The sequence below is a fragment of the Lethenteron reissneri genome, chromosome 48 (genome assembly GCF_015708825.2).
Source record: "Lethenteron reissneri isolate LAM-NWPU_2019-01 chromosome 48, ASM1570882v1, whole genome shotgun sequence".
Taxonomy (NCBI): Eukaryota; Metazoa; Chordata; class Hyperoartia; order Petromyzontiformes; family Petromyzontidae; genus Lethenteron; species Lethenteron reissneri.
This window is the reverse complement of record NC_083826.1, coordinates 9,167,811-9,444,480: the sequence shown is the minus strand read 5'-3', so window position 1 is coordinate 9,444,480 and position 276,670 is coordinate 9,167,811. Positions and strand designations below refer to the sequence as shown.

General features: G+C 48.2%; 1 protein-coding gene across 10 annotated transcripts; it reads left to right on the top strand.

Annotated features, from left to right (window-relative positions):
* The first annotated feature begins 46,769 nt into the window (after nucleotides 1-46,769).
* LOC133354742 (guanine nucleotide exchange factor VAV2-like) lies at nucleotides 46,770-269,439 on the top strand. Of its 10 annotated transcripts, none has more exons than XM_061571811.1 (29): nucleotides 46,770-46,970; nucleotides 70,705-70,821; nucleotides 159,996-160,054; nucleotides 181,626-181,694; nucleotides 184,528-184,636; nucleotides 187,138-187,197; nucleotides 202,582-202,683; nucleotides 203,336-203,404; nucleotides 204,103-204,206; nucleotides 218,336-218,435; nucleotides 228,245-228,340; nucleotides 231,688-231,756; nucleotides 235,205-235,297; nucleotides 236,541-236,623; nucleotides 236,843-236,975; nucleotides 237,186-237,200; nucleotides 244,226-244,335; nucleotides 244,869-244,961; nucleotides 246,176-246,297; nucleotides 247,486-247,622; nucleotides 250,489-250,548; nucleotides 251,411-251,452; nucleotides 253,035-253,084; nucleotides 254,019-254,135; nucleotides 255,072-255,159; nucleotides 256,232-256,361; nucleotides 257,701-257,784; nucleotides 262,863-263,017; nucleotides 264,667-269,439. In XM_061571811.1, exons 1-29 carry the CDS (start codon nucleotides 46,770-46,772, stop codon nucleotides 264,709-264,711), a joined length of 2,712 nt encoding a protein of 903 aa, XP_061427795.1. In that variant the 3' UTR covers nucleotides 264,712-269,439. The 10 variants fall into 10 exon arrangements, with proteins under 10 accessions (XP_061427795.1, XP_061427794.1, XP_061427800.1 ...); XM_061571810.1 differs by having other exon boundaries at nucleotides 202,579-202,683; XM_061571816.1 differs by lacking the exon at nucleotides 187,138-187,197.
* Nucleotides 269,440-276,670: the final 7,231 nt, after the last annotated feature.

Sequence of the window (276,670 nt, the reverse complement as noted above, 5' to 3'; positions counted from 1 at the left end):
ACGGGAGATGTCCGGCATCCCGCAAGTAACTACATTTGTAGTTTAATACGTAGGCTTCCGCGATGAATATCCATAATAGAGGTTTTTGTGGTGGGTTAGCTCGCGTAAATATAAATGTGTCGTTAAATTGTAAATGTTGTGGGGTTACTCTCCCGACTTACCGATGTGTGCTGAACGAGTAACGAATTGGCATGTTTTGATTACGTGACAAACATTACTCATTGACTCTGTCGGGTGGTGGAGGCTTTAACGACGCATTTATATTTACACAATCTAATCGAAAAAAACGTATATTGTAAATAACATGAATTTGCTAAATAGCAGCATTTTAAGCTTGACTTAAAGCTTTCGTGACTGCAGGAATTCATATTCTTTGGGTCTTTCGGTAAAGTCACGTGACTTTACCGAAAGACCCAAAGAAAATATCTGCACTTAAATCAAATTTACACACATGACTAACACCTAACACATTCTGATAAGCAAATGAAAATGCACGTTAGAGTAGTTAAATCAATAATATTTAAATCACAGGGATGGTGCCTTGGCTGCGACGGTGTGAGCACGCGGGATCTGCGATCCAGATCATAGCCGGTTTGATTCCCCGGCGCGGCAGCTGAAACGATGGGGCAACTTTCTTAACCCCCCACCCCCACCCCCTCTTGTCTGTGTTCCACCCATCTCTCCAGAGCCCTGTTATCGGAGGCCGCTTTCCGCCAGCGATCGCAGCTCCCGCACGTTCCACCCTATACCCTTTGCCTTTCCAGCATGCCCTGTGGTCTGGCGTAACTCGAGTGCGCCTCCCCAGATGTTTCGCTGCGCACCAGCTCGTGAACGCACCGTTAGCACGGCACGCTCAGCAGCAGTGCATTGAAGGGGGGGAGGCGCACGTGGAAAGCCGCTTGCGCTTGTGGTCGCGTGATGGGTTTCTCGACGGGCATGCGTTGCCGTGACCCTTGCATGCGATCCGTGTTTACCAGTTGTTGTCGTTTACAGGATGTGTGCTGAACGTCGCCAGTAGACGGTGTCCTTGTTAGTGGCTCGGGCTGGAACGACTTGCGAGTGTTTTGCTGATGCGGCTTTCTCGGTCGTTGCTCTATAAAATCTCGGAAGTGTTTTTTTTTTGTTTTGGCTCGTGCCGTGTGTTGTTCGGCGTGATGGTGGTGGGTGAGCTTTCTCCGGATACTCCAGGTTCTTCCTAGCAGGAAAATAACATCGGCCGGCCCACATCCGACACCACCAGCAACAGCAGCAGCATCGGGCAACGATGTGTGAACGAGGGAGAAGGTAAGCTGCTGAGTTCAGTTCCTGAAGAATGTCCCAGCACGTGGAGTGAAATGTTGGACACGTGCGTTGCTGCTCTGGAGAGCGGGAGATCGACGCTCGATGTCCGGTCGCCGCGTTGACGGCATCCGTCGCGATTTCACACTTAACAGAGTCCGGGTCGCTCGACGGCTGCTGCCATCTTCCGCTCCAGATATATTGGACATCGTGCCGAACAACACACGGTACGAGCTGGGAAAATACATCGGATTATTTTCGAGTTTTACCAACGAAACAGTCCTTTGCATCACGTGGGAATGTTTTTCAAAAGCATGGGCGGTTTTTCGTTATTGCTATAAACATGCCGTCCGTGCAATACCTCTCCAGTAACTGCATCGTCAGGTGGTGCTAACTCGTAAGCTCAGGATGTCGCTTGTAATTAGCCAACACTGCCACTGAAAGACGTGGCAATGAATCGGCAAAGGTCCTAGCTACATCAGGGGGTGAACACTGAATTATTCATTCGTAATGCAGCACGCTGGTGCAAAAGGTCACACCGTGTGTTGAGATGCTCGGATATTTTGGCTTCTTCAGTAATGATGATGATGACGACACAAGTGATTAAAAAATGTAGGTTAAAGTTCGTTTTCTTGATTCTTTCGGTAAATTCACGTAGAAGGGAAATAATAGAATAATAAAAATAAAACAATAAAATACAATTCTCACGACGTTTCGGCCACAACGCAATCAGCCGTCCTCAGGTGAAGAACAGGTCTGTCGAAAAGACAGTGTCTGAATGAGCCAAAGTTCGTTATCTAACAAACCGCTTGTGTAATTTAAATGAGTATCTTCATCACGGATGACGTTTATACGCTCCGTTGAGTGCATCGAAAGTACGGAACGGAAGTCTGCTCGGCGGCAGAGTGGAGTTCCTCTTTACTGAACGAAGCACATCGATGGACAACCCAACGGAGTCGGGCTCACTGTCCATGTGTAGTGCGTTCAACTCAGGCGTCCTCTTTCAACTCGGAGGAAGCGTATTTTACTGTTGAACACAACAGGACAACTTTAACACAACGACCTGGGGTGGTGACCACCCTGGCTAACCACGCAACAACTGGTCACGTGGGCCGGGGCTGACAGCACATTGCCAGCACCACGTGCTCGAAGACCGTAGAACGTAGACTAAGGATGGACAGCCAAGAGCCCTCTCACGATTCGGCTTATATATTCTTCTCCGGCGTGGCCGGATCCACTCCTGGCCACGCCTCCCTTCCAGAACCTTCACGAAGAACCTCGGTTCCATCACGTGATCCTCACAGCCCCCCCCCCCCTCGGGGGCCCCTCTGTTACCTTAACTGGTCACGTGTCAACCCGGGTCAACTAGACTGCCATGGCCTTACCCGACCTTCCCTTCTGGGCGGCACACACCCTGCCCGCTCGGGCCGGTACAGTCCTTACAGCCTGGTGATGACATCCCTTGATGTCATTACCCGCATGCCGTGCCTCTGGGGCCGGTACTGCACCTACACCAGGGGTCCTCAAACTACGGCCCGCGGGCCACATGCGGCCCGCCGAGGACATTTATCCGGCCCGCTGGGTGTTTTTGCCGCCGCTGCCTGTCTGTTACTTTTTTTCTACATGAGAAGGACGGTCATTGGTGGAAGAGGGAGAGGGGGCGGAGTTCCCCCCAATCAGACTGCATTGATGGGCAGTGCAGTCTGTATGTCTCTGTGTGGGCAAAGTTATTGCTGGTATATTGTTTTTGTAGCGCTGTATATATATTGGTATTTTACTAATAGCAATTTTGACTCCCTAGGAAACAATGATGTCAAGAAAGAGAAAAATTTACTCGGAGTGTAGGATATTCAAAGAACAGTGGACTTATGTTACTTTTTCATGCAGTACAAGGACAGAGCTGTGTGTCTGATATGCCAGAATATAGTGTCTGTGTTCAAAGAATACAATTTACGTCGACACTATGAAACTCAACATAAAGATAAATATGATTGTTTGGTCGGAGAAGTGAGAAAATATAAAATATTAAAACTGAAAAATACATTAACAACTCAGCAAAATACTTTTGTGAAGCAGAAGCAGCTAAATATTTCATCACTGCAAGCAAGTTTTCAAGTTGCCAAGCTAATAGCATGCACTGGCAGACCATTCGTGGAGGGAGAATTTGTTAAAGAATGCCTTCTTTCTGTTGCCAAAGAGATGTGTCCAGAGAAGGCCGATTTATTTAGTACAGTGAGTCTTTCAGGACCTACAATTACACGGAGGATTGAAGAAATGGGAGACAATTTGCATCAGCATTTGCAAAACTCCACAAAAAAACTTTCCTATTTTTCCTTGGCACTCGACGAAAGCAATGATGTTCGTGATTCTGCACAACTTCTAATTTTTATTCGTGGGACGAATGACTATTTCGAAGTCACAGAAGAGCTTGCTGCACTGCAAAGCATCAAAGGAACAACTACAGGAGAGGATATCTATGAAAAGGTTTGCCAAACTGTGAATGGTTTAGAGCTGAACTGGGCTAAACTAGCCAGTGTGACAACTGATGGTGCTCCTAGCATGGTGTGGTCTAAGAAAGGAGTAATTTCTCGCATTAACCAAGAGATGGACAAACATAACCATTCTCATCCAATAGCCATACACTGCCTCATCCACCAACAAGCGCTGTGTAGTAAATCACTGAAGTGGGACTCTGTTATGAAATTTGTGGTATCTTGTGTTAACTTCATTAGAGCTCATGCACTAAACCACAGACAATTTCAGGAATTTCTGTCCGAGCTAAATGTTGACTATGAAGATGTTCTGTATCACACAGAAGTCCGTTGGCTGAGTCGAGGGAGAGTTTTGAAACGTTTCTATGACTTACTTCCACAGATTACAGCTTTTCTGCTTTAAAAAAACAAAGAAGTACCAGAGCTCAATGATGCAGAATGGAAATGGCACCTTGCCTTTCTGACAAATGTAACAGAGCTACTCAACAGTTTCAATGTGCAACTTCAAGGAAAGGGGAAGCTCATCTGTGATATGCAATCACATGTCAAAGCATTTGAAGTAAAATTAGGCCTCCTCATCAAACAAGTGAAGGAGGAAAACTTCTGCCATCTCCCCACAACTCAAAATCTGTTAGCGGAAAATCCATTGGTTGCATTCCCAAACAAAACATGTGTGGATTCACTGGAAAAATTGCAAAAGGAGTTCCAATTTGGATTTAAAGAGCTTCATCTCCATGAACAGGACATACAGCTTTTCCGTAACCCATTTTCTATTGACATTGAAAATGTGGATACAATTTACCTAATGGACCTGGCTGAACTGCAGAATTGTGACTCTCTGAAAGACGCATTTAAGTCAAGCAGCCTTCATAATTTCTATGCATCTCTACCCTCTGAGACATATCCTCATCTCAGGAACCATGCACTCAAAATGGCAACCATCTTTGGCAGCACTTATGTCTGTGAACAGACATTTTCCAGAATGAAACATTTGAAATCTCCAACCAGATTTAGACTAACGGATGCACACTTGCATCACTTGTTACGACTAGCAGTGACAACTATGGAACCGGACATTGACTATCTCATTAGCCAAAAGCAGGCCCATAGTTCCCATTGAAATACTGGCAAGTTTGTTGATTTAACTTTACTTGTTCTTCATTTTAAATATTGTATTTGTTCCCGTTTTGTTTCTTCACTTCAAAATAAGATATATGCAGTGTGCATAGGAATTTGTTCATATTTTTTTTTACTATAGTCCGGCCCTCCAACGGTCTGAGGGACAGTGAACTGGCCCCCTGTTTAAAAAGTTTGAGGACCCCTGACCTACACCATGGTGACATATACAGTGAGGGAAAAAAGTATTTGATCCCCTGCTGATTTTGTATGTTTGCCCATTGACAAAAAAGGATCAGTCTATAATTTTAATGGTAGGTTTATTTGAACAGTGAGAGACAGAATAACAACAACAAAAATCCAGAAAAACGCATGTTAAAAATGTTAGAAATTGATTTGCATTTTAATGAAGGGAAATAAGTATTTGACCCCTCTGCAAAACATGACTTAGTACTTGGTGGCAAACCCTTGTTGGCAATCACAGAGGTCAGACGTTTCTTGTAGTTGGCCACCAGGTTTGCACACATCTCAGGAGGGATTTTGTCCCACTCCTTTTTGCAGATCTTCTCCAAGTCATTAAGGTTTCGAGGCTGACGTTTGGCAACTCGAACCTTCAGCTCCCTCCACAGATTGTCTATGGGATTAAGGTCTGGAGACTGGCTAGGCCACTCCAGGACCTTAATGTGCTTCTTCTTGAGCCACTCCTTTATTGCCTTGGCCGTGTGTTTTGGGTCATTGTCATGCTGGAATACCCATCCACGACCCATTTTCAATGCTCTGGCTGAGGGAAGGAGGTTCTCACCCAAGATTTTATGGTACATGGCCCCGTCCATCGTCCCTTTGATGCGGTGAAGTTGTCCTGTCCCCTTAGCAGAAAAACACCCCCAAAGCATAATGTTTCCACCTCCATCTTTGACGGTGGGGATGGTGTTCTTAGGGTCATAGGCAGCATTCCTCCTCCTCCAAACACGGCGAGTTGAGTTGATGCCAAAGAGCTACATTTTGGTTTCATCTGACCACAACACTTTCACCCAGTTGTCCTTTGAATCATTCAGATATTTATTGGCAAACTTCAGACGGGCATGTATATGTGCTTTCTTGAGCAGGGGGACCTTGCGGGCACTGCAGGATTTCAGTCCTTCACGGCGTAGTGTGTTACCAACTGTTTTCTTGGTGACTATGGTCCCAGCTGCCTTGAGATCATTGACAAGATCCTTCCGTGTAGTTCTGGGTTGATTCCTCACCGTTCTTATGATCATTGCAACTCCACGAGGTGAGATCTTGCATGGAGCCCCAGGCCGAGGGAGATTGACAGTTCTTTTGTGTTTCTTCCATTTGCGAATAATCGCACCAACTGTTGTCACCTTCTCACCAAGCTGCTTGGCGATGGTCTTGTAGCCAATTCCAGCCTTGTGTAGGTCTACAATCTTGTCCCTGACATCCTTGGAGAGCTCTTTGGTCTTGCCATGGTGGAGAGTTTGGAATCTGATTTATTGATTTCTTCTGTGAACAGGTGTCTTTTAGGAGCACTCCCTTTAAGAGTGTGCTCCTAATCTCAGCTCGTTACCTGTATAAAGACACCTGGGAGCCAGAAATCTTTCTGATTGAGAGGGGGTCAAATACCTATTTCCCTCATTAAAATGCAAATCAATTTCTAACATTTTTGACATGCGTTTTTCTGGATTTTTGTTGTTGTTATTCTGTCTCTCACTGTTCAAATAAACCTACCATTAAAATTATAGACTGATCATTTCTTCGTCAGTGGGCAAACGTACAAAATCAGCAGGGGATCAAATACTTTTTTCCCTCACTGTATGAAGTCACTACACATGGACTAATTTCCTACTTACATTTTGTAGGGTTCCCAGCAAACATGGAACATTGGGCCAACGGTGATTTCAACAGTTCAGGGTTCCAATCGCATGCCAAGTTTGACCCAGTTTTGTATCTTTACTGGGATTAAGGCAACGTGGCTATTGAGCTTCTATGTACTGGTGTGCCTTTCACAGCATCTTTGGCGGCATCGTATTTAGACGACTATGAAGAGAGTAATTTCCACCAACGGGGTTTGCTGGACCCCAGGACACTGTGGAATTAGCTTCTGTTAATGTCAAACCTGTAAGTTTGCATTTCCGATGTGAAAACCCCAATCGGGTGAGACTGAACCAGTGACATCACGCAAACACAAGGAAGAGTTCACCGGTGTGTGGCGAGGCTGAGGACACCTCGGGAAAAAAAGCAATCGGTTGTGCATTACCTTAAATAGCTACTGTATAAACATGGACCTGGGGTCAATTCCCAGTCGTGGCTAACTTCGGCAGCGAGTGATACCTGAACCGGCATTGTGCCGCGTAGCGTGGTGAAGCATGGCCTAAGAACACCCACGGCTGACATGGCACGGGGGTGTACGTTATGGTGACATAATCCACTCACGGTGGGCCAAAGTGGTCACTCCGTTCATGGCATGACTCCCGATTGGAAGGTTGCGATTTCAAATCTCTCTCTCTCTCTGGGAGTCGAGTCAGCCCTTCATTCTCTCGGTGGCATTAAGTTAAGTACCGCTTTGTAAGGACGTCAACTTGTGGTCGTCTTATGGATAGACTGGCCCCTGCCATAGGAGTGTGGAATTCCCTGCGTTGACTCAGGGCCACTATCCCCGTCTGAGCCTGATTGTTAATGATTGCAACTTCAAATTAAGCCGTGTGATAGATGCTGGTCTCGCTTCCACGAGGGTCACCTGCCCTTTTATTGCGAGAATGTTTGAGAGGTTATAAAGGGATCCCCTCGATAACGATATGCAGTAAAATTCACCGGACAGGATCCGTATTGCCGAGGGACAAATCTATTGTCAAAAAAACGAATTATTTGGCGACACTGCGTTGGCAGTGGTGCACACGCAGAAATAACGAACGCTTGGCACATTCGTAAATAACATCGTGACCTTAAGAGGAAATATATATAATGTACGTATGTCGAACTTCTTTCGCACCGTACGTAGCCAACCGTGCTAATCGGAGGTGCGAATTTTTAAAATATTTTAAAATACTTTATATTAAGTTCACTTGCTTGCTTGCTTGCGCGCTTACGACCGCGCAAATCTTTCGGACGTTTTTTAACCCACTTCCCGTGATCCAATCGAGCTGACATTTTCCACACAGACTCGTGCGTGACAATTAATTTTCGTGAAATTTTTTCCCAAAATTTTACACTTTTTAGGGAATTTTATTTATTTATTTAACTACCAATTGCTTAATGGTGGCAGGCAATCATCTGACCCATAGGTGGCAGCCATCTCAAGCCAGAGGACGAGAGGACTCTAGCCGCCCGTTTCAAAGACCAATGTGGGCTGGGTTGTGGCCCATTGAACACGTACTGTAATTTATTGTCTTGCTTTTTGTAAGAAACTGAAAACACAGCAAGGTCCTCCTGTCATGGAATGTAATGTAAACCAATCTAAAGCAAACAACAATAAACGTGTGCCTATTTTATGTATTGCTGTTTTACAGTTCGTTCTCATTTGATGGATTTTGCTTCACAAAACTGTCACCATCGTAGTGATAACGCAAATGTTGACTAACCACATGGCATGAAATCCCTGTCCCCACGCTGTACAATGGAGACTATTTATAGAGCAGTTAAATTGAAGCCGCCAGGTTCTTGAAAGTGGTAAAACGGGTCAACGCTAGTGCCCTCGGGACTATACGGGGCATGTCAAGAGGTGATCTTACATTTTTAAATCCTTTATATTAAGTTCACTTGCTTGCTTGCTTACTCAAGAAAAACAGAAATGAATAATAAAATGAAACCGATGCCACGCATATAAAGGATTTATAGTGAAAAACTTTGTTTTTACGGGTTAATATTTTTTCTCTATTTTTCAGGCCACTGATATTGCCCCACGTGTGTTGAGTTTTTCCTTGTTAAAAATAATGTAACGAGGCATAAAACTGTGTTCTCATAGACCGAAGGCCCCCCCTCCCCCCGTTGTTCTCTGGTCCAGTCTTAGCGGCGTTAAATCGGCGAGGAGCATCTGTACGAATGCCCCAAGCGCCCACCAACCAAAAGCCCCCTCCCTCCCCTCCCCTACTACGCCGCGTCTCTTGGTGGCTGTAAGCTGTGTGTGTGTGCGCTCCTGGCTGGGAGGGAGCCTCTTGCGCCAAGCCTCGGCGTGAGTGCGAGGATTTGGAAGTCGTGACCCACCCTCCCGCTGGAGGGAATCGCGCGAGGTGGCTGACAGAGCGGTGACGTAAGACGTCTCCGAAATAAACAAGGGCTCAGAATAGAACGCGTCCACTGACGTTAACCGCACCGGGGTTAATCTTCTTGACGGCGCTTTTCTGTTGTGTTGTAGTTAATCCGTTATCGGGCTTTGCGGCTTTTAGTCCTGTGGCCAGATCGCCCAAAAAGTGTCGGATCTGGGAGAGCTGAACAGGCCATTGTCAAACAACACTGCGGGTAAAAGAGGGAGTGGGATAGAGCGATGGTCGCAGTGGTTAGCCCACTTCGCTACAAACCCCGAACACCTGAGTTTGATTCCTCGGGCACGGATAGCTTCAGCTGTCCTGCCTCCCCCCCACTCTTTCCACTCCAAACTTCACGAACCGTGACAGACCAGCGTGGCGAAGTATGTTCAAACAACCCCTACGACCAACACAGCGTGGGGCGGCCTTATTCCAGCAGTTGATTGGTGAAGCGAAGATGCATGGTCCGATCAGATATCACGCGCCGCTGATGTTAGCCATAGCTGGGAATTGAACTCGAGTTGCCAGGTTCGTAGCGCAGCGTGTCAACCACTGTGACACCACTACAACCATTCCAATCTAAAAGGCATTGTTAATTGTTAAAGTGGTGAATTTGAAATGCTTGCGACATTAACAATACAAAACTCATTGTACTGTGCTCCACAACACACCGCGAGGGACAAGTAAACATTACAAGCCGCAAGCTATATTTAGGTTTCTTAAATATTATTTGCTGTAATTTCCTTCTTGGGATAAATAATAATACAGTATTTGGAAATACGTTTTTTGAAAATGCTGTAATATTTCTTTTTTCAAAATCTCTTAATCCAAATCCTTATTAAATGTATACCTGCTCGAACGTTGCATGGAACGTATGCTAATCATCCTGTATTGGGCCTTCATTTAGGAATTGCTTTTAAAGTGTTACGGTACATCATGGGAACCTCCTTTGCCAGTACCAAAATATCAAATAGGTTTTCCTTTTTTTTCTGGCAACAAAACAGGCGTTAAGATAATTAAAACACCAAACTGAAACCTTTCACAAGGAATCATGTCTGCATTAACCACAATACTTGTGGTCAGAATGCAAACAAAAACATACTCTGATAATATATGTGGAGTGACTGTGAATATCACTTGTGTGGTGCCGGGCCTGCGAGGCTATGACGGATAACGTGTTGGCATTATGTGCAGCCCGGTTACTGGGTGTAGTACCACCAGCCCTAGCGGGCCTGGGTGAGCGCTGGTCAGCACAGAGGCACCACGTACAGCGTCAAGTGTGGGCTCCTGGTGAGGAAGCAAGAGAGATTGTCAGCTAGCCAGGGTTACGTTGGGGCATGATACGCTGGTTGGCCTGCCGACACGTGACTGGATGATATTAGAGGGGGGCCACGGGTGGACGGGGGCCGCTGGGTGGTCACGTGGTATAGAAGAGCTCTCGGGAGCCTTGGGGAAAGGGCCAGAGAGATCGAGAAGGTGGGCGGGGTGAGAGACGGAGCCAGCGCCAGCCCCGTGTGGGGCTCGGGGTTCTTGTCTGTTGGTGAGTGAAGATCCACGTCGGGTTGAAGAAGCCTCTAGCCACGTGGTCCGGGACCCAGCTCGTGGTGCGGACCGAGATAGGGGGACCGTGTCTAGTTCTGTCGTAGCGTGGTTAGATGGGCGTTCGACACCCGAGTGTGGGTCACGTGATGTTGTGTTGAGTTGATGTAATAAATAGTGTTGCTCCCAAGACAACGTCTGCAACTCAATTGGACTCACTACATATGCATTGTCGTCTTTGAAACTTGTTTGTTGCTAGAAACAAGGGGAAAACCTATTCTCATATTTTGGCACTGGCAAAGGAGGTCTCATGATGTAGTTGCTCACCCCGATCTCTCATTACTCTGATAGTGCATTGTTTTTGTGCTGTACGCCTTTTGGCGTCCTCTGGTCTAACATCGTTTTGAGACGAGGTTCAAAATAAAGCTGTCTCTGGTGTGGACCAATCAGTTTCAAGGACAATGCATATATTATCAGAGTACGTTTTTGTTTGCATTTTGACCACAAGCATTGTGGTTAATGCCGACATGATTCCGTGTAAAAGGTTTCAGTTTGGTGTTCTAACATCTTAACACCTGTTTTGTTGCCAGAAAAAAGGGGAAAACCGATTCTCATATTTTGGTACATTATAGATGTGTACACACTCTGCTTCACGATATGTGTGCACGGAACTGTGGATGCTCATCGATGAAGATTTGTTCATAAAAACATTTTGCTTGAGAATGTAATATTCGTGGACGTAAATTATTTGTGTTATAGCAGTCTTGGGATACGGTCATATTCAGACTCTTTGCAAGTCATAAAATGCGTTATTGACCGTTCCACAGTCCACATTATGTGATATAACAGTCATACTGAAACAGAATAAATAGTTTATAACAAGGCAGCCAGTCGGGATTGATTGGGATGTTTCTCCCGCTGCACTTCGATACGTTGTTTTCAGTTTGGCCATCGCAGCCTTTGTCATTTACACTTGACGATACAGAATCACGACCGCGCTACTGCGTCGGCGTTCGCGCCTGCGCTGCGTTATGCTCAGATGTTTTCCGATTGTACCGACTGTCGTTTGACGTGGCGTTCAACAATTTGTTCCACGTGATCGCAGCTACCTCAGGAGCTGAGTAAAACATATCTATATTTTGTACACATTTCCTGAAGCTCCCAAGAACGTGAAGCGAGATGTCGGACATCGTGCCAAACAGCCAGAACCAGAAACTTTATTCATTCTGGAGAAATCCGATGAGCTATGGAGTTATTTTTCACAGATGTCCCGTATAATCGAATTGGCATCGGCGAGCTTGGTAGCGCAAACCGCGAACCACGACGCGCTTAGTATATTAATATAAAAAGCCCCCCTCACCCGGCAGAATGTTATTTTCTCTGAACATTTCGCGTGCAGTTTAATTTACTTGACCGGATGACAGTGTTTCGCTCAACTTTACGCGGGCTGCCACAGATTTTATTTTATTTCCCCCCCGAACCCCACTGGTGCAATCGCGCATCTGCAAAGCCCCGGCACGACGCGGGGCGAATCCAATAGAGTGCGAGCGGCTCGATCATCGCCCCCTTCCCGATCAATAAAAGGCCAACGGCTGTCAATTTGCGCGTGACTTTGAGCTCGTGGGGAGTTTAGAGGCTGTTACGGGAGAATGTAAAGAGGGAGCGCCGGCGTAATGGGAGGACGGATGAAGAGGATTGTTGAGAGAGAGAGAGAAAATGACAACAACGCAGGCGTGACTGAGAAGTCCGCTGATAAGGAAGAATATTGGCAAATATGCGGGGTAATACCCTAAGAGGGCCGCAGCTGGAGACTTCGGCCGTGATTTGTTTTGTGATATAGCGCCCAATTATGCCGGGGAATCTCAAAGGAATCCGAGGCAATAAACACACTGCCTGCTTACGTGTACGAATCATTTGTATGTATGTGGAACTTCTTTTGCACCGTGCGTAGCCAACCGTGCGCAGCGGAGGCGTTAGATTTATATTCGCGATACCAAAATGGTATGTACATTACGCTTTATAAACTGGGGGATTTTATCTTGTCTTTTATTATGTTCATGGTGTAAACGAGAAGTGAAGACATTTAAAACCCCCCGTCTTGAATTTCTGCCGATGCAAGCCATAAACGAACACGATTTGTTTTGACGGTGGTTTATAAACCCAGGCCGAAAAAAATGCGCACTGTCGTCATTAACAAATGCCGCGTTATGACTTACGATTGTGACGTGAGTTAACATTTCGCAGAATAACCCCTGGGAGCAGAGGTAAGGGGACTGCAACATATAATGATGTGAATTTCGTAAAAGCTAGAACAAGACAATTTCATGACGGGGTGTACACGTGCGGCACTTTTGTCACTCCGCTGCTGGATGAGGGCCTGGCCACAACCTCGCATCCATGATCGCCGGGTTGTTGACGTGCACCACCGCACATCATCATCATGGACCAGTTTCCATCCACTGCTGGTTTAAGGTCTTCACGTGCCAGTGACCTTTCGATGCCATAATCCAGCTAGTAACTCGTGCGCATGCCCTGGGTCACATCGCTTTGTCTCCTGGGCGGTCGCCCTCTCGAGTTCAACCCCGCCTTTGACTGCCGCTCCTTCACCACGCTTGTCCATCGGACATCGTTCCTTCTTGCGTTGCGTCCTAACCGAGCCCGTTAAATTTTCGTCAGGGTAAATAACATTACAAAAAAACACACAACGTGTCATTTTTCCAGCAACAGCTGCCCTTGTTCATGACGGGGGATGTCATCTATTGGCGGTGCTTTAAACCCCCCAATGGATTATACCGGCTCAGGGACGATTATCTTTCCCAGTTGTAGTTCTTGTGCCTCGAAACTACTTAAGCGTCAGATGGTACAGCTTTCTGATCTGCTGGCTTTGTGATCTCAACGACCTTATCTCCACTGACTGTCCTACCAAACCATTCTCTAATGAATGGTACATCATGTCAGGAATACATGTACAGTACAGTATGAATTGTATCATCACTCGGCCTGGTAGCTCAGCGGGACACAGCGAGCAGCTTGGAGTCAGAAGGTGCACGAGTTCACATCCTAGTCGGGGTTTGACTCAGCCCAATCATCAATTTGGGGTTGATAAAACGATTACCACTTTGTTGGGAAGATAACTGTGGTTGTGTTGTGGACAAACTGGCTTGGGACTGTAAACGGGAAATGAACGCTGCCTCAATTGCTCATTTGAGCAGAAAATCGCCGTTGCGGCTTTAGTTATTGAACACTACAACAGCAACAACAACGCAGGAAATACGGCCTTGCAATTCTTCTTCAAGAACGCGCCATCCCTGCTATTTGTGAACACGTTGCTCATTTGCAAGATGCTGCAAGGGACCGTTGAGAAAGCTAATTCACGTCGCGATGTGATATGTATTTGAAAACACAAGCGCAATCCCGCAGTCATTGTTTGCTTTTATATAAAGAAGGGCATTTGGTGATGTAGGCTACATACCTGTCAACCCCTTATCAGTGCTTTCCTTATTACAGACCAATTCAGAGATTATTGATCACCCCGTACCCTTAGAAATCTCAACGTTCATCCTACAAAGTCCCATCACAAGGGAGAAACACAAACAAATAGACAAAATAAACTTGTTTGCCCGTATAGAAACGGCTGTACGCCGTATGGACCTGAAAACTCAATTTCCCTGCAGAAGAATGCGGAGTAACCCGTCTGGGTTAACAGCTATGTAGAGGTAACCTCAGCAAAGCTCTCTTCCGTGGACAGTTATCACAATAAGTAAGATAATGCTTTTGTGTGGCATGCTGAGTGGTTTGTGCCATGTACCATATGACTTTTACTGCTCAATAACAACAACAACGATTGGTGTGTGGATTTGCGAGCACAAACGCAAACAGACTCAAGATGCTTCACAAAGGCAGCGGGGCTCATTGCATGAACAAAAAGGGGCGAAATTTGTGATTTAACAAGCAAAAAAAACATACAAAAGTTGTACGAGAATAAACAGGCACGGACAGAGAAGTGGAGCAGTGGGAGGTCAACCGAGATTTCAACAAGGAGGGAGGTGCAGAGCCCCACGGGCTGCAGAGGAGGGGAGCGACTCCCCACGCAGTGAAGGTTAACATTGTGCTGCGACAAGAGACCTTGGGAGTTGACAGGGCCACAGGGAGGTGGTGGAGGGCCAGGGGCTGTTCGGGGGGAGGGGGTCTGGTGGGGGTGGCGGGCGGGTGGTGGCAAGCTGTGCAATCTGCCCGGGCCTCAGAGGCAGGGGGAGCGGGGGATGCGGCGGGGGGGGGGGGGCCTCGTCTCGAATTTTTGTCTCAGATTTCCAAACACCTTTTGGCAGCCCTGCAGGGTGCATACGCAGTATATGTTGTATACAAATGCAGCCTGCATACGTGGACAAGGCCAGACGAAGATACAAAAAATAAAATGCATTCACAATCGAGTTTTTGTTGGGTTAGATCGCGTAAATATATAAATGTGTCGTTAAACCCGCCACCACCCGACACAGCCAACTAGCAAGGTTTGTCACGGAAACAAAACATGCCAACTCGTTACTAGTACAGGGCACCGGTGTGTTCGAGAGTAAACTCACAACATTTACACAATCTTTATTATGGATAATATTCGTCGTTAAAGCCCACGTGTTCAACCAGTTAGTTGTGTTTTTTGTCGCTGCGTCAGGTGTGAGATAAAAAAAAAATCCTGCCCAGAATTCTACCCTGCCCATCATCTCGATTTGCCCGACACACCTCCAATTAGCACAGGTGGCTTCGTGCGGTGCCACAAGAAGTTCAACTTACACACGGTCCATACGTATCACTTCATGGGAAGGAAAGTTGAAATTCACTTATGAGCAGACTGCCTCATACCGTTAGGAATGTGGAATTTTCACCAGCGATTGAGCTTTGCTCAAAACAACACTGTCAGTTCGCGATTCCGGGTTACGGAGCCAACAACATCGTCCTCGTTTCTTTGAAGTCTCCGGTGATAACGGGTGCAGGTGGAGCTTATTGATAATTGGAACACGAATGATGCGTGTGCTGCTGATGGTGCTACTGCTGCTACATCAGTGCTGGGCACCTGACGGACCACGGTTCTCCTGGGAAGCCACACGGCAGCCGTGGTGGAGAAAGTGCTGATGACGAAGACACTGACGCAGCATTCCTGTTTCTCAATGAATCCACCAACGTGTTTCTCTTTTCGGTCTCTCTGTAATTGCAAAACACACACCTCTCCACGTGTCTGTGTGCACTTTTCAGCATTCGACGGGGAATATGCAAGCAACGGATACAGCGAGGGTGGTAAAAAAAGAATGTTTTAAATGTGTGTGCAGTGATGTAATGGTGAGCACACTGGACTTGCAATACGCAGATCGCCGGTTTAATTTGATTCCCCGGCACGGTAGCGGAGATATTGGAGCGAGTTTATTAACCACAATAGAGGTTGTTTTTGGGTTACATCTCGTAAATATGAATGTGTCATTAAACCCGCCACCACCGGACACAGCCAATTAGTAAAGGTTTGTCACGTAAACAGAACGTGCCAATTCGTAACAAGTTCAGCACACCGGTGTGTTTGAGAGTAAACCCACTTTATATATAATTCGAATGCGACGTTTCGCCGATAATTACAACCAGCATCATCAGGGATAAATGTGATGTCGTCACATGCGAGCCACACAGGTAAGAAGACCAGTGGGGTGGGTGGAAGGGGCAATGAATTCATATCAATTAAACAATGAATATCTATGATTGGTCGGGTTATTCACAGTTCGCCAACATACATAGTGTATGTACATTCACATTACGTATTAAATCTCCACCGCATCTGTTCACCCCTCAGCGTGCATCGGTGACCCCAGAGGCAGTAGATCGGCAGGTCGCGTGCGGTGGCTACTTCCACCGTGTCCAAGACATCTCGCCAGCGTGGAAGAGGAGGCCAAACACCTTCTAGAGGCACTTTCTTGTGCTGCCTCCCAGCAGAAGCTCTTCCATCAGCAGTTTTGCAGGGCGCGCGCGCCTGCAAATGTTCTTTCCGACCGCATTAACGACCCAGGCGGCCGTGGGACAGCAAGACTCTCCACACTTGAGAAGGTGATTTAATCTTGGCCGCTCGAGCTGGCGGTGTGGGGGCGGGGGCGGAGGGGGGGGGGAGGATCAAACCCACGTCTTTCCTTAGTTCTCTCCGCGACATCGACACAGCGTGCTCTCCATCAGCCCACTGAGGCACCCGATGGAGACGCAGTTCTTAGCGGCGGGCGGACCTGAATCTGTCCGGCGGGCGGACCCGATGGGATGGCATTGCGCGTCGCGCTCTGCTCGCCTTGCATGGGATCAGCACACTTGGGAGGATTAGCTGACTCTAGCTGCCTCGGCTGCAGCTTCTGCCTTCCGCTTAATACATTTATTGCGTTCTTTATTTATTTATCCTTGAGATCAGGGGGGAGGGGTGGTGCAGTAGGGGGGAGTGGTGGTGGTGCTTGCGCGCGTTCCTACGCAGAGGTTGGATCGTCACGCGGCCACTTTTTTGTTGTTGTTGCTGTTCTCCCAAATGCCCTCGCCGATCCGCGGTGCCGGCAACACGAAAGCATGCCCAGGGAAGGCGCCGCGACATTCGTGCTTCTGCTGCTGGGGTTTTACCAACAAGGTGAGAGGCGAGACGCGCAGCGGCGTGCGCTGTGCTGGCGTGCGGGGTCTTGTGTTGGTGAAGTGTCGTGAGACTGCTTGGTGACGGTGACGCTGCTGCTGCTGCGTTGACAATCAGTGGTGCACAAGCACAGTTAACAGCAACAAAACTCAACACGGTCATCGATCGCACTGCCTTAAAATAAAAAAACAATAGACGACGTTTCAGGCAATGGACCTTTTTTGATGCGATATGAAGAATATTCGTTACCCAAAACGTCGCCTTTATGATACGTGTTTTTTTTGTCTTGTTTTAAGTCCATAATAATGATGTTAACAAACGTGTTGAGTTTTTTTTAGAACACGTCTCTACATCGCGTCTTGAACTCCGTTGTGCGTTCGTCGTTAAGGCTGCGGTCTCTTGTCCGCTTGCTAGTATTTTTCCAGACGCGTGCGCGTCCCCTATTTTGCATCTATCGCACCCACGTGCTGGCCTGGTGGAGTGGTGGCGCAGCGGTTAGCGCACTGTGAGCCCGGCGTCCCAAGCTCGAATCCCGTCCACGGCTGACTAAGTCAGTGGCCGAGGGGGAGATCTGTGAACCGGTCCAACCCCAGCACCGAACAGTGTGGTGAAGTAAGGTCAAATAACCTCGCCTCGCCCCCCCCCCTGCCCTTGACTGACAGAGCATGGGGAAGTCTTCATCCATTAGTGGATTGACAGAGGGTTGTATATTTTAATGTAGTTGTATCTTGCGGTGTTGTGTTGTCCGAGATCTCCCTCGTTAAAGGGGACGGCTCGTCTCAACGGAGTTCTCTGTCCAAAACAAAAGTGACAATTTGATTCACCCGCGAGCGTTGTTATTCAACAACGCTTCGTGCGCGCGATCTACCTCCGCTGCTAATTCACTGCGTGACGAGGACCTTTCCCAGCGCCGTGCTCGCCCTTACCGGTAGTTTGACCATACTTCACCACGCCGGTTAGTGTGAGTTCGGTGAGGGTGGGGGAGCTTAGCCATGGAGTCAACATTGGGGGGGACCAAATCTTCCAGGGTGTCTGGGGGTCTCAACCCAGAAAAAGATCTAAATTTGAAAACTCATTTCTTGCCCAAAATATTTAAAAATTCACTAACACATGGGATGGACTTTTTTTTTACAATAATGTCTAATAGTGTATTATATTACATTTCTCTGTTTTAACTTTTTTACCATTTATTGTTTATTTGTAAGTATGTAATGGCAGAGATTAGGGATTAATAAAGTACAACCATAACCACAATCATATAAACATAAATCTACGCATTGATTTATATGAAGACAAGTCCAGATTTTGTGGCCAAGATTTAGTAAATTGTTGTTTTTATTTACATAGCATAGCAATATATATTTTTATAGCAATATATTGGGGGGGGGGGGGGCATTTTGAGCATATTTTACGATTTGGATGGGATGTGTGTCCCCCCAATAGAAATTAGAATTACGGCCTTGATAGTACCGTACAACAATTCATTTTGACGAACACCATTCTGCTGTGCACCACGTGGTATCCACAGTAGCCGTTTTGTGTGCGTGATGGTCGCCCATCCGCGCACCTCTGCGGGCTCAAAACCCTGCTGAGCTTCCGAGATCTGTCGAGATCGGGCGCGTTGCATATGTGACTTGGTCATAGGCAGTTTTGCTGCGTGTAAATATTAAGCCCCCCCCCCTCCTCACCCTATTCTAAATGGGGCAGTCAGTCCTCCCCGCGCAGAATTACCAACGCTGGTGCGCCTACATCCAAAATTTACAAGCTTCTTATAAGCGGAGACAGGCCAAAGAGTAATTTACAAACTGCGTTCATTGACCGGCGTAGATAATGGGAAGAAGCCCCTGGGAGGTGCTTGCACTGCAGTTTTACGCTGCGCGGTTGGATGCTGTGTGGCACGGAGAGATATGCGAAGAGCAAAGACGGCCGCCACGCGCTCGTGTTATTCGCGTTTATTATTCAGGCTCTTTTTTATTTATTGCGTAACCGCTGTAAATTGAACCTCGCCTCGTTCATTCCCAGGGTGGATGATTTAAAAAAATGTTGATTCTGCACGGGTCTGCCACTGGCGGTTTCACGGTTTAAATGTTGACGCATCTCATCCTTACGAGATTCACCATCAGCAGCAGCAGCCGCAGCAGCAGCCATGATCAATCCACTGCGGGATGAAAGCCTCGTCAAGTCGTCACCATCTCGCACACCATCTCACACGGTTGGCTACGTACGGTGTGAAAGAAGTTAAACATAAATACGGCATACACACATCATGTGGACATTTCTAGAGCCAAATATTCTTAACGCACATTTTGAAATGTGGAGGGCAAAACCGGAGGAACCCGGATGAAAATCCACGTGACCACGGGGAGAACACGAATACTCCAGATATACAGCAGGCGTCAGGGTCGGGATCGAACCCACGACCTCCTGTATACCAGGCGAGGTAGTTAACATCTCCTAGCCACCGTGATACCCCACTTACATATGTAGCTCCGTCTGTCTAGCAGTGTAAGTCCAAGTGTGGACACTTTCATGCTTCTTTGCACACTTTTCATATTTTGCTCCATTCTCTTCATTAATATCCACGTTTCCGATCCGTACGTCATAGCGAGGTGATACGCACATATCGACGACGTTGCTAGACACATTCGCACTGATTAAAACACGTTTGTGAGAGGAGAAAGTGGATAATTTAACCGTCGGCTGATTTGTTGCAAGACAATGCCAAGTCAAAGTGCTTCTCTGCTCAAATGAGAAATGAGCATTGGGCGGAGCTCATGTCTGTAGGTGGCCCTAAGCTGGAGGTGAAAATTCCACTTTCCTATGGTGGGTGCCAATTTATCCATAAGACGACCATTATTGACTTTGCAAAAAGTGATTGGGTTGTTGCTCGAGTTAAACTGACGGCCTATTGATTGCGTATTGACCGCTCTACCACAGTGCCACCTGGCCATAAATGAATTCATGCCGGCTTTGCACGAGTGCAAAATGTTAAGCCTCTCTGTATGTATATATGGTGAACTTCTTTCGCACCGTACGTAGCCAACCGTGCGAATCGGAGGCGCGTGGAGAAGGACAACAAACCGAACACAAAAAACACAATTCTAAAAAAATGAGTTTTCAGTCGAGATTATTTAAAAGTAGACACTTAAAAGTGGCTTCCTACCCTAGGAAGGAAGAGCGTTCCAGACGACCGCAGAAGCGCGTCCGGAACGCTCGCGATGCAGTGAGACCGTCTGTGCTCGATGGCCAGCCATCGCACCTTGCTTGCCCACCACCACCACCGTTCCCCGCTGACGATGAACGTGCGCCGCATAGCTGACGCCACGACACAGGGCGGGGAACTGCGTTCCGGACGAAGGCCTCCCCGCGTCCACGCCATCCCTCGCGTCGCCTCTAAACTAAACTATTTAAACTAGAAACTCTCTATCTTTTTATTCCACCAGGTAAGGCCCACCGAGCCAGAAGCGACCTGGCTGTCAACAATGATAGCTCAACGAAGTGGCTTGTCATCATCATCATGTGGAAATGTATAAGCAGCCAGATACTCTAAACGCAGGTTTCTAAATGTGGAGGGAAAAGCCGGGGGACCCGGAGAAAAATCCGCACATCCACGGGCAGAGAGAACATGCAAAACTCCAAATATATACAGCAGCAGCAGGCGTCAGGGTCGGGATTGAACCCACGAACTCCTGCATAGCAGGCGAGGTAGTTAACATCTCGTCACCACTCCTGTGAAAGAACTAATAATCTCTTCACTCCCTCTCCGCTGTGGTCGTTTTCTCGAGCAATGCCAATGTGCAATGTCATTGGGAGGCTACTGTGTGTTGTTGTCTTGGTGTGGTCTGGGACTGTTCTTCCTCTTGTTTTGCTGCCTTGCCCAAGCTCTGGAAATTGGTGTACTTATGTCATTCCAACTTATATACTTTATCTATTGTACGAATGTATTTCTAGCGATTGGCTTACCTTTCTTATGCTTAGCACTCTGATATTTTGTTGTTGTTGTTGTTGTAACTTTCTGATCCGCTCCTATTGGACATCTGTGAAAAACATCTTCATAGCTCATCGGTTTTCTCCAGGACGAACACAGATTGCGACTTGGGGAGCGTGCTTTTCTCACCAATCTCGTCACTCGGTCACCATCCCTCCGAGCGACACATCCTGCCCAAAGCCCATTTTCGTTTTCGGAAAAGTCACCGCGATGCCTCTCATGGCGATTTATCCTCTGCTTTTACGCCGACCCAGCCTCTACGCTCGCCCCGATAGTTGGACGTATATCCACATTTCTACCCCCCCACCCCCCCGCCCTTAGCAACCCACCCGTCGAGTTATTGCAGTCTCCACATTTCCCTGCGAGTGGCGCCGAGGCAACAGCAAATAAAGCGAAGTGTGCCAGCGGCTTCCACCAAATTGATCAGTTCCCAGCCTCAGGCAATGGCGCCATAAATCTGTCCGTGATCCGCTTGGGCTGGGAGGTGCTAGTGGTATGGCTGCACGTGTGTGTATGTGTGTTGTGTGTGTATGTGTGTGTGTGTATGTGTGTGTGTATGTGTGTGTATGTGTGTGTGTATGTGTGTGTATGTGTGTGTGTATGTATCTCTGTGTGTGTGTATGTATCGCTGTGTGTGTGTATGTATCGCTGTGTGTGTGTGTGTGTGGGAATTTCCATTTGGTACAGATATAATGGGAGGCTGATCGACGCCCGGGTGCGATCAAGGGATGGCTCCCTATTGGTCAACCACGTTATGTATGCCGATGATTTGGTAATAGCTTCTCATTCAGAAGAGGAGTTGGAGACGCTGGTGCTGAGACTGGAGCGTGCCACTAAGAGGTGGGGCCTTACCATCAGCCCCACCAAAACTAAGCACCTGCCTGGGTATTTTGTACCATCGGACACTCCACCCCCACAACTCCCAATCGGTGATGGGGAAGTTGTGGAGAGAGTGGAGAGTTTCCCATACCTGGGCAGTGTGCTTATGACCGGCTCCAGTTTAACAGCAGAGGTTTCACTCCGAATCAGTCGAGCGGCAATATCTTTTCATCGGTTGCGTAACGCTGTGTGGAAGCTACCTGGTCTGTCGCTCTGCACGAAGCTTCAGGTCTTCTCGGCCACGGTAATTCCCTCCCTTCTCTACGCTTGCGAAACGTGGACCCCCCTAATAGAGCATCTTCGCCGGTTGGAAACATTTAGGCTGACCTGCCTACGATCCATCTTGGGTTTAACCAGGCTGGATTGTGTGAGCTCACAAATCCTTGAAAGATCTGGGCAAAGTCCCATTGGTGAGCTCCTCCGGCAGGCAAGGCTGCGTTGGCTGGGTCATGTAGCCCGCATGCCCAGCCACCGCATGCCTAAACAGCTTTTGTTCGGCCGGATCGAGGGGGCTAAACGGGCGCGGCACGGGCTAGAGAAGAGATGGAGTGATGTGGTACAGGAGGACGTGGAGCTGAGTGGACTTGCCGATGACTGGTACCAGCGGTGTCAAGATCGGCCTCAGTGGAGGAGGCTCGTGAAGGACGCTACTGGGCAGTTGGAGGCAGTCGCCTTACAACAACAACGGAGGGCGGAGGAGCGACGCTCACAACAACGAGCGGAGCGCCGGGTGACTAAAGCACAGCAAGTTGGTACAGTAGGGGGCAAAGGTGGTGCATCAGCCAGTCATCTCGGTCATCTCGGTCAGTCGACCCGTGGCAACTGCTGGGTCTGCCCCGTGACCTCCTGCCAGCGGGCGTTCGACACTTCACGTGGCCTCAAGGTGCACTTGGCCTGGCACAAGCGTCGTGGTGACGTCACCGCCACTTAGTGGTGAATGGCGGTTGTTGTTGTGTGTGTGTATCGCTGTGTGTGTGTATGTATCGCTGTGTGTGTATGTATCTGTGTGTGTATGTATCTGTGTGTGGGGAGGAGTAGTGTGGCGGTCAGCGCGCTGCACCGTTGCGCCAACCGCCCAGCCCACGAACCGAACACCTTTTGAACGAAAGTTTCATAGCTCTTGGGTTTTTTTTCTCTCTCCCGGCTTCAATCAAATGTCTTTGGTCAATGCCGCAGCAGCCCGTGAAGGCTGTGTGTGTGGAGGGGGGGGGGGGATCTGCATGTCCGTGTCTATTCGTCCACTACCCAGGCTTCGCGCTCCGCTGTTTTGCCTGCAACGTGGTGGTCAAACACCGCGAGCTGGACTTCGGCTGCACCAACCCCCAGGTCATCGCGTGCTCCTCCCCGCAAGGCTTCAAGGAGAGGTTCTGCTTCACGGCAGAGAGCGGTGGGTTGGTCGCGTTCGTTTGCGTTCCGAGGTTTATAAGAAAACTAGCTGGAAGTACCTGGCGTTGCCCGGGCGATAAAGACACACACACACATTGACTTAGACACACACAGACACCGATACTTAAACACGCCTGATAAATCTCACGCTTGAACTCTTTTCCCATTCCGATGATGCACGTGTACGTCATCGGAACGGAATCGGAAGAAAAACTGAAATAAAATAACTTTATCGTAACACTCCAAATATATACACTCCAAATATATACCATGCGGGAGCGCGTGTGGCACAGTTTGACACCAGCTATCATAGAGTGCAGCGGTCGTTTCGCTACGGTCCTCTGCGGTCCTCTGCGGTGAGTACAATGTCTTTAAAAACAGCAGCGCCACGCCTCTCTAAGTAAAATTAACGCTAAACCGCTCGCGCGTTACGAGAATCGGCGCTGAACGGGACACCCACCCTGCAAAGTGTAGACGTCTCGGAATGGAGAAGGGTTACGTGAAGATTTGAAGTTTCTGTGAGGCGCAACCAGGACACGTGATGAGCTGACAGCCCTCCCCACTTTTAAATATCAAACGCCCACTCGAGTCACTTCGCCAACCCATAATGGCCAGTGTGGTGAAGTATGGTCAATCAAACCAACATTGCCTGACATGACGTGGTGAGCAGACTATATGTCTCCTTCAAATATCTTTCCCTCCACGTCATTTTTTTTGGCACTTCGTGTCAACCACAAGGCTGTCTGGGACCGCACAATCCCAGCAGCATTGGTTCAAGACAAGCACATTGTGAATTGGTTTCAACACCCAGTGTCTCACCAGCAGAGCCAGGCCTGCCTCAACCAACGCTGGAGAACTACCAAATGATCTCGGCAAGGATCGCCTTTTTCTAAAGATATTGGCCCTATTTCGACGCAAAATCACCAAATACATAACACAGATAATAATTTAAAAGATGTTTTAAGTCTCATCAACAGTGGCAGGTTTGTTAAACAAATGCCACTGGGTTGCCAGATGTTATCGGCCAGGGCGCCCGAACTATCTCACATAGATCACTCGCTCATTATGCACGCCTTTGAAGGAGGTCTGCAGTCATCACCGCGTGTTACATGGTAAATAGATTAATAGTCTCCCATGGCAGTTTCAATTGATGACTCAACATCGCAGTGATGGAAACCACCGCTTTACAATAGTACACCATCGTTCAATCTCTCATCGACATCACAATTTTTCCAGGGAAAATGCTTGCTTTGTTTACAGGCTTCGTGACATTTAAATTTCGATTTAAAGCTTTCGTGACTGCAGGGATTCATCTTCTTGGTTCTTTCGGTAAAGTCACGTAGAAGGGAAGTAATAAAATAATAAAAATAAAACATAATAAAACAATTCTCACGACGTTTCGGCCACAACGCAAGCAGCCGTCCTCAGGTGAAAACCAGGTCCGTCGAGGCGACAGAGTCTGAATGAAACAGCACACGAGCTTGGAACATATATATATGCTCCAAGCTCGTGTGCTGTTTCATTCAGACTCTGTCGCCTCGACGGACCTGGTTTTCACCTGAGGACGGCTGCTTGCGTTGTGGCCGAAACGTCGTGAGAATTGTTTTATTATGTTTTATTTTTATTATTCGTGACATTTGTTGATGTAACATTATTTGAAAGGATAAAAAAAAATCTTTATTGTCACGCTGAGAGGTTGGTTTTGGAATAAAAAAATAGGGCCCCAGGCTCTGTTTTACAAGCATTGCTAAAATTCTGTCCTGAATGATTTTACAAGTAAATAATATAAACGGGTTCAGATTAGGAGTAAAAACATTTGGTTAGGAGACTTTCCATGTAACAAAAAATGTAGATGTCTTTATTTTTTTAAACACTTTTATTCATTATGGAAGCATTTGGTCCATGATGTACAAATAGCGAATATTTTCCAGCAAAGTTTGTCAAAGGGTATTTGAAATGTACACATTCGCTTGCATCCAGAAAAAACCGCGGTAGTATTTATGCAGTGGCAATAGCAGACTCGCTCTTAGCCACGCGTTTGTGCTTTCTATCATTCCATTCGAATCTAAAAAATAACTCAACAAATTCGTCAATAACACTGCGGCCGCCTTAAAAGGAAAACGAATATATATCATCGGCGATGTTTCGTGGTAATGGGCCTTCTTCAGAACACATTGATAGAGAGGACAGAGTGGACAATACGAGTTGGAGAATGAACTTCACACGACGGTGCCTGATGAGAATTACATAGAAAAAATTTTGATGGCCAAATTTTTTTAAATATTGCCTCCGATCAAATCAAGTGATTTCGTTTTTATATAATTTTTTTTATTATTATTATAGTAGGCCATTGCCGTGCCTCGAATAAAGACTTGCAGAAGTGCAAAAATTACTCGGTGCTAACCATCGAAGAGAGTCACCGGCCGAGTTATTTTCTGAGCAACTATTTTACCTCAGAAGGCCATCACCGAGTCTCAGCGCAAATCTTTAAGGGAGTTCTGCTCGCAGTGGCCGTCCGCTTCAATACAAAAAAAATTATATTTCGTGGGTATTATGAAAGCAGAGTACCCAGGTTGAAAAAGAAGAAAACGCACGTGCAAGAGATTTGCTCAACTCCACAAGGAAAGGTCGGAACCACGTTTGCTGAACTGTCAGCAAACGTGGTTCCGACACGGTAGTGTAGTGGTTAGTGTGCCACGTTACGAACCTGGCGACCCGGGTTCTATTCCCGCTCACGGCCAACACCAGTGACGATTATTTGACCCGGTCCTGGGCCTCCCCTAGGTCGACTCAGCCTCAAATGAGTACCTAGTGCGATGTGTAAACATCGCCACTGGGGAGACAAAGGCGGCCGGGCGTGGTGTTGGCCACCAACTCCATCGTGGACCGTGCCGGCCTTCACAGGTGCTCGCTAACAGCACTTGCCCCAACAGTCTCTTGAGGCTATACGGGGTAGCTCTGTCTTTGATGTACGGCTCACCGATGCGCTTTACTGCGTGTGTGTGTTGAACTTCTTTCGCACCGCATGTAGCCAGCCGTGCGAATCGGAGGTTGCGGGGGAAGGCCAACAAACTAAACACAACAAGCCGTTCTAGATAAATGAGTTTTCAATCTAGACGATGTAAAAGTGCACGGCTCCAGTGGCTTCCTAATATTGGCCAGGGAGAGCCTTCCAGACCGCCGCAGAAGCGCGTCTAAAAATGCGCGATACGGCGTCCGCCCGCCTGTGTTTGATGGTTAGCCAAGAGCTGCCGCTGCTGCTGCTGCTGCGAGAATGACCCGGAGTTGGCGTGATGGTTTATGATGGTTTATGCTTCTGGACGAGATCAGCGAGGTGTTGTGGTCCGTACCAAGCGTTTTGCTCACACGTGCTGACCACGTTCCTCAAGATGCTCCCAGGGCGTAGATCGACACGTTGGACATCGCGTTCGTCCTTGTTGACCCCTCTATATGTGCATTTCAGGCCAGGCGTTCATTTTAAGCTGCCTTATCATTCCCTAAGGTAGGCCCATCAATGTCGAATTTAAGCAGCATCATCAAATGGTTTAATGTTATTTTAATTATGCGGGATTTGGTCCCATCGTCATTATAAACTCTCCGCTGGCACAAACTCAGTGGTGTGTGGCAAGTCAATTGTCACTGCTGCGTGACTTGTCGCGGTGGTGCTGTTGCAGCTCCCCGATGTTGCTGTGCAGTGCGTCGTTTGGCGCGGTGTCCGACGTTTCGCTCGCGCGCGCTGGGAGCTTCTTCAGGAACTGAAGTGAGCAGCTCACTTAATCCCCTCCCTGACGTGGCGTCGCTCGCTGCTGACGATGCCAATCATCGTGGAGAACTGACAACACCGTCGGCGGCGGCCGGCAAACGCAGCTCTCAACTCAGTTGCCGGAGAAGCTGCCGAGCAGGTGTGAGCGAAAAACGTCGGACATGTGACCCTGTTGGTTTTCCCCGCAGTGGCGCACGGCGCGGTGGTGTCGCGGTCCTGCGCCACGTCTCGCCAGTGCCACGAGGTGGCCATCCCGGGCGTGCGCGTGCGCTGCTGCGAGGAGGACCTCTGCAACGGAGGCCTCCGCACCGCCGCGACTCTTCCCCACGTGGCCGCCCACGCCACTCTGCTGCTGACGCTCACGCTGCTGATGGGGGAACTTTGCACGTGACGGCAGGGTTCTTATTTTAGCCTCTCATCCGCCTCCCTCCCTCCCTCCCTCCCTCCGCCGTCCTCCTCCCCTGCTCCTCCGTCGTTGGCTTGGCTTCATCTCGGCGGTCCGGATTAACGCCGTTCGCGACAAAGGAAAAAGGCCCACCAGGGATCAGGCATTAGAAAGCCAATTATGTATAATGTCGGTAAGCAGTTTTGTATGGTCTAAAAGCTTACTCCAGCTTGAATGTAAAAGTCAAAAGTGTCTCACTACTCGAGTGAGCAATCGGGTGGCACTTATCTCTGTTGGCAGGTCTGCAAATTCCACATTCCCATGACAAAGGCAGGTCCGTGCTACGACAAGCAGTCCTCGTTTTGTTCGCGTCACGTATTCATTTGCCTGCTGACGCTATGCATGAGCGGTTTGGAATGGCACAAGAATGCTCTTACACAATTTGCTATTTTTTTAATGTTAATCGTCACGATGGTTTCTGATCAGTGGGGTTCTGATTCGCCAAGGTTAACGGCCCTGCCGAGGAGCGGACAAGTCAACACGACCTGAATGCAAGAGCTGCATTGCCATCTGTGGCAAGAGTGTCCGTAGAGGTATCATCCGATATATATGAAATCATTGTAATTAGACAGCAGTTTGAAGCGTGCAGTCGAATTGGCGGAAGCATATTTCTCACGAACAAAGTAACGGATTTAGTTTTTCAATTGAAAAGCACGTCTCGTGATTGAAAGAGAGCTCGAAAGAGAAGCATTCGAAACAATCGCGGCTGAGATGGTGGACAACACCTTTGGACCCTCCCCAAACATCGATGTGACGTTCACCAGACATCGATGTGACGTTCACCGCCAATGCCACTGTGATCACGTGGAGGTTTATAGGGATGACGCGAACACGGTCAAATGTTCACACGACCACGTGCGCGTGTGAAGATTTATCCACCGAGCTCGCGTACTATCGAATTATAATTCTTTACTTCTTTAATAACGGATGATTCGTTTACGGAGACTCTGTGCGCTACTTCAGGTGTATATGCATGTGGGACAGGATTGTGAATCCACAAATGTGTAAGAGTTGCCCAAGATGTTTATTATTATTAGGTGACAGCCTTTTAGACAATTCCGCATGAAAGACAAAAAACAAAGTCTGACTGTCCCCGTGCTCAAACGAACTGCTCTGTTAGTGGCCCTGAGACGGGGGTGGAAATTCCTCGTTCCCATGGCTGGGGCCAGGCTTTCCACGGGGCAATCACTATTTTTCCTTTGTCAAAGTGATTTAAAGCACTTCGTCTTAACTGAAAGAAAATCAACTTGTACGTTCGCATACACACTATTTAATGAACAATATCAACCGTGGCCTCTGCACTGCTGGATAAAGGCCTCGCCATGCAAAAGATTCATCAAGCTCTTGCGCACGAACTGGTTCCATAACTCCGCCTCATCGGTAGATGTCCCCTTGGGCACATTTCACACGGTGTAGGATATTGAACGTAGCCCATGTTAACCAGCATGTCATTACGGTTTGCTTTGTAATTAATTCAATTGAAGTACAGTGCTTAGAAAATGTAGTTGGTAGTGCATCCAAAATTAGGTTAAGTGGTTTTTGCACTGCAATTTGATCATGCGGACGTGAGATTGAGTCCTGGCCACGCCTAACATCAGTGGCTAGCGATAATTAACGCAGCGTTACTCTTCCACCACCGCTGTTCCACGCCATCACATCTGCCCACGCTGACCAGCATGGTGAAGTATAGTCAGCCATCCCCATGGTTTTACACATTTCTATATATTTTTTAATCGCATACAACACAGACCAATCTACACCGTAGATCTGATGGGTGTTTCACAGTGTGTGTCTTTGTAAGTCTCTATTCTCACGTGTGGAATGCTGCAGGTGTGCGTATGCATACCAAGGTAGCTGCAATATGGCGTTACTGCAAATTCGTGGCACGATGTAAGGTCCACGATTATCGTATCGTCTCTATTGCGAAGTATCGTGATATCGTGATTTAGCTGCCTAGTTTTATTCTCCCTCAGCTATTCTATTTGCCCACGAAATAATTCCACAATGCCAAGCGCGCAAGTTTATAAAAAAAAATCGTAAATAACCGTCATTTGTTTGATGAGTGATTTTCGATATATGAACCTTATGGCGCGACCCCGGGGCCTCGAATAAACGGAAGTCAAAATCGTAATCAATAAATTTATTTTTGGCGACTCCGTCCCACCGCGCACATGAACCCCGCGACCCGCCTGGCGCAGCAGAAACGAAACTTTGATTAGCGCATCGTGTGGAGCTCGTCGAGAGGGACAGATCACCGCGTCGTTCGCCTTCAACAGACGTGAAACGACGTCGCGACGCAGTTTATGGCTGACGGGGGGACCCCGGTGTCCCGCCATGAGGCTCATATAAGGGGCCGTCCATAAATTACGTCACGCGATTTTGGACGATTTTTCACCACCCCCCCCTCTCGTCACACGGCGTCACAAAAAGTCAGACCCCCCCTCAAATATAACGTCACAAAGCTCTGCCCCCCCCCCAAACCATATTTTCATTTTGAAAATAAAACATGTTTCAAATCGCTTTAAACTATTGTCATTGTAGTGCGTATTTAATGTGGCGCTGCACTCTGATGTTGTAGAAGTGTTGTTATAACAATTAGTGTTCTTATAACAATTCAATATTTATTTAAAGTTGCGCATTTTGATGTGACGTCACATTTCTCAAACCCCCCCGCCCCTCGTCACACATCGTCACAAATGTCTGACAACCCCCCACCCCCCAGGTGCGTGACGTCATTTATGGACGGCCCCTAAAACAAAAACATTCTGGGAGTGATCGATGCCGCGCGTTGATCTATATGGCCTCACAATTCCCATGAATTCACGCAATTCGCGTGTGACTGGCGGCACGTGAGTTGCCCGTTCGTGGAGAGGCTGCGGGTGTTCCCAGCGACTCCGCAAGGCGCAGCCTCTCCCGTTGTGAGCGGGGTGCGGGTTGCAGGGCGAGTGGCTCACCTGTGTTCACGATTGGGGGGTACAGCCGAAGCACAACGGGACGATCGCGATAACTGTCAGATCGTGACGCGTCGCATTATATCATATTGTTTCGCGAGACGTGATATAATCAGGCAAAAATCGCGTGTGTACTGTTAAGATGTGCGTGTCTATAAACGATCTGTGCACTGTGTGTATTAGGTGGTGGTTTATACGGTGCGTGACCGCGTGCCATACCGGCGATCCTCATAACATCACACACGTGTACACGAGAACAACACGGAACACCGCACACACGTGTACACGAGAACAACACGGAACACCACACACACACACACGTGTACACGAGAACAACACGGAACACACACACACACACGTGTACACGAGAACAACACGGAACACCACACACACACACGTGTACACGAGAACAACACGGAACACCACACACACACACACGTGTACACGAGAACAACACGGAACACCACACACACGTGTACACGAGAACAACACGGAACACCACACACACACACACGTGTACACGAGAACAACACGGAACACACACACACGTGTACACGAGAACAACACGGAACACCACACACACACACACGTGTACACGAGAACAACACGGAACACCGCACACACGTGTACACGAGAACAACACGGAACACCACACACACGTGTACACGAGAACAACACGTAACAACGCACACACACGTGTACACAAAAACAACACGGAACACCGCACACACGTGTACACAAGAACAACACGGAACACCGCACACACGTGTACACGAGAACAACACGGAACACCGCACACACGTGTACACGAGAACAACACGGAACACCACACACACACGTGTACACGAGAACAACACGGAACACCACACACACACGTGTACACGAGAACAGCACGGAACACCACACACACACGTGTACACGAGAACAACACGGAACACCACACACACGTGTACACGAGAACAACACGGAACACCGCACACACGTGTACACGAGAACAACACGGAACACACACACACGTGTACACGAGAACAACACGGAACACCGCACACACACGTGTACACGAGAACAACACGGAACACACCGCACACACGTGTACACGAGAACAACACGGAACACACCGCACACACGTGTACACGAGAACAACACGGAACACCGCACACACACGTGTACACGAGAACAACACGGAACACACCGCACACACGTGTACACGAGAACAACACGGAACACACACACACACGTGTACACGAGAACAACACGGAACACCACACACGTGTACACGAGAACAACACGGAACACCACGCACACGTGTACACGAGAATAACACGGAACACCACACACACACGTGTACACGAGAAAACACGGAACACCACACACACACGTGTACACGAGAACAACACGGAACACCACACACGTGTACACGAGCACAACACGGAACACCACACACACGTGTACACGAGAACAACACGGAACACCACACACACGTGTACACGAGAACAACACGGAACACCACACACACGTGTACACGAGAACAACACGGAACACCACACACACGTGTACACGAGAACAACACGGAACACCACACACACGTGTACACGAGAACAACACGGAACACACACACACGTGTACACGAGAACAACACAGCACAAACACACACGTGTACACAAGAACAACACGGAACACCACACACACGTGTACACGAGAACAACACGGAACACACACACACACGTGTACACGAGAACAGCACGGAACACCACGCACACACGTGTACACGAAAACAACACGGAACACCACGCACACACGTGTACACGAGAACAACACGGAACACCACACACACGTGTACACGAGAACAACACGGAACACCACACACACGTGTACACGAGAACAACACGGAACACACACACACGTGTACACGAGAACAACACGGAACACCACACACACGTGTACACGAGAACAACACGGAACGCTTCCTATTCCTGCACAGAGACGCTCTCCCACAGAGGGCAGCCGGCAGTGAGTGTCTCTGTGTGTGTGACTGTGAGTTTGTGTCCTCGCTCGCCACGAAGAGCGGTGACAGCGATTATCTCAACCGGTTCTGGGCCTCCCCTAGGTCTACTCAGCCTCGAAATGAGTACCTGGTGTGGTGTGTACACATAACCACTGGGGAGACAAAGGCGGTCGGGCGTGGTGTTGGCCACCCACCCCTCGTGTGCCGTGCCAGCCTTCGTTGGTGCTCGCTAACAGCACTTGCCCCAACAATTTGTTCAGGCTATACGGGGGATCTTTGTCTGTTGTGTCCCCGTAAACATGGAACGTTGGTTCTATGGTTCCAGCTTCATGCCAACGTTGCCTGGCCATACGTTGCCATGTTTTACTGGGGTGTGTGAGTGTAGAGAGCGGTGGCACAGTGATTAGCGCACTGCCCGACCTTAGTTTGATTCCCGTTCACGACCAATAACAGTGACGAATAATTGAATCGGTCTTGGGCCTCCGAATGTCGACTTCGCCTTACACGTGTACCATGTACGATGTGTGAAACATCGCCACTCGGGAGACAAAGGCGGCCTATGTCGTTCAGGCCTTCATAGCCCCACGCTAACAGAGTTTGGCCCAACAGTCTGTTTAAAAAAAGAAGCTCTTTTTATTTGACCAGGTAAGGCCCATTGAGCTATACAGCTCAACGAAGTGGCCCATCATGTGGACATTCACAGCAGCCAAACACTCCAAACGCATGCTTCTAAATGTGGAGGCACACAAATCGGAGGACCTGGAGAAAAATCCACGCGACCACAGGGAGAGAGAGAGAGACACGCAAACTCCAAATATACAGCAGGCGTCAGGGTCGGCCGGGTTCGATCCCACCACCTCCTGGAAACCAGGCGAGATGTTAAAGGCTATGCGGGGGATCTTTGTGTGCTTCAGTGCCACTGGGTCACTGAGCATGGGCTGATGCATGATGTACGACGATTTCATCCCGACGCTACTGGATTTGCGTTTCGACCACTTTCTGCGTGTGTGTGCACGCAACCTCCGTGAAAGTGATCGTGAGCATTCTTGTGGAGAGCAATAATAACAACACGACAAATAAGCAGTGTGTCTCACGTCAGACACCCGTCTCTCCGTATAACACAATAATAAAGGTCTCTCTCGCACAACCCATCGGCTACGCGGATTTCTGGGAGTGCGTAATTTTAGCCGCATTGTGTCAAGGGGCCGTCCATAAATGACGTCACTCACCTAGGGCTGGGGGGGGGGGTCAGACATTTGTGACGATGTGTGACGAGGGGGGGGGGGTGTGAGAAATGTGACGTAACATCAAAATGCGCAACTTTAAAGAAATATAGACAACACGTTCTACTTAATTAAATAGACTTTTTAATAAATGTTTCTCGTACAAAATCAGAGTGCAGCGCCACATTAAATACGGACTACAATGACAATAGTTTAAAGAAATTTGAAGCATGTTTTTTTTTTGGGGGGGGGGGGGGCAGAGCTTTGTGATGTCATATTTGAGGGAGGGGGTCTGACTTTTTGTGACGCCGTGTGACGAGGGGGGAGGGGGGGGTCAAAAATCGTCCACAATCGCGTGACGTCATTTATGGACGGCCCCAAAGACAGACAACCCCTGGACCGAGTTTCAACACACGGCGTCTCCCATCAGCAGTCGAGGGCCTTCCTGCGGTGTTCAATGCGGCAATGTAGCTCGTAAAATGAGATCGCCCGTTTCAATATTGAATGTTGAACTGCTTTTGCAGCGTGCGTATCCAACCGTGCTAATCAGAGGTGCGGGGGGAAGGGCAGCAAACTAAATACAAAAGCACTTCGAAAGGAATGAGTTTGTCACAGCTCTAGCGGCTTCCTAATGAAGGAAGAGCGTTCCAGACGGTCGCTACTGCTGCTACTGCTGCTGCTGCTACTGCTGCTGCTACTGCTGCTAATGCTGCTGCTACTGCTGCTACTGCTGCTACTACTGCTGCTACTGCTGCTGCTGCTACTGCTGCTGCTGCCGCTGCTGCTGGTGCTGCTACTGCTGCTGCCGCTGCTGCCGCTACTGCTGCTATTGCTGCTGCTGATACCGCTGCTGCTGCTACTGCTGCTGCTACTGCCGCTACTGCTGCTGCTGCTACTGCTGTTACTGCTGCTGCTGCTGCTACTGCTGCTGCTACTGCTGCTGCCGCTGCTGCCGCTACTACTGCTGCTACTGTTACTGCTGCTACTGCTGCTGCTACTGCTGCTGCCGCTGCTGCCGCTACTACTGCTGCTACTGTTACTGCTGCTGCTGCTGCTACTGCTGCTGCTGCTGCCGCTGCTGCCGCTACTACTGCTGCTACTGCTACTGTTACTGCTGCTGCTGCTGCTGCCGCTGCTACTGCTGCTGCCGCTGCTGCTGCTGCCGCTGCTACTGCTGCTGCCGCTGCTGCCGCTGCTACTGCTGCTGCTGCTGCCGCTGCTGCCGCTGCTGCTGCTGCTGCCGCTGCTGCCGCTGCTGCCGCTACTACTGCTGCTGCTACTGCTGCTGCTACTACTGCTACTGCTGCTGCTGCTGCTACTGCTGCTAATGCTGCTACTACTGCTGCTACTGCTGCTGCTACTGCTGCTACTGCTGCTGCTACTGCTGCTAATGCTGCTACTACTGCTGCTACTGCTGCTGCTACTGCTGCTAATGCTGCTACTACTGCTGCTAATGCTGCTACTACTGCTGCTACTACTGCTGCTGCTACTGCTGCTACTGCTGCTGCTACTGCTGCTACTGCTGCTGCTGCTACTGCTGCTGCTGCTACTGCTGCTGCTACTGCTGCTGCTACTACTACTGCTGCTACTGCTACTACTGCTGCTGCTACTGCTGCTGCTACTGCTGCTACTGCTGCTGCTACTACTGCTGCTGCTGCTACTGCTGCTGCTACTGCTGCTGCTGGCTGCTGCTACTGCTGCTGCTGCTACTGCTGCTACTGTTACTGCTGCTGCTGCTACTGCCGCTGCTGCTGCTGCTGCTGCTACTACTACTGCTGCTGCTGCTGCTACTGTTACTGCTGCTGCTACTGCTGCTGCTGCTACTGCTGCTGCTGCCGCTGCTGCTGCTGCTGCTACTGCTGCTGCCGCTACTACTGCTGCTACTGTTACTGCTGCTGCTGCTGCTACTGCTGCTGCTACTGCTGCTTCTGCTGCTGCTGCTACTGCTGCTGCTACTGCTGCTGCTGCTACTACTGCTGCTGCTACTGCTGCTGCTACTGCTACTACTGCTGCTGCTACTGCTGCTACTGCTGCTGCTGGCCGCTGCTGCTGCTGCTACTGCTGCTGCTACTGCTGCTACTGCTGCTTCTGCGAGGATGACGACCCGGGCTCGTTCGGCAAGGCATCGTGCTTCATTCGTGGCGAGCACTTTGTGTGCGTGATGAGCGCGATCTCGCAATGTGTTCGTTCGGCAACCGGAGGCCATCTTCTTGGTTCTTTCGGTAAAGTCACGTAGAAGGGATATAATAAAATAATAAAAATAAAACATAATAAAATACGTCTGAATTCAGACGCTGTCTTTCCGACACCTGAGGACGGCTGCTTGCGTTGTGGCCGAAACGTCGTGAGAATTGTATTTTATTATGTTTTATTTTTATTATTTTATTATTTCCCTTCTACGTGATGACTTTACCGAAAGAACCAAGAAGATGAATCCCTGCAGTCACGAAAGATGTAATTCGAAATTGAACCGGAGGCCAATTCAGCTTGGCGAGCACCGGACGGACACGGTCAGACTTTGCAGTGGTCCCGTCACGACGCGTGCCAGGGGCTTGTGGACACCCTGCAGCTTGCTGCCGGCAGGTGGAGACATCTCTACGCGTGGCACATGGCTGATTATATTTATTCTTAAGCATTATTATTCTCAAGCATAGCGCGAGAGGTTTGTATCTGTCTTGCCAGTAGGGCGTGTGTATGCACGCACACGCGCTAATGGCGTGATGGTTGTTCGCTGCTCCACGTGCTCGTTGTCGAGCGATGCTACGGTGTGTGTGTGTGTGCCATTGACCTCATCACCTCCAATGCGCCAGATCTCAGAAGCTAAGTCGGTTTGAGACGGGAGAGGGGGTAGAGAGAGAGAGGGGGTAGAGAGAGAGGGGGGGAGAGGGAAGGAGTAAGGAGAGCAGAGCGTGAAATATTTCATTAAAAAAAGGGAGGGGGGGGTTACATAAAGCAAAGCATTAAAAAAAACCGAAATGATGAACGCAGCAAAGTGCCGACTACACCGAGCATCTTCTTGTTTCCTCTGATCGTAAACAAAAGAGACGGGATAGTTATTGGATGGGTGACCAGTGGTGATCAGAAGAGGGCAGTCCAGCAAAGCCATCGTTTCTCTGCGATGCGATGCTTCCCCCATCTTGACCAGCACACACTGACCAGCATGCTGAAGTATGTCCAAACAACCACCATGACTGACATGGTGTGGGAAGGTTTTCATCCAGCAGTGGATTGGCAGAGGGGCTTTACATGACGATGTGTGGTGCAGTGACCTATACCAGATTGTCACCTAAATGACGAAACCAGGAGTCGGTTGACCGCATGGCTAATTAAATAACAGGCATAGTAGACAACCAACAACCAGCAGCCATTGTCTATCCACTGCTGGCTGAAGGCCGCCACAAGCCGTCACCATCCCCCGAGTTCCAGTGCCGCTGTCATCCGTCTCACTGCTACACGTGGACTCATCTCATCGCCTCGCAGGGGTTGCATTATTCACTCATGTGTCTGCCATTCTCTCATCTATCGGCCATCCTTACGTTTCACGATGCGTCCTGTCCAAGCAAATTTAACCATTTACTTTGAGATAAAAAAACAACAATACGTTCATCAATAACACCGTGGCATTAACAAGAAACTAAAAAGAACGGATAGGCAGCGTGTTGGGCAATCAGCCGTATTCATAGCACACGGATGGAGAAGGCCCGTCGCCCATAACGCTGCCTTTAATACATTTAAATTTCGATTTAAAGCTTTCGTGACTGCAGGGATTCATCTTCTTGGTTCTTTCGGTAAAGTCACGTAGAAGGGAAATAATAAAATTATAACAATAAAACATAATAAAATAAAATAATATACGCTGCCAAGCTTGGTGGTGCCCATTCAGACGCTGTCTTTCCGACAGACCTGTTCTTCACCTGAGGACGGCTGCTTGCGTTGTGGCCGAAACGTCGTGACAATTGTATTTTATTATGTTTTATTTTTATTTTTTTATTATTTCCCTTCTACGTGACTTTACCGAAAGAACCAAGAAGATTTTGTACATTTGTTTTGCTTTTAAGACGAGTGCCTTTGATTCGTTGAGCTATCGTTTGTGATCGCCAGGTCGCTTCTGAAAAAGAGCTCCACAGCTCGGTGGGGCTTGCCGGGTACAATAATAAAAAGGTCGTTTTTAGAGAAGATCATTGACTTGTATATGCAACGTGGTGTGCAGAGAGGGAACTTACCAACAAGATCTGGTTATCCAGCAGTATTTGTGTTCGCAAACCTACCTCTGCAGATGTACAACAGCAGGGCAGTACATCGACAGCTTAACATAACCCTATGAGGCCAATAGACTAAAATATTAAACAGAATTGTGGTAAAATGAGAAGGAATGTGATTTATTACTATTATGTGAGCCCATGACGTCCCTTTTACAAGAAAGATCTCTAAATTAAATTGTGTTCACAACAACGCACACGTGACCAATGACAACGGAGCGTTACAGTGCAACAATTAAGTTACGTCGTAAATGAGTACATTAACGAAAATCGCATTCGGGGTTTTAACTTAATTATACTTGTTACATTATACCATGGGCTTTGATGCTATTTTTCCATTCGTAAATGATACATGCTGTGTCATAAATTATGGCACTGCCACCCATCCATATTTAACTCTGAACGCGAATACACTTTCACACGTTCACAATTCTTCCATTCCATCCGATTTCTGGTGAGATGAGCTCATGTCGCACATCATCATCAACATTCGGGGTAAAAAAATAATCACCCAGGTGATGTTTTTTTTAACGATTTTGTCAAGATTTACATATGGTCCTTGCTGCATTTGCATCATCGTCAATGTCATTGCGTGACTATCGTACCAATTTAGACGCATCGATGGTGACCGTTAGTGGGGCCACGGGTCTTCAGTCACGCTGGGTCAGTGGCGGCTGCCTTCAACCACGAGCCGTGCACGGCCTCCGCTAGCAGACGACAGTGAAGCAGGGGGGGGGGGTGGAGAGGCATCCATGTGTCTGCTCCTCGCCACAGACCGCGCAGTTCCCTCCCCTGGGCCTGGCTGGAGATGGTCCCCACTTGCTGAGGGCTGCTCTGCAGCGGCCCACTACACCTGCAGAAGGAGGGCCAAGTGTAATCGTCGGATTGGGCCGCGGTTCTACCGACACTGGCCAGAGAGTCTCCGCTATTCACAGCATCATCATCTCAGCAGCCGCTGATATTGCTCGCAGTATAGCGTAACTATTTAAGCGACTAGTCAATCTTCGCTCATTGGGAGGTTGCTTATTCTCCTCTGCTGACCACATCGTCTGAAACTCCCTTTGCCCCCAATTATCCGTGCTGGTGATTTCCTGCCCCTGTTCAAGCCCAGTTTTAAAAACCTACTTTATTTCTTCTTGCCCTTGGCTATCTCTTTCTGTCTACAAAATAAATACACCCACTTTTTCCGTTCATTACTGTATTTCGAGCATTTATATGGCATATACACCCATATTGTAATTGTATGCAGTGTACAATCAGATGACTTGAACTGGCGGCTTATTGGCAGGGCAGGTATAACGCAGAGGCTTTCGGATCTGCAGCCTCGCACTTTGAGGACCATCCCAACATATATACTTTACGGTATACTGCTTTATAATGGTTGAAATGCAATACCCATGTAGATCTTAGAGGTCATTTGGCAATTCAAGCCATCGAGTATCGTCTTGTGTATTACTACCAGCTATGTGCAGAAAATAAAATCGAATTTCTCATTGTAACTCTGATTTCGCTTTACAAATTCGTTTGTATACATGTTAAACTAGAACCGAAATAACCAAGGTGAATAGCAAAGGAGCGTTTGGCATCAGGCATGGGCGATGGTTAATACACGTCATTTTGCCCTGTGTGCAGCCATCACACAGCGAGATGTTAACTACCTTACCTGGTATACAGGAGGTCGTGGGTTCGATCCCGTATTCATTGACGCTATATATTTGGAGTTTGTATTTTCTCTCCGTGGTCGCGTGGATTTTTATCCGGGTCATCCGATGTTTCCCTCCACATTTAGATTATACATTTAGATTATACATAAGCCACTTCGTTGAGCGATCATTTGTGGCCAGGTCGCTTCTGAAAACGAGCTATATAGCTGGTAACATAAAAAGTTGAGTTTAAAAGTGTATCTATTATATCTTGTATGTTAGTCCATAAACTAATGAGTTGGTTTGTACCACCAGGTGTAGCAGATGCGACTCGTATCCACCATGAGCACGTATTATTATATTCATGGGAAGAATGCACCATACGCATACATCGCATCGTAAACACCGTCTGACAGTGCACACTTTCTATTCTGATACCACATTCGTTTTTATTGAAAACGATATTCGATATTACACGCATATATAATACACTTTATGGCATGTTTCCCATACGAAAGGTATCATGTTGACTCTGCAATCTTTGCTCCATGTTTGTGATCTCGACATGGAATGATACGAAACGAGCATTGTTAGCATGGGCCAATGGCTCAACGGACCATTATTGGAATGATGGGTTCATTCATTTCAGCCTGAGCGTGAGTACAGCCGTAAGCCTGTAACCAAGACACACACACACACCGTCGTTAATTGTGCGGTCCCATTAAGCCGAGCTGCTTTGGTCGATACGCCGGCGTGAACTCTTGGCCTGGCCATTCTCTCTCCTTCACCGCTTCTGGATGTAATGACAGAGCATGGCTATTCCTTATTGGTGCAATGCGCATTGCTTTGTCTGCGGTGACCCACACTGCTAATGACTCGTCCCTATTAATAACATAACCGATGGAAAGCAATGACAACACATTTCCGTTTCCCAAAATTTTGAGAGTTGAGTATGGTCAAGCAAACATTGGTGGACAGGCAGGAGGGTGGGGGGATCATCCACTAATGCGTGTGGTAATTAGACGAACACATTAATCCACTGCTGGTTGAGGGCTTACACATAAAACATTTCGCTATACGGGTAGCATGTGTAAGCACAGAAGTAACAATGGAGGTTGCTGTACTTCTCTCTGCTGCTCACAATGTAGCTACACAGCCGATGACATCTATCCACCAGGGTTAACTTTGCTTAGTTTCTGAATTGATCATAGGCCTTCGATTATATGAATTACTGTGTTGGCGTGATCGTCTCATCATTGATCAAGCCAATTGGCATCATTGTTGCCATATATCTGTACATTACATTGATTTTAAAAAATACAGAACAGCATTTGCTCTGCAGTACTTACTAATTTTAGATTTGAAGCTTTCGTGACTGCAAGGATTCATATTCTTAGGTTTTTTCGGTAAAGTCACGTAGGTAAAAACATTAAAAAGTAAAATAAAATAAAAATCACGACGTTTCAGAGGCAACACAAGCTTCCGTCTTCAGGCGGTACCGTCACAGCCACGACAGCTGCAACAAGTAAATGAGAGATTGCAGGAGCTACCACCTTCTCCAACCATTATATAAACGCAGTGGTAGCTCCTGCAATCTCTCATTTACTTGATACAGCTGTCGTGGCTGTGACGGTACCACCTGAAGACGGAAGCTTGTGTTGCCTCCGAAACGTCGTGATTTTTATTTTATTTTACTTTTTAATGTTTTTACCTACGTGACTTTACCGAAAAAACCTAAGAATAGTACTTACTAATTTTGTAAACGGTCACGAATATTATAACCGCCATTCGCTACGAAGCCGCAGTGACGTGACCATAGCACTTGTGCCAGGCTAGGTGCACAAATATTACAAATAGAAAAAGACCCCCTGTATCGCCTTCACAGACTGTTGGGGCAAGTGCTGTTAGCGAGCACCTATGAAGGCCGGAACGGCACACGAGGGGGTGGGTGGCCAGCACCACGCCCGGCCCGCCTTTGTCTCCCCAGTGCCGATGTTTACACACCGCACCAGGTACTCATTTGAGGCAGAGTCGACCTAGGGGAGGCCCAGGACTGGTTCAGATAATCGTCAATGGTGTTGGCCGTGAGCGGGAATCGAACTCGGGTGGCTGGGTTCGTAGTGCGCTAAGCACTACACTACCACTCCCCGCTACACTACACACACACATACTTGCTATGAGAAATGCATTTTATTTGATAAGATGTTTGGTTCAAGTGCATTGTCATCATTATATATATCAAATTACAAATTACACATACCGTTTAAATGAATCGTGTGTTTGTGTAAGAGTTCCCAACCTTTTCAACGGACCAAACCCCACGTACAATCCCAACGCAGGGGTTTGAAAGACGCCACGTGAGCCTCCTCGCTCGTGCAGATCGCATCTCACAATCGCCACGCACAAGCGGGAAAGCCAACAATTGCCCAAGTTCTGGAGTCCTCTGAAATGTTCATGTTTCTAGTCTATTTATGAGTGGGATGATTTCTTTTTTACACGTGGGAGGAAACCGGAGCACCTGGAGAAAACCCACGCGTGCGAGGGAGCAACGCAATATCGGTGTGCCACGATGGCGAGATGTTAGCTACCTCGCCTCGTATACAGGAGGTCGTGGGTCTGACCCTGACGCCTGCTGAATATTTGGTGATTGCGTTTCTCTCTCTCTCTCCCTGTGGTCGCGTGAATTTTTCTCCGGGTCTTCCGGGTTTCCCTCCACATTCACACGTTGAGAGTATTTGGCTGCTATACATTACCACGTGATAAGCCGCTGAGTTGAGCTATCGTTTGTGGCCAGGTCGCTTCTGAAAAAAGAGCTCTATGGTAAAATTAAAAAAAATGTGTTCATAGTTTAAGACCCCCCTACATACATAACTCAAAATAACAGATGGGACGTATAACTGTAGTCCACCCTTTGCTGTACTGCCTTCTCCTGGCGAGCCAGGGTACGGCTTATCCTAGGACGCCCACAGGAATTGGGAGTTTCACAACATCTGTTTTGTGACTCACCAACCCTGGCTACCTCGCATGCATGGCCACCAACAAATTCCAGCAAAACAAAGATTGTTATTGTTATACTTGCCCGTCCAAGGACGGGTGTATATTGCAGTAAATGTGAAATATTCAACAGAAAAATTGTTCAGCTCATGATTATTAATGAGGGGGGGGGGGGGGGTTGCCCCATGTGGAGCGACGTCATCCGCTAATGGTTATTGGGGAGGGGTGCGGCATGTAGAGTGACGTCACGTACATTTTCACACACGGGCATGAATATTAATGAAGGGGGGGGCTTTTTTGCAGTGACGTCACGCACGCATGTATCACTGTGCTGCATAGATTTATTTTTTACCGTCACTTTCTGTTGAAGTACCGGTGAGGACGCTTGACACCGAGATGGAGGCACACGTGTATTTATTTTACAGTACAACAGTGGGCATATAACACTCGAGGGGTATTCGGCCCCCTCACCCGTATAACTAGGAATACACCCCTAGCTATCCCCGTCCTACCCCCGAGTCCTCCACTATGGGGCTAGGGGAGGCTATCTGGCCCGACACTGGTAAGTCGGGCCCGGTACCCGGAGTCCCAGACCAGCTCTTACAAGAGCACTGGCTCTGGCTTTCGGGACCACGCCGCTGGCTCAGTCCTGTTCGGCCCTGATAAGGACATCGAACTAGGGGAGTCCAGGGCTCTATCTAAGACGTCTTCAGTCTTCTCTGGTTAGCTTTTAACTGACTCCCGAGCCCTTTGATACATCCCCTTTTATACCCAACCCTTCCCTGAGGGGTGGGGCCATAACGTTCGAACCAGCCCCCCCCAGGGTGCCTGGCTCGGACGTCGTAGAGGGCACCTCCCCGTGCACTTACGTAGCCCCGCCCACTGTGTTTGTTTACCATAGGCTGCCATGCATAACGGCTCTCTCTCTAACACCCCTACACTGTGAAGAAACATATTTGAAGCGACTTTGCGTAATACATTATTTAATTCAGTTCGACCTTCCTCTGCGTTCGTGTAACAATCCACACACGCATGAATATTAATGAGGGGGGTGGGGCTCATGTGGAATGACGTCACGCGGGGGGGGGGGGCCTCATGTGGAGTGACGTCACGCGCGGGACGGACAGACAAATCTGGGTGATTATAGTCGGAAATGATTTTCGCAACTGGTAGAGGACTTTTGCCCACTTTTTTGCATTTTAACAAATACGGATACAATGATGTACTGTCGGAAATATCACACGAAAATTTGGCACTGTATGCTATTTTTTTTTTTACAATTCTTGCTCTTAATTTGATATAGTATTGTGTATATTGTTTCTACGAGTAAGCATCGACTGAGTGCCAAATTGCAGCATTCTAGGCCGTTCAAATACTGCATATCATAGCATTTACATAACTCACAACCGTCTGTGTGTTCCTGATGGAACACGGATTCAATAATTCATAACCCTATAGATTGAAATAAGGATTTAACAAACAAAAAAACCCTCCCAACGTCCTGCTGTCGGTGATGTCCATACTTCACCAGGCTGGTCAGCGCTGGTTGAAGGCTCTGGGGGAGTCGGGTGCCACTGGCGTTGGCTGTGGTTAGGGATCGAACTCAGGTGGCAAATCTTTACTGCTTCACTTCGAATGACTGTTCTTCGTATCACGCGCCTACAAAATACACGCAAGAGACACGGTACGGGCACAAATACACAAACGTGTTGACCATTATAGACGTGCATCACAGACGTCTCGCCTTTACACAATGAGACTGTTGGGGCAAATGCTGTTCGCTAGCTTCTCTTGAGGTCCGCACGCTACACGAGACGGGCTTGGTGGCCAGCCCCACCTCGGGGCCGCCTTTGTCTCCCTCGTGGCGACGTTCACACACAATGCCCCGTGCACTTATTTAAGGCTGAGTCGACCTCGGGGAGGCCCAGGACCTCGCTTCAACAATCGTCCGCCCGGTGCTGGTGATCGTGAGCCGAGAATCCAACCAACTCGGGGTTGGACCCGTGCGGGTTTCGTCGGCGCAGCGCGCTAACCGCTGCGCCACCGCTCCCCACCCAACACCAACAGAGGGGGGGGGGGGAGACGCGTTTCCAGCAACTGCGGAGCGAGCGACGCGACGATGATGATCGGTGGGGGCGCCCCCCCCCCCTCGCTTCCATCGTCATTGCAGACTCCGCTCTTGATTTGCCGCTCCGTGCCGTGACGCCGCTCCCATCACCACCACCCCTCGTCCCTGGCGTTGTCCCTCGCCCTGCAGAGGGAAGCTCCCCCCCCACACCCCCCCCCACACCCCCTCCCCCCCACACCCCCTCCCCACACTCCCCACCTCCCCCCCACCTCCCCCCACGCCCTCCCCCCCACCTCCCCCCCACCTCCCCCCACGCCCTCCCATCACCTCCCCCCCACCACAGCCCCCACCTCCCCCCCGCTCCCTCCCCGCTCCCCCATCCTCCACCCACTCTCCCGCCCAGTCTGGAGAGATGCGATCCAAGTGCCGCTGCTGCTGCTGCTGCCGCTGTTGGTGATGGTTCTGCAGTACAGTGGTGGTTGTCTTGCTCTCTCAGCCATCATCCACCCATAGACAAAGACCACCACCAACACCACCACCACCCACCCCGCATAGACTCAGAGTGTTGGGGCAAGTGCTGCTAGCGGCACATCCATCCACGCGCCACCGTCAACTCACTCCGGCAAGAGCGACATCACTTCTTCTCGACGTGACTCTTGCCTCCTCCTCCTCCTCGCTTTCATCATCCTCGCTTTCCTCGGCGACGATGCGCCGGTCATAAAGGCGCCCGGAGAGATCGGGAGGCCGTCTCGTCTCGCCCGTGCCGCTTTCCGTGCGAGCAGGAGGAGAAGAAGATCCTCCCGTGCGCGTGAATAACTCACTCCGCCTGCTGCTGCTGCTGCTGCTGCTTCTTGCCACGGGAAAGTGGACTTCAGGAGGAAGCCGCGGGGTGTGTGTGTGGACTAACAGGCAAGCTTGTTTAGATCTACTTACAGCCTGCCCCAACACTCCACACAACACACCACACACACACCACCCACACAACACACACCACACACAACATCACCAACACCACACACACCACGCACACAAACACCACACACACAAACCATACACACAAACCATACACACAACACACACAAACCATACACAACACCACACACAACACGGACACACCACCAACATAACACACACACACAACACAAACCACACATCACACACACCACCCACACCACACGCAACCCACACCACACACAGACCACACCACCCACACAACACCAACCAACACCACCCACACACACCACAGCACACAACACGCGCGCTCACTGCAGCAGTCTTTGCGAGTGTCCGCTCGGGACACAACCGCGAGAAGAGTGAACTTCAACATTTGGAGGTTTTCTCTGATTCTCCCTTGTATGTGTTAATCGACGACCCCATCACCGGGAGTCGTCTACGACGGACGGGATGCGCTGAAGACTTGGACGCGAAGCTGCGCTCGTCCGGGTTTGGACTCGGCAAAAAGCGAAAACTTTTTTTGTTCGGGAAAACATTTCGCGGTCCCACTTGCTGCGCTGCACTCAACCGCACTGACACAGAATCTTACTCGCCCCGCAAGACTGACCGGAAGCTCAACGCTGAACACCAACACTCAATCTGCAACGCGCACTGTCGACAGACGCAAGATCCCCCTCAACAAACGCGAGAAGAAGACTTCCACTAATTAACTGCGTCGAAAGGGGGCTCGGGTGTGGTGCAGACGAACGGGAATCGCAGTTTCGCGTCATCATCCGTTAAACATTTCTTAACTCATCCCATCAATAACCCCCCCCCCCCTGCCAGCCTCCCTCGTTCCCTACATCTCCATCCCCTCCTACTCCACCAGCACCACCAACAACCATCATCAGCATCATCGCACGCTGGCCAGCATGGAGGAGTGGAGGCAATGCTGCCGATGGCTGATCGACTGCAAGGTCCTTCCCGTGAGCCATCGAGTCACCCGCTCCGACGAGGTCTTCGATCTGGCCCAAGCGCTCAGAGATGGAGTCTTACTTTGCCAGCTGCTCCACAACCTCAACCCGGAGTCCATCAACCTCAAGGAGATCAACCTCCGCCCGCAGATGTCACAGGTGAGCGGACCGAGTTGGGTTTTACGCGGCCACGCGAAGCCGGAATTCTGCGCAAGCCAAAAGGCTCTGCGATAAGAAGAAATAAACAACGTAACGGCGAGCAAATCCTCTATGTATGTTGCACTTCTTTCGCACCGTACGCAGCCAACCGTGCGAATTAATGGGAGGTGCGGGGCAACGTGCAGTTGGGCTGTGTTCGCGGTGGTTCAGCGCCTTGGGCGACGAACCGTGCGCTACCTGAGTTGTGTCGAGAACTTGTGTTCTATCTCGGCCTTTAATGAGTTATATATATAGTACCTTGGCGCTGTGTGTTCACAAAAGCGGCCGGGCGTGGTACTGGCCACGCAACGACCACAGCGTTCGTCTGCAGCAGCGCCCGTTATCATTTGGCGTTGGGTGCCAGCGGCTGTGCCCAAGGGTCTGTGTGTATATCCTTTTGTATATACACACACTGACACACACACCCGTGCGTGTATGCTTCCAGAATAGCGCTTTTGAGTTTATTGTTCATACGCTTAAATCGGAAACTTGGGGATGTTATTGTATCGATGTGCGTGTTATTTTCTGGCAGTCGTTTGGTGAATTATTAAAATAGGACTTGGCACGGTTGGCATTGCAGGAGATGTAATTGCCATGGGTCTGTCCTGTGACCCTCCAATCGGACCTGCGTGTGGCTTCAATGTACACCTATCCTGGCACACATTTTCTGATTATATCACCAGTACTTCTCAGTGGCAAACACTCAGGTGTTGCGTCTGTCTGTGTGTATTTGTCTTACAAGCTCAGCCACCCCGGTTAAGGTCCTGGCCATGATGGTCAGCAGTCCAAACACATTGGTAATTCAGTGTTTAAACCTGACCTGAGCCTCCTGTAGGTTGACTCGATCAGAAATGAGTACATGATGTGGTGTGCCTAACATTGGCAGATGGCATGGGAGGGATGGCACATGTGATGGGGCTGGGCACACCAAATAAATCTCAAAGTCTGCCATTCTGACCTTAATAGGTAATCGCTACCAACAATTGAGCCAACAGTTCATCGTACCTAGTGGGGTTGGAATCTATCCTGCCACAGTTGTCCAATTGTTCTGACTGTGCAATACATTAACTGCCTCATTCGCCGTCTCGTGAAGCCATCAGCTGGATTTCGAACCAATACAGGGTTGCCGCATAAATTACGCACGAAAGAATGCACGTCTTCTTTGGTTTTTCGGTAAAGTCACGTCGGTAAAAAATAAAATAAAATTAAAACAGTCTACATCAGCAGCAGACCATGCTTTCCCACCTGATGACGGACGCTTGTGTTGTGCCCGAAACGCGTGATTTAATTTAGTTGTTTTCATTTATTTAAATGTTTACCTACGTGTCTTTACCGAAAAAGCCAAAGAGTATGAATCCTTGCAGTCACGAAAGCTTCAAATCTAGAAAGAATACACGTCGTATAATTGTGCAAATACTGCTGTCAAGTTAAACTGTTTATTTTGATTTGTAGGCTAACCCACAGCTTTTTGAAAGGGCTTTGTTATTGGGGTGTGGGTAATTGTCAGATTTAATAATTGGCTTATACCAACAACACACATTGCTGTTTGTTTGGAAAAGATGCCACAGGGTTTGTCTTTAATGCCCTCGCGAGCAGATGGTGTATTTTGGCAAGTGACCTTAAGACTTGCCGCTCATGCACATTGGTAGGGATAGTGCCGAGAAGTTGCACATTGTATTTGCATTGGCCGCGGGGCTGTATAACCTACCATCTCTTCATATCGACTAAGTCCGCATACCATCTGTCGATTTGCAAGCAATAAGCTCCTGTGACGTACAGAAGCCATCGTTGATAAACGTCCGATCACCGTGAGCCTCCGTCACTGTCAAATTTAGGAACATTTCTAAGTGATAGAAATAACTAAAGTTGGGCTGATTGATGGCTCCTCTCGTCTAAAAGTGCTGTCAGAGCAATTGTCCCCAAAGCAAATGGTGAATATGTCCACGGGGGGAAGTGGGAGTGGGGGGTATACGAGATAGCCCGCGTGCCTGTTTGCGTGGCCGAGTTTCCTCATTTCACCTGTGGGCCACCCGAAGACAATTCGCAAGAAGGCTGCTCCTTTGTTATCTGTAGCAATAACCCCCCCACCCCGCGTCACTGCAGAATGCAGCCCGTGCGTTCGCTGACACGCATGCGACAAAATATAACAAAAACCCCCTCGCCTATCTCACCAGGAAATGAAACACGAGCCTGGCTGATACGCTCTTTAGACCGTATGCTGCAGGTACACTCTTTCGCAATGATGCAACGGCGTAACTCTCCCTGGTGCAGGGCGGTGCAACTGCCCTGGGCCCCGTGGGTTGGAGGGGCCAAAGCGCGGGGGGGCTACGGAGAGGGGAGAGGGGAGGGGGCGGGATGGGGGGGGGCGATTTTATTCCGTGCGCCAGGGCCTATGCCAGGGGTCGGCAACCTACGGCTCCGGAGCCGCATGCGGCTCTTTACGGGCTGCTTCTTGACGATATGTACGTGAGTACAGTATGTACTCAGATGCATTGCGGCTCTTGAAATACTGAATTTTGTACCGAATTGGAAAGAAATGGCTCTTCTTGTTATTTTGGTTGCCGACCCCTGGCCTATGCCAACCACGCTGTGCCGCTGGTGAAACCGTTAATTTTTTATGACGGCACACATAAACGCAGATCGACGCTGCTTAATGTTGATTTTTACGTCCCCGCCCGCTAAACGTACTCAAATCAGGACTTCCAGGACATCGCTGCAAGTTCCTGTCCACTCTGCATCGTGTCTTTCGCTTTGAGGTCTCGTCGCCGTGATGTCTGTGCCCGTGCTGTTTGCTGCATTGCCGGGGTCACCACAGACAGAGCAGGGTGGACCAGGGCCAGTGGTGGTGGCGGTGAAGACGGGGCTTGTAGTCGACGCGACGCGTGACGCGCACGGTCGATGGCGCGAGCGGACGCGCCGGTGCGAGCGTTACGATGGTGGTCGCCGCCCGCCTTGCCGCCTGGGTCGTGTCGTGTGCGGGGCCTTTGAGCGCACAGGCGGTGCAACCGCACCAGGGCCCACTGGCCCGAGGTGCTCAGCTACAAGAGGGGGAATATTCGACTGGGGGAGGGCCAAGTGTCATTCCCCGCACCAGGACCCATGCCAACCGCGCTACGCCACCTGAGATGTCCCACACTGACACGGGGAATCCGGGTTACGCCTGTTCCCACACTACGCCTCCTCCCTCTTCACCTGTCGTAGAGCGTTAACGCCACTTCTGAAAAGTGCCCTCCTTGCGGAGCCGAGAGCAAAGCCTCTTCTTAGCCTTGTTAACAACGACCCACAACAATCGGGTCTCACATGCCATCAAAAGGGATGCCTTACAGTTTCTCGCAAAGCCCTTCCTACCCGTCCCGAGGAATTTTTGATTCCAGTATGAATTCTGCTTGTAGGTTTGGAGATTGTTTTTTCTCTTCAGGGCAAGGCTTGAACAATTTAACCCGCTCTGACCCGTGCAATGTAAAGTCAAATGTTGCTTATCCGACCATCACATATCCGCTTGACCAACTGGGCATGGCGCAACTCGAATTTTCAATAGATGTTCGCAAATCCGACTTTTCCAATTATTGTCCTTAAAAACTGTCCCCAGCGAGAGTCAGATTTGCGACTTAGTAACTGCAAGTTCTTGCCACCCCTCAAATTCAAACCCATCTTGTTAAACGGCAGCCACCCTGCTCACAATTGCAGCGAATTAAATAACACGATGGTGGACATAGTAAGCTATGATGCGGTTGGTCATTCGGGTCTCTGTAGGGATGACTGTTATTGATCATCTGGGTCGGTACATGGGCCCGTGCATCTATCGAAAGCTTTTAAATGATTCCTGAACACAGATGAAGAGTACGGTTTGGCATAACAATGTGCGCTGCCTCCGACACAGCTTTGCAGACCCATTAATTTCCTTGTGTCTCTTCGTGACCAATTAGCCTCCGCTGTAGCAAATGGATGTGCACCTGTGCTCTTTTGCAATTTAATCGCGTCCGTGGATTGGGAGGATTATGCATGAACTGACGACGCTGCACTGAATAAATAATGCACATTTGGGGTGGGTTTATTTCATTTTTTCTTCCTTCAAATCAGTGTTGTTGTGGACACTGTGATGGTTACAAGTGTAGCGCATAATGTCATTGTCATCAGCCATCCACTGCTGGACGAAGGCCTCCACCCGTCACTCGCCACGATCCTGCAATGCAATAGTCCACCGAGCACTTGCGCACGAACTGATGCCGTTGCTCCATCTCAACGTTGGACGTCCTCTCGGACGCATTTCCATTGCTTTGGCTGCCACTCCGGCGTTAATCTGGACCATTAGCAATGTAAATAACACATACGTAGCATACTCCTAGGCAAGGTAAGCATTGCTTGTGCCATTTTAGATAACACATCTCACCATAGATCCTTGCTGCTGAGCAGAAGTCGAACATTTTTACTCGTTAGAAATTGTTTATGAATCTGTATTTAATTTTGTAATAATTGACCTGGTATGCACTTGCAGAGCTCAACAGCATTCATAAACTAGGTAGGGTTCAGCCTGCGTAGTGCTTGGCTGTGCAACCACCATGCATAAAACTGGAGCTATAGGCTGCAGGGCCGCATTGTCATTCGAGGGCAGTGCAACAAAGCCCGTTGTTGTGCTGTACTTCTATGCTGCCAACTGTATTCTCACCTCCTGCTGCAACCCGCATTGACGAGCGTGGCAAAGCGTGGCCGTGCAACCTCCACGATCTGCATGGTGCGTGGCGGAGGTTGACAGGAGGGCTCTGCGTGTACACGTAACGTATGGGCAAATCTGCAAGCGATCGGGAGAACGGGATATGAAACCGAGCAGTCGAGCGTCGTCAATGGCATCGCCGTCGCGGTCCATACGGAGACGCTGCGGTCCATCGCTCTTCGCAGCCGCACTTAATGCTCACCCGCGGAATTTGCATTTCTACGAGAGAGGGAAGGCAGGAGCAGAGAAGGACGGGCCAGGGAGATGGAGCGGGAGCGGGGCGGGGAGGTGGGGAAGAATGATGGGGAGAGAGAGAGCTGGCATTGATAAACCATATACTTACTTAAAATAATACATTTGGGACCGTGCTTAGGATTTCGCTGCTTCTTAAGCGCTCTTCCTGCCAACCGCCGTCCCCCCCCGCCCACTACCCCCCTCCTACTTTCATTGTGTCTCCATAAATTATTCAAATAATAAGAAATGTACATTTCCCACGGAGCAAATCTCTCTGAAAATAATATATCAGCAAGGCGAGGAGGAGGAGGAGGAAGAGAGCGAGCAGGCGACGTGGGCGCGCTGCGGTTCGTACGGCTGTGACTGATCTGGCAATATCGCTCCGCGTAGGCAGTTGCCACATGAGGCAGAAGCAAAGTAAGCGAGGGCGGAGTGGCCCCAAGAGGCTCAAGGAAAGCGAGGGGGGCCCTGAATTCATGAAAACATTGGGCGCCTCAAATGTGAGGTCTAATTGTATTGCTGGGTCTGTCCTGTGGCCCTTCAATGCATTATAACAAGCTAATCAACATAAAACCCAAATTAATCTCTCCCATCCCCGTATCGTTTGTAATTCAGCAACTACATCTCTAGTCTGCATCTGTCATTTCGCAGCATGGCTGTCTCATCTGTATGTCTCTCATCTCACTGCATCTCAGTCTTTGGTTCATACTTCACTACTTTTCTCTCACCGCACCGCATCTCTTAACCTCTTGTTTGTATTATCTTCTGTCCTCTCAGCGGGAGTTGTATCAACCGTAAGAGGGGGCTGCCAAAAACAATTTATGCCAGGGGCTCCCAAATGGGCTGGCACCACCACTGCATGCTGGGAGCTCTTAGTTTGAGGAGATTCGACTTCCTGTGTTGCCGTTTGGCTCGTGGCTGAGAGCGAGGCGCTGCGCCGGGCTAAACACAGACGAACCGGAGCCTCCCGGCACACCGTGTTGTTTTGTTAACCCTGCCTGCGACAGATACCGCTCAGCTCGTGACTTGTCCTGCAAGAGCTGTTGCCTCTTGAGCTCTCAGACTGCTCATTGTCATCATCGTCACCGGCCGTGGTCATTCCACTGCTGGATGAAGCCTCCCCCAAGCCGCCGCACCGCCTCTCGCGACGATCCTGCGACGTGAAAATCTACCCAGCCACCTGCACGCGAACTGATTCCATCGCTCCATCCTCCTTGGTGTGACCTCGGGACGAGTTTCGTCCCTTGGCTGTCCACTTCGTTCCTCTTCTTGAACCCTCCAACGGCCATCCTCCATTCTAGTGACATCTCCTGCCCAAGCCCCACTCACTTTTCTCAAGACTTTGAATTACCTCATTGACCTGCGGCATATGTTCTCTAACAAAGACAAAGATCCACCGTATAGCCTTTAACAGACTGTTGGGGCAAGTGCTGTTAGCGAGCGCAAAATTGAAGGCCGGCACGGCACACGAAGGGGTGGGTGGCCAGCATCACGCCCGGCCGCCTTTGTCTCCCCAGTGGCAATATTTGTACACATCGCACCAGGTACTCATTTGAGGTTTAGATAACCGTCACCGGTGTTGGCCGTGAGCGGGAATAGAACTCGGGTCGCCGGGTTCATAGCGCAGCGTAGCGCTAACCGCTGCACCACCGCTAGCCGCCACTATTTTCTCTAATTCACCGACGTCTCATGCACAGCCAAGCACCCATCGACCGTATTCTCTCTGATGCACTTTTTTTCCTCCTGTATTTTAAAGATGATTTTGGGTGGGGGTCAGCATGTATTTTAATCCGGTACATGCACTCGTCTTCCGGGAGACGTGATTCATGGTCGAGTTTTTGGACGTCACCTTCCTGAAGAAGGGATTTCTCCGTAGCGTCACAGGGACCAACCCAGAGGAGAGAAGATGCCGCCGGCCATTAAGAATCATCTTCCGCAGCGCAGCCTCTTTCCGTTGTACAGCGGCGCGTTCGTAACATTCTTACGCAAGACTGCTGTCCTCCGTAGCATTACTGTCTTCTCCTTGATTATAACGGACATTTAAAAAATAATCAAATTACCCCAATGTTTCGGGGTGGGGGGGGGGGTGAAGCTTGCTTTTCTGCACGTGAACACGCATATATATGGTGCATATATGCACGTGTTCACGTGCGCATCTCTAGACCTGTTATTTGGGATGGCAAGGTTGGGGGCTCCCAGGTTGGAAAGTGGCATCTGCATTAATAATGTTGGCAGGCTGCATTGCCACCTTGTGCTTGCAAGCTGGATGCTGCCCGTGTTAACCAAAACGGCTCGTTAATGTTTCACGAGTTTAAGAATCATTTCTCCCCCACCGCCCATCAGCCGTAATCCGTGCTGTGGCGCTGTTGTGATGCCACTTAGGATGATTACGAGGATGCTGGAAAGGTCAGAAAGTGGGTCCCAGCATGGCACAGCAGCGCTGTGTGGTGTGTGCGCGCAGCTTCCTAACCGCGCACGGCACGAGAGTAACCTGCGTGCGACAAATGCGGCGGACTGTGCGATCGCATCACACTGAGTGCGCCTGATTGCGCCAGGTCTCGTAAGCAAAGCCGGGTCGAAACTGGCTCCTGCTTGGATGGGAGTCTGCTTGTGAAATACCAAGCCAGCTGCGAGTTGGGCCAGGACAAGAAGGCGGTATGCACGGAGGGATTCTTGGGTGTTATCAGTCTGGAGATTTTGTGTTGTTCTGCCCTACGTACGCTTGGAATTAATGCGGGGACTCCACGTGGTGTAGTAGCCCAACACTCCCTAATAGAAATGGTCAGGTATCCCAATGCAGCCTCGGAGGAGGGGGGAGGAGGGGTGCAGGTGAGACATCTTGCCCTGGGCCTCAGATCCGAGGGCAGTGGGGGGGGGCTCAGAGGAGGCCTCATCTGGTGTTTTGTCCCAGGCGTCTGAAAATCTTTTGGCAGTCCTGGTTTATTGAGACTACGATTCTTGTGTTTACGGGATGGTGAATTTCTTTCGCACCATATGTAGGCAACCATGCTAGTCGGAGGTGCGGGGGAGGGAAGGACAACAAACTAAACACAAAGAGCAGTTCTAAAGAAATTCGTTTTCAGTTTAGATGTTAAAAGTGCCAGACTTTCGTCCACCCACCATGTATTACCTTGGGCACTAGGGTATTCTTAATGAAACATAAAACTTCGAAGCCAATTAAAACAATAACATATGTAAAAAAATGAGCACGAAACAATAATTGTAGGTTGTGACCGCTTCTTCCAAGTACTAAACTTTTTATTTTACCAGGTAAGGCTCCACTGAGCTATGTAGCTCTTTTTCAGCGGCGACCTGGCCACAAATGATAGCGCAACGAAGTGGCTTATCGTCACGTGGCAATTTATAGCAGCAGCCATTATACGCTTAAACGTGAGACGTTGATTCTAAAAGTGGAGAGAAAAACCGGAGGACCCCAGAGAAAAATCCACGTGGCCCACGTTGCAGAGAGACACCGCGAACTCCAACAGTTCGTCTGGCCAGTGTGGCAGAGTGGACAAAATAACCTCTAGGGGGGGGGGGGGGGTCCATAGTAGGGCTCTCTCTCTCATAGAGGCCCTCACACGATCGCAGCGGTGTGACGAGAAATGTCTCTTGCCCCAGCGGCACGCGTTTCCTGTCTCGTGAGCTTACGGGGCGGAATTTGCATGTTGTTGAACGTGGAGGCCCCGACAGAACCAGGAAATGTCCTTGGCACCAACCTGACAAACGCCATTCCTGGATAACTTTGAAAAATTCACGTTGAATAGATAATGCGTTTAACGCCTTTTGAACGCTCATCACCTGAGCCTACCCTACATCATTTGTACTTTGTGCAGCGCTTCGTGTGAATGGACATCACGTGATGAAGATTGTCTTCTTGTTTAGTTTTTTTTGTTCGGGTGTACGTCCGCCGGTGACAATTCTCCCCGGACCCGCTCGCTGCTGCGTCCATCGCCGCACCACGCGGCTTTCCCGTCACCCTCGAGTTAATACTGAATTATTTGGTGATGCTGAGTCTGCGGTAGCACACAGGCACGGTTAACAGTCTTGGGGTTGTTTTATTTGTCATAGTTATCTCTGGGTAGCGATGGATCTGAAATTTACAACGCGCACTCTACAACGACAAGGATGTTTTCAGCTTTCGTTCCATTACAATGCGCGCCATGCACAGACCAGAACTGGTTTTAACCCCTATAACTGGTCTGCAAAGGACCTTGAAGAAGTCCCAATGCGGAAACAATGTATTTTTAGAGGTTACCATTTGCATGGAGAGCATCGTGGCATCTGAGACCAACACTTGGGACTTTCGCCTCCGCATCAAAGCTGCCAATGGAGATAAGCGCCGCCTATTATGCTCAGTTGAGACTTTTGAGTACACATAGTGAGGTTAAAGGTGCAGCCCTGAAATTGCCGGCTCACGCTGCTGTCGGTTGAAGGGCCTCCAGTGGCGGGCCGTGTATTTTACACTAAGGCCTTCAGTGCAATTAAACCGCCTTTGAATAACCTCATCATGACACTAGGGCTATAGGCTGTTGTCATTTGACGTAATCACCCCATATTCACAGTGACAGTAACCTTTATCGAGTGGAATAAAGAGATTTAACACGAGGCTCAACACCGATGAGAGTTACAATACACTAATTGTAGAGACGTGAATACATGGTGACTGAAACCATCAAGGATGTACCACTATGACGCAGTATGACAGGATGCTTCATCACAAATAGACATCGCATAGCCCAAATCAATGTCATTACCAAAGAAACAATGACAAACTCACAACAACCAGTCATATTCTTTGATTTATTCGGTAAAATCACGTGGGTATAAAATAAAATAGATCACGACGTTTCGGGCGCAACACAAGCATCCTTCATCAGGTGGGAAAGCATGGTCTGCTGCCGAGGCAGACTGTTTTAAAAGGTTTGAAATGAGTGTAACCCAAGGGTCATAAAGAAGTGGCCGGGGCTAGTGATGTTAACGTGAGAAAATAGCATACAACTGTACGATAGGAAAGCGGCCTCCTCGACGAGGGTACGGAAGTGGCTATGTTAATGTGAGAGATTAGCATGTTAATGTGAAATCGAAGAGTGGTGCAATCCAAAGGCATGAGTGTAACCCAAAGGGTACAATGCAAGGGACATGTGAGCATGAGAGTGCAATCCAAAGGCATGAGAGTGCAATGCAAAGGACATACCTAAGTGACTTTACCGAAAGAACCAAAGAGTATGGATTCCTGCAGTCACGAAAGCTTCAAATCAAGAACAACCAGTCACATTTACTCATACGACCACCAAGCAAGCAAAAATGCAGTAAAACACAAATAACACAATCAGGATTTAACAGGCTTCCCCACATACAAAACAAAAAACTAAAAATCGAAAGCACTACATCTAAAAATCTAAACGTCACGAAAGAAAGTTTAAATAAATGATAGATGATGGTACGTTACGTGCAAGTTAGTTTTATTTCAGTTAGCTAACTGGCCCTCCGATCACGCCACACGAACAGGGCTAACGTAGGCGGCTCGGCCAGCTAGAAGGCTCCGGCGTGTCAAAGAATACGCCCAACATGGCAAACTCGACATCTGATTGGTTAAAGAATATGACGATCAACAACATCGTCCCCATTTGCTTCAACAGCAGAGGGGATTCACTCGACATTCTGAAGGCCTCTGGGTAGATTTTTCACCCGGAGAGGTGAAGACGGCACAGGTGGAAAATCTGATTGGATAAAAGCTCAAATTTATGAGCTGCACTGGAAGCAGCGCAACTGAGGGAGAGAGTAGCAATGAAATGACGTCGAAAGACTGATGGGAACGAACTTTGTAAAATACATCTAGCATTAAATCTTGATTTCAAGCTTTCGTGACTGCAGGAATTCATATTTTTGGGTCGTTCGGTAAAGTCGCGTAGATAGGTTCAAAGAAAATAACAAATTAACCAAAAAACTACGACGTTTCGATCGCAACACCAGCAATCGTCAACAGGAGAAAAAAGAATTGGAAATTTTAAAAAATATAAAATTTTCTGATTCTGACAATCTCTAGGCCAGCAGAGAAGGCCTTGCTGGCCCTGACGGGCCTGCCTCTGCCTCGTGGAGGTGCGAGGTGCCCTTTCTCAGGGTCAGATTTTTGGGTCAGATTTTGTTTAGAAGGCAAATCACCGAAACACAAATTAAGTACGGGCACGTAAGTACAACTACTTTGTTTCATCAAACCCATGTATTTATTAACATTAAACATTTTTTTACGATTGAGAATATTTAGCCGACTCTTCCACGCTGAACAGACATCTTTGAAGACGTCGGAGTACTCACACTTTACCCCATCACACGCGACGTAGCCAATCCACGTACTGTGTTGTGCACATATATACCGCTGGGGAGACAGAGACAGGGGAGGACTCAGGGATTTGCCCATCGCTTCATCTGCCACACCTAGAAGACTGAACTGGCAACCTCTGGATTTCAAGTCCAGTGTGCGAACCATTACACCACAGCAGTACGGCATTCTCCATCTGACCAGAATGGAAGAGTAGACCAAACTACCCACGGGTGTGGCTTGACTCAGCCCATCATTATTCCCGGTCGATAAAATGCCTCCCACTTTTGGGAAAATCAACAACAGTGGTTGTTCTATAGCAGCCGGTGGCCAATCGGCGTCTCCCGAAGCCGCACGCGGCTCTCTAATGCACCACAAGCGGCTCCACCGAAGGGGCATGTAACGTAGCACGTGCTATCACAGACGTAGCAAGTAATCATGAGTGTCTCTCGTGCTGTTCCGAAAACCGTCACTATACACACACTTATACACAGCGTGGACTCGGCTCCCTGCAGAACTCGTGGGTACTGTTTGGCCCCTGTAACAGGTTGGCCGCTACCCCTGCTCCGTAGACTTTCTCACCCCCACCATGGGAATGTGAAATTTTCCACCGCTGGCTCGGGGACGTCAATGGGATATGAGCACCGCTGGCAGTGCTTATGGATGTGACTTTGACTTTTTTTTTGTCACGAACCACAGTTACAACACGGCCGTGCGGTTTGGAGGTCAGTCGCAAAACCCCGCCGCGTGATGTTGCCCGTGCCCGGCGTAATGAATGTGATGATGGAAATTTGCTTTATTGTGCAAACGCGGATGAGATGGATGCGTTGGGCGTGCTGTTGAGCCACAGTCTGGCAAAGAGCTTCTCGCAACTAGCAGGCTGTAAAATACAAACTTAACCACTGACCAGGTGCAGCCACGCGTGCATGCAAAGGTAATTGTCTTCCCATTAATGGCCACAAAGTTGTGCTGCACAGTAGAAGAGGCTGAATAATGTATGGAGCAATGCAGAGCAAGTCCAAATTAATAAACTTAAACGATGGCTGTAGTAGCGGCCAGCAATAACCACTCAGACGTCTGCTGTCGAATGATAAATGAATAAAAACCTGCTTTCGTCATTCCCTTCCAATAATATATTTTTTTGACATTGTACCAATGTCCTCGGAGCGTAAGTGGATATTCATGTTGTGTATTATATTTATCTCAGGAATTGGTTGATCCAATAGAAGCATGTTGCCACAAAACACTATCTGCAGGTGCTGCTGTGAGGTCAAGGTTCGCAGCACTCATGGATTTGTGGCCCAGACGTCGCCGGTTACATTTTGATCTCTCGGCGCGGCAGTTTGAACGACCGTGCACTTTCACAAATTGCTCCCCCCCCCCACCTCCATCTGTCCACCCCGCAGCATAAATGGGTACGCTACAGTTAGTCGATCGACAGGTCGTGCACTGTGTGGCTAGGTGTGGGATCTCCCGCGCTATTTTAAGATGCCTGGCCCACGTGGAAGAGTAGGCCAAAGTAACCTCTCGTGGGGCTTTCTCGATCTCCCTTCAGCGGAGGCCCTTCTGTCTGCAGTGGAGTGAGCAGGTCCTTGCATTGCTGCGCCTTTACCGTTAGCTGTGACTCTTTTGATGACCGTTTGATTGTCCGCGGTTGATAACTGAGCAGGCCAAACCACCCTCCAGAGGGGCTCTCCAGACCTGCCTCTGATAGAAGCCCTTCCGCTAGCGGCGGTGTGAGCAAGACGTTGCAGGGCTGCACCTTTTCACTGTTACTGTCGGATTGCCCGAACCTATCAACCAAAGACATCCCGCCCCCCCCCTAACCCATCGTACACTCTCACCGCCCCCTAAACCCACACTCTGGAAATGTGAAACCGAGTAACAATTTCGGGCCAAGTCGAGCGTCGACGGGAATTCATCAATTGCTGCTCACGAGCAAAACACTTTTACAAATCGGCAGAACTGGCGGTGCAGGGTTCTGCGTGGACCAGGGCTGGGCTTGGGCCCCCACCTTCATCAGCGCGGAGCCGCACGTCCAAGCGATGAGAAGATAAAAAAATAGTCGACCCCGAGTAATGTTCACGCTTGGACGTCGGGGTGCGTCGTTTGCAGACACGTCCAGTAAAGTCTCAAACACCTTTAAATTAACTTTCTGAATTGTATGCGTGTACGTTGAACGTCTTTCGCACCGTACGTAGCCATCCGTGGTAATCGGAGGTGTGGGTATCCCTCTTCCGCTTAACAGTGCTGCGCACGATATGTACGCGTGTATCGTCATTGTATCATCGTTATCATCGTCAGCTGTCATCAATCCACTGCTGGATGAAGGGCTTCCCAAGCCGTCGGGCAGCTCTCGTGAGCCTGCGATGTAACTATCTACTTGGCGCCTGCATTGTTGGCACGTTTTATCGCTCCATTTCCATGGTGGACGTCCCTCTAGGACGCATTCTGCTCATTGCGCTGCCTCTACCGTCGCTAACCTTGACTATCGGCCATTGTCCCTTCGAGCGACACCTCCTGCCCAAGCCCGCTCGCTTCTTCTGAACATTTTGTTGAATTCTGTCTTCGACTTGCGTACGTCCTGCAATTGTATATTGGCTTAGATACTGTGGCGACGTAACGGAGCCTCATCATACGCTTTGTTAAGTAATGGGGCGTGCGTTCAAGGTGAGAGCAGAGAAAGCGTTTCAAGGATGTCCTCAAGGCCAACGTGAAGAAGTGCACCATCGACACGGACTCATGGGAGACTCTTGCCCAGGGATCACCTCAGATGAAGACACGGAGTCGTATTTCAATGATGCAAACATTTTGAAACTCAGCGGCGAAAAAAAAGCAGAAACGGCACGCTGCAGCCCGACTAACTAACCCAGTTCCACCCACCCACTCTTTCTGGACACACGTGTATGCCCGAGCTCCGGCAGAATCTGTCAATCCTAGATCGGTCTATCCAGCCATCTTCTGACCCACAGATACTCCAACTTTTCTGTGGAAGACAATCATCCTTGATTGCGAGGGATAGCCTATGACGATGAATAACAATGGTGTTAAACTGGTCAGGTCAAAGTGTCTCCTTCGTCTTAAAATATTGAGGGTGGTATCTAAGCTATTGATAAAAGTGCCAGAAAATGATTGCGCCAATGGTTAGCGCGCCGTGGACCCTGAGACGCGAGCTCCGATCGCTGGGCACGGATGACCCCGGAGGCGAGGGCTCTCCTCTGACTTGGTCTTGGGCCCCGCCCCTTGACTCTCCGTCCCCCATCTCGACTCGCCCCGCTCCCCTTCCTCACAATCGAGGCACTCCTCCGACAAGCCCCCAGACAAACTCTTTTGCACAGACTATTCAACTCTGCTGTCCCAAGTCATTGGTCCACCTTGCAGCGAACCCAATTAGATGCATTAATATCTGATACGGCTATTGTTCACAATTGCACCCAATAAACAAAAAAGTCTGGAACTCCCAAAACCTTCAACCAGCTGTGCGTTGCCAACTCTCAGCCCCTGTCGCAAGGTCAGACTCAAGACCTTTCCTTTATATTCCCGCTGCCTCTGACTGAGTAAATGCGCCCACTGTTCCTGTATGGCTTCCTGAGATGCCGTCACATTAGGTGCTTTGCAAATCAACGGGTGGAAGCGGTGGTGCCGCGGTTAGCCAGAACCCGAGCTCGGAAACCCGGTAACCCGAGTTCGATTTTTGGCCGCAATGAACATCGTTGGCGAGTGGTATCAGAGAACAGTCCTGCTCCCCTGCCCAGACGAACTAGCGTGGTGAAGTATGGTGGATAAAAAATATTACCGACATGGTGTGGGGGAGGCTTTCACCCGTTGGTGGATTGAGAATGTTCGCAATTTTACAAATCCGAATTGTGTTGCATTGAACAGTTTCCGGTGTGTGCCTGTGTGTTCTCATAATATCCCATTCTCAAATGTTTGATTGGCCCTCTTTTGCACAAACGGCACTTATTAGGTCGCCGAAGAAATCGATACTTGAAGAGACACCAGTGGCTAGAGTTCATGCGAGGGTGACTAAACGATAAACTATCCGGACAGATGGTGCAAAGCTATCTCATCAGGTTTGCATACATTGCTTACATTTTTTTGACGGAGAAACATGCGTGCATCTTCGCTGTCCTGTCCTAATGCGGCTCTCGTCGGCTGCAAAGAGTGAAGGTGACCCCTGCTTTTGCCCAGATTGTAAGCGGTGCTGCTATTTCCGTGCCCTGTGTTTGTTTTTTACCCCGTGGTTGCTTCGGATGTTGCTCAGACTCCTCGCCTCTCATTGGCCTCTGGGAAGCAGGGCTTGGCTTGAGATCGCCACCCTAGCCGCCGTTTCACAGATCCTCCCCTCCGTCCGAGGCCAAATTGAGAACGCGTCGGGAATAACCGTCCGAGTTGTCGGACGGGAGGCGGGTGAAACAAAACGGTGCGGCAGTTTCGCTTCGCGGCGAGCGCCGTGATATTTTGCACTTAAATCCGCCCACTGTAAAACTTTCAATTGCCATACGTTTCGTGTGACTTTTGATTTCCCCCGTTGCCCATTCCGTCTGCCCTCGCCCCTGTCTCGCGCACTCGGTCTCTCTCCCCACAAACGTGGGGATCTTTCCGGGGAACTCATTTCAGCCTGCGAAGAAGGCGCCTCACCGATGGAAACCAATTAAAAACAAAACAACGTGGCTGGAAATTGAATTACAGTGGGCTCATGGCTTGTGGATGCTCCTGTGATGTGAAGGTCGACGGTTCCATCTACCTGGTTCGGTTAGTTGAAAAATTGGTCAAGTTTCTTGAATCGCCACAACCTCTGTCTAGCCAGCGGTGTAAATGGGTCCACAATGGTTAGTCGATAGACAGGACGCACGTGTTGGGTTCAAGTTGTGGGCTTTCCCACTTCTTCCAAGACATCTGGCCAGTGTGGATGCGTAAGACCAAAATACCTACTGGAGGAGGGGCTCTCCATCCCTCTCGGTAATTGCAGGGCTGCACCTTTGCCTTTACCAGGGCTTGAAATTTCAACTGCGAAGCTCGTTGTTTTGTCTTTCTCTGCGTGACTCGGTTCGCGGAGGGCCCGTATAAGTGGCTGCACGTGCCAGAGATTGACTCCGGGGCGGGGTTTGCAGCCCTATCAAATATCAGCAGTCCAGACGTTTAATAAAGCAGGTTTAACTCTTCTTGGAAACGCCACGGCGAATTGCACCCCACGCTCACGTGAGGTTAGGCTGACGGACGGCCTCTATGGCTGGAAAAGATAGCTATTTTTTCCCCCTCCAAATACAGTACAGGGCTGTTGCTGGTGCTTACGATTATAGCCGAGTGAGTAATGCTTCGTCGCTTAAAGTCTTTGATTTTTTTTTGAGCACCAGTTAAATTAGTACCGCGGTTGGGGGGGGGGGGGTTAGGGAAGTACATGCTGATTGTCCATTTGAGAAACTGGCACCGCTTGAAAGAATAAAGGTGGCCAAGTGGCTAAATGCAATGTCACAGCACTGACTGGGCACCCCCGGCAAGCCTGGGTTTGATCCGGGGTGGTAGCCGCCCGTAATTGAAACCGATTCTCAAGTGTAGCGAGTTGATGGCTTCACCCCAGTCGCAAATAAATGGATGCAACGAAGCCCTTCACTCGGCTTTAGTTGCAGCTCTCCAAATTAAAAGCTTTCGTGTGTCGCTGTTTACGCGACGGACTCTCGCTCCCTTGATTGGGCTTCTTCCGGCTTGAGCGAGAACGTTTGTTCAGTTTGACCGCCATCCGGCGAACGCCTCCGCAGCCGAGCCACGTGAGGCAGTGACGCTGCCCAAGTGTGACTAGAAGCCGATTGAAGGGCCCCTCGGAGGTAGTTCTGCGATGTCGTCTTCCGCGGGCAGTTCTCCAACACGAGGTGGTGCCCCTTGGGCATTGCAATGATGGGTAAGGTAAAGGGCTCTGCGTTGCTGAGGCATTTAAAGCAAGTGCCCTAATAATGCAAACCCTCATCCCTTTTCTGAAAGGGTTCCGAATGGAAGTGTCTTCATCGCACGATGAGACGGAGAAAGCACAATTGGGATTTAATTGAGGAAAAGGAAGAATATATAACAGATAAAATGAAGTGTTTTTTTATCACTGGAGTTAGGGCCATGAACAGAGACGAGCAGAGTCTGACACTCGATTGGGGAGAGAGGCACTTTGACTCGACTGTACTTTAATGTCCATTTCGCCTCCCGTTGACTCATCCCACAGTTGAAACTGCTTATGAAAACCATTTATTTGTTTAATACTTTATGGAGATATGTTAGCAGTGTCCTTATCCCCTGGGCGCTAGAAAATGGTCTCCTTGGAAACTCTTGGCTTCATTGCACACTTAAAAAAATTACCTTCACTTGATGTCCCTACTGGGATATCGCCACCCATAAAAAAAAACACCCACACACGGCCCACGATGGTTTCATGGGGTTTACAGTCGAACGCAGAAAGATTTTTGTTGGCTCCACAAATTCGCAGCTGAACCTTGCGTGCCGTGCATGTTGGTTCTTGCCGCTGCAGCAAGCGGTAAAATCAGGGGCCTTCCCGAGGCTGTTACCCTGTTGTCATGATGACTGGGTAGCGAGCTGGCCTGGCCCACGTGCCCCAACTTAAGCAGGCCAACCCCGGTGCTGAGCGGGCTTCTAAAGTTGGGCCGTGTGGCTGTCTTCTCCAAGTGAGCTGCACGCTCTCAACCCGGGCCACCCGCAGAACCACACGTGCGACATTGTGCGGTCAATGCGGGAGCGAAACAGGCGGTCAATTGTGATCCTGTTTTCGTTCAACTTCAGGATTTCAATGTTATGACAATAATAGATGTGTTTTTTTGTTTGTTATGGATTGCGTGACCTAATCTAAGCCAGCGTTAAAAGTTGTGGGAAAAACGAACGCTTCCTTTTGGCCATGGACGAAGGCAGGACCAGGGGATGGTTGCAGAGGCTGAGCCCTACGGAGCTGCACGGCTCTCGAAGCGCAGGCGATGCAGATCTCCGAGCCGTGCTGGAACCATCCAGGGCCATTCCTCGGGCTGCGGAACGGACTGTGGACGCGTGGTGTGTGCGAGCGTGCGACGTGCCGGCCTCGGTGATGGCAGGGGTTCGCAGTGCGAGTTTATCGCTCAAGCCCACGCGGCTGCGACCGCCGCCGTGCGATGTTTTAAGATGCGCGCCTGGCTGGACGCAGGAGGGGGATCATCCTCCTCTTCCTTCAGCTATCACCTCGCCGCCAGCCGTCAGCAACGCTCTCCCATAGCGGAGACGGGACCTGAGCGGGTGAACAGCTGTTGCTTTTGGAAATGACCACTTTTCGAAGCGGAGAGGGATAAGAGTGCAGCCGGAATGTGGTGACTGACTTATGTATCTAGATTTGAAGTTTTCGTGGCTGCAGGGATCCATCCTTTTTGGTTCTTTCGGTAAAGTCACGTAGGTAGAAAATAAAATAAATTACGACGTTTCGATTGCAACACAAGCAATCATCTCTCCCACTTCAGCAAAACATTTTCTTGCTGTGGTTTTCCCACTTGATGATGATTGCTTGTGTTGCAATCGAAACATCGTGATTTAATTTATTCTATTTTATACCTACGTGACTTTACCGAAAGAACCAAAGAGTATGGCTTATGTGTGTATGTACGTATGTTGAACTTGTTTTGCACCGTATATACCCAGCCGTGTTCATCGGAGGTGTGGAGCTGAAAGGACCACAAACTAAACACAGTGCAGTATTGGAGGCCGCATTCTACAACGTAAATAAAGCCGCAGCGTCTCCGTGCTCGGATGAGTGCTGTTCGCAACTTTTAGCGCTGGCTTGGCTTGGGTCACGCTATCCCCAAGCAAACATCTATTATTGTCATTCTTCTCTCGTCTGGCTTGTGTCGGGAAACCACGATGTACGTACTGTATCATTGCTCAGAGAATCCGTTCAAGACCGCACCACAGATTTGAATGAATGAGGTGTCATTTGAAAGTTTCAGTAGATTCACGTAGAATGGAAATAATAAAATAATAAAAATAAAACATAATAAAATAATTCTCACGATGTCTCGGCCACAACGTAAGCAGCCGTCCTCAGGTGGAGAGCAGGTTTGTCGAGTAGACAGAGTCTGACGTCGTGAGAATTATTTTATAATGTTTTATTTTTATTATTTTATTATTTCCATTCTACGTGACTTTACCGAAAGAACCGAAGAAGATGAATACCTGCAGTCAAGAAAGCTTTAAATCGAAATTTCAGTAGATTGTTTCCAGGTGTAATCACAATAATTTGGATAAATTGTTTAGCTTTCTTGTGTTGCTTATTCAAGCTATCGCTTAGAACACCATGGTGCATGAGACACTTCTGTTTTAAAATGATCCAACTGAAAGGCACGAATGAGTGTTGATTGTCACTTGAGTGGTAAATGTCTGACAAAGGCCAGGTGAGTGTCAAGTGAATGTCACATCACCCTGTCTATAGGACAGGCTGCACCCCCAGGATTCAAATATGACTTTAGTGGAAAAATATTCTGACTCTCCTTTTTTGATGTTGTCAAGGAGGGCCACTGCCCACTGGAGAAACCCAATGATCTATGAAGCTCTTTTTCACAGATGTGTAATAAATCCGTTATATTCCAGTATTTTATGTTAGTTTTATATGAATGGCAAAACACATCATTAAAGACATGGCCTGACATTACAATGCTTGACCCTCCAGAAAATGGGCCTTTCGCATTCGCGAAGCCTTTATTGGCACGAATATATATTTTTTGCGAAGAATATGAAATAGAACACTTGACTCAATTCTATTTTCGCGAGTGCGGTTGTGGACAAAATGCATCGTTACAACGCTTGTAATGTGGTGAAACTCGTCGCTTTTTTCGAACGGCGAACGCGAATGTTTAATCTTCATTTACATTTGCCGGTAATTAAAACGCCTTCGGGCCATTTGAGTAGAAACTGCATTGGGGGGTTCCGCATTTGAATACCCTAATTGGGTTCAAGGCGTTAAGTTCACATCTTGCGCAGTGCCGTTGTACATTTCGTACGTTATTTACTGTCAAAGACAAAAATGAAATCCACAGACAGGTACAGTGTCCGTGTAATAAAGGGGGCCCCGGCGAGAATAACTAAGCCAGCATAAGTAGACGAGAGATGATTGAAAAATGTAATCATTTGTAGCGGCTTTACATATGCTCGGAGCGAATTTTTTTTATATTCGTAGTCTTCTCGGAGGCACCTGCTTATGGGAACGATTCACAACCAAAGACGCAACTTTCAGTATTCACTTGTCTTCTGTACAAAGGAGACGGTGATAATACGGCCGTGATGCTGCGGAGGTTTATGTGTTGCAACAAAAGTCTCACGGTGAAATTGTAACCTATTCTGAAACAAGGTAAAAAATAAAGAATGCATACGTGACCTCTGTCATTCATCACAGGGAATTTTACAGGACACATTCGGCATCCTCTCATCAATTTTGGAGGCCATTTCCTCTTTGTATTTGTCATATTTACCATCGGGTTTTTCCCCGTCCGGTTTTCGCCGCCTCGTGGACCGTTGCCCAGCGGCTCTTTCGTTTCTTTGTAGAGCTCTTTCGTTGCCAGCGCCTGACGTCATTGACCGGGTTGCCAACGTCTCCTGGTGCTGAGTGGGAAATGGGATGGGTGAGCCCCCCCGCGCTTTCAGTCGGGGCCTGTCACGCTTGCTTCTACGTATGTACGTTGAAATTATTTCGCATTGTACGTTGCCAAAATATCCACAGGTCCTTGTTGGTGAATTCACCGTTTTGTGGCTCATGGGGGGTTACGTGACCATATTTCACCACACTGGCCTGTATGTGTTGCTCTTGACTGTAGAGGGGAAGGAAGGACCTGTTCCGATATTACTCGCCATTGACTGTCAGCCTTGCCTCGGGTATTTTAACTCGGGTCTCCGGGATCGTAGAGCAGTGCGCTAATCACTCGAGCCCCACCGCTCGTTCCGGTGAGAACACTTAAAACAAATTGTGGATTGGGTCTGGAAAAGGTCGGCCGAGCATATTCGTATTGTGACACCCCGTCTCTATCGGTAACAAGGATAACATCTGTGCCCTGTCGCCGTATGTCCAGATGTCCTGCAGATCGTCGCTTAGAGAAGGGAAGAAATCCACAGGAGCTGTGAAGGCAGCGATGTGAAGCTGCTCGACAGACTCTCGCGTGGCGTTTTTATCTTTATTCTATTTTTCATCCCCCATTTAGAGTGGTGGTTCTCAACCTTTTCGGTATCATGACCCCCCCCCCCCCAATCAATACCGCTGGTCCCCGTGCTCCCCCCCCCCTTGCCAGGTCACAAGGTCACAGTGCACAGAGAGGTCACATGGCGGTGCCTCGAGTTACCGCGATGTCAGCGAGACATTTGTTTTACGTTGCGTGTTTTTTGTCCGCGAGGCATGCATTTCACGATGCGTGTCAATGTTATTCGTCGCTGCTACGTGGCGCTTCATTGCGCGCACTCGCACATTTCTCCTGCGTGATATCCACGCCGCAGCCTGCATGTATGCGTATATGAATGTAGTAAGTATGTTGAAGTTCTTTCACACCGTACGTAGCCAACCGTGATAATCGGAGGCTTTCACGCCCACTCCCGACCGCTGGTTGAAGCGTCTCAATCAGCTTGCGCACAGGATCGGTTCTGTATCGCGAATCGGTGATACACGACCTTCCGTGTCTTGCACACTGGAAGGAAGGGATGATGGTGCCAGTGGCGAATGTACGTACATGTTATGTTAAACTTCCTTCGCACCGTACGTAGCCAACCGTGCTAATCGGAGGTGCAGGGGATGGATCTGGGTAGGTGCAGAGCAGCGGAACCTCGTGTGTCTCTGTCACATGACCTACTGGTGGTGCTCATCTCCATCGGCATCACTGAACTCCGGTCATCCTCGCAGCAGCAGCAGCAGCAGGGTCGGCTTGTGGCTGACCATCGAACAAAGACGGTCGCCGCATCGCGTGCTTTCAGATGCGCTTCTGCGGCCGTCTGGAACGCTCTTCCTTCCAATATTAAGATGCGACTGGAGCTATGCACTTTTAAATCTGCATTGAAAACTAATTTCTTTTGAACTGATTTTTGGCAGTGGCCGTGATGTCTCATAGGACATGCCGCTATTGACTTCCTACAAAAGTAAGAATGTTTAAGTCCTGCTCAACTGAGCACTCTTCTCCTGTATACAAACCTGAGCCAGCGGTGGAAATTCCACATTCCCATGGCAGGGGCCACACTGCCCATAGGGCACCACTACTATGTGGCACTCATTTACAAACTCAACAATAATGGGTTATCATAACAGTTCAAAGCTAAAAAGGTAAAGGTACAGCCCTGCAATTGCTCACTCACGCCACTGCTGCTGCTGCCAGAAGGGTCTCCACTCGAGGAAGTGCTGGAGAGAAGCTCTATGAAGGTTCACCCCTCCACGCTATCCAAGCGTTTTGTAAGAGGTGCGAGTACCCACGCTTTACCCCACCACACGTGACCTACCAGTGGACTAACCGCGGTGTACCCATTGAAACTGCTGGCTGGGGGGGGGGGGAGTGTAGTTTACAAAGCTTGCAGCTTCGGTGCAACTGCCGCGCCGGGAGATCGCATCGAACCGGCGGCGTCTGGATTGCAATTACATTGCGATAACCATAACGCGACGGCGTCGTCGACGGCGTTAACTTGCGACGCGCGTTTGGCTCCGTGCCTGCAGCAAGCCATCGTCGCGCCTTCAGGGCCCAACGAGGCTTGGAAGGTGAGAGATTCGGGGCCCCGCGTGACGCCTGCCGGCCGACGACAGCTTCACTCGCTGAGCAATGGGCGCTCGCGTCGGCAATGGATAGAAAAATACGCACCTTCAATTACCTGATGATCGTCCCACCGGCTTCCTCGGGTCAAAGTTGAACACATGGCTCCCCCATTCAGCAGTTGTTGTTGACGTGGTTCTCGCGGGGAGTACATCCCCGCTGTGGTTCCCGCTGTGGTTCCCGCTGTCATTCCCGCTGTCGTTCCTGCTGTGGTTCCCGCTGTGGTTCCCGCTGTCGTTCCCGCTGTGGTTCCCGCTGTCGTGCGCCTCTGTGTGTGTGCGTGCGCGTGTGTGGGGAGCGGTCGTGTAGCGTTTAGCGTACAGCGCTACAAACCCCGGCGACCCGAGTTCGAATCTCGCTCACGGTCAACAGCACCAGTGACGATTATCTGAGCCGGTTTTGGGACTCCCCTAGGTCGACTCAGCATAAAATGAGCACCTGGCGCAGTGTGTAAACATCGCCACGAGGGAGACAAAGGCGGCCGGGCGTAGTGCTGGCCACCCACCCCCTTCGTGTGCTGTGCCGGCCTTCATAGGTGCTACTCCCGCACAGCACTTACTCCAACAGTCTGTTACAGGCTACACGGGGGATCTTTGTTTTTGTCTTGATGGTGATTGCCACTATCCTCTGCTTTTCCATTCACAGTTCCTCTGCCTGAAGAACATCCGCACGTTCATCAACTGCTGCCACGAGCAGTACGGCATCCGCAAGAACGACCTCTTCGATGCCTTCGACCTGTTCGACGTGCGGGACTTCGGGAAGGTGAGCCCGCGATTCTCTACTACTGCTAACACTAAACTATTTTATTTATTTTACCAGGTAAAGGCCCACTGAGCTACATAGCTCTTTTTTTGGAAGCGACCTGGCCATCACAAGTGATAGCCCAACGAAGTGGCCTGTCATGAATACATTTACAGCAGCCAAATAAGTCAAACGCATGTTCATTCTCAATGTGGAGTGAAAAATCCCCGAGGACCTGGGAGATAAATTCGTGTGACCACGGGGGAGAACATGCAAACTCCAAATTTACAGGCTTCGTCCGAGTCGAGGTTGAGCCCACGGCCTCCTGTATACAACGGGCGAAGTAATTAACATCTCGCCACGGTGACTTCAGTTTTCTTAAATCACGGTCGGACTGGGCGCAGGCCCAGCGGAACAAAACGCCAAGCGGCCAGCCATCGGCAGCACAATTTAAAGGCGTAACAAGAGGAGAGTTAATGCGATCTTCGTGGGCGGGTGGCGAGGACTCGTGAAGGTCCCATTAGCCGCGAACGGAAAGGGGGAAATGCGGAAGGCGGGAAGGGGACTGTGAGCAGGAAAGCTTTCCAAGACTTTGCACCGCTGCCGAGTCAGCAGTCCGCGTACACTTACCAAACAAATCATTATAGGCGAATCGATCATTTCACTGTACGTGTGCATTTTCTGACACATCAGCATGCATTTTCAATAATTTATTTTTTCTGTGTGGATTTAAAGCAATGATGTTTGGAGTGGCTTTGTTTTATGTGTGTGTGGGGAACGGTAGTGGTTCGCGCGCTGCGCGTAAAACCCAGCAACCCGAGTTCAGTTCCTGTTCACGCCCAACACCAGTGACGAATATCTAAACCGGTCCTGGGAATCCCCTAGGTCGACTCAGCCTCAATTGAGTACCTGGTGCGGTGTGTAAACATCGCCACTGGGCAGACAAAGGCGGTCGAGCGTGGTGCTGGCCACACCATCCTCTCCCGTGCCACGCTGGCCTGAGTAGGTGCTTCCTTGGCACTTGCCTAAGCAGTCTGTTAAGTGTAGTGTATGTTGAACTTCTTTCGCACCGTACGTGGCCAACCGTGCTAATCGAAGAGCTAATTTCTGACCGCACTTGCCCCAACAAGCTTACAAGGCTGAAGAGGTGAACAGCACTACCCTTGGTGTTTCATCTCCACAAGTTTGCCTGATGCAAAATTTCGTCCGTCTGTACATTTCCACGATCCCTCACACGTGCATACGTACGTATCGAACAGGAAACAGAAAGCGATTAAACGCACCGCTGATAGCCAATTTACGTAAACAGGAAGGGGGCTCGTTCACCCGACTCTCCCGCACGGCTCGTTTTACGCGCACGTTTCATCCGCGCCACTTCGGGGGATCGCTCAACATTATCGACACTTGTCACGGACGCGGGAAACAATCGCGCGTTCGGGTGGGAAACCCAAACACGAGCTTTATAAAAAAAGATTTAAAAAAAACACTCAAATGTTCGTGAAACGATTTCTCCATTTGCTGTGAGAGGAGAGAGAGGGGGGGCACGGGGCGGGGTAGAGAGATGGAATCAAAAGAGATTATCTGCTGGACATTTTTTTGGTAAACATTCGTCGTAGTTTAACGATTCCTAATGGTCAAGCGTGCTAAGGTTGCAACTTTGTGAGTCACACAGGCAATCAAATACTAATGCCGTTAACCGCACGGGATGTTATAAACCATCCGCGCAGTTGGCAGAAAATAGATAACGGTACATATCCTGTTACAGTGCATGTTGAGTGGCGGAGGTAGCCCGGTTGATTCGGAATACTCCATTACGAGTTGCGTCTACGGTTCCCCACGCAAACCTTGCGGCCGCGTCTCCAGTGCTGGCTGTGTGTTTTGTCTCCGCGTCGTTTGGCGCATGGCCGAGTACAGTACTCGTGACCTCGGCGATGAAGTGACCGCTGTGGTGCCGTTATCGCCTTTCCTATCGCGTCGGTCGCCGGTCAGGTGACTCGGTGGCAGAGCTGAGCGGCTCGCGGTCGGAAGGTTGCGAGTTCAAATGCTTGGTTGGGAGGGGTTGGCTCATCCATCGTCCGTCTGGGGTCGATAAAATAACGACCGCTTTGTGGGGAAATCAACAGTGGTTGTCCAGTGTGGTGACTTGGTCACCCCCGTCATAGGAATGTGGAATTTCCGGCACTGACCCAAGGCTATAAGTAGGACATTAGCAGCCCATCAATGCTCACTTGAGATGGAAATCACTTTGACTTGACTTCTTACCATTGTTATATCGTTATCCCAGTTACACATGCGGGGACGATACTCTTATGCGGCGACGGAAGCTCATTTCATGCTAATCTCTCTCCCATAATCTCTCTCTCCCTAATCTCCCCCATTAACACAACTGACGTGCTTGCGTGCAGGGATGGAATTCCTTTCCAGCTCAGACCCCGCCTGTTTGCCCTTCGCCACGTAAATAACCTCTTGTTGTAAAAGCTCTCTCGCTGTGTTCTTGCTGGTTCAGCAGTTCCACTGCTGGATTATTTTTTCTGCCTGAGGACAACCGCTTGTGTTGCGATCGAAACGTCGCGATGTATTATTTTTTATTTAATTGAATTTTTCTACCTCCATGACTTTACCGAAAGAACCAAAGAGTATTTACAAGAGAGTTTGTCCACCATGATCTCTGCCCACCTCTGATCTCCAGGTCTTTCCCATCACGTCTGGAGCTAAGTGTCTAAATATTACGGTGTATGGCCTGGCTTTGTCACCAAACTCCTGTAGAATACTATTGTAAAGGAGAGCCGACACAAGATTGCAGGGGGTTCGTCTTTTAATCCTTTTCTCCCATCCACACCTGCCCCCAGCCGTCCCAATCTCGTTCCCGCTAAAGGCCCCTTCTTCCCGCCCGTTCTCCCCTTATATCTCCTCGATCACCCCTCCCACTAACCCACCTATTGGTCGGAATCCTTCCCCTGACACCCCTACACTATCCTTGGTTCTTCACCCTATCTGCGGGATACACAATCATCCCACTCCAGTACCGTAAGTTCAAAGCTGTGGTGACCTTTCTCCTATCTGCTGCATTCGCCACATGCATTTCGCACTCATGCATTACAAATGTTTTAACTTGTTTGTTTTTGGTGAGTCTGCGAGTACTTATCGGCTTCTGCCGTCGTCTAATGCTTATCGATTAGATCTCCCGATGAAATAATGGGGCAGGTTTCTTGAATTTTTGTCCACCCATCGGCAAAAATAGGCACACCACAGTGAGTCGATCGCCATGTTGCATGCGGTGGGGTTAAATTGTGGGTACACCCTCCTCCAAGACATCTAACCAGTATGGAAGAGTAGGCCAAATATCCTTTAGAGGGACTCTCTTAGAGTGGCCTAGAGTGGAGTCCCTACTGCCAACGGTGACATGAGTAAGCAATTGCAGAGTTGCACATTTTTTTTTTATTCAAGAATCCAGAATACGGACATTACAGGGGCAGATGCAACTTATGAACATGTGTCGAACCGGGAACTGCAGGCCTGCACCCCTTACCATTTCTAGTCTACTTCATTGCCTTCTTAGCACGGTTATACGTTGCATTTTTGCCATTGGAATGGCACAATACATCAATGATTGCAGTGTGAGCCTCACCTATACGCATAAAATCAGAACGTTTTACATTCCGTGCAACTAGAATCTTTCTTGTATATTAACGAGATATTCGGTCACAAACGACTGCTTGAATTACTTTGGCCGTAACGCAGTTATTAGTGCTTTTCAGAGGTTGCAGCCAGCGCAGTAATGAATAGTCATAATCTGCCCTCTGAAAATGCATAGTTTGAATGAATTGCTGCACGTGGCCATGTAAATACCACACAAGAAGTGATTACAATAATTTCCGCTCCCCCCCCAACCTCCCTCCCCACAAACATAACTCTGCATTACATTCTTTTAATATTGCGTTTTTGCGTACGTCTTAAAACAAGCGGCTTCGCAATATTCACGTGAAATGAATGCGTTTCATTTCCACTCCTCGCGCTGCGAATCGCCCTCGGAAAGTCAACGTGGGAACACATTTCGTAACCGTTTGGAATCCACCCCGCTCTCGACAGCAAACGGGTTCACCCCTTCGCGCACGGCGCGTTTGAAACATCTGACGTGGATTTACTCCCACGCCCATAGTTCTTGTCCAACACTGAGGCGCGTGAAAATAATTCTCGCCCCAACGCCAACGCAACGGCCCTTTTCTTATTTTCATCGACGCGGCGTAGCAATAAACTGGAATTACCAAAAGGGGTGCAACTTGCTCAGCCTCCCCACCGCCCCCTAGATCTGAGGCTCCGGATGAAATGTCTCAAGCTGCCCCTGGCTCCACCCCACTTCGCCCACGCCCCATCCCCTCCACCGCGCCCCACAAGCCTGAGCACTTGGCTTGAATTGTCTCTCAGCACTGGGTATTTCCACGAGGCTTCACATTGGTGCACACGCTAAATTATTATTCTATATTTTTGTTATTTAACCAGGTAAGGCCCACTTGAGCTATGTAGCCCTTTTTGGGTATTGGGAATATTGTTTATATTGGCTATTGGATATATTGAGTATTGGGTATGTTGGCTACTCGATACAATATCGGGCCTGCTGCCTGTGCTACCCGCCGCGGGGAATAATGGCGTTCACCCCTCACTGCGGAGTTGCAGCAGCTGCCCTCTCTGCTCCCCGCATGCATCCTCAGCCCATTGTCCCAGCCGGATGAAAGCTGTCCCCCACTGAGACATGGCCCACTTGGCAAGCACTGGCCAGGGCTTGCAGCGCCTGGCCCAGAGTCCCTGCCATTACAGCTGAATTAAAGGCTAAACATCGGCAGTCGGCTCTTGGATGTGTGTTTTCGGCTTGCGCCGTGTGGTGTTCAGTGTGATGTCCAGCATTCCGCTCCACATGCTGGGAGCTTCGTGAAGGCCCCGTCTGTTTTGTGGACTTCTACAGAGTGCTTGTCACCCTTGTACGCACTGTGAACTGATGATGAGCTTTCTCCGGGCACTCTGGTTTCCTCCCAGACGTGGCGAATAAACAACATCGCTCGGCCCACATCAAACACCCGCAGCAGCCGGCAACCCTGCACAGTCGAGGGAGACCCGTGAGGCGCTCAATTCAGTTTCCTGAAGAAGCATGTGTTGCGAAACGTCAGACATCATGCCGAACAACACCACAGAGCAAGCTTAAAACAAATCGGATAGCTACACAGCACAACCACGGAACCATTCATAATAACATTTTAAGGTAGTAATCTAATCGGATAATCAACGGTTTAAAAACATGGCTGAAGTGAATGAAACGATGTGTATGCAAAACAAAACTGAATGCGCCATCACCATCCCAGCATGAAATTAAAAAAACATTCCATCCGAGTCTGTCTGGCACCGTGGTATTTATTGAGCATGCTATGCCCAGACGACAAGCTGTTGTCCCACTCCAGACGGATGTCTGATTGAGCGCACTTTCTGTGCAATCAGGGGAGTTCTCGCCAGCAGAGAAAATGTGGCATTTTGGTGTCATCAGTCGTACTCAAAAAAATCCTCAAGGCATTCAATTATATTTTGACCCGTGGAGGTGACCATTTGGCTCAGATGTCAGAGCTCTGAGCTGACACCATAGAGGTCAGGTCCTGGGTTAAAATCCAGACAGCTGCCTGTGATCAAACTGTGGAGTGAGTTGATGGTTTCAACCCAGTCGCCGATAATTGCCCATAATCACCGTCGCATAGAATTTCTTAAAGGTTTCTCCACTTAATTTCTTTGCTAACTTCCAGCTTTGAAAATTGAAATCGCTGCTTTCACCGTCGTGCTACATGGAGTCCCTCACAGCAAGAGCCCCTTGCTCTGTAGAGAATAAAAAGGGCCACTGGAAGGTTTGTTGTTGAAGTTGTTGTTCTTCTCCTTCTTGAAATTCCTGTGGAATAAGAAATCCTCCGTCAGCCACTCTGTAACACGTTGGGGCTTTACCGCTCTGCGAGATTTTTGAACGGATTCCTCGGCACATGACACGATGCCGATAGCACGATTGGAACAAATTTGGTAAAAAAAAGAAAAGGCCAGATGCAGTAAATAAATAACTAATACGCACACACAGAATAAAATCTGGACGCTGTGACATTTCCAATGTGGCTGCGATGAGGCGTATACCTCCAATATCCAACCTATTTGCTATTTAGACGAAATATATCCTTTGGATTAAAAATACATTGTAGCCCTACAAACACTCACAATTTTTTATTGTTGTTATTTTTTTTTGGAGTGTATTTTTGTTTTCTCGCGCTGTTTGTGAGCCAGGCTTGTGTGAGGGTGCCGTGGTGGCGAGATGTTAACTACATCACCTGGTATGCAGGAGGTCATGGGTTCGATCCCATCCCTGGCGCCTTTATATTTGGAGTTTGCATGTTCTCTCTGTGGTTGCGTGGACTCTTCTCCAGGTCCTCCCGTTTTCCCCTTTTGTCTGCTATAAATGTCCACGTGATAAGCCACTTCGTAGTGCTATCATTTGCGATGGCCAGATCGTTTTTGAAAAAGAGCTATACAGCTCAGCGAGGCCTTACCTGGTAAATAATATTTCTGTTAGTTTTATTACGAGGGCCTCTCGGCCGTTTTGTAATGAAGTCTGACAGCACCGTACTGCAAGGGCCCTGTGCCTCGTGCCGGCAGGGAAGGAATAAAAATTGCTGTCGGCTTACTCTGCAATGAAGAGAAGAACGGGCCTCCAAGATTAAACGATTTGAAAAGATCACGGCGAAGAGATCACGGCGAAGAGGTGAACACAGCTGCTGCAAGTGATACCGCCACACCGACGCCATTGTTCTCCCCTCTCTGAAGATATTTCAACCGCCACCAAACATTTGCTAAATCTAACGCGTAGGTTGTCTGTAACAAATTTCAATTAGCTAAATTTGGTTTGTGAGGGCTTGCCGGGGAGCTGTAAAAATTCTAATCGGCGCGCTATTAAACAGTTTGTCACGTGAACAGAACATGCCAATTCGTTACTAGTGCAGCACACCGGTGTGTTGGAGAGCAAATCCACAACATTTACAGTCTGAGTACGACGTTTTGCCAGGAATTACGACCAGCATCATCAGGCGGACAGCCAGATTTGTGGTGAAATCCGCTTGTTTCGTTCCTTAAATAGAGGGATAGATGTGATGACTTGTTCTGTGTGAGTGACAAACATTATTAATTGACTGTCGGGTGGTGGCGGGTTTAACGACACATTGATATATTTACGTGATCTCATCCAAAAAAACCTGTATTAAGGATGATATTGGCCGCGAAAGCCTACGTGTTAAACTAACGTAACAATTAATTTGTTTTTTGCTGTGTTGGGTATTGGAGGGTTTTTAGTGACACAGATTTTGGGTAGATCATTACGTGGACTGCCAAAACTCCATTATGATGTTTGCTACATGTCATGTAGTGTTCAGCTTGTTTCCATACACTGCTGTGTTCGTCATTAGGGACATTTGACCATGCTTCACCACACTGGTCAGGGAGGGTTGGTGAAGGGGGGAGCTCAGGATTGGTTCACATATCGCTCGTGACTGTTGTGTGCCATGGTCGGGGATTGAACTTGGGCGGCCGGGTTCATATTGCAGGGTGGTAACCACTGTGCACCGCTTGACCCCATCTTCATCATCAGCCATGTTCCATCCACTGCTGGCTGGGTCATGGCCTTTCCAGACTGTTGCCATGTCTCAAGTCATTATCTCTGGCCCATGACCTGTCCACTGCTGGATGAAGGCCTCTCCGAAGCCGTCGTTCGTTCTGCCAAACCCGCCGGGTGCCCGCACGTCCGCCGGCGTAATCGCCCGACCTCATCGCCCGATCTCCTCGTCGGTAGTCATCCGCTCTCACGCCGACGATCATTTGCCTGGGGGGGGGGGGGGGGGGCGGTGGTGGCCAAATTATCCCAGCTGGGGATCTGTTTAAATAAGCGGCAGACACACCCACACCCCCCCCCACACCATGCTTGGGCATAATGTCAGTTGCCAATAGACTGTTGCGTTGCCAGCCGGTCCTGCCTGCCAATGCCGCTGGTCTCCATTTAAACGGACCCACAGTCACCCCCCGTCTCCCCGTGGGGTTCATCCTCTCGCGATCTGCGACCACGCCCCACAGCCATCGCAGGATGGCCCCTGTGGTCACAGCACCTGGCCGCTATGTCGCGGCGCGATCGATTTTGTTTTCGTTAAACATTTTTTTTTTTCCGTGGGGTTAAACCTGGGCTGCAGTGCGATTTTAATCGGTCGGCTAACCCCCCCCCCCCGCCACTTGGAGAAGAGCCTTAATTGACCAGCGACGCCTGAGATAAACCCACAGTATTGTTCTTCTTGGTTCTTTCGGTAAAGTCACGTAGAAGGGAAGTAATAAAATAATAAAAATAAAACATAATAAAATAATTCTCACGACGTTTCGGCCACAACGCAAGCATCCGTCCTCAGGTGAAAACCAGGTCTGTCGAGGCGACAGCGTCTGAATGAAACAGCACCATGCTTGGAGCATATATTTAAGCTGGGTTGGAAGGGGGGGAGTATTGTTGTTAGACGAACATTGGGAAACGTTGCTACGCAGTACAATGTCGCGCATTCTTCTCGCCAGAGATCGATCATCTGTCCTGGGCCTCCCCTAGGTCGATTCGGCCTTAAATCAGTGCCTAGTGTGGTGTGTAGGCATCAGCCTTGGGGGAGTCAAAGGTGACAGGGCGTGGTGTTGGCCACCCACCTCCACCCACCCTCTCATCTTCATAGGCGCTGCTTGCTAACAGCACTTGCCCCAACAGTCTGTTAATGCTATACAGGGGATCTTTGTCTTAGTATGGGTGTATACATGTCATTTCTTGTTTGCCGTGTGTGTGTCCATTGACGCCCGTTGCAAACGATATGCATTGTCGCCAGGGATTTCCAGGTGAAAGATTTTAATGAATAATAAAACAAACACCCCTTGACCCTATCCGTGTGCAGCGGGCAGGGTGGGCTGGCGAAGACGGCTGTAGGAAAGAGAGGAGATCGGAATAATGTAAAAGATAAAAAACAAACCCCCCAAGAAGGTGAAGGTGTAGCAGTGACATTGGTTGCCTAAACAACTGCGGGCAGAATTAGTTATCGGGAGCCCCTCTAGCGAGTATTTTATGCGACTCTTCCACACTGGTCAGACGTCTCGAAAGACGGCGGTGGTACCCACACATCACCCCGCCACACAAAGACAAAGATCCCCCGTATAGCCTTCACAGACTGTAGGGGCAAGTGCTGTTAGCGAGCAGCACCTATGAAGGCCGGATCGGTACGCGAGGGGGTGAGTGGCCAGCGCAACGCCCGACCGCCTTTGTCTCCCCAGTGGCGATATTTACACACCGCACCAGGTTCTTATTTCAGGCTGAGTCGACCTAGGGGAGGCCCAGGACCGGTTCAGATAATCGTCACTGGTGTTGGCCGTGAGCGGGAATCGAATCCGGGTCGCTAGGTTCATAGTGCAGCGCGCTAACCGCTACACTACTGCTACAATACCGCTACCCCGCCACACAAAGATCCCCCGTATAGCACAGACACACACAGACACACACACACAGACAGACACACACAGACACACACACACAGACACACACAGACACACACAGACACACACACACAGACAGACACACACATACACACACAGACACACACACACAGACAGACACACACAGACACACACAGACAGACACACACAGACACACACAGACACACAGACACACACACACACAGACACACACAGACACACACAGACACACACACACAGACAGACACACAGACACACACAGACACACACACACAGACAGACACACACAGACACACACATACAGACACACACAGACACACACAGACACACACACACAGACAGACACACACAGACACACACAGACACACACACATAGACAGACACACACAGACACACACAGACAGACACACACAGACACACACACACAGACACACACAGACAACAACAACAACAACCGCCATTCGCCACTAAGTGGCGGTGACGTCACCACGATGCTTGTGCCAGGCCAAGTGCACCTTGAGGCCACGTGAAGTGTCGAACGCCCGCTGGCAGGAGGTCACGGGGCAGACCCAGGTGCCACGGGTCGACTGACCGAGATGACCGAGATGACTGGCTGATGCACCACCTGTGCCCCCTATTGTACCAACTTGCTGTGCTTTAGCCACCCGGCGCTCCGCTCGTTGTTGTGAGCGTCGCTCCTCCGCCCTCCGTTGTTGTTGGAGGGCGACTGCCTCCAACTGCCCAGTAGCGTCCTTCACGAGCCTCCTCCACTGAGGCCGATCTTGACACCGCTGGTACCAGTCATCGGCAAGTCCACTCAGCTCCACGTCCTCCTGTACCACATCACTCCATCTCTTCTCCAGCCCGTGCCGCGCCCGTCTAGCCCCCTCGATCCGGCCGAACAAAAGCTGTTTAGGCATGCGGTGGCTGGGCATGCGGGCTACATGACCCAGCCAACGCAGCCTTGCCTGCCGGAGGAGCTCACTGATGGGACTTTGCCCAGATCTTTCAAGGATTTGTGAGCTCCTCACACAATCCAGCCTGGTTAAACCCAAGATGGATCGTAGGCAGGCCAGCCTAAATGTTTCCAACCGGCGAAGATGCTCCACCAGGGGGGTCCACGTTTCGCAAGCGTAGAGAAGGGAGGGAATGACCGTGGCCGAGAAGACCTGAAGCTTCGTGCGGAGCGACAGACCAGGTAGCTTCCACACAGCGTTACGCAACCGATGAAAAGATATTGCCGCTCGACTGATTCGGAGTGAGACCTCTGCTGATAAACTGGAGCCGGTCATAAGCACACTGCCCAGGTATGGGAAACTCTCCACTCTCTCCACAACTGCCCCATCACCAATTGGGAGTTGTGGGGGTGGAGTGTCCGATGGTACAAAATACCCAGGCAGGTGCTTAGTTTTGGTGGGGCTGATGGTAAGGCCCCACCTCTTAGTGGCACGCTCCAGTCTCAGCAGCAGCGTCTCCAACTCCTCTTCTGAATGAGCAGCTATTACCAAATCATCGGCATACATAACGTGGTTGACCAATAGGGAGCCATCCCTTGATCGCACCCGGGCATCGATCAGCCTCCCATTATATCTGTACCAAATGGAAATTCCCCCGGTACAGCTATTGAAGGCTTCACGAACTACGCGGTCAAAATAGATGTTAAATAATGTGGGAGCCAGAGGACATCCCTGTCGCACCCCAAGGTGTACAGGGAAAGGCTCCGACTCCCGGCCACGTAGTTTTACCCGGGCCCGCTCACCATCATGAAGGTCTTTAATGATCGTGAGCAGAGGGTCAGGGACTCCGAAAGCACGAAGAACAACCCAGAGCCCAGTCCTACTGATGGTATCATAGGCCTTGACCAGGTCAATAAAGCAGAGATGTAGGTCTTTTTGGAATTCCCTACACCTCTGCTGTAGCAGACGGACAGAAAATATGGCATCTGTGCAGGACCGCCCTTTCCTGAAACCGCATTGGGGCTCCGCAAGCCTCTCCTCAGCGTGCCTAGCAAGGCGATGTTGAATAATCCTTGCCAGGACCTTACCCGGCACACTGAGGAGTGAGATGCCCCTGTAGTTGTTACAGTCGGTACGGTCCCCCTTCTTAAAGAGGGGGACCACCAGGGCATCCTTCCAGTCCTGCGGAATCCGTCCAGTGGTCCAGACTGTTGTTATGATGTCATATAGGGCAGTCCGTGCACAAACGCCACCCTCCCTCAGCATTTCGCTTGGGAGATCATCTCTGCCCGGTGCCTTCCCTGGTCTCAGACTCCGGATCGCCCTCAGTACTTCCTCAACAGCTGGCACCTCAGCCAGCCACTCACAGGGGGTGACCTCTTCCAATATTTGAGGCACCGCAGCCTCAGCAGGGTTATCACCATTTTGTGCCATGATGTTTTCCTGGCTGAGAGAATTTCCCTCCCCCAGGACCTCACAGAAATGCTCAGCAAATCTGCAAACCTGTTCCTGGGGGTCGGAGATTGGATCACCGTTTTTTCTTCTAATGATGGTAATAGGTGTGGCGCTGCAGGTTACTTTTTTGATGGAGTTAAATAGTGATTTGTGATCACGGGCCACTGAGGCAGACTCCATCTCCTCAGCAACCCGCGACCACCACCCATCCTTACAGCGCCTTACGGCTCTCCGAACTTCCGAGCGAAGGCTGCGGTAAACCTCCTCATTCTCTGACGTGGGATGCTGTAGGCGATGAGAGTGGGCCTGTCGCTTTTTCTCAATTAACCTGAACACCTCCTCTGTCAGCCAGGGTTTCTGGGGAGGTCTGGACCGCGTACCCAAAGCAGCCATTGCAGCTGCATGAGTCACAGTCTTAAACCTCGCCCATTTACCCTCGACATCAGGTGGAGTGGGGGACGATGCCAACCCCAGCTGCAAGCGATGATGAAATTCTCGCTTGCAACTTTCATCAGCTAACTGAGACCAGGCCACTTTTGGTTGGAATGGGATCCTGGGTGTACACCCACCACCGGAGTGGAAGAAAGGCAGGCGCATCTTACAGATGACTAGTCGATGGTCAGAGGGCAGATCAGCTCCACGGTAGGTCCTGGTGTCAAGGACATGGGCTCGCATTCGCTGGTCCGTCACTATGTAGTCCAGCAGATGTTCTTGCTTGGACCCGGCATGTATCCATGATGTTGTGTGGATGCGCCGATGCCGGAAGAGCGTGTTGGTAATTACAAGCCCATGGGCTGCACAAAAATCTAGCAGCCTCCTACCGTTATTATTGAGCTGATCTGGCCCATGCCTTCCAATCACTCCAGACCAGGTGTCAGCATCATGACCAACTCGGGCATTGAAGTCACCCAACAAGATGACTCTGTCCCGAGTGGCCACTTTAGCCAGCACCTGTGACAGGAGGTCATAGAAAGCGTCTGACTCATCGGCTTTGCTTGCATCCCTCCACGGATGTTCGTCTTCGGTGGGGGCATAAGTAACCACGACCACCACTCCTCGCCTCTGGTTGATGGGAAGGCGAGCCCAAAGTATCCTGGGGCTTACAGCTTCCCACACCTCACCGCCACGCTCCCACGCCCCCTTCATTCTTTTGTTCAGAAGAAGAGCCACACCCTGTTGTTTGGCAGTCTCCTGCCCCGAGTAGAGGACTGTCCACCCCTCATGGTGGCAGGAGCCAGAACCGGTCCACCGGACCTCCTGAATGCCACAGAGATCCAGGCGGTACCGGTCCAGCTCCCGACAGAGGAGTGGCAGCCTCTCCTCCGCAGTGAGTGTTCGAACATTCCACGTGGCCATCCGCAATGGTTTTTTGTTGTTTCTGGAGGAGCCCCGAGGGTGAAAATTCAATCTCCTGGCTCCGCCAAATGGGGTTTGGCCAGGAGACGTCATAAAAGCCTGACCCCCCGGGCCTCCGGCACAAGCTTATTAGTTACCGGTTTATGTTTAGTTTGTAGTTTACTGGTGGTTAATTGAAGGTGGAGGGGTTACCAGCCCCTCGCACCCGTCCAGAGCCCCCGTTTAGCCACTGTGGTGGACACAGACGCCATGAGGGGAGAGGCCAATGGGCATTGGCCCTCCCCCCACAGCACTGCACACACAGACACACACAGACACACACACACAGACAGACACACACAGACACACACACACAGACACACACACAGACAGACACACAGACACACACACACAGACACACACACACAGACACACACAGACACACACACACACACGTGCACGACCTGCCGTGTGTGTGTGTGGCAACCTCACGTTATCCACAATGGGGTAGCCGAGTGCATCCCAGTCGGTGTGCTGCCAGGACGGAGCTATTGCTACTGGGCACACACACCACTTGGTTTTTCTTAACGAATGAATGCATCTTTGCAGTGCTATTACATTCCCGTTATCCTGTTGCCAATCCTGCAGCATGCGACTCCGTATCTCGTGAGTGGGCAGGGGAGGGGTGCCAGAGATTTGATGACGTTGCCCACCTCCCCCCCCCCCCCGTTTCAACCGCCGCAGCGGAGGTCGAATTAAACTTGCGACCTCTTGATTGCAAGGGCGAGCGTACGAGCCTTGGCAGCATCCCCCACGCAATGGTACAGCGTGCAATGCCGTCCAGCTCAGACTTAACACTCTGTGTGTGTGTGGTGCGGTTTTGTGCGGGGGGGCGGTGGTGCAGTGGTTAGCGCGCTGCCCTATGAACCCGGCGACCCGAGTTTGATTCCAGCTAACGACCAACACCAGTGACGTTTATCCTGAACCAGTCCTGTTGCCCTCCTTAGGTCGACTCAGCCTTAAATGAGTGCATGGGGCATCGTCTGTCAACATCACCACCGGGGAGACAAAGGCGGTCGGGCGTGGTGCTAGCGACCACACGCCATCGTGTGCCACAGTGCCAGCCTTTATAGGTGCTGCTCGCTAACAGCACTTGCCCCAACAGTCTGTGAAGGCTATACGGGGGATCTTTGTCTTTGTGCGAGCCACCTGTGTGGTTTACTCGCATCTCCGTACGTGATGGTGCCTTTCAGAGAATCTCTCTCTCACCGCGGGACGGTCTCTTTTGTAATTACAGCCATTACTCTCACGATTTCCGCAATTCCCGACCCTCTCGGCTCGACAATTATCAGCCTGCCAGTGGAACAAGATGGGGGTGCCAGCTCCTCAAAGTGATGTGTCGTAAATCCAATTTAGGAGCGTCGCGTTGTTTGATAATGGGGGGGGGGCGGGGAATTTGTCCCAAAGTGCTGCGTGATGAGGACAACAAATTGCGTATTGTATTGCATTTAGCTCAGATTTGTGCAACATTAACAGAACAAAAACACACATACGTATCACGGCCATATGGCAACGACACGCAGCTGCTGTACAAAATGTTATCTGGTAATTCCCCGACTAAACCGGTCCATATGCGGTGATTATGGAGCGATGATGCAGTCACCCCCTGCATTGCCCTTTGAATCTGCTGGCCTGAATTACATTCCCGGCCCAGGCTGAAATGAGTGGCGAGTGATATCAGTGGTTGTCCTCTGGATATGCTCGCCCCTGTCGTAGGAATGTGGAGTGCCCAGCACTGGCTCAGGGCTCTTAACAAGTGAGGAAATCACTTTGAATGGATATCAGAACTGCCTCCCTGAGCCGTGGCCATCTCGCCCCCCCTCCCCCGCCGTCTACCCGGACTGACCGGTGTGGTGAAGTATGGTCATACAACTCCCACGACCGTCATGGTGAGCGGAGGGGCTCATCCAGCAGGTGATTGCCAAGGGCCTATTAAGAATAAATTTTAATGATATATAACGGGCCGCGTATTAAAGGCATTTGCGTGCTTGGAATTGCACTGAGAGCATGCAGGGATGTTCACGTGCATTGGTGAACCACTTACGTGGAATTGGGCAGGACACATCGGGGCCTTCATCCAGCAGTAGTTTTGAAAAAGGGCTTTAAACTAAGTGAAGTCACAATGTTTGAAGAGGATCGGTGTGGCTATTTTGGCGAACCTGCATCACAATCTTAGCAACCTGGGTGGACCTACATTGTCATATGTATATACGTGATCATATATACATAATATGACCTACATGAGTCGAATGTTATATATGTGGAGTAGTAGATTTCTCGTGATTCAGAGAGGCAAACACGAAGATCCGTTGCTTGGTATATATCTATTTTTCCTCTTTAGAGCTGCAGTGTTGTGGACTAATGTGTTGGGATGTTGTTATTTATGCTTGTGCACCACTGCCTCTGCATCATCGCAGTGATTTCTCCGCGCCAGCGTGCTTGAGTTAAACAAAAAAAAAACAATACCCCAGCTCTATTGGAACATCTTGTTAGTCTGGAAAGCCGGATCTTATCGGCAATTAAGATGCACGATACGTACCGTCTGTTGATGTACAGGATATGCAATATGTTAGCGGGGTCCTACAGGATCGCTGTAAAATACTAGCCCGCAATCGGAACCTTTAGAGCTTTGCTGAAATTACTCTCGAAAATGTTTATTGCCCGCTAATTAAAATGCGGCCAATCTGCTCTTTTATTGCTTGGCAAACGAGAGAGCAACGATTGTTTAAAGACGTCCGCACACATCCACGCTGGGTCCACGCTGGGTCCGCGGTGAGCCGTCGCCCGGAGGTAATTGAGAAAGCAGATGCGTTTGAAACTCGGGAGGCATGGCCACGAGAGCTCCGAATCCCCGGGCGCCACTGACATTCAATAGAACATTCCACGGTAAATATCTAACACCTGGCTGGCTCACTCACTCTCTCTCTCGGAGGCCTCGCTGCCGGGGAGATGCTGTAAACGTGCGGCAACGAGACATTTGCCACCACGTGTCACGCTTTGGAATAAATAACCGCAGTCTCTCTCTTTTTTCTCACTCTCGGAGGCGGCTCGCGCCTGACCCTTGTGCTGGTTTTATTCCAAAGTGTTATTCCACATTTTTCTCCCTTTTCGGGTTGGGATTTGCTGGTGGGAAAACTGTAAACATTTCTTTTTATCAAGCTGTCCCTTTTGGCCACGGATGAAAAATTGATACCACCATCTCGGTTTCCGCCGGTGCCCTGAAAAATCTTTCTTCGCAGGCCTGACACAAGAGTGGTAAACAGCTCGCTGGCAGAGTTGTAAGTGGGAATTTTTTATTGCGTGACAGGACACCGATCCGATACTGCAAATGGAATTCGCGGTCATTTTGTCGGGGGACGGGTGGGTGGTGGAAGTAAAAAGTTTGGGGACATATTCACGAACGGCGATGTCACACCGCGCAACCGACGAAGAAAACGAACAACCTTGGCCGGCCTACGTCTCAGGCGAGCAGCAGCCGCCGGCAACTGTACATACGTCTTAGGAGAACGTGAACTGCCCTCGTTCAGTTCCTGAATCGGGTCCAAGCAACGTGTGGCGAAACGTCGGACTTCAGGCCGAGCCAAACACGCAGTGTAAATCCGTAAGCACATCGGAGAGAAAACACGTAAACAATTCAATTGAGCTTTTCTGCGATCGCGTTACAAATACAATGCATCACTTTTAAAGCACAAATTATCTTACAACAAAAACGAATCGGCCGGCAGCAACATGCAGTCGGTTCGGAAATAAATCGTATCGAAAGTTTTAACTGAAATTATCAGATGCCATCGATATGTGATTTTTTTCTTCTATATGAACGTACTGTAAATTAATCCCGTGTAATTATTTTTCAAGACCACAGGAATTGCATTTCTACATCAACAACAACAAACAAACAATCACTGCGTGTTCTTTGGAAAAACATCCCACAAACTGACTCTAATTTTCCTCGGATTGATTTTTTTTCGTGAAAGATGAGCTTTCCGGCCCGGAAGGCTTCGGGTATTTTGTTGCGGCGGTGGCGGTCGCCTGGGCGTTTTAATTCGACGTTTGAACGGAGATAGCATTCACTTCTCCACTCTCAACGTTGCAAGGTCGCACTCATTATACGCAGAGTGCTCGCCACAATGAACCACGATACCTCGCTGATCTCGTCAAGCAGCACAACCCATCACGCGAACTCCAGTGTTCGTCCTCGCAGCAGCAGCGGCTTCTGGCTGGCCATCGAGCAAAGACGGTCACCGCACCACGCGCTGTCAGATGCTCTTCTGCGGCCGTCTGGAACGCTCTTCCAACATGAGGAAGCCACTGGAGGAGTGCACTTTGTAATCGAGATTGAAAACTCATTTCTCTAGAAGTGGTTTTTATGTTTTGTTTGTTGACCTCCCGTACCTCCGTTTTGCATGGTTGGCTACGTATGGCGCGAAAGAAGTTCAACATACGTACAACAGCAAATAGCCAGCCTTGAACTCAGTCTTTTCTCCACATAGTCCTTGAGTCAAGGGGCTTGGTTCGTATCACTTGGGGTGGCAAATTCTGCCCATGTCCATATTGGATTTGTTTAATAGACACACCAGCAATCTTTGGAAGAACGTAATCAACCAGGTAAAGTGCTGACTTGTGTTAGCCGACTCTCTGTGTTGGATTGCATTGTATTTCTCAGGTCACTAGGTTTGTTTTCTACCTGATGACGATTGCTTGTGTTGCAACCTAAACGTCGTATTCTATTATTTAATTTATTTTCTATCTACGTGACTTTACCGAAAGAACCAAAGAGCCGTCATACATATTTGCGATTTCGAGATTAGGTTATTCAAGGAAATCACTGTTAGCATTTGCCACCCTGGTTGGCACTGATAAGTCATTCATGGGCCAATGGAGTCAATTCCGTATGAGCCAGAGTACTCTCCTGTACCGTATCAGCCCTATGGAGCGGAGTGAGGAGCTGATCGGGTGGTACTCTGGACTGTGGATAATGCGCAGCTTGAAAGGCTACGACTTCAGATCCGACCCCTGGGGGGGGGGGGGGGGGTGGCAAAACGGTCAAACATCCAAAGCGTATTTGCGACGCGGAATGTGCCGGAGATGACGCGTGCCGCCGGGACGGAGCGATGGCCATCCGCTCGGTGTGCGGCAGCTGGATGGATTACTCTTTTTTTCCCCCTTCCAAAAGTGTTTTTTATTTATTAACAAAACGATGTCGGGTACCACAACGCAGAGGATATAAAAAAGGGGGTTGACACCAGCACTAACACACATTACAGATTACAGTTGCAATGGAAACCTGTCTAAACCGCATGTTTCAATAAAGTGTTTCAGCTAAGCCCCCATGAATGCTCTAAAGAATCAATGCTCACTGGAGGAGAGGTCGTGAAGAGGCTCCATGTTTGGTGGTGAGCTTCCTCGCTTCCCGTTAGTTTAGCAACTTAGACGCTCGATCGCGGCAGTGTTTGAAGGATGGATTACACTGGTCAACACACTTTTTCTGGCATGAGGTATTCCAACTGTTTTAATGTAATTTTGGGGTGCTGATTCCAAATCTGGCATCAGTTTTTGTCGATCACATCAGGTTTTTGAGATATCAAATATTGCATTTTCAATAAAAACTGTAGAAGAAAAATATTAAATAAATGTGGATGTCTACATAAAATTATATTATAAACACACTATCCTAAAAATACAGCACCATATTTTAACACTAAAGCAGTCACTGACTCGCAACAAATTGCAATCATAAGTGACAGAGTGACAGAGTTAATTTTGGGTAGAATAAATGAAAATGGGGTATGCAGATAGCATTAAAATGAGATGTGATAGAGCAAATCTGAGATCAGATTTGGAATCGGCACCCTGAAATTTGTCTAAAACAACTGCAAAAGTCCAGTGTTATTATTTTGCAAGACTTGGAGAGATGGCTTGGGGAGGCGTGCTTCTAGCATTGCATAGATCATGGCTGCTGTTGCTGCTGCTGATGATGATGATCATAATTTCTTGTCATCAATAATGGCACTGATGGTAATATTTCTCTAATCGCCTGACATTCTTTGTTCCCTCCAACCTAACACCGTTCAGGTATTCTATCTCGTTCAAGCAAGCACGCCGCCTGACAGTTGATACAATATTGTCGTTATGTATAGGGTACACGAATGCATTCATTCTGCAGTTTGTTTGAGATCTTCCATAAAAAAAAGCCATCAGAGCCAAGCTGGGGACAGATGTTGATAAGTTGTGCCCTCGGAAAGAAGTTGCTGAGGCCGGGAGGAGGTGTTGAGCCGTGGGTCGTGATGTGAATTTGCAGTGCATTATTATCTACTCAGCGATCCCTGCTAGCAGAGTGTGCACACAGGCCTGCTTGTATTGTACGTATGTGTGCGACCTGTCCCGTTTTCCTGCGTACGGTTGATGTCTATTTTAGCGCGGTTCTTCTGCTCTTATTTTGTTACATTGTCATTGCTGTATTTTTTGGGGGTTTTATAATTTTTTCGTCATTTTAGAGACTCCAGCCACTCTTGCAAATCAAGACTATTCTGGCATCTTGAGCTCTCAATCTGTGAAACAGAGTTGGTGTTTGTTGTTCGTCAGAGATTGGCTCCGTGTATGGGAGCGAGGGTCCCATCATTTGGTGAATTCCTTTTAGTCCATTCCATGTTTTAAGTTTTAAAATGGCATTATCGTGTTCATCGTTACTACTAATACATTACAATATTATGATTATTTTTTTCAAAATTGACACCAGGGAGAAGTGGGTCAAATAAATACATCGTTCAACAAACAGGCCCGAGTGTAGCAGCTAAAAACACACCATATTACAAAACCAAATAATCTTCCCGTGTAACAAATTAAATTGCAGCATTCGATTTAATGGCAGATTTCCTGCCAGCAGTTGCTATGGTGCAACAACATGAGCTTTTAATAATTTTGTTATTTTACTATTGGCTTTATAATTGTAACTGTGACGCGCTGGTTAATGTTTTACGTCCGTATATTTTCTGACACTTTCCTTTGCTGGGATTGCCCTTGCGCAGTGTGGTTTTGTTCGTGAGATGGGGAGTCGTTCGTTATGAACGAGATTGGCCCATGATAACGCGAATTCAATAGATTGCTACCGATGCATTCACTCACTACGTACACATGTTGTGGGCAGCATTCTGCTTAGCTCAGCAGCATAAATCGGACTTGCACTCGAATATCTATTCTGCATATCTCCCCGTGGGACAGTTGAAACAACTGGAACATTTCTGAAATCCCTCCGCTTCCGTCCACCAAGCAATATGCAGGGGTACGCCGCCACTGGCAGTCGATCGGCAGTTTGTGCTTGGTGGGGTAAAGCGTCGGATCTCCCACCTCTTCAAAGGCATCTGACCAGTGTGGAAGAGTAGGCCAAAACACCCTCTGGAGAGGTTCTCTCGAGCTCGTTCGAGTGGAGGCCCTTCTACCGGCAGTTGCGCGAGTGGGAAATTGCAGGGCTGAACCTTGAACTCGCGATCATCTATTCTGGATATGTTTTCCTTTCAGAGGGAGTCTCAATTGTGAGGGCGGCAAGGCAGTGTAAGTTGCTGTGGAATGATTGCAATCTAGGATCTAGTTAAGATTAACTTTGGAAAAATTGATTTTTTTTGGTGTGGCCTCAGCAGGAGAAAATCCTGAGATATCAAGACGTGCAAGCGTTTGATTAGGGCTTGCGCTGCACTGGCTTTAGGTGCAATGGCGGCCGCATCGATCCGACGATGATGTTGATGATTGCGATGAAGTCTGACACATGGTGTGGGATCTTTTCACGTGAGGTTTCGATCGAAAACTCACAGCGTGAGGCACAGCCAGAGAGTTTCCTTCCAAGATAAGTTCAAAGTGTCTCCCAGCTGAAGTGTGCGTGGGCTTAACGTTCATCTCCATTGTCCTGAGTCAATGGTGGAAATTCTAACTGTCGAAGGACTAAGTCAACCATCACCTTATAGGAGGTTGCTGCTTCTCCTTCGCTGCCCTTACAGTCTGGAACTGTCTCCCCACCCCAGCCATGTGTGCTATCGACTCCCTGTCTCTATTCAAGTCCAGGCTCAAGATCTTCCTTTTCTCTTCTGCCTCTCATTGTTCCTGAGATGTACCATAATCTGACGATGTATAAGATGCATCCCCCCCACCCCTGCATTTTAAAACAAGACTTGTGGTGCATTTTATGATATGGTAGCTATGTGTCTGTGTGTGACCAAATATGTATATCTTTATTGACACCAGGCACACGTTTAAGGGTGTGTTTTACATTCCGGTCAAACATTGCAAACGAGATGTTCCATCTTAGAGGTAAAATATTTTAATTATGCACGAATGAATGCAATCTTAAGAATAAGGTCCCACTATTTTATAACCTCATCTCATAATACAATTGCGTGCTATAAAAATTCAATAGTATTGTTATTCATACGTGTTTGTATAGTGGTAACCAATCTCGTGCAATGAATGTCGACTTCACATCAAACCGGTACCACATTTTAATCAACCCTGGTGGATAACGCTGCCAAACGTCCCCGTGGCATGAGAAAGTCTGCCCGCTGTGTCCCCCCCCTGCCGGAAGCTTTTCAGGATTTCGTCCCAGTTTAAAAAAAATAATCTGGTCTCATTGCCCAACTCCCTGATAGGGCTCAATGTCAGGGCTGACTCGAGTTAGTGGGTAGGGCCCACGAGTAGTGGGTAGTGCCAACATCAGAAATAGAGAGAGGCCACTCCCCGTGGGCAGGTCGAGTGACTGAGTGGGCGTAGCGACGTGCAAGTGGGCGGGGCTGACGGAGGGAGGTGATACCCAGCTCACCCATGTGTCCTGCTTGAGCCTCCCTCATATATTTCGATTTAAAGCTTTCGTGACTGCAGGGATTCATCTTCATTTTTTCTTTCGGTAAAGTCACGTAGAATGGAAATAATAAAATAATAAAAATGAAACATAAATTTTTTTTAACATAATAAAATAATTTTATTATGTTTTATTTTTATTATTTTATTATTTCCATTCTACGTGACTTTACCGAAAGAACCAAGAAGATGACCTCCCTGATATGTTACAGCCCCTTACCGGATGCACAGTCGGCTACATCGCTGCCCGACCAGAATTTAAACTCCTCGCTGCCTCATTGTGCGTTGAACACACTGGCACACGGACTGCAATCACACAGAGTCCACTGATTGTTATGCAGAGTTATGAGACCTATGCTGTGAGCAGCCGATATGACTATGTAACATCAATATTCTGTTTGTTTCTTTTTTTCACGCTTAGTCATCAGAGCGCAGGCTGATACCATCAAACTCGGAGTGCATTTAAAGAAAGCCTCCGGGCAAAAGTGGCGGCACTCAATTCTCTGCTTTCTTCGCCCGAGGATCTTGAGCTCGACATCTTCCACAGTGCCGGCTGAATACCCTCGCGTGAAAAATGTACTCCCTTGAGCCTTGCCATATTGAAATATAGGTACTAGTCTCACACAGCAAATAAGCTCTGGAATACAGATGGCGCAAAAATCTATTAAATGAAAGTAAAATAGTTATCATTTGATTGTCCAAATGACGTAAAAAATGCGTTCTATATTTAGCGCATTTTTAGATGTATATATTTTTCAGCTGTGGTTGATTGGCTGGAAGAATGTTGATGTGGAGCCAAATGTTGCGTTCTCATGGACGCTAGAAATTGGACGCAACATTCTTGTCCCAATGCGTGGCTGCCTGGACCTGTCCCCAACCACTCTACACCCTCCACCCATCACCCATTCCCCTCCCCTTCTTATTTTCGATGGTTCAACATATGTCATGGGGCGGCCTTCATTCAGCAGTGGATTGCCAAAGGACCGTACATTATTCGATTGTCAGACGATGTAAATTTGTTACCAGCATTGCAGATTTTTTTTTATGGGATGACTATGTAAGCATACGCCATCTACATCTTAAAATATTGGTATTTTTGTCATTTTTCAGTAACATTTTTTTCTTACCAAAATATGGCCCTGATGTGGATTTTTCACGAGGGTTGCCATGGACCAGACGCGCCTTTTCCACGTTGACCCGAATGAGCTCAGTCTCAGCCCCGGCTGAGATTGTGTCGTCAATGCGGCCCGGCTGAGACTGAGCGGCCCACCATTGCCGAATGAGTCAACGTGCCCCAGAAAAAAAAGTGGGTCCCATTACTCGCTTGCAGCTGTGTTGTGCCGGTAAAGTCCCCATAACGAATCTGGGCCAAGCCTGAACTGGTCCGTGAGCCGGGCTGGACCCTACATTTAGAAACGTGCATTGAGATTATTTAGATTATTTTGGTGCAACAAATGTCCAAATGATGGGCCACTTTGTTGAGCTCTCATTTGTGGCCAGGTCACTTCTGAAAAATAATCTTAGGTTTTTTCGGTAAAGTCACGTAGGTAAAAGATAAAAAATTAATGAAAGTAAAATAAAATAAAAATCACGACGTTTTTTATTTTTATTTTATTTTACTTGTATTAATTTTAATGTTTTACCTACGTGACTTTACCGAAAAATCCTAAGAATATGAATCTTTGCAGTCACGAAAGCTTCAAATCTAGAATTCTGAAAAATAAGTTAATACCTCAGTGGGCTTTCCCTGGTAGGATGGGAATGGTTTCGTTTTATTTGTATGTGTTTTCGTGATGTGTTTTCCTTTCTTGTACTTTGCACAACTATCATGTTTTTGTCCTGTTTGTAGTTGTAACGTTCTTACTCGCCCCGTACTGGAGATCTTTTAAAAAGAGCTTCATAGCTCATCGGATTCCTCCAGGAAAAATATATTTTCTGATTCTGATAAAGTGGTCTTGGGGACATGGGAAGAGTCAGTCTGAGCGAGGCTCCTTCACCAGCAGAGCTTTCACCAGCAGGCCATGCCTTATGAGGCCCCGTGGAACATCGCTATCTTACTCCGGCCAGCTGATGTCTCGTCGTCGTCAACATCAAATATTCAATTACACAAACGAGCGTGTCTGTTTTCATATCTCATGAGTGTACTCGGGGAATTGTTTTGGAAATTGATTGCGTTTGTGGGGACAGGAATGGGGTTATTTATTTTTTAAGTGTTTTTTTTTTAATACAGCTTTTAAGACAGTTTTACAACGCAAGTGAAAAACTGTTGACATTTGGATGAAAATATATAATTCGTGTCAGGACAATCCCACATCATTGCTTCATGCTGTTGAGTTTGTGAGTTCACACATCTCGCATGGAGCTCGAAGATGAAGGCGGGAAGCATAGGGCTTAAGAATTTCAGGACAACAATTATTTTTTACTACACTCCCGTCTACTGCCCTACACGTAGCCCCACAGCCTATGATAACCTATTCTGTTGATGTGGTCGCCTATCCAAACACTATCCGGGCTCAACCCTGCGTATTACCTTTCGAGATCTGTCGAGTTCGGGCGCAATCGTGGTCATTTGGTGTGAGGCCATATATATATAAATAAGAGGTGATGATGTGAGTTTTCCGTGGTTACCTGGTTTTTCACCATTGATCTTGCCTCAGGCCTCTGAACATTAGGATATACTACTTGTGCCTAGAAATCTGTTTCTCTGCTTATGCAACAGTGAGAAGCAGAACTTTTACCCCCATCGGACCACGGGGCAGACTGCGCACGCAGCGGGGAGCAGCCTGTTAAGCTGAGAGCTCATTACGCAAATCCAATTAAGGAAAACACAAAGTCTTATCGTGGAATGTGAGGAATCTGATCACGTCGCTCCACGCATCCACTTCTGCTACCCCGCACGAAAATGACGGGCGTCTTCTGTTTTCTTCGGAATGCAGCGTTCCTGTGTACACTAAAAAAAGTAGGTCGGTCTGGTGTGCGCAGATCGGGGTACGTGGGCCTCGGTCACGATCCCCGTGGCGGCCTTACAGGCCAGAGCCAGCACCGTTGGGGCCTTTTCACTAGCATTGTTTGGGCCATGTGGTTCAATTCTAGATTGGAAGCTTTCGTGACTGCAAGGATTCATACTCTTAGGTTTTTTCGGTAAAGTCACGTAGGTAAAAAAATATAATATAAAAATTAATAAAAGTAAAAAAAAAAATCACGACGTTTCGGAGGCAACACAAGCTTCCGTCTTCAGGTGGAACCGTCACAGCACGATTGCTGTATCAAGTAAAGTGGCTCACTTTGTTGAGTGAGCTGCGTGGCATTAAATTAGTTCTCGCGAGGAACCAGCCGTGATGTCACGAGGTCAGTACAGAAGAGAGACCTGTGGTCATCTGCGTCTCTCGCTTGGAATACATTTCAAGGGCCCTGGTGGCATTTTTTTTTACGAAATAGTATAGCAGATTTTTTTTTATTTGGCTGTTACAAAGGGATTGCTGGGTGATTTAAGGTAACGTAACAATTGGGCGGATGTTCAACTTTGTTTACAACTGTGGAGAGAAGGCAGGAAGAAAGAGTGAGGGAGGGGGGGTGGCAGGAGAGTGGGAAGGGACAACAACCCCACAGAGCCGCATGCTGGATCACCAATCGAGCCAGCGAAGCTTTGCGTCTGATTTTCCTAACAAACGTGGAAACATAGCATGATCCGGTATTGACGGAGCTTCTTCTTCTGTATCTCGTGCAAGCCAGCACCTTGCAGCAAGGAAAAACATGCTTCTGAATGCAGGTGTTGACCAATGTTCGGAGGCCAGGCTTTACGGCACCTTGGTGGATTTGACTTTAGGCCACATTGAATTCTCTCAATTTCCATTTGTTTATGTCCTTACAGCGTGTCCCCATTTACCGTTGCTTTTTTGTGTGCCGCCTGTCTTTTTGTGTATCGCTTGTTTTGTTCTGCGCACTGGGTAATGTTTTCATGTTTGTATTGTCAGCCAGAGCTGTGTGTGTGTGCGCGTGACGTGCAGCGTGCATAGCGGTGTCGCGTTGGCGCTTGTGCTTGTATGTGCACGAATAACATTGCGACTGAAACGTTCACTAACACTCGGCTTTATATTCTACAGCAGCAAAGCGCAAAGGTCTTTTAAGTGCGGTGAAAATTCGCAGTGGTTATATATGAGGTGCATTAACGAAATATTCAAAATATCCACCCCCTCCTAATTCTCATCGCAATCAAATTGTGCGCTGCAGTCCAAAAATAATTATTGAGAGTTGTTTTGGAGTTCATCCCCACAAAACTTGTCAGCAACTCCCTTATCAATCAAGTATCATACATCTCTCAAGAGTTCATCATCATTAGTGTAATAATCGTCATCTTTATTAACATAATACTCATCAATCTTGATTTGAAGCTTTCGCGACTGCAGGAATCCATACTCTTTGGTTCTTTCGGTAAAGGTGAAACCTACGTGACTTTACCGAAAGAACCAAAGAGTATAATACTCATCATTCACATAATCATCATCATCATCATTCGCGTAAGTCATCATCATCATTCACGTAGTAGTCATCATCATTCACGTAATATTCATCATCATTAACATGATCATCGTTAGTGTCCATGTCTGGGCCATTGCCACGGGAGACAGTGCCACTCCATCCCTTCTTATCCTCCTTCTTCTCTGTCTCCATCATTCTCCAGTCGTGTCCACCTGAAACCATCTGTCCACCTCTTCTCTACCTCCGCCTGCCTTCTGGCCTTCATCTCTTCACACTCAACTTGAAGGAATGACCCTCCATCCTCCCATCCTTACTGCAGGCAAAAAGCTCAAGTAACCCTATTACTTTATCCTTGCCAGTGCTCTCCTGTTACAAATCCCAATACATCTCATCTTTGATTCATGATCACAAAGTGATAGTTTCCAAGTTTCACCCAACATTTCCGCTAAACCGCCCCCCCCCCCCCCCCCACCATCCGTTTCCTGCAACGGTTGCCACTCGGGTCGTCGCACTGAGATACAAAACAAAAATCAGGACCTATCATTGGAAGAAAAAAATATATCTCCACTTTACCGGAAGAAGTGAGAACTACGTGTCATTGCATTGTCGTGAGTGGTGCATTGTTACGCAAGTGACAAAAACCGGGACTTTCGGTGTCTGGTTGTTCGGGGCAGCTCCATCAAAAGGAAAACCACGACAGGATGTAACCTCATTGCCATGTCAGGTGGCTGAGCCTGTGGCCTATCAATCCTGACAAGTGACTGCCCATCTCAGTGCCCCACGCCTCTGGACGGCTGCGTTCTAGATAAGGTTGCCACTTATCCTGGTTTTTACCAGGATTGTCCTCTTTTTTTACGGTAGCTGTCATGGGAAACCTGTAAGTTTTCCCGGGATATTTATACATCTAGTTTGTTGATCGGTAGCGTATTCATATTGTAATACGGCGCTCTGGACGGTTTGTTTACATCCAGTTGTTCGGTGTTGAGATATTCTTCTTCCTGTGATAATGCCTTGGGTTTTTTTAAATTCAGAGGTGGCAACCCTAGCTGTAGATCTGCTCATAGGAAAGAGGGCCAGTCGCTGCACATGTCCCCTGCCTCGAACCACGATCTCCTAAATTACAGGCGATTTGTGAGCATCATTTGGCACTCCCCCCCCAGCCCCAACACGGGCCCGATAATCGGGGCCTAAAGGCGGAATTGTGGCAATGGCTGCCACCCCCTGCATGGAGCCACATGTCGCGCCCATGGTTACCGTGGAAACCAGGCGAAAACGGGTGCTGGTTTTTATTATTATTCCTTTCTCATCATTGATACTGCGTATGCATCATTTATACTGGCAACAGGCAGGCCCATTACTTATCCATGGGGCCCTGTCCGCTAATGGGCTGCTCAAAGATGGGAAACAGAATTCATACGCTGACCGCTAATGGGTGGTGCACTCAATAAAGCGGCGTCCACATTAGACTCGGATAGGCTGCCGCTTCCTTTCTAAAAGAACTCGTGCTCTTTGGGGTCGGGCTGAAGGGTTAAAGGGCGAGGAGACCTGAAAGATCGGGGTCAATCGGGGCATTTGTTCCGCAACTCAGTTCTTTCAGAGGCCTGACGGGAATTAACTGGAGTAATTACAAATGCAGTACATGGAGACAAAAGAGAAAAGATTCCCCAGTTTATTTGCAAACAGAAATGGGCAAGAGCCTGGCCACCTTTGTCTGCTCAGTACTCGGGACCGGATTGATGCGTGCGCTTTATACGCTGCAGCCGGGGGCCTTGAATTTTGATGTGCCCACCATAAATAAATAAATATGTACTTATTTTTCATGGTTGGAATGCAATACTGCAGCATTATGATAATCCTGTGGATAATTAGGTAATGAAACCGATAGATAAACTACATGTGTTACTGTTAGTTACGGGCTGAAATAAAAAATGCTTTCGCTGATTTAAACTTTGACTTAAGTTTTTTACCATTCGTACATCGAAGGTGAATTACAATGGAGCGTTCGGCATCGGGCACGGTTGGTGGTAGAGTAGTAAAGGGAAGGAATTGAATAGATAAAGAGCCCCCCCCCCCAAAAAAACAAACAACCTGTAACGGTTCTGGACACCCAGCAAACTTAACAAGTCCCTGCTATTATGTATTGTGTGACAAAATGTACATTTTGGGCCGAGTCGACAAGCGAGAGACCAGTGTTCGTTTCGAATATGCAATTGCTGTTTTCTCAGTCTGGAATTTGGACCGGTTCAGATAATCGTCACTGGTGTTGGCCGTGAGCGGCAATTGAACTCGGGTCGCCGGGTTCGTAGTGCGGCGCGCGCCCACTGCGCCACCGCTGCCGCTGTAAAGACACACGGCACGTACACGCATGAGGTGTCTGCGACGCACGGCAGAGCTCTCAGCACATACAGTATTAATAGAGCATGAATGCAGTGCAAGTGAAATTAATTACACACATTATAGGCTTATGAATATTGTATCGAGGTACATGCCACAGCCGTCGAGTGCAGTGTCTTGCTCCCAGTGGTGTGCTGGCAATTGCTCGGTGCACACATGGCTCAAGACGTTGGTGACTTGTTTTCTTTGGCAAGGGGGGACGGCAAGAAGGAATGTTAATGCTCAGCAAGTAATGAGAAGCCCGTCTGTATCGCAGATTGGAACGCTGACTCGGGGTGTAATTGAGAAGAAAAAAAAATTGGACTTAAAAAATGAATGTTATTTCTTCCATACGACGAATTTTAAATGGTGTATTTCTGAATTAATTTGATGGAATGGATGATTACGCACCAAACAGAAGCAAGCTAACTGTTTTATGCCGGCTCTGGTTTTTTATTTAATCAAGACGATGATGTCCCATTATTGGGTTCTTTGCCAAAACATACATTCCCCGCGAGATATAATTTTCCCCAGCCCTGCGAACAGTGTTGTTTGTGAATGGTCTCCGTCTTTCTTCTCTAGTATGACGCCTGAAAAGCAATGGACTGGTTTACGGCTGTAGCGATCTCCTGTGCGTCTTCGTGTCGCACCGCACGTCGATCAGCACGATGTCCGACGTTCCGCTTCACATGCCGGGAGCTTCTTCAGCCAACCAAATTGAACGCGAATAGAATTGAGATCGTGAAGAAGACAGAAAGCACTTGGAATGGAACATCGCATACATCATGGGGAACGACACACGGCACAACCTGAAAACGCGTCGTAGAGCTGACCGTGGTTTGAGTTTGTTTTTAATCTGTCGGTAGCGTCTGGGGTTGCCTTTGTTCATTGTGATGGCAGTTGCACTTGGGACACAGCTCAGAGTATTTGGCTGCTGTGAATTTCAACACGATACGCCACTTCGTTGAGCTATCATTTGTCATTGCCAAGTTGCTTCTGAAAAAGAGCGATATTGCTCAGTGGTAAAATAAAAATAGTTAAAATAAAAATAGTTTCAAGTGGAGTTTAACAGAGGGATTCACATTGCGTGTTCTTATTAGCGGAGAGGTTAGTGTGACTTTAAGACAATGAAGTAAAAGTGAAGTATGTTGAACTTATTTCGCACCATAAGTAGTCAACCGTGCTAATCGGGGGTGCGGGAAGTGTTGCCAGTGTCGTTGTTCATTGTCTGAAACGTTACTGTGCTGCGTGTTTCCCAGTGTTTATGCTAAAGGTGGTTAGGAGTTTGTTTATTGTTGTTTGGCTTGTTTGAAGTCTGGCTGCGTGGCGCTGTGGTGGAATATTTCAAGTCACAAGCAGCAGGCTGTGAGTCCCAGGGTGGCTGGCCATCGTCCCCACCGCCAGGACAAAACAATGAGCACGAACCTATAATCATTATAATCACGCCGTTTGGTTCGTCAGAAGGACCTCACTGAGTCTCAAGACTTTTGCGGGAGGGTTTTTTATTGCGACGTTTGGCCAATTCATTTTTGTTTTGCATGTCGGAGCCAACCGGAGGGGCCTCGGGAAACACCCCATGTATAAGAGGGGATAACCCTTCAAACATTCCTACAAACGGGTTCACGAACCGCTGGCTCAGGGCAGGGAGAAGCACCCCCGCTCATTTGCCTAGGAGAGGACTGGTGACCAAACTTTAGTTTTTAGAAATGGCTTGAATGTGCCTCGAGCGACCTTAGGCCACGCTGCTCTGAGCACGAACCACAGCGGGACCCCATTAGAGGGGCCGCACGTCACAGCAGCGTCCAGGGGCTAAATTCCCACCGTTCAACTTCTCGGTGCCCTGGCGAGACTTCCGCGTTTGGTTCGTGCGGCGATCGACCCCTCAGGCGTTTGCACCATCGCCCACCACCTCCCCCCCCCGTCGCTCGTGTCTGCGTCGTTTGCCGTGCAAAAAGTGTATAGATGACATTTCCCTTCCACTTCACACGCAATTCATTAATTAATTACGAATACAAAAATTTGCATGGGCAGCCGTGGCTATTGAATGCTCACCGCTCATGCCAGGACTTTTCAAATAATCTGCGCATTCGTTCTTTCCGTTCGGTATTCGCGTCGTTCTTCAATAGCGCAGCACTGTCACCAAGTCGCCACTGGTTTTTCGCAGACAACTATCGTCGGCCGCAGTTTTCGCAATTGGCAGGGCGATATATTCAACTACTATATATTAAATACATGTGTATGCTCTTATTCAGAGGTGACCTGGCCACAACTGATAGCTTAAACGAAGTGGCTTATAATGTGCAAATTTATAGCAGCCAAATGTATGTATGTTGAACGTCTTTTGCACTGTGCATAGCCAACCATGCTAATCGAAGGTGCCGGAAGTTTATAGCAGCCAAACACTCTCAACGCATGTTTCTAATTGTGGAGGGAAAAACCGGAGGACCTGGATAAAAATCCACGCGACAACAGGGAGAACTTGCAAAGTCCACATATACAGGCGTCAGGGTCGGGATGGAAACCCACGCACTCCTGTATACCAGGCGAGGCAGTTGACATCTCGCCACCTTGGCACACCCGTGTTGCAATTGCGGATTAACCCAGCGAGGTAATTTACGAGTAATTTTCTGAAAATTTGGAGCGTGACGCCGGCACACGCGGCCTTCCTTCCAGGCACACGCGCGTTCACAGAATAAGCTTTGCGACTACTCTAGGCTCAGTCCTTTGTTATGTAGACTAACCGTAATTTCAGCCGCACCAACCTTATCATAATAATAAAAAGGGGGCCTCTCCTGGCTCCTCCCCCCTCAACCAGTATATATACGGGGTTGGATCTCTTGGAAATTCTCATTTACTTGATACAGCAAGCGTGCTGTGACGGTTCCACCTGAAGACGGAAGCTTGTGTTGCCTCCGAAACGTCGTGATTTTTATTTTATTTAACTTTTATTAATTATAATAAAAAAAAATTACCTACGTGACTTTACCGAAAAAACCCAAGAATACTCTGTGCCATTTCTCGCATTTGTCCCCTCGGCCGCTCGCCCGCCCGCGGGCCGGCCCGCCCGCCCCCTCCCCCCCGACTGCCCCAGCCCCAATGAGGACTCCTGATTATTCTCGACGACGGTCGCGCCAGGCTGGTGCAGCTGCGAATGTCGAGCATCTGTTGTGGGCTCAGCAGCCCTCGGCTAAAAACAAAGACACCCCCCCCCTCACCCCAACTCGGCCGCCAAACCGCACCACCCCCTCCACCCCACAGCCCTCGCAAACCCACCACCCGATCGTCACTTTGCCCCATCCGCAAACGAAGGGGTCTCTCATCTTCGGACTGCCTTCGTCAACTCACGTGGTGACTGTGGTTTCGTGACAACGGCTCGATCCGCGAGCCAGGCGACGTGAGCACGCGATCACCGTCGTCCAGGCGTCTTGATGCTCAAGCTAATGTTGTTGGGGCAGTGTAGGTGGAATGAACTCGTGTAGCCCGCTCACCTGTGCTTTTAAGCTTTATGGCCTTGGCAAGTGCAGCGAAGGTTGGAGAGGTTCATCTCTCGTGGGCAATCCCCTCTCGTCTAATAGCTTCGCGTGTACGTCTTTCTCTCTGCTCAAATGGGCAACCGCGTGACGATCGCCTCCAGTTAAAGCCCTGCCTGGGCCCAGTGGAAATTCCACATTGCTATGGCAGCGCTGCGTATGACATATTGCCCGTCAATGCACCCAATGTCAGATATCAGAAGCTAAATGAGGTTAAGCCTGCGTAGTGCTTGGATGAAAGGCCACCGTGCATGCCACGTTTTTATAGGCTACCCTGGGGCTATGTGGCAGGAGGGCAGTGCAGCACAAACCGCTGTTGTACTGTGCTTCTGTGCTCCCTAACTTCAGTAATGTGCACTGACCAGCCCGGTGAAGTATGGTCAATATAACCTTTCCTTCCTCCACAGTATTGGAGTCATTCAGCAATGGATTGACCCAGGGCTGTACGTACACACACATAAATGGTAAAGACTGACTGTTGACTTCCTCTAAGGTGGTATAGCATATTAATTTTTATCTTCTGATATTCCCAGGTGCGGTTTGCACTTAAAATAAAAGCAATAATCACTTTCACTCCTTTGCTGGATGAAGACCTCCCCACGCCATGTCGGTCACACGTGTCATGTGATCATATTTCACGCTGGGGGGGCGCGATGCGTTAACCGTTGAGCCGACCGCCAACGCTTTGCAAAATCCGAATTGCAATTGAACGATGGGCTGAGTTGACCTCCGACTGGGCTTTGAATCCCGAGACCTATCCCCGTTGTGAGACGGTGCCGCTTACGCAACGCTGCTCGGCGCGTTCAGTTTCAATTCGTCAACGAGTGACGCCCTGGGGGACGATGCCAGTACTTGGACGGGCGCAGCGTGCTTCTCCGGCCGTGTCGTGCAGCCCTCCTCCGCTTGTGTTTGTTTGGGTTGTGCCGTGGCGTTGTTCGGCACGATGTCACGTTACGACGACGTCGTCGTCGGAGCGCGACGCCGGACGCGTACAAAGAGAAGAGGCCCATCGAGAGAGCCGTGCGGCACGACCGCGTGAATCTCCCGAGCGGCATTACGCACCGAGAAACTCGCAATTGACGAGACGATTCGACAATGTTCGCGTGAAGAGGAACAAGACGGGACTCGCGTGCCGCAGAAAAAGACGCGGCACGACCCGGGAGCCGTGTGGGCACGGTGCGTCCCTGCTTACGCAAGCTTTTACTGGAGATCCGTGCAAAAGAGCTTCACAGCTCATCGGATGTCTCCAGGATAAATACAGATTCTGATTCATTGGCCGGCCGGCCTGCGCTCATCTCTGTCCGTCGCCCTGAGCCTGTGGCGGGAGGTTCACGTTCGTTACATTTCTCGTGTTCCTAATTACGTTTTACAATGGCCCGCTGAAATGTATTAATTGTTTTCCGACATTGACAATTGTTCGAGTACGCGATTGCTTTCAGAGCCCCCCGGTGCATCGAGTGTGAACAGACCGGAGGTGAAAGCCGCCCCGAAAGCGGTAATAACGCGTACGCGTTAGCACGCCAATGAAGTGGCGTGCGAACGCGATAACGCAAATGATCGGCTGCGTTCCGCGCGCTCACTGTATTCACATGTGAGTGCCATTGTGTACGCATTGTTTATTTAGTTATCGACCGCATTATTGATTTTACGCAGTCTAAACGGACAAAGGGGGGAAGCTGTAAGGGATCGGCCTCCCGTTGCGCTTGAGACTGGGTATAAGTGGCTCTATCTCGCCATCTCGGGAAAGCACAAAGACAAGGACATGTTCCGTGGTGGCGAGTACTTGCAGTCGGCCTCATTGTGTCAACGTTTCTGCTATCGGGCGGCTCTAGCAGCACTTTTTTTTTGCATCGAGACGCAAATCCCCCAAAAAGTTCTCGATATTGTGAACCACAAGAGACAAGTCCCGCGTGTTCACGCACACACGCCCGTGTGTCTGCGCATGTTTAATAACTCTCAAACATGTAGTCGCCCTTTTATCTTTAAGAACGTTCAAACCTAGATGCGGCCTGGTGGCTCGGAGGACCTGGGTTCGAATCCAGGTTTCAGCCGTTGCTTGTGATCGAACAGAGTTCTCAAGCAGAGTGAGTTAATGATCTTAGCGCGGTCACTAATGACTGCACAAAACAAGGTCAACAGTAGATTTGTCTTGGCTAACTCTCTATCTTTAACAAGTAAATATATTGATGTGTCTCTCGTGCCACGGACATTACTCTCAGTGGCAGGCTGGTTGGGACCAGAGGGCACTTGAAGGGATTTCAAAATTAGCTCGTTGGTATCTGCTTCCATGGGCTGCTCTATAATACAAAGGATTGCACTGCTCTGCAAGACATCCGAATAGATACTTTGTCTCATGGAATTATGCTGCTAGCACAATTGTACGTTCTCTGTATGGAACTGATAGACATTGGCCTAGGTGATAAAATTACGTGTGGATGGAATGAGAGTTTTTGATTAAAGGTTTGAGCATTCCCACGGATAGACTGGTGCTATACATCACCAGGAAGGCATATGATCAGAGTGGGTCAGTGAAGATAAGGAGGGTGAGTGAATGTGTTGGCATAGAAGTTCAGTACAACGATGGATTTTGCTGCACTGCCCTGTTATGCCTGCTGATTATTCCATCCAAGCACGATCCAGTCTCAAGCCTGCTTAGCTTCATGAGATCCAGGAGGTCCTCATGCAGCGGTGGATTGACATCAACTGCGCTGTACACACGAAACAAATATACACCGCAGGATTGCGTGACGGTGAGAGCCGCTCCCTCGGTAGCGAGGGGAGGGGAGCGGCGATGCGGCAAGCCCGTCTCTCGCCGGGGTAAATCGGGGGGAGCTGCCGCCCGCGTGAAACATGTTGGGCCCCCCCCCCCCCCCCCCCGAGGGCCTGGGTTCGAATTCCGGTCAGGCATCTGGCCTGGCAGTGCCGCGCCGTTGGAGCCCTCGGCCCGTCTGTTGAAAAGCGACGAGTTTGCGACCCTGTTCCGGCCAGGGGCGGGCAAGGGGGTTGACTCGCATTGTCCACCCAGGGTCAATAGCATCCAGGGCAGGGGTCGGCAACCAAAATAACAAGAAGAGCCTTTTTGTTTTGGAATTCGGTAAAATAAAACTCAATATTTCAAGAGGCACCAATGCACGTGAACACGAGACGGTGGGGTCCTTAACAAGCAACGCGTCACGAAGCAGTTCCTATAGAGCCATGGCACGCGGCTCCGGGGCCGCAGGTCGCCGACCCCCTGATCAGCGGGGGAGGCCCTCCGATGTGTTCTTGGGTCACGGCGCGTGTTGTTGGACACGATGTCCGAAGTTTCGCTCCACGGGCCCGGAGCTTCCTCAGCTCCCGGCACGTGCAACGAAACGTCGGACGTAATGTACGTGGAGCCAAAGTTGGCACGGATTGGACGACATGCCGATCAACGCACGGCAGAGCTGCACGACCCAACCGCGAAGAGCGAGGTCGCAGAATTTAGTGGGAAATTAACAGCGGCCTTACTGCGCTTTACCGGGTCTCACTGAGGCTCCTGACTCTTTTCGGGAGAGTTCTTTGGAATATTTAGCCGATCTCATTTCGAGGATTCTGAACCCACAGCACCCGAAGAAACTCACAAATGTGAAGGGATCACATGAAAAGGTTCCTACTTATATACTGTGCTACTATATTCTGGCAGTCGTGCAGCCCAGTGTCATGAGACAAATTTGCCGATGCTGCTGCTGCTGCGTTGGTACTGGTGCACAAGCACAAATAACAAAAAAACATTTCACATATGTCAACAGCACTGTGGCCTTAAGAGGAGAAAAAGCATAAAACATAACAAATATGAGAAATAGTTTGGAAAATGGCCCTTCTTCATAGCACGGTGTGATTATGAGGCTTACAAATCTATACGTGCTCCACCAATCCTTACAGCCAGAGCAGTGGATTGCAAGCGTGGGTGTTCTCTGGTGATGGGAATGTGTAATTTTAACCACTGGCTCAGGGCTCTGTCAGCAGAGGTTATAGCTACTGCCTGACACCCATCTGAGCGGGTAAACACTTTGGCTTTTGACCTTGGGTTAAATCAGGTCCACGAAGATGAAGCAAGTATGGTGGATTTCAGCTAGGCCTCCAAATGGCTACACAAGAAAATAACCACCTCAATGATTTGTTTTAAATGTTGTGTGAAGAGGTGAGTCGTTGCCATAGCCTTTGTCTAAATAAAGTTTGAGGTGAATGTAAAAAGCACGAGTTATTTAATTGTGATTTTTTTGCCTTGTAACAGAAAACACAAGTTTCTGTCTTGATGGGTTTTCTCGTCATTTTGCAGAATTTTGGGAAAACTTAGTTGGCCATCCTTGCCATTTAATGACCCCCTTTTCTGAGCTCGCCTAAAGGAAACGCAAACCAAACAGCAAATTACTTTTGTGCGCTGTGGAATCGTTACCAGGCTCTGTGCCTTCTGGGCTGTTCTGCAAGTTTGAAGCTTCACATAAAACAAAACAAGTTTTTGGATGTAACTTTCAGCAATCCACAATTGTGATGGTGTATTTTTTAAGGCACAGCCCCTGCAAGTGCGTGCTCACATTACGGCTGGCGGAAGGGCTTCCATTTAAACTGGAAATGTGAAGAGCCACCTTGTAAAGGTAATTTCGTCCACACTGGCCAGATGTCTTTGGAATAGGTGGGCGTTGCCCACGCTTCACCCCATCACACGTGACCTGCCGATTGACTCTCTGTGGTGGTGCCTATTTGTCCTGCTGATCGCTGGCGTTACAATAAAATGTACCGCCGCTAGCCTGCGATGATTTCTCATGAGTGCTTTGACTAAACTCATGAGAGTCACTTTTGAAGTCTTTCTTTAAAAGTCAACCTTCAAACTCGTGTTGGGCAGCCGTCAGCAAGCATCGGTGAAGGTGGGGAGCATAGATATGAAAGCGTAGAAGTATAGTACAACAATGGCTTTTGGGATTTGGCGAGATCAGGCTCATTCATAGGGATATTATCCACGTGGCAACTGTGATTGTAGACGTTTGTTTCACATCAGTAAAGATTCACGGCGGCCACCATACTGTCTTAGCGAGCACGCTAAAATTACACCGCGCTCACAATTTAGGACTGCAGAGGGATCGTCCGTCACCGAGGGGTGTCATCGTTTGCAGGCAATATTGTGCTGCTCCATATACACTGCATCGTCCCCGTGAACATAATTGATAGGGGGGTGAGCAAGCCAACAGTCCCCGGCTGGATATGGGCGAAACTGACTTGCGTTGGCGGTGTTTCATTGCAGTTTCAATATTTTATATTTTGTTGTTGTTACACCCGTCTGGGAGGTTTCTGTCAAATCCAGGATGTCTCGTGGAATCTCAGAGAGTTGCAGCCGTGGTGTGCGAGGGCTTTAGTAGCGTCTTCGGTGACCCCGGGGTCAGATTTGACATTGTCAGGAGCTTGTTTCAGTTTGGGATTCAAAATTGAGGTCCTCGGGACATGGGATAAAAAAGAGAGCGAGGATGGGGAGCGCGAGGATGGGGGTCGAGGAAAAAAAAATCAATGGCCCTATCTTTGCCGGGTGATAATTCAATGCGATGCCAAAGAAAATCGACCGCTAAAACCCACAGATAGCAGTTTGTAGCTGCCCCGTATGTGAAACAGCTGTGTGTTTTTAAGATGTTTGAAGAGCTTGATAGCTGTTAAGAGGGCACTATTTCACTCGGCAAATGTCATATCAAATATCGAGCCAAAAGACACGTTAGCCATTCGCTTATTGTTTTTCCTATGTGCTGTGTGGGTGTGTGTGTGTTTGGGGGGAGCGGTGGCGCCGCCGTTAGCGCGGTGCTAACCGGTACGCTACGAACCTGGCGACCAAAGTTCGTATTCTTTGGGTCTTTCGGTAAATTCATGTAGATAGGTTCAAAGAAAATAATAAAAAAATAACAAAAAACTACGACGTTTCGATATCAACACAAGCGTCCATCATCCTGATGATGAACGCTTGTTTTGCGATTGAAACGTCGTAGTTTTTTGTTATTTTCTTCGAACCTATCGATGTGACTTCACCGAAAGACCCAAAGAATATGAATTCCTGCAGTCACGAAAGCTTTTAAGTCAAGACCAAAGTTCGATTACCGCTCACGGCCAACACCTGTGACGATTATCTGAACCGGTCCTGGGCCTCCATTAGGTTGACTGAGCCTCCCCTAGTTCGACTAAGCCTCAAATGAGTACCTGCTGTCGTGTGTTATTGCCACGAGGGAGACAATGGCGGCCGGGCGTAATGCTGGACACCCACCCCCTCGAGTGCCGTGTAGGCCTTCATAGGTGCTCACCAACAGCACTTGCCCCAAATGTCTATCACAATTATACGGGGATCTGTTTTGTCTTTGTTTATATACTCGAGCTTCGTGTGTCTATTTTAGCGTCTGGAACGATGAGTGCCCTGAGGGCGCTTGTGACCGACACAGGTTGAGCGGAGGATTTAAATCCTCCTCATCAGGCAATGGAAATAGGGCCTAAAATATACAAGCGATTTGAATTTTTTTTATTCGTGGCCGTGGACAACATCAGTAGCTAGTGCTAGTTTGACCACTCCTAGGTCTCTTTTTCACTAACCTGCATTGACCAGCATGGTGAAGTATGGTCAAACAATCATCCTGTAATAACCGGGAGAGGATGGGGAGGCCTTCGTCTGGCAGCGGATTTGCAAAGAGCTGAAGAAGACGTATTGTTTTTGCGCAATCGTGTTCAAATTGGAGTTTTGAGAGTAGTTTTCTGGACTTTATTCCATACATTTTTTACTTTAGGTTGGCAAAATGTCACATGGGCAGAGAGTGCATTTTTTAAAGACGTCAAATATGCACCAGCAACAAAAGGGAATTGAGTGCTTGAGAAGAACTTGACATTACGTTTTTCATTTTTCGACCAGAATAAAATTTGACGAAGCGGCAAAAAGGAATTTTTAAAGAGCAAAAAGCTGGCTTGTGAAACTCATCACAGCGTAAATGTCACCATATTATTTCATTGTTTCCCTTTAATTTAACCGACCCCCCCCCCCCCCCGCTGTCCACCCCCTTACGAGAAAAGTCCTGCTGGCAAAAGCAAAATTGTGCATCCGTCGCTCAGCGGCGCCAACCTCAAAATCATCGTTTTCGGCACGGATCACTGATTGCTCACCTCCAACATTATCATCCATTGCAGAGATAGTGTCCAAAAATGTGATGTTCATTATCAAAGGATTATATGTAATCGGATGATCGGAACGTGTTCGTCGTATGCTTAGGTTTGTTTGTTTTCTTAACTGGAAAGCTTGAGTGATCTTCGAGAGCAAATTGTAGAAGCATTTGAAACAATTATGGCCTGGGATTTTCGTTCAGCATCATCATCATCATCGTCGCCATCAAAAGCGCTCTTGGTATCCCTGGCATTCTTGGAGAGCAAGGCTGAGTTTCACAGACGAGTGTAGTCTGCCAGCACGGGGTGATGTTGCTTTGTGGTTATACCCATGGGCGGAGTTTACTTACCTAAACTGGACACCTTCATTAATTTATTTTCAGTATCTTACAAGTAAGATAACACATTTTTCATTTAATTATATGAACCCGCGACGAATGTGAGGGAAAAAGCGAACCCCTGCTCACGAATATAGAAATGAAACTCCGCTTATGATTTTACCCAATTAAGTAATTTGTTACTCAAAGTTTAGTTTTTTTGACCAATTTTTACAAATGTAGGTCGTGACACCGACACGCTTGGCCTGCTGTTCTTTTCTTAAATCCTTTATATTAAGTTCACTTGCTTGCTTGCTTGCGCGCTTACGACCGTGCAAATCTTTCGGTCGTTTTTTAACCCACTTCCCGTGATCCAATCGAGCTGACATTTTGCACACAGACTCGTTGTGCGTGACAATTAATGTTCGTGAAAAATATTCAAAAATTTTCCACTTTTTAGGAATTTTTTTTTTCATATTTAATTTAAAATACCAATGTGATAAAAATGAAACTCTTACTCAAGAAAAACAGAAATGAATAATAAAATAAAACCGACGCCACGCATATAAAGGATTTATAGTGAAAAACTTTGTTTTTACTGGTTAAATTTTTTTGCTCGAATGACATCGCGGCATCCTTTTGGCGTCCGCCGTGAAGCAGACGGCACTCGGTGCTCCGTGGGCAATCTGCCCGCAGCAAGAGGCGGACGCGCGAGCTCTCCGCGCGGCGCGCGAGGCCTCGCAGGCCACGACGGTGGACTATGTGGAGCTCCAAAGGGAGGACAGCCGTGCGGCGTCACCCCCACACGACAAAGCACGCGTGGTTTTATCACCCGAGCTCAGACCGCTGTCCATAATTCTTTAATAATAGGCGATACCTTCACGGGCACGCCGTGCGATCATCCGACGTGTGATATATTTGCGGCTTCGGCTGGTAACTCCTGCAACGGGGTTCGTCAGGAACGTACATAGTTTGTCTGTGCGCGTGATACACTGCGTTGGCGTCTCGGGACTTTCTTGAGCATTGCCTGGGTGGCCCGGCAGCAGAGACCACCGGCACGGTCTTCAGTTCCACGCGCGTCAAGGACGATTGGCCAGCTGCCTTGCACGCTCGGTCGTTTTGCAGCGCATGACGCCGTGCGGTTTCCTGCTGTATGCTCTCTGCATTTTCACCACGCGACGATAACTCACGGTCATAATTGAATGTAAACCAATTTGTGGGCATCAATAAAAGCAGCAGGGTGGCTAATGAACTTTTGACCGATTCTCAGCGTCGCACACAATGTATTGAAGCCCTCGGTTCATTTCACCTCGCTCGTGCTCTTCCCGTAATCATAATGGCTATTTGCATGCACACCCATGTAAGATGTTGCCCTTCCCCCGCACCTCCGATTAGCACGGTTGGCTACGTACGGTGCAAAAGACGTGCATCATACGTACATGGTCATTTGAACGATCCAGCCCATTTCATCTACGTTAAAGTGTTAAAAGTAATATCCTCTACGAATGCCTCGAGTCATTTCCAGACATTGTTTTTTTAACACTTATTTTTCAGTATTTTCACAGCTGTTTTTCAATATGTATAGAATTGGAAGAGGTAAATATGGATGGGGAACAAACGCAAAGCAGTGACAGCACAGTGACTGTCAAGGAAAGGAAGTGGGATTGGGCAGGACTCCCCGCTAGATGGGATGAGGGCCGGTGGTTCGGACAGGCAATGGAATAGCAGCCAAAGCAGAGAAACACATTTTGAGAACGTCCGCTGTGGAGATGGAGCGATGACATGTGTATTTGTGCAGGAGCGAGATGGATTGTGTGACATCGCAAGACCATGATAGATGGAGATAGTTTGGGGAAGCCTTCATCTCGCTGTAGATAGATCATTGCCGTTGATAACCTCCGATGTTTTTTTTTTCTCTCTATCGTCCATTATATTGAGTTCAAAATGTTATTTTAAACGGTGATATTTTGACGAAAGAAACAGTCGTAGTCACAAGTTATCCCCTTTTGCAGACGAGCAATCAGGCATCCCTAATACGCTCTGGCTTCTCTGAGCCAGTGATGGAGAAGTCCACATTTCCACGGTCGGGGCCAGCAGTATCTCTGCAAGTCAACCAATTTTACCTTCCGACCGGGATTTGAACTCGCGGCCTTCCGCTCGCGAGACGACAGTGGCGACGTCCGCTCCGCCAGTCAGCCGGACGATTTTTTGTTGTTGATCAGTAAGATGTTGACACGTGTATATTTTGTTAGACCCAGCTCTAGGGCAAGAGCATCAGCTGCAGAGCTCCGTCAAGGCAGGCATAGCAGGGGCTCTTAAGGGCGGTCGTATATTCATCGCAGGGAGGACGTTGCACAGTGGAGGATTAACTGGGCGGTTGTGGATCCGTTAATGCCCTCCACAGCTCAATAAAATCTACCGGGGAGAGTGCGCGCAGATGAATTCCCCTTGGGAGGGATGTTGCTACACAGTTTCCTGAACAATGGAACTACTGAGCCAGTAGCCCGTGTAAATTTTGGTTACACTGATAATTAGGTTATGCTATAGCATCAAAAGATGAAATTATATCCGCCATTTAGCCTAATAGGCTGTTATTGTGTAATTAAATTTCCACAGTTTATCCCTGCTCGAATGCTGCAATGAGCGCTGGGGCAGCACTCATTATTGTTGATAACACTGTGGCCTTAAAGGGAAATTGACGTAAAATAAAAAAGTATCATAGCGCCGACATTACGTGCTATGAAGAAGGGTCATTGGACTAAACAATGCCGATATATATTTATTTTACAGTATTTTTGATAAACGAGGTGAGTTATTTTTTACATGTGCTTGGGCACCACTGCAGTATCATAAAATAATTTGTAGAATGTTTTATTTCGGTGTCTCAGACGCTATTGTGGATCTCCAAAATCACCACGGTAGGACTGTTGTGTCGTTAGCCAAGTCACTATTCAGGCCAGCAGGATGCATTACGAGGCCGTGTGGCCAAGCACCACAGCCTTGCCGGCCGCCTTTGTCTCCCAAGTGGCGCGCCTTTGTCTCCCAAGTGGTGCTGTTGATAGATGGCACCGGTCAATTCATGCCGAGTCAAACTACCCGAGGGCACAGGCCAGGTTCCGATTCCCTCCGTCAGTGGTGACTGCTACACTTATGCAAAATATTGAATGCAATGCATGCGCGCGCACGCACACTCACGTGTGCGTGTGGGGATTTTCCTGCAGACCGTGTACTATTGTGCGCATGATCATTTACAGCAGCAACATTTCTACTTCTTATAAATGAGTGGGAAGTCTGCTGAGATTGGACGCTAATAAATTACTTAGAGATGCCTCAAGGGTATCTTGTCACTGCCTTCCACTCCCCTCTTAAGCACCCCCCCCCCCCGCATGCACTCCTCCCCAATGGCACCTGCTGAACCATTGTACGATTTTTAAAACAATTCACATATCTCGCATCAGGACATTGAAATTGGTGGAGCGGATAAGCAATTATTGTGTCAAAGGTGGAAATTTTTTTTATCGTAATTTTGGCCACGTTCGCGTGAGCTGTACTTCGGAGGCGTTCGACTGACATCTCGTACCATGGAATCGCCGACGTACGCAGCATTTACGAAGGAGAGGAAACAAATGCGTGGTTGACGATGTGAAAGACCTTCGTTGTTCCGATTTCAATTCTGTACCGGGCTCTGTCGTGCTTCCCGCTGAGGAGGGGAAAAAAGTTGAAAATGACGACGGTACATGGCATTGGTAGCCGCCACCGCTTTGGCAGAGATTGCGCTCTCCTTTCCCCCCCCCCCTTAATGCGCAGCGAGGAATTAGCGGCAGCGCCGTGGGCTCGTGAAAAGAAGGAAGAAACCAGTCGGATTGAAATTTAGTGATGAAAAGTTAACGACACGGCCTTCTGAGTACATTTAGTTTTACGGGCGTTGTTCGACGATGCTCCTTGCAAACTTCTGCCAGCTGGCCTCGGCGGAGGCTCTCACTATCGTAAGTCTTTCATTGCGTTTTTTTCCCCTGCCTTAATTAAAACTGCAACACATGTACTACGTTAGCTGTTCAACACATAATTTGGGAGTGTTATCAAAACTCTAGCAATGCAGGGATTTTTTTCCTTTTTCTTACGATTAGTTAATGACTCCCTTGGTATATTTCAAGAAAACGTGCCATGTGTTTTTTTAGATCTTCAGTCGGCAACTAAAATCTCTAATTCAACAGTGAAATTTGAATCAATGGGATCTTAAGGTGCATTGAAGCTTTCTGTGGACTAAACGTCTCTCAATCGTAATATTGACCTTTTATTTATCCAGAAGAGCTTCGTCGAGTCATTTTCACGAGGCTGCTACTACCGCCGCATGGGGGGTTGCCGCTGTGGTGAATCGCACCGAAATTGGCAATCCAGGGGTCGCCGTTCTGATCTCCCCGTGCGGCAGTTGAGATTATTGTGCAAGTTTCCTCAACCGACCAATCGGTGTTTGTTTGCTACGCGGAAATCCCCCCACTTTTGTCCCCCCTCACCTCCCCCACAGCAGCCCATTTAAATAGCTACGCCACAGTCAGTCGATCAGCAAGGTCGCATGAGGTCGTTCAAAGTGTGGGTACTCCCACCAACATCGTCCAAGATAGCATGGAAGAGTAGGCCAAATACGCCACAGTTAGTCGATCGGCAGATGGCATGTGGTTGAGTAAAGTGTGGGTACTCCTACCAACCCTTATCAAGATAGCATGGAAGAGTAGGCCAAATAGCCTCTAGCCCAGCGGTGGGCAACCTACGGGCCGCAGGCTGTATGCATCCCGTGGAGCCCCCCTCGTGGTGGCCTAGTCTGAGTGTGTCCAGGGCGATGCGTGGGGTCGTGCTTAGTGCACAAGCACGATGCCAAGATTGCGGCCCACTGAGATGAAGGAGGAACGCTCCTGTGGCCCACGAACCACTCCTATGTTGCCCCATCTCTGCTCTAGCGGGTTCTCCCTCGAGCCCCCTCCAGAAGAGGCCCTTCCACCAGCAGTAGCGTGAGCAAGAATTTGCAAGGCTGCACCTTCAGTTGTTTTTACCTGTGTAGTGGCTTAACGCGCGGTGTTAGCAAAGGGTGATGTGAGGCGACACTGGAGTGGCGTGGCAGCAATTCGGAGTGCGACTGAGGTGGTGCAGGTGCAAGCGTGGGGACGTGGATTAGGCGGCGGAGAGGCGGCGGAAATTAGGGGGCGAAGCATCGACTGAGCGGGCGCATTTGGGGACGAGCAGGTGTGAGCGTTGGGGTTGGGGCACGGGGTAGATGCCAGAGAGGCGGGAGATTGGGAGATGGAGGGATGATTGGGGGATAGCGCGTGCAGGAGACGCCGTGGAGGCGGTAGCTTAATGGGGGGGGGGGGGGTAAGTGAGGACTCCAAATGAGGAGGGATACATCAGGGGGTGTGTGGAGCAGTACGGAGAGTTGGTGCTCAAGGGATTAAGGACACAAGAGTCGGGGAGAAGACGCCTGGGACCTCGCCCTCCTCACCCCGTCCTGCCCAGCAGTGTTGGCTGATCCCCTGCTGGGGGCAGGGACGAGGACAGAGGCGTGAGGCAAGCAGGACAGGGTAGCGGAGTAGAGTGAGAGAGGTAGCGGAGTATAGAGTGAGAGAGAGAGCGGAGTAGAGTGAGAGAGAGAGCGGGGGAGACAGGGTGGTTACCGTGCACGAGGTGCGTGGAGGTGAGTGGGGGGATGTCGGGGAGTTTGGAACAAGGGTGTGTGTGTGTTAGTGTAAGTGAGGAGCATCCACACTGGATGCAAGGTAAATGAAGTGGCACAGGTGAATAGTAAAGAGTGTCCGTGTGAGTACAACGCTACATCTGTATGGAGATGTTTATTTGCAGCTCCATGAATCAGTGTTTGGCATTTCTTGATGACAAAGTATCTCCACGCTCAAACGAGGATTGGGCGGTTCTCGGCTTCCACGATGGAAATTCCACATTCCCATTGCGGGGGCCCAGCTATTCACCAAAACTTTACCAAAAAACCGTTCATGAGTGCTCACATGTCAAACGTTCCAATTGAATTTGACGTCTCTCGTGGCGTCGGCTGCTGGCACGTACAGCTGGAAACAGCTGTAGCGCTGCGCGAATTGCATTAGCAAGTGCCACGCTGCGTGCCGCAGGAATGCCTGTGGAATCCAGACACAGCGAGCCCCTTGTCCGCCCCCTTGGCTGCGCCAGCGACGTTGAACCAAACCAGGCAGCAGCCCCAGTGACGGGTGGGTCGCGCTCAGCCTCCAGCTCGCAGTCTGATTGGCTCCCGACTCTGAATTAATGTAACGTGGCCCAAGAGGGCCCCGAAGTAGTGAGCGTGAAATATGATCTTGTCCGAATGGCGTGCACAATTAAGGCCAACGTAGGAGTCACGGACACTGCCTAGGACACTTAACCCTTGGCCCTGCCTGACCCTCGGATTCTTGGGCTGATGTGGCTTTGTTAGGAGGCAGCTTGCCTCTTGTTTATAACGAGTCAAATGTGCACTCTCTGGTGTGCTTTCTGGTTGTGCCGCGTGCTCTTTGGCACGATGTCCGACGTTTCACTCCACATGCTGGGAGCACGTGGAGAAGCTCCCGGCACGTTGAGGGAAACGTCGGACATCGTGCTGAGCAACGCCTGGTACGAGCCGGAAGCACATCGGAGTGCTGTACAGCATAAGCAAGACAACCTACGCAGTTGTTACAATGTGCACTGCTTCTGAGTACAATCGCACACAGATAGCGCTCTCAGAATTCAAATATCTGCCAAGAAAAAGAACATGCGGTGGTGTTCATCTCTGTCGGTGGTCTAAAGTCAGTGGGGAATTTTTTGCTCATTACTATGACAGGGACGAGTCTACACAAAGGACAAAGGCTGTCAAACATGGATCGGGCCAAACATCCCAGCATGTGTGCCTCCTGATGAGATTCAGAAGAAGAATATTTATTTATACTGGAGGAATCCGATGAGCTGTAAAGCTCTTTTTCACAGATGTCCAGTCGGGGCAGGTCAGAATGTTACAGCGACAAACAATAAAACAAGACGATAGCAGTGCAGAGTATAGGAAAGGTAAGAAAATCACAAAAAAATACAAACAAAACGCAACTATTTTATTTTAGTTTGCCAGGCAAAGCCAACGGAGCTGTTTGCTTCTTTTCTCGAAGCGACCTGGCCACAAATGATAGCTCAACAAAGTGGCGCGTCACGTGGAAATTTATAGCGCCCAAGTAATCTAAATAAGAATCTTGCAGCTCAGTGAGGCTTTATTGGATATGCAAAGGGAATTCTTGTTTGTTCTCCGCCATAGTAATCCTACATCATTGCCATTTCAGTCCGATACATTTTATTTTTAGATGCGCATGGAAGTAAATTCAAATTATTTGGTTTTCTCCCCTGCGATGTATTCCCCGTGGGTCTTCCGTTTGCGAGATATATTCTTTCTGTTTTGGCACCAACCTGTTTATAAATGAACACTGTGCTCAATGTGTTCATTCACGTAACTAACTTATAGCCATTTGTCAATCCACCGCTGGATGAAAGCCTCTGTACGTGGAGTCAGTCGTGAGGGTTGTTCAGTCATACTTCACCACTTTGGTCAATGCGAATTGGTGAAGGGGGGGAAAGGATGAGTGCGGACATTAGTCGTCACTGATGTCGGCTGTAGTGGTTGGGAATTAGACGCAGGTCGCTGGGTTCATAGCGTAGTGCTGCTGATCACTGCGCCTCCGCACCCTATTAATTTATTTATCCATAAACGTTGTGTTTATTCAGCTAATTTACTTGTACTGACTTATTTGTATTTTCGCGTGAAGCGTTGTGACAGCAGCTGGAATTAATTTCGGAAAGAAAAATCCTTGTGCATCTATTATTATTCAACTTCAACATGATGTTGGAATTTTAAACGACAAATGGCCGACCGTATCACGGAGCCTTTTAAGTGGCGCTAAAGTGATAGGGTGCTTGACTTTAAGTAGCCTTGCATCATCTTAATGTGACATTTACACGTTTGTCTACTTGTTTGTCCTTGATTATGGAAAACATTATGACATTCAGTTGAACACGTAGGCTTTCGCGACCAATATTATTCACGATAAAGGTAAAACAAAAAAAGATGCCATTCATAGAATTTTCGATAAGAATTATAAAATGTGTAATTTGCCTAATAATTCCTGACATCACACCACATAGGTTACTCATTCAAGGCTGAGTCGCTCTTCGGGGGTCTGGGGGGGGGGAGGGCAGCACATGTCCAGACACTAATTTTGGCAGGGAATCGAACTCAGGTCCCCGGGTTTATAGAATGGTATCCTCACCGATGTGTCGCACGCACACATAATAACTTGTCCTCTGTTTCCTTGGCAGTACTAAATGCTCTTTCTGTGTTCATGAAATACTGCGTCAGAATTTTTCAATAACTGGTGACAGATGGAAATCATCAATGCATTGCTGAGAAATAAACCGAGTGTGTCATTGTTGGCTATCAGGCCATCACGAGGATCGAGGGTGGATAAAAGGCCTCCTGCGTTCAGCGTGAGCAATGATTTCCTCTTAATGTTCAGTAAGAAGTGAAAGGTAGAGGTGCAGCCCTGCAATTGCTTTCTCCGCACCACTGCCGACTGAAGGGCCTCCTCAAGAGGAAGTTCTCGACAGCCTATCGAGAGAGAATTTGGCCTACTCTTCCCAGAGGTGGGACAAAGTCATTGTTATGCAAGTCCAAGTCGAGTCTGAAGTCATCAAATTCATGACTCGAGTCTGACTCGAGTCCAAGTCACATGACTCGAGTCCACACCTCAGAGGTGGGACAAAGTCATTGTTATGCAAGTCCAAGTCGAGTCTGAAGTCATCAAATTCATGACTCGAGTCTGACTCGAGTCCAAGTCACATGACTCGAGTCCACACCTCAGAGGTGGGACAAAGTCATTGTTATGCAAGTCCAAGTCGAGTCTGAAGTCATCAAATTCATGACTCGAGTCTGACTCGAGTCCAAGTCACATGACTCGAGTCCACACCTCAGAGGTGGGACAAAGTCATTGTTATGCAAGTCCAACTCGAGTCTGAAGTCATCAAATTCATGACTCGAGTCTGACTCGAGTCCAAGTCACATGACTCGAGTCCACACCTCAGAGGTGGGACAAAGTCATTGTTATGCAAGTCCAAGTCGAGTCTGAAGTCATCAAATTCATGACTCGAGTCTGACTCGAGTCCAAGTCACATGACTCGAGTCCACACCTCAGAGGTGGGACAAAGTCATTGTTATGCAAGTCCAAGTCGAGTCTGAAGTCATCAAATTCATGACTCGAGTCTGACTCGAGTCCAAGTCACATGACTCGAGTCCACACCAGCTCAGAGGTGGGACAAAGTCATTGTTATGCAAGTCCAAGTCGAGTCTGAAGTCATCAAATTCATGACTCGAGTCTGACTCGAGTCCAAGTCACATGACTCGAGTCCACACCTCAGAGGTGGGACAAAGTCATTGTTATGCAAGTCCAAGTCGAGTCTGAAGTCATCAAATTCATGACTCGAGTCTGACTCGAGTCCAAGTCACATGACTCGAGTCCACACCAGCTCAGAGGTGGGACAAAGTCATTGTTATGCAAGTCCAAGTCGAGTCTGAAGTCATCAAATTCATGACTCGAGTCTGACTCGAGTCCAAGTCACATGACTCGAGTCCACACCTCAGAGGTGGGACAAAGTCATTGTTATGCAAGTCCAAGTCGAGTCTGAAGTCATCAAATTCATGACTCGAGTCTGACTCGAGTCCAAGTCACATGACTCGAGTCCACACCTCAGAGGTGGGACAAAGTCATTGTTATGCAAGTCCAAGTCGAGTCTGAAGTCATCAAATTCATGACTCGAGTCTGACTCGAGTCCAAGTCACATGACTCGAGTCCACACCTCAGAGGTGGGACAAAGTCATTGTTATGCAAGTCCAAGTCGAGTCTGAAGTCATCAAATTCATGACTCGAGTCTGACTCGAGTCCAAGTCACATGACTCGAGTCCACACCTCAGAGGTGGGACAAAGTCATTGTTATGCAAGTCCAAGTCGAGTCTGAAGTCATCAAATTCATGACTCGAGTCTGACTCGAGTCCAAGTCACATGACTCGAGTCCACACCTCAGAGGTGGGACAAAGTCATTGTTATGCAAGTCCAAGTCGAGTCTGAAGTCATCAAATTCATGACTCGAGTCTGACTCGAGTCCAAGTCACATGACTCGAGTCCACACCTCAGAGGTGGGACAAAGTCATTGTTATGCAAGTCCAAGTCGAGTCTGAAGTCATCAAATTCATGACTCGAGTCTGACTCGAGTCCAAGTCACATGACTCGAGTCCACACCTCAGAGGTGGGACAAAGTCATTGTTATGCAAGTCCAAGTCGAGTCTGAAGTCATCAAATTCATGACTCGAGTCTGACTCGAGTCCAAGTCACATGACTCGAGTCCACACCTCAGAGGTGGGACAAAGTCATTGTTATGCAAGTCCAAGTCGAGTCTGAAGTCATCAAATTCATGACTCGAGTCTGACTCGAGTCCAAGTCACATGACTCGAGTCCACACCTCAGAGGTGGGACAAAGTCATTGTTATGCAAGTCCAAGTCGAGTCTGAAGTCATCAAATTCATGACTCGAGTCTGACTCGAGTCCAAGTCACATGACTCGAGTCCACACCTCAGAGGTGGGACAAAGTCATTGTTATGCAAGTCCAAGTCGAGTCTGAAGTCATCAAATTCATGACTCGAGTCTGACTCGAGTCCAAGTCACATGACTCGAGTCCACACCTCAGAGGTGGGACAAAGTCATTGTTATGCAAGTCCAAGTCGAGTCTGAAGTCATCAAATTCATGACTCGAGTCTGACTCGAGTCCAAGTCACATGACTCGAGTCCACACCTCAGAGGTGGGACAAAGTCATTGTTATGCAAGTCCAAGTCGAGTCTGAAGTCATCAAATTCATGACTCGAGTCTGACTCGAGTCCAAGTCACATGACTCGAGTCCACACCTCAGAGGTGGGACAAAGTCATTGTTATGCAAGTCCAAGTCGAGTCTGAAGTCATCAAATTCATGACTCGAGTCTGACTCGAGTCCAAGTCACATGACTCGAGTCCACACCTCAGAGGTGGGACAAAGTCATTGTTATGCAAGTCCAAGTCGAGTCTGAAGTCATCAAATTCATGACTCGAGTCTGACTCGAGTCCAAGTCACATGACTCGAGTCCACACCTCAGAGGTGGGACAAAGTCATTGTTATGCAAGTCCAAGTCGAGTCTGAAGTCATCAAATTCATGACTCGAGTCTGACTCGAGTCCAAGTCACATGACTCGAGTCCACACCTCAGAGGTGGGACAAAGTCATTGTTATGCAAGTCCAAGTCGAGTCTGAAGTCATCAAATTCATGACTCGAGTCTGACTCGAGTCCAAGTCACATGACTCGAGTCCACACCTCAGAGGTGGGACAAAGTAATTGTTATGCAAGTCCAAGTCGAGTCTGAAGTCATCAAATTCATGACTCGAGTCTGACTCGAGTCCAAGTCACATGACTCGAGTCCACACCTCAGAGGTGGGACAAAGTCATTGTTATGCAAGTCCAAGTCGAGTCTGAAGTCATCAAATTCATGACTCGAGTCTGACTCGAGTCCAAGTCACATGACTCGAGTCCACACCTCAGAGGTGGGACAAAGTCATTGTTATGCAAGTCCAAGTCGAGTCTGAAGTCATCAAATTCATGACTCGAGTCTGACTCGAGTCCAAGTCACATGACTCGAGTCCACACCAGCTCAGAGGTGGGACAAAGTCATTGTTATGCAAGTCCAAGTCGAGTCTGAAGTCATCAAATTCATGACTCGAGTCTGACTCGAGTCCAAGTCACATGACTCGAGTCCACACCAGCTCAGAGGTGGGACAAAGTCATTGTTATGCAAGTCCAAGTCGAGTCTGAAGTCATCAAATTCATGACTCGAGTCTGACTCGAGTCCAAGTCACATGACTCGAGTCCACACCAGCTCAGAGGTGGGACAAAGTCATTGTTATGCAAGTCCAAGTCGAGTCTGAAGTCATCAAATTCATGACTCGAGTCTGACTCGAGTCCAAGTCACATGACTCGAGTCCACACCAGCTCAGAGGTGGGACAAAGTCATTGTTATGCAAGTCCAAGTCGAGTCTGAAGTCATCAAATTCATGACTCGAGTCTGACTCGAGTCCAAGTCACATGACTCGAGTCCACACCTCTGACTCTTCCATGCTGGCCAGGCATCTTGGGAAGGGTGGGATTCACCACACTTTATCCCACCACATGGAACCTGGCGATCGACGTCCATGCTGCTGGCTGGATAGAGGCTGGGGGGACTTTTTAAAATTAAAACGCCCATTGATTAAACCGTCGCACAGGGAGATCAAATTGAACTGGTGACATCTGGATCACAAGTCCAGTGTGCTAACCATTACACCACTGTGGCAGCAGCAGCAGCAGCATTCCCCATTGTTGAGTAGTAAACACCTTGCCCGACAATGGAAGGTTACGCTGGCTTTTTGTATCCACTCCTTCGTGTGAGTGGAAGAGAGCAGTCGATGCACACAATGAGACCTGACAAAAATGGCTTGAAGATAATACTGCTTTTCCCCCCCCATACGCTATGCGGCTCGATACACTCCCTTGCCTAAATCATGCTGGGGGGTTGAAATAAAGATTTGAAAAGAACAAAACAAGATGCAGTGAATAATTGCAACAACAAAAACAAACCTGTTCACCGCTAAGTAGGATTACACTCTCGTTCGCCAGGCCAGACTGGTTTGTAGTATTTTTTTCGGGAGAGTGATGTGCAACCTCTCGTGACTTTATGGCATTCGCCTCGATGGTCTGATCGCCTTAAATGTGCATCTCTGATGGGGATCGATGTCCAGCGCAGACACACGTTGATATTCCCAGCCACGGTCAGGGAGTGGGCTTCCGACTGTACACGTCTCTTATAAACCTTGCTTTCACCATGCATACAAACAAAAATACAGAGACGTAGCCTACATCAGCTGTTGGGGGAGGGCGCTGTCAGTGAGAACCTATGAAGGCCTGTACTGCGAACGACGGGGTGGTGTGGCCAGCACCATGCTTGTATCTCCTCTGTCGTCCCAGTGCTGATGTTTACATCTAACAACTAAATACTAGTTTCAAGCTGAGTCTACCTAGGGGAGGCCTATGACTGCGTTAATACGTTTTCCACTGATGTTAGCCATGAGTGGCATGCGAATCCAGCTGGCTTAGGGGCACAGTGCGCTAACAACTACACTACCACTCCCAGAAGCAAAGACAAGGATCCCCCGTGTAGCCTGTAACAGACTGTTGGGGCAAGTGCTGTTAGCGAGCAGCACCTATGAAGGCCGGCACGGTGACGCAAGAGGGGGTGGGTGGCCAGCACCACAGTAGACCGCCTCTGCGCTGTGGCCTGCGATAACCGGGTGGTGAGTCGTGGGACCTCCCTTGCCAGTATCAAATTATAACAATATGTTGCACCATTTCTGGCAATAGAACAGGTGTTAAGATGTTAAATACTCAACTGAAACGTTTAGCAAGGAATCATGTCATGCATTAACCACACATACATGTGATGAACATGCAAAGAAACATGCTCTGATTGATCCACACCAGAGACAGGCTTTCATTAGAGCCTAGTCTCAAACAGCGTTAGATCAGAGGACATTGAAAGACAATGCAGCATATACTACCAGCACAGCACTGTTTTGTTTGTTTGCATGTTCACCACAAGTATTCGTGGTAAATACAATCCATGATTCCTTGCAAAACGTTTCAGTTTGCTGTTTTAACATCTTGATGCAACTGCTTTATTTCCAGCAAGGGTAAAACCTATTCTCATACGTGTGGTGAGTGTTACACGCCCGAGCCGTTTCACAGTCCGAGTACAGGAGCGGGGCCGCTCATTTAGCGCGAGGTGCCGGTGTGAAGAATCGTGCGTCTTCGTGTTGCCACCGCTTATCTGCGGGGGGGGGGGGGGGGGGGGGGAGTTCTGGCCCCAGGCGTGCGTGGTCGGGTGAATTGGCTGCCTTGGCACGTGTGGCTGCCCAGATTTCGTATTTTGCACGCGCCTCGGGCGCTGCGGCCGTCAGTGTCTTGCGTGGCGCGGGTTACTCTGCGAGAATTGTGCATGGGATCCTACGAGAATTGTGCTTTCACGACCGCGACGAAATCACCCAGCATGCACCCCACCGTGTCGCCCATATTTCGAGAAGCCGTGTGGGGTTGAGCCTGGATCGCGCTCGGATGTGGCGATCACTGTGCGCAGGCTGTCGCGGGCTGCTTCGGGGCTGTGGGGTGAGCAGCAGAGGGCAGTCGAGCAAACTCCATCGTTGTACTCTACTTTTATGTTCCCACGTCTACGATTCCTTGACTTTACCAACCCGCGCAGGCGAACGTGGTGGACTCTGGTAAAATCACGACCTCGACCTGCGCGTGGATTGACAAAGGGCTGTACGTGTGTATTTATGGAATTGTGCGTGATAGAGGTTGGTTATCCTAAGCCAATGAGGAAATGCAATGTTTGAGCAGATCAGTTGTGAATTGACTACACAGTCCGTCTTGGATGAGATTGGTGATTGAGACGGAGATGATTTCTGCATCGTACAGCTCAGAGAGCCGGATAAGCTTTCGAGCCTGTTTATGCAAAAGGCATGTGGGGAGGGGGGGGGGGTGTTGGGCATTGCATGGCGCAGGATAGGCCAAACGACTGCAAAATGTTGGTGAAGGAAGTGGTGGGAAATCACTGTCGACGTGATCAGGAAAAAGTGGCTGCGATGGGTGGAATGTGTCTACATCGGAATCCTCAGAATATTTATTTATCCCGGAGGAATCCGATGAGCTATAAAGCTCTTTCACAGATGTCCAGGAGCACAGGATGAAGGAGGGCAGGTTACAGAGAGCCCATGCAGTGGCACGCAGGGCTGTGGCGACCAAGGTGTAGACGTGAAGCCAAATGGTGGCGATGAACCGCCAGAGCCAACCCTTGAAAGACGTAACGATTGTGTGACGAGGGGAGAAGCCTAGGGGTTCCTTGAAGGGGAATGTCACCCGAATAGCCTAAAGTCAGACGATGGTCGTAGTGAGACCGCGAGCGCTGACCTTGGAGAATGGGCGGAGGGCGACCTTTCGACGGCCGTTCGATCTATCAGGGAGGACAGAACGGATAGCGAGGGATGGCGAGATTGGAAGCATCGGCCACGTTGACCCTCACTGGCCTTGACACGTGCTTTTTTTGACTTTGGAGGAAAAGCCAATAACGTTCAAATGTAATCCACATCATTGTATCCGATGAACATTGATTAACGTACGATGCATAGAACAGGAAAAAAAACTGTACCACTGCCAAGTTAGTTTGTGCATTTTCCATTTGGTAACATGCATTCGTTTGAGCGGGGAGGCACTCGGACATGGCTTCGCCTCGCATCCAATCAGCTGAGGGTTAAATTCTCTCTCCCGTCTCGAGCGGGGAAGCGCATCTGTTTATTTATTTATTTATTTCCTGCAATCCGTTAGGGTGCCGCTGTGGTGGAGTGGTTTGTGACACCCACCGAGGAAGGTCAGGATAATTGTGCCGATTCCTTGCCAGCTTCCCCGCCCTCCCCAACGTGGATTTATAATGGCGAGAAATCTGCTGCGGAGCCCACCCGAGCGGAATGGGGGGGGGACGGACGGGGACGATGCTGTGTCGTGTAACAGTTAGTACACTGGGCCTACAATTCAGGCCAGAGGTCACCGATTCAATCACCCAGCACAGCAGTTGAAACAATGGGACAGTTTCTTGAATACCCCTTGCACCCCCGTCCACTCCCCCGGGGCCTCACCAAGCCTCTGTTCACTCAGCAGTATAATGGACACACCACGATTAGTTAACGGCAGGTCACGCGTAGTGGGGTAGAATGAGGGACTCCCCAGCGATTCGAAGGCGTCTGGCCGGCACGGAAGAGTGGGGTCAAAAACCTCTCCGGAGGAGTTTCTCCAGAGCTCCCTCTCGAGTGGAGGATCTTTCGCCAGCAGTCACTCGAGCAAGCACTTGCGGAGCTGCACCTTTACCTGCACTCGCCGCCGCAACCTCCGATGAGCGCGGTTGGCTACGTACGGTGTGCGAAAGAAGTTCAACGTATATACGTACGTGCACTTAAACGGTCTTGCTGCCCTGTATTTATAAACCATGGGCCTCTGAGGACGTACAATACTGGCATAAGAGACACAGTGTTCAGGCTGCAGTCGGTCAGACACAGCAATCCTCAAGCCCGGCTGACAAGGGTGTGGTGAGGGCTGTTGTTATCTTAGGGCTGACCACCACTGCTAACACATGAGGTCCATTAGCCACGGGCAGTGGAGGGAATGTGAGAAATAATAAAACACAAATCCAGCACGGGTTGCTTGGCACGCTCGAATTTATAACTGGGGCGCCGCCGCCGCCGCGTGTGAGACGTCACAGATGCGGTGACCTACACTGTCCGTGTCTCTAGCCCAGCGACCGCAAATGTTGGTGCTGGCAACCAGAGGTGGGACAAAGTCATTGTTATGCAAGTCCAAGTCGAGTCTGAAGTCATCAAATTCATGACTCGAGTCTGACTCGAGTCCAAGTCACATGACTCGAGTCCACACCTCAGAGGTGGGACAAAGTCATTGTTATGCAAGTCCAAGTCGAGTCTGAAGTCATCAAATTCATGACTCGAGTCTGACTCGAGTCCAAGTCACATGACTCGAGTCCACACCTCAGAGGTGGGACAAAGTCATTGTTATGCAAGTCCAAGTCGAGTCTGAAGTCATCAAATTCATGACTCGAGTCCACACCTCTGCTGGCAACCATATCCACTGTGATTTGCACTTCCTCCTGATCGTAAACAGTCACAGAGGCGGCTGAATATCACGCGACAAACAGGTTTTCCCTGTTGATACGCGTTTTAAAACATTTGTTTCTGGCTGATTTTTTAGGGTAATACCTTTGTATTTTCGACAACGTGTGTTGCATCTGTATATTGGAGAAGTTTTTATGATTATTACATGCCTATGTGGTTATGTTAATCTAAATGGGAAGACTTGAAGTATAGCAAAGCCTTGGTCTCAAACTGCTTGCCAATGACTACACAAAACCACCCGTGCAAAATTGCAGCATTTCGAGAAGTGACATTTTTTTTGGGTTCGATTACCATTCGACAAACATTTACGCCCGTCGCAGTGTGCGTACGGCAGTGGCAGCTTGCGGACGAAAGCTGCAAGCGAGAATATCATCATCGCTTGCAGCTGGGGTTGGCAAGAAAGGGAGGCACGTTGAAGAGATCCCAAAGGTTGCTCTGCAATGTCACTCTACGGGGCTGTTTTTTGACGAGGTGCGAGAGTTCCAAATGACATTTCCTCCATGTCGTGGCACGAGGCCAACAGCGCAGCTGGATAAAATCGTAGAGAGGCATTGAGTAAATAAATATTAAATGTCGAAAAATGGCTATTTTTGAACAGTCGTAAATCACAAAAAACTTACTCTTTGGTTTTTTTTAGTAAAGTCACGTAGTTAGAAATAAAATAAAACAAAACATTTGATTTTTAACTACGTGACTTTACCGAAAGAACCAAAGAGTATGGATTCCTGCAGTCACGAAAGCTTCAAATCACAAAAAACTTACACGAGGCTCACAAACAGAACGTAATAAAAATGTAACCGCAAAAATAAATCGTCGCTAGACAATTTTACTCGTTTTTGTCCAGCACGCTGGACTTGCTATCCAGAGGTAGCAGCTTCGATCTCCTGGTGCGGCACTTGAAGCAATATGTGCAGGTTTCTTAAATCGCGTTCCGTCTCTGGCCGCCCAGCAAGCGTGGTGGGCACGCCACTGTGGAGCGGTAGGTTGCGTGTGATGGGGTAAAGTTTGGGCGTTTACACCTCCTCCCCGAGCTATCTGCCACGCGCTGGATTAGTTAGGAATAAAAATGCCTTCCTTAGAGCTCCCTCTCGTGAAGGCCCTTTTGGCAGCAGCGGTGTGAGCAAGCAGTTGCAGGGCTGCACCTTTATCTGAGTAAAAGTCAAGTCTGAGTGTCTCCTGGCTCATGCGCATTGGTATATTTCTCTCCTTCAGTAAGACAGTGGTCAAAATAGCAAATTTTTATAGCGAGGATGAGTATCTCTGCCAAATAACCACTCTAAGTGTCCCACAAAGTAGCGCTCGTTCTATCAGCCCCATATGGGTGATAGACCCGGATCGACCGTGAATAGGGATTTGAACTCGCGACTTTCCAAGTGCGCGTCATGGTGCATCGAATCATCTCCCGCACCACCACCTCGCTGGATGACAGCGCTCGTCCTTCGTGCTCCATCATTCCGAAGCATATCTCGCGCGTGTATCTCTGACCGTGGCGTGCGAGGTGCGTCCTTGCGTGGGTGACCCCGCGCGTGCGCGCGTGACCATAAACCCCGTCCGTGCGCCTCCCCCTCTGACCGCCGAAATTAAATAGCCGCTCCCCGTTCCGTCCACCCATCCACCCGATCCTTGCGGCTGGTCCTTATTGTTTGTGTTGCCCCCCCCCCCCCCCCCGCATCAAGGCTGTGCCCAAGGACTACGCGGCCAAAAACCGTCTTGCCGCTCTCCGCCCGCGCGGCCGCCTGCGTCTCTCCCCCCCCCCCCCCCCCCCCGCAGTTCCCAGCGCGGCGCGTCCATTCCTTCCTCCCCCGCCTCCGCCAGATCGATAAGAACGCGTGCGGCGAGCCGCGCCGCGCCTAACAAATTAGATTTTGGCCGCTCGCTTTGGTGGGTAACTGAACGCTTGTCGGAGGCTGCAGCCGTCTGACCGCCGCCGTGTGTGCAGGAAGCAGGTCTGATTAGGCCTGCGGGCGGAGGACATCGAAAAAACAAAATGCCACGCAAGGCGGCACCCACCGTCGCAAGTCGAGCAAGGCACTGATGCCCTGCGCACAATGCATTGCGAGGTCGCACTCATTACACACGTGCAAAGTGTTGGCCACAAGTGAACCACAATACCTTGCTGATCTCGTCAAGAAACATAGGCCATCGTCACGCGAACTCCGGTCGTCTTTGCAGTGGCTTTTTGGCGAACCGTCGAACAAAGACGGTGTCACCGCGTCGCGCGCTTTCAGGTGCTCTTATGTGGCCGTCTGGAACGCTCTTTCCTTCCGATATTAGGAAGCCACTGACCTATGCATTTAAAATCTGGATTGAAAGCTAATTATGCTTTGAACAGCTTTTTGTGTTTTAGTTTGTCCTTCCCCCGCACTTCCGATTAGCATGGCAGGCTTCATATGTCAGCATGCCGTTCCTGCATTGTGGAACTGCCTTACTTATCCCATCTTCCCTAAAATGTCAACCCTCTCAAAGTAATGTCTGAGAGCTTGTGAAGTTGGGAAAGGTAAGAAACAAAAGTGGTGTTCATTTTAGTTGATGCCCAGCGAGTAACAAAACTGTATCGGTCTCAATGAAAGGCCAAACAGGCTTTTATTTGCTTACAAGCTGCTTAGCTGCAGTTATGCTTCTGGCACTGTGTAATACAATGAGCCATAGCAATCCCAACAGTACCTTGTATTATATTATATTCATAATCCATTGCTGGATCCTGTGTCAGTCTGGAGGTTTTTTTTACTATACCTCACCGCGCATAAGGTCAGTGCGGGGTTGGTGATTTGGAATCGGCCCAGGATCAGTTTAGATACCACTCACTGCTGACGTTAGTGTGTTAACCACGGTGTCACCAACCCGCTCCAATTTCTCAGAGCTTGACTCAAGTTCAGAAGCTTGTCAATGCCAACCGAAGCAAAACTTATTATCTTTATTTGTTTGTATCTTTGATGGAAGATATCGGTATGAGTAATTATTATTCCTTATTTACGCATGTTCATTATGTGCACGTGATCTCTGTGCGATTCATCAACCCTGCCTCGAAGCTGCTGGATAGATACATGGCTTTCAATACCCAGAAGAAGCCTCACCGAGTCTCAAGACTCTTTCTCAGGAGCTTCGTGAATAGGGATGTTTCATTATTGAGCGTTAGAACATATGCCGCCTGCCATGGGATTATGGAATTTCCACTGCAACCTCCTCAGAGATGATTGTATGAGCACAGGGACACCTTGACTTGTGACTTTGATGAAGGTTGATGTGCCAGAGCTGAAGGGTGTGTGTGTGTGTGCGCGCGGCGTTACAGGCGTAATTACAACCTCACCCGGCCAATATACTGATATATCGATAGGTGTTCACAAATCAATAGCATTTTCGAAGATAAATGTCACCGCCGTTTCTTTCATAGACAGCTAATGCACCCAATTTTGAGCTTAAACCCCAAGCAAATGCTACTCTGATAATCCAGCACAGGCAAAAGGTCTTACACTTGCCCCATGGTGCAGCTTACAGTTAATTCCGATTGGCACCATCAGGTTAGTGCAGCACGCTAAATTGCTTGATTGATGGTTTTCTACGAGGCGCACATCAATTATGGCTGCAACCACACCTCACGACCCGACCCCCAGCCACGGAAAAGGTAAAAATTGCAAAACCCAGCACATTTGTGTCTCCTGCCCGGAGAGTTTTCACGCAACCTTGCTTGCGGACGTGGGGGGTCGAAACTTTGTTTGCTACCATGGCACCAGTCGAGATGACTGACCTTCACGGTATTTAGTCCTCGGGCGTCCGGTGGTGGGTGGCAGACGGTGAGCTTGCAAATCGTAAAAGCCCCGTTGAATGTCTACAAATCCGAGCGTCTATTTGCCCGCGTAACCAACGACGTGCCCCCCCCCCCGACTCCATCACCCTTCCTTCCATGACAAAGTGAATCCGCGTATTCCCCAGATGTGGTTTAACCAATTCTCACAGCGGTGTTTTTTCTTCACTTGCATCGGTGTCCGCGGCGCCGAGAGCTCATCTCTCAACCATGCGTCGTCGCGAAGGAGGGCCCCCCTGTACACGCGCACTCGCGCGCAACGTGTACGCCGCAATCGATAAATAAATATCACAAAAGCGATTACCCAGCTGTTTGACATTACACAGCGATACCTGTTGGAATCAATCTAATTTTGTTACGACAATGCGCGTCACGGCGACTCCGTTTTACAGCGCTGCGCTTAGCCACGCCGTGGAGGCTGTTGGCATCCTGCGCGCCGAATGGATCCCAGCGGTTGTGGTTTTTTTGGTCTCACAGAGGGGATCCATAAAGTTTGCCTGCACCCTTTGTTGAACAAAGCCAGGGGGGACTTTCTGACTCAAAAGCAAGAGAGGCATCACAGCTGGGCAGCCCTCAATTCAGGTAGAAGGTCAAGTTCGAGTTTATTTATTTAACCAGGTGAGAACTAAATCACACACTATATTCACATTTGCAAGGGTGAGCCTGGGTAACTTCTCTACCTAATGAATGTTTTGAGGGTTAGTTGATTTATTTATTGAACCCAGTGGGAACTCAAGAGACCAGGAAGAGTTTCATTCGCAACGCGCGACCTGTGTCACTAATAATGACAAGAGAAAGAAAAAGAACAACGATGAAGCGAAAAGAAAGCGGAGCAAAAGCAACGATGTCGAATAAGGAATCTAAAATAGTGCACAAATATAAATAAACGTTAAATAATAATTCCCTGTAGCGCAAGTCGCCCTGGGGTCGATTTCGTTTTTGCTCCACCTGTTATTATGTGGTCACTGTCTCCTATTCACCGCCTAAATGTGATTCCATCAATAGGCGCACCACAGAGGTGCAGGTCAGTGTTGGCTTGTTGTGAAAACATCATCGGCAAAAATATTTGTAACTCGTTTCTATCGGTAGCCGTTTCAAATTCCCTCATTAAATGAGAAAAAAAATGAGTAGGGCATTGGCATTCTGTTTGGCGCTAAAATTCCCTTGGAGCTGGTGAACATTATTTGCTCGTTGGTTAACTGCACAAGTGAGTTAGCGACACAGAGCGGGGAATTGAATTTGGCCTGTGTCTGGGTCCCGTGACTGATTAAGAATGCCAGGAGCTGACACAGTGGACAAACAAACAAGCAATTAAATAAACACGAAGCACGGACACACACGACCGCACGCGCATTCATACATACAGATGGATGTGCCTGCACACACTGCATGTAAAAAACATTTTTTTTGTTTTACCATACACACACGTGTGTACATTGAAGCAACATTGGATATTTTCATACATGCAGGTGTGTGAGCTCACACACATACTTCTCATGGACACGTGCACAAACATACATGCTCAAACACGTAGTTACCAAGTTCAGCTTTATAGAATATAGGAAGAAGTGGTGTTATTTAAAATAATATCAATTTTAATTAAATTTGTCAATCCACTGCTCTGTCAGGCATGGGCGGTGTTTGACCATACTTCCCAATGCTGGTCAATGCGGGTTGGTGGAGTGGATTCCCACCAATATATCACTCGCCACCGAGGTTGACTGAACGGTAATCGAACTCATGTCGCTGGTTTCATGGCGCAGAGCCCTAACAACTGCGCCATGTGAAACGCGGACTATAAGACTAGGGGGTCGTGTGGCCAGCGCCATGCCCTCTTACCTTTTTCTAACCAGTACGGATGTCTACACATCGCACCAGGTACCCTGACGAGGTTCGGTCGACTTAGGAGAGGCCCAAAAGCACTTGTGTTCGCTCTCGTCGGGCTGCTGGGTTTACAACGCAGTGCGTTGACCACGCTGTACGCTGCGCACACTGCACGTTGGCGCACACATGCACGCACACACAGGGCAGCATGCCTGCCAGTGTGATCTCAAACTGTGGCAGCCCAAATGAACGACAGCTGTCGGGGAGTTCGGCTGCGGTGGAAAAAGACAAAATCGTTCGCTCTGCCTCACTCTCGCGTGTCCTCACTTCTGCTCGCGGACCAAGAGAAATTCCACGAGGGCAATTGCACGGCCCAGCCCTGCCCCCCACTATAGCAAAAGTCTGCCCCCCCCCACCCCAGCCGCATTCAACATTTATGTTGCTGCCCGTTTATGTCATTGTGGTTGTGTGTGTGTGCGTGTGTGAGTGGGGAGTGGTGGTGTAACGGTTAGCGCGCTGCACTACGAACCCGGCGAACCGAGTTCGATTCCAACTCTCGGCCAATATCAGTGACGATTGTCTGAACCTGTCCTGGGCCTCCTCTAGGTCGACTCAGCCTCAAATGAGTACCTGGTGTGGTGTGTAAACATCGCCACCGGGGAGACAAAGGCAGCCAGACGCGGTGTTCGCCACTCACCACCTCGTGTGCTATGCCGGCCTTCATAGGTGCTTGCGAACAGCACTTGCCCCATTAGTCTGTTACAGGCTATATGGGGGATCTTTGTCTTTGTGTCGGTTAATGAATATTACTTATCATCATCTGTTATTAAGAAGCGGGTGATAAAGGCCCATTGTGGTGGATAAAAAAAAATTCAATCACAGTTGCCGTGCACACGCTGAAAAGCCCATAATGCCAAAGTGGCCAGCAGTTGATGTTAAGAATAAATAATGCTTAGCACGTTCTTTTTTGAATTGAGCAAGGTTACTACTACTCCGAGAGCTTGGGAAAAGAGACAATTGGGAGGGAATTCAAACGTCAATCATTGGGAGGTAAAAGGCGAAGAGAGCAGTGAGTTGACGGGCACTCACGATGCTGAACACAGTATGGATGAGACTGAAACGCAATATATTGACTCCCAGGTTCGGGAGAACTTACAGGTTAGAAAAAGATTTGAGCTGCGAGAATGTATTTTTGTTGAACTTCGCTCGCACTGCACGTAGCGATCCGTGCTCATCGGAGCTTGAATTGAGGATAAAACAGTTGACATATACAACCTATATATATTTTTTATTTCGACAATGTGCACTGATTGAATTGCAGACGGCTGTCTCTCATACTATTGGACAGTAGCGCCCTGTGGGCATCTGCAGGAATCAACATTTTGTTGACCGTGTTAAAGTGGGCCTCATGGTGAGCAAACTGACGACCGAGCAATCTTCCGCCACCTCTCTGCGGTCGAGTGGAGTTCGTTTCGCCATCGGCCAGTTGTCTATTACCCCGCTGGGTAAAGGCCTCCCCGCACCGTGGCCCTGCGATGCCACAAACTACCTTACTCCTGCACGGCTGGCTACGTATGGTGTGAAAGAAGTTCAATATACCTATGTATTTTGATTTAAAGCTTTCATGACTGTAGGGATTCATATTCTTGGTTCTTTCGGTAAAGTCACGTAGAAGGGAATAAAAAAAATATATAAAATATATTTTTTTATTATTATTTTATATTCTTGGTTCTTTCGGTAAAGTCACGTATAAGGGAATAAAAAAAAAATATAAAATATATTTTTTATTATTATTTTATATTCTTGGTTCTTTCGGTAAAGTCACGTAGAAGGGAAATAATAAAATAATAAAAGTATATTTAAAAAATATAGATTTGTATTATTATTTTATTTTTTCCCTTCTACGTGACTTTACCGAAAGAACCAAGAATATGTATACCTATGTATGTTGAACTTATTTTGCACCGTACGTAGTCAACCGTGCCAATCGGTGGTGCAGCCATGACATCAGCTCACATGAGCTCACATGAGCTGATATCATGGCTGCATCTCCACATTGGTCACCCTCTCTGGGTTGTTTTTTTCCTTTGGCTGCTATTGTGTCACCAGCTTTACCCACTGGCCGCGGTCCCTTCTAGCGTTGTGTTCCTGCCACAGCATGGTCCCTTTGCTTGGCAGTCAACGCGATGCCTCTGATTTGTGTTTGTTCCCTCCCTTGGCCAAGACGTTCATCATTCTGTGTCTCAGTGCATCTCCAAGCGTGCATTTCTCCAAGCTTTTTCATGCACCTCTCAGCTTTTGTTCCACGTTGTTTGTTATCAGCGTCCACGTTCCTGAGCGGAGGTTTCTGTCGTTCAGCGAAATTAAGTAACGTTTCCCACCATTGAATTTATATATATTTTTTTATTTAAGCCCGCACAATTTCTGTGCCTGGGGCATTTCATAATCTTATGAGATCTCATATTTTGGAGTAAAAATTTTCCTTTGAATAATAATAACTATTTTTTATGATAAGCGGCTGGCTTAATACAAGGAGAGCTGCTCAATCAGTCGAATTTTAGTTGAAGTGAAATTAAACTCACTTATTTGAGGAGAATATGACCCCAATGCTAAAGTCCAGAATATTAATTTACTTCATTGAGTGTTTTAAAATTGAACTATTCCAGTCCAATATTGGGAACAATTGACGGTAACGTGTGGCAGGGCTGACTGCAGATTTGTCTGTGTTAGGTTGGCTAACATTTAATTAACGTCATCGTTTGTATTAATGCTCTTGCCATTCAATTTAAATATATTTCTTAGATCGCCCGTGTGAGTCGTCGTTTCCACTTAATGATTATTTGAATCGATCTCGGAGAGTGTAGGCGTTGAATGTAATTTCATCTGAGCTCCCCCTTACATTACATACATTAATCTGCCCATTTTGTGGTCATTTTGTATTTTCTTTCCTCGCCGTTTGAGGTGCACGTTTAGAACGCGTCCAGGGCTAACAATTTAGAAGCTTGTGTCAGCCGGTGGTTCTTTTGGGTTTATAGGTAAAGGTATTACTGGAATATTAAATGTACACGGATTTAATCCGTGATGGATTTGTGCTTAAAATGCTGCTGCATAAACACACGAGGAGTTTAAAACAATGATACAGCAAAGCGTTTAAAATGACGTGACTGTACACTTGTTCTGTACTAAATTTAGACTTAAAACCTTCGTGACTGCAGGAATTCATATTCTTGGTTCTTCCGGTAAAGCCTATTTTTCTCGTATATATATATTTTTTAATCAAACTGCGGTTGGTATGGTTAATAGTTATGTTTACGGCAGGATGGTGTCGTGGTAACAAACGTGTCTCACAACAAGAAGGTCCTGGGTTCAATTCCTGAATCGGGTGACTGTTTAGACAATGTATGATCTCCCCTGGTCATGCATGGGTTTTCTCTGGGTTCTCTGGCTTTTTTTCCATAGCAAAACAAATATAACAACGTACAATGTCTTATATTCCAATGTAGAAAAATTACCTTCAAGTTATTAAATTGGGATTACACATATCAACATCGCCCCTGACTGCAAAAACCTGGCACAACCCTCCTGAATAAGTCTCTTGAGACTTTGTGAGGCTTTCCTGGGTAAAAAATCGTAATAACAACAACAACAATATGACACAAACATTATGTGAAAAGATATTAACAGTATACGTTAATATTTTCGCACAAATCGATATACACGCACTGCAGCAGACATTCTCTCTAATCCAACAAATATTCGCGAGGTATCCTGGAAAATTGCTTCGAATATCAGGGGGGAAATTGGCTGTGGGATGGCTTAGAGATGTGGGAGGAGGTGGCATCTTGGGAAATTCAATGCCATACGGTGATAATGATCTGTTCAAGCTTCCATGCGTCAGCTTGACTCACAGAGGGGTTCACGGTCTCCGTTGTCTGTCTCACCCTCCTCTTATCTGTGTTGCACATCTGGACGGAGTGTGCTTTCAGAACCTTTACCCCAAATCAGACGCTGTACGTATTGTATGCCTGTTGAACCTCTTTCGCACCGTACGGAGCCGAGCGTGCTAATCGGAGGTGCGCAAAAAGGAGTTGTAAAGAAATACGTTTTCAGTCTAGATGATTGAAACGTGCATAGCTCCAGTGGCTTCCTAATATCGGAGAGAAGAGCGTTCCAGACGGCCGCAGAAGCGCATCTGAAAGTGCACGATGCGGTGATCGTCTTTGCTCAATGGCCAGCCAAAAGCCGCCGCCGCTGCTACGAGGTGCCGAAAACCATGAAAGGTGTCACCTTGTTTTGGAAATGGTGGTTGTTTTCTGTGAAACAAGATAGTTGTTGGAACAATGATGGATGGAGTCTTTTTTATTTTAGGCACTATAGGAATAATAGTTTGGCGAGGCCTTTATATCATGTGTAGTGACAGAACGGTCACTACTGTGTTGGCCCGTACGAGGGCTGGGGGCCCCAAGGGGGTGCCTGGGGGGTCACGTGCTGGAGGGATCCGGACCTTCCCAGAGGTGGGGGAAGTGAGGCGTGGCCTGGGAAGTGAGGCGTGGCCTGGGAAGGGAGGCGTGGCCTGGGCGGAGCCGGCCACGCCAGAGAGACGAGATATAAGGGTGGTGTGAAGGCAGAGCAGGGCGGTTCCTGAGAAGAATGAAGACACCTCGTGAAGATGCCAGAAGAGAAGACCTACAGTGAGCGGACTGCCAGCAGCCACCTGGCTGGGTCATGCTGGAGCGGCTAAAATACAACGGTGTGTTAGCTAGTGTAGGTCGGTGGTCACCACCCTATGTGTAGAGTAAGAGTAACTGTTGAGTAAACGTTGTGTTAATTAATAAATGAGTGTTGCCTCCCAAGAAGTGTGTGCGCCTAAATTGAACCCACTACATTTGGTGTCAGAAGTTGTGGAAAAATAAATATTGCTAGGTGTTATCCTAGGGAAGTAAAATGGGCACACGAAAAACAAATATAAAACTCATCTGGACGTCTTCGTACGACGGGGATGGTGTGACGACCGTCCTTCGGTCAGCCCCGGGGATGGCAGCCCCGGTGACAGAGAGAGAGAGAGATGGCGCTGCACGCGGAGCGGCGGGACTTGCATCGCACTGCTGCTTCGCCGCCATCGGGAACGGAGCGACGGAGCCGCGGCGAGAGGACACCATCGTCGCTGCGGTGGCTGGCGGGGGAGGCCCGAGCATTCGGGCCACGCGGTGGGCCCGCCATTTCGGCGGCTGGTCGGGGCGCTGTTCCCGCCAAAACGCCGTTCCCGCCATTTCGGCGGCTGGTTGGGGTGCTGTTCCCGCCAAAACGCCGTTCCCGCCATTTCGGCGGCTGGTCGGGGCGCTGTTCCCGCCAAAACACCGTTCCCGCCATTTCGGCGGCTGGTCGGGGCGCTGTTCCCGCCAAAACACCGTTCCCGCCATTTCGGCGGCTGGTCGGGGCGCTGTTCCCGCCAAAACGCCGTTCCCGCCATTTCGGCGGCAGGTCGGTGCGCTGTTCCCGCCAAAACACCGCTCCTGCTGCCGAAATGCTGCTCCCGCCGACATCAACGCCTGCAGAGGGGGAGTTCCAGCCTTCTGCTCGAGCGTGAGAGGTGGATGGGTTCGCAAGAGCAGGCCGTGTTCACCATCAAAGATTCTTCAGGCCGTTCCAGTGCTCCACCTTGCCGCCCTCCGCTATTCACAGTTTGCCAGGCGAGTTGTGACTTGACAAGCACCCGGCCCCAATAAAAATAATAATAATAACTTCACCCATCTTACGTGTGCCGGGTTGCGATCGCGGGTGGTTTTTTTTTTACTCGCTGGGTTGCGGAACGTGTTCGTCCGGTTGTGTGCGTGAGAAATTGACGCGGCGACCAGTGTTTGTTGTTAATTACGGCGTCGAGATCGGTATCTTCTGGGGGTAGTTAATGATTAATTCGTTGTTGGTGTCCCGAGCTCCGTTGATATCCTGTATGTTGCCGTGTTAATGACTCGTGTTGTTACATCGTTGTGTTGCGAAATCGCCATTGTTATTGTGTATACTGTATGGAGTTTCGCTCGTGATTGTCACTTGCAACTGTCAGAAACTTTGATCGTCATTGTTAACAGTGTATGGAATGTTGGGTACTTGCTTGTGATTATTTACTATGTACGGATTGTCTGGAGTATTGATTGTGTGTGTTGCCATGTGGGGACTGGATGGTGCATTGTGCCAAATGATTGACTGTACGAACTTCGTATACTGCATATACTGTATTAATCAATTCGGCGATTCTTGGGGTTTGTGTACAGTTTTTTTTTCTCTCAAAATTCGAATGCCCTGAGTCCCATGGTTAATGTTGAAGGGGATTTTGAAGTGACAGGTTCGGTTTGTTTCAAACTCACTGGTTGGTTCCTGTCCGTTGTTGCACAGATGATGTCTTTTGTGCGGGAATGCTCCTTGTGTTCTACATGGATCGGGGGTGCGTTTCCGTTAATTGCCGTCAAATTGCATTGCTCTCTCCACTCGGTTGGTACAGCTGCATTGCTGCAATGCGAGTCTCGGAGATGATGTGTACGGATACGGGATGTGAGGTGTATTGTTGTGACCATTGAATATTCGGGATCGTCAAAAAAAAAAAAAATTGTGCGTACCTGTTCGGCATTGGATTAGTTCTGTGGGGGATCATAATTCAAATTGTATGTGTTGTGATGGTGTTAAATTGCGATGGTGACATGCTGCCAGGGATTTGGAATTGTGCTGCTGGCTGTCACTATCTTGGGGCGCAGGTCCTGACCAGGATGGCCCAGTGAGTGTTGCGTGTCTAACATGAACGTTGTGGTCCCGTCATGCTATGGCTGACGGCTTGACCTGACAGCCCGGAGATTGAAACACTCCGTGGTATGTCTAGCCTAGTGGGCTGTGCGCTCACATGGCTCGGAGAGTGTGGTCCCGTCATGCTATGGCTGACGGCTTGACCTGACAGCCCGGAGCTTGAAACACTCCGTGGTATGTCTAGCCTAGTGGGCTGTGCGCTCACATGGCTCGGAGAGTGTGGTCCCGTCATGCTATGGCTGACGGCTTGACCTGACAGCCCGGAGCTTGAAACACTCCGTGGTATGTCTAGCCTAGTGGGCTGTGCGCTCACATGGCTCGGAGAGTGTGGTCCCGTCATGCTGTGCCTGACGGCTTGACCTGACAGCCCGGAGATTGAAACACTCCGTGGCATGTCTAGCCTAGTGGGCTGTGCACTCACATGGCTCGGAGAGTGTGGTCCCGTCATGCAATGGCTGACGGCTTGACCTGACAGCCCGGAGAGCGAAACACTCCGTGGTATGTCTAGCCTAGTGGGCTGTGTGCTCACATGGCTCGGAGTGTGTGGTCCCGTCATGCAATGGCTGACGGCTTGACCTGACAGCCCGGAGAGCGAGACACTCTGTGGCTTGTCTAGCCTTGTGGGCTGTGCGCTCACATGGCTCAGGGAGGGTGGTCCCGTCATGCTATGGCTGACAGCTTGACCTGACGGCTCGGAGGTTGAGACCCTCTGAGGCGCGTTGAAACAGTGGGCTGGAGATTCGTAAGGTTCGGGTGGAGTTGGCCTGTTACGTTGAGACTGTTTCCCTCAGTTGTTAGGGTGCATGTTGTGCAGTGAGTGAACGATGGGTCGTCTCAGCTCGGTCGGTACAGCTATATGCTGCGATGCGAGTCTGGGAGAGAGACTGGGTCATCTCAGCTCGGTCGGTACAGCTATATGCTGCGATGCGAGTCTTGGAGAGAGACTGGGTTAAAATCCCACCGATATGGCCGACGTGTGCTACTGGTTGTGACGCCGCGTCGGAAAGGCGGTGGGGGGGTAACATGGAAATCCCCCCCCCCCGATATGGCCGACGCGTGCTACTGGTTGTGACGCCACGTCGGAAAGGCGGTGGGGTGGTAACATGGAAATTCCCCCCCCGATATGGCCGACGCGTGCTACTGGTTGTGACGCCACGTCGGAAAGGCGGGGGGGTGCTAACGGGTGACTGTCATTGCATGCGTGATTCTAACGGTGGGGGGGGCTGTGCTGTAGCGTAAGTGGGTTAGCCAGTTTTCATGTATATTTGTTGTTAATTCCCCGTTTTCTATGCGGTTCCCTTTTACCCTCGTCGATTCTGTATATATTACGTGATTGTATTTCTTATCGGTCGCCGGTCATTTATTGATGTTGCTGGTTCGGAGGCACACCTTTTCGATGTTCACAGTTGTGTTACAGCCGGGGACGGCTGTGTGTTTATACAGGAGGGGGTGATGTAGTGACAGAACGATCACTACTGTGTTGGCCCGTACGAGGGCTGGGGGCCCCAAGGGGGTGCCTGGGGGGTCACGTGCTGGAGGGATCCGGACCTTCCCAGAGGTGGGGGAAGTGAGGCGTGGCCTGGGAAGTGAGGCGTGGCCTGGGAAGGGAGGCGTGGCCTGGGCGGAGCCGGCCACGCCAGAGAGACGAGATATAAGGGTGGTGTGAAGGCAGAGCAGGGCGGTTCCTGAGAAGAATGAAGACACCTCGTGAAGATGCCAGAAGAGAAGACCTACAGTGAGCGGACTGCCAGCAGCCACCTGGCTGGGTCACGCTGGAGCGGCTAAAATACAACGGTGTGTTAGCTAGTGTAGGTCGGTGGTCACCACCCTATGTGTAGAGTAAGAGTAACTGTTGAGTAAACGTTGTGTTAATTAATAAATGAGTGTTGCCTCCCAAGAAGTGTGTGCGCCTAAATTGAACCCACTACACATGTATCATGGTTCATGGTGATGATTTTCAAAGTGACACTGTTTCAATGTTCAAATTAGCATTATAGCAATGCTAATCTCTCTCTTGGAAGTTTTAAGCTGGTGGTAGACATTCTGTATTGCAATTACGGGGCCAGCCAATAGAATTACCAAAACTTTACTTCCCACAAGATGATAGTAAGTTTATGGACCATTAAGAGATGATGGGCTTAATTGTTCCCCCACTAGGATTTGAACTCATGTTGTGAGACGAGCACACTCCACACGCTACCCCCAAGCAAAATAAACTGTGCATTGCTTAAGTAAGATAATGTAATCCCTGACTGGGATTGAGGTGATTCGGTAAAGGTGCAGCCCTCTAATTGCTTCCTCAAGCCACCTCTGGTGTATAGGCCTCTGCTAGAGAGAGCTCTGGAGAGGCCCTGCCGAGGGCATTTGGCAGACTCTTCAACGCTGGCCAAATGCCTCAGACGAAGTGCGAGGAAGTGTATTTTGCATCGCCACAGGTGGCCTGCCGATTGACTAACTGTGACATCCTCGTATCTACGTTTACACATACTGCTGGGTTGACAGAGAAGGATCGCGGTGAGGGAGGGGAGGGAGGGGGTGGCACTTAATATAATAAATGTAACCCATTGGGTCAACTGCTGGACCAGGAGATCGAATAGAATCGGCGACCTCTGGATTGTAAGACCAGTGTGGTAACCAACGCAGCACGGCAGCGTCCGACTGGGACGCACCTGGCAATGGAGGTGATATCGCGCGTAGTTGTCATTGGCACTGGCCATGGAAATGTTGTGGCCTCGTCGTTTTATCTGCCATGCCTTGATGTACTCCGTGACGCAATGGCCCGCTCGTCCGAGCAGCGCTACGGGATCCGTCGAACAAAGGCCACACTTAGCTTTCTAGTCATTCATTTTGTTTTTAACATCAGCGGTTGCTGCCAGCAATCATCGCCAAGGTGGCGAGGTGTAAACTACCTCGCCTGGCACGCAGGAGGTCGTAGGTTCGATCCCGACCCTGGAGCCTGCTGTATATTTGGAGTTTGCGTGTCTCTCCGTGGTCGCGTGGAATTTTCTCCGGGGTCCTTCGGATTTTCCCTCCGCATTTAGAATTAACGTCACATGTTTAGAGTATTTGGCTGGCTATACATTTCCATGTAATAATCCACTTCGTTGAGCTGTCATTTGTGGACAGGTTGCTTCTGAAAAAGAGCTACACGGCTCAGCCTTGGGCGCATTGCTGAAGATTACAAATGGGAGCCGAATGGGTTCTCTTCACAGCCAGAGAGACTGAAATAATCCTCGTGTTTTGATTTCGGGGGAGGGGGGGGGGGTGGTTATCTCCCTGCCGGGTAACAAGTGTTTGGGGGGTGGGGTGGGGGGGGGGTATTAAGCTGTCTGCGGCTGCGTTCATCTGCCGCCAAACTCCGCCGTCTGCGGTGGCGGCCTAAAACCTCTCGTTAAGATTATCCGCGTGAATTGTTGGCCCATTAAAGAGGTTGGGTTTTCCGGCGGGTTAATTGCTTGAACGCCTTGCTTGGTGACGTGGGGCTGGAACAGCTCTGATTCAGCGGTGGCTCTTATTCGCCACGAACACACCTTTTAAGCGAGAATTGGAAATTCAATTTGCGCGCAGTAATCTGTAAGAATTAAGCAGACAGGTACAGCCCATTGACCAACTTATTATGTACTGTGTGCTACTACGTTTGCTGTGTGTGTATTGTGTACCGCGCGTCCATAAATATTGTCCTCTAAAATATGCTTTTGTATAGTGATAAAATATCACAAATGGGGTTAATTATTAACAAGTTGGTTTTACTCCATAATTGTTATCATTTGTTCATTTTTTTCGCCATTGACACCCTGTATAAAATCAACAACAGTGAGGTGGTGGCGCAGTGGTTAGCACGCTGCACGATGAAACCCGGTGACCTGAGTTTGACCACCATCCTCAGCTGACATCAGCGGTGAGTGGTGTCTGAACCTCGACCTGGGGTGGGGTCCCCTCTCCACCAACCCGTATCGACCAGCGTGGTGAAGTGTGGTCAAACATTCCCACGTAACTGCACAGAATAGGGAGGCCTTCATTCACTCGCCCCCTCCACTCCTTCTCGTCCCTCCCCTCTAGCCCTTCCGTGACCCCTGTGTGTCTCCACTGTTGCGGTCACTCGTCCCTCCGCCTTTGCACGCCCTAAATCACGATAATTTGTGACCGCTCTTTCAACTGTGTTAAGTGCCTTGAGCAAAAGGAGCTCTGTGCATATAAAATAAGGTAAGATAAGATCCAACAGCGGGATGACCAAGACTGAGGATGAAGATGATGATGATTATCATGATGAAAGGCATTCAGTGTTTCTATTGCGTTATGTACAAAAAGCCACACACACACAATCTCAGCTGCTGAGCCTTGCCAAGCCCGCTGGGGCAAGCGTCGTGCGTGAGCAGCTGTAATGGCCAGCAAACACCTGTGGTGGGTGTGGGTGGGAGAACACAAGCCCCCAGCCGATTGCACCCAAACGGTGCGAGTGAAATGCTACAAAGGGAACTCGTTTGTACGAGTGGGTCGAGGGCGAGGCGCGGGGGAAGGTACAAATCGGATTGCTATTGATGCTCTCTCAAGTATTTGTTCTCGGGCACCAAAGTTCCACCTGTTGCTCAGTTGAGCCCTCTTGGAAGACACCCCACTGATTTCTAATGACAACTTTTCAGCCTTCTCAACAGGTGATTGAATATTGTGAAAGCGACCGGGTCCATATCTTAGAGGGGGGTAGAGTGTTAAAAATGTTGATCGAGATTGGTGGCAGACATGCAGCGGCTTTGACCATGACATGTTGTTTTCTATATAATTTCCACTTATTTTAGTAGGGCATATAAAATGCATCACCATTTACATCGTGTAAATATATTCCCTCCCCCGACCTCCCCAAACTGCAGACAAGGAGTTACCCATCGATGACCAGAATATAGACCAGTTTGAACACCATTCTAGCCAGATATGCCTGCTTTTAGTAAGTCGTTTTTCCAAATTAATAATTCAGTATTCACATGCTGCATGAATATTCTTGGTTCTTTCGGTAAAGTCGCGTAGAAGGGAAATAATAAAATAATAAAAATAAAACAATAAAATTATCATGACGTTTCGGTCACAACGCAAGCAGCCGTCCTCAGGTGAAGAACAGGGCTGTCGGAAAGACAGCACTCCAATGAACACTGCTAAGCTTGGCAGCGTATTTTAAGCTGGGTGGGAGGAGGAGAGCGCCTTGACAAAGGAGTTTACATATCAACAGAGGAATTTAGCATGTTCATGACAAATGCAGATATGGGATTCGTCACTCCTTGTGGAAAGTGTAGGCGTTGGGCGGTCTCAAAGTCATATTATGCTCGTAGTGTATTATGTAGGATTAGCAGTAATAATGGAAGGGAAATTTTTATAATAAAGAACTGCAGCAGCCCAAACCACCGCGTATCAAGCTCGTGCATTATGTGGAAAACAAAAAAGGAGTTTCTAAAGAACTGCAAATACCCTACTACCATACAATACACCAATGTGAAAAAACTAAATATAAACTACTAAATATAAATCTTCTTGGTTCTTTTGGTAAAGTCACGTAGAAGGGAAATAATAAAAATAAAACATAATAAAATACAATTCTCACGACGTTTCGTCCACAACGCAAGCAGCCGTCCTCAGGTGAAGAACAGGGCTGTCGGAAAGACAGCTGTGGCCGAAACGTCGTGAGAATTGTATATTATTATGTTTTATTTTTATTATTTTATTATTTCAGCTTTAAATCGAAAAATACTAAATATAAACTACATCAATATAATCAATGTACTCAATATACTTTCCAATAAGCTGAGCTATTGACATTAAGTAACTGGGTATACACTACAATAATAAAAATGCTGCATGAAATTCGTTTTTGAGGCGGTACTCACCTCCATGGATGGCCCGGAGTCAGGGGTAGACATTCCTTGTTCTCATGTATGTATTTTAATCTATCACAAAGGTATATCGTGTGTTGAGGTGACCCCTATTTGACCCTTTTTGCGATTTGAACCCTCAACTCTCTGAGTAGTGAACTGCACGCCCCAACCATTGCGTCACGAGGCCAGATGCTTTCGTTTTGCTCCTGTATTCATCTTGGCGGTGCAGTACTGGCAAGATTACGGGTTTATATGTATAGCGAGTAATATAGAAAACTACCAAATCCAATAATGTTTGGGTGACATGGTTTCTGCTTGTCACTGCATCTCAAGTAGCTGCATAGAAACCGTGGGCATTATTTTTGTTGTTGTTGTAGAGAAGCAGCTGTCCATAGACAGATGAAATAAATTGTCTTGATTGTGTGCTTCAATTGGGGCAGGGATTCAACAGCACGGAAGGCTGGGGGAAGGGAGCTTCAGACTATGGGAGCAGCAGAGGAGAATGAGCAACCCCCCCACTGCTGAGCCAAGGTTGACTGGAGGCTGCAACAGAAGGCTTTTGTTGTTGTAGAGGAAAATTCGTGGAAGAGAGTCGAGTGAGATAAGAGGGGAGAGGTAGGAGAGTGTGTGTAGGGAAGTAGAGTGAGATGAGAGGTAGGGTAGTGTGTGCAGGGAAGTAGAGTGAGATGAGAGGGGAGAGGTAGGAGAGAGAGCGTGGAGTGGAGTAGAGTGAGATGAGAGGGGAGAGGTAGGAGAGAGAGTGTGAAGTGGAGTAGAGTGAGATGAGAGGGGAGAGATTGGCAGAGGTGAGTCCATGTCGCATACTGGAAGAGGTTTAGTGCTGATTGGATCTGCGGAAATGGGGATTGACTGGATCGATGGGTTAAGAAACAGATTATCTTCCCGATTGGCGATTTGAGCAACGCGATCGTGGAAAATTGGACATCAACCGTGCACCCGCAGTAGAGCGGCATCTGCCCACCTGCATTCATTCCCACAGTTCACGGGGTCGAATGTTTGCCCATGAAATGCATCGGAAATGGCCGCGCACGCCTTACCGGCACGCATGGACCCTCGCGGTGAACGGTGACAAGGGAAAGCCAAACGGACTCGGCGGAGTGTAAGGGATCATGCCGGCTGAGGACAGACAGACAGACGCACATGCGTGTGCGTGGAACTGTTTGTCTGGCTTATCGCCTTCACGTCAGACCCCTGTTTCATCAGCGGCGGGCTGCTCGGTGGGCAAGGGGGCTGGCCGTGTTTGCCCATCTGTCGGGACGGTCGCAGTTGAGAAGGGATGGGGGGGGTGACACGATGGTGGGTGGTTTAATGCGCAAGTTGTCGAGGCAACCTTGCTTGCTGCGGCATGCCACAATGATTCCAATTTTGCGTGAACGGTTCGGCCCCGTGGCGCATGTGCCTAATTCGATTGGGTGCGCTGTCGTGATATTACGTTTTTTTATATATACGAGGCATGAAAAAGACAAAAATGCAAAGTTGTAAAATGCCGCACGCTGCGTTGTTCCCATTCCGTGCGTTCACGAAGCAAATGTGGCTGGGCGTTGCTGCGGTGCAAAATCTATTTTCACTCAAAAATGTGCAGAAGCTCGCGAGTTTACATCCTTGTCGGGGGTCAACTTGGCCCATCTCTCCCCTGTGGGGCCGATAAAAGAAGTCCCAATTCGTAGGAGGTCAATGGTGAGGTTGTCCTGTGGATGAACTGTCCCGTGCCGAGGCATTGTGGAACCTAAACTAGGGTCTCAGCGACGCTGACGGGATGCGTACCGCCGAGTGCTCGTTTGATTTCGTGAAGACTTTGGAGATTCACATTTCGATAAAATGACCGGAACATGACGCCCCCGGCATTTTGCCCTGTCCTTGGTATTGGAGACATTTTTACCAAAAAAGTCGCGAAAACTGAACATTTGCCAACAATACATGACTAGAGCCTGTGTATAATTTTGATTTGTAAAACAAGGGGGGAAGCTGCCTTGGTATAGCGGTTAGCACACTGGACTTGCAATCCAGAGGTCACCAGTTCAATATCCGTGCAGAGCAGTTGAAACAATGGGCAAACCTCTTAAATGACCCCAGCCATGCCCACTCAGCAGTCGAACCCAGTGGTTCTTCTTCACCTGGTGTGCAGACATCCACTGGGGGTGCGAGACATGGGCAGTTTTTTTTTTAAGGTAAATAATCGAAACGCAAACTAAGCACGGGCACGTAAGTAACGACTACTTTGTTTAATCAAACCCTGTGTATGTATTTACATTATACATGTTTTTTTTAACGATTAAGAACCAAAGGGGTGCAAGACTGCAGTAAAGTTAAGAACCACTGGTCCACATAATGGGTACCACCACGGTCGGTCGACCTGCAGGTTGCACACGGCGGGGTAGTAGAGCGTGGCTCTTCTTACCTCTTCTACAACATCGGTGTGGAAATGTCGGCTAAAGCCCTTCTCTCGGGGCCGCTCAGAGCGCCTCGGAGCGGAGGAGGCCACTGTCCCCAGTGCCTCTCACCTGAGCGGCGGTGGCTCTGCACCACGTGGCCTGTAACCCAGCACTGTGCAGGCGAGCGTTGGTGGATGTCACGGATGTTGCGGAAGCTCCCCTCCCGCGGGCGTCGAGGTGCCAGGAGAATGCAGAATGCAGCTCACTTGCAAAGTGTGGACTGATCTCCGTCTGTTCCATCTGTGCGGGGTGGAGTGTTGCCTCCCCACGGTGCGCGTGGTTTTCTCCCGGTGCTCCGCTTTCCTCGCACGCGTATGATGAACACAACTTCGTCGTCTGTATTGGCTGAAAAAAAAACATTTTAAATCAAACACCTGATGTTAACAGGAACCTCCTGAAAATAGTCCTGTGACTCCGCGTGGCTCTCCTGGATAGAAAAGTGTTGGCTTATTTTAATGAAAGACAGCGGGAGTGAGTACTTTGATGTAATCAGCATAGGCCGTACGCAAGTAGTGGTTGTACCTCCATGGGTGGTGGATGGATGATGATAGAGTTGAAGATGATGATGCCGGTTTTTTTTTAAATAAAACATTTCTTCCGTCTTGAATTTCTCCCCCGATTGTACTCTCGCCACCACGCTCTAGGCACTGCGTAACGCGTCACACGTCCAGTCTCCAGGATCTTGAAACAAATTAAAGTCTCGGGGGGGGGGGGCGAGACTTTAATTTTTTTTCACAATGTTCAGTGTCTCATTGGTTCTCACTTTGTTTCTTGTTTGCCTGTGGTAAATGATTGCTCTCGGCCCTAATTATTGCAGTGCAGCTGCCCCACCGATGGTTCGGGTCTTATGGAAGGGTCGGCTCCAAAAGTGTTGTCTTTACTTTTGGCCTTTCTGTGACAGACAAGTAGGGAAGTAATCACGGTTATCCAAAGATGTTGTTCCTGTTATACAATTTACTATGGGGGGGGAGGGTGGTGTTCACTGAGTGGTGGACATTAGCTTTTTGCTGCTATGCAAACTCATTTATGAAAACAAAGCAAGTGTGAACGTCACCTCCTTGCAATGAATTGTCCCTCTGAATGGTCGACTGGTGTTGAGAGCATGATTTTTGTAAGGAACAGAAAATAAAACATTGCAAATATGGCAGTGGTCTTAAAGGCTCTATTTTAAAGGCAGACGGAGACACACACTCCCTCTAAACCAGGGGTCGGCAACCAAAATAACAAGAAGAGCCATTTCTTTCCAATTCGGTACAAAATTCAGTATTTCAAGAGCCGCAATGCATCTGAGTACATACGTACATATCGTCAAGAAGCAGCCCGTAAAGAGCCGCATGCGGCTCCGGAGCCGTAGGTTGCCGACCCCTGGTCTATACCAACATGTTGTTCTGTATTAGCATCTCTCTGTAGGGACAAGTTAAAATACTGATGACACCAAACTGCATTTACTCCTCATGGTCACTTAAATTCGCCAATTGGAAATTGTTCACGTTAAATATTATTTTTAGTGTAATGCATTGTGTGTGAGGAATGGTGACGCAGTGGTTAGCACACTGCTTTAGTAACCCATTGGGCCCCCGAATCAATTCCCAGCCACGGCCAACATCAGGAGCGAGTGATATCTGAACCGATCCTGGGCCTCCCCTAGGTCACCTGGGCCGTAAATGAGTGCTTGGTTTAATGTTTGCCGCACCATTCACCTCCACCCCACCAATGGCATGGTCTTGATATCAGCACTTGCCCCAACAGTCTGTGAGGCTTAAGGGGGAATATTTGTCTCGGTTTTTCTTTGTCTTTATTTACCTTTGTTCATGTGCCAGAGCGGCCTGCATTGCCTCGGCTTTCCATAAACATTGTTCCCGCCTCTGCTGGCTTGAGAAATGTTCAAAGCCAGGGCATTCTTTTGTTAAACCTCGCGGACTGTAAAGGAATTCCTACCGTTTGGGAGCTGCTGCTTCGAATGAGATTGAATTATTTGGCGTGGGTGTTGGTGAGTGGAGGCGTATACAATGTGTGTTTATCTGTGTGCCAGAGCTGAGAGAGGTAGCGTAGCGGTTAGCGTGCTGCACTACGAACTCGGCCACCCGAGTTCGATTCACACTCACGACCAATGACGGTGGCGAAATATTTGAACTGATCCTGGGCTTCTCCTATGTAGACTCAGCCTCAAATGGGTTCCTGGTGCGATGTGTAAACTTCGCCACGAGGGAGATGAAGGCAAGCCGAGCGTGCTGCTGGCCACCCACTCACTCGTTCGCCTTTCTGGCCTTCATAGGTAATCGCTAACAGCACTTGCCCCAACAGTCCGTTAAGGCTATTAGGGGGATCTTTATCTTTTCAGAGTGAAGAGTGACTTGTGCGTTGATCTCACTTACTTAGGTTCACGCGAAACTCGTTGAGATTCAACAGGAATATGCTAATTATGTTGGCTTACCAGATGTTATAGGTGACAGCTGCCCATCAACATGATAGGGCCCACCATGTGGTGCAATATCAACTGAAATATATCGAACTATCCTCGTGTAAATTTACTAGAAAACGGTATTTGCCATCCAGAGGTCACCGGTTCGATCTTCCAGCAGAGCAGTCGAAACAATGGTGCAGGTCCCTTAAATCTCCCGCCTCTGTCCACCCAGCAGTATAAATGGGTACAGCAGAGTTCATCAGCAGGTCGTTAGTGGTGGGCTAAAGTGTGAGTAACTCCTCCGAGATGGCTGGCCAGCGTGGCAGAATAGTCCAAAATACCGCCCTCCAGAGGGACTCTCTCTCTCTCTCTCTCTCAAGCTACCCCGAGCGGGAGGATCTTGCACCAGCAGTGTCGTGAGCAGGCGATTGCAGGGCTCCGCCTTTGCCCTTCACGACAGGCGGGTTGCCCGGTACGTTTCCCTTCGTAGCGTCCGCGGAGCGTGGCACGCGCTTCAACGTGCACAGTGTGCACCTTGCGGATGGCACGGGCGCGCATCTGCAAGTTGTACATTCTGCCAAAATGTGGCGGTGCGGATGAGATACCGTTGCACGATTCATAAGCAGGGCTAGGGCTCGCTTTACGGGGCGAGCGATTGTAAGTTATACAGCGGATAATCAGCACTCGGGACCAATAAGCATAATTAGCCAAATTATTCGGTTGTAGGTCAATAAAAAAATAATATCTTGGATTTAATGTGCATAAACTACATATCATAAGCCATCATATGACACCTCCATTTAAACTGGTGTAGTGGGCGAGGAGGTACTGTCCAGACAGCCATACAACACGCACACATACCAACATACAGATTAGCCGCTCATTATGGATCTCGTCATTATCATCAATCTGCGGGACGTCGTTGAATAATAATGTCTTCATGGCGACGCCTTCATGTCACGGCTTACGCGCGCCGCCCAATTTCACCGCCACTTCCTCCGGCAGCAGCTGACGACCTCGTGGTCGGCACGCAAAGCGTCCCGCTCCCAACGTCGTTTGGACCCGGTCCGAGTTTCACTTCCTTCCGATGCCCACAAACTCCCGCGGGGATCGCAACACGTGGCTCTCGTTGCCTTGCGTGACGAGGGCGTTAATGAGGCCGTATGCCCGCGCCGCGGTAGCGAGATGTGAACTCCCTCGCCTGGTATGCAATGAGTTCTGGGGGTTCGATCCCGACCCTGACGCCTGCTGTATATTTGGAGTTTGCGTGTTCTTCCCGTGGGCGCATGGATTTTTCTCCGGGTCCTCCGGTTTTTCTCTCTCTCCGCATTTCGAATCAACATCACGCGTTTAGGAGTATTTGGCTGCTGTAAATTTCTCCTTTTGTGAACGTGTCGTTTTCTTCCATTGAGCGAAGGCGTCACCAACAGACCGATCCGAGTTCACGCGCGTTCCCCACCAAATAAATCCGCGGAAAGAACAATTGAAATTACGAACTTCCTGCCACGTGCATCTCGCAATGGGGACCGACAATGGAGTGAGCCAGTGTCAGATTTCAAGGGGCCGGGTTAAAAATATAGAAATCAAATCAGAGCACAACTCGGTATGAGATATTGCATCAGGAGGCGGCGGTCTTTCCCCTTGAGTGATGTGCCCAACCTGCCGTTGGAAGAAGGACGCATCCAGTGCCTGTGAAATAACCTTGAATCCAATGTCCCCTGAAACTGTTCATAAATTGAACAAGTTGGTATTTTCACCAAGGTAACGTGATTTTTTTTCTTCCAATTTTAATCGACGCTGTTGCGGAGCTGCGGATCGTCGTAGTCGATGTATGCAACCGCGTAGATTTTAGTGGCCGTGCTGCTGTATCGCCCTGCAATGTCTACCGTGGTGCAATGCGCTAACCATTGTGCCACCGCTCCATCCCTCGTAAACGCTCGGTATCACCCATTAAAGACCTCAATTTGGGCTTGCACACAGCATCTAGCATCGCTCCGGTAATGGCAGGCTAATGCCTGTTTGCAGGCCAAGTTCTGAGCCACCTTGTGCCACACAGGGACAGCTGCTGCTGGGGTTACCCCCTTTCAAAGGTGTTGAAATGAGATGTAAAGCACTCGCGAGGTGGCCCAGCATATCGGAGGGCGTTCAATAAAAAATAAATACAATTGTCATTATTATCACTAACTCGTATTGCTTTAATGCATACAACAGTCGGCAGGCACGCGGTTTATCTGGAGCCCCGCGACGGCGAAGACGGACTCTCTTTCTGTTCATTTGCCTGTTCTGGTGTTGCCTGGACCCACGGGGTGGTGTGGGGGGTTTGGGGGAAACTGAGGTGCGGTACATTTGAATAATGGCACGCTCGCGCGCGCTCGCACGCACATGCACGCTCGTGTGCCGGAGAAGCCTCGGAAAGGAAACACGCCGAGGCAGCAGCTGTAACCCCGGCGAAGACGTCTGGCTCACGGGTTCGCCGACCGCTGACACCTGTGACTCGCACCTGTTGGGATCTGTCTAGCGCGCCCCATCTGCCGTCTGGCGCCACAAAGCGCTGTGCTGCACGTGGATGTCGGCATGACCCCGACACACGCGCGTGTACGGTTACTGGCAAACTCTTTCTGGCTATATGTGTACGTGTGTTGACAGCGCCGGATGAAGCTAGTGCGGGGCCTGTAGCATATGTTGTGAAGGGGCCCTAAATAAAAAAAACGCGTAAATATTAAAACACAGATTTTGAACTTGCATAGTAAAGTAATTGTATTTTTTTATTTGCTATATAGCCAGATATAACGACAAATTGCTAACCTTAAACACCCATTCGTGCATAAAAGTTGAAGGCAGTATAGTATTATAGTAATAGAGCAAGTGCAGAATCACTGAACCGAAATTTATAGCTTGAAAGCATTTAGCGCGGGGCCCTTCAAAGTGCGGGGCCCGTAGCTACAAATGTATTTACTTTTGCTGCTAGGATAATTTGGCACTGTGTGTTGAACTTCTTTCGCACCGTACATAGCCGACCGCGCTCATTCCGAGGTGCGGCCGCGGGGGGAAGGACAACGAACTGAACGCAAAAACAAACTGAACACGGAAGATGACGGTCGTGACCCGGCATCGCCAACGTGGCGCGCCAAAATTGCGGTCAAACATTGAAGGCGCGCGCCATGCCGCTTTCGTCGTCAGCCGCTCCTCTCGACGCGCCCAGGGGGCACGTCGACCGCTCCGGTGCCCACGAGGCCACAGCGTGCGTCGGCAGGCAAAACCAGATCGCTTCAACTAACACGTCGTCGGAGTAATCGTTGGGCTATTCCACAATAGACGTTTTTTTTTTGGGTTGGGTTAGATCGCGTAAAATGTAAATGCCGTCGCTAGACGCCGCCGCCACCCGACGCGGCCAATGAGTAAGGGGTTGTCACGCTAAACACTCATTTTAAATGTTTCATTTACGTGACAAACCTTGCTACTTGGCTGTGTCTGGTGGTGGCGGGTTTAACGGCACGTTTATACTGGTTGGAACCTCCTGGTTACACCAGCCCACAGGGGATTATTGTGTCCGTCGTGCAGGGAGGGGCTGGGTGGGGAGGGTGGGGCTGGGAGGGGCGGGGCTGGGTTGGGAGGGGCTGGTCACCCCGTGGTGCGCTTATAAAACTCAACGTTTAACCTACTCACGCCGGCTTGTGCCCGCCCTCAGTCGGACATATTTGCGGAATACACCACGCCGCCGTTGACCCTGGCCATTGCCCGAGCAACCCAACGTTGCTACCAGCTCCCTCCGCATGAATGTGTTATAATCACGCGATCTACCCCCCCCCCCCTAAAGAAAAACAACCTCTCATGAAACCGATGACTCTTAGAAGCAATAGACCCCCCCCCCCCGCCCGCTTGATTCCACGTCGGTACGCAGTAAACACGATTCATAGCCTAATCTGCCTGTGTTTGGCATGATCCGTGTTTTTGTTTTATCCGAGCCACCGCTCCCCTGCAATTACCCCAGATAATTGAGGTGTTGATTGTACCGCACGTGTGCAGTAAAGCAAACGGGAGTTGATGTGTAATGTATTAGGAGCTCCGTGCAGCTGTGATTGGGTTACGCAAATCCATATGATTACTCGGTTTCGGCGTGTAATCGTATTACCTCGACTTACATGTAGCAGCTGATTACTCTTTATGATGGGTTTTAGATGTAAAAATGAAAAAATCTAATTTAACGTGTTTTCATCATCAGTTTAAAGGGGAAATTATTAATGGTGGAAGGATAATGCATTGATCCGTCAGGTAATATTGATTTTAGTTTTATTTCACGATACGTGCACTGCGTTGTGCACTTAAGAAATTACGTAATTTTAAATCTGCGTTTTTTGTCCCGTATGTCACGAATTCATGCCACTGCTGCAACTGCTGGAGGCACGACTAATCAGCGCAGAGTTCAAGAGTAAAGAAAGTATTTGCTGATGCTGCTGCTGCTGCCCTGGCAGCGGTGCACAGGCACAGTTAACAACGACGGCCCAACGCATTGTGTCCAATAACACCGTGGCCCTAAAGGGAAACGTATGTGTAATAGGTGACGTGCTTGGCAAAATAGCCCTTCTTCATAGCTCATGAATGGCAATCATTAGAGCACCATCTATGTGCTATGAAGAAGGGAGGGGCATTGCCTGAAACGTCACCGATTCTATATTTGTATCCTGTTAAGGCCACTGACGGTGTTAGTGATGAACGAGTCAAGTTTTGTTGTTGTGATAAACAAGGAATCGTTTCTTAAACGAGACAATTCATTGAATCTCTACAGGGGTGAATATCAATCCCTGGAGCAGTGGTTCTTCTTCTCCTGGGGTGCACGCACCCACTGGGGGCTCCAGACATGGCCAGGTTTTTTGAGAAAGTAAATCAACAAAGACAAATTAAGCACGGGCACGTAAGTAACAACTTTGTTTCATGAAACCCTACGTGTTTATTAACATTATACTTTATTTTTTTTTACGATTGAGAACCAAAGGGGTGCAAAGCTGCAGTCAACGTTAAGAACGAGTGAACTGGAGGAAGGATGGAGCCAGCAGCTTGAGGTTAATGAGAAGACAGTTGCGGCCAATGTATCTCTTTCAATGTATCTCTATCACTCGCAAACCCATAATAGAGGTTTTCTTTTGGCTCAGATCACGTCAATATAAATGTGTCGTTAAACCCGCCACCACCCGACACAGCCACGTAGTAAGGTTTGTCACGTAAACAGAACATGCCAATTCGTTGCGAGTTCAGCACACCGGTGTGTTGGAGAGTAAACCCACAACATTGACAATTTCAGTACGATGTTATGTATAATATTGGTCGCGAAAGCCTACGTGATCAAATGTTTAACTACATACATTTTTAAGCTAATAAGATGACACAATTTTTGAAAACACCAAATATGGGATTACGTTACAATACTCCTGAAACACTGGGTCGGTTCTCAATCATTAGTGCGTGCACAGAGACAGTGATCCACAATATAACCTACACTGCACATGCTGTTGGGGCAGGGCTGCTCGCAAGCATTCAGCGAATATAAATTGTGGGGGAGTGGAGGCAGAATGGTTAGCACCCAACACACGGTGCTAGAGCGTCAGTGCAAGTGAGCAACCTACAAAGGCCGGCAAGGCACTCAAACGGCCGCTGTGGTCAGAACCACACTCGGTCGCCTCTGTCTCCCCAGCGTCGGTATTTTCATATCGCAGCAGGTACTCATTTAAGACTGAGCAATCCTAGGGGAGGCGCAGTACTCCTACCGATATAATTTTCGGCTGAGTCGACCTCGGGGAGAGGTGCAGGAACGATTCAGGTAATTGCCACCGATGTTAGCCGTGGCGAGGAATCGAACTCGGGTCGCCGGGTTTGTAGCCCAAGTGCCCTGTAACTACCGCTCCCCACCGCACGCACACAACCCGACATTTAATATTGCGCACGCGTGCACCATGGCACGGCTGGCACGAGCAGCGGGTGGGGACAGTTAGGGGGGGGCCAGGGGGGGGGGGCGGAATTTTTCACTCCTCCCACCTCTTATCTTGACTGCATTCGGGCGTTCGTGCCCTGCCTCCTGAGCTCGGCATTTCCTGTGATTTAATATTTCTTGTGCAGCACCTCAAGGAGCTCCCACGGGTGGCTTGCCTCCGAATCATTGGGCACTTTGGGGGAGGGAATACGGAGAGGCCAGGAGGTGGGTGAGCCACTTGGCGTGCTGGGTCATGAAACGTTTCCAATTTTGCCGAGTAGCTTCCCCGTCTGCAATGGCTCGCAGAGGAATATGAATGTAGATTGTCACTTCCACGACCGCTATTTATTTATGACTCTCGGTTAGTTTTACGTAACGAATTGCCTGAGCAGTGGGCCCCTTAATTATTTATTGTTTTATCTCTGTATATATTTTTTTCATCCTTTAATTATTTCAGTTATATTCCACTCCTTGCTTTGGGTTTGTCAACGCGGTCCCGTATTTTATACAGAGTGTGCTTGCCCGATATCGACCGGTGCCACAGGAGCATTTTGTTTAACAAGCCTGCCTCTGCTGATGAGAAACAGAAGGTCGATACTGGCCCTGTTAGTGCGCTTATACATTTGCTGCTTGATAATATTTGATGAATTGGAGACAAAAAAAAATAGACTGCTGGCTTAAACACGTATTTGTTTGGGAGAACACTATGTTGTTTTAAAACTATGTATTTATTTATATTGGGAGAGACTGATATAGACCTCTGCTTATATTTGCTGCTGCCGCTTATGCGGTGTTTAACAATTTATCTGTTCAGGAAACGTTACGTTTTCACCAAAGGGCGTTTTAATGCAAACAATGGCATAAATGCAGCGATACGTTTTGATGGACATCTGTGAGTAAAAAAAAAATGTAATGAACAAAAATAATAATAAACCTTTCAGATTTTAGTTTTTGCTGAAGTAGACCAAAGTGGCTGTGTTGGGCAGTCATGCACACAGTGGCATCAGCACTGCTCTCGGGCGCAGCAGTGGCTAGGAGATGTTAACTACCTCGCCTGGTGTACAGGGGTCGTGGGTTCGATCCCGACCCTGACGCCTGCTGCTGTATATTTACAGTTTGGATATCTCTTTCCCCGTGGTCGCGTGGATTTTTCTCCGGGTCCTCCGGTTTTTCCCTCCGCATTTCGAAACAACGTGCGTCGAGATTATTTGGCTGCTTTAAATTTGCACGCGATAAGCCACTTCATTGGGCTATCATTACGTGGCCAGGTCCGCTTCTGAAAAAGAGCCGTGCTGATGCAGCGAAGGCCACAACTCCGGATGCTGTTGAGCACCGTTTTGCGGGATTGCCCTCGTCCCGGAGCTTCTGCTGGTTCACACGCAAACAGTGAGCCTAACCCCCCCCCCCCCACCGCATTGCAACCTGCCACTAATGTTGGGCGGCAATTACCACAGATTAGACCGAGATAAAATACAAGGTAACAGCCGGCTGTTGGCGTGGAAACAGAACGAGTTGCCCGCATCTTCAGTGTGATGAATGTTTTTATTTGTGTTTGTTATGTGCTCATTATACTCGACACTATAATCATCGTCAGCCATGGTCCGTTCACCGCTGAATGGAGGTCTTCCTCAATCAATCCACTGTTGTCTTTCATGACGCTTCCGATGTTGTAATGCACAGACCACCTGCTGGATTATTTTTTATCCCTCAATCTCCTCCGTGGACGTTTCCCACAGACACGTTTCATTTCCTTGGCTGCCACTGCCACTGCCACTATTTTTTGACCATCGGCCGTCATCCCTGCCCTGCCCATGTGCACTCACTTCTCTTCACGGTTTGATGGCGCAGTTGACCCGCGTACGCGCATTCTCTCGTCTGCGAGTTCCCCTTTTTTGTTTCACTGCATGCTACCTGCAATGGCATGTGGTTCATAAACACGGTTAAACCAACAAGGAAAACAACAGAAGTAATTGTTCACCCAGATAGGGATAATAGGAAGAATTTAGCACCACTTCCAGGTGAACTCCTATTTACCTGCAAAAAAATCACAGATAAAGGGGAATAATTTAACTGCCGTTAAATAACGATTTAAAGCTTTCGTGACTGCAGGGATTCATCTTCTTGGTTCTTTCGGTAAAGTCACGTAGAATGTAAACAATAAAAATAATAAAATAAAACGTAATAAAATAATTCTCACGACGTTTCGGCCACAATGCAAGCAGCCGTCATCAGGTGAAGACCAGGTCTGTTGTGGAGACAGCGTCTGAATGAAACAGCACCATGCTTCCAGCAGGTGCCCGGTGCATATACGCTCCAAGCATGGTGCTGTTTCATTCAGACGCTGTCTCCCCGACAGACCTGGTCTTCACCTGATGACGGCTGCTTGCGTTGTGGCCGAAACGTCGTGAGAATTATTTTATTATGTTTTATTTTATTATTTTTATTGTTTCCATTCTACGTGACTTTACCGAAAGAACCAAGAAGATGCCGTTAAATAGTTTCCATGTTTCGACTTGATGGCGTAGATAACAGGTATCGTGGTCCCGGTGGCTCGGGTAAGGGGCACTGCCGGGCGCCAGTGACAATGCTCGCCTGTAATCCAGTGCGGTGGAGGCAAGGGTTGGTGGGTCGCATAAATGTTGTGAAACTGCTTCCGATGCGCATCATGGTGCCAATGCCGGCACTTTCCCGGAGAAGGTGGGACAGCCAAATGTCGACTTCAGCCTGTTCCGTCTATGGGTTAGTGTTGCCCCCTTGCACCTGTGGGGTTTCTCCGGGTGCTCCGCTATGTAAGCGTTCATTAATTGGCTGAAAACATCTTAATATATAGAGTGCGGAGCTGTGGCAATTGATGGCACTGGATCACTGCGTGGTTGGATGCCTTCCCTGCTTCTCTGTGGGTCATCATGCCTCTGATTCTCTCTCTCTTCGAGAGTGAGCAATGTACGGCATGTTACAAGTTGACATCGTGATATGAATTCACTGTCCAGTAGGTTTTAACTGTGACGATGTACGATGACGATGGTGGTGGTGGTGGACAACTGTGAAAAAGAGCTTGACAGCTCATCGGATTACTCCAGTATAAATAAAGTTTCTGATTCTGTACCAATGTTGAATGCTATAGTGTGCGTCGCTGCGAGCAGTGGGAAGTGATTGCGTTAAACCTGCCCCCCCCTACCCCTCTTTGCCTGTGTTGCAGGTCATCAGTGCGCTATCCAGGCTGTCCCAACATCCCACCTGCCAGAGCAAGAACATTCGGTGAGATCCCCACTTGCACTGTCACACAAGGGCCCGCTCCTCTGGCGATCAGTGCGTAAACTGCCAATTTGTGTTAGGAAAAAGCTTCAGATTTTTCAGACGTTCACACGCCTTAAGAACGAACATACACGAGGTGTCGCGGTGCACGTGGGCAGCCCAGGTGGAGCAGTGGTGACGCTCGTGCCTTACGGCAAGAACCGCCCGAGTTCGATTCCCAACTCGGGTGCCTTCCTCTGTGGAGTTTGTGTTATCTGCATGGGTTTCCTCCAGGTTCTTCGGTTTCTTCCGTACACACTCACACATTATGTATATAATTTTGAGCTCGTTAACTTGACGTACATGTGTATCATAGGCCTTAAATGACAATGGTGAAGTGGTCTAGGGTAAGTTCTCCAGAGAAAGATACATAGATAGAAATAAACATACATACATACGTACCGATTAGCAGCTTGTCATATCAGCAATTGTAGATGACCATCACCGATAGTTCCACAAAACAATAACATTAAATTGCATTTGCGCATAATTTGGCTGGATTGCTGCTCTGATAATTAAAATATCAGTTTTGGTGCCATGCGATGAACATTTCTCTTGGTGGCAGAGCAGGCGGGATAATCCTGCCTCCTGCTGTGTGGAACAGTCGTTGTTTTAATGGATCTCGAAGGTAGCCCTGCGATGTCCGCTTCCGTGGGCCATTCTGTAACACTGCTCTGCGAGTGACCTGGACGGATACTGGGACTGATGGACACCGATGGCACAATCAGGATCGCAATGGGGGGTAAAGCAAAAGAAAAAGCTGAATCAAGCATAGGACTGCAGACCTGTGCTGTCACATCCATTTACCACTTGTGGTCATTTCTTCACGGTTCTTTGGAACTATGAAATGTGGTCCTTGAACTTTTTTTTACTTGACTGGTTTTGTTTGACTGGTTTTGTTTTTTGTTTAAACTCGGCCACCTTCGCCGACGGTGAAGAGACACACCTTACTGGCTCGAACTTGCTCGTATTCAAGAATCAGAATCTTTATTTAGACTCGAGGAATCCGATGAGCTATGAAGCTTCCACAAATGTCCGGCATGGGCAGGTCAGGTAGGTCCGGGAAGCCAAGTTGGGCTGATAGCAAAACAAATAAACCGGCAATCTGAAGTTGGCCAGGAAAAGGAAGTATGGGGCTTTATTTTACTGCTTGTTCAGCACCCAGAATTAATTATAATCACCGATACATGCAAATCCAAATCCGAGGCGGAGCGATGGTGCAGTGGTCACCCACCGCTGGGCTCATAGCACAGTGCTTTGCGAACCCAGACGCCTCAGTTAAACTAAAACGATTTAAAACTAAAATGTGTTATTTTACCAGGTAAGGCCCACTGAACTACCTAACTCTTTTTCAGAAGTAACCTGGCCACGAACGATAGCTCAACGAAGCGGAAGTGGCTTATCATGTGGAAACTTAGAGCAGCCAAATACTCGAAACGCGTGTAGATTCTAAATGTGGAGGGAAAAAAACGGAGGACCCGGAGAAAAATCCATGCGACCATGGGAAGACCACGCAAACTCCAAATATATAGGCGTCAGGGCTGGGATTGAACCCATGACGTTCTGTATACCAGGCGAGATAGTGGTCATCTCAGCATCGTGGCACCCCAGATCCCAGCCACAGCTGACATCCGTGGCAAGTCCTCTTCACCAACCCACATCGACGAGCCGTTGTGAAATATGGGGGAACAATGCCCATGATCAACATGGTGTGGGGGAGGCCTTCATCCTGCAGCAGCTTGACAAGGGCTGTGCCTATTATCTATGCAAATCCGGCCATGTGGTGCTGTGGATAGAGAGCTCGGCTAATACTTGTAACGATGTGAGCTGTAATCCTCATAAAGGGCGAACTCTGCTGGTCAACCCTCTGGGGTTGGTGAAATGAGAAACATTTTGCAGGATAGGCAATGGCGGCTGTCTTGTGGGAGAGACTGGTCCTTGCTGTAGGAGTGTGAGATTTTTCACCACTGACTTCAGAATCAAATAATTTATTTACACTGGAGGAATCCGATGAGCTATGAAGCTCATTTTCCACAGACGACCAGACTTGGGACTGCAGCCAAAAGCTTTTTTTTTTACAAGCAGGGCCAACTGGTGCACACGTTTGCAATTCTGAACGGCGACTGTGTGTGTTTGCACAGTAAAATATGTGCAGACTCTTGGATCCCAAGAGCTTGCGTCTCTGTTACTGTTGGCTCAGGTGTGCAGCCTCAGGACTCGAGTTGTTCGCTCAGTCTCGGAGACCGCGGGTCAGACTTCACAAACGTGTGCACGTGGGGAGACCAACATTTTGTTGTTGTTGTTGTTGTTTCGCCTCAAATGCGCCGGTGGGAGGTCAATTAATCTAACGGGTGCATGCGGCTTTGTGAAAACAGCGTCCAATTATAAAGTACGCCTCACCGAATCGCGCAAACGAATTGGCCAATATAGGTTTTGACTTCCCGACGCTCGCGTTCTATCTGCGGCCTAATCTTTTGCCCGCCCCCCCTCCACCAGCGGAGCGAGTTGCGCCCGAGAAAAGGCTTCAGTGCGGCGTTGTGGTCGTGCTGGTGCCAGCCACCAGCGTTGCTGTTGTCACGTGGGAGGGAGTAGGCTCGGGGTCGAGCGCCATTGTTGTTGTGAGGCGGTTCTGGACGGGCATTTGGTCAAACTGCCTGGAACTAACCCTATTTGCAGTTGGACTGTCGGCTTCATTCCTGGTTCCTTCAGATAATAACCATAGTGGCGAGATGTTAACTCCCGCGCCTGGTATACAGAAAGTCGCGGGTTCGATTCCGACCTTGATGCCTGTTGTATATTTGGAGTTATCACGTTCTCCCGGTTTTTCCCTACACATTTAGAAACAAAAACATATGTTTAGAGTATTTTGCTGCTATAAATTTCCACATGATAAGCCACTTCCACTTTTTTGAGCTATCATTTGTGATAGCCAGGTCGCTTCTGAAAAAGAGCTTTTTAACTCAGCGTGTCTTACCCGGTAATTAATATAAAAGTAATAGTAATAATTATTTAAGCGTAATTGGCCAAGTAATCAATTCAAGGCCGTCCTGAAAAAATAGTCTCGAGACATAGCGAGACCTTTCCTTCCTGCGTAAATAATCCTTGGCATTATTATTTCTGACATTGCCATCCCACCCAAGGCCTCCTGAGCAACACAAATGTTATCCCATCCGTCTCTCAAATGGTTAAAAGCAAGAAAAAATTAATTAAAAAAATAATCCTGTGCTTGGGCGTTTCCCGTTAATATTGTAGCTGTAAGTTAAGGTGATGGCCCAGTTTAGCCTCACTTTTACCTTACAGCATTCCATACCCCCCCCCCCCCCCCACAAAGATGGTGGAGTTAAGGTGGAACAAAGTAAATCGTTCAGACCCGCTCGCCCTAGGGCGTTTGAAAATTTAAACGGTCTGATCACATTTCCACAGTTCTCTGCTGTGTATTAGCCGAGTACAAGAGGGTGTTGTGTGGAAGTGGATGCGCTGTAACGGCGCTGATTGTGTTTTGTTTTTGATTTGTTCTCTGCCCATAAGTGCAAGAAGGTCCTACACGGTCGGCAGTCACTAAACTATTTCTATTTTACCAGGTAAGGCCCACTGAGTTATGTAGCTCTTTCTCATAAGCAACCTGGCCACAAATGATAGCTCAACGAAGTGGCTTATCACGTGGAAATTTATATCAGCCAGATACTCTAAACGCATGTTGATTCTTAATGTGGAGACAAAAACCGGAGGACCCGGAGAAAAATTTGCGTAGCCACGGGGAGAAAGACATGCAACTCCAAATATACAGGCAACAGGGTCAGGATCGAACCCACGACCTCCTGTATACCAGGCGAGGTAGTTAAGATCTCGCCACCACAGCGCCCCAGATCCGAGCCACAGCTAGCATCAGTGGCAAGTCCTCTACACCAACCGACATCGACTAGCGTGGTGAAATTTGGCCAAACAATGCCCGTGACCAACACGGTGTGGGACAGCCTTCATCCTGCAGCCGCTTGACAAAAACTCCGAATATACGGGTGTCGGGGTGGACCTTTTGGATACCGGGCGAGCTAGTTAACATCTCGCGACCGTGGTGGCCACTGATAAGGCCGTCAATGATAAGGCCGGGCGGCTCAGTGGTAGAGCGAGCGGCTCGCCATTGGAAGGTTGCGAGTTCGAATCTTGGTTTCAGGGTTTACTCAGCCCATCCCTCCCTCTGGGGTGAATAAAATGTTTACCACGTTGTGGCGAATTCAACAGTGGTTGTCCTCGAGATAGATTCACCCCGGTAATATGAATTGGGATTTTCCACCACTGGCTCAGGATATTTAGTTTTTACAGAACGTAATTTATGCAAGTGCATCTCGCAAACGCTGCGCGATCCGCAAATACAAAGGCGCATACATTATGATTCTTCAGCCAAATGAATAGATGCGTGTTTATTATACGTGCCAGAGGACACTGGAGAAACCGGAGGAAGCCCCACGCGTGCAAGGGAGGCAACTCGCAAACAGGAGATGAGCACCGCCTCAATGCTCATTCGAGCAGGAGATCACGCTGACTTTTGTTGAGCGTGCTCAGAGCAAGAGGAAATCTTAGCACCGTCGAGTTTTATGATTTGAATTATCAATGGTAAACGTGAAAACCCGAGATGGCACCGCTGAGACACCCTGGGTTGGAATTGGACGGCCCATCCATGATCCATGCGGGTTCTAATTCCAGTCTGTCTAATTGTTACCTTATAAAAACCCTCAAATATATTAAATTTGGTTCTGTACTTAATATCTGCTTGGAAAATATGAAGATATATCCGTTTGTCTGTCATGCAAAAAACCCCACCAATCTCATAGCAGAATGCGGTGCAAAGTGTGACCCCATGTTGTGTATAAAACGACAAAAAGGCCACTTGAAGGGTTATTAGAAGAAGTTCTTGGAAATCATTTGCGCAGCTGTTCCCTGTTACATGGGATTGCGGCGCTATGCGATATTTCCGGATGGATTATTTCCAACGGCCATAGTGCAGTGGAAATAAAATTGGGGAGGAGAGCAAAAATGTCCTGAGGTGGCCGGGTGGCTTACGGTTCAAAGCGCTGAGCTGGCACATCGAGATTCTGGGTTCAAATCCGAGCAACCGCACGCGATTAAACCAGCCTGTGAAGTTTGTTCACATCCACGCCCTGTTGCGTGGATTGTCAGCACAATATTTTATGCAGACGGGCACAATGGGCGTTGTGTTTCTTTTAACTAGCCTGGTGTCATACTCTCTATGTCCATTGTCAAAATAACGTGGCATGGCAGCCTGCAATCATGTCGCTTTCACTCTGAAGACACGCGTACAATAGCGTCGAGGCGCGCGTTTTAAATACAAACAGCTTGATATGAAGCGGTTAGCACTCAACCGTGGCACGCCAGCGGTGGTGCTGATCAGCAGGCCGTTTTTGGAGTTGGCAGACGCCAATTCAGTGACCATTTTACGCTCTCGACTACGGCGCGTGGGCGTCTGGGGCCGGGCCCGTCACCAACAGGCCTGGGTGCTGCACGCCCGTAATCCGGCCACTTGGGGCCAAGTACGGCGGACCGTGCAGAGACTACCGCACGCTGTGAGACTCCCCCGGGCTGTTTAAGCTTCAAACGAGACACCGCGACCTGCAAGAAGCGCCGCAGCCTCTGTCCATTGTGCAAGAAAGAAAAGAATAAACCCAACAGCAGTTCTTGACGAAGTGCATTCTGTCGTTTTGTTTTGCCTTAAGTCACCATCAATACAACTTTGGGCAAATGTGACCAACTGCCATGCACATAGGACTGGACCTGTTTAGGCTGAGTGGCAGGATATCAAGTAAGTTGCGCACGTGTGTGTTTGTGTTATTTGATTTCTGCTCACAGCCACCAACACCAGTGACGATTATCTGAACCGGTCCTAGGCTTCTTCTAGGTCGACTCAGCCTCAAATAAGTACGTGGTGCGGTGTGTAAACATCGCCACTTGGGTGACAAAGGCGGTCGGGGCGTGGTGCTGGCCACCCACCCCCTCGTGTGGCGTGCGGCCTTCATAGGTGCTCGCTCACAGCACTTGCCCCAACAGTCTGTTAAGGCTATATAGGGGATCTTTGTCTTTGTTATTTGAGCCCTATTCCCGCCCTTCTGTGGGGGTTTCTCCGGGAACTCCGGTTTCCTCCTAGACATGCGAGTACAGCGACGGATTCTGTGGATTCCGTCTGTACGGAGCTCTGTTTATGCAATGGTGGTGGGGGGGGGGTTCTCTCCTCTGTCGGAGAACACGTGTTACACTGGAATATCCGTTCCACTCTAGGAAACGATGTTAGGGAATGTTTTAAATTGTAGTTATTAAAATGTTTAATCACCTGGGTAGGTTGTTGAGACGAGGCATCTCATTCGCAAGGTTGCCCAGAGTGTTGATGGACAAATTCCTGGTAATGATGTTTACAAACTTTTATACGTGTATATTTGTCCCCCCTAATTCGTTTGCAATAAAGGAATCGTTATTTGCTTATGAGCCTATTACCCATAGGATAATTGCGCTAGGGGAGCAGATATTCACCCAATATGGGCGAGCGACTACTCACGGAACCCATGTTTATTTGCCCCCACTCGTTCGGTTGCTCCCACACGAAGCCTCATTCATTACAAACGCTCAACAATGACACGGTTACTCTGACTTCCTGGATTTATTATTTTCTGGTCCTCGTCCAGATGATGTTTGACGCAGTTTCAAATGAAATGTCGGATATCTTTAATCACGAAGCTTGGTTTTGAGGATTGTTCTTGGACTCACCCGGTGAGCTGAAACAGTAAAAAAATCGGTGCGTAAATGTGACAATGTAATTTGTTTGGCTTTGTCAGCTGGTGGAGGGTCTTACCGACACAAATTCGGCTAGATCTTTACACGGCTGAACCCATGAATCGCTCATTGATGGCAATGGCCAAACATTCCAAAGTTGCAGGCATCTCCGGCTCATCGCGGCTTGGCTGGTTCAATAACACGCTTAAGTGGACACATGCACGTCACGAGCAAATATCAGCGTCAGTGAAGCAGCAGCAGCTGTAGCAGTTGCTGCTGTCTGTGGCGATTCGCTGTTGGCCGGTAGTGCAACTTCCCCTGGGGGCTGCCCACCCATGCCAGCCAGGGTGTGCGTCATTCAAGTTGAACCGGCACCTGGCTTGATGGATTAGACAGAGCGCTACGCGGCCTGCTGGTCCCGTCCGTCCGTCCACCCTATGAATTATGCACGCGCCAACTCGTGTCCGCGTCTCGTCGGCGCCGCGTGTTTGCGTGTTTGCGTGTTTGTTTTGTTTTTCTTCCGAGCGAGTGAGTGAGGGCGCGTGTTTGATTGCGGAGGCCGCGTGTGGTGAGATATGAGCGCGCTGGGCACCGCGTGCGATGCGATGATAGAGCTGTGCGCTCGGAGCTCCGGGCATAACGCATCTTTGATAATTATTGCCCGCGCGTGTGTTTTCTGTTGTTGTTGCTGCCAATCGTGTTGAATTTTCGAAAATGTTTATCGGCTTTCTACCAACGTGGAGCTGCTGAGTGTGGCGATTAGGCGGAGACGTTTGTAGGTTTTCTTTGCGCATGCGGAAAGTAAAGGTGGCAGTCCTGCAATTGCCTGCTCACGGCACTGTTGGCAGAAGGGCCTCTCCATTTGAGGAAGCTCTGGAGAAGCCCTTCCAGAGGGTATTTGGCCTGCTCTTCCACGCTGGAGAAACCTCTCAGAAGACGGGGTTGGTACCCACGCGTGGAGGGCTTGGGGAAGAAACCTCTCAGGAGACGGGGTTAGTACCCACGCGTGGAGGGCTTGGGGAAGAAACCTCTCAGAAGACGGGGTTAGTGCCCACACGTGGAGGGCTTGGGGAAGAAACCTCTCAGGAGACGTGGTTAGTACCCACGCGTGGAGGGCTTGGGGAAGAAACCTCTCAGGAGACGTGGTTAGTACCCACGCGTGGAGGGCTTGGGGAAGAAACCTCTCAGGAGACGGGGTTAGTGCCCACGCGTGGAGGGCTTGGGGAAGAAACCTCTCAGGAGACGGGGTTAGTACCCACGCGTGGAGGGCTTGGGGAAGAAACCTCTCAGGAAACGGGGTTAGTACCCACGCGTGAAGGGCTTGGGGAAGAAACCTCTCAGGAGACGGGGTTAGTGCCCACGCGTGGAGGGCTTGGGGAAGAAACCTCTCAGAAGACGTAGTTAGTACCCACGCGTGGAGGGCTTGGGGAAGAAACCTCTCAGGAGACGTAGTTAGTACCCACGCGTGGAGGGCTTGGGGAAGAAACCTCTCAGGAGACGTGGTTAGTACCCACGCGTGGAGGGCTTGGGGAAGAAGCCTCTCAGAAGACGTAGTTAGTACCCACGCGTGGAGGGCTTGGGGAAGAAACCTCTCAGGAGACGGGGTTAGTGCCCACGCGTGGAGGGCTTGGGGAAGAAACCTCTCAGGAGACGTGGTTAGTACCCACGCGTGGAGGGCTTGGGGAAGAAACCTCTCAGAAGACGTAGTTAGTACCCACGCGTGGAGGGCTTGGGGAAGAAACCTCTCAGGAGACGTAGTTAGTACCCACGCATGGAGGGCTTGGGGAAGAAACCTCTCAGGAGACGGGGTTAGTGCCCACGCGTGGAGGGCTTGGGGAAGAAACCTCTCAGGAGACGTGGTTAGTACCCACGCGTGGAGGGCTTGGGGAAGAAACCTCTCAGAAGACGTAGTTAGTACCCACGCGTGGAGGGCTTGGGGAAGAAACCTCTCAGGAGACGGGGTTAGTGCCCACGCGTAGAGGGCTTGGGGAAGAAACCTCTCAGGAGACGTGGTTAGTACCCACACGTGGAGGGCTTGGGGAAGAAACCTCTCAGGAGACGGGGTTAGTACCCACGCGTGGAGGGCTTGGGGAAGAAACCTCTCAGGAGACGTGGTTAGTACCCACGCGTGGAGGGCTTGGGGAAGAAACCTCTCAGGAGACGGGGTTAGTACCCACACGTGGAGGGCTTGGGGATGAAACCTCTCAGGAGACGGGGTTAGTACCCACACGTGGAGGGCTTGGGGAAGAAACCTCTCAGGAGACGGGGTTAGTACCCACGCGTGGAGGGCTTGGGGAAGAAACCTCTCAGGAGACGGGGTTAGTACCCACGCATGGAGGGCTTGGGGAAGAAACCTCTCAGGAGACGTGGTTAGTACCCACGCATGGAGGGCTTGGGGAAGAAACCTCTCAGGAGACGTAGTTAGTACCCACGCGTGGAGGGCTTGGGGAAGAAACCTCTCAGGAGACGTGGTTAGTACCCACGCGTGGAGGGCTTGGGGAAGAAACCTCTCAGAAGACGTAGTTAGTACCCACGCGTGGAGGGCTTGGGGAAGAAACCTCTCAGGAGACGGGGTTAGTGCCCACGCGTGGAGGGCTTGGGGAAGAAACCTCTCAGGAGACGGGGTTAGTGCCCACGCGTGGAGGGCTTGGGGAAGAAACTAACCAGGAGACGGGGTTAGTGCCCACGCGTGGAGGGCTTGGGGAAGAAACCTCTCAGCAGACGGGGTTAGTGCCCACGCGTGGAGGGCTTGGGGAAGAAACTAATCAGGAGACGGGGTTAGTGCCCACGCGTGGAGGGCTTGGGGAAGAAACCTCTCAGGAGACGGGGTTAGTGCCCACGCGTGGAGGGCTTGGGGAAGAAACTAACCAGGAGACGGGGTTAGTGCCCACGCGTGGAGGGCTTGGGGAAGAAACCTCTCAGCAGACGGGGTTAGTGCCCACGCGTGGAGGGCTTGGGGAAGAAACTAATCAGGAGACGGGGTTAGTGCCCACGCGTGGAGGGCTTGGGGAAGAAACTAACCAGGAGACGGGGTTAGTGCCCACGCGTGGAGGGCTTGGGGAAGAAACCTCTCAGGAGACGGGGTTAGTACCCACGCGTAGAGGGCTTGGGGAAGAAACCTCTCAGGAGACGGGGTTAGTGCCCACGCGTGGAGGGCTTGGGGAAGAAACCTCTCAGGAGACAGGGTTAGTGTCCACGCGTGGAGGGCTTGGGGAAGAAACCTCTCAGGAGACGGGGTTAGTACCCACGCGTGGAGGGCTTGGGGAAGAAACCTCTCAGGAGACGTGGTTAGTGCCCACGCGTGGAGGGCTTGGGGAAGAAACCTCTCACGAGACGGGGTTAGTGCCCACGCGTGGAGGGCTTGGGGAAGAAACCTCTCAGGAGACGGGGTTAGTGCCCACGCGTGGAGGGCTTGGGGAAGAAACCTCTCAGGAGACGGGGTTAGTACCCACACGTGGAGGGCTTGGGGAAGAAACCTCTCAGGAGACGGGGTTAGTGCCCACGCGTGGAGGGCTTGGGGAAGAAACCTCTCAGGAGACGGGGTTAGTACCCACACGTGGAGGGCTTGGGGAAGAAACCTCTCAGGAGACGGGGTTAGTACCCACACGTGGAGGGCTTGGGGAAGAAACCTCTCAGGAGACGGGGTTAGTACCCACGCGTGGAGGGCTTGGGGAAGACACCTCTCAGAAGACGTGGTTAGTGCCCATGCATGGAGGGCTTGGGGAAGAAACCTCTCAGGAGACGGGGTTAGTGCCCACGCGTGGAGGGCTTGGGGAAGAAACCTCTCAGGAGACGTGGTTAGTACCCACGCGTGGAGGGCTTGGGGAAGAAACCTCTCAGGAGACGGGGTTAGTGCCCACGCGTGGAGGGCTTGGGGAAGAAACCTCTCAGGAGACGTGGTTAGTACCCACGCGTGGAGGGCTTGGGGAAGAAACCTCTCAGGAGACGGGGTTAGTGCCCACGCATGGAGGGCTTGGGGAAGAAACCTCTCAGGAGACGTGGTTAGTACCCACGCGTGGAGGGCTTGGGGAAGACACCTCTCAGGAGACGGGGTTAGTGCCCACGCGTGGAGGGCTTGGGGAAGAAACCTCTCAGGAGACGTGGTTAGTACCCACGTGTGGAGGGCTTGGGGAAGAAACCTCTCAGGAGACGTGGTTAGTACCCACGCGTGGAGGGCTTGGGGAAGAAACCTCTCAGGAGACGGGGTTAGTGCCCACGCGTGGAGGGCTTGGGGAAGAAACCTCTCAGGAGACGGGGTTAGTGCCCACGCGTGGAGGGCTTGGGGAAGAAACCTCTCAGGAGACGGGGTTAGTACCCACGCGTGGAGGGCTTGGGGAAGAAACCTCTCAGGAGACGGGGTTAGTGCCCACGCATGGAGGGCTTGGGGAAGAAACCTCTCAGGAGACGGGGTTAGTGTCCACGCGTGGAAGGCTTGGGGAAGAAACCTCTCAGGAGACGTGGTTAGTACCCACGCGTGGAGGGCTTGGGGAAGAAACCTCTCAGGAGACGGGGTTAGTACCCACGCGTGGAGGGCTTGGGGAAGAAACCTCTCAGGAGACGGGGTTCAAATGGCCTTATTGAGGCAAAAACTTCTCCTTCCAGAAAAAAAAACAATTTTAACGAGAAAAAAATAGTTCCGAAAAAGATCTGAATCTAAAAAAGCACAATTGGCAGGAGAATTGTTCCAGTAACATGCAATTGTCGTGTACCTGGAGAATTTGAAGACTGTATTTGTATTTTTAAACAAACCACAGCCCACACGACATACGTGTTTTTTTTTTTCCAACAGCGGTCATGGGTTGCCCAGTCGAGGAAACTTCTTCATGAGAGAGACGCGTTATTCACTTGAAACGGATTGCATGTGGCAGTGGCTGTAAAGGTCTTGGGTGTGGACAAGGTTCGCCGAGTGTGAAATCCCCAATGGTGTCGCTTGTGCGCGACTTTCACTGGACCGTAGCACGTACATGAATGCTCATTATCCTAAGTGGCAGCCGTTGAGGTTGTTGGTTGTTGTTTTGCGGGATATCTCGAGAAACAGTGACGGCGGTCAGTTTTCCTGAAATATGGCGGGGGCGGCGGCTGCACCCTTGGTGAGAAAATTTCTCAAACTGCGGGGGTCATCCGAGGCACGACCCCAATGAACACTAAGAAAGCCATATAACCTTGCATATAGCGCGTGCATTCAACACATTCCCGTGCTGCGAGCATTGTATGTGCAGTGACACCGCCTTAGCGCCGTGGCGGTGAAAATATGTTATCTCCATTTAAAGCTTTCGTGACTGCAGGGATTCATCTTCTTGGTTCTTTCGGTAAAGTCACGTAGAAGGGAAGTAATAAAATAATAAAAATAAAACATAATAAAACAATTCTCACGACGTTTCGGCCACAACGCAAGCAGCCGTCCTCAGGTGAAAACCAGGTCCGTCGAGGCGACAGAGTCTGAATGAAACAGCACACGAGCTTGGAGCATATATATAAGCTGGGCGCATTGGCAAAGGAATTTGCATATCAAAAGGAATTTAGCATATTTATGGGAAATGCAGGAATGTGATTAGTACTGCATATGCATGTGCATTATGCAGGATTAACAGCATCAAAGGGAGCTGCAGTTACTGCTGCTGCAGCAGTTGCTTCTGCAGCTGCAGTTTCTGCTGCTGCTGCAGTTGCTGCTGCTGCACTTGCTGCTGCTGCACTTGCTGCTGCTGCACTTGCTGCTGCTGCTGCAGTTGCTGCCTTATCCATTTTAATATAACACTATGTATTATTCTACCCACCCTAATGTGTATCATACTGCTATATGTTTACTGTACAATTACGACACCATACATTACTTTGCACACTGCACCATGCCAGTGAGTGGAACGTGGTCTGAAAGTCACCGTAAACGTGAACACAATCAGTTAAGATCCGAAATGGTTTATTACGTCCTTCCAATGATTGCTAAGCCAGAATCCATCTTCTCGGTTGAAATTGTCTCTGTGTTTGTATATGTGGATCGCCTCATGAACGAATCTCTCATGATAGCCAGATGGCTTGCAGAGAACCTCTGTCTTGGAGAAGTCAATGTCATGTGAGCCCACTGAATTGTAACAGTGATCTGCCACGGCTGAGGTGTTTGTCCTACCGTGTTTCAGGTCTGCTCCTCAACAGGATCCTTCTTGATGGTTGGAGTGATGGCTTTGCGGATTGTGTGATGGCTTTGTGATGGCAAAGCCATCACTCCAACCATCAAGAAGGATCCTGTTGAGGAGCCTTTCAAGACCATCACCTTACCCTACATTGCTGGGGTCACAAAAAAGATCTCCAAAATCCTGATTAAACACAAGATCCAGGTCCGATTCAACACAGTACATAAAATCCGTGATCTGGTCCCGTCTGTAAAATATGTGGTTCCAGACATACAGTACCCTGGCGTCTACAAACTAAGTTGCCTCTGTGGTAGCAGTTACATTGGAGAAACCAAACGACATGTCTCGGACCGCATCCGTGAACATAAGGCAGACCTGAAACACGGTAGGACAAACACCTCAGCCGTGGCAGATCACTGTTACAATTCAGTGGGCTCACATGACATTGACTTCTCCAAGACAGAGGTGCTCTGCAAGCCATCTGGCTATCATGAGAGATTCGTTCATGAGGCGATCCACATATACAAACACAGAGACAATTTCAACCGAGAAGATGGATTCTGGCTTAGCAATCATTGGAAGGACGTAATAAACCATTTCGGATCTTAACTGATTGTGTTCACGTTTACGGTGACTTTCAGACCACGTTCCACTCACTGGCATGGTGCAGTGTGCAAAGTAATGTATGGTGTCGTAATTGTACAGTAAACATATAGCAGTATGATACACATTAGGGTGGGTAGAATAATACATAGTGTTATATTAAAATGGATAAGGCAGCAACTGCAGCAGCAGCAGCAAGTGCAGCAGCAGCAAGTGCAGCAGCAGCAAGTGCAGCAGCAGCAACTGCAGCAGCAGCAGAAACTGCAGCTGCAGAAGCAACTGCTGCAGCAGCAGTAACTGCAGCTCCCTTTGATGCTGTTAATCCTGCATAATGCACATGCATATGCAGTACTAATCACATTCCTGCATTTCCCATAAATATGCTAAATTCCTTTTGATATGCAAATTCCTTTGCCAATGCGCCCAGCTTATATATATGCTCCAAGCTCGTGTGCTGTTTCATTCAGACTCTGTCGCCTCGACGGACCTGGTTTTCACCTGAGGACGGCTGCTTGCGTTGTGGCCGAAACGTCGTGAGAATTGTTTTATTATGTTTTATTTTTATTATTTTATTACTTCCCTTCTACGTGACTTTACCGAAAGAACCAAGAAGATATGTTATCTCCCTTCCCTGTAACGGTCTGAGTTCAGTGATCCTGAAGATGCCTGTTGTATATTTGGTACTTGGCGTGATCCTCTCGCTATGTGGCGGTCGCTTTCAGTTTTCTCCGGGTCCTCGACTTTTAGAACGAACCTGCGTTTCAGTTGTTTAGCTGCAGCTATAAATTCCCAAGGGTTTATCGCTTGTTGCAAGACGTTCATGGTTCAAATCCGATCGCCGCCCTAATTACAACTGTAAGTGTAATAACCGTAAAGATTTGTTTCAAAGTGAACGTTAAAGATCCCGCAGGACGAGGCTATCGGGTCCCGGGATATACGATGCCGAATTATTTCGTTAAATACCAAAAGTGGCAACTCTTTAAGGGCTCTCTATTGGAATATTTTTCATTTTGAGGAAGCGAGGAAAAATCAACTTAATTTCCATAGGGTTGGGCTCAAGATACCCGCTTGCTGTACTGCCATTTCCTGGGGTGCCTTGCAGCCTTTGGTGGCTTCGGTGAGCTGGAGTATGTGTAGTTTTGCACGTGATCGCCCAACCCCCTTGCCTCTCGAGCCGCCGGTTCAAGCACGTGCACCACCACGCTCAGCGTGAATTTCAATTCGTCGTTACAGTGGCAATTTAAACAACAATAATGATTCCAACAAACCAGTCGTGGATTGTTTCCCCGGTCTCGCAGGAAATCAAGATTGGGCGTGCTGATACCTTTAATAGCGTAAAACAGCTCCTAATTACGAATGCGGTTTATGATCATCGCAAGGAGCAGGTCGGCGTTGAAAGTGTCTCCATGCATTAATGGTTGTGGGACCGCGCTTATCACCTCTGTTTTTGGCTCGAGCCAGTGGTAGAAATTCCACATTCCTGTGGCAGGGGCCAGCCTCTCCATTGGACAATTGACCAACAAGTTGACTCGTAATTATAAGGGTTGTCAATTGAAACACCACTGGGGCATGGCTTGGTGCATTATCTCATCCGGGTTGATAAAATGAGCAACGCGTTTGTGGAAAGTCAACAGTGAAGGGACATTTATTGCGACCTTAACTCATTTGGAATTTCAACCACCACTGTGTCAGGGCCTCCAATGGTGATTAAACTACTTACAGCCCTTTGTCAGTCTGCTCTTAGATGGAGACCTCCCGATGCCACGTCGCACATGGAGATTCATGGACTTTTGTTCAGCGTGCTGGGTCGGTGCGTGGTTGGTCAAGGGGGCCCGGAGCTGGTTCAGATATCAATCTCTACTGATTGTTAGCCGTGGCCACGAATCAAATGTAGGTCGTCGGGTTCAGAGCACAGTGCGTAAGTGAGATTACCACTGTCTCATACTCATGTGTGGCCAGGTCGCTTCCGAAAAATAAGTGAATACCTCAGTGGGCTTTATCTGGTAAGATAAACATAGTTTAGATTTATTTGTATATTTTTAAGTTACTTTTCTACATTTCCTATACTTTGCACTCCTATTGTGTTCCTGTATTGTTTGTTGTTGTAACGTTCTGACCAGCCCCTACTGGACATCTGTATTAAATAGTTTAATCGCTCATCGGATTCCTCCAGTATAAATACATATTCTGACTCTGATTTGAGCTCAGAGACATTATCGTCACTGCAAAGCAAGCTTGCCTGCTTTGTGCATCGGGCAACTGGGCTTGGCCCAGTTTTACCACAGCGACCTTCACAGGACCAAGCCAGCACCACCCGGGCCATGGAATGTACTTTAACCGGGCTGCATGGCTCACTCTCCTCGGAGAGCTGTAGCCTTTAACCTTCGGCACCAGTCACGATGTCTTGGGGTATCCGTGGAAGAGAGGTGGGTGGTCATTGTCGTCTCTCTTGTAGATCAACTTAAGGGGCGTGTTTGCGAAAAATAAATAAGTAAGCGGTGAAAAATTCAAAATTCTACGATTTTATACTTGGGATTGCATAAGCTAATTCGAGCGTATATATATATATAAATGAATGATCATCCTTCTGGCTGCAAAGGGAAGTGAAAAGGAGCGAGCGATGGGAGAGGGTGGGAATGTGGAGGTGAGCGGCTGGGCCTGAAAAGAAACGGCCTGTACCAGGCCCCGTAAAGAATGATCTGGGACAGTTCGGCTCCCGTTTCCAATGACTGGGGAAAAGCAGCATCTGACTTCTGAGGAATGTGTTGCGCCAAAAATAGTCGCCAAAGCAACATTGCTTAGGAGCAACGCTACGAGACACGCGTTGCGCAGACGGCCCACTGCGTTGTGGCAGAAGTTTACGAGGCTCGGCCGTAATAGTGGAACAGGATAAAAAATTTACACAGGAATTTCCCTTTGCCGCCCTTTGCGAATTGGCTAGCCGTTGCAGAACTCTCTTTGCCACAGATCGTAGATTTCCGGAGCGTGCCATCACTCCGGGCCGACAGTGGGAGGGAATCTGAAATCTCTGCACCTTCGTGTGACACGCTGCGTGCGAAGGAGGTACCGGAACATTGCCCGCTCTTTGAGCGGGCCTGTCCGCTCGCACGTGGCGTCGCGTTCCAGACAAAGCTTCGACGTGCCCTCGGGCTGGTCGACAAGGAGGCCCATCAAAATAATGTTCATGTCACCCATCGTTCTCGATGTATTTAAAAGTATTGAAATTACGTGACGGTAATAGCTGTGGAGTTTTTTGTTTTTGTGGAAATGCCCCCACGGCTGTTTGATTGGAGGTTTTACCCTCCAGAATTGCATCGAATAAGCCTGAATGAGGGATTCTAGAGTTGAAATATATATATTTTTACATTGCGGTAAATGTGGCAGCCACCATTAGCTGCCAAGGTCAAGTACTCCCATTATATGCAATGTGCGCTAATTTGAAATGCATTTGTTCTTACAAACGTGATTTGATATGACGTATCATGAGCTTAAAAATTGATGCCCCTGTAAGCCTCAACCACGACATGCCTAGCTTGACACTATATTTATTCTCGCAAATTTAAATGTTATATAGCGTGACTGATGTTAATCCCAGTGACCCGTAAATTGTCTGCTTATGGAGCACCCATAAGTCGTTCAAATAACACAAATCCACGGTGGAGCGGTGGTGCAGTGATTAACTCACTGCGCCATGAGCCGTGGCTGAAGTCTGTGTCGAGTGATAGCTCACCCGGTAGTTGACCCCCTAATGCACACTGACCAGCATGGCCATGCACGGTCAAACAACTCGCCACTACTGCTGATGCCGAATGGGAGGTCTTCATTCAGCAGTCGATTGACATGGCCGACATTGAAACATTATTAATATAATGATCGAGTCTCTTTTCTACACAACGGGATAGGTGGCGGATGCTGCAGTGGCTCGTCGCTTTAATTTGTCCCTAAAGCTACGACGAGGGCATGGCTCCTTCGCCGGGCCGAGCTCACTCGGCGGACCCCTCAGTAGGTGTGGACGTTAATAATTATCGGCCCCTCCGGGTGGATATTTATGAACTGGCCGTGAACCCTGCTCATTGGGAATTCTGCAGCGCCGCCGCCTCTAAGCGCCGTGCCACTGAACGAAAGGAACGTGGCGGAGAAGCTGAGAGCGTACGGACCAAGGAAAAGGTTAATGATCGTCGCGGAGGGAAGTCTCCTGGCATTTCTCATGTGCGCATAAATATTTACGGTCTGGCACAACCAGGGGGCGGCTGCCAGATCCTTGGATGAGGATCTGTCCCGGCAATTAGACGGCGCTCGCCGAACTCGCGTATGAACCCTGCTGTTTTGTTTTCCACTATTTTGGGAGGCTTCAGGAACAGGTGCACGCATATATAATCCCTTTGTTGCTTCTCTATGGGTTTTATTCGTCTCACTTGATAGTCTGGCTGGTGCGCACGCGTGTGTGTCTTTACTTGGCCTGTTGCTCCGTGCGCTTTGCTGTCTGGGGGACGGTGGCTCCTGCGGTAATCGCGCTGCCGCGACTGCACATGAAAGACCCGAGTTCGATTCCCAGCCGCGGCTAACGTTGGTGGCGAGGTTTATCCGAATCCATCCTCAGCCTCCAATAGGTCGCCTTGAAATGAGTTCGACCTGGCACGGTGTGGAAACATCGTCACTGGGGAGATGAAGGTGGCTGGTTGTGTTGCCGGCCACACCATCCCCTGGAAGATCACTCAAGCTTTCTGTTCAAATAAATGCACGTAAGGAATAGGCTGACAATATTTCATCCACAGAGTTCATGCTGTTGTTTCATTATAATTATTTCACAACAGATGATCATTTTCTGGATTGGAATGCATCTGTGAGGACGCACAGTCCAGTGAGGAGATGGCATGGACAAATTTGTTCGTGGGAAGGCTCGGTGAATTAGTACATCGCAGGATCGTGAGAGATGATGACGATAATTAGTTTTTTACCCTTTTAACTGGCAACAAAACTGACACCTTTTTTACAAGGAGTCATGTTTGCATAGACCACAATACCTGGCAGTCGGAATGCAAACAAAAAACATAATTCTGATAATGTATGCACTGTCCTTGAAATTGATTGGTCCACACCCGAGACAGCTTTCCTTAGAGCCTAGTCTCACATACATTATCAGAGTTATGTTTTTGTTTGCATTCCGACTGCAGGTATTGTGGTCAATGCAAACATGACTCCTTGTAAAAAAGGTGTCAGTTTTGTTGCCAGATAAAAGGATAAAAAAACAATTATCATATTTTGCTACTGGCAAATGAGGTTCCAATGGTGATGATGACGATGTTGACATTATATTGGATTGACCCTTTTTATTCCTTGGATTATTTCACCAGTATTTCCCACAGGTAGTGCACAATTAAAATCGTCACATGTTCAGAGAATTTGCCTTAAACCAATTGGAAAAGATTTTCAGGAAGCATGAGTAATTATCCACTCAACCGTAAACAAACACAGCCATCTATAAAGACTGAGCGGGAAAAAATCACGTGGAGAGTTGGGCTGCTGTATATAGCCCACACAGTTGTGGCTATTGCAAGGCCCTGACGTGCAGGCATCGTGATTTAAAAAGTGACAATGTTTTATTTCGCTCGGACGTGTGTGTGCATTAGTGAAACGAGGCAACTGCACCCACGCACGTAATGCATTCAGGTCATGGCGCTGCTTCGTTCAGCGTGTGCCTGTCCGACGTTTCGCTCCACGTACTGGGGGGCCTTCTTCAGGAACTGAAAATGCGTCGGACAGATTCTCAGACAGCACACGGGTGCATGTCATAATCACGCCGGACAGCTCGACGGCACACTGCTGGATGAAGGCCTTCCTTGGTAAAGCAGTTGCTGTGGGCTGAAGAACTAGTTTAGATATCACTCGCCACTCATGTTATGAGTGCACTGACCTAGCTAATTGGTGTTGCGGGCACTGCAGCTGCACCAGGTCTCAATGGGCCGGTGGGGCCCAGGCATGAAGAGGGGTGGAAATTGACAGGCAGACAGCCCCGTGGAATTCCTCGCGCGAAGAGCCCATGGCCATCCACGCGACACCACCGTATCCATGGCTGGGAAAAGAAACTCCGGTTGCCAGATTTATACGCGTATGGTAGAGCTCGGCTATCTGTGAGAAGTCTGATGACTGAAAATAGTGGGATAACACGAATGTAGTCGGAAAAAAAAAGTCTCACCTCTGTTCACATGTATGCCGCTGGACGGGAGGTGATGGCCAAGGCTTGGTGATGTCAGAATCATCATCATCATCATCATCAGTTGGACGTGGATTGTCGGGGATATCCCGCCTTCGGGAGGCAAGATGTGGTTGTGGCCACCATTTTTAAAGGGTCTCGATGTAAATTGACCACGGGGAAAAAAAAAGTAATCGAATAAAATGCTTAGGTCGATTAATTTTTCTAATCGACCAGTCGTCCCCAGCTCTCGCGCAATGCAATTACCCGTAACACCTCCACTGCCGCGGATGCCTTGCGTTGAACTTAAAATCCCTGAATAAAAAAATACACGAATATGTACAAAATATAAAATTTAATCGGCGAAGAGTAGTTGTGTAGGACACTGAAATACTTCACGCATTGTTGAGCCGCTGTGACATATGTTTCCCTGAGCTCTGAGACAGCGATGTGCATAATTATTGCTCCCAGCTATTGTCTAATGCACATATCATGGCAGCAGATGACTTGGGAATGGAATATCAATGCAGAATAATCAAGGCGCGCCTCGTGTAATGCGTCTAGCCCCGCTTTGGGAACAGAACTGCTATTTGTGTTTAGTTTGTTGTCCTTCCCCCGAACCTCCGATTAGCACGGTTGGCTACGTATGGTGCGAAAGAAGTTCAACGCACGTACATACCGCAGCCGACATCGTTCTGGAGCGGGCTTATGTTTCGGCCATGCTCACGTGAACTTATTCGGACAAGTGTGTCTTCTTCCCGAACCAACAGACGATTCTGAATATTAATTTCTGTAGGAGCAGCCGCCACCCATGCATTTGCATTCTGTTAAGCGCTGGATTAGACCACAACAGATATTGCTAAATGGGAGATGTGTGTGTGTGTGCGTGTTTTTACACACATGCTTCGTGTGCTTACATCAAGGTCTCAGTTGCATGTGCTCATGTGGATATTCATTGCAGTGGTTAGTATCCTGCGCTACGAAGTCGGCGACCCGAGTTCCATTCCCGCTCACGGCCAACACCAGTGACGATTATCTGAACCGGTCCTGGGCCTCTCCTCAGCTGACTCAGACTAAAATGAGTACCCGGTGCTGATGTACAAACATGAGCACGAGAGAGACAAAAGCGGCAGGGAATGGGCATTGGCCACGCCCTCGTGCAGTGTGCTGGCCTTAAAGGTGCTCGCTAACAGCACTTGCCCCAAAAGTCTGTTAAGACTATAGGGGGGGGGGATTTTGTCTTTGTGTGTGTCCGTGTGTATGTGTGTCTGTATGATTGTATTTGCATGCACGGATGCTAATCTTTACGTCTCTATATATGCCTGTCTGTATGTACTTATTTATGTGTATGCGTCCGTATCGTATGCATACACACGAGCACATACGATCTCAGCGTGTGTGTATGTGTGCATGCATTTATGTGTATGTTTATGTGTCTATATATCTCTCCGTCTGTATGTATTTATGGGTGTGTGTGTGTGTGTACGTGTATCTAATGCGGTCGTGTGGATAGCTGAAGTGTCGCGGTTAGGTGCGTGGCGTATCGCTGTCATTTTCAGTCAGGTCAACCCACGGCACTTGGGTCTGTCCCATGACCTCTTCTTGCCAGCGAGCCTTCGACACTTCACGTGGACTCAACGTGTATCTAGTCTGGCACAAGTGTTGCGGTGCTGTCACCGCCAATTTATGGCAAATGGCGGCTCTTGTTGTATTCATTAGCGGAGCGCGGGAGAATCCAGGAACATTCACCGGCATAATTAATTGTCAATTTGCATGAGGATGAAAGCATGAAAAAAAATGTGTTCCTTTTTAATAACCCATTTCTCTGCTTCAGGCCATTTCCTAATGAAGAGACCACGGATTACAATGAAGACATTTACAGAAGCTTGGAAGAGATGGCCGAGTAAGTATGTTATTTGTCAGATGTGACACGTTTGTTTCTACTGTAATCAACGGTGTGTTGGTAAAATTAGCAACTTTTGGGAGCAACTAATGATGGCACGAACCATCCCAGAGCTAAATTATTCATATTGAGATAAAATATTGCGTGACTTTTTTTTATTTTACAAAAAATATTATATTTTGCGTTCATGCATCGAATTGCGTTGCAATAAACTGAGTGGCAGGTGAAGTGAAGGCCTTAGATAGAAACATATCTGCAATATTTTATTGCAATGTCACTGGCTGCTGATGGTAAAGGTGTTTTTCTAATTTCGTCAGAAATTCCACTGGAGTGTTTCCAGGCAGACAAGGCCCCCAGTCAACCTTCGCTCAGTAGGAGGTCACTCGTGCCTCTCTTCTCCCCTTGTAGTCTTTAACTGCCTTGCCCCACCTCTCTGTGCTGCCGAATCCCTGCCGCTGCTCAAATCCAGGCTCAAGACCTTCATTTTTTCCTGTGCCTATGACTGACTGCCTCTCACTCCCAAAGACTCACACAGAGACCCATAGACTCAAACAGAGACCCATAGACTCACAGAGAGACCCATAGACTCACAAAGGGACACGTAGAGTCACACGGAGACCAATAGACTCGCACAGAGACCTATAGACACATGGAGAGTCAAATGGGCTCGCACAGATCCATACTCACAAAGAGACCCATAGGCTTGCACAGAGACTCATACACTCCCTGCCCCTATTCAATTCCAGTCTCAAGAGCTTAATTCCCCCCTCTATACCTATGACTGACTCCCTTTCTCTGCAAATGAATAAGTCCATGGTTTACATAGAGCGTCTTAAATGCGGTCGCATTGAGCGGCCTAATGGTGGGCGAGTTGGAAGGAGTTAAAAGTTGTATCGCTTTAGCGGGAACAAGTCAGCCTGCTCACGAGCATCATAGTGTTCGACTTGGCACAGGCCACAGAATCGCTTCCCTGCTAAACACTGTGCTCCAAATCTGTATAGGTATTTCAGCTGGTAGCAAACAGCATGATTATGTACTTCCCTGCACAGTTGACAGTTTCTTTAATGTTTATTTTGCAAAGAATTTGGTTCTCGAACCCAAGTGCTCAACTGGCAGGCTCGTGTGTGCTCGTTAATGATGTTCAGTGTGGATCCCTTTCATGACGTCGTTGACTTCTTTCCTCCAATTCCTGCTCTGTCACGTTCAAAACAAGGGAGGCAAACAAAATCTCGCTCGTGCGCATGGAATCTTATCACGCTTTCCAGCGTGCGCCCTGTCCCCAAAAGTGTTGAGGCAGCAGCACGGAAGCCAGTAGGTAGCTGTCGGGACAAAAACGTGGGTTGGTTTTGGGCAACCCTTTGGTCAATTTGGCTTGTTTACTGTAGACTACGTTCCTAATAGCCACACAGCTTCATATAAAATTGTATTTACGTTTCATCATATTTTGCCAGAGTTCTTGTGGTCTCATGTTAAAGACAGACCGACAGACAGGAAAGGCGAACACACATGGACAGAGCGAATGCATTAAATGCTTTTAACCTTGGTTGTGTAGGGTCAAACATAGCCGCCAAAAATCTTAGAATCGGCCTGAATTTTCAACGTGCGCCACGTCACTCAGTGGAGCCGTTCGGGAGTTGAGCTCGCTGAATTATTGAGGTTGGTTTTGTACCAACGACCGAGAGTCCCCGGGCGGGCGGCTGTTAAATTCACGGCGCGAGCGGGGCGGCCTGAACAACCAGCGGAGAAGGTCCATTTCCACCGTTCCTCCCCCGGGACGTGATTGAACTGCGGACCTCACAGTGGCACTCGGCAACATCGCTTCTTGAGGGCACCGTGCAGCCACTGGCCCAGGCGAATGGAGCAAGCCAACAGGGCCAGCTCGAGCCGCAGGCGGAAGTATTTCGATTCTGGAGAACGCGGCCCGTCCGAGCCGAGCCGGGTTCAGCAAACCTCCCTGCACCAGGGCAGCGCCGCTTGTGCGGTGGGCTAACAGGAGGGAACGCGTCCGAGTTGGACGTCCACCGCGGAGACGGAGCGGTGGAATCGGCTCGCGCGCACTGCAGAACCGTGAGAGATGGCGGCAGCGGCTTGGGGAGTGGATAGATCATGTCCCGCGCCTCCGATTATCACAGTTAGTTAGGTACGGTGTTGAAGAAGTTCAGCATGTGCTTGGGCTAAATATTAATCTGACTTGAGGAAAACATTTTAAGAAAATGTTTAGGGAAAATAAACAATGCATGTCAGTAATATTAATGTAATGCTTTACGCAATATATTATTTTTTTCCAAAGAAAAACAGAAACTGTCCACTTATGCAATGGGCACGCATACAATCCCCATGAGTTCAGCTTTGTTAAACAACACCAGCCACCCTCATTGCAATCAACCTTTGGATAGACTGGCCACCACCATGGAAATATGGAATTGCCAGCACTGGCTGAGGCTGCAACAGAAATGAGTGCTGTCACCGGGAGCTTTGGGATTAGCACGGTTGGCAACGTACAGTGCGAAAGAAGTTCAACGTACAAAAATACGTAATAGTTTTCCCGACTCTTTCGCGCTGACGAGACAACATGGAAGAGGAACCGTGGGGGTACCCAGCCTACACCACAGTTACGTGAGGCACACGCGGGGCGTACACGTCCACCCATAACACAACGGCATCCAAGGGACGCGGACGGAGCGGCGAGCGATGGTGGCCGTGGCCCCGCGCGATCGCGGAGACAGCTGTCGTGGGCTCGGGCAGCAGCAGGGCGAACGGGAGGAGGGCAAACGCCTCTGCCCGGCGTTCCTTGCCCGATGTGCCGCTAACGTTTGCGCGTCTCCCCCGGCAGCGAGCGAGAGATCGAGAACGAGGAGGAGCTGTACGACTGCGTGCCGTGCGACGGGGAAGGCGACGAGATCTACGAGGACATCATGAAAGTGGAGGCGCATCCCCCATCGGTAAGTCACCGGCACCGTCTCCCTGGTGCCCACCTCATCCCGGCCAAGTCCCTCTTGCCCCAGCACTGCAGCTCCCCCCCTACCCATTGTTAATGTAATGCGAACTTTAGAATTCAGTCATGGTGTTCGTCTCGTCAATGACAACCTGTATGTTTGTATGTTGAGCCTCTTTTGCAGCGTACATCGCCAACCGTGCTAATTGGAGATGCAAACTTGTGGATATTAGTCAAGTCTGAGTCTGGGGATTACATGTAGTCACTGTTCATCTCGTCGACTAAAATAGACGAATGTTCCATCTGCTCTTGAGTTTTTTCAAATTATGGGGTGTTAAGGGCTCGCAATTTTTTCCCCATTGGATGTTATCAGGTGGGCCAATCATTTAACTCGGTAAATCTTTCTATTTACATACATACGTAACCAATCACAACGTTTTGGTCTCTTCCTTGGTGCACGGTGGACGTGATATTTTTAAACTCTAATTTAAAATACTAAATGATAAGTCTGTGTCTTCAGACTCGTTAACTTCAAGTCGACGCAGTCGGCCGTGCTCTTCGTCTTAGGTGGGCAGCAGTCGTAGCCATCGCCACTCCCCACGGAATTTGTAAATTCATAGTCGGTCATTGAATAAAAAATAATAATTAAAAAACCCCACTTCATCGCTGAAAATTGTCATCACTAATTTCATTCACAGGCTTAACACTTCCACCCTCACTGCAGCCAACGCCTCCCAGGGGCTTCATCCAGACTTTGGAGCATGTCCTTTAGGCACCTGGGTCGTCCTTCCCCCGACCCCACCTTCATAGCCGTGCCCTGCTGGCTAACTGTCGGCTCTTAATTGGGAGCGACTGCTGTGTGTGCTGCTAGCGAGGTGCTGTTCGGGGGCCAGCGTCGATGGTGGCAAGGTCTTAAGGGGGTGCTGTTCTGAGTGGTTTCATATTTCTTTTTGCCAATTAGACCTTCCGCCTCCCCGTTACATTTTTGGCCGTATTACAGTTGGGAATTTTGTGAGTTCAGTTTCCAATCGAGGACGGATTTTGGTTCATCATTTCTTGGTCGTCGACAAAGCGGCTGCAATACAACGTCGCATTTCCAACTTGCCGAGGAATGAGGCGTCGTCGGATATGTATAAATGTTAAATGTGTGAATGTCGGTAGAGACGGATAGTTATTCCATGCACAATCACTGCACTGGGTGTGGGCGTAGGTCAACTGGCCAGGGCATATATGTGATGTGACGTTGAAATTGAGTTTATTTTATTTAACCAGGTGAGAACTAGAGACCAGAATGAGTCTCATATGCGAAAGGGACCCGGGTCATTCCTCTTCCAGCAAAATCTCAATTGAGTCATTTGCACGTTACCATGTTGTGGAAAACCAAGAGTGGTCATTCTTTGGAGAGACTCGTTGCTGACAGGAATGTGGACATTCCACCTCTGGCTAAAGCACCACCAATGGAGAAGTGCCCAATGCTTCGTTTGGACAGGGAGGCGCATTACTTGTTTTTGACTTTTATTTATCCTGCTGCTGGTTTCACAGCAAAGTAACCCATTTAATACTCGATATAAATGATGGGAAACTCACCAGACAGGAAAGTGCCTGCAGGCTGGAAACAAATGAGAGTATTAATAATGAAGCACGAAAACGGTGATTTTTCAAATGGTTCAATGACGAGAAAACCCATCACAACGGACAAGTTAAAACAGCTGGAAATAAATAGATTTAAGAAAAAAATACACAAGGTCTTCCTTACAACCTTCCTCAATTCAAGAACTGAATGTGTGACATTTTGTCACTTGTGGCCACATTCTCTGAACTCCTCGAGTTGTGGTCGAAGAGACAAAATGGCCACAAGCGGTGATTTCTAGACAGCATGCTCGTGACCATAGGATCGGTCCTCTCAACTTAAAATGAGTAAAAAAACACAAGAGCTGGGTGGATCATTACATCGCCGGATCGTGAGAGATGGCTATGGCTTGTGGAAGGCCTTCATCCAGCATTGAATTGATCACGGCTGATGACAGCAGGGAGACAACAATGAGGGGACCATGTTATGAATGATCAGTACGGTGTAGCCACCATTGTTTGCTGCTGCCGCTGTCTTGTCACAACCTTGCCTTTTGCCATCGCCATTGTCGATGAAATAACTCTGATTTAACCCCTGCAAGTCAGATTGAGCATGAGCATTTAATTCCCTGAACCCGTGGCCTTCGCGCTGATGAACTCCTGCCATTTACTTCCAATCTACAGAATTCCCTGAGAAGCGCGGAAACTTTTGGTCCCAATTAAACCTTAATTGACCCTTAATGCCGGCGCTAATGGCAGCGATGCTCTGTTGTGCCGCCACCTTTAACTGTCGCTGCGCTGCCGCACTCCTCTTTGTTGCTGTTGTTATATTTCTTGTTTGTCTCTCCGCGCGCTCGTTTCTGTCTCTGACTGATTGCTGCCCCCCCCCCCTGGCCTTGCTTCCCTTCCTGCTTACGCTCTCCTTGCTGGGGCTTGCAGCTGCGACCAGCTAACAGCTTTACGTCTCTCTGCCCTACGCTGCAGAAGCGCCTGGTCCTGGTAAGCGCCTTGCCCTTCTCTCCATGTTTATAACTCGTTGGCGTCACCGTTCGCCTCACCGCCATTTCCAGTTCTCTATTGATGCTTCAGGTTCTGAGCTCTCGGATGGGGCCCTGGTTGCTCGGAGGTCTGAGGGCTGAGCTGACAAAGCTGAGATGCTGAGTTCGAATCTCTCTTTTTGTGTATCACGGATCCCGAGCACAGCGCCAAAGCCCCAAAATGCCAACTGGCCAGCAACAAACAACACGGTTAGAGTAACAGACAAGAATGAATGCGCTTCTCAAATTGAGCAAGTTTGTGAGAACTTGGGAAGAGAGATGATGAGAGGGAATTCCAAATTCCCGAGCAGTACTTAGGTCGGAATTCATGGCATCACGCACTCTGGCCTCTTGCCTGTCCAGTGCGTCGCGAATGAGCGAGGGTGAGGGAAGGTGCAGGAAGAGAATGGTTGTGTGCTGCAGAGCGGCGTGCGAACACAGCGACAGTCTGGTAGATGAAGTCCTCGACACGGGTTAGTGACACACGGCTCAGCGGCAGCGGCGTTCCCCGCTTGTTGTGGAGACTCGCGGCTCGCGGCTCGAACCCCGTTAGGCCGATCCTGGTTATTCCTGCAAAGGGGCATTCACCAAAGAGTCCTCCGCGCCCTCTGCTTCACAGTGGACGTTCAATATTCCGTGTAGTCATTTGAAAACAGCGGGCGATTTAGTGGTCCTGGTGTAGCACTTCCAAACTGTCCAATCCGGTGGTGACACATTAATGTTTAAAAATGAAGAAAATCAGTCAATTCAGGTGTCAACGGGCACACAGCAATGGGTCGTGGAGACGTTTTGTAGGTAGATTTCTTTTAATCATCACTTTTATTTTAGCCCGTTCCAAACTGCCTCACGCGGTTGGCACCGTCACTGCTGCGAACCTGATGCTGGTTTCCTGCCAAAGTCAGGGGTCAGAGGGCAGGAGGGCGTGGCCTACGTGTTTTCCTGCCTGGGTCAGCATCGAGCTCTCATCAGCCACCTTGGCTGGCTGGGGATTCAGTTTATAGCATTTTGATGACTATTTTAATGGGGGAAGGGGGCGGCTTTTATCTGACTAACTGACACCATGTCCCACAATGGCATCACGATACAGATACGGCAAATTAGAAAATTATCTTGTATATTACTAATTTGGGATTATAAAAAGCAACATCCTCCCCCCACCCACAACTGTGGAACTTCTGCAGACTGTTATAATAATAATGCAATTTATAACGCGCGCAAATTTGCGGACCTAACAGCCGCAACTCAGAGGCGTGGAGCAATGGTAGAATTGATAGCGGTGAACAGAATAGTGTCGTCCGCATATGTGTGGTGCTTGACACCGAAGCTTGAGATACGAGGTGGCCGATCGGGGAAGTGTAGGCTGTGAACAGCAGGGGACCGAGAACGGAGCCCTGGGGGACGCCACATAACGCTTTTGTCTCAGGAGATGTGGACGAGCCCACCCTGACTGAGGATTGATGATCAGAAAGGTACAACAGTATCCACTTGAGTGCTGAGCCACATATACCGGAGTCGGATTTCAGGATTCGGGAAGTAAGGAGCGAGTGGTTGACGGTGTCAAAGGCTGATGAAATGTCCAGACATACAAGAGCAACGATTGAGCCGGAGTCAATAATCATTAAAATGTCATCGAGCACTCTGGTGAGTGCTGTTTCTGTGGAGTAGTTTGGACGGTGAGCTGACTGGAAGGAGCAGTAGTTTGGGGAGGAGGTGATGTGGGGTTTTAGCTGGGCGAGGGCGAGTCTTTGAGGAGTTTAGAGAGGTTTGAGAGATTAGTGATGGTACGATAGCTAGATGGGTCATCCGGGTCGAGACTTGGTTTCTTTAACAGGGGGGAAACCAGGCCAGATTTGAGGTTAGATGGAAAACACCCCATAGAGAATGAGGCATTTGCGATGTTCCTGATTATGATGGCAAGTTCCGGAGCACATTGTTTGAACAAAGAACCTGAGAGGACATCGGGTGGAGATGACTTCATATGAAGTGATTGAATCAAAGAGAAAACGTCTTTTGAAGACACCGGCTTGAACGTGGTTAGAAAGGTATCTGGTTGAGTGTTTTCAATTTCAGGAAACGGGAGCAATGTGAGGGAAGACGTGCAGGAGTTTGCGATGGTCATCAGCTTGTTGGTGCAGTAAGCTTGAAAGAGGTGGCAAGTTTCAGTGAGGCCAAGGGATCGCTAAGGTGAGGGACCATGGTGCTACCAGGATGTAAAAGATCCTGGAGGGTTTTCCAAAGGATGCGTGGTTTTCCGGTAGCTGTTTTGATGCGTTTTGCAATGTAGGAGGAACGTGAGGCAAGGACAAGTTCGTTAGTTTTCCTGCAGACAGCTCTGTAGGCAACTCTGTAGGCAACTCGATCAGCAGGGAAGACTACTGTGGGACGCGATCCTCTCAAGGTGCCTCCTGATTCGCTTAGCAAGGATGGCGTCTCTTGAGAGCCAGCGAGTGTCGTGGGAAGGCTGCCGAGTGGTTCGTGGTTTGAATGGTGCCAGCTTGTCCAGCGCCACCCTCAGGTCAGCTTCGAGTTGAAGAGCGCAGACAGTTGGATCGGATGATGGGGATAACATTGCAGGCGAATTTGCGAGGAGGTGCTGTAGAGTATAAAACTTGATACCCCTGAAATTACGGGAGTGGCAGGTGATTTTAATGGTGATTGGCTTTTGAAAACTCCCAGTGCAGTGATGCGTCGACCCTGGTCTCTGGCACCTTGCTTCATGACAGCCTTGCGCAGTAATAAGGGGCCATCCATTGAGTACGTACGCATGGAGGGGGGAGGGGGGTTAACCCAAATTCGTACGCTTGCGTATGGGAGGTCTACTGACAATGTACGTATAGGAAACGGGGGGGGGGGGGGTGAAGCCTCGATAATAATTTGTCTACATTTGCCTTCAAATGAGCCACAGTTCAGTTTCTTCAGCTGTCAGACAACAAGTCCTGCCGGGAGAAGTGGGACTGTGGGAGAGGTGTCACTTCGTGTGCCACGTGCCCCCCCTGACTGCAGCTATCACGCAGCTCAGCAAAATAAGTGGCCAAGTTACACAACTTAATTTTTTAATGCAGCCGGCGGTGGACTATCTGTTTGCTTAAACACGTTAATATTATTAATCGTTGATCGTTTCTGCGTGGTTAAATATCGGCCGTTCTATAGGATTGGGGGGGGGGGGGGGTGCGTCAAGCGAACGTACGCAGGTGGGGGGGGGGGGGTGTGTGAAAAGTACGCGTGCGTACAGGGAGGGGGGGAGGGGTCAAGTTTTGAGAGATTTTTGCGTACCTACTCAATGGATGGCCCCTAATGCCACAGATATCCAAAGCAGTCATTGGTTATGGGAGGAGGAATCTGAGTGAATTTCACGATAGCAGTGACCATAGTAGTGGCCAGAGAAGAGTAATGCATCTCAGCATCCACCTGCTGATGAAAGCGCATTCTCGAGTGCGGCAAAGTGACGTACAGTGTTCAGATTTGTCACATTATAAACATCGGCTCAGGTACATTTGAGTCATTCGCTCACTTTCTCGTATTATTCACATCCGTCACTCGCTCAATAAAACCTTCCATTTACACAGTATTACCACTATACACGGACTCACTCAGTAACCATTACAGTAGTTTCTGCCGAAGCTCGAGTTTAAATGCCATCCTCAATTACTAGAAAAGAAACCCCATCACATTATGCTGAGTGCTGCACTCCATTTGGCTACATTCCAGCTCTGAGAATTGACCGTAATTGGATAAACATTGCATTTGTGTGGGACCCAAGGTAAAATTTTGACTTAAAACTTTCGTGACTGCAGGAATTCATATTCTTGGTTCTTTCGGTAAAGTCACGTAGATAGAAAATAAAAATAAAATAATTTTTTTATTTAAAATAAAGTAAATAAAAAATAAAAGCAAACAACCCACGACGTTTCGATCGCAACACAAGCGGTCTTCGTCAGGCCGCTTGTGTTGCGATCGAAACGTCGTGGGTTGTTTGCTTTTATTTTTAATTTAATTAATTTTCAATTTTTATTTTATATCTACGTGACTTTACCGAAAGAACCAAGAATATGGGACCCAAGGTCACTCGAATGATTTTCAGCTGTAGCTCTGTTACTTCCACTTCCGTCGGCTTTTCTCGAGCACAACAGTTTTGCATTACCGTGCGAGAGATCCGGATATTTTGTGTCTTTGGCGTGATGGTGATCGAGATATAGCACAGGCTGCTTTGACAAGCAAGTTATTGGTGCAAAATGCTGATGCGCCGTCATATCCTGCCACATATCCTTGCCTGATCCACAGTCTGAATACAGTTGCGAAAATGTGCACCATCACAGCCTCTTCGGGGGGACTCTTAAAACATATTTTCTCGCTCAAAGAAACACTTAACGATTCAACAATTGTACTGTGCAGGGCCACTGTGAATATTTAATTTGTCCTGAAATATTTATTAAAGGCTTCCTATGAAGTCATTGTTATAATCCCTTTCCCTTGCGTTGCTTTCAATGCTTTGTTCATGAGGCCACTTGAAAATAACGGCTGTTTTGTTGTTGTTTAGGGCAACGCTTAATATGTTAAAGCCACCAATTTGGGATCAATCGCCTCGCACCTTGTGCGGTGAAATTTTGCCCACTAAATCAAGATGAGGGTTGAAATATTTCATTGAATAAGTAAATAAATAAGTAAACGAGTTCCCTCCCATAACCTCATGAATTGAATAAATAAACCTCTTTGATGATCTCCCATCTGGCTCTTATGTTTTTAATACAGACAGTCCCAGGTCATTGTACTTGCCTGATAAGTCTTTCATGAAAAAAAATCAATGGCTTCATGAGTCACACACCCTCCTGCTCAGCGCCCTCCTGGCCCTCGCACCTGGAGCCTCTCGCTTGCTTGGCCCTGCGGTGAAGGGCGAACGGAGAAGCCAATTGTCCAGTGATTGATTTCCTCGCCGAGATTTCAAGAAGGTGTGATCCTCCGTTTGCCAGCAACGCCATCCCCCTCCCCCCCCCAAAGCTGTCGATGTTGTTTTGTTGTGATTCATAGTTGATGTTTTGAGTCGAAGGCCACGTAACAAAAATCATAAATCAAGTCTGCATCACAGTATTGGCTCTGAAAACCTCTACGTGATCAGTTTTTGTTTTATTCTATAAGTGGCTGATTGTTAAGAATCATTTTAATATCGTGAGCAAGATAGTTGAGATCCAAGAGCTGACCAGGTATCTCTAGGGGGCTAAAGATGTTCACAATAATTTAAACTGAACTCTTTTTATTTTAATCTAGATTTGAAGCTTTCATGACTGCATGAATCCATACTGTGGTTCTTTCGGTGAAGTCACGTAGGTAGAAAATAAAATGAAAATAACCAGGTAAGGCCCACTGAGCTATATTGCTCTTTTTCAGAAGCGAGCTACCCATCACAAATGATAGCTCAACACGGTGGATTTTCACATTGAAATTTGTAGTAGCCAAATACTCGAAACGCTTGTTTAGAAATGTGGAGGGAAAAACCGGACCACCTGGAGAAAAATCCACGAGACCACGGGGAGAGTATGCAAACTCCAAGTATACAGCAGGTGTCAGGGTTGGGATCGAACCAATAAACTCCTGCATACCAGGCGAGGGAGTTAACATCTCGCCACCAAAAATAATGTGCGGGCATACGTTTGCTTGCACAGGTCTGTCTATTTTATCGCTCGTGGTTTCCAGATGACAGCCTGATGTAGCAGTTACTCCTAAGCAACATCTTAAACATTTGTTATACTATTCAAAGAATGCACATTAATGATAACAGTGGCAGCTGCAACTGCTGATAAAAACGTTGACATGACATAATTATTAAAATATTTAACCCATTACAAAATGTCTAGACACGCACGCACTCACACCACTCATAGGCAAGGCCACCAACATATCATAGTAATGAGCATGATTTGTTTTTGCTAAAGTATTAATATTGTATGAGGAACATCGGCTAAGCACGGGGTTACGGCTAACGGCAGTGTCGGTCTTGGGGCCCCCACTTCACCAACCCACACTGACCAGAGTGGTGAAGTATGGTCAACCACGATGACCAAAACACTCAACCTGAGGGTTTTTTCATCCAGCAGTGGATTGATAAAGGGCTGCAAATGATGTAGAGCACTTAAAGAGTACTCCATAATCGAGGTTTTTGGTTTAGATCGCGTAAATATAAATGTGTCGTTAAACCCGCCAACACCCGACACAAAAACCTCTTGTTATGGATAATAATGTTCACGAAGCCTACTTTCTACGTGTTAAAGAGTACTGAGTCACGAAATTACTTTCAAACGAATTACTTTGGCCAACAACCCTTACCACACTTTGTACAGCATCAACAGAGGCTAGTAACAGCAAATAAAAGGCATGTAATGTTGTTTTAATTGGTACTTTAAGAGTCGTCATTAAGTAGAAGAGGCTTTTTTGCCTGTCCTGTTTGTGCACACGAACAAGAACTACGCTGTTGACGTTGTCTCACGGCACCATTTCCGTGCCATTAAGAGCGGTCACGTGACATTGACTGGAAAGTGATGCACAGCAGATGTGTGATCGTTTGCAACATGGGAAAAAAACACATTTTAAACTTGTTTCTCTAAATATATACCACTATTTATATATGCAACGGATTACACACACTGCACGCATGTTCACAAAGATCTGTCCCTTCAACATCACGCTGCACGGCTCTGCTGCGAAGCACCCAGGACAGCGACGACGCACGATATCTCGCGACACGATGTGGCGTTGAATCTCGACGAAAACATTTGATTGAAGGTGGAAGATCCCGACGAGCTGTCAAGCTCTCTCTCACAGGTGGCCAGCCCAAGGCGGTCTGGGCTCACCAGTTTCCTGGGTGAAAAGTGGTCCTTGGGATGATTTCGATTATTCGGCTGCTTCTGAAAAAGAAGCTCATAGCTCAGTGGACTTTACCTGGTAGAATATAAATATTTCGTTTTTAGTCATTTGCATACCTTTCCTATACTTTACACTCCTGTCGTGTTTTGGCATTGTTTGTTGTTGTAACTTTCTGACCCCCCGCTTACTGGACATCGGTGAAGCAAGGAGCTTTATAGCTCATCTGATTCCTCCTGTATAAATAAAGATTCCCACTGTTAGTGAGACTGTGATGAAAACCCAACGCGTTTGATTCCTTGCCACGGTCAGCACCAGTGATTTATGAACTAGTCTGGGCTCTCCCCCTAGGTTTATTCAGCCTCAAATGAGTACATGGTGGAGTGTGCAGCATACGTTAGCGCTGGGGAGACAAGGGCCACAGGGCATGGTAGCGGCCACATCCCACCCCCTCTTGCCCTGTGCCAGCCCTAACAAATGCTTGTAAACAGAATGTGTCCCTAAAGTCTGAAATTAGACTCTGTGAGGGATCTTTGTCTTTTCAGTGTGGTGGTGCAGTAGCTACAGCAGCCGAGCTACAAACCACGTGGCCAAAGTAAGCGTCAATGATACATGAACCTTTAATGGTCGACTCAGGCTAGATAATCTAGCGTAGGTTATGAATTGTGGTTTTTAAGCAGAACTGACAACCACCACATGATTTCTCTTTGTCCCATGACCTCACGATCAGTTGAGGCATCACGGCTTCAATTGACTTTGAATTGCACCTAGCCTGGCACAAGCGCTGTTGCAACGTCACCGCCATTTAGTGACGAATGGTTGCTGCTGCTGTGTGTATGCGCACACAGATGTGTCGTTAACAAAAAAGAAAAGCATCTCCTTGCAAGCAGAGTAATTACATTGTGTAATTCTTACAAATTTAATTTGCCGCCTGCACCCCCAACACCAGCGGGTGTGCTACGTTGGTGGGGAGAGATGGGTGGGACCTGTGATGGGGAGGTTAATAGCGCTGTAATTGCTACGGTGCAATGATCTTTCCCTCCCCCCCCCACATCTTATTGCACACTGCACCGCTGTGCTTAGGTATTCATGGAAATGCTCTCTCGAACAAAATTTCATTAATTTCCAAAGTAACCGAAGGAGAGTACCGTAACCATACTTCTAATTATAATTGCATTGAATAGTTTAACATTCGTTTCAGGGCATGGTGCGCCGCGTTGAATGCATTCAGAATTGTTCGCGTATTTTTCGCATTGGTGTCGCGCCTTATACGAGCCCTCGCTTGCCAAACCCTCACGTCGAGATCTGCAATCCCTCCTCAGCGCATCCTCGTCGTTGGTGATTCATGCCGTCGTTTGTCAACACGTGCGATATTTTTTAGCTTTCGTCCACCGATGCTACAAAGTCCCCTCTTCGTTTCATAACACGACTCCTGCTCAGTCTGGAAAGCTCCTTTGCCATCGAACTCCATACGTCCAGTGTAATCCGTGACGTTATTGCACACAGCTTAACAATCGCGACTGTTGTAGGATTTATACCTACAGCCAGTTAATTTGTCAATCCAATGGACGGATGAAGGCCTTGACACTTTTCAGGCCGTGAGGACTGTTTGACCGTACTTCACCATGCCGGTCAATATGGGTTTGTAAAGGTGAGGGCGGGGTGAGAACAAGAATGGATTTTGTTTTCACAGCCCTGTACGAGCCACACCTCTTTGTTGTGCAGTGGTCACCCATCCAATCACTATCCAGGCACAAAAAACCCTGCTTAGCTTTTGAGATATTCCTGGTCATTCAGTCATAGGAATTGTAGGAGACCTATCACGTGAGCAATCCACATTGCATGTAAAGGGAAACACTACCTTTTCTCAGGGGTGGCCTTGCATCACAATTATTAGCATTCCCCCCCCCCCAAAAAATGGTCGTATCGTAATTTTGTTTATGTAGAACACCGTGTCACCGTGATTGTGGCAGCGTACGCCGGCAACAGTGTTCGATGCTCAGCTTCATCTTAAACAATGTCAGGGTGACTGCACTTACGAAATTACTTGTGTAGAAGATGGAGAAAAAAAAGCATTAAAAAAACCGGGCACCATAATTTAGCGAAATGAAGTAAATCCTGGCGCGTGTTTCAGCCCGCCCTGTTCGCTGGCAGGGAGCATCATGTTTCGCCCCCACGCCGTTCGCCTCGCAGAGTCTCGCCCTTAAATCTCGCTGCGGCCCCTTCACCCGCATTGCGGAGAAATTCAATCAGAAGGGCCTCCTTGGCCTGGCATGCGCATCCCTTAATCGCCATGTGGATGTAACGCAATGAGTGTTCATTCGAATGTATCCTGCAAGTATCAGCTTTGTGTGTTCCGCCACCAAGAGGACTTGCAACAGCGCTGTAGCATCGGGCTACAGGCCAGGGCTGTTGCCCCCCCCCCCCCGCCCCACCCCCTCCCCCCGGCTGATGGCTCATGAGCAGGGGGCTCCCCCCCCACCTTTGTCCATCCAGAATTATTAATGGGTACACTGCAGTTAGTCGATGGGCAGTTACTCTACGTATGCATGTATGTTGAACTTCTTTCGCACCGCACATAGCCAACCGTGATAATCGGAGGCGCTAAGACTACACACTCCCTCGAGGGGTTCCCTGGAGCTCCCTCGCGCGGAGTTCCTCCTGCCGGCGGTGGCGTCAAAAACGGCACGGCTGATTTTTTGCGTCGGTATTCACGACCGATGTTACGATTCATACATGGTCTCTTTTGGGTTAGGTCGTCGTGTAAGTATGATGTTAAACGTTATTATACCATAACACTGCACCACCCAACACAGCCACCCAAGTTTACCGTATCGTGTATTCTCACCATGTTTAGTTGATCATTTAATCGCCCCATGAAAGATGATGGGGCTGAGGGATGATGGGCTGAGTCTATCCAGAAATGGAATTTAAACCTTTCCTGATTGTCAGACCAGATCTTTGGCAAAGCACAACCAAGCCGTATATACGCATATGTAAAATTACATAATGCAACGTGCATTTCACGTGAAAGTTTAATTCTCACGTCGTCTGTTCATTTTCCACTTCATTATTCCGGTAGCGATGCCGTGCCAATAGAACAAAAAACTGCTCAAATTCACCATCATCACCATCATCATCACCATCATCATCATCATCGTCGTCGTCAGCAGCAGCGGCAACAGCAGTCCTGATCAATCCACTACTGGACGAAGGCCTCCAAGTCTCGCATGGTTCTGCAGTGCCACAATCCGCCGAAGCACCTTGTGCACGAGTTGGTTTCATCGCTCCAACTCCCTGGTGTGGACATGCCTGTCCCTTAGTCCAAAATACATGGGGCTATTGGCGTGTATTCTGTAACGATGACGCCCTTAAATTCTGAGCTCCGCCATGGTGGCGTTGAGAGCTTTTGCTCCCGTCTGCCTCGTTCTTGTGCTCGCCTTTGCTCTGTGCTCGCTCTTGGCAAATGGCTGAGCTGTCTGGCAAATCGAGCCGAGTCATGGAATATGATCGCTTGAGCTTCGTGTGCGTGTGGTGTGTGGTGTATGGATTGTACGAGTGTGTGAGCGGAGCAGTTGTGCGTGTGTCAGTGTGAGTGTGTCTTTGTGTATATGGGAGCGGTAGTGTAGCGGGTAGAGCGCTGCGCTACGAACCTGGCGACCTGAGTTCGATTCCCGCTCACGGCCAACACCCAGTGACGATTATCTGAACCGGTCCTGGGCCTCCCCTATGTCGACTCAGCCTCAAATGAGTACCTGGTGTGGTGTAGAAACATCACCACTAGGGAGACAAAGGCGGCCAGGCGTGGTGCTGGCCACCCAGTCTCTTGTGTACCGTGCCGGCCTTCATAGGTGCTCGCTAACAGCACTTGCCCCTAATAGTCTGTTACTGTATAGGCTATATGGGAGATATTTGTCTTTGTATGAGCGTGTGTACATGTGTGTATGCGCGCGTGTGTGTGTTCATGTGTGTGCACGCGCGCGCGCGTGTGTGTTCGTGTGTGCGTGTGTGTGTATGTGTGCACGCATGCGTGTGTGTGCATTTGAACGTGGCGCCTTCCACTCAGTGGGGGTTCATAGCCTAAAATGGCCTGGGGGGGGGGGCAAATAGAGCCCAGTTGGTTAATTTAGTTCGTCACCAGTGAATTGTTAATAAAAACAAACGTGTACATTCATACACTAAGACATTTTCCCAAAATTGAAAAAAAATCGTTACTTAAATGTCGCGAATGTGCAGTGACAGATTAGTTTTTTTGCTTGCACGGAGTGTTCGTAGGCTCATTGAGATTGTTGTGTGTTAGCGTTCTATTTCATCATCTCAACCAGCCACGTTGAATACACTGGTGGGTGAAGGCCTCCCAAAGCCGTCAAGCATCTCTTGTGGTTGCGCCATGTGACAATCCACCGAGCACCTTGCGTACGAGACGACTCCATCGCTCATTGTCCTTGGTTGCTGTTGTTTAGGATGTGTGTCATTGTAACAAATTCGTGAAATGGAACTATTTACTGGCCTTTATCGGCACTGTTGGACTAAGAGCCTCTTCATGCTGTGTCAGATCTGGGGGATTGTTTAACCGTGTTAAATCATCATGCTCGTCAGTTGCGGAATGGTGAAGCCCCAGAGCCTATTCAAATATCACTCACCATTGATGTCAGCCGTAGCTGGATATCAAACTCAGGCGGCCGGGTTTGTAGCGCAGCGTGCGTAGCACTGCGCCACCGCTCACCTTAATGAACGACTGCATTGCTAATTGATATTTTTAATGAGCGAATATATTGTCTGCTGCAAATTGCTTTCTCCGTGACTTTCCCCTGATAAATTGGTGCAGTGCAGCATAGGACATACATCAGTCAGCACAACACTGCCTGGAATATATTTATTCATTTACTATTGTTTCAATACCATATGTTTCGGCATCACTGTGGTTACAGCACTCGCCCTCACAAGCAGAAAGTTGCGAGTTCAATTCTTGCCCTGGGAGTCGACTGATACGATCATCCTTCTTGGGTTAAAAAAACATTAGGTACAGTACCCACTTTGTGGGAAGTCAAATTGGTCCTCATCTTTTGAATGTGGAATTTGAATCGCTGGCCGCCAATAGCAATAATAATTATTCCATTTTATATAAGCGTCATTCATGCAATTGCATCCCACAATGCTCATTTGTGCGTGCGATAAGAGGTCTGCAGTCCTTCATGTCGGTTTTATCACCATCCGTGAACAGAAGATGAGTTGACAAACACCACAAATAGACCCATCACAAGCCAAATTTGGTTTTTGTATTTAATTAGGTTAAGTTCCAGCACTGAAAATGCAATGAATATCAATGATATAATCATGCGATGAGCATGCTGCTCCGCACTCTGTGGACCAGAGGTCATTTGAAGTGATCTCAGAACTAAGTTTATGATATCCGCTTCAGGGGGCCATTCTCTAACACGAAGGGTTTCACGATCTCAGAACTAAGTTTGTTATATCCATTTCCGTGGATCGGTCTGTAACACGAAGGGTTCCACGATCTCAGAACTAAGTCTGTGGTATCCACTTTCGTGGGCCGGTTTCTAACACGAAGGGTTCCACTGCACTTCTAGAGAACCGAATGGATTGTCTCTGTCTCTCATAACGTTAACAAGGCAGCACAATCGGGGTACGTACAGCCCTCTGTCATGGGCTTCACAGTTTCCTGCCAAACCTCCTGAATTAAATGCTGGTACTTCTTTTTAACACCCCTCTATGTTTGTTGACGTTTTGTGTTTCAAATTTCATTCTTATGCAACCCAGGACTATATTGGCTCACTTCAGGTCTGTGTTGAATTATTTACTTTTCCCCGCTGATTTTTCTTGTAGCCGTTAACAAAATATATTTTTCAATACTTCAATTAATATTTGTAGTCGGGAATGCCAAACAAGCATCGTCCTCTTCAATATTGGCATTCACCTTTTGTGATTATTAATTGTTGCCATTGTCTTAACCGCTCTGTGCAAGATGTAATTTATATAAATGTTCACTTATCCAACCTTTTCGCTTAGCCGCCTATACCTCAGTCTCCAGCGAGTCGGATAGGCGACGTATTGTATTCTAAAACATCTGTGGCATGAAGTTTATCTATTTATTTCATTGTTTGGTTAAACTGCACTTAATATTTAACAACGATTCCTCAACCTCTGCAATATTTCACCAAATATCTCCGTTTGGAAACCAGTTCCAGTTTTTCTTTGAACCGTTCTCTGCTTAACAAATTAAATCCACTCCTCGTAGTTTCGGATAGTGTATTTCCAAGGCTGCCAAATGTCAAAGTCTAGGACTCGCATTGAATCATAGCCACAGACTGCTCAGCGGTGGACTCGGTTTGAATAATTCGGCTCACGTTCGCTTAATACGTAACACGCACAAGAACCTTGCTATTCTTTGGCAATATGTGATGGTCCATCATTCTCGTCATCGTCAGTCATTCTCTATCATCCACTGCTAGATGAAGGCGTCCCCATGTCGTCACCATCCGTCATGGTTCGGTGCCGCTATAACCATCCGTCTCTCTGCTGCACCGTGAACTGATTTCAATGCTCCATCTCCGCAGAGATCGTCCTGTTGGATGCGTTCCCTCCTTGTGGGTGCCGTTCCTTCCGCAGGCCATCGTCCCACCGAGCGATGTGTCTTGCCCAAGTCCATTCACTATTTGTTCATTGTCAATGTGTCTCTCACTTGTGCGTGTTCTCTGATGGTGCAAAGTTAATCCGTTTCCCTTACAATTTTCTCGAAATGGCATGGCAACACAGAGTGCACGATTTTGAAAGCTATGGGAGGGTGTATATTTTACTTTGCAGGTGAGTCACACTTTCGCTGACTTACGTGTAATTTTTGTTGCACCAAACCTCTGACAAATTTACCCTTATTCGAGTGAATCATTGCCACGTGTCGCGGAGAGCACATTGGGCTTGCAATACAGAGGTTCGCCGGTTCAATCTCCGGGCGTGGCGGTTGAAGCAACAGGCAGGTTTCCTAAATCCCCCCCCCCCCCCCACCGTTGTACACCGAGCGGCGTGAAGAGGTACAAAATGGTTATTCCATCGGCTGGTCGCATGTCGGTACTCTCATCTCTTCCAAGACATCTGAGCAGCGAGAAGAGTCGGCCAAAACACACCTGAGAAGGTCTCTCCCGAGCTCCCTTCTCGCGGAGTGAGCGTTTTAAGGGCTGCACCTTAACCATGCTCTTCTGTGTGCGCAATGTGTGGCCATGTGCTGGTCTGTGTGGTTGTGCGTGCGCGTAGCGAGGGTCAGCGCGCTGCGCTACGTCACCTAAGTTCGATTCCCACTCATGGACAACACTGGTGACGATGATGTGAACCGGTCGACTCAGCCTCAAATTAGTACCTGGTGTGGTGTAGACATGAGACTAAGGTGGTCGGACGTGATGCTGGCCACCCACCCCCTCGTGTGGTGTGTCGGCCTTCACAGGTGATCGCTAACAGCACGTACCAATCAGCGCAATGAAGTCAGACCCAGTGGGTGATTATAGTCTTCATTTCCCATTAAGCATGAATTCAAATTCATTTTAATTGCATGTCCACACTCCTGGGCATTGGGATTCATGTTACATGTCCATCATATGGCTGACTTGACACTTAATCAGATTGCCACGCCACAAAGCGGAATTCTCAATTCAAAGCCAGAAACGAGCAGCGTTTCCACTGCCCTGCCACTTGTACTTTGTGTGCTGACGGGTTACACAAAAGACCGCTCTAACGTGAAGAAAAAACACAAACTGGAATGAGTTCCTTTTTCTTTGGTTCTTTTGGTAAAGTCACGTAGGTATATAAAAAAACAAAGAATCACGACGTTTCGATCGCAACACTAGCGGTCATCCTCAGGCAAATGCTGGATTATTTTTTCCGCCTGAGGACGACGGCTTGTGCTTCCTCTGGAGAGGTTCCTGAGAGCTCCGTATATGTATGAATGTTGAACGTTATCCTAAAATTGTATTCATATTGGTTCATCCTTAGGCGAGTAAGGGTGGGTGCCCCTTCCCCCACCCCTTCCCCCCCAAATTGGTGACAGACGGACGGATCTAATACATAAAGTCTTTCAACCTGAGTTGGCAAGTGTTCATAATAATGCCCCTTACAGAGGGAATCCCCATTGCGTCCTGAGATTGCTTTAGGAGGGCTCCAGCATCGGGACGTTTACCCAATTCCATTAGCGAGCATTGGGCATGAGCGAGGAAACACGGAGAAAGCCCACCGCACACGCACGTAAGTCGACATGTATGTCGAGCTGCTTGCGCACCAAGCGTAGCCGACGGAGGTGCGGAGGGCGCTGGGACGGACGACAAACTGAACACCAAACGCAGTTGTTCTCCTGTCCAGCGGTGGGTCATCGCACGGCTGAAACTTCACCAACTCCTCCATCGTTCTCTCGTCCTCCCCCCCCCCGCGCCGCAACCCCCCACCCTTGATCGCCTGGCCCGCCCGCCACCTGCTGCACGCGCACCAGCAGGACAAGGGGGGCATGACGGAGGACGACAAGAGGAACTGCTGCGCCAAGGAGATCAAGGAGACGGAGGAGAAGTACGCGGCGACGCTCGAGAGCATCGAGAAGGTGCCGCTCGCCTGGTGGGGGGGAGGGGGGTGGGGGGAGGGGGGGTGGGGGGGAGGGGGGGTGGGGGGGAGGGGGGGTGGGGGGGGTTCTTAGAGCCCCCCCTCGCTCACACATTCACAACAAGTTGGGACCAGATCTGCTATCATCAACACACATGACACAAGCTCCTGTGTGTGTGATCCAAATTGAGTTATTTCCAGGTAGTTTCTCTGCACTGGAATACTCTGGCCAATGTGGTTTGCATAGCTAAAAACGCACACAATGTGGTTTGCATTGTGTGCGTTGTTAGCCATGTAAGGAGACCCGAGAACCTGGATGAAACTCGCACAGAGCAGGGGGCGAACACAAAAATAAAATATCACCCCGAGTCAAGAGTTGAACCCAGCCCCTACTTGCTCTGAGACGCAAGTGATAAAACTACGCCACATGTTCCGTATTTTATACGTACTTCTTTTGATCCTGTGATGCTGCACGGACATACAGGTAGTCCCCGACTTACGATGGAGATGCGTTACGACGACCCCATCGTAAGTCAGGGACTACCTGTATTTTTTACAGCGTAGGATTCCTTTCTAAAGTGCAGCTGATGACGGCGGCCGGTAAGCTTGCGTTTCTGACCATGTCCGTGGTCGCTGCGTCGCTGTGTTCACAGAACTACATGGGCCCACTGCGGCTGACCCTCACCCAGCTGGAAATGGAAACAATATTCATGAACATCGAGGTATTGTTCACGTCGCTCACGATGGATCACATTCTGTCATCGCGTCGGTTAAAGGTCCTTTGATTGTCATGTCTGATGCTCTCAGAAGTTCAGATGATTCACCTTCATTAACCTTGTCGCCCCCGTTATGAATCTCGCACCTCTATGCCTCATTTATTTTAAGCCGCTGACAATTGACGCATTTCACGAGCATCAATTAGGGTGAAATATAATCTCCAAAATTGAATGAAGGCAGCCCCTTACCCCCCCCCCCCCCCAGTCCTCTTAATGTTTGACTTAATTGCAACTCGAAATAAAACATGGGTACATAATTAATGACAGACATGCAGATGAATTGAAGTGTGGTTGTCATTTTGTTTTGAATGTATACGTTCACACACACACACGAGTGCACTTAACACAGACGTTGCGTTTTGCCCAATTTACATTTGTTTAATCTAATCTGCCCATCCACCGACCCATTGCTACTGCTCGGCGAACAGAGGTGCCGCCGGGGGGGGCGGATTTCAATAAACTTTTCCATTTCTCCGACGACCGTGCCAGAAGATCGAACCTGCGGCGTCCGGCTTACAAGTCTGGCGAGTTTAACCATTGCGCCACGGCAGGTGCACGAAGCCGTATTGACTTGTGCCGGCGATGACATTCCCGTTGAATTAAAAGCCTCTTGCGGCGTGTCCCCGATTTTTCCGCCCCTGCAGGAGCTGCACAGAGTGCACCGCGCGTTCGTGGCCGAAATCCGCCAGTCGTACTCGCTGTCGGGGGGACGGAAGTTCCACGAGCTCTTCCTCACCTTCAAGCCCAGGTACAACGACAATGGAAATAATCACGACGATGATGATGATTGATAGAGCATCCTTTCCACCGGGGCGTCTCAGAGCGCTTCACACGACGTCGCATCGCAACGGATTTCGCTGCACCTCCGATTTGCACGGTTGACTACGTACGGTGCGAAAGAAGTTTAACATGCATGCATATTCATGACAGGGCACCTCCCAGGTGGCATCTGTCAATGTGTGGCATACGACGACTCAGAACTCGCTCCCCCCTACTGGCACACATTAGTCTGCCAGTAGGGGGGAGTGATGATTGCTCATGTGTGCAATCGCAATTGATTTATTTTCTGGATTTATTTATTTATTTTGTGCTGCCACTTGTTCTGAGGAGAACATCGATGTTACCCTAGAGCCGGGAACCCAACTGTGTTGTCCGGTGGGTCACAAAATATAATTGGTGGTGTGCTGGCTCAAGCGCGGGAAATAATGTGTCACACTCACACGCCTCACGTGTCATACACACGCATCGCGTGTCACACGCGTCACGTGTCACGTGTCACACGCACACGCCTCGCGTGTCACACACGTCACGTGTCACGTGTCACACGCACACGCCTCGCGTGTCACACGCACACGCCTCGTGTGTCATACGCACACGCGTCGCGTGTCACACACGTTACGTGTCACGTGTCATACGCACACGCGTCGCGTGTCACACACGTCACGTGTCACGTGTCACACGCACACGCGTCGCGTGTCACACGCACACGCGTCGCCGTGTCACACGCATCACGTGTCACGTGTCACACGTACACGTGTCATAACGTCACACGTACACGTGCCATGACTTCACATGGTGCCGTGACGTCATTTCATCTGTACATATCACCACCGAACTGTAACCCTACTCTGTGGTGTAGTCCTTCAAAGTGTTATTCAAAGTGAGCAAAATCAGAATGTTCATTTCCTGAATCAGCTCAAAGTAGGTCGAGCGAAACGTCAGACATCATGCAGAACACATGAAAAAATCAGAATAGGGTTTACCCTTTTTGCCAATAAAACAGGTGCTAAGTTGTTCAAACACCAAATAGAAACCTTTTGCAAGGAATCAGGTCTGCATTAACCAGAACAATACGTGGTACAACCCGAAAATACATCGGGAAAGCTACTTAGTTCAGCTTACTTTCATCTCCCCGATGTCATATCTCTTGTTTAAGGCTATTTCAACTCTTCTCTCTTGTTTTTTCTCTTTCATCTCATTATTTTTTTCATTTCTTATCTACGGCTCACTCATTTCTAGCGTTCGTTCGTCTTTCTTTGATCTCACTAAGCTGTCTCTCCCCATGTGCCTGTGAACTGCTCCCTCGGCGACAAATGAGCCATAGTTCGCTGGGCCACTGTGGGCCACCAGGACGCCACGATGGCGATGTTAACCACCTCGCCTGGTGTACAGCAGATCGAGGATTCGATCCTGACCCAGATGCCTGCTATATATTTGGAGTTTGCATGGATTTTGCTCCGGGGGGGTTACGGCTTTTCCCTCCACATTTAGAAACATGCGTTCACGGTGTTTGGTCTGCTATAAATTTCCACGTGCTAATAAGCCACTTCATTGGGTTGTTATTTGTGGTCAGGTCGCGTGTGAAAAAGAGATATACAGCTCAGTGGGCCTTACCTGATGAAATAAATGTAGTTTAGTTTAGAGGTTTGAAAGACCCTGCCATCGAGTGGCGATGAGAGTGCTGGAGTATCTTGCATATTAGCCAAGAGGGAATGATGAGGGACAGACTGCACAGTGGACAGCTGCCCAGTAGCAGCAGCGAAAGCGCCACTCTTCCCTGTCTAATCTGCAATTTACCATTTTACAGATTTTGTTGACAATTACATTGCACTCCTTGCTGTCAGTGTCCGGGTTCAGAGATGACAAACATGTCACAGTGAAATTTACCACCACGAAGGGCATCTCATTATATCGGAAAATGGCCACCAGAAGATGCTGTCTGAGAGTCACTTAAAGAAGCACGTGTCATCCAACCCGGGCCATTACACCATCATATAAAATTAAGTCTGTGATAACCAAACATGAATTTTCGTTTGGAGGTCTCCATTCGTTGTCATTTTCAAGCTACGATTCGTCCACTGCTGGATCATGGCAGCCCCAGACTCTTGCCATACGCCGCAGCCTTACGCTGCAAAAGTCCATCTAGCTCCTACACACGAACTCATTCCATTGCCCCATTCTCACAGTCGACATCCCCTCGAGTGTGTTTTCCCTCCTTTGGCTGCCATTCCATCATTAGTCTTGACCACTGCCCCCATCCTCCAATCGAGTGGCACGAGCCGCCAAAGCCCACTGCTTCTTAAAACAGTCATTCCGAGGTCTCTAATTTGCATGTGTTTCTCAGAATCTGTGCATTTCTACTCCTATCACTGAGCACAATTTCAAGCGTGGACCCATGGTGCTGTATTATGAAACATGTTTGAAGTTGTGGGTTTAATGTGTGCGGTCACTGGGGACCGGGAACTCTCTGCACTTGGGAACTTGCATCCATCATGGGTGATTGCTAATATTTCAGAATCATAATCCCAGACTCATAATGGGCATGCTTCGACATGGCCATTATGAGCCTGTTGAAATGCAAAGTGGTGGATTGAGTGTTTAGGTTTTCACCTCTAGGAAACGTGAAATTAGCATATGAATTGGTTATGCAGAATATCAGCTTATTATCGGAGACCTTTTTTTTTGCGTCCAAGAGTTCCTTGACAATTGTATTTTATTAGGCACTATCATAGCCTGCGAATGTGCACTGAATACAAACTTTATTATTTTTTTCATCCATATGCCATAGCGGTGCTTTGACACGCGGAACAAAAGCTGAAAAGTGCACAAAGAAGCACAGAGAGATGCTTGCTTGGGATTACATTCAGAGGCAGACTGACTCGCACGTTTATTTTTCACGGAACAAACGCATGTTACAGTCACCATATTGACTGTCAAGAAGGGCTTGGTAAGGACACGACGCTGGAAGGGGTGATGGCCGATGGCAGAGACTAATAACGGAATGGCAGCTAAAGAGGGGTGGGAAGACATCCAAGATCAGATCGTGTTCAGGTACCAGACAGGTTGTTGCATCGTGGGACCGTGAGAGATGGGGACGGCTTGGGGAGGCCTTCATTCAGCAGTGGATAGATCATGGCGGATGATTACCTATTTTGTGAGGTCTATTGAATTATTCTGTTGGTGCCTTGCCTTAGGCTCGTGTTTGAGTGTAAAAACTCCCCCCACCTCCCCCTGTGCCAAATGGATCCTGTACAATCCTGATCCCTGAGCATTACCTCTTTGGAAATAAAACCGGGAAAAAGAAAATCCCTCGGCATGCAGCGTGGAACGAAAAAATATCATAACAAGCCAGAGAGGCCAGTCCATTAAGTGAGGCAGCTCCATTGTCACACTAATGGCCGCCGCGCTACGCTCTTTGTAACGTTTATACGTACATATGTACGTGTGTACACGCGTGTGTGAGTCGTGATTGTTATCTCAGTCTCAGCCCCGAGTTGTAAAAATAGAGCTTTGACAAGCAGTGCGCTCATTCTGTCCATGCCTCCGTGTCGTACACAGTAATGATGTCGTGTTGATTCCGAATGTGCGTAATCGTGCTGCGATCGCCATAATTGGTTATGCCCGAGACATTTCGATTCTCCTGAAACACCCTGGCGATATCTATTGCTATTCCTTGCTCTGTACTTCTACGCTCTCGCGTCTATGCTCCCCGCCTTGATCCAACCCCCACTGCCCGACGTTAAGTTTGACCAAATAACTGACAGGACCGAGGCCCTCGCCTAGGAGTGCATTGACAAAGGGTTGTATACGTACATTGCTTATTTAGGGTAAAGATACGCACGGTTTGTACGTGATTAAGCCAGTGTGGAACATTGACAAACAGATGTGTTCGTTGCAGGCTAAGTTTACTAGTACAAGGGTTAGCCAGTTACAAGGTACCAGTTAACTTATCCGCTGACACGCTCGGCTGGAAATCCTACCGGTTGCCAGGGGTTGTCGATTTGCTCACCAACAATTCCTGTGCTCCCCCGAGCGCACTCGCTCAGCGTACGAAATCCGTGACCTCTTTTTTGGTGGATTTAAAAAAAAGTCTTGACGACTATAAAAATGGTTGCCATGTTTCCAAAAAAATCAATACCATCCGCGCCGGTGTCTCGATGACATTTAAACCGTTTATGCCATTGACCTTACAATCTCACAAACACGGAGATGGAATCAAACAATTCTGTGATAACCCCTGTATTGTTTAGTCAGCAGTTGTTGCGACACCTGCAGTGATACGACTGGAGTTGAGGGCTATTCTATGAAACCAATCTCTCTGCAATTATTCTTGCCCGTCTTTTGTATTGTACGGCCTGGCTGATTACCGTGCTTTTGAGAGTCTTATTACAATTATTTTTTGCGCTGCAGCATTGTAATTTTGAAGATGCATGATTACTGAAGAGGTCCACTGAGGGGTTCTTGAGCCCTCTCGTGGGAATGTGCAAAACCATTTATAAGTCGAGAGATTTATTTGGTAGATTTGTATTTAGTAGATTTTCCCGCACCTCCGATTAGCGCGGTAGGCTACATACGGTTACGAAAAAAGTTCCACATATTTGCATTATCTTCGTTTGAACTTGAGATTGTATTGCTCTGTGGCGTTACTCCAGCCAGATTATGAATAGTTTAACGAAATGTTTATGTTGAGGTGGTGGCTGTGTGACTCTGAGGTCAGAGTGATGAGGCGGGCACCGCTGAGATCCTGTGGTTCCAATCCTCGTAGCCAGCATTGAGTAACTGGCCTCAAGTATCATGAATCGATGGTCTCAGGCTGGTCACTTGTGGACTGCACCAAAAAATTCCGTCGTGTTTAATTACATTCGGCACTTTATTTGGCAAAAAATAAATTCCGGCTCTGAGAATGAAAAATGTTGCTGCGAGTGATATTTAACAATCCCATTTAAAAAATGTGTGGGAGAACGCGCAGGCCCTTCAGTGTGCACACATACGTTTAGTACGGTTGGATACGTACGGCGCGAAAGAAGTTTCACATACCACACGTGCAGTAGAAGATAATGAAGGGCCCTCTTCTCCAGCCGTGGTTCAACACAAAGGTTGCTCTGCTCGGGAAGATTTCCAAATTAATTCTTAGTCTCGTTACACGATAATGATGGCGCAATTAAAATACATTTTAGGAAAACATGCCGCAAAAAATGAATTAAAAAAATCACGACTTCTTTCAGGCTTTTTTTTAAGCCACATGAATATTGGAAACATGTTAATTAACAGTGGATATTGTTTATAAAAAAAGGAATAATAAATATATCATTAAACCTCCTTTGCCAGTACCAAAATATAATAATAGGGTTTTTCTCTTTTTTTTCTGGCAACAAAACTGAAACCTTTTACAAGGATTCATGTCTGCATTAATCACAATACTTGCAGTCAAAATGCAAACAAAACACACTATGATATTATATGCATTGTCCTTTTGGGGGGGGGGGGGTACACGAACGAGGCTTTTGGGTACATTGTGTTCTGCCAGACACGCTCCGAATATTTGAGTTGTCCTTGACACGATGAGGCACTCGCTCTGTTTTCTCGTCTCCGCAGAATCCCACAGGTTTTTTGCCCTCTGCCCCTGCTCCTGGCTTAGACCTTTTATTTTTTTAATGCCGAAAACGGTTGTGTGCAAACCCGGGCAAGCGATCCAGCGCAACGCATGGCTCAATTGATTTTCGGGACGATAATAAGGGAGAAGGCAAAGGTGCAGCCCTGCAACGGCTTGCTTACACCACTGCCGGCGGAAGTGCTTTCCATCGAGGTGAGCTCTAGAAAGCTCCAGAAAGCTCTGTTAGAGGTCGGAAGAAAGGGATGGGGGGTACCCCTACGTTTTACCCTACCACAAACACACTACCTACCAATGGATTAACTGTTGTGCACCCATTTATGCTGCCGGGTAGAGAGAGGGGGGCGGTGGTGATGGGAATTTAATGAGCTCGCTCCGGTTGTTTTAACTGCCTGCACCGGGAGGTGGAATCGAACCGGCTACCTCTGGATTGCAAGTCCAGTGTCCTAACCATTACACTACGGCAAAATGATAATGTCGCACGGAAGATATGGAGTAGTGCCACATCGATGTGTGCGATAACGTGGAGAAATTGAAGCAGACATCCGGGATAATCCTGAATGAATCCTATAGGAGCCTACAGGGAGAATCAAATTCCCGTGGAATCCATATCGGGCATTCAATAGAAATCCCATAGGATTTCGCCGTAATAGATGCGGTGTGGCCAGGAAGTTAATGGTGAAGGTTAAGAGGTTAATGAAGCAGCATATGCTACTTTTGGGTACCGCCAAATTGGGCTGTGTGTGATTGTGTGCGTATCCGTGCTAAGGCACATGTGCATGCATCTGTGTTCGTGTGTGCTTGTATATGTGTGTCTGTATGCTGGCTTTCATAGGTCCTCGCTCGCAGCACTTTCCCCAAAAGTCTGTCAAGGCTATACGGGGGATATTTGTCTTTGTACATATGTGGGTCAGAGTGGTTAGTGCACTGCGCTACGAACCCGTCGAACCGAGATCGATTCCCACTCACGGCCAACACCAGTGATGATTATCTGAATCAATCCTGGGCCTCCCATAGGTCAACTCAGCCTCAAATGAGTACCTGGTTGCAACGTTTAAATATTACCACTGGGGAGACAAAGGTGGCAAGGTGTGGTGTTGGCCACCCACCCCCTCGTGTGCCATGCTGGCTTTCATCGGTGCTCGCCAACAGCACTTGCTCACACAGAATGTCAGGCTACATGAGGGATTTTTTGTCTGTGTGTCCGTGTGTGTGTGTGTCTGTATGAGGGTATTTGCATGGACTGGTGCTTATCTTTATGTCTCTATATCTGTCCGTCTGTATTTATGTGTATGTATGCATCTGTATCATATGGATACACACGAGCACATGCAATCTCAGCGTGTGTGTATGTGTGCACGCATTTGTGTGTATGTTGATGTGTCTATATATCTGTCTTTATGTATTTATGGGTGTGTGTGTGCGTGTACGTGTATTTTATGCGGTTGTGTGGGGAGCTGCAGTGTAGCGGTTAGTGCGTGGCGCGATGAACCCGATGACCCAAGTTTGATTTCTGCTCACGGCCATCACTAGTGACATATATCTGAACCAGTCCTGGGCCTCCCCAAGATTGACTCAGCCTTAAATGAGGCAGTGTATAACACATCAGCACTGGGGAGCTAAAAGTGGCGGCCAATGTGCGGTGTTGTCCTCCATAGGTGCTCGCTAACAGCACTTGCCCCGACACTCCGTTGAAAGCTATGGGGGGGGATCTTTGTATTTGTGTCGTATGCATATACATGAGCAGGTACGCACTCGCGCGAGCTCCTATGACAGCCCATCAGTCCTTTGTGCACATCAGCGGGTCCAGTGTGTGGCACACTGGGTGGCCTTAACGTGCGCAATTTATGAAGCGTGCCACACGTGCTCCGTTCGGAAATGTTATTGTCGACACGGTGTCACATGATCGCGGCACGGCCTCCATCGCCGTCCAAGGTTACGGCAAATTTCCGACCGCCGAACATTTTGAAAGCGAATTGTAAAAGCGAGTCAATAAATAACAGCACTGGTTCATTTTATTTTTTTGTGCCAATGACACTTTACAAGCCGTGCGTCAATTGTCCGACCAGCACGTGGAATTAAAAGCTTCCCTTTGTTCGCGGTGCTTTAATAGAGATAATTGGAGGTTTAGATTTTGTCGACCAGGGAAGGTGAATGCTAATTTTATGGTAATAAGCCATGTCCCAATGGTCGTTTGGCCCACTTGTATTGAGGATACTCTTGGCTTTGTCCTGCTTAAATAAAAATAATAATGATATTTTAATTGAGAACGGGGAGGAGCGGTGAGCAGTGGGTCAGCACATCGCGCTATGAACCTGGAAACCTGAGTTCGATTCCCGGTCACGACTAACGACGGTAAAATCTGAATCGGTCTTGGATCCTCCCCCCCATCATGAGCACACGGTGACTAGCGTGGTGAAGTATGCTTAAAAACTCCCCAAGACCGACACAGCTTGAGGACTCCTTTATCTAATGCTAAATTGGATGAAGGGCTATAAATTAGAATACATTTATTATTAAATGTAGAATAGTGATGAGCAGAATATTCAATGTGGGTAGGTTTCTTTTGCACATTTCTGATAGCCAAAGCTCTCATCGTCTTGTACAATGAAGGAACTTAATCTGCACGGAGACATATCCCTTTCATTAAATGTGTACAAAGCCTCTTGCGCGGCACCTCTTGCCTAATTTAAACAATTAATTTTCATGAGTGCCCGCGCATTGCTATATATCAATGCGCAAAAATCGACTTCAGGATTTTAACTTCGGTGCCGTGGACATTTCGGCGGAGGGTTTTAATGAAACATCGCGTCTGACCCGCTGCGGCTTTTATATTTTTTTGCACGGGGGGGGCGGGGTATAAAAAAAGCGTTATCTAGTGAAAGCGGGCAGGAGGGCTGTGCGAGGGAGACAGAGGCATGGGCCAAAAGATGAATTGTCCTTTGAATCCAATTTGTGAGGCGGAGGTTGGTGATGGAGTGGCGAGCGGCTCTGCGGCTGTTTGTCGGGAGGGCTCAGATAATTAACTGGCCTGTGCTTCATTTGTCAAGCATCTCCACCTATTGAGCTGGTGGTGGGGCACATTTTCCCAGAGCCCGCTGGTGCACACCTACTGATAAAACCTGGCTCTGTGCTTTTTTGTACGTTATTTTGCTTTGCTTGATTTTGTTTCACTATTTTTTGTTTTTCTCTCCCTCGTGTGAACTTTTCGGCCTGCTTGCTATGTTTGCTCTATCGCTCTGCCTGGGCCGCTCAAAGATGAAAAATATATACAAAATACAATAAACGAACAAAAAACACCGTTTTAATTTTGTTAATTGATGTAGTTAGGAAAATAATCATCAATGTGGATATATTTTTAAAATGTTATTTGAGTCACCGATGACTGGGAGTGGACAAATTTCATCAAGCCTGACGATGGTGACCACTGCTGCCCACCAGAGACCCAAGCGTGTGACCGATTGTAACGAGACGAAAGATAATTCAGTCATGTGATTAGAGACTGCCGTGCACCGAGGGAGAACAATGGACATTGGCCATATCCGTATGTGATAGGATTGAGTGAATTCACTGGTTGGCTGACCTGGTAATGTCGGGTGGGGAGTTGGGGAAATTGACTTAGGTGCCCTCACGCCAACATTTCACAATTAGCAACGTATGTGGCTGTTTGATTTGAGTAGACGGAAGAGAATCAAGACGTCAGCGATGTAACTGGACCAATGATGATCAGAATCAGAATTTATCCTGGAGAAATCCGATGAGCTATGAAGCTCTTTTTCACGGATGCCTAAGAAGGGGTGGGTCAAAAAGTTACAACAGCAAACATTACGAAAAAACGATTAGTGCAAAGTACAGGAAATTAAAGCAAATGACTAAAAATAATAACAAATTGCAAGTACACCAATTCCTAAGCTTGCAGAAATACAACAGCAAGAACAGTCCCAGACCCCACACCAAGACAACAACACACAGTCCCCCGATAAAATTGCACATTGAAATAAAATGTAACATAAAATTTTTACAATGGAACAAAGGTGTATTTTGCGAACGTAATTTGATTGTAATTACCGGATTTAGGTTACGCGCGCGAATAGCACTTTAGCACGCATTCACCTTTCGCTTTATTCATTCAGTATAATCGCGCGTACTGCTTAGGGCAGGATGTGTTAAAGCAACTTCACACTAAGTCCTCGTGCCGATCGCTGCTACGTCCAGTTCGTGAGAATGTGTTTTGATGTCATCAGCAAGTTGCTCCAAACATATTTTGCGATGTGGTTGTGAAAACAAAGCCCGTCCCCCTGCTCCGACGAACCGTGGGGGGTGGTATTAATATTCGCCAGAGTCACGTGATGGGAAAATTCCACGTTCCTATGGTGGAAACCAGGATGCCTTCAAGACAGAGCTGTCACGCGATTAAACCGATCCGCCAAACGGAATTGTCATGACCCAGAGATTGTGCATTGGGGCTTGGTGTAAAACCCGCCGTCTGCACGCAGGGTTCATTTCGATGGCAAAGTTAGCTTTAGGAGTCAATGCTTTTACTTTTTAGACCAGAGTGAACTGCGTGCCATTAGCGCCGGATACAGCCATATGTTTCGCTCGCTAAAAGCGAAACTCTTCAATGTCGCATGCATGTTTGATTTGAGGAGCCTGTCAAACCTTTAGTGAAAATAAGGACCAGAGGAAAATTTCAAGGGTGTTACGGTGAGCTTTACTTGCTATAATGTAACTATTTAACAGATGAATTACTCTGAAACTTGAACTTAAGTTAAGATTGCCCATCAACGATAGCCAATAAACCGAGTAACAGTCATGAAGCAAAGTTTCTTGTTAGATATGACACTTAGACTGGGGATAGTGAAACATCAGGCGTTTGCTTTAACATAAAAATCCATAGAATACATAAATCTCTCTTCAGTATTTTGAAGCTAAGGCTTATATCTCTATTTCTAAGTCTTTATTTAAATTTAAAATATACAATCCAGCTAAGATGTGCTCTCTCCGGCAGTACACTCAATGTGAGAGTTCAAATCCCTTTTGGGAGTAACGCATTATCGGCAGCTGCTACTCTGTGGTGTGGGGAGGCCCTCACCCAGTGTTGGATCGACAAAGGGCTGTATATATATACACGTGTGTGTATTCTGACTGTCGCTTGTGTTCATGTGTGCACGTGTATGGATGTTACGTGGGGGGAACGGTAGGGCAGCGGTTAGTACACTTCGATTGAATATCTGATCTGCTCCCCGGGCCTTCCCTGGTCAACAACTCGGCCTTCAGTGGCACTGGGGAGACAAATGCGGCTGGGCTTGGTGCTGATCACCACCACCCCCTTGTGCGGTGGCGTGCTCCATTTCACACGTGCTCGCGCTAACGGCACTTGGCCGATCTGTTCGACGCTGCACGCGGGGTATGTGTCTTTGCACGGTACGTCTGCAGTAAGGGGCCATCCATTTAGTATGTACGCATAGAGGGCGTTAACCCAAATGCGTACGCTTGCGTATGGGGGGTCTACTGACAATGTTAGTACGCATAGGAAACGGGGTGGAGGGGGGGGTGAAGCCTCGATAATAATTTGTCTACATTGGCCTTCAAATGAGTTAGATAGACTATCTGTTTGCTTAAACACGTTAATATTATTAATCCTTGATCGTTTCTGGGGTGGATTAAATATCGGCCGTTCTATAGGATTGGGGGAGGGGGTGCGTCAAGCGAACGTACGTAGGTGGGGGGGGGGTGTAAAAAGTCCGCGTGTGTACAGGGAGGGGGGGAAGGGGTCAAGTTTTGACAGAATTTTGCGTACGTACTCAATGGATGGCCCCTAAGCAGCGCTGCTTGTGAAACGCTGTGGATAACCTCTCTTTACCTCCTGACCTTGGCTCGGCGCTGCGGCAGTAGAGGCGTGGGCTTCTGGCACAGCTGGCTCGCTACCCCTGGGCACCTGGCGCTTCACATCGTGCCAGTCCACGGCTACCTCCGGAGCACGGGAGAGAAACGAAACGAATATAAATTAGTGCATCCGCTGCAAGCCTCGTCGAGGCGAAACGAGCACAAAGGGAATGGGGAAAGGGAACAAAAGAAACGTGTAACGGATTGCGTTGTTCGTGCACGTGTATTTACATGACAATCACCCTGAAATCAGTGGCGCAGTGGTTACCGCACGCACATGCACAGAAGCCTTTGTGTCAGTTCACTGCTGAACGAGAGCCTCCCCACGCCGTGCGGGTCGCGGGGGGGGGGACTATTTGACCATACTTCACCATTGCTCGTCAGTGCGGGTTTGTGAGCATAGACTTGAGCGACCGAAGTCTAATTTTGATTCCTGGTCACGGCTACCATCAGTGGCGAGGGATATCCGAACCTTCCCTTGGGTCCCCCCCCACTTCACCAACCCTCGCCGACTGGCCTGCTGTGAAGTACGGCTTCAACGACCCCCGTAACCGACACAGCATGGGGAGGCCTTCATCCAGCAGTGGATTAACACCGGGCGGTACATTGTCAATGTTGATCCTTTCGCCGGGCTGCAGGCATCTCTCCCATCATCCCCTGTATCCCGGCGAAGAAATAAAAAAAGGCAATTTACGTGACATCCAAAGAAAATGGCCTTCCCAGCCAGAGGTGGTGGCCCAGTTGCCTGTCAATATCCGTCAGTATAAAACAGAGCATTAGACAATAATCGTCGTGGCCTCGATGAGACGAACAAGGCCCCGTTAATGAGGGCTGCTTGCACGGGCATCGATGTCCCGTTAAGGAACTGTTTTGCTTCAATGGATTTCCACCCCCCCTGCCCCCCCCCCACAAACATCTCGGATACTTTTGAGAGGAGCCCGAATGCAAAACGTACTGGCACTCCCATTTCATAGCGCCAGAGCAAGATTGCTTTTCATGATGGCGGGTGGGTGGGGGGAGTTAAAAGTAATGGTCGGCGAGGATTTTTCATCACCTCTGTAATGTGCCGCATATGGTCTCTCGATTCGGTCTGATAACGAAGCCAGAAATATTAACTGTGGGGGGACATGAGCGCGGAATCTTCATGTCGAGCGCCCGTTTGGGCATTCGTATTAAATCGGCCCCGGGGATGGCGCCCGCGACTCTCGGTTGGAGATGCGCGTGAGTTCAGTGGTGGGCCTATAGAGACACTGGGCCTCGACTTGGTTATTGGGAATTCCGAGCACTGGCTTAAGAACTCCCCCCTCCCCTCCCTCAAAAAAAGAATGATGATGGCACCCAATTGTTTGTTCGAACCGGGAAAAAAATCAACACTCTTCGTGATATATTCTTGGTTCTTTCGGTAAAGTCACGTAGAAGGGAAACAATAAAATACATTTCTTGCTGTGGTTTTCACACCTGATGATTGCTTGTGTTGCAATCGAAACGTCGTGAGAATTGTATTGTTTTATATTTTTATTATTTTATTGTTTCCCTTCTACGTGACTTTACCGAAAGAACCAAGAATATGAATCCCTGCAGTCACGAAAGCTTTAAATCGAAATTTAACTCTTCGTGATAATTTAAGCTGCAGGGTTTTTGATTGACGACATGATTTCTAATTCATTTATTCATTTTGTGTGTGTGCGTCAAGAAGTTGTATGACAATTTCATTAGTTCACCAATCAAAATGAATAATGACACTCTGGATACGTGCGTCGGTAATGCGTTCATCGCACGAGCCCCGTGCAGCCACCAGTGGCGCTGCACGCACCACGACGGAGGAACGGGACTCGATCAAAGCGTGAAAATGCGTCAATTTGCAATGCGGGTTAATCGTTCAACTCCGCCTGTCTGCGCATGTGTCACATGCTGTATACGAACACACACCCCGTTTTATTTTTCAAGTCACGATTAATGAGCACCGCACCCGAAGGCCCAAAATGCCAAAGCCGCATGCAGCGTACGGTGCTGTTCAAGATGTAATAAACAAGAGTTGATGTATATTCTTGATTCTTTCGAAAGAACCAAGAATATGAATCCCTGCAGTCACAAAAGCTTTAAATCGAAGAGTTGATGTGCTTATTGTATCGAGCAAGGTTTATCAAGCTTTTACGAAAGTGACGAGGGAATTCAAAAGTGGAGCAGTGTGACAATTTGATTCAATTCCAACCTTCTGTAAGTGTTGGGAAAATCCATGACAACTGTAAATCGCTGGCTACAGGCCCTCTCGTTACCTTGGCTTCAGGAGGCGCAAGGCGATGGTGAACATTTGACGACTTCGGCTGTAACTGATGAGTCCTAATGAGAGCGAAACTGGTCTGCGGTCGTCTCTTTGTTTCGCCGCTGACTGATGGGGGATTGGTCACATTTTCAACTCTCTTTGGAGCTGTGGAGCAGACGAGGCATTGAGAGCGTTGTACATGCAATGTGGGGGCCATATGTTTCTGTCGTTTGCCCGGAGCACACCTTTGTGTGTTGTTATCTACGCACGCGGTTGCCGTGTCGGCGTGCTCGCTGTCTCTGACCCTACCTCGCCGCGCTGGTCGTTGTGCGTGCAGGCTGCTCATTTACGGCAGGTACTGCAGTCAGCTGGAGGGAGCCCACACGTGCATCAACCGGCTGCTGCAGACGCGGGAAGATTTCAAGAACAAGCTGGACGTACGTTCCCCCGGTTTTGTGCACGCGTGGACACGTGTACGCGCATGCATGTGCGTAGGGAGAGGCGCTGTACGGGGAGCGGTGGTGTCGTGGTGAGCGCTATGCTGCGCTACGCTGCGCTACGAACCCGGCGACCCGAGTTCCATTTCCCGCTCACGGCCAACACCGGTGACGATTATCTGAACCGGTCCTATGCCTCTCCTAGGTCGACTCAGCCTCAAATGAGTACCTGGTGCGATGTGTAAACATCGCCACTGGGGAGACAAAGGCGGCCGCGTGTGGTGTTGGCCACCCACACGTCCTTGTGTGCCATGCCGGTCTTCATAGCTGCTACTTTCTAACAGCACTTGCCCGAACATTTTGTTAAAGGCTATACGGGGGATCTTTGTTTTTGTCTTTGGAGTGGCGCTCTACCAATTAGCACCCTGTACCATGACCCCAGTATATTGACAGCACCAGAGCCGGTGTCAACATTTTTCTCTTTGCTCGTAGTCTGTGCTTAGTCACCGGTAAGCTGTGGAGTTTTAGCCGCGTCTTCGTCTGTAGACTTCGCGTGTGAGCGTGAAGGGTGCACAATACTACCAGACTCGCTGTGGATTCCCACACATCTCTCTGTGTGTGTCTCTGTTTGTCAAATTTCACACTTAACTTATAATTTTTGCAATCTTTGGAGAACGTAATCAACCAGGCTATGCGTTAACTGTGTTTTAGCCGACTCTCTGTTGCATTGCATTACATAAAAAAAAATTGCTACATTTTGTTTCCTCAAACTGCCTATTTCTCTCTCTAAAATGTACCAGGCTCTCATAGGTCCATTCTCTCTTTCTCTCCCTCGGTCGCTTCGGGGTGGATTTCTACACAACTCTCTCTAAAATGTACCAATCTTGTTGGGTCTTTCATTAACATGCTAATTTCTCTGCTCCAGCAGATCCACCTCTCTCTCTACCCCCCCCCCCCCCCCTCTCTCTCTATTTAAGGCCACGACACAGAGGCATTGGGTCTCTGTGTGTCTATGTTGTGTGTCTCTCTCTGTGTGTCTATGTTGTGTGTCTCTCTCTGTGTGTCTCTGTGTTGTCTCTCTCTGCTTGTGTGTCTGACTGTGTGTCTCCGTGTCTGTGTTTTGTCTCTCTCTCAAATTTAGTTCTACCTGATGACGATTGCTTGTGTTGCAATCAAAACGTCGTTTTCTATTATTTAATTTATTTTCTTTCTGCGTGACTTTACCGAAAGAACCAAAGAGTAATTCCTGCGGTCACGAAAGCTTCAAATCAAGTTTTTTTTACCAGACTCGTTCAAGCTCGGTAGATATTTTTACATATGTCCAATGATCGTTTTTGGACTCTCTGAATGCCACGAAGTCTGTAAGAATGTTCCTGAATTATCTTAGTATTCATTCAGACTCGTTAATATCATCTCATCGTGAGTCCGTTAAGCTTCGTCATCACTGGTGTTAGCCATTACCAAGAAATTAACTTTGGTCGCTTGGTTCATAGCGCAGTGTGCTAACCATAGCGCCACTACTCCACCCCGATAGGTATCTGTGTATCATCAATTTCACTGGAATGGCCTTTTGCAGGTAAGAGCACACAAATGTGTTTGACTCAAGATAGGTGCAAATGTAAAGGGGCAGCCCTTGCAATTACTCGCTCACACCACTGCCGGTGGATTTTACACGGGGGGTTATTTGGCCTACTCCTTCGGGGGGGACCACCCAACACTTTACACCACCATGCACGAGCGAGCCCATCGACTAACTGCGACGTCACCAACTTGCACCACAGCCGGGTGACTCGGAAGCGGTGGGGAGGCATTGAAGGGACTTGCACCGCTGTTTTTGTGTTCATCTGCCGCGACCTCTGGATTGCAAGTCCGGCGTGCGAGCCATTGCCCCGTGGCAGCAGTGCCACTTGCACCTCCGATTAGCACGGTCGGCTGCGTATGGTGCGATCGAAGTTCAGCATACGTACATACAACGTACATACAACGTACATACAACATACGTACATACAACGTACATACAACATACGTACATACAACATACGTACATACAACGTACATACAACGTACGTACATACAACGTACATACAACGTACATACAACATACGTACATACAACGTACATACATACAACGTACGTACATACAACATACGTACATACAACGTACATACATACAACGTACGTACATACAACATACGTACATACAACATACGTACATACAACGTACATACAACGTACGTACATACAACATACGTACGTACGTTGACTCGGGATGCTCGTTCAGAATAGCCGCACGTGCACATTTTTTTTTCGATGTCCTTTTCCCCGGCGTGCTCGCGCCCAGCCCGCGCTATTGACCGAGCGGTGCTCCCCTTTATGGCCCGTCGTGTTTTATTCATTGCAATTACCTGGCAGCATTAACCTCTCCCTCGTCCCGAGCTCGCCGCTGCTGTGTGTGGAGATGCATAATGTCTGGGCTGCCGCCAAGCGCGATGCATTCAAAGGCAAAGATCCCCCCGTGTAGCCTTCACAGACTGTTGGGGCAAGTGCTGTTAGCGAGCACCTGTGAAGGCCGGCACAGCACACGAGGGGGTGGGTGGCCAGCACCGTGCCCGACCGAACTTTGTCTCCCCAGTGGCGATGTTTAGACACCGCATCAGGTACTCATTTGAGGCTGAGTCGACTTAGGGGAGGCCCAAGACCGGTGAAGTTAATCGTCACTGGTGTTGGCCGTGGGCAGGAATTTAATTCGGGTCGCCGGGTTCATAGCGCAGCGCGCTAACTACTATACCTCCGCTCCCCAAACCCTGCCTTCACAAGGTTATCGTTTTTTCCACCTATATTTTTGGTTAAATAAACATAATTTTCATCAGAGAGTCATGATTAATCCACCACTGGTTGAAGGACTCCCCAAGTTGTCGCCATTTCTCGCGGTCTCCCGACGCAACGGTCTGACATAGCACCTGCACGGGAGTTGATTTCAGCACTCCGTCTCCGTGGTCGACGTACTCTCTCTCCGGCGGATTCTTAATTTTGGCCCTCCGCTTTGTTGTCAGGATCGACCGCTGGTTAGGAACTCTTCTGGCAATTCCTGTGTAGAGTGACATCACAGCCGTGCAAAGGCAGCGTGTGGATGCTTCCAAGGTGGCTCTGGTACAGAGTGTCGTGAAGTGGTGGATAGGGTCGCGTCGTGAATTTTCTCGTGAAGGGAAACGTCAAGATGAGAGTGAAAGTGCAGCCCCTGCGATTGCTTGCCGATGCCACTGCGGAGGGAATGGCTCCCACTCGAGGGAGCTGTCACAGAGCCCCTTACCCTTCTAGTGGCGAGTTGTGGGGGCGCCGTGGTGGCGAGGTGTTAACTACCTCGCCTGGTATTCAGAAGGTTGAGGGTTCGAGCCCGACCCTAACACCTCCTGTATATTTGGAGTTTGTACGTCTCTCTCCTCGTGGTTACGTGGATGTTCTCTGGGTCCTGCGGTTTTTCCTTTCACACTTAGAATCAACGTGCGTTTAGAGTATTTGGCTGCTATACGTTTGCACACTATAAGCCACTTCGTTGGGCGATCATTTGTGGCCAGGTCACTTCTGAAAAAGAGCTTATATAGTTCACTGGGCCTTACCCGGTAAAATAAAAATAGTTTATAGTTTTAGTTTAGTTTTCCCTTACCCACACTTTACCCCATCGCATGCGATTTGACTCGCTGAGAATGTCAAAACGTCTTAAATTGACATACGGGTGGCTGCATAGTATGGTCATGTGTGCCTCTCACGCAAAAAGTGTGAGTGCATGAAAAAGGTTTAAAAATGAACTTGAGTCAGTAGAAAAAGTGGCTGGGACGTCAAAGCAGATGTCAACGAGATGGTTGCGTACATGTCCCTCACGAATGCGGCACTCCGATGGGACAAATGCACGTGGGTGATGGTGGGAATACCCAGAACAATGGGGTCCATTTCACTCGCTGCACTTCACATTTTTTTCGAAACTAAAAGTGCGTGTTCGCCTTGAAGCACTCTCATACACGGAAGGCCGATGTTTAGGACACAAAGGACCTTCTTCAGAGCACTAGGAATGTTCAAGCAGCATCAGTGCAGTACAAAGGTGCATCGACCTTTTGACTCGAGGTGTCTCTGTGGAAGCTGGCACACGAAACGCACGTGTGAGATGCACGACAGCCCGCCCAGGCATCATAGTGTCGTCAGTCCACTGCTGGATGCGGGCCTCTCTATGCTGTGCAAGTCGTGGGAGATCGTGCGGGTTGGTCGAGGCAGGACACTGTAGATATGACATTCTTCTTCTTTCGTATGGCATGTAAGCAACTGCCCTTCAACCAATCCAAGGCGGCAGTAGACGCTGTACGGATTGCACCGATACCGCCAGGGTGTGCGTGGGTGGCTCACTCGTCGGTGGTGTGTTTGATGTTTTGGGCTTTACTATAGTCGCAGATTGGTGATTCTTTGATTTTCCATTTATGGAACAACGTGCACGCCGCACATCTCCCATGCTGCGTCCGAGCCCGGCTCAGTGTGGTCCACAGCCGTCGTGAGAGAGAGAGAATCCCGGCACTTCCACGCTCGGGTCCTCAATGATGTTTTTGTTTCCCACGTTCGTAGCCGCCACACCCTTCAGACCGTCGAGTGCCGGTGTCTTTATTTCCAGCCGCCAGGAGCGGAGGCGCCTACCCAGAAAGGCTTCCTGGATTTCAGCCGAGGGCGTGGAGGTTGCTTTATGTCTTGGTGGAGCGGCAGGGCGAAGTTTTCCACGATTTTGTTGTGCTCCCGGATCGTCGCGGCAACACGTTGGACGTTGGCTGCAGCGATGTTCGCCAGCACAGGAAGCCACGGGTGGGGAGTGGACTTCAGACGTAACATGGGAACGTAGACGTACCATCCTACGACATAGATTGTCTTCACTGCCTGCTGCTCGTCACTGGTAAAATCGAGAGGAAAGTCAGCTGGCCTGGTTGGCACAGTGCTTGGAGCCAAGTGACTCACGATGCGGAGGTTGCGAGTTCAAGTACTGGCTGGGGGGGAGGGGGGGAATGGGATTACTCAACACAATCATCTCATCTGGGGGCTGATAAAAAAAAATATGTCGCGCTCACGTGGGAAGTCCCGCTCTGGCTGTCCACACGGATTGACGCGTAGATGCCAAGGAGACGTCAGTGCCCACCAGCAGCTTGAGGGCTACAAACAAGAAATGAGAACCCCTCCTTCTGACCCCCTCCCCCCCCGCTGTACTTATTTGGGCGGAACATCGCTTTGACTTTGGAAAGACTTAAACCCACAACGGCCGTCATATTCCGTTTTGTATACGTGACTGTCGGGTAATTATTGACTGCACACACGTCAAAGTCTTCACCTGCGCACACTGCACGGGCTGGCTGTACAGACAGCGAAGACCCCCCGCTGCGATTCTTAAACATCCACTCGTTGCTATGACTCATTGAGCCTTGAATGCACCACATCTTGTCAGATCTTGAAATTTGAGACTGCCTGGCAATGTGTCAGCTTGGGCTGTGACCGAGGTCAGGACGTGGCAGTATATCAGTGGATTCCTGAGTGTGTCTGTGTGTAGCTTTGAATGTTTACCCGCCTGAGCATCGCGCTTTGAGATGCGCTTCTGCGGCCGTCTGGAACGCTCTTCCTTCCGATATTCGGAAGCCGCTGTAGCTTTTCACTTTTAATTATAAATTTAAAAAATACTTTCTTTGGAACTGCTTTTAATATTTAGTTTGTTGTCCTTCCGCCGGATCTCCGATGAGCACGGTTGGCTACGTACTGTGCGAAATAAGTTCAACATACGGACTTGCGTGCACGCGTAGCGGGGTTTCTCCGTGTTCTCTAGTTTTTTCACTCGTGCCCGACGCTCATTAATGGAATTGGCCAAACACCCCAAAGCTGGAGCCCTCCTAAAGCATTATCAGTACTCAGTGAGGATTCCCTAGTTAAGGGGCATTATTATTATTAACACTTTCCAACGAAGGTTGAAAGCCTTTATGTATTAGTTCCGCCCATCTGTCTGCAATGGGGGGGGGGGGGGGGGGGGCGGGAGGAGAAGGAGCACCCACCCTTACTCATCTAAGGATGAATCATTACACTCGTCAACAAAAAAAAAATTCTGGCCTGGAGGGTGCTGATTCTAAATCTGATCTCAGATTTGCTCTATCACATATCATTTTTATGCTATCGGCATACCCCATTTTCATTGATTTTACCCGAAATTAACTCTGTCACTTATGATTGCAAGTTGTTGCGAGTCAGTGACTGCTTTAGTGTTAAAATATGGTGCTGTATTTTTAGGATAGTATGTTTATAATATCATTTTATATAGATATCCACATTTATTTAATATTTTTCTTCTGCAGTTTTTATTGAAAATGCTATATTTGATATCTCAAAAACCTAATGTGATAGACAAAAACTGATGCCAGATTTTGAATCAGCACCCCAAAATTGCCTTAACACCGTTGGAATACCTCATGCCAGAAAAAGTGTGTTGACCAGTGTAATGAATAAAATGTGAGGATGAAGTAGTATTACTCTATCTTGGAGACGTTTACGAGCTTCCAATGTCTCATCACGGCCCGCAGACATTCTGCTGCCCTCTGCCGGCCTGGCACGGGGACTGCTGTTAGTATCAGTCGCCAATTAAATACTTCCGTCGATAAACGCACGTGGCAAATTGTTACGGATGACCTGTTGTGCAGACCGAAAGTAATTTTTTTACAAACATTTGTTTTACCACTTAAGGCCCACTGAGATAAATATCTCTCTTTCAGAAGCGAACTGGCCACAAATGATAGCTCAACGAAGTGGCTTACCACGTGTGAATGTTCAGCAGCCAAAAACTCTAAACGCGTGACGTTCATTCTAAATGTGGAGGGGAAAAGCCAGAGAACCCCGGAGAAAAATCCACGCGGCCCACGTTGCAGAGAGACACCGCGAACTCCAACAGTACGTGTGGCCAGTGTGGCAGAGTGGACAATATCACATCTCGAGGGGGGGGGGGGGGGGGCCCAAGTAGGGCTCTCTCTCTCATGGAGGCCCTCACACTATCACAGTGGCGTGACGAGAAATGCCTCTCCACAATTAACATCTCGCCACCATGGTGAGATGAATTTTTCCTGAAAACTTTCGTGACTGCAATAATTCATATTCTTGGTTCTTTTGATAAAGTCACGTAGATAGAAAACAAATAATAAAATACATTTTGTATTTTAATTAAATTTTATTATTTATATTTTGGTTTTCTATCTACGTGACTTTACCGAAAGAACCAAGAACATGGTAGAGATGCTAACGAGGTGGTAGAGGCAGCAGCTGCTTGCGTGAGGGCGGTGGCGGCAGCGGCGGCGGCAGCGCTGCAGTGTCCTCTGCCCAGTGCTCGTCTGCTCCCCAGCCGGGGAGCGGCGCCCTTCCCCTCGCTTCGGAGCGGCCGCTCGTTGGTGGCAGTCTGTCGCGTGCTGCCCTGTGATGGATCGGCCAGCGATGGCCATGCTGGCTCCTGGGCCTAATGTGTCATCACCCAGAGCCACCCCCTCCAAGGTTCTTGGGTTCAGTACCCTCTGGGCGAACGGATGAAAAATGAACGCCGTTCCTGCGTTTGTGAAAATGGTAAAAAAAAAATAAAGGACTCCCCGGTGCTGCGTGCGATCGTTTCTGAGATGTTGACCAGGGATAAAAAAAAAATAGTTTTGCAGAACAAAACTAAAACCGCGGCGAAAAATGTGTCTTCGCTTAACTAGTTCACAGCGAGATCAGACGGAAGCAGATACCTGAGGGGGGAATTGCTCTTCCCTGCGGTCTTGTGGTCAAAGGCTCGAGCTAAGAGCCAATGAGTCAGATGCTGGGACGGGTCCAATTATGCGCTAATAGATGCATTACTCATGGTTTGTGTTTGATGCCAAATGCAGAACTCTAAAAGTGAAAACGCCGTGCAAATCTGCTCGCTGTCCCGTGCCACTTTGGCAAAAACTGCTATCGTCGTCCGTCTGTCACCTACTCGTCTCTCTGATATTTGAACTGTTGTGGCATCACGCTCAGGAGCTATTGGCCTTGATTCTGTGCCCGGCTTATGATCTGTACTACGTGTGGATGTCTCATTGTAGGATGCAATCATTCTCTTAGTTTCCTTAGGGGCCGTCCATAAATGACGTCACGCGATTTTGGCCGATTTTTGACCCCCCCTCCCCCGCTCGTCACACGGCGTCACAAAAAGTCAGACCCCCCCTCAAATATGACGTCACAAAGCTCTGCCCCCCAAAAACCATATTTCAATTTTGAAAATGAAACATGCTTCAAATGACTTTAAACTATTGTCATTGTAGTGAGTATTTAATGTGGCGCTGCACTCTGATGTTGTGTTAAAACACGTGTTAAAAAGGAGGTGTTGGAAAGCTGCAATTTAGCATAAAAATTCACTTGAAAATATTCAACGTATAACTAAAACTGCAGAAGTTCAGAATATTATTGAAATTCTCTTATAATTATAACATATTAAAAGTAATTATAACTATAAAAACATACTTGAAACTTTGTAGTAGAACGAAGCAAAATGGAGAGTACAATTATAACAATCACATATTCATTGCACAGAATGACAAGCCCTGGTAGAATCATTAGAATAAAAATGTTTAATAACAATCATTAAAAAAATGTACAAAATGTATGCTTCTCCATTCTCCCATGGAGAAGCCAAATGCTCCTTCATGGAATAAATCAAAGGTGACCTTAGTAAATTTAAATAATCAATTAGTTAATAATAAAAATTAATACAAATTTGTGTTGTTATAACAATTATTTAATTAGGTAGAACATGTTTATATTTATTTAAAGTTGTGCCTTTTGATGTGACGTCACATTTCTCAACCCTCTCCCCCCTCGTCACACATCGTCACAAATGTCTGACCCCCCTCCCCCCCCCCTAGGTGCGTGACGTCATTTATGGACGGCCCCGTTCCTGTGCAGCTCAATGTTAGAAACCCTCTGTCTCCGACCTCTTATCACCTGACTCGGTCCGAGAGATGCTGCACCTCTCTCACTCACCGTCATCCACAAAATACATGTCTCTGTTGCTGCCCCTTTGGGTTATAGGTACAAGGCTTCTGATGAACAACTCTGTAAAAATAGAGGTGTGTGTGCATATAAGGGGATGGAGCAGTGGCTATTGCACCACACGTTGAACCTGGTTAGCGGAGTTCGATTCCTGGCCAAGGCCAACATCACAAAAAAGTGACGTCTGAACATTTCTTGCCCTCCCCACTCCCAACTTCCCACCTCTGATGAGCACGGCTGGCTATGCATGTTGCGAAATAAGTACACACTTCACCAACACACACCCACACTAACCAGCCTGGTAAAGTATGGTCAAACAACCTCCACGTTCGACATGGAGTGCCCAGGACCTCATCCAGCAGGATATAGATCCTGGCAGCTGTTGTTGCGATTGCCAATGGCAATTATGCGCATGTGTGTTGAACTTCTTTCGTACCGTACGTAGCCAACCTTGCTAATCGGAGATATAGCATGAAGGCACGAAGCGAAATGCGCTTCTGCCGAGGTGAACGCGTCTTTGCCGGCGTCTGGAGATGACGGCGAAGAACGAAAAACGCGATGCCGTCCATAAGCGTGGGCGAGACCCGCGTGCCGATCTGACGAAAGGAGAGAGACGTAATGGAGCCGCTTGATCGGCGCCCGCTGAGAGTCGAACGTGATCCATCGCCGTGCCGTGCGGTTCTCCTTCTCCCCGCTGTTGACATCGCGCCAGTGTAATCGACGCGTCCGTTTTTGTTTGTTTGTTTCTGCCCCGGCAGGAGTGCACGTCGAAGGAGAACGGAGGCAAGTTCTCCCTGCGTGACCTTCTCGTCGTGCCGATGCAGAGAGTGCTGAAGTATCATCTTTTGCTCAAGGTCAGGCGTTGCCCACGAGACCCCACCGAGGTTGCGTGCGTGCGCGGGTTCTTGCTTCAATTAGGGTTTCCACCTGCCCGGGTTGCTCCAGGATCACGCTCTCTTGAGGCGGAGGTTCTGCGGAATCATCTGCGTGTATCCTGGACACTCACGGTACATGAGGTCATGGGTTCGATCCCAATACTGACGACTGTTTATTTGGAGCTTGCTTGTTCTCCCGTTGGTCGTTTGGATTTTTTTCCGGGTCCTCCGATTTTTCTCTCCACTTTTAGAAACACGCACTTACAGTATTTGGCTGCTGTAAATTTCCACGTGATAATAAGCGCTTCGTTGAGCTATCATTTGTGGCCAGGTCGCTTCTGAAAAATAGATATATAGCCCAGTGGGTTCTTACCTGTTAAAATAAAAAGTGTAACAGTTCAATAATAGATGTTCCGTCTCTAGGGATTATCCAGAGAGAATACTGAAACAAATACGGTGACTTAAAAAAAATATTCAATCCATATCACTAAAACTTTAGCTTTTTACAGCTGTGAAATTATACACTCTCCCAAGACGATGCATTCACAAGAAGCTCTCGGCACTCCACCGAAATCGTGACACGTTTTTTATTCCCACGGTGTGTCCTGATTTTTTGGTTGGCAACCGTCACGTCAATATTGAACACCGTCTGCAAGGATTACCCCCCATTGTACACATGGGGCTCCCAATCCAAGCACTCGGCAATCGCAGTGCCACAGCAGATCTCTTCATAGAGCCGAGGCACATCCACCTCTCTCAGTGGTGTTCCTCAATGGAAGCATTAGGAAATTGCATTTAAAACTATCACACGTACTGGGTGTCTGGGTGCCAACGAGCAACTCCCATTGCTCGTGGGCTGTACGTGTTATTGGCAAGCCGGATATAAAGTTGACCGCGTGGTTTTGCTCAGGGGCATCGTAAAAACGAACAAAATGTTTTGTTCTCGGAGCAAAATGCAAAATAATGCGACGGATCGATCCTCGTGAAACCTGCTTAACTGGGCACACCTGCAAATGAAAATCCTGTGCATGATCTGAGAGATTGTTTGACCATTGTCCATGGATATATGATGGACAATGGTCTCAACAACGAGTCACATCCATCTGCTCACGTGTGCCCTTATGGCCCCGTATCAGTCCGCCTGCTTTGCTTTGTTTGGGCTTCCCCCAATACCGTGCCAGGTCATGGGGGGTTAATTTTTTAGGGTTGCCGAGGGCAAGTAGCATAGTACAATACAACAATGGATTGTGTTGCATTGCCGTTTGCTGCGGTGGCGTAGCGTTTAGCGCGCGGTGCTACGAACCTGGCGACCCGGGTTCGATTCCCGCTCCTGGCCAACACCAGCAACGATTATCTGAACCGGTCCTGGGCCTTTCCTAGGTCGAGTCAGCCTCAAATGAATGCATGGTGCGGTGTGTAAAGATCGCCACGAGGGAGACAAAGGCGGTCGGGCGTGGTGCTGGCCACCCACCCCTCGCGTATCATTCCAGCCTTCACAGGTGCTCGCTAACAGCACCTGCCCCAACAGTCTGTTACGGCTCTACGGGGGACATTTGTCTTTGTCTGCTGTTCATAATGTAGCAAAACTACTCGCAGGCTCACAAAGCAGTATTGGAACCTTTTTAAAAACACGTTCAAAAGTGAAGTTAATGGTAACTTCTTAAAATGTATGAGATGTGTAATACGGCATTGCATTCTTAAGCCTAATATAGCCCAGGATATTAAAGTCTTTTGCAGAATACACTGCATCTCGATGATTGATAACAGAAAGCAAAGTCGAGTGTGGCCCAGACACCATGATCATATGCTTTGTTAAAACACCGTACATCTTATTTGTGTACTGCAACATAATGAGAAAGAGAGAGAGAAAAGAATCCACAATAAAAGGCAGGAAATGAAAAGGGAAAGCGGGCAGCAAAATGTCTGATGGCCGTGTTTATGTTGGCTGCGATGTGGACAAGAAGAAGGCGAAGTGCCAGACGGGAAATGGTGTCGTATCCGGTTGAGGATTGTGGGCATTAAAAGCAGCCGCACACTCACACCACGAATGTCATGGCACGTATCGCACGAGGTTAATGTAGCCTTCCATTTAAGTGTATTTTTAAATCCTTTATATTAAGTTCACTTGCTTGCTTGCGCGCTTACGACCGTGCAAATCTTTCGGTCGTTTTTTAACCCACTTCCCGTGATCCAATCGAGCTGACATTTTGCACACAGACTCGTTGTGCGTGGCAATTTATTTTCTTGAAAAAAAATCTCCAAAATTTTTCACTTTTTAGGAATTTTTTTTCATATTTAATTTAAAATACCAATGTGATAAAAATGAAACTCTTACTCAAGAAAAGCTGAAATGAATAATAAAATAAAACCGATGCCACGCATATAAAGGATTTATAGTGAAAAACTTTGTTTTTACGGGTTAATTTTTTTACTTCCTGCCAGCTCTGTAGAGACACTCCAAGTGTGTTTTTTTCCAGTCAGGCTGCGTGTTGAGCAGGAACCAGGACTGTCTTGGCTGAGCGACTTTTTTCTTTGTCGGCACCTGCAGCCGTCTGAATCTCTCTCTTTTTCACTGCACATTCTCAGCAGCAGCAGCAGCAGCATCCAAGCACCATCATCCACCTTCAAGCAGCTGCCTAAGGCTCATGCTCTCACCCATCCAGACTCTCACTCACCCAGACCGAGTTCTTAATCAAATGTTACAAACCATTTGTAAAATATGCGTGCGGTTAACCATGTTTATTAATCATAACTCTCTCAAGCTTGAGGTACGCCCTACTGCGGGCATCTTCAGGAGTTGATTAGGTGAAAATGCTCGAAGTAGTGCGTGGTGAAAGCTTTCGAGAAGAAATGCTAAAACACACACAGCCCAACCTGGAAAACACCACTTGGATTACAAGTGGCTATGGAAGCCCACGGTGGCGAGATGCGAACTACCTCGCCTGATATGTAGGAAGTTGTGGGTTCATACCCGAACATAACGCCTTTGATTTGGAGTTTGCATGTTCTCCCCGTGATCGCGTGGATTATTCTCCGGGTCTTCAGGGTTTTCCCTCCACATTCAGAATCAACGTGCGTTTAGGGTATTTGGCTGCTATACATTTCCACGTGATAAGCCGCTTCGCTGAGCTATCATTTGTGTTAGCCGGGTCGCTCCTGACAAAGAGCTACATTGCGGTGAGAACATCCAAATATATATATATACAGGCGTCAGGGTTGGGATCGAACCTTCCAGGCAATGGCGAGATGTTCACTACAATGGAGTATGAATAAATATGAATGAATATGCATGTGTGTGTGTGTTATCACGTGTGCTTGGATGTCAGGAGCTGCATAAACACACGACGGACCAGACAGAGAAGGCACAAGTGAAGAGAGCCCTGGACGCTATGGAGGTAATGAAGACACGCACAATTGGACTCGACGGGAATAAGAAATGGCCTGGTGGCACGGATCTCAGAGTGCTGAGCTGTTACTGCTGAGATCCTGGGTGTGAAATCAGGCAGGATCTCAAGCGCAGCGAGTTTATGGTCTCGGTCAACTGCAATACCTGTTGCGTTTAATTTGTTTCAGCTCTTAATTGTCAGTTTGACTGTCGCGTGATAAACATTATTACCTTGAGTGGCAGAGCGGATAGGAAACTGCCACCGCCTACTGTGTGGAACGGAGGTCAATTGAAGGGGTCTCAGAAGTAGTTCTTTGATGTCAACTTCCACCGTCTGTTGTCTAATGCAAGGGGTAGCCTTGCTCTGCGAGAGTTTACATTTGGTTCTTCATCTCACGGCGTGAAGCCAAGAGAACAATCGGGATACAATTGTGGATAAAACATTTTTGTTATTTTACCCGACTGAATCTCAGACTGCATTTAAGAGGGCCCTTTTCAAATCTGTGGCCGATAATTTATTTGTTTCGATAATAGTTTTCCGTGTGCACTGTATGATTATATTTAATTCACCTATGCTATTTAATAATGTACAATTTTAATGTTGTCTGCAATTTATTTGCTGTAGATGTGAGATGCACGAGTACATTTAAATATGTTATGCAAATTACATTTGCTCTATTAAGACATCTAATTTATACGTAGCATTTAATATTCACTATAAAGAGCATTTCGCATGCTACGAATGTGGTGATATGGCCTCGAGTTAAGCCTCTTGTTGGTTTACAACTGTTGGTAAACTTTGCAGTTCAAGCAAACAAAAAACAAACGTTCAAATCTTTCGCTAGAAATCAGCGCAGTCAGCCCCCTCCACGCATACACCACATTACGGATTTGTTGACTGTCATTAGATCTACATTGTAACTTCGCATATTGCATCTCGTCACGTGACCGACCTGACCAGTTAACCGCTCACACCCATTGCAGTATTTGTGCACGATATTGTGACTGTCGTTTTCCACAGATGTTCAAAGTCCGACAATTTCACACGTGAAGTGGTGATTGCTTCATCTTAGTTCAACACTTAATAGTAGGCTTTCGCGACCAATATTGTTCATAATAGTCTTTTTTTTGGGTTAGATAGCGTAAATATACATGTGTCGTTAAACCCGCCAACACCCGACACAGCCAATAGTAAGTTTCGGCACGTAAACAAAACATGTCCAATTCGCTGCTCGTTCACCACACCGGTGTGTTGAAGAGTAAACCCACAACATTTACAATTCAAGGACGACGATTCTCCAGTAATTTCAACCAGCCTCATCAGGCGACAGCCAGAGTTGTGGAGAAACCCTCCCGTTTCGGTATTAAATAGAGGGATACATGCGATGTCATCGCTTGTGCGAGGGGTGGGGAGATTAATGTATCATTAAATTACAATGGATATCTATTATTGGTTTGGTTCATCAACGTAAATAATGTATGCACATTATGTACGTACATAATGTACACGGCAGAATGCACGTACATAATGTATTGGTTTGGTTAATCAACATAAAGAATGTACGTACATAATGTACGTACATCCTGCCGTGTTTGAGTGCAAAAATCGCAATGCCTGTTCTTGTTTATCGCCATCAACGTATAGTGACCTGCATAGACGTGCAGTTAGACAGTGTTCTAGTATTACTTGATCTTGCCTACATTTGTTCACTGCACGTGCCAAGCAGAGGGAAGCATTTCTTCGCGTGTAAATCAGCCTGTGCTTTGTTTTTCTTGCGCAGGTTGATGTAACTATCGTTTTTTTTAGATGTCCACATATTCGACCTTTTAAAATTATCCACATTTCTTCACGCATTTTTTTGTTTACAGACATAAGGTAGCAGTATATTTGCGTGGACATTGGCATCTGATTCCGGTGCAGATCCTGTTACCCACATCGCCCTGCAGCCCGGTTACCCTTGAGTCGTAACAATGATGATGATGATGATCAAGTTAATTCGGCATTGGCTCCGTTCTCATCGTGTCTCAGAGGTGGATTTAATCCGCCAGTCGTGGGCGAGTGGCTCACAGAGCGAGCGGCTTGTGGAGGAATTCAACGGTGGTTCTATGAAATAGCTCACGCTCCTTCCACAGTATTGTGGAATTTCCAAAACCGGCTCAGGGCTGTGAACGGGAGATTAGCGCTGCCTCAGAGAGAATCAGTTTAGTATTTTGAGGTGACATGTAATTGGGCGTAAGGTGGTATCACACCCCCACAACTAGCTATAGGGACAGTTGTTGTTAGTAGCATTTTTTTTGTCTTTTCCATTATTGACAATGCTGGACTTCAGTGCTGTCACGAGCAATTGTGTTGGGTATTGCCATTGGATTTTAGGGATTGTATAACTTCGTTTATGGCCCGGTTTGGCTGTCTGCAATTGCCTGGTAAAAACTGAGCTGTAAAGTCTAGACTGTAGTAGAGTGTAGACTTTACAGCTTATCTATCACCGTGAAGTGAAATATTGCCTGCTTTTACGTGATATATTACTTAAGCACATTTATATCCATTATACATAATGTAGGGTTATGGTAAGTAGGGCATTGTACGACGTATGTAGGGCAAATTGGAGCGAGTATTGGCAAAGTGGCTTGAAGGTTACACTATGAACCCAGCTGCCTTGGTTCAACCCCAGTCCATGGCTAACATCAGTGGCTAATGATTCCTGAATTTGTCCTGGGTTCCCGAGTAATAATAATAATTATCCCCCAATAATTATCACCCGATAATAATTATCCTCGAATAGTGTGGCAGGGTATGGTGCGCACGCCCCCGAGGTCATTATTCCAGAGGCCATTCGCAAAAGGTTATATTGTCGTGATGATTTGTATAAAGCCCATGAATAATTCACGCTCGATTCTCACTTGCATGATTTGGAGCGTGAAAATGTATATCAATAGACGCATGCATAATTAGCGCATACTCATCATCGGGATATCTGTCTGGTATTTTAATCTCAGTTCCAAGGTTTTTCGACATACGTGTGGATAATCATGAATTGGGTTTTTACTTGTGCATCGTATTTCAACAAATTCGGAGTGTAAATTCGGCAAAAGATAACGTGTCCACCTTGCTTGCTAGGAGAGGAACGCTCATAAAATACCGCGGTGGTGTCGGACGTACTCGGACGAACTGACTTTCCCGCCCACACTGGGACGGCGGTGCGTTCGCGTGCGCGTCAAATCATTGAGACGCCTTTCACGAATAAGCCACGCTTTCTAAAGCTCTAGATTATTGCCTTCGAAGTGACACGCCCGATGACTTTGAAGTTGCCTCATTTATTGGGTGTCGAAAAGAGGGATGCATGGTTCGCTGTCAAACCCTGCCACCTGGCGGCTCAACGAGCCACATCAATGCACGGTGCACCACAAGCCAAAGCCCTCTGTCTGACCCCGGCGGTGACTGTGTGGCAACGTTGCAGGACCTGGCCATGTACTTGAACGAAGTGAAGAGGGACAATGAGACCCTCAAGCAGATCGTGGAGATTCAGCGAAGCTTCGACTCTTCCTTGAAGGTTGTTACCGCGACGACGACGACGACGACGATGATTTTGATGATGTTGATTGCGACATAACCAACGTACATGTAAACTAAACTCACATTTTTTTTTTATTTGACCAGGTAAAGCCCACTGAGCTATGTAGATATTTTTCAGAAGCGACCTGGCTATCACAAATGATAGCTCAACAAAGTGGGTTATAATGTGGATGTTTTAAGCAGCCAAATACTCCAAACGCTCTAAACGCGTGTTTATAAAGGCGGGGAAAAATCCACACGACCACGGAGAAAACATTCCAAATTTACATGCGTCAGGGTTGGGATCTAACCCACGACCTACTAGGCGAGGTAGTTAACATCCAACGACCGTGGCACCCTTAAAATACTAATGCTTGCAGAGACAGTGTTGTCACCTTGCTGGTGCTGCGTTTTATTTTTGCGTGCAGGGCGAGGTTCATTAATTAAATGCAGGTGAGAGCAGTCGTTTACATTTTATAGCTTGGATGGCCTCACGTGATGTTTCTTCAGATGTTGTGGATCAGGACTGAGACCACCAATTTGCTAAATGTGTAAATCTGGTTTAATCAGAGGTGGCTGCCTAGATTCAACCCACCATCTCACGGCAGTGCCCTCTCAATAGTTTTACCACAACCGTGACGAGCTACTTGAGGTTCCCCATCCACCTCCACATTTACCCCATGTGCAGCCACGTTGGCAGTCCACTGTGGGAGGAGGGCCTCTTCACGCTGTGCGGTTAATGGAGACTGTTTGACCATAACTTCGTCAGGCTGGTGCGGGTTGGTGAAGGCCCGGGGGGAGCATAGGCATGGGCACATGTAAGTACAGTTCAATAACTGTACCGTGTTTATTTAGTGACACCGGCCTCTGCTGCTCACCACAGATCCTCAGCTTTAACACGTATTATGGATGGTGGTCACCCATCCGAGCACTCTCCAGGCAAAAACTCTGCTTAGCTTTCAGGAGATGATGACATTCAGCATGTTCTAGGTAATACTGGACATAGGGCAGCCACCTCTACCCTAACATCCGCACCTACGATCAGCACGGTTGGCTACGTATGGTGCGAAAGAAGTTCACCATACACACGTCATTAATTTGGGGCATCTCTGTGTAGGTCACACTTACGTATGTGTTACACTTAATTGAAAGTGACTGATGATGTTTATAATAATGATGATAATGATTACGATGAAATCGGTTGTATCTTCGGTCTCTCGTTTGTGGTCTGGCGGTTTAAGGTGGATACTCTGTTGGATTACGGGAAGCCCAAGATGGATGGTGACCTCAAGGTGTTACAAGTGGGCAGGGCCAAACAGGAGAGGTGACTGTCGAGACCACTTTTACCTCGCCCGCAATTCGAATTCGCGATCCTGACATGCGCCATGATGTGTAAAGTTTTTTCATGTGCTTTCTTTGTCGCTCTTCCTCCGCACGTTGGATTAGCAAGGTTGGCTACGTTACGGTGCGAAATAAGTTCAACGCACATACACACGTTACTTGAATTGTGTTTGTTTCTTCGCGCGACACGTAAAATCCGCAGGTACGTCTTCTTGTTCGACAAGGCTGCCTTGATGTGCAAAAGGAAGGGCGATAACTTCGAGCTCAAACATTCCCTGGAGCTCGCCAGATACAAAATCACCAACGACCCGACCAGCAACAAAGATTCGCGAAAGGTACTCCGAGCTTGTAGAGGCCACGCGTGCCCCCTACTCTCCACAGCGCACACCGCACTCAGATATTAAAAACAACTTTTCCCCCGCCAACCTTTTTCGTAGCGTCACTGCGGCGGGGGATGGCGTCGGAGTCTCCCGCCCCCCGCCGGCACTCCCTTGTGCTGAGCTGATTGTGTGCCTGTTTTGTGTTTTGCGTATTTTGCCACCTAGAGACAGAGCAAAGTGGTGAGTAAAGCACTGTTGCGATCCCACTCCGTGCGCATGGGCAAGCGCTGGGCCTGGCCGTGACGGCGTGAATTTCCGTAGTTCTTTGCCCGTCGGTCGATCGCACCGCCGCTTGGCCTGGACGTGGCGTTTCGTCGGCATAGGGGCAGCGGCAAAAGCAAGCGAGCATAAAAACAACGCGCCGTAAATGCGATGCCCCTGCAGCATGATGCTTCTTCTGTTTGTTCTCGCGCTCCCCTACGCGAGGTCAAACGGCGGCCCCAAAGTCAGCTGCCTCAGCCGCCCGTTAAGCTCGTCGCTGAGGAATTCGCGATGAGGACTTCCTCAGAATGTCAGACGAAGGCACAAAGGGAGAGATAATGGTCGTGGTTCAAAGACCAAAATTAATTGACTTCCTCGTGCCCTTGATGAACTAAGGCTCCAATGTCTGACGGTTGTGAGTAAGGGTTCTGTGAACGTTTGCGTAAACTCACGGCGATTAAAATTGGTGCACTCATGCGTTCGCCTGTCTCCGGCACGTGCACCAATTTTGTTCTCTGCGATGGCTAAGTCGTTGCTTTTTTCGTGCGATGCTCAGTGCTGGTCACCCAGGGTCAGCGCTTGCCTTTGGTCCTTTGCTCTAAAGGAAGAGATCAACCAGAATATACACACAGCTCTTACGATGTAGATACATACCTCGGCCTCGTGACGTGGCTGTCCAATGGGAGTTTTGAAGTTTCAATTCGTAATAAAAAGACTTTAGATTGACTTTGCATTCAACGGTATAGAAGAGACATTATAATTATACTGTTTGGTTCTTTCGGTAAAGTCACGTAGATAGAAAAAAGAACTGATAAAAATAAAGTGAATAAAAAAAACCACGACGTTTCGATAACAACACAAGTGGTCGTCATGAAAGTCCTTTAATGGCATTTTCTTACAAATAAGGCCAGTTTCATCCAAGTTAAAGATCTGCTTCTTTGTATATCCACCATCTTCTATATAAAAAATAAAGCTCATCTCGAAACGTCGTGGTATTTTTTATTGACTTTTTTTTGTCTATCTACATGACTTTAGCAAAAGAACCAAAGCATATGAATTCCTGCAGTCACGGACGTTTTAAGTCAAAATTTAGACGTTATAATTGTTATAATAATATCGTAGTACACTTGTCATTTGTGCCATTCTCATAGCGCAAGGCTATCGTGAAGGTGCCATGTCTCAGAGGCGGGTATCGTCTGCCAGTACCAGACATGGTACTGGGACCGTGTGCCACTGGCACACGTTGTCTTTTATCCTGACAACGTCACAGGATCTTTAACTGTGAAGCAGAGACGGTGAACGTTCGTGGTTCATACACCCGCAGTATTAACCAGGACGACGCCGGGCTCGAACCGCGGCCACAGCGATGCCACTGGGCTGATATAAATGCCACTCTTGAGGGTAACTTCAAAACATTGCGTCCCCACTTGACGAAGCTTCAGGCTCATTGCGGGGCAGCACTGGGAGACACAGCCGAGGTATTGTACCCACAAACGTAAGCGCTGTTCGTTGTTTTGGTTGCCTCCTTTAAGCACTCTGTTTGAAACTCTCACTGCACATTTTCTTCTCCTGTCATCCATTCAACCTGTGACCCGTATTGGTGGAAAGTAATTTCCAAGGAGAAATGATTTTCTTCCATTTTGTTACGAATGGCAGATCTATGGGGAAGGGGGAGTCCAAACGTGCATCACCCCTCCCCTCCTCTGACATAGCACGGCCCAACCTGTTGAGGAATGGTTTGAACCTCAGGCCGTGCTGCTCTAAATTTGGAGTCTTCTATTTTACGTGGTGGAGTTGGAATCCCTTCCCCTGTGGATCTACCAATCCTGCCATGACTTTTCTGACGATCCTTCCCTTTAAAACCAGCCAGCTTAGAAACTGTTTGTTCCACTTCTTGCGGTACGCCAAAGTAAAGGTGTCAGCAGTCCTGAAACGGATGTGGAAATTCCACATTATTATGCCAAATGGCGTTTCTAACTTTAGCATAGCAACTTGTTGATTTATTACAATGTGGTACCGATTGTATCAACCCCAGAGGAATGATGATGATGGACTAAGTCGATCTCCAACCGGTATTTGAACTCACGGCCTTCTGATTGTGAGTTGAGGAATCCACCTACCATTGCACCACGTCCTCTTGCTACGAGAGGTGCCTAGGTGGCTCTGGGAGCAGAGTTCTGGGTTCAGGCAATGCTTGAGAATTCTGGGGTTTGATGCCGGATTTCACTGCCTGTCATCAAAAAAGAACAGATCCTCTAGTAGAGTGAGTTGTGCGCCTCAGCCTTGTCACCAAGGACTGCGCAGACAGACCAATGTCGTGATTCATCATAGATTTTAGTGTCAGATCGCTGTGTGAGTAAAATGTGTGCCGTAAACCCCCCTGCACCCGACATGTTCACTTAATAAAGCTGTCGCGTGATGAAAAAACGTGGCCAATTTATTACTGCTTCAACGGTACCACCAATGTGTGTTTTTGGACAGCAAGCCCGAACATTGAGCGATTTTGTACGACGTTTCCCTGGTAGTTACAGGCAGTTGCCTGATGGTGCCGGCTGCTGAAGCGGTAATAAATACACACGGTTGTTTCACGTGACAACTTTATTAATTGGCTGTGTTGGGTGGAGGAGGGTTTACGACGCACACCATTTAATTACGGGTCGCAATGTTGGTCACGAAAGCCCATGCGTTAAAAAGACCAGTAACATTGCATTTGTTTTCCCGCGTAAATTCCAGCTCTAAAAATAATAGCATCGCTTTGGCCGTCATGCGACAGGCACCCGTCTCATTGCGGGACAGCATGGAAGCATGCGCCGCCACAGTTTAAACCAGTGGTTCTTCACCGATGTTGCACCCCTTTGGGTATCAATCGTAACATTTTTTCTTAATAATGTTAATAAATACGTAGGGTTTGATGAAACAAAGTAAGTTGTACTTACGTGCCCCTGCTTAAGTTGTGTTTTGACGATTTACCTTCAAAAATAATATGGCCAGAAAGGGCATCTCGCATCTCCAGGTTAAGAACCACTGGTTTAAAATATAAAAATGCCACCGCTTTTAAGGGTGTTTCTGCAGAGGTCACGTGACACCTCACTTCGACTCAGGGGGCATACCGCTTGGCGAGATTTCCAAGTTGATTCTCGTGACGTGACTCTGACAGGACAATTGGGATGAACATGTGGGGGAATTAAAACACGGCAAAGGATTGAACTCTGTTCGTACCAATATCCCTTCTCTCATGTGTCCCCTGACTCTGTACTGCAGCGTCACGGCCGCCATCGCACGTCTTGAATCTTTGCCCGAATGTCCTCCTTGACCCTAGAACACGCATTCAACCTCGCCAGTAAGCTTTGCCTGCTGTGGTATAGTGCCCCTTCCTTGCCTGACAACCTGTTTGGAGACCTGTTGGCTTTTGTTCTAAGTTGACTGGCATGATTGTGCGTGGAGCATCCACACGTTAGGGGTCGCTGCTGTGGTGTAAATGTTTGCATCCTGCAGTTGCAACCCTGAGGTCTGCAGTTCCATCTCCCAGTGCGGCAATTGACCCAATGGGCGAGTTTCTTAGATTCTCCCTCCGCATCTGTCCCTCCAGCAGTATAAACGGGTGTGTTCGTCGATCGGCAGGTCGCACGTGGTGGAGTAAATTTTGTATATTGACATCTCTTCCAAGAGGTCTGGCCAGTGTGGTAGAGTGGGCCAATGACCTTCTAGAGGGGCTCTCTGGAGCGCCCTCCAGTGGACTCCCTTATGCCAGCTGGTGGTGCGGGCAAGACAATTGCAGGGAAAAGCGCCTTTAAGTTCACATTCACACACGTGGCGTGGATGTGAGCATGCGGTGCATCGGTCTGAACATGCTCCTGCGCCTTCCATTGCACTTGGCATATGTTTAAATATTTATTGGTAATTAAAGAAGATCATTAAATCGTATATAAATCTAAGGCTTCATTATCTCCTCATTACACTGCAGCGTAATTACCCCATTATGCAAATAATTTGGAGTGGGGCCCAAGTACCATCCAACTGATAGTGCGGCATCACGGTGGTTTCCATGGATACCTGCCCTGCCCGTTTACGAAGTCACCTGGAATGCACCCAATCTCATCAGATGTAAGAAACTCAGCAAGTTTGAGCCTGGGTACTGCTTGGGTGGGTAACCACCATGCACAACAAGGTGTTACAGGATTCGGGGCTACGTGGCGGGCAGAATAGGGCAGTGTAGAAAGAAAAATAGCACTCCCGTATTTCTACGCTCCAGCATTCACCAGACCATAATTAGCGGTGTGATTAAGTACGGTCAACCCTAACCCCCGTGACCCGTACGACGTGGGGAGGCCGTCATCCGGCAGTGGATTGACAAAGAGTTCTGGATGTTACACATGCACATGTACTGGCACTGAGGGAGCAAAGTGAAGAGGAGTAGAGTGAGATGGGAGGGGAAGAGGTAGGCGGGGAGGGTGTGAGTCCGTGGAGGGTCTTGAAGACATTGAGTGCATCGCTGTAGTTTTTCAAGGACTGTGTTTGGATCCAGTGAAGGGTTCGGAGTATTGGGGTGACGTGGTCATGTTTGCATGCGCGGGTTATAATTATGCCGGATGTCCTCTTATGTCACTTAGGGGCGGAGAGCGGGTGTGATATTGGTAAATCTGAGGATACTTATTGAGGACTAGAATCTACATTCAGAGGGTGCTAAATGCCTCGGCAGCTCAAAGCGGCTAAATTGCACATTTCATCTGGGCCATCCCTGCGGCCTTTTGCAGTTCAGACAAATTGGATCACAGTGATAGCTCCGGCTTGCAATTGGGCATTCTTCTGCCAGCGGGGGGCAATGCTGCTCCGCGGTTGTTCCCAGTTAACTAATTTGTGGGCCATTCATGACTTTTATGTGCACTTTGGACCACAATGCCAGCACACGTGACTTTCCCTTTCAATCAAGTATCGCCGTGAAGCAGTCGGTGTAACATCAACCAGGCTGGCCACTAAGGCGTGAACCCGCAAAACCCTGCAGCGAGTGGTAAACGTGCTGCCGCTGGGCCGCTCGGCCCCTCGGCCATGTGACCGCCTGGGTTAAAGGTGAACGTGAATGGAGGCGTAGTGAAAGGGTGTGGGGAGCAGTAGTGTAGCGGTTAGCGTGCTGCACTACAAACCCGGCGGCATGGGTTCAATTCCTGCTAACAGCCAACACCAGTGATGATTATCTGAAGTGGTCCTGGGCATCCCCTAGGTCGACTAAGCCTCAAATGAGTACCTGGTGTGATGTGTAAACATTGTCACTCGGGAGACAAAGGTGGCCATGAGTGGTATTCGCCACCCACCCCCTCGTGTGCCGTGCCGGCCTTCATAGGTGCTCGCTAACAGCACTTGCCCCAACAGTCTATTAAGACTATACGGGGGATCTTTGTTTCATCTTTTAGTGAGAGAGTGTAGTTGCAGGAAGGCAGTTGACCATAGGGTCAAGGTGGCAAAACACGAGGTGGAAAGCAATGACATCCGAGGAGTGCACACAAAGCATGCAATCACACTACAGTGAGACAGAAAACGGAACACACGGATCAGGGCAACAAACGGAGAGACTTCGTTGAGACTTTATAGGCGCGCAACGGGCTGTGGGCAGGAGACATCACTCGAAGGGATGAAGGCCGATGGACGAGGATGATGACGGAATGGGAGCCAAAGAATGGAACACCCTCACGCCCCACATGCCTTGTTTACCAGAGGAAAAAAAATCACTGAATTATTTTAAAAAAAATGGGAAGTGTCTAGATCCGACCGCTGACACGGGCTATCTGAACCAATCACACGAGCTGTCAGAAAAAAAGCAATGTGGAGTTACCGTAACGATGCGGATTTGTATCCCTTTGCTGAACAGCTCATGTAGTGTGTTCCAAATATAAGCGCGCGTGCACGCTAGTGACACAATCTGGCGGTTGGCGGATGTCATATCCTATTCCCGGAACTGTAGATGAATTCTAAAGTGATTTGGGTTGGAGCTAAACACAACCAAAAGGCACATTAGACGTAGAGTACATTGGGGTTCTTAAAATATCAATAATTGAATTAACTTTGCCCTTGCCAATAACATTTGATGCTTGGTTTTATGTTACGCAAGTTGGCCATTACTCGCACGGTTATAGACGTATAATCTTGGCTATTTCTTTTCAGAGATGGTGAATCCTTAGTGAATCTTTATGTCTTTAGTTATTCAATCATTTATTTTTCCCCCCCTCTTTTAATTTCACGTCAATTAAGTCGATCAATTATGGGACCTCCTTTGCCAGTACCAAAATATGAGAATAGTTTTTACCCTTTTTTCTGGCAACAAACAGGTGTTCAGATGTTAAAACACCAAACTGAAACCTTTTACAAGGAATCATGTCTGCAGTAACCACAATACTTATGGTTACAATGCAAACACAACACATACTTTGATAATATATGCATTGTCTTTGAAACTGATTGGGCCACACCAGAGACAGTCTTAGACCAGCGGACGGTCCTCCAGGTGGTCTGTGATGGTCCTCCAGGTGATCCACGGTGGCTGTGGTGCAAATGCAGCTTAATGATATTTCATTTAAATTTTATTTAGGTAAGGTACCCTGATTAAACTTCCATAACCCTGAGATATAAATACTCCCCCCCTCCTACAAAAGAAAAACCTAAGAGTTGCTATACTTAAAAAAAGTTTTTATGTTCCGATAATATTAATAATTTTGTATAACTGGTATTTAGAGGGACAAGTGAATGCGTGGGGGGCTGGGTGATCCGCAGGAAATCTCACGCGTGGGCAAAGATGCACCAGCGAACGGACCGATTGCCAGTGAAAAACAGCAGCAGTTTTGCCATTTCTTTCACAAAATTCATGCTTGCCCAATTGCATGTCCTACCAACAGACAAATGAATCTGCAAGTGTTGTTGTTTAATCAGGAACCCCCCCACCCTCCCCAATGTCGCCGCCCCCCACCATGGCGTGATTGTCTGATTGCGCCGTTCTCTGTGTTTTCGTGCGCAAGTGGTCGCACAGCTTCTACCTCACCCCGCTCATGGCCGGCGAAGGATACCAGTTCTTCTGCAAAACCGAGGAACTCAAGAGGAAGTGGACCAAGAACTTTGAGATGGCACTGTGAGTGAACTTTTGGCTCTGTCTTGTTCTCGCAACTTAAACTCACTCGACTTTTAGCTCCCCATCTATTCACCTTAGCAACACACCGGTCTGAAGCGCACGGAGCGATGACCTGCAGGCCACGTTACGCGAGTGACTTTGTGCAGGCCTTGTTGCGTGGGGGTTGTCGTGATGGCAGCTGATTGGCTGGTGCAGTTGGAGTGTTGATGTCATCCCGAGGCAACGGCTACCTATGGGGAGCGAATGTTGCGACCTCACGAGGACAGCTCGCATTTACTTCGACTTGTCATCCGTAACCTCTTCTGGCATTTACGATCGTACTCCACGAGGTTGGATTTATGATAAATCTTGAGAGCATCTTGTGTTAGCAGACCCTGGGCGCTGCCCATGGGAGGTGAGTGCCACCCCCATTTTTTATCCGAGCAGGCGGTGGGGAGTTGGGGAGGGGGGGGCAAGATTTGTCCGCAACGATTTCTGCGGTCGACAATTTGTGCGTTTTGTAATCATGTTTTTTTGTCCGTTCGTAACGGCAGGTCGAACCTGCGTCCTGGCGGCTACCAGCACGAGTTCCAAATGCAAACGTTCGAGAGGGCAACCGAATGCCACGTGTGCCACATGCTGCTGAAGTGCGTGGGCCGTCGTGCGAGGCGATCATGGCGTCGCGGAACCTCCGTGGTCTGCAGGAACCACGGCGAAGCTTAAATGGGGGTCGGGGGGGGGGATACAGCCATGGAGTGTAATGGTCAGCGCACTGGCCTTGCAATCCCAGAGCTCGCCGGTTGGCCACGGCAGCTGAAACGATTGTGAAAGTTTATCATTGAACGCCTCCGCCTCTGTCCACCCGGCAGTATAAATGGTTACGCCGCATGTAGTTGGTCGGTGCGTCGGTCGCTTGTGGTGGTGTAAAGTGCGGGCGCTCCCACCTATTCCAACGTGTCTGGCCAACTTTGGAATTGTGGCTAAAGATACCCTCGAGAGAGAGTCTCCAGAGCTCCCTCGAGCAGGGGCCCTTCTGCCGGCAGTGGTGCACGCAAGGAATTGCAGGGCTGCACCTTTAAATGTTCCCTTTACTGTTTTGATTTGAAGTTTTCGTGACTGCAGGAATCCATACTCTTTGGTTCTTTCGGTAAAGTCACGTAAGTATAAAATAAAATACAATTACCGAAATACCCACGTGACTTTACCGAAATATCTACGTGACTTTACCGAAAGAACCAAAGATTACGTTCCCTTTACTACAAGGCTTGAACCGCACTCACATTCACACGTGTTGCGCGACTCTCAGGTGCAGCACCACCATTCTAAATGAAAAAAGGTCATATCTTGTAGATAAGCAGCTGGTAGGTGTTCCGATGAGTCGCCCACCTCCTCCCACCCCCGCAAAGTATGTATGTTGAGCTTCTTTCCCACCGTACGAAGCCGACCGTGCTTATCGTAGGTGCAGTTAAATTGTCACAATTCGGTATCGTCATTCGATTGAACAATTTATAGTTTTACCACCTGGCCTATGACCAACTCACCTGGAGTGTGTCCAATCTTGTATTGGTGACCGCCATGCATAGAATCGGTGTTATCGACTGCTCTTGTCAGCAGAGAGCAGTGTAGCTTGAATCCATTGTTGTACTGCTCCAACGTCTTGTGTTCCTCACATTCACCAACCAGCACTGACCAGCGTGGTGATGTATGGCCAAATGACTCCCTACGCTGCGTGGAGAGGCCCTCATCCGGCAGTGGGTTGACAAAATGATGTTCACGTGCACGAAACAGCCAGATAATTTAGACGACAAAGCGCCGTGAGTTACCTCCTTGATAATGCCATTTCCGTGTTTCTCCTGCACAGGGGACTGTTTTACCAAGGCTACCAGTGTCAGAAGTGTGGCGCGGAGGCACACAAGGAATGCCTCGACAAGATCCTGCAGTGTCAGAGGCCCCTGCCTCCCAGTCCCGGACAGATCCCTTCAGGTACACCTCGTCCACGAGCTCATTTGTACGGTGGCCCTCGTGTTGTGTGGCCTGTCTGTCCATCTATCTCGTGTCACCGTTATAACTGAGCGTTGGGTTGGCTTGGTGGCGCAGTCGTAGTAACACTTGGGGTGCCACGTTGGCGAGATGGCAACTACCTCACCTGGTATACAGGAGGTCTTGGGTTCGATCCGGGCTGATGCCTGCTGTATTTTTAAATCCTTTATATTAAGTTCGCTTGCTTGCTTGCGTGCTTGCTTGCTTACGACCGTGCAAATCTTTCGGTCGTTTTTTAACCCACTTCCCGTGATCCAATCGAGCTGACATTTTTGCACACAGACTCGTTGTGCGAGACAATTAATGTTCGTGAAAAAAAAATTCAAAAATTTTACACTTTTTAGGCAACAAAAATTTATTTTACATTTATTCAAATAGAACTCATTCATGGCTTTGGCTGAACGTCACAGTGTAGGAGCCCAGAGCGTAACCCCTCCACAGGCCGTGGCGGAGTAGCGCAGTTGGTAGCGCCCTCGCTTCCCATGCCAAAGGTCGCGGGATCGATCCCCGCGTCCTCCACAGGCGAATATATTTTTAAATCCTTTATATTAAGTTCGCTTGCTTGCTTAGGACCGTGCAAATCTTTCGCTCGTTTTTTAACCCACTTCCCGTGATCCAATCGAGCAAAAACAGAAATGAATAATAACATAAAACCGATGTCACGCATATAAAGGATTTATAGTGAAAAACTTTGTTTTTACAGGTTAATTTTTTGGAGTTTGCGTGTTATCCCCGTGGTCACCTGGATTTTTCTCCGGGTTCTCCGGTTTTTTCCTCCACACTTAGGATCAATATACGTTCAGAGGATTTGGTTGCTATACATTTCCAAATGATAAGCCACTTCGTTGAGCAATCGTTTGTGGCCAGGTTACTTCTGAAAAAGAGCCATATAGCTCTGCGGGCCTTATCTGGTAAAATTAAATAATAATCTCGTGCCTCGCAGCATATTTTCAATTCTGTGTGTATGTATGTTGAACTTTTTTCGCACTTCACGTAGCCAACCGTGCTGGTCGGAGGTGCGCATTCTCACTTGCGCTGTGCTGTGGTCCTCTTCCCTTGCCCACCTGCGTACGCAACTCCGGATCGCGTACGCACTCCACGGCCATTGTTCTCGGCCGTGGCCCGCCGCAGGGCTGCCTCACGTGCAGGCCGCACAGGCCTACCAGGGCGCGCCGCTGCCGCCCCTCAAGCTGCAGCCCACGCTGATGCTGTCCTGCGGTGAGATGGTGGAGCTCACGCGAGCAGAGCCCGAGTCCGCCTGGTGGGAGGTGAGGGCACTTGAGTGCGTGCGGTGCGTGGGGTGGGCGTGTGTGTGTTGGGGAGCGGTGGTGTAGCGGTTAGCGCGCTGCACTGCGAACCCGGCGACCCACGTTCGATTCCCGCTCACGGCCACCACCGGTGACAGAACTGGTCCTGGGCCTCCCCTAGGTTGACACAGCCTCAAATGAGTGCCTGGTGCGATTTGAAAGAACATTGGCACTGGGGAGATAAAGGCGTCTGGGCATGGTGCTGGCCACCCATCCCCTCGTGTGGGGTGCCGACTAACATAGGTGCTCGCTAACCGCACTTGCCCCAACAATCTGTTAAAGGCTACATGGGAGATCTTTGTCATTGGGGGCAGCTCGTGCTTGTGTGGCCAGAAATCCACCTCTGGTCACATCGGCAGCGCTCCTCCACGCGGTCATGGCTAACATCAGGTGTGCTTGGCCTCCCCCCAGGCTAACTCAGCCCTAAATAAGTACCTAGGGTGGTGCATAAACATCACCACGAGGGAGACAAAGGCGGTCAGGCATAGCGTTGGCCACAGCATCCTCTCGTATGCCGTGCCAGCCGTCATAGATGCTCTCCAACGAAAGCCCGCGTAGGATATACGTCAGGGATCTTTGGCTGGCTGTCTTTGTGTGTGTGTGTGTGTGTGCGTGCACACGAGTGTTAGTGTGTTCGTGTGTGTGTGTGTGTGCACATTAGTGGTGGCATAGTGGTTAGCGCACTGCACTACGAGCCCAGTGACATGACTGGCAAAGCCGGATTACGTTTGATGGGGTCCCGGAGCTCTTATATTTACTGGGGACCACTGTTTCGATATTCAGTTCCTTCACTCAACGATGCCTCACGATGTCAGACGCTCCGCTGTGATTTGCCTCGGAAATGCACACAGAGCTGCTCTGCGTGGTGTTAAAGTTTTTATTTCAGCGCCAGATGCTCGTGCTGTCAGACTCGGTATGCATATGGGGGAGATGCTGAGCTCAAGGCACCCTGGTATAATCCTGCAGGCGTGCAGGATAACAGGACTCAAGATGAGAGCTATCCCGGGCATGAGGGAAACCAAAGCTTAGCACTGCCATGGGATGTCCATGAAATCGAGCCTAACAGCTCATTTGCTCCTTCCTGCTGCTGAAATGTATGTTGAACTTCTTGCATAACGTGCGTAGCCAACCGTGCTATTCGGAGGTGCGAAATGAATACAATCGAAATCTCAAATCTTTTACCCTTTTTGTTTATATCATTTAATCCCACTTCAATTCCAATTTTGCAGTCAGTGTGATGTCACGAGGTATCCATTCTGAGCCTTCGCAGAGCTGCAACCCCCCCCACCGCCCTCCCCCGTGGTATAGAACGGCCCACAGAAGCGGACATCACAAAACTACTTCTGCGATGTCCTGAAGTGATTGCTGGTCCACACAGTACGGGGGCAGCACTTTCCCGTCTTTCCCTACGGAGAGTAATGTTTGTCGCTTGCAGTCAAACCAATATTTTTTTTTTCAGAGCTGGAATTTAGCCAAATTAAGTGCCGAACTAAATTTCATGCGATGGGTCTTTTTTTCACAGCCATTGGTGATATCAGACTGCCTCTGTTGGCCTTGATAATACGGTTTTAACCGCAGGCACCTGCCTGGATTCGAAGGCAGCATCTCAGTGATGCCAACTCAGCGCTCAAACCTCTGTCCCACCCAGTCAGAGTCAGTGCTGTGTTTAAAAGCTGGCCAAATAAACAGCGATGGTAAACTTGGAAGTGGACAGCCTTTCAACAACAAAAACACTCAACACATTTGTCAATAACACCTACCCCAACCCCCCCCCCAAAAGGAAAACTAGTATAGGTCACGTTCACAGGCAATTGCCCTTCTTTATAGAACGTAAATGGAGAGGCCAGAGACATGAGACCAGAAACGCCACCTATTATACACTTTTGCTTTTAAGGCCATAGAGTTATTGAAGAATGTGTTTAAATTTTTGTTATTATTTATGCTTGTGCACCACTATCACCGATTAACGCCTTTCACTTCTGTACGTTTATCGTGTACGTGTGTCGGAAGGTTGCAAGTTCAAATCTTGATTGGCGATGCACTTAGTCGTTTCAAGGTCGATTAAAGTGGGTTTCACTTTGACATACGGCCACATTGACATGAACGTGAAGAGCCTCATCAAACCTCGGAGGCTAAGCAGGCATGAGCCTGGTTCGTACTTGTACGGGAGACTGCCTCGGAATACCCCAGGTGTTTTAGGTTCAGGCCGCAAGGTGGCTAAGAGATAGGGGTTGAGCAATGCCTTATCCTAATCTGTCTGAGCAGAACTTTTAAAGCGCGATAGCCCCTCGTGCGTCTGGGTTTTCTCCAGGTACTCCGGTTTCCTCTCTGCACGCGAGAACGGTTCTGGAAGGCTTCGATTTTTATTTGCTTAGTTTTTTTTTCGTAGCAGGGGGAAGAGGGGTAGAATAATACAGGCCAGAGGCGACATGATGGCAGGAGAGGAAATGTACGTGATGCCTGATTACTGTCAGCCTCCCAGCTGTCTATCGCCCCCCCCCCAACTACGACCAGCCCTATCCAAACCCCTCCTTATCAATCCCTCTTGTGTTACTGCATCAAAACCACAGCATTTACAGTAACCCACATTCTATTTTAAATGATTATCATGCTATGTGCAATTTTTTAAAATAATTGCTGTAAAGAGCCTTTACCAGGCGTCTTCATATAAAGCGCCTTTACCATGGCCTTTACCAAGGCGCTTTATATGAATCTCATTAAGATAAGATGAGGAAGCCACTGGCTAACAAGCAAACGCATGGATTATGTAATGCCTCCTTTGTATTGATCCTCTGTGGTGTGCTGGGCCCCGCTGTGTGCTGTGCAGGGGCGGTCACTCACGACCCATCAAGTCGGCTTCTTCCCCCGGGACTTTGTGAAGCCGGTGGTGAGTTCAGAACCAGAAACTTTGTTTAAGACTGGAGGAATCCGATGAGCTGTGAAGCTCTTTTTCACACGTGTCCAGCAGTTTCACGGATTGCCCAAGGTTGCTCACGGCTTCCATTCAACGCGCAGTGTTTGTATATATATATATTTTTAATTAAAGAATAAAGAATGATTAATGTTAATTGTGTAAATGTTACTTCAATCATCAATTCTTTAAATAGATTTAATTATAACTTGTTATTACTGATTAATCATTATTAATTAAAATAAATGATCGATTAGTATGCATATTAATGACAATTATGCATACGATTATCATACAGAATAGTTATTCCGACTTATTAATTCAAGATAACGTAAATGTAAGCAATTAATTAATATATTATCGCATTAATAAGGAGTTATTATTGGCTTCCACGTTGTCCAGCGGTATGTATTATCATTCGTGATAATAGCAATGATTTTAGCTTTCAACATTTACTGATTTTCACTTTATCAATTATCGGCAATTATGTCAGGTCTCAGAATTCAGATCTCACCGCAGGATACAGTTCTAAAAATTGAGAAATATGATGCATAAGTTCGGAAAGAAGCATTCAACACCCTCTTTTGATCTAAACAACTTTAGTATCAACTTACATTGACATCCAAAAATGCTTACCGGAGTAGAACTGCAGTACACATGCAAATATACGTACTCATCATTTCGTACTACATGGTTAGAAAAGCATCAATGATCAAATCTCAAGATCATATGATAAAAAAAAATCAACAAGGTTGACATCTCATGGCAACGCGACAATACACAATTCGTTTGTTATGATGTGTGATGCGTGTAAGCTGAGATTCTTCAATTCTCCCAGGCAAAGCTTGGCCTGCAACCTGTACAAGGTACAGTTCAAATGGTGAGTGAGAGTAAAGGTCATGTCCCATCTTCTGTCTTCTCTCTCCCCGAACAATACTTTCAGTCCCACAAGGATGTGCTGAATGTTAGGCTCGATCCACAGCCGGAGTGCGCTGCGGCCCATTTAGCCGTCAGCTGCTCTGCCACACGTTAGCGGGTTATCTGCGCGTCGGCTAGATCCACAGCTGGAGCACACTGCGACTTTTGGAGTGGCTTGGTTTGCGAGCACCCGTTGTTGCTCACGCCCGGAGGTCAGCGGCGTGCAGGCAGCCGCAGTTCTTGGCGGAGACTGCACGTGACCAAGTCTGACACACCTCCAGCCTCTTCACGCCTCTTGCAGTGTCAAGTCAGGCTGACGAGACAACAATATAGCTTCCCCCCTATCGCTTGGACAATATCTCCTTGCACACTCAAAATTGGCGTGTAACTCAAGTCTCCACTTAGGGAAGTTGCATTTATGCCGCAACAAACGTTGGTCAACAATTCTCTGAGACATCTTAGCTTGGTACGGTATTATATAGAAGATTCCTTGGCAAAGCAAAAGTATGGTACTCAGAATCCCTGCATGAAGGAGAGCAGTATAAGGTCACCCGAGACTCTTTATCAACACGACCACGTGATGTATCATCACGCGAAAACTTTGCGAAGTCCTTGACTCTGCAAGGGACTCAAAATGTGAAGGAAAAATATTAAACAAAAAACTTGGCTACTTTCAGAGACACTCGGGGTCTGCCTCGGCAAGAACTCAACCCTTTAGCTTCCCGGAGCCTTTGCCTATGCAACGCTCAAACGTATTTAGCTAGTTGCGAGGGCTACCCCGGAGCTTGATTTGTAAGATTCTGTACGTTGCTTATATAGGAATTTCTACCTCGTTTAATGAATTACCTAAGTCGCATCAAAGCCCAAAGCTCCTTCTACTACTTGACACCCCTCGAGCATCTAGCGGTTGAGCCTTTGTGTTCAACCCTGCTCATGGCTCTGCAGACATCCCGGTGGTGCCTGATGTCATGAACTCTGCCCTCCTACTTCCTCCCTTTCTCGCTGAGTGTTCTGGCCTGTGGTTGTGCCCTCTGCTGTTGAGGCTGGTTTGCCGAGTTCCTCTGGAGACGGCTGAGTATTTATACTCAGAAACAGATGCTGGGCCACTAATCCCATCTAAATAAGGGTGCTATTCTTTTTGTTCTGCGGCCTACCGTTGATCTGTCTCCTGGTCCCCCTCCACTGCATGGGTTGGGTTAATTCCTGGGAAGCAAAATCAACGATGGTGATTCTTACCATGCCCACATTATCAAAGCCTGCTTGTTTTTTCATTTTCTTACGGTAATGCTTATTGGGTGTTTCCCTTCTGGGTTTTCAACTCTCGGAACGCAATTAATTCACGTATTTATGTCGACAAGGAACTGTGACATAAAAAATGGACATCACATTTAAAATAACAATTTGGAAAAGGCAAGTATCCAACAGCAACAGTCCAGTCATGCGATGCCTCATTTGGTGGCTTAATGAAGTCAAGAGCTCATTCACCATTGAGTCAGACAAGTAAATGCAAGCATGACGAGTACTGTTTTGTGTTTGTGTTGCAGGTGAACCGACCGACGGAACCTTCGAAAAGCGAGTTTCATTACTTTGCCTGGTATGTGCTTGCATCGCTTAAAAATAATCATAACGATACCACTACCGCTGCCGTTGCCACGAGGTCACACATTCGTCCCAGGTGCCGTCGGCGTAGTCTGGAACTCCCCCCCCCCCCAGCCCAGTATAAAGCACCGGTCACGGTACGGGGGGGGGAGAGTGGGAGGTGAGGGGGGGGACAGGAACCCCGAGGGGCTTAATGAACGGGGGGGGGGGGGGGGGTGCGACATTCGCGCCGTCCGCCCCACCCAGGTGGGGGGCCCGCAAGCGAGAACGCGAAAAGGCTTCGATGGAGAGGGAAGGAGTAGAGGGGCGGGCAAGTGAAGTTTAACTAACACAATGGGGGGGGGGGGGGGCGGGGTAGACTCCCCCTGCCCCATCATGGGACCTCTCTGGCCAGGATCAAAGTATAGGAATATGTTTTATCCTTTCTGGCGATAAAACAGTTGTGTTAAGATGTTAAAACGCCAAACTGAAAGCTTTTGTGGTGAACATGCAAACAAAAATCATTCTCTGGTCGTTTGTCCCAATATTCTGTTATGTCTGTACGTTGAACTTCTTTTGCACCGTACATAGCCAACCACGCTAATCGGAGGTGCGGGGAAGGACAACAAACCAAATACAAAAATAAGTTCCAAAGAAATTAGTTTATCACTCTAGATGATTTAAAAGTGCACAGCTCCAGTGGATTCCTAATATCGGAAGGAAGAGCGTTCCAGACGGCCACAGAAGCGCATCTGAAAGCGCCGCGCGATGCGGTGCCCGTCTTTGTTCGATGACCATCCAAAAGACCGCTGCTGCTGCTGCGAGGATGACCACCGGAGTTTGCGTGTTGATGGTTTGTGTTCCTTGACGAGATCAGCAAGGTTCTGTGGTTCATTTGCGCCGAGCGCTTCGTGTGTAGCATGACCGCGATGCGCTTCTCACGCCCCCAGGTTTGTGGGCACCATGGACCGCGAGCAGGCCAACCAGCAGCTGAGGAAGCGGAGCAACGGCACCTACCTGATCCGCGAGCGGCCCGACGGGCCCGGCGAGTTCGCCATCAGCATACGGTGCGTCGCGCACAAGCCGTGGAAAAGAGCCCACCCCCCCCCCCCCCCCACAACACTCCCGCACGCGGCCACGTTGACCGGCGCCGTTTGAACGGGCGTCCCTCGTCGTGCGCGTTCCGCAGCAAAATGCGTTTTGCGATGCCGACGGATAAACACTTTTGGGGGGGGGACCCAATGTGGGCGGCTCCAAGACCCATCGCGGTCAATTTTGTTTTGATCAAAGGCGCCTTCATCGTGTTGCAATCGAGACAAAATGTAGTGGCTTAATGCGTGATTATATTTCACTTCGGTTTTGTCATGGTCATGGGTTGAGTGACGTGGAGATGCGCCGCCACTATCCCGCGTGTTCGCGGTTTTGCTGTGCGGCTCTCGGACGCGTTTTCGGATTTGTTGCGCTGCGCCATTCGGCACGACGTCCCGACATTTTGCTCCACTTACCGGGAGCTTCTTCAGGAACTGAATTCACGCTCCGATCTGTACGAGTTCTGAATGCAAATACCATCTCATGACATGCCACAGGAAGCTCGATTGAAATAAGGTTTTGAAGAAGCTTCCATGCAGAACTTTGGGTGTTTAATTTGTTGCCCTTCTCCCGTACCTCCGATGAGCATGATTGGCACTGTGCGAAAAAGAAGCTCAGCAAACATAGATACCTAATTTAACGGGGAATGATGGTCAGAAAGTGACGGCAGGATTGGTAGATCCAACGGGAAGGGGTTCCAACCGCTCCAAATGAGGTGGAACGCTCCAAACGTGGGTCACACTTGCCTACGTCTTCAAGAGCATTTCCTAACAGGTTGAGCTATGCCACATTTCACAGGAATTACCTTCCACCAATAGGGCTACAAGTTGGATGGATGACAAGGGGAGGAAAGGGAGCTTGGAGATGCGTTGTTGTTTACCCGAAAGTAACACTTGCTTTCGTTTCTAAAACAGCTTTAACAACGAAGTGAAGCACATCAAAATCATCATTAAGGACGGGTGGCACCACATCACTGAGCACAGGAGATTCCGGGGCCTCGTGGTGAGTAGCACTCATTATGGAGCAGGTAAAACCGAGTGTTGCATGCCAACTTACAGCCGTTTAATTCGGCGATATGTGCACTCGTAATCCCCGCCGGGTTCTCAGCTATAACATCAGAATATTTTATGTTCCAAATCAGAATATTTATTTACGCTGGAGGAATCCTATGATCTATAAAGCTCTCTTTTACATGCCAGCGGTGGGACAACGTTGACATGTGGCTCCGAACGCTGGACCAATGTTGGCCCCGCATTCCAAGCATGCCGGGTTATTGATTTGAAACGTCAGTGTAATGATTTGTTCATCAATGCTGTATTTCCATATTATTATTGTTACAACATGTACGGTCCGTTTTTGTCAATCAACTGCTGGGTGACACTGGAGCTGATAGACAGAGGGCAAAGCCCACTAGCGGTGGTAACTCGTGCCCAATAAACATGCAATGAAGCATTGGCACTGGCAATGGCGACATTTAATCTGGCCGGTGTGAATGAGTAGGCGAATCACCACTCCCATGATCTACGCCAGGGGTCGGCAGCCGGCAGCTCCGGAGCCGCATGCGGCTGGCTCAGGACTGGCTACGTGACGTTAATTATTGAGTTTAAATTAGTTTTTACCGAATTCGGGAAAAAAAATGGCACTTATTTTTTTTTGCTTGCCGACCCCTGGAGCTTAAAGATCCCTCTCTGCCTGCAGTGGCAATAGAAGGCTGGCTGGCTCCTCACCGCCACCTGCCGGAGTGCGCTTGTAAGTGCGCGCCTGTAGTCCGAGTTAAGCGAAACACACGATAAGTAAGCAATTCAAATCGTAAAAAATATCACGTGGGGTGGACTACGGCTTGAGCTGCAGTGGTTCACGCACTGTGCCGTGAAGACAGCCACTTGAGTTTGGTTCCTGGCACACAGTGGCGATTGATGTCTAAACCGGTCCTGAGCCTCCAATAGGTAAACTCAGCCTCGAATGAGTTCCTCGCGTAGTGGAAAAAAAAAAACACCGGCGCACCGAGGCTCAAAATGCAGTCGGTCAAAAGCTACGCGTGGCGGTGGGCGGTCGGCCTTCGTGTGTGGCGCAGGAGCTGATCGAGTACTACCAGTCGCACTCGCTGAAGGAGGGCTTCCGCGCCCTCGACACGACGCTGCAGCACCCCTTCAACGAGCGGGAGCCGTCGCGCGCCGTGACTCGCGGGAACTCCGCCAACAGCGGTGAGCCGGCGGGCGAGCGAGCGAGCGAGCCACCGCCATCGCCCCGGGAGCCACCGTCTCGTCCAAGTTGCGCCCGCCTGTTGTCCGGCACGATGTCCCGACGTTTCGCCCCCGACGTGCCGGGAGCTTCTTCGGGGAAGTGAACCTGGCAGCCAGTTTTCAGCGGCAGTAGCCAGGAGTATCAGAATGATAGTCTGCATTTATACTGGAGGAATCCGATGAGCTGTAAAGCTCTTCACCGATGACCAGTAGGGGCACGGGGTCAGAACGTTACAACACAAAACAATACAAAAACACGATGAGAATGAAAGTACAGAAAATGTTAACACAGATAAACTGATTTTTTTTTATCTTACCAGTAAAACCCACTGAGCTATTAACTTATTTTTCAGAAGCGACCTGGCCACAAATGATAGCTCAACAAAGTGGCTTATCACGTGGAAATTTATAGCAGCAAAATAATCAAAAACATCTCTTTCGATGATATAGATAATTATCAAGATAGAAAGTGAGTTGCCTCGTTCATTTCCTGAAGAAGCTCCCAAACACACGGAGTGGATCGTCTGACGGCGTGCCGGACGACGCGCGGCACAACCCGGAGGCACACCGCAGAGCTACACGGCACAACCGCGAACAATCGCAGTCGCTAATGCCTGCTGTATTAACGTGATGCTCCATAGGGGTGGAATGGTAGCGTAGTGGTCCACTTAGCGCTTTAAAACCTGCCTTTGATTCCTGGCCACGGCGGACGTCAGTGGCGAGTGATTTCTGAGCTGGTCCTGGACATGATCATCATCAATTTCACCACCCAGCACTGTCAAGCGTGGTGAGTTATGGCCAAGACAACTCCCCACGACTGACACTGCGTGGCGAGGCCTTTATCCAGTGGATTGGCGAAGGGGGCAAGAAATACATTCAAAGTCCATAATGGTGCTTAAACCTCTATAAAAGATTTTTTTTGTTCCAAACGGGGAACCCCATTGGTAGCAAGGAGCACTCTTATCAGTAACATTTGGCAGACAAGTGGTGATATTTACATACCACGCCAGGTACTCGTTTTAGGCTGAATCGACCTATGGGAGGCCCAGGACCAGTTCATATAGTCGTCGCTGGTGTTGGCCGTGAGTGGGAATCGAACTCTGGTCGCCGGGTTCGTAGCGCAGCGCGCTAACCGATGCACAACCGCTACCAAAATAACACATGCACGCACACACACACACGGATTGCACGCATTCACAGACACAGCTTTTTCACGATTTCTAAGCAGTGACTGCGTGCGTAGTCGAGTGGCCAGTGACACCTGCGTCTTTCTCTCTCCGTGTGTCCCTGATCCCGTAAGCCGGCCACGTCAGTGCTAGCTTCTCCCTGCTCAACTCCCAGAATTTCAGTTTTGTCCCTCCGTCGGCCGCGCCGTTCTGGTCAGGTACAGATAAACCCCAGAGGGTGCAGCTACGGCTGTTCACAGCAAAACCTCACCCCCCCTCCACCCCACACCCCATACCTCCAGTGTCCTCGTTTCATCCTGGGCATGAAGTCAATGCCATGCTCTTACATCTGCATGCGCCATACGGACGTGCAGCATGACTTGCCGCCTCCTGTGCATTTGTGCGTGCGTGCGTGCATCAAGGCCCATTGTTCGCTGCAGACCCCTGGGTCTGTCATCTCAGAATTCAATATGCCATCGAAATGAATAATATACGCTCAGGCCATTGTTGCCATTGCTATCGCGTGAGTATGTTGTTGCGACTGCATGTTGCGCATCGTTTCATTAAGCAGATGGGAATGCTGTTTTGGTTTCGTATTGGTAACACTGTTATGGTGACTGAAATGCATTATTTAGGCCTTTTGTTTGTGACGGATTAGGCCGAAGGCATCAATGTCTACCGAGTTCAATGCTTTAGCGTAGTCTACAAGGGCCAGGCTCATTGGTGATCGAAATTCATTGGTCTTTTCCAGAATCTGATTCATATAGTCTGCATGCGGTCGATGATAGAGAAACCTTTCCAAAACCTGACTTGTCACCCGTGTTTGGTGGGCCTCTGAATCTGAAGCTATTCTTTTCTCAACGATGTCTGTAAACCATTTGTTTACGTAAGATAAGATGCTAACGGGGTCCGTGGTTATTTACATCAGTTTGATCACCTGAACGCTATATGAGGTGGGTAGAGGGTCATTATGAACCACTTTAAGTTCTTGTATTTTCCCAATTTTATTTAACAATTACGTAGTACAAAGTTTTATACGTTTTTTTGGGGGGGTTGAGCCGCGTGTCGTTGGGACCGATGGTCCCGACGTTTCGCTCCACGTGCCGGAAGCTTCTTCAGGATTTGGGTTATACGCGGTACAACCCACAAAACACATCGGAGAGCTGTGCAGCACAACGGCGAAAACCTCTGCATCAGTCCAAACATCCATGTCACGTGGTAGTGGTTGGCACACTGACACCGCTTGAGACGTTTCTTGGCTGCACGTGCAACGGGCACGTATTTGTTCACCCCCTACGATTTTATGAATCGCCACGATTTAGAAGTTATGATTCTGCGCAAGAATACATTTGTGTTTTTAAACACCGTGGTAAAAGTAGCACCGCTAGTGGCTGCAAGATTCTTGAGCACTCATTTACATAATCTATACGCCTTAACAATTAGTCAGTTTTCACTTGCATGATTCGATGCATGTATCGGGAGCATTAGAATTGATTATAATCGTCCAATGGATCACCAACATCATTACATGCCTAATATGTAAGCGACTGGCAATATCTGTCGGCATTCATTACATCCGGTTTCATCAGCCCGGTATTTTCCAACAGCAGCTAAGAAGGGTCGCGCCTGATCAGGCTACGTCTTGGTGACCACCTGAAGTTGGGAAACAATATTTTCCTGGATCCCACTCGTTGTCGATTCAGTTTCAGTCTATTGTGAAGTAGCCTGCGAGTCAGGTGTCATCAATAAAAACCACGCTCATCCTTTCCGTGACAGACATAACACATCAGGGAAACATAAATGAATAAAACAAGAGGTAAGAAATCATATAATTTAAAATATCAAATTTATCTTTAAAAGGTTTTAGCCAATTAAGGAATCCAAAAAGGGCAAGTGGTAGTGGTAAAACACCATTTCCCAAGAAACACTACATTTAAATATCCAATTAAAAAATATGTATATATATCTGCGCCATCAATCAACAACGACATTGCACGGAGCAAAACACAGCATTGTTATAAGAACGTGTAGTGCAGACAAGGCACAAGAAGACAAAAGAGGTCACTTACAGGCAAACGATGTCCATACGTCGTCTGCCCACGATGTACGGAGGTCGATCCAACAGCCGATGGGCTATAGATTTTGTATTTATATGCGGAGACACAATACAATCTTTGCTTATTATATACACTTTTACCCAGAATGTTCCACAGCAAACGCACTGAGTTTGTATCCAATAGTCGTCTTGCGTTAAATAAAGTGACGTAGCTTGTATGCGGTACACTTGCCAAATAACATCTGGTAACTCGGCAGCGTTTGTTGAACAAGCCTGACTGCTGATGAGAACCCCAAGGTCAAAACCAATTGAGGCTTTGTTTGATTAAGCTAGTGCTGCTGGATGCTACTGGAAAGTCAAGGCCGATGGGGAACCTTTTATTCATACTCATGGAGACATAGAGAATAATTCTGCTTATATATGCTTTATAATATATTAGGGTTAGAATTTAGTAATGATCGAGGTTGGTAAATTATGCATTCATAATTGAAAGGTGGTAGATCACTACATATTTGCATACCAACTAGGAAAATAATGGATTTTTACTCTTGTGTCTTCTAACAGACAGGCCCTGTGTTGTTCATTCAGGTGAGAGCTTATTGAGTCTAATTGCGTGTTTTTTTGAGGGATAAAATGGGAATGCAAAGTATGCTCCAGAAATAAGAATCTTTAAGAAAAAAATTAAAGTAAAAGTAAATTAGATAACTTGAACAAGGCCCAGGCTCATCAACGGAAATAAGAAATTTATCACAGAAAGCATAAAAAATTCAATAGCAAAACAAAGCAAAGGGGGGAAAAGGGACGTGAGCCAGTAATGATGTAGCACGTGGCAACAATAAGAAAAATAATTTCAGAAGTGGTTTTGTACTGAGGGGTCGGATACTGAGTTTAAATGAGATGCAATATCGTTCCAAGTGTGAGAAGAGCATCGTTGGGACATTCTTTTTTCTCCCCGCTAAATTCCTTGCTGAGAAGGTTTGGGTGGTGGGAATAAAATAAAAGCCCAGGCAAAATATTCCCGGAAAGGTTCGGGATTAATGTAATTGCGAGCTTACATCTACACACACGCGGCTCTGTGCCCCCGTCCCTGCCTTTGTCCCCAGACCACCCCTAATCTACAGTGCGCCGAATTTTCAGTGTTTTTGCAGCCGTTTCCAATATTGTATGGACTTTATTCAAAGCCACGATTTCTGTGACCCCGCCTCCCGTGACCTCTGTCACAAAAGTGTGGCCCTTCAATTTGGATATCGCGATGCAGCGTCGACTCAGCATTGCCAGCAGGCTTCATCAACATTGTGTTTTGTGCATTTTTATTCATACACAGCCCATTCATACGTATGTGTGTATTGTTGTATATCCATCTATATATGTATATTGCATAAGGCACACATACATGCACATAAACCAAATTGATCATTCGTTTCAGCTGTGGTGGCAGGTGACATTGTCAAAAAATATGATCCTTATGGCGGTACCCCTGGGTACCAAATAATACGAAATGGTCGAGGCAATTAAATATTTCTGGGACACTATTTTTTACAGGGGTGTACTTAAAGCCGCGACTGGGGTACCAATCAATCTAAAATCAGTGCTACTCCGCGATGTCGAACTGCCAAACAGCATAAAAAATCCGTTATCGAAAAAATCAACTTTGAATAGTGCATCGTGTACAGCTCGTCGAGATGAGTCGATTGTCGCATCGCCGACCATCAATCGTCTAGAGATGACTGCATCACGGACATTATGCGAGAGCCGGGGTACCGCCATAAGGTTCATATGTTCAGAAAATTTCTGAAATTGCATACTGTGACCCTTTCATGCATTAATTAATCAAATCAAGATCACGTAAAAAAAATTGTTGGTTTAAGGTGATTTTGGGAGTCAAGGTAATCCCAAAATGGGTTTTAAATGTGTACATATAATGTTGTAGCAGTCACATATTATATATCATAGCAGTCCATCAGAGTGTGTGAAAGGGTTAAGTTAGATCAAAGTATTTTTGGTTCGATAATTGGTTTTTTGCCCTTTTTGTCTGGCAACAAAACTGACACCTTTTTTTACAAGGAGTCATGTTTGCATTGACCACAATACTTGCGGTCGGAATGCAAACAAAAACACAACTCTGATAATGTATGCACTGTCCTTGATATTGATTGGTCCACACCTAAGACAGCTTTTCTTAGAGCCTAGTCTCACATGGTGTTGGACCAGATGACGCCAAAAGGCGCATAAAAAAGGTGTCAGTTTTGTTGCCAGATAAAAGGGTAAAAAAACAATTATCATATTTTGCTACTGGCAAACGAGGTTCCAATGGTATTCTTGGTTCTTTCGGTAAAGTCATGTAGAAGGGAAGTAATAAAATAATAAAAATAAAACTATTACATTCTCATGACGTTTCGATCGCAACACAAGCAACCGTCATCAGGTGTGAAACAGAACTGTTGTGTTTGTTTCACACCTGTTGACAGTTGCTTGTGTTGCGATTGAAACGTCGTGATCTATTATTATTTTTTCTACCTACGTGACTTTACCGAAAGAACCAAAGGGTATGGATTCCTGAAAGCTTCAAATCAAGATTAAATCGTTTCAATTACGCGGTAATGGTCACAGTGAGGCTGTCATTGCTCATTGAGGGATCCGGAGTAGCACTCAACTCCATAGGCAGGCGATTCATGACCACATAAGCCATTGCCTACGAACGCATCACCCTGAATGTGCCTGATCTCGTCACATCTTGAAAGCCACGCAGGCTTGAGCCTGGTCCAGGAAACTGCCTGGGAATACCAGGTTTTCAAGGCCATTGCAGATCGTGGCTATCATTGGACGACCGCTTCACCACATTGGTCAGTGTCGGTTGAAGTCAGGTCACATAGACGTCGTGGTATAGATGTACAGTACAACGGCGGATTATTCCTTACCGCCTTTCTGCTGCATAGCACCTGCAGCCTATAACAGCGCGTGGTGGTCGTCCAACTTGGCTTGGCTTCCGAGATCTGACGAGACTGGGGTGCATTCTGGGTGATCTGGTCATAGGCCAGGGCTGGTACAATACCAGCTACTTGGAATTCATTCATGTATCCATGACAACAATCTGGGTGCTCCAGTATAAATTCGATGGCAAATTAGACCACATTCCAAATGAGACCCCAATAAACGCAATCACAGCACAATGTAAAACCCCAAAAAACTGTGCATATGCGCGCGCGCGCGTGTGTGTGCGCGTGGGAAAACGGCGTGCAGTTTTCTCTCCGCGGATGCTGGGCACGGCGGTGGCTCGCTACAGCTTCTCGGCGCGCGACATGCGCGAGCTCTCGCTCTCGCAGGGCGACGTCGTGAAGATCTACAGCAAGAGCGGCGCCAACCAGGGCTGGTGGCGCGGCGAGGTGGACGGCAGGGTGAGGCTCAGCCGGCAAAGCCGCCACTACCCCCCCCCCCCCCCCCCCGGTGATCGCGGTGCCAGGCGTAAGCAACGTCCGTCCGGTGCTCGCCGAGCTGCATTGGTTTCCAGTTGCCGAACGAACACATTGCGAGGTCGCGCTCGTTACACCACACTACGGGCTTGCCACCAATGAACCACGATACCTCGCTGATCTCGTTAAGGAGCATTAATCATCACGGTTGTCCTCGCAGCAGCAGCTTTTGGCTAGCCACTGAAAATAGACGGTGAATGCATCGTGCGTGTTCAGATGTGCCTGTTCAGATGTGCTTCTGCGGCCGTCTGGAACGCTCTTCCTTCCGATATTAGCAAGCCACTGGAGCTATGCACTTTTAAATGATATAGAATGAAAATCCATTTATGTAGAACAGCTTTTTGTGTTATTTTTGTTGTCCTTCCCCCGCACCTCCGATTATATTAGCACAGTTGACTACGTGCAGTGCGAAAGATGTTCAACATACATACAAACGAGGCAAACGCTACGGACCACAGCTTTAAAGTGCAAGGGGCCACAGATTCATGGACGAAATGTGGATGCACCAAATACCAGCTGGAATTCAGATCAATTCCCTGTTAGCGAATTAATATTTCTCATCTCTGTCTGCTCTCAGTTAACTATATCTCTGTGTTTTCTCTACATCTCTCTCATTTAACAATATTTCTGTCTCGCCTAGCATCTGTCATCTGTCCTCTCATTGCACCTATTTTTTGGCCACATTTATCGATAAGAAAAGTGGACAAATGAAGTTGCATCTGAATTACGATTCTAATTTGCAGACATACTATGCCCCAAGTACAAACACCACTCAACGATAATCCTTCATCGTCACCAAAATCTTGCAGGTGTCTTGAAGTGTGCACACAAAATTGCATAACTGCCACACCTGGATAAAGTAAAGAACCAGAATAAAATTTAATGACCAATCCATCGCCACAGAGACCAAGTTGGTAAATGATGTACCAGCATGTCTTGTAAGACTCCCACCCCCTCGGTGGCTAGGAGGTGGCATTACAGAAATTGGCTCCTAATCCGTCCACGTGGATTTTTTTTTACTGTGGATTTGCTCCAGATACAGGCTCCTTCTACATGAAATATCACTCATTAAAAAGGAATTAGCCTCACATCCTCATGCAGTATATTCATAAAATATATGTCATGAAATTCAACGAGGCTTCTCTAGCTATACTGCACTTTGTTGAGCTATCATTTGTGGCCAGGTCACTTTTGCTAAATAAGTGAAATACCTCAGTGGGCTTTGTCTGGTAGAATGGGGATGGTTTAGTTTAATTTGTGTTTGGGTGATGTGTTTACCTTACATGTACTCTTCACTCCAAATAATTTTTTTCTACTGTTTGTTGTTGTTACGTTCCTACCCGCCCCGAATGGACATCTGTGAACAAGATCTTTAAAGCTCATCGGATGGTCGGATTGAACCCATAACCTCCGCCATACCAGAGGCGAGGTAGTCAACATCTCACCATCTAGCTGAGCACGCCTCGAGTGCAGCTCGGTTGTGTAGTGGAATAGAGGCATGGTATTTATCTTTGGGTTGATTCCTTGTGTGCGTGCGTGTGTGTGTGATATAAGCATGTGTGGTTGTGTTTTAGGTTGGGTGGTTCCCGTCGACCTACGTGGAGGAGGAAGGGGTCTAACAGAGGATTGTTGCTGCGCTGGTGAAATCTCTTGGACTACGCTTTCGTCAATTTGTGAAAAAACAAAGAATCCCATCGCGGCGTGGCCCACTGATTGTTTTCCTGTGGTAATCCCATTTGTTTTGTTGCAGCTGCTTTACATTTTAGAAAAAAAAGATTACAAAGTAACATTTTCTACCCGTGGGAAACGTGTATTTACGAAGATAAATGTTTTGTCATTTATGTAATTGATACGTTACATTTGCATAATGTGCGTGTTGATGAACACATACCACCGTTTATTAGGGAAATGTTTAAACCCCGTCTATAAAGCCTTTTTCGACGAAGAAGAATGATGTAACAATAACTTTTGGGCATCCAATAAAAGATGATAGCTGTTGAAATGCTACTCACATAAATTATGAGTACATTTATATTTAGTTTGCAATGGATGGAAAGGATTTGGTTTTGTTTCATGGAAAAATATTATTTTAGATTACCTGCAAATTTTTTAATTTATCCAAACTTATTGCACTATAAAGGTTATTTTAAAAAAATGTTGTCACACATTGCTGTGTGTGCAACAACTATTCTGGTTATGGTACTAAATTGTGATTAGAAATAATTACAAAATAAAAGAGCATAACGTTAGCTTCACCAATGAAATACATTTTTCTTAGAATAGCAATGTTAGGTTCCGCGTGAAAATACAATTCGTGGCATTACGATTGCATGAGATGAGCGATTTAGACTTCAAACGCATTCCCTGTTGAGGCTTTACTTGCGAACACACGGATCCATTTGATGGGGATCTGATATGCATACGTTTGCAAGCGATACATTTGGCTTCAGGTTTTTCCATCTGATAACTTCATACAAGCACTAGGTATTCATGTGTAACTCTCGCCAACCCTGATGGCTAGTCAATCAAAGAGTCAAAGGCCACGCAAAGTCAACCTTTCCCTGTTAAAGAAAAATATTCAAAAATTTCAAGTAAGCTTACGATGGTCATGTTAGCGTTAGAATCGTACTGAAATGTTCTGCGTATGATTACGTATTTAACAAAGTGTAAGTTTGTCGTACAGAAACAATCACAATGGAGGCGAGAGGGGGCTTGCCTGGGTCTCCGTTAGCACAGTTTGATGTACAGCTGTTGGTGTGCCTCAAAGTCCTATTGAGTTTGTGTCAATGCAATGAAGATGTATGCAATGCAGGTACATGGCTGTCGCCCACCCAAGTCACAAGATGCTAAATATGGCACCGTATTGATACAGAGTGCTTTGATTCTGGTATAAGGTGTTATTGCTAAAATGTGGCCATTTCGCCAAATGGTTGGTATATTGACGTTTGCTTTTATAACCACTTACAATTTATTTGACTTTCAATGCTATCAACACATTTATCATTTAGTGCGGAATACGCCGACAGAAATTTTATGACAACCAAAAAAATTATGATGGCCTTGCTATGGTCAATGTTGTTCCATTTGCATTTGCACGCTTGCAGATACACTCTCTTGTTGCATTCAAGCGTACAGCAAACGCCGCTGTGAGGGTTACCACAGCGGCGCGCGGTGTGACTTCCGTCGTGCTGCGCGTTTTGTTCAGCGCGATGTCCGACGTGAGCTTCTCGGCTCATTTCCTGAAGAAGGTCCCAGCGTGGCCAGCGACACGTCGGACATCGGGCAAACAACACGCCGTTGCGATCTGAATAATACACACCAAGAGGAGATAAATATGTTATGCCCGAAATGTGGGGCTTTGGTGATGCCGTGGGAAACACAATAAGTGCAATTTATGCTTCAAATTTGTTAATTCAATTGGGGGAAACAAAGATCTCGGCTAATTGTAGAGCGTGAAGGATGGGCACACACGTAGGGGCAAGGCAGGTGCTCGGTGGGTTATGACCGAGAGTGTTCATAGGAAGTGGAGGTGGCTTGGGGAAGGCCAGCCTAAACACAATAGCGAGAGGGTTTGTTTTCATTTGCTTGCAATCTCATGTCTGCTCGAAAGTGGAATAAACAGCCACGGTGTATTTTTCAGACAATAACACGCAAGTGTAACATGCCTTACAGCAAGCTACGATATGGCAAGTTTTTTTAATTCGGATTTATTCTAACTTGACAAAATTTGCCACTCCCATTAGAGGAATCGCCAGAGGGCGATCGTGTTACATATCTGGAAAGATTTGTTTTTATGCATATGGCTTGGTATAATCCAAAGGTTAGTTTGCTACGTATAAATATAAATACACACACATGCTAAGCAATGGTTGTACACATCCTGGGGTGTTACCAATGTCTATACAAATGGATCCTTCGTGATTTTTTTCCAACTTTTTCCCCCGATACTATTTGAACATTGCTTGACAAACTTTTCATTGGACACCTCTCGGTGAAAATAGTGCAACATTCAATGTTATATCCAACGGTCTCTGGAAGGTGATGTATCTGTGAACCTCCGAGACCCCTTCGGTTGTCCAGATGTCTCCTCTAACGCTAGGCGGCGGTGCGCCTTCCCAAGTGGTCAGCTATAGAATCGTTGATTTCCAATGCGGTAACACTGATATTGTTTTCGTTCTTAGAACTGGAATATTTTAGAATTTGGTAAAGAAAAAAAACATTTAGGAGTGTTATTTTGTATGTTCGTGTGTTAATTTCTGCCCGAAGAAACCATTAACTCAGTGCACTTGAGAACCCTCGTTCAATCGCGGGTGGATGCCCAGATTCAAACATCGGCGGTGCCGGGCTCAACGCACTGACAATGATGTGAGCTCAATGAGCCATATGGCCAAATGTGTAGGATTTTAGGGCCCTCATTTGGAACTACTGATAAATCTTCACCTTTGACCTGCATGAAGTCACTCTGCCCTCTGTGGTTATTTACACGTCATGGAGTGGTCCGTAGCAACATGATTTATGCAAAATGTCAATAACTCGATTAACTTTATAGCCAGGCGTGAACCTATAGCCGAGACAGAAAACATCTCTTTTGTAAATGTGGGCAGACTGTTCACTGAAAGATGGTGCATTCAATTTTAATTTAACTGAAAAGTTCGAAATATATTTATGTATTTATTTATGCTTTTAAATTAGCATCGTGGTGTTCGTTTGTCGCTTTCATGAACTCTGTCTGAATGGTGCCCTGGTGTTCATGGTTAGCACACTGGACCTGAAGTCCAGCGGTCACCGGATCCATCTGCCAGCACGGCAGATGAAACAACGGTGCAAGTTTCTTAAATCCTTGCCCCAGCTATGCACCCAGCAAGAATACATGGGTACAACACAATCGATCAGCAGAAGGTCGTGTGTGGGTGGGGTAAAGTGTGGGTACTCTCACTTCTTCCAAGCTGTCTGAGAGTGGGCCGAAACACTCTCCTATCTAGAGCTCCCTCGAGTGGAGGCCCTTCCGTTAGCAGCGGCATGAGCACGTAGTTGCAGGGCTGCGCCTTTACCGTTGTCGTAAAGCACCTTCAAGTGGGCGCAGACTGCTGTGACAGCACCGTGTGACGTCGTGGAACTGACTCGTGCTGTACATTGTAAGACGAGACCTACTTCATGGATGGTACAATGCTTGCACTAAAATGTATCACTTTTAATGAGTTGCAAGGCAAGTCTCGTGTTTATATGTGTAAAGAAAAGTATATGGTAAAATGTAAAAATCTATCAAGAGTTCTGTCAGCTTAAATTTGCCACAAGTAAGCCTCTTCTAGATGGCTGTTGTTCAACGAATTACCTGTTTATAGATGCAGCTCACTCATCAAAACATTAATTAAAATGTATTTCTAGTAAATAGGAAAAAAATCCTTTGGCCTTTTTTTCTAAATGTAAGATAAAATATATAACGTTTAAAACAAACGATAAAAAACAAATAAGGCCATTAGCATATTCTCCAGAGAAGAAACACGGTTTCCATTTAAACTCTTTGAAGAGAATCACAGAGCATGCCACTTTGTGTCCTCACTTTAAAAAACAAAGTCCAATAATGTGTGAATGCTACAATGAGGCATTTGAACACTACATCTGTATTCTTCAACACGTGCCCACCAATTCCTCTACATATAACGTCTGCCTTAGTGAAAACATTTTACTCAACATTGATAAGTGGATTTGTTTTATATATATATAATGCAGCAGCTGCCTTGGGGTTAATATTTTAAAGGAATGCCTGAAAGCTTCGTCAGTTTTTTTCCAGGCTTATTTTATAGAAAACATTGCAAGCATGGAATAAAGACGAATCAACAACAATGCCATTGGTATAAAATAATCCAATACTTAATTTGATCTGTAAATCACGTGTACATACAGTAAGTGGTGTGTGTTTATCCAGTTAAAAGCTTTAAACTTCCATAGTTGCTTTGGGATTCATATAAGTAGCAATTTTGGAAATTTGAGAGCCATACATTTTATGGTAATTTAACATTTTGTTGGTGTATGTATATTATTTTTGTACTTTACTAAGGACAACATTTAAACAAACATTAATACTATTAATTCCATGGGAAAATGGTTTTATGTTTTTTTTTATTTCTTCCCTTAAATGTCTCATCTCTTTCTGACATTTGCACAAGCCTTCAATAATAACAAATCATTTGTTTATGCAAATTCCCAGCATATTTGAAATGCCTAAAACTGCAGGTTGTACAAAATACATACGGTGTCAAAAGTTCTACTGTACATTTATGAAACTTACTTATATCTGATGTATCAATGATGGCATTCCGGCTAATCAAATAAAACGTTGTACAAATGCTGTGGGTGGCTGTCGTTCTCTTGCTCAATAGCAGACATTCTGTAAATCACAGGTGTTGTTTAGTCGCAACCCAAACTATGGGCAACATCACAAACCACTGGTCTGTGTCCCCTTCAACGGACTTGGAAAAGCGAAACGACACGAACTCTCCCCTGAAGCCCTCTCGTGGTGAGCAGACCTCCTGGCACATTGCTGCCATACGCAATGCCAGAACAAATGTGTCCTGAACTTTGTGTAGAGTACACGATTTCCCCTAAAATATAAAATCAAATAAAGTCTTCCTACCCCCTCCAACGAACTTATCTTACAACCAGGGTATAGATGGATGTAGCCTTACAAATGCATATAAAAACAGCGAATGAGAAAATGGAATGGAACAGGTTAACGAAGGCATGTAATGTCAGAAAGTAACATGCAAGTTTGCTAAACAATACTAATCAACCGTCAAACGGGGAAATTTGAAAACAACAGAATGTGTACTGATACATGAGAATGAGCGGGATGGGAATTCCTCTGGAACCTTATCGCGGCAACGTGTCTGAATATCGGTGCAATTGGTGCGTGCTGTCAGGTATGGCATAGGTCAGAAACATGGACACCGATAGAGAAAATGAACACATGTTGGAATGTGGACGAAATGTGACCTGCAGGATTTGAACGTATGCGACCACATGAGGTCAGTGGAAAGAGCAATGTCCGTTTCGCAGGTGCTTCTGACACCAGTGGCATTAATTTAGAACAGTTGTGGGTGCCAATGCCCCAAGCACTGTTATCGACTCTGGTGGACCTCAACACAACCTGCGGTCCGTGAGAAAACTGTTCTGACCAACAATACAGTGTACACATAAAGTCGTAGCACCATCTATTGGTGCAACTTATTTATTGTATATAATGTATGACTTCTAAGTGGGGGGATTTTTTTTGTATTTGTCATCAGCCGTAACTTCCCCTCCACTAATTTCCGCTCCACACTCAAAACTCACTTATTTTCCTGAGCTCACCCTCCCCTTAATTTCCGATCATAACCGCCACCCTGACTGTTCCTTCTTCATATTCTCATGCTATGGCTTTCACCCCATTCCCCGTTCATTCAATCCATGCATCATTTACTCCCATTAAGTTCACTTTCACCGAATTCGCGCATCACAGATTTTTACCCCCCATTGCTTCCTCTCATCTATTTCATTCGCCTCATCTCCACCATTACATTCACACGTTCTACCGTTGTTAATTATGGATAAGGTGATGATATAGAAATGCCTCTAAGATAAGATGCGTTTGAGATCCGCCCGTGGGTTCTGCCACCGCTGGTTCTGAGTGAAAGGCTGCGATGCACCTGCCTGGGTGATAACAAACAAAACATGTCACAGGGGAACAAATGGATATTTCGTTTTATTTCAGTAAAATATCTTTGCCTCGTTTTACAAAATTTGACGCACGGCACACATGCAATCCGGCAAATTGCTTCACGTAAGTATAGTTTCACCTGTGTACAGTATTAGAATGTGAGCCATAATGTGCAAAAACCTAAATAAAATAAAACCATGGCTCTACCATGTACTTTATATTTACATGGCGACGGCTGATGTTGAAGATCTTTTATCTTCTCACGGCATTGCTGAAATTAGTTGAGGCTCAACGTTGGTTTTTGTTCTACATGAATGTCTCCGAAAATGTGTGAATTTTGGTTCTTGGCCATGGTGGTATGAGATTACTCCTACTTCTTCCAAGACGTCTTGGCCAGCGGGTAAGAGACCACAGTAGCTTTCAGATGGATCCTCTCATAACTCCCCTCTGGTAGAGGCTCATCTGCCAGCAGTGGAGTGTGCAAGATAATTGCAGGGCCGCGCCTTTACCTTGTGGCGACGTGATGTCGAGCAACAGATTTAAAAACCGGAGCTGCTATTACTGCCACCTCATATCATGGTGCAAGTGGCAACATCCCTGGCTTTTACATCAGTGTCGTGTTCGGACACCACAAGAAAACTAGTTAATGAACGGCAGAGCAATAGAGTTGGGTGAAGACTTTGAGAGAGACGTTTGGCAGGAGAGAGAACTCGAGGTGGAAGGGGAGAGTGAGAGATGCGAGAAAGAGACCGAGGGACAGGGTTGGTGGAAAGAACTTGGAGAGGATGGGGAACATTCTGGAAGGTTACTGGGTGGGGGGGCAGAGATCTTTCTTTGAGTGTGTTTGTTGCTGGGACAATGGAGTTCACTTGTGAGGACGTTTCGAGTGAATTCCCATTCACAAGTCTTGCCTCAGTCTCGCCCCCACCACCGTCACCAGGTAGAGAGAGAGAGAGACCGCCGATTTGTTCACAATTGGCTTGAACCCGTTGCGTAATTTCCCTGCGGTACGCAACTTCTATTCATAGCTTTCAAGCAACTATACAACGAGTTTTGTACTATAGACACATAAAATACTGTGTTGTTTTATATGTACAAAATTTTGTGATTATAGCATATGGTATTTCGATATAAACAGCACTGTATATACAATATAATAATAAAATAAATGTGCAGTTCACTGATCAATGCAACTGTTATTCATTTAAAATATTCTGGAACCATTTAAGGTTTCAACAAAATACATTCCTGCGGAGGGAGCTGGTAGGAACGTTGGGTTGCTCGGTCAATGGCCAGGGTCAACGGCGGCGTGGTGTATTCCGCAAATATTCCCGACTTTGAGGGCGGGTACAAGCCGGCGTGAGTAGGTTAAACGTTGAGTTTTATAAGGGCACCACGGGGTGACCAGCAACTCCCCACCCAGCCCCACCCCTCCCATCCCCCACCCAGCCCCACCCTCCCCACCCAGCCCCTCCCCACCCTCCCCACCCAGCCCCTCCCCACCCTCCCCACCCAGCCCCTCCCCACCCAGCCCCTCCCCACCCAGCCCCTCCCCACTCTCCCCACCCAGCCCCTCCCCACCCTGCCCTCCCCACCCAGCCCCGCCCTTCCCCACCATCCCCTCCCCACCCAGCCCCTCCCTTCCCACCCAGCCCTCCCTCCACGACGGACGGACAGACACAATAATCCCCTGTGGGCTGGTGGAACCAGCGGGTTCCGACCAGTATATATTTTAGAGTGTGACTTAACGCTGCTCCACTGCAATGTTTATTTTGTTCTGGGCTGGGTATAGTGGACAGTAAAACGCGTTTGAGAACGTTGAGAAAACATGTGATGGTGTGGAGGTAACTTTTCTATTCAAAGGGAAAATAATTCATTCGGTAAATACGATTTATAACTTTAGATGTACACGGCATTCCTCGGCTCAATTGATAATTTGTTTACAATTACGGTACAAGGCAAGATGATAATATATAATATATTATATAAGAATATTATAGAATATATTTATTATATAATGTATTTATTCTTGTTCACCGAGTGATTACCGTTGAGCAACGTTTGAATGTGTGAAGTTTCTGGAGATTGAATTGCCCTGCAAGGCCGCGTTTCAATGACGCAGTCCATTTTGAACGGTTTGCATTCAAAAGCAAACGCACGAGGCTGTAAGAGCGTTGTTTGTTGTTTGTTGTTGTTGTTTTACCTGCAGCAAGATCCCCATTGCGACCGTGACGAGTCCTTGTCAAAAGCCAGGCGGCATTCATTTCTTGAATCAAGTGGCCGATTGCATGCAATGCCTTCACAGGGACTCGCTTCTTCGTTAGACTTAAAGTGACACAAAAGTAAGGAAACACGTTGACATGTTTAATGCAGCCGGACTACACTTAACAGTTCCCCCCGTTCTACTTTTAACATCTGAAATATGTGCGTCCCTTTTGTCCCATCTCCTGTTGGATGAGGACCCTCCCCACGGCCATGGAGGCTGTGGGCTGTATTTGACCATTCGGTCGTCCTCCACTCTTGGTGACGGTGAGAAGCATCGATTCGGAGCATAGAAATACAGCACAGTAGTGTACAACAATAGATGTTGCTGTACTTCCCCCTCTGCTCTACACCATGTAAACCCGCTGATGCCTGTATAGCGACATGTCTACGCACCGTGGCCACGCATCCAAGCGCTGTGCAATCTCGAATCCCTGCTTAGCTTCTGATCTCTGACACAATTGCACGGAGTCCGTGTACATTTAGTCATACATCTGCGACGCTTGCTCAAATAAAACCAGGCCCCTTTAACTTGGAGAATCCCTCATTTTGTGAGCACGAATTTTCTATTATGGGAAGATGCATTGGCTGCCTTATAGGAAGATTGAGAATATATCACATAGTATGGAAAATGCAGATGAACCGTTAATAACTGGGAGCTTGTGAAGTATAATTTTCCAGCAAGAGCAATTTAGCATATTCAGAGAATAACCACCGCTTTGTCGCATTCAATTTCACGAAATACATTCCACATAATTAACATAAAAGAGATTCTGAACGCTACAGAGAATATACATATTATCCTTTTTCTTAAACACCACTTTTTGAATTATCTCAATGATGGAATGACTGCCAGTCAACTCATTCAGAAAGGTTTTGCAAGAGAGTTTCACGTTGATAAAGTGAATGAATGGGAATTGCACGGTTAACACTGCACTTGATATACGGATTATATATCTCAAGGGAAACACTGTCTTAATGGCATGAGCAGTATTATCCCATACCAGTGTGTATTTTTTTTTAAGTTTGTAGGCAAACATTGCTAATCGTTCGCATGTCTCTTCGTGGATTTTGGGCTTGATAAAAAAATGCCTCTAAAAAAAAGCGTGTAAAGTAGCGTGAAGAGATTCATGTTTGCAGTAGTTACACGGAGAGACAGAACGAAGTACACGTGTACACGTGTACACGAGAACACGAGAACACGTGTACACGTGTACACGAGAACACGTGTACACGAGAACACGAGAACACACGCAGATTCATTGAATTCAAGCTGTTAAGAAAAGTAAGTGGGGTGAAGCAAGACACATCACGATCAAGGATATGACAAAATTCTAGATTTGAAGCTTTCGTGACTGCAAGGATTCATATTCTTAGGTTTTTTCGGTAAAGTCACGTAGGTAAAACATTAAAATTAAAATTAATTTTTATTAATTTTTATTAATTACCGAAAAAACCTAAGAATATGATATGACAAAATATGGAGAGGGTTTACCCTTTCTGGCAGTACAACAGGAGGTGTTAAGATATTCAAACACCAAATAGGAACCTTTTGCAAGGGATCATGTCTGAATTAGCGATACGCACTTGTGGTGAACATGCAAACAAAACATGCTCTGATAAAAATAGCATTGTCCTCGAAACTGATTGGCCTACACAAGGGATAGTCTTCCTTAGGGCCTATTCCCACCAGTGTCAGACCAGAGCATGTTGTGTTTGCATGTTCTCCACAAGGACTGTGTGTGGTCAGGGGCCGTTCATAAATGACGTCACGCACCTAGGGGGGGGGGGGTGTCAGACATTTGTGACGATGTGCAACTTTAAATAAATATTGAATTGTTATAACAACACTAATTGTTATAAAAACACTCCTGCAACATCAGAGTGCAGCGCCACATTAAATACGCACTACAATTACAATAGTTTAAAGCGATTGGAAGCATGTTTTAGTTTAAAAATGGAAATATGATTGGGGGGGGGCAGAGCTTTGTGACGTCATATTTGAGGGGGGGTCTGACTTTTTGTGACGCCATCATTTATGGACGGTCCCTTAATGAATACATGAATCCTTGCAAAATGTTTCTATTTGGTGTTTGAACATCTTAAGACCTCCTGTTTAATTGCGAGAAAAGAGTAAAACTTATTCTTATTTTTTCACACTTTGATACTGGCAATAAGGTCACATTTTGTCGATGATCAAGGGATGTTGTCCGATGGTCTAAATAATAAGGACCGAGCGGCAGCCAAGGAATGGAATTGATCTGAGCGTACATCTACTAAGGAGATGGAGCAATGAAATAATCTGGGGTGCAGGCTCGAGGTGGATTTGTCACGTTACAAGATTGCGTGAGAGGAGGCCTTAAATCCAGCAGTTGGATTAACCACGACCCTTCGTGATGCTGTTGTTGCTTCTCATTGCGAGGCTGTTAAGGTGAGAAACATGCACATAGCTGTCAACCCATACGGGTTACTCCGTATTCTTTTCAGGTCCATAACGGCGTACAGCTGTTTCAATGCGGGCGTTGTGGGATGAACGTTGATATTTATAGGGGGCACGGGGTGACCAATAAGGTCTGAATTGGTCTGTAATAAGGTGGGGCGCTGGCAAGGGGTTGACAGGTATCCAGGCAAGAGGGGGGAATGGAGTTCGGAAGACGTGGCCACAGAATGGGAGTGTTGTTATGGCAGATACACTCTCTTTGCTGTGTTCTCATGTTCCTAGCTTGTTCGGTAAATTTTGTCTTTGTGGATATTGCCTGCACTGTGTTTCGCGGTCTCCTCTCCAGCCGTACACGTTCAATTGTCCTGTGTGCAATAACATTTTCACACTTGTTTATGGCTTCACAGCCTGTTGAAACATGACAATTGGCCTTCCGTTGTTATTCTTGCTCAATTGTGAGAGCCCAAATGTTTACAAGGCCATTTCAGTGCATGGTTATTGTTCTTTTCTTTTTCACTCTTGAACTTTTACCACACATGGGATTGCTAAACCGACACAGCACCAATAATACACCGTCACGTACATCAGGATCTACGAGTAGAGCAGGTTAAGGGTGTAAATCTTCATTGCACAATGTCCAAATTTCATAGTTTCCAGGCAATCGTTCTGTAGTACATCGTGTGTATGAAGTATATGAAGCCATGGTTACTGGCGCTCACTGCATTTTTGGCGTGAGCAGATACAGATTACTGCAAACTGCATCCGAACTCCAAAAAATCTACGTTTTCTGAAACATTTAATTCTGATTAATAATTAACTGGGGTTTTGGGTGAGGTCGTGAACAAATGCGTCTTAAAATCCTCCTCCACCCAACACAGCCAATTTAATAAAAGTGTCACGTGATTCAAACGTGCAGTCTGACACCGTTTAATTGAAATGCTTGCAAGATTGCTCTCCAACATCAGCTGAAGTCGTATATTGCCCACGTTCCATTCACACTTGTATTCATTGGCTGTGTCGGGTGGAGGAGGGTGTATGACACAATGTTAACACAACCTAGTCCAAATACCCAATTATGAATCATGATATTAAACCATTTTTATTTATTTAACCAAGTAAGGCCCACTGAGCTTTTTAGCTATTTTTCCAGAAGCGACCTGGCCACAAATGACAGCTCAAC

Coding starts and splice junctions, on each gene's coding strand:
- LOC133354742 (XM_061571810.1), top strand. CDS start 46,770: ATGGAGGAGTGGAGGCAATGCTGCCGATGGCTGATCGACTGCAAGGTC. Junction 70,822..159,995: donor ACGTGCGGGACTTCGGGAAG/GTGAGCCCGCGA, acceptor CCTGTGTTGCAG/GTCATCAGTGCGCTATCCAG. Junction 203,405..204,102: donor CAATATTCATGAACATCGAG/GTATTGTTCACG, acceptor CCGCCCCTGCAG/GAGCTGCACAGAGTGCACCG.